A 227,436-nucleotide genomic window follows, 5' to 3' on the forward strand; every position below is an offset into this window, starting at 1 on the left:
GGCATCGCGCTGGGGAGCAACAGCCGGTACCCACCGGGCTCCGCAGCGCCCAGGGGTCTGGGGACTGAGCCGGGGCTCCCAGCCCGCCCCTCGACCGTACATTTTATCAGTAAATAGGGGTCAATGTCATTTCACCAGCCACAGCCACGCAAACGTATTTCCATCAATCACACTCAAAAGAAACAGGCTGCTTGAAAACGTATTCGAGTGGGATTTCAAGGGCACTTTGCAGATTTTGACATGTGATGTCAACAACTGGTGTTTTAACAGTTCTAAAACTTTCACTTTTGGAATCTCAACCTGGACTGTCATTAAATAATTACGGTCTTGGCCTCCCGTCATTTCCCACACTGGAGAACCTTTAAATTGGAAAAAAAAATGCTTACAAATGCTGATGTTATGAGTCAAAATTATAAAAAAAATTCTGCCCAGCCTCTATCACACACACACACACACAGCTGCACTCCAAGGCCCATGTCCTTTTAATTTTCCTTCCCATCACTTGGTCCCTCTCCAACTCCTTCATCGCTTCTATGAGGCAACCAGTTGCTTTTTTCCTGTAGGCTAGGCTCATTGTTGATGGTGCTGCTTCTTCATTACAGGATCTTACCAATGACAGGGGGTTTTGACAGGGAGGAGCCTTCCACTGCCTAGTCACAGCCCTCATTGTTCTCTGCTGCGCTTCCCCAATGCCTCATGCTCCCACGTTGCAGTCATGTGCCTGCTGCAGCCAAGAAAAACTTTCACATCCTTTCAACATAGGTACTTACATGGGTGAGGGGCTCACGGAACAATGAAATGGGGTCAGAGCCCATGGGCCAAGTACACTGCTTCTGCATCATCTCAGCTCCTGCCAGGTGAGTGTGCTAAGCAAGATCAGGAGTCAAATACAAATTTCCCAAACAACAGCCTAGAGCAGCCATCATGGGGCCACCAGAACTGTGTGACGTAACACGTTATTTCGCTTATTATCCCATCTATCTCAAAGTGTATTCAACAGCATCTTAGCTTCTCTGGGTCGTACATCTCCACTGAAAGGGAAAAAAGTGTGTTTTTAACTTGGGTTACCTTGCCTCAGTTAGGTAACAGATTAATACAACCATTAAGACACAGCAACTTGGCTTTTAACTCAGGTTAGCAACTTAAGCTCAACCTGTCTCCACTATCAATTTGAACTCAAGCTGCTAAATCAAATTAAAAGATGAGTTGACGTATTTTCACTGCTATTTTACTCTGAGTTAGCTAACCCAAATTAAATTCCCACCTATTTTTCCAGTGAAGACATACACTAATATATCACTCTGAAGATCAGGAAACTCTTAGCCCTCTTAGGCCACTGAACAATCTCCCAATGGAAGGAGTGGGAGCCCCAGCACTTAGGACATTTAAGACTGGACTGAAGAATACCTTTGAGGACAAGCAGGTGGAGTAGACCTGGTTGGACCAGACTTTAACAATGTCTGATTTTCTTTCATCTTATTGGAATGTTCAGAATAACTCTAGATCAGTGGTTTTCAAGCTTTTTTCATTTGTGGATCCCTAAAAAATTTCAAATGGAGGTGTGCACCCCTTTGGAAATCTTTGACAGTCTGTGGACCCCCAGGGGTCTGCAGATCACAGGTTGAAAAGCACTGCTCTAGACACATGCGCTACAGTATTACAAAGCACCCACCAGCCTCTTGCATACCTGCAGGCGAATATAGTAGAGGTCTCCCCAGGCAAAAGTAGGAATGGATCCAGTAACAGTGTCCAAAGAGGAGGCATTATATTTCTTTTGCATTTTTATGCAGATTATTTGCAGAGGCTCTTACCATAGAAAAACATAGGCACAGCTCAATTTCTTTGCCTTTCAGTGGATTCCTTTACTTCTCATTTCATGCAAGTAAAGAAATGCACTCACTTTTGCCTTATGGTCCTTTTGATCTCCCACAAGCTGTCCAGAGGATGTATATACTAGTGTACTTTCTAGCCTGCAATTTCTTTTCTGTTTCTTTGAATGACTCCCTTGCTGCCTTGGAAAAAATTTCCCCCCATGTGTTGAACATAAAGAAGCAATTCCTTTGGTATCAGACAATTCGGACCTTGTTGCTGCTAATTATTCCCCACACTCACTTCTTGTAAACAATTTGCATTCTGGTCAATGCAAGGAATAATCCTATTCCCTGGTGAGGATTCTTCCAATTCTGTCCCTCAAAGAATATCCCAGGGTGTTTGATAGGATCAGGTGTTGAAAGTGGGATCAGCACATTGTCAGCTGCAGGAGACAGAAGAACTTCCAAGTCTGAAGTTAAAACCCCAGAAGGACATGGGAACCAAATCAGGGAATTGGAACTGCAGTTCAGCTCCACAATCCAGTAACTCTCCTGCAGAGAAGGTTTATGGTAGGAAGAGAATAGGAAAGAAAAGACTGCACAAGAAACAGTTTGGCATTTCATAACAAGCTAGAAATGCTTCTTGCTTCTGAGAGTTAGTTTTCAAGTGACCATCTATGGGGAAAGTTGCAGTTTGTGGCCAAATTGCTTTAAGAAACATTTTTTATGATTTAGTTTTGGTTTGTTTCATGGGAGTTAGTCACTGTGGCATCAGGGCCATGTGAATGCAGAAAGCTGCCCTTTGGACTAGTCTGGAAAGGGTGGATGCATATGAGGATTGTTTTATTCAGAGATGTTTGCAGGTGCTGTGGCTTGCTCCTAAGGGCCTAAAAGGTGCCAGGGGACAAACAGGAGATGTTTTTCTTTAACCCCTCCCTTATAACTGCCTTGGAAAATCCCCCATGCCCCATGACTTTATATGGGAGCTACGTTCCCTGAGTCCCACTCAGGACCATGAGAGGGCAGCTCCTGCTGAGAAGTGGCAGTACAATGATATCTGCCTCTGGGTGACCATTCAGAGTTATGGAAACTGCAGCGTGGAAATGCGTGTTTCCAGGAGCAGCTTTGAAATTGTATTTTAGTTGAGCAACACATAAAGCCCGCATGGATAAAAACATCCCTGGAAGACAGGCATAAACAATCAGAGTTTATAAATCATGAACTGGACCAAATGGCTCAACTGCACAGTCTCCAGCACCAAACCACCGTGCACGAAGGGGGGATGGGAGGGGGGAATTAAATGGTCATGGATAAACTGAACCAAACAGAAAGTGCTTAGAAGTTCAGAAACAATTGCAGAGGCTTCTTTTGGGGCAGAAAGAGGGATTTCCAAAGATCCTAACATTGAGGGGTGACTGTCTCAAGATCCAGAATGAATCTAAGGAAAGAGAGCAAAGGCCACCTGTTTGCTCTCAGATTGCCTTGGTATAGGGTGACCAGATAGCAAGTGTGAAAAATCAGGATGGAGGGCAGGGGGAAGTAATAGGAGCTTATATAAGACAAAGCCCTGAATATCAGGACTGTCCCTATAAACACAGAACATCTGGTCACCCTACCTTGGCACGGCAATTTTTGATGCATATATTCTTATTTAGAAAGTAAGGATTTACCTCCTTAAGGCATTTGAACTAATCACTCCCGTTTCCAGCTGTTTGATCACAGCTTCCGCTGATGGAGTTCCATGCAAGGCATTGTAGTGGGACGGGAAAGGGGCCACTTAAAAAGCAGTGCCTTCCCCCCTAGTCACACAGCCAAAATGACTCAAAGATCTTCAGCTAGACAGTGCCCAAGACACTGACGGAGCAAACAGTCTTACCAGGAGGGTCTTGTTTCAAATCTGCCTGAGACACAACAGAGGGGTCTGGGAGTTTCTTTTTTAACAAAAGGTACCAGAGCTTCAGAATGACTCATCAGCTGAGCACAAGGCTGACCACACAGAGAGAGAGAGAGAAGAGGAAGGAGAATTGAGATTCCCGTTCATCACATGTCAAGTCAAACAGCAGCGTCAAAACCACTAATAATCACATTCAGCTCATTTTTTCCTACCTCTGCAATTGGAACCCGGACTGATGACTGTATTTTCCACTATGTAACAAGCACCTTTTTAAAAAAAATTGTTCAAAAGTCCAAATGGAAACTGGTCATCATTTCAAATGTTTCCCATCTCCATGTGTAATGAGTTTGTTGGCTCTTTCCAGTTGACTTTGCCTTTTGCAACCTTTCCGATCAGTTGTTGCCTTGGCTTTGTGGTCAAAGGCACTCAGAAAGCCAGAATGAGATTTAACCCTTTTTTGTGTGGAATTGCTTAACATCCCATTACAGCCACATGCAAACCTTGCTGCCACCATGATCTTTTACTGTGGCCCTTTCAGCATGTCTCGATACACAAATTCCATTCTTTTCACCAGCTAGACTAATACCCAATCACAACCTATGATGGCCCACTTCAACCATCACCCAGTTGCATCCAGTCTGTGTGTAGATTAATAGCAGTGGAGCACTAAGAGAAACTGCTCTCTTTTCCCAGTTACTTGAAAGCAGTGCCCAATCACAATCTATTTGGAGCTTCCTGTTCAACCAGTGACTCAGACCAAATCCCAACCATTCTCTTCAGACAACTCAACCCAGTAACACAATTAAACAAATGCACAATGCCACAGCCTGGGGAGTGAACGCAGACTTGGTCAGGGACAAAAATAGGTCCATATACCTGAGCCAGAAGGCTAGAACTTACAGAAGAAGACTCCAGAAAGCTCGTGTATAAATATAAAGTGAGCGTAACCCAGCTGTGATGATAGATAGCTAACAGTTTCATTTGGTTATTTTGGAACGCCAAACACTGCATACTGATCTATTCCCCAGGTGTGTTATCTCAGAGAGCTCTGCTGAGATAGCCCACTTTGGAGAATCACTGTTGCTTGATATCTTTTTTTTGTTTAAAAGACATGATTGTTAGACCTCACCTTGTCATCAGCCGCTCAGCAAGCTACATTGGGGCTGCTATTTATTGCTATTTGCAGAGGGCAGGTAGGAATTACCCGCCCTGTAGCGAATGCTCTCAAGCCTCGTTTCTTGGACAAACATTATATAGATGTATATGTATTTAGAGTGTGGCCTGTGTGTAGTTCTTTCCTTCTTGTTTTGCCCCGAACAATAGATGGAAAGTTTGGTTAATGTCATTAAGGAAGTGAAGGGGTAGAAGACCTATGAAAATGAAGCCTCAGTCCTTGAACAGAATCTGCCTGAAGGATAGGCTTGGTGCCAGGGAGTACTCATGTTTTGTGTGCGAGAAACAGGGCAAAGCTGCTGTGTAAGATGGGAACACAGCAAAAGGGAAGGGAGAGAAGGAGAACTGTACACTGGGAAAGTCGGGAGCCGATGGGATGGGGCAAAGAGGCAGTAGGCTTATTTAATAGCGTCTGGGGATGGGAGGGTCCATAGCAGAACAACTAAGGTTTCCCCTCTGTTTAGCTAATATCCTGGAATTTAGTGAATGGTTCTAGCTATTTCGGTCTCAGGATAAAATTATGCCAGTTGTCTAGGGGATGGGGAGCTCAGGGGATTAGCACTGATATCTGGAATGTTTCATCTCTCTGGATCCTATACAGGCAGGTTAGTAGCAATGGCTGTTAGGTGGCCTATGTGAAATTTAGTGGACATTTCAGTCCAGTTCTGAATGGACAAAAACCACCATCACAATAAGCATTGATTGCCATCAGGGGCAGGGACAGTTTTAGCAGAGTGGCCCCAGATTGAATGAGCCACAGACACTTGAACCCCTCCCCTCCTCAAAGAGATGGGAAAAAATACAGATTTTCATTACTGACAGAGGGCTTTGATCACATCATATCCAGCTATTCTGTGAAACAACAACAATGGGAATTCCACAGAACAGGAGGTCAGTTAGAGGGGTCGCTGCAGCATGACCAGCTGATCTCAGATCCTGCACGCTAATAGGTAGGATTTTAAAAGGAATTTGAGGACTGTTTTTGTTGTGGAACAGGAAATGGCCCAGAAAGTCAATCCAGATAGTTTCCCAGGGGACAATGGACAGGATTATGGAGAAGAGTGTATTGTGACCATGCTTTGCAGAGGATGGAAGGACTAGGACAGGCACTTTCCTACTCTGCTACAAGGCATAAAACACGGAACAACCTCCCCCCTCCAGCAAACAGCCTCTCACCTCTTGAAATCCTACTTCTTTCATGAGGTCTCTGACACTGTGCTCACCCACAAAGCCTTCATAACCTCTTGCTCTGAACTGCTGCCCTACCTACCATAAGCACCTACTAAGATTTACAGATGGGCCTGAGCTGCAAAGTTTGGATATAGATCCCATTTCTCCCAATGTTCAGGCAGGATCTCTAATTAGATTATAAGATCTTCAGAGGAGGGTACTTCTCTTGTAACTGTGGCTGCCACATTGACTGAACTACTATTGACAGGGTCTTCTTAAACCCATGGGGTTCAGGCCTGGGCTTCTCCACTCCGACTCTTCTCCCTGGAAATATCAGCGGTGGTACCTGTATCGTTCTGGTAAATATATAGGGCATAAAGCCACAAGCCTACATTTTAACAGGCCAGATTTCAAGGTTTCTTTCATTAACCTTGCCCCTTGGTATCTGATACCAGTCTACAGACAAAATGTGGAGTGAATGACACAGAAATAGCCAACCATGTCTTTGATCAGTCCATATAATTGCAAACACCACACATGCAAATTCTCTAATACAAAAATAAAGAGCCGCTTAGCTAAGAAAGAGATTTTATTAATCCTGTGTTCTGATCCAAAGACTTTGTGCAGCTCCTCATTAGTAAAAAGAACAGGAGTTCTTGTGGCACCTTAAAGACTAACAAATTTATTTTAGCATGAGCTTTCGTGAGCTGCAGCTCACTTCTTCGGATGCATAGAATGGAACACACAGACAGGAGATATTTATACATACAGAGAACATGAAAAGGTGGAAGTATGCATACCAACAGGAGAAGTCTAATCAATTGAGATGAGCTATCATCAGCAGGAGGAAAAAAAACTTTTTGAAGTGATAATTAAGATGGCCCATAGAAGGTGTGAGGAGAACTTAACATAGGGAAATAGATTCAATTAGTGTAATGACCCAACCATTCCCAGTCTCTGTTTAGGCCACAGTTAATTGTATCTAGTTTGCATATTAATTCGAGTTCAGCAGTTTCTCTTTGGAGTCTGTTTTTGAATTTTTTTTGTTGCAAAATTGCCACCTTCAAGTCTGTCACTGAGTGGTTAGAGAGGTTGAAGTGTTCTCCCACTGGTTTTTGAATGTTATGATTCCTGATGTCAGATTTGTGTCCATTTATTCTTGGCCAATGTACATGGCAGAAGGGCATTGCTGGCACATGATGGCATATATCACGTTGGTAGATGTGTGTGTGTGAGCCCCCCTGATGGCGTGATGTGATTAGGTCCTATGATGGTGTCACTTGAATGGATATGTGGACAGAGCTGGCATCGGGCTTTGTTGCAAGGATAGGTTCCTGGGTTAGTGTTTATGTTGTATGTGGTGTTGCTGGTGAGTATTTGCTTCAGGTTGGGAGGCTGTCTATAGCGAGGACTGGCCTGTCTCCCAAGATCTGTGAGAGTGAGGATCATCTTTAAGGATAGGTTGTAAATCTTTGATGATGCGCTGAGAGGTTTTAGTTGGGGGCTGTAGGTGATGGCTAGTGGCGTTCTGTTTATTTTCTTTTTAGGCCTGTCCTAGTAGGTGGGGGCTGGTACTACTCTCTCTGCTCTGTCTGTTTTTTTTTTTTTTCAGCAGGTGGGTATTGTAGTTTTAAGAATGCTTGATAGAGATCTTGTAGATGTTTATCTCTGTCTGAGGGATTGGAGCAAATACGGTTGTATCTTAGAGCTTGGCTGTAGACAATGGATCGTGTGGTGTGTCCAGGATGGAAGCTGGAGGCATGTAAGTAAGTATAGCGGTCAGTGGGTTTCCGGTATAGGGTGGTATTTATGTAACCATCGTTTATTAGCAGAGTAGTGTCTAGGAAATGGACCGCTTGTGTGGATTGGTCTAGGCTGAGGTTGATGGTGGGATGGAAATTGTTAAAATCACAGTGGAATTCCTCGAGGGCTTCTTTTCCATGAGTCCAGATGATGAAGATGTCATCAATGTAGCGCAAGTAGAGTAGGAGCATTAGGGAACGAGAGCTAAGGAAGCGTTGTTCTAAGTCAGCCATATTTCCCTATGTTAAGTTCTCCTCACACCTTCTATGGGCCATCTTAATTATCACTTCAAAAAGTTTTTTTTCCTCCTGCTGATGATAGCTCATCTCAATTGATTAGACTCTTCCTGTTGGTATGCATACTTCCACCTTTTCATGTTCTCTGTATGTATAAATATCTCCTGTCTGTGTGTTCCATTCTATGCATCCGAAGAAGTGAGCTGCAGCTCACGAAAGCTCATGCTAAAATAAATTTGTTAGTCTTTAAGGTGCCACAAGTACTCCTGTTCTTTTTGCAGATACAGACTAACACGGCTGCTACTCTGAAACCTCCTCATTAGTGTCCCTCTAGTGGCCAGTTCCAGGCTGCAGCCTGGAACTGACCAGGCCTGGCATACAGAGATGGCAGGGAAGCTGCAGAGCTGGAGGACTGTGAAATTAAAGATAGTGCTTTTCTAGTTTAACTACATATTTGCCAGGAAGCCCTAATTCTATAGACGTCTTTAACCGAGAAATACCAGTATCATCCTTCCCCTCCCCCAAAAGTCTTAATTGTGGATGTGATTTGTTTGCTGGGGCAAAATATCTCGCTGGCCCTTTCACTTGCACACATGGCTCTTTAACCCTCGTTAACAAGCTCTCAAGATTCATGTTGTTAATCTCTCCAGTGAAAGGGTGAAGAGAGACCACCCAGGATTACGCTCCAGTCCCATTCACAAAGCACCCCTTGTTACCAGAAGCTTTCCACCGGTTAGGGCTCAGAGCTAAATCTAATCTTTTAGTGGCTGAAAAACGAGCAAGGTCATTGCCCTCCAGTTATGAAAACTACCTTGGAGATCCCCACACACATGCCATGAGCTAGCAACAGTAATGTGTTTCCTGTTTCACTCTGGAACAGACTCCAGTCCTTCCTCCCCCTCCCCTTTTCTGTTGCTGCCCAGCGATAATTATTTAAAGGGATTTCTCTTGACCTTTTCTGTGTCAAGAAAAGAGGAGAGAATCTGGCTTCAGGATGCTTCAGGGCCTCTGTAACTATTTCCAGGCTGCTAAAACTGACCTTGTCTGAGGAAACCACAAGGCAAGGAGGGGGCGTGTGCCAGCCTTGTTCTCAGAATTCCCATGCGGCAGGGGGGCTTACAACACACCGTGCAGCCAGAGCCAACAGCTACATTTATTCCCAGAAAAATCCCTGAACTGTCATTTTCCCTCAGCACGGTTCCATAGGCGGGAGCAAAGGTGGAAGCTGCAGGTAAGGGGCAGGTGTTTTCACCCTAGCCGGTTTGGTGAACTTGATGGTAAAACTCTCGCGCTTTGTCTGCACTCAACCTTGCTCCCAGCTGCACCAGTGGAGAATTACAGATCCAACTATCCCCAGGGCAAATGCAGCCAAACAGCCTCATGTCACAAAAGAGAGATTTTTTAAATCGCAAACCGGGCAAGGTAAAAGAAGCAAGTATGATAACAAAATGTACATCTCAGCCATAGAGCTACCGACAGCTGGGCTGTTCCTCGGCATCAGTGGACTTTAAGATCAGTGCAGAGTGTGAGCACAGTGCATTTCCTCGCACCTGCTATCCATCAGCACAGTGTTACATGCCTTTAGCTTGAGCGGCTAACTCCTGGCACACTCAAAGAGCCCAGTGACTCCAGAAGGAATTTTGGGTGTGCAAGGAACGCAGAATTGGGCCTTGAATGATGGCTCTCAATATTTTTGGGCAGCAGTATTAGTTTACCAAGGTGAGGCCCTCAGCCTTTAAGGTGCTGAGGACTTCCCACGAGGTGCTGGGCATTACCAACTCCCATTTAAGTCAAAGGAGGTGAGGGTGCTCAGTATCGGGCAGGATCAAGCCCTAACTCCTCAAGGGTCTCGGCTGGCATGCTCTAGCCGCCTTGCAGCTCTGCAGGCTGCTTCTGCTCATGCACTGTCCAAGCCCCATGGCGGGTTAAGGCGCAGACAGCAGAATGGGGTGTGGACAGTGGCAATGCACTGGGGCCCCTCACTAAGCCTAGTCTATCAGTCACTGAACAAACATTCACTAGTATCTGCGCAGCACTTGGGCAAGGCAGAGCTCCTGTAAACAAACTCAATGTCATTTAAAGCCCGAACTATGAGAAGAGGCACGTGTCTCCCATTACCTGGGCAACAATGCATTATTCGTACCAGAGAGAGCCGTGATGCCCACTGGTGCAAATGGAAGCAAACACTGATTGTAAACTCACACCGCGAACAGCTGCTTCCTGGCCACTGCTTCGGCAAAGGCACCAGGAGCAGCAGTGAGGAGCTAAGTCCCCCAAAGCAGAGACAGCCTAGGATCTGTGACTCGCCCGCTTCCTCTCGGATAGCCCAATCTAGGCCTTATTATGAGAACTCCGGGTTCCACTAAGCCAAGGTTTTAAACTGGTCACTCCAAAGGTTCCCAGTGACACTGCTTCAATCACCCCTCCTTCACCCAGTCCAAACAGGAAAATCCCCAAATGAACACGCCCTTAGTCCTTTTAACCTTCCCTTATACAGGAGGTTGCTAACTCCAAGTCCTTAATCATCACTTGTTACCCATTTCAGAATCCCCTCTGGTCTGTCAGTGTCTCTCTCACATCAGGACCCCGTGAATGACAATACAATACACTAACACTGAATATTTGGCCCTTCTCTAGTGCCGTCCATCCAAGGGCCTCAAAACACATTATAGCAAGTCCATCCTTGCCAAACCTATTATTCAGACGGGGAAGTTTAAGCTCAAAGCAAAGTGACTTGTCCTAGGTCACACAGTGAGTCAGTGGCAGAGCCACAAACAGAATTTAGGGGTCCTGGCTTCAGGTTCGCAGCTCCTGACCCCTGGTCACCACCCCACACAGTTTGCCAAATGCACTCACTCCAGTGCCCAAGTGAGGAAGTTGTCACTGATGCTGCACACTGTAAGCTGAGGGAGTATGTTCACCCAGCATATCTCCAATAAAAACAGAACCAGAGTAGAACAGGGAGAAGGGAAAAAAAGAGGAGCACACATTTGCTGACCAAGGCAGAGTTAACACTTTAAAATAGTTCTGTGTGTTTCTGCAGATACAGCACTACAAATAAGAGAGGGGCCACTTCTCCATTCTTGCTTCTAAAATCAGGATTTCCCCTTGCACAAAATGGAAGGGATTACACCCATTTTGCTGACAATTAAAGCAAATTTATAGGCAAACCAATCTTTTATCTTAGGGAGGGCATGGGGTGCAGGGCCTAGGCGGGTGGGAGGGGACGGGCACAGTTTGGGATAACAAGAAGGGATGCTGATGCACACAGGTTCTCTAGCACCTCCACAGTGCTTTGTGCTTGAGATGTCCGTCACCTTTATAACAAAACCTTCAAATCTGGTCCACTATCCTAAGGCACAGAGGTGACTGGAGAAACAGACCAAGGGAGCGGAGGAAAGAGCTTGAAAGGGAAACAAGAGACTTGCAGGGAGACTAAAAACCCAGCAATAACACTAGCCTAATACCACAAGTCACTGCATTGGAAAGGGAAGGACACCCATGATTATACGCCTCTGCATATATCTTGGTAGCCCCGTCACCAAAACACAGATCTAGAGGCAACAATGAATATATTCTTGCTGATAAAAACAGAACATGCCATCTCCACTTACCTGTGTCCCTTTTATCCTCCAGTAATGTGAAACACTGTAAAAACAAAACAAAACAAAAAGAAAATAAATCATTTTACAATCTCTTATATTCCTGGTCATGACGCCTAAAATTTCTGTGTCTTCATCATGCAAACCCAACTAAAGCTCTCCCAGACAATGGCAGCTTGGATCCTGGATCAGATTATCAACTGAGGCTACATGATGGAATGAAGTGGTGTTGGGGGGAAGTAAGCTAAGGAAAGGATCCCCAAGGAGGTGCTGTAATAGAAGCAGGGTTTCATTAACTGGCTTTTGCTACAGCGGGTAACAAACGCCCACAAGATCTGAACGCAGACAGAAGATGCCAGCACATGAAGGAAAACAACAGCAGGCAACATTTCATATAGAGCAGAATCATTTCAGCAGGCAAACACAAAAGGAATTGAATTTCAGAAGGGCAGGAGGAGATATGGGGCCTCAGGGCCAATGACTACCTCCCCTCCAGGCGTCGTGGAGTCAAGTGCACGGGAGATGCTCAACACATTCACCATTAAAGGGGAGAAACACTGGGGATGGAAGCACCATTTTCCTTCTCAAGCCAATGAGAACAATATGAGGGACGGGACAGATATTTCACAATGATGGGTAAATTCCACTGATTCTAGTGCATTAGTCAAAAATAAACAGGGCACGATACATTGGGAGAACTATAGAGAATGGAACACACCTGATTTGGGACTTTAGAACCTTACGTTCAATTTCAGGTCTGAAAATTACGATGAGATTTGCCTGCAAAACTTCCACCAAGCGCGTTTCCATCACCTCATGGGATCCCCCTCCCCCGTACGCCCCTCCTGTGGAAAAGCAGCAGCAGAGGGCCTGGAGCTGGACTTAGAGATGAATGAGCCACACAGAGAAAGCAAGTGAAGAGATTTGCAAAACAGAGGGGAGCAGCAGGGGGGAGACGATTTGGGAAGTGGACCTTTGCATTAGAGGTTCTTTCCAACCCCACCACGATTCTACGGCCAGGCGTATGCTACCAAGTTTTTCCAGCATAGCTGTGCCAGTTCGAAGTGTCAGGCAACCCCCTGACATAGCTATGCCAGCTTAACTGTACCAGCAAAAGAACTCCTTTGGCCAGTACAAGCAGAGTCTCCACCAGGGGGCTACAGCTACTGGCAAAGCCTTTCTGACATAGGCTAGCCCTAAGATGGAAACACAAACAGAGACCATTAGATTTGGAGCCAGGGAGTGAAAAGAGAGAGGAAGGATGTGGTATATTGCTCTGAACTAAGACAAGCCCCATCTGCTCTGAGTCTCTCCGGCCTCTGGGTGCCGCTTGTGAGCCATACTGTATGCAGCTGTGCTCTTGCTGCAGCTTGCAGGGTTCTGCAAATCTCCCATCCTCCCCAGAGCTGCTGCAGCCAGCTTCTCTCCTGCATACTGCCTTTGCAACCACCACCTGCTCCCTGAAAAATATGACTATCCAACCAGAGACACTGCCTGGCTCCTCCTGCCAGGGCTTTTGGTGCCCCAGACCCAAGTGGACATTGCACTCACACAGGCTGTGTCAAAAAGCCCATTCTCTGTACTCCAAACCCAGAGCCGGATCCTCAGGTGACTCCCCCACCCTGGTCCCTCATTCCACAGCATTTTAGTCACCTCCTGGGCACACTCGCAGATTGGCTCTGTGATGTGCTGGTAGGCAGGGATCTGTTAGTAAAGAGACACACACCATGGCCACAGGCTGAGATACCAGTCACCAGCTGAACCACATGGACGCAGCACTTCAAATACAATACATATCTCTCCCCTCTGTCAACACAGGCCTCCAGTCTTTCCCAGGTAGCAGCCACATGGCAGCTGGAGTAGCTCGTACACTCTCTTCTGGCTTCCCACCAGTGAAGGGTAAGAGCATCATAAACTTATAAGAACCTGGCTTAGCCCAGCCACTAAAGGGCCATAGGAAACACATGCCCCCACAGTCCTACCCACCCGCTCCAGAGTGCATCACCCTAGTGGTTACTAAACTTTCTGCTCAAAGCTCTCAGTTTACCACACTAAGACCTCAGCTACTCCAGTCAGTGCCCATCGCATCCCACTCAGTTGTACCTGCTCTAACCCACAACAGAAGTTGGGCTGCTCCAAATCCCAGCTCTCTCTTGCAAGAAGCTCATGCTGCACTGTAGGCAAGAGCACATAGATGGGTAGAAGGCAAGCAGTGGTGATACAGATATGGAAAGTGGAAGCCAAGAGTATAAGATGCTACACGCCACAACATTTCTCAGGAGATCCTGTGTCCCACAGAGCAGGGCTTGCAGGACATTCATGAATCCCTAGGCCACTTTTACAGCCCATGAAAAATCATGTCCTGTTCCAATACACCACCCTGGCTTTGGGTCAGAATGTCACCACACTGCATGATGCACAAGTTAGTTCCATGAGACAAACTCGAAAAGAATGCTAGCCTGCTAGAGTAGTAGTCCCAAAGCCTGAAATACTGGTGCTGGGCGGAAAGCAGTGCCTGGGAGCCACTGTATTACATCTCTTCCCTGGGAGCAGAACCAGGGTCACCCCACATGGGAAAAGGGTGCAATGTCCATGCCAAACCCCTCTGTGCTAAATGAGTAAGAAACACCTGGAATGGAATGAAGAACCATCCTGGATATTTGGCTACTGAGCCACCAAGCCTTGCACGCTTGGACTGAACTATTTAAGGAGCCCTTTTCCCTTCCAGTTTTCATCGTAAGGAAATTTCGACACAGCTAGAGCCTTGGGACTCAATTAATTCCTGACTCCAAACACTCACCTCTGGACCAACTCCGCTGGAGTCAAACCTGGGGCCCTCAAACAGAACTAACCAAGTCCCCACTCTCACTCTCCGCCAGCCCACCTATCCTCTTATCAATCCCACAGTGAAGAACTAAATGTTGTAATATTTATTGCTATCTGATGGCAGTTTGAGGGACTGTCTGAAAAGAGTTTGTTGGGCCTCAGCCCAGATCATTGTGGACACTTCCAGCCCTCAGAGTCGGGCTGAGTGTCATCATGGCTAGAGGTGCTTGCCCAGCCACTGCTCATACTCTTCCTGTCCTGGGCTGTACACAGAACATCAGCCTCTGAGACCCTCACTTGGCAGCTTTTACGAGCACTTCAAAAGTTCACACACACCCAAACCAAAGCTGAAGCTGATGTCCTGATTGTTTCCAGGCCAAGGTCACCAGCACAGGATGAGGATTTGCTGCAGAGGCCAGTGGATGGGCAAGCCGAGCCGGGAGGGGGAGAAAGTCCTTAGCATACCACTCTCTTCCCATGTTCTGATTTATTTGGGATGCCAGCTCTTTGGCGAAGGGGCCTTGTCTTCATGAGTGTCTGTGGTACACTTGGCACAGTGTACATCTCCCCTGGGGATTCTGGGTCTCTTCCCCCCACATCTCCCGGCATACACACACCTGACTTTCACCAGATCTTGTAGGTGGTTTTGAAAAATGGTCAGGCCACTTTCAACCAGGTCTACACTAGGGCTCCAACTGGCTTTCACAGTGGTCATAAAATGTCCCCAGTGTAGACTGGCCCCTACAGCCACAGAGGAAAAGTTAGGCCTCTCACAGGGCATGTCTCGTGATGCCCAGGCAACTGTGCAAGCAGCAGTTGGTGGGCAGGGGATGTCCACATTGTAATCGCATTAGCAGGCTCTGGAAGTGGCGGGCAGAATGGAGCCTCCAAGCACAAAAAGCCAGGGATAAAAAAAATAATAGAAAAGAAAGGAAAACACAGCCCAGGCTCCTTTGCTGGGCTCAGTTCTTGGAGAGGCTTTGCCTGCATTCCGTTCTCTCAGCTTTGTTAGAAATGCAGCAGCCTCTTTGATGATGAAGGGGCCTGCAGTGAGTGAGTGCAGCATGCTGCTTTCTCACATCCCCCAGAGCTGCTGGGCAGATGCCCCTGGCACTGGCACAAAGAGCCCAGGACGTGCTTCCCTTTCATTGCTGGAGGCTTTCTGCAGGCATAAATAAATGTAACTAAATCTCATCAGAACAAAAGAGATGACCCAAAATGGCATGGCTCTGCCTGAGATATCCCAGGCACAGAGCAAGGTGTGTGGGAGGGAACCAATGGGGGGTGCTGCAGATACAGGGGGATGGGAGGGGAACCCCTGGCACTGCCCATGGTACTGCACATAGGGGGTGGGGGAACCCATGACACTGCCCTAAGGAATGAGAGAGAGAAATCCCAATGACCATTCCTTCCACTGGGTTGGAAGGCTTGAGCCAGGAGGCACCAAAGCCCACCCATGCCCAGTCCCTTTAGGATCCCCACATATTCTCACAAGGTGCCCCCCCACCCCCCAAACACACACACAGTTCATCACAGTAGGAGGCCCAGGCCAAATCACACCAGATGTGCTTGCAGGGCCTTGGGGATAATGTTAGGAATGTTACATTCTGGTGAGTCTGACTTTCCCACAAACCAGCAGGGACCCTTCTTCCTGTCTGGGGCACTGGGGCTTGGGGACAGCACACAGGAAGAGGTGCTTAACCCCTTCGCTTCTGCTGTGCTGCTCGCAGCAAGAGCTGGGCTCAGCAAATTCAAGGAGCATGGTGATGTGGAGGCCGTGAGCGTGGGGTTATCGCTGGGTTTCCAGAAAAGGGCTGTGCCCGTGTGTGCGTGGGCATGCCCAGCTGGGTTACAGGGGTCCTTGGATTTACTGGGGATTTCTGAATCTTTCCCTCCCTGGTGAGAAATTGGACAAGATTTGCTGTCACTAGCCTGTTTACCTCTGTCCTATCCTGCGCAGCCAGGGAAAGCCCACGCGGAAGCAGCACCATTGCCGTAGCAGTCCAGAGGAATTAATGATAGTCAAAGCTGAAAAGGTTTGGATGGTTAGTTAAGCACCGGGGCATCTACAGCTTCTTTCATCTCAAAGGATCCCACAAGCTTTACAAGCTTCAGCCAGCCAAACACACACACTAATCACTTAGCCCCCCCATTGAAATGCAGCCAGCTCTGGGCATGGCATGGTAGTTGGCTGAACAGTGTACAGCAATGAAAAGGGAAGAGCAGTCCCTTAGGATCTAATAAGCATGAAGCTATTCCAACCTTGGGAGGATCCCTCTTCCAAATGTTCCCTGGCTTCTCCTGCCCCTTTCTCCCGCAATCTTCCAACCAGCTCCTGCTCCATCTCTCAACACAAAGGGGTTACAATTCTATCCTTGGAACCCAGTGCATTTTTTCCATGTTAGTGAATTTCTAGGGATTCTTCTGTTGCTTGGTTACTTGTTAGGAAAAATACAGCATAAATGACTCCTGGGACCAGGGAGAACGAGATGAAACCAAGAGAGCCTTAGCCCTACTGCCTGTTCCAGACCCTCAGCGTTTCTCGTTGGAAATATTGAGAAAGAGGTGGTGTCCTCTGTCCCTTCTGCTTTCTGAAAGCACAGCTGTTCCCAGAACTGGCCTCCCCTTCTCCTGCCCTGTAAGGAGCCCGCAGCAATGGCACGGCCCAGGAGCAGCACTTACCCTGCTACCATCTCCTGAGAACCGCCAGGCTACTAAATTTTAAGGAGGTTGCTCAGTATTTTTAGATTGAAACTTGTAGCAAATCAAGTCCGACTTATTGTTGTGGGATGGGGGCAGGGGAGAGAAGAGGGCTTGGGCGGCTGTGAACCCAAGAAGGGCAAAGATGGAGGTGGGGGAAAGAAAAGAGAAAAACTGCCCCCTCCTCCCAGATCATCCCCTGCAAGGGGCGAAAGGAAGTTTAGATCGCACCCGAGAACAGAAAAACATGTCCAAAGGGGATGTACAGGCCCTGAGTTTGGGAGTAGGCACTTGCAGTGTCTAACAGTGATCCCTTCGCAAATCTTAGCCTCTTTGTTGACAGGCTTTGTGCCACTCCAGGTTCAAAGCAAACCTCAAGGGCTGAACTAGCAAGGAAGCATCCAAAAGCATCACCCTCAGTCAGAGGGGCTCATTTATCATCATGACAGCAAACGGAGGGCCGGAGCTCAGAAGTGGTGTGTTGGTCCCAGGGTCCTGGACAAATTCCCTAATTGGGAAATTCTGTTCCACCTCCCAATATACACCCTGCAGAGGCCATGGAAGGGGTTCTACTTACACCTATTAGGGCAGGGGTGGGCAACCTGTGGCTCCGGAGCCACATGCAGCTCTTCAGAAGTTAATATGCAGCTTCTTATGTAGGCACCGACTCCAGGGCTGGAGCTACTGGTGCCAACTTTCCAATGTGCCGGGGGATGCTCACTGCTCAAACCCTGGCCCTGCCACAGACCCTGCCTCCACTCCACCCCTTCCCACCCCCTCCGCTGAGCCTGCTGTGCCCTTGGTCCTCCCCCCTCCCCGCCTCCTGCATGCCACGAAACAGCTGATCGGAAGGTGCAGGGAGGGAGGAGAAGGCACTGATCAGCAGGGCTGCTGGTGGGTGGGAGGCGCTGGGAGTGGAGGTGGGGAGGAGCTGATGGGGGGCTGCTGACGTATTAGCGTGGCTCTTTGGCAATGTACGTTGGTAAATTCTGGCTCCTTCTCAGGCTCAGGTTAGCCACCTCTGACCTAATGGTTTTATCTAAAGAAATTCCTAGGTCACAAGTTCCCCAGAGTCCTGCTCTGCCTCCCGTGAAGCCAGGGCATGTGCCTACACTCAGGTTCCTGACAGGTAATGAAGTTTCTGAGGCCAGCAAGCGATCACCACAGTAATGAAACAGACCCATATACATTAGTGGTTAGACCACATCGGGTGGTCCCCAAGAGCCTGGGTTGGTTTATATTTAAAATATCAACCACTCCCTAGAGCTGTGAGAAGGCAGAAAGAGAGACTCTGAGAACACTCTTCAGATAAAGCGAATTCACTTGATGGTAATCGTGGCCCCTCTAACTTGACTGCTGCCAACACTCAGGCAAGTGAAGTGTGGTTTGCACAAATGTCTGCAGAAAGAGACCGTGATGCAAATACTTGTGTGAATATTTGCACAAACAAGCACACCAGAAGGGTTCAGCCCTCATGAAAGTGTGATGTGAGGTCAGGATTCCTCCAATCAAAGCAAAAACAATACCTGGGATTCTGGTGACCAAACAGTACATGTAGTTCAACATTGTACAGGATTGGGCCTTTGATGTGCTATTGCAGCTGAACTCTGCAATAAAAGGATGAAGTGATATGGCATCTTATTCCTCCAAGGAAGACAGCAGAACATTCCCATAGGTTGCTGGCATGGGAAGACTTCTAGTAAGGCTGTTTATATTATTTCTGGTTTGACATCTAGGAGAAACATGTTTCTATTGCACTGAGTGCAAGCCGAGAGCCCAAGAACAACCAGCTCTGGCACAAGCCCACTGTGTGGTCATAGGATAAATCACTTTGCTTCAGTGAGTCTCAGTTTCTCCATCTGTAAAATGGGATACAACTACCAAGCTCTACAGGATTAATGTGTGTCTGTAGAGCCCTTTAGAGGACTAAGAAATTGTAAAGTATCATTAATAAATTCTACAAAGATCATTGTTACCTTCAACTCTGCTAACTACCTCGGAGATAGTATGTGTAGTGTGTGCATTTTATCTTGACATAGGCACTAGCTGCTATAAAGGTACTGGCTGGAAAGAATTTTAGTGTATCCCACAAGCAATTGGAAACCTCTGTAACCTGCACTAACAGTATCCCCATCACCTCTCACACAGACCTGTCATCCTATTGCAGCAACACAGCGTATCTAACATCACAATGGCCACCCTTGGAGAGACAAAGCTGGGCTAAAGAGACAGATGAAGAGCTAAACCCAAACCAAAACTGCCACCCACCATAAGAAATGTTGCCACAGGAAATTAAAAATTAAGGGCCAGATTGTGGCATCAGCTACTCCAGCGTAATTCTAAATGTAGTCACTGAGTAATACCAGATTTATACCTTTGTGTTGCAAATGAGATTCTGTCCCTAACTGTTGTGGCACACATGGCATGGGGCCATGCCCCTAAACTTCCTTCTGTGTCATCCACCCAGCTGTTCACTGAAAACTTGAGGTGCTGCTCAGACAGGACTTAGAGGAAGAAAATGAAACTACAGAATATTGCACAGTATAAACAAGACATAGGGGAATTCAGAGTCACAGGTTCTCTGAAGAGGGAGCTGAGCGCACAAACATTTAGTGTGTCTTCACCTGTTCCAAGGGGGCAACTTAGGGTTTGCATCCATAAATGATTCACAGATGTCTGCACCATTAGAGAGTGTACGTGTGGCTCTGACTCTACCCATAAAGAGTGTGTTTGTCTGGGATCTCCCGGGGGGTAGAGGGAATGTGAGTGACTGCAACCAATGTGACACAGGAGAGAGAGAGAGACTGAGTAATTTTCTATAGTAATATCCAAAATCAGAGGATGGGCAAGAGATCTCCTCCAACTATCAGAAATTAGCCAAGGTTTTTCCATTAAAGAAAACGGAGGGAAAAGTTTGCCTAATCCGGGGAGAAAGAAGACCGCAGAAATGGGATCATGCTTCAGAGCATCTGATACCAAATCAGGAATGGACATGGGGGGATAAAGCCAAGTCGTAGGCAGATCGGACCTGTCTATGACAGAGATCTCTATATATGACTTGTCATGCAAATCGATTACTAAATGTGAGTGTCTCTGTACAAATGCCTGAATACCTGGATCTATCCATTCAGTGTGTGCATGCCTGCATAGAGTACCCACACATGCATGCAATCCATAAAGTGCATATGGCTGTGTGTAGAATATCTGCATCTATCCACACACAGTCAGCACCCAGCACCTCCCATTCTTCTCTGTGGAAGCTGTTGAGGGCTAAGAACTTTTGAAAATTTGGCTATAGTGCACGTGTCTCTCCCTACAGCACACACATATGAATCTGTGTGTACTGTATCTGCATTTAATCATATAGTGTATGTGTGGACACATGCATACAGATGCCCTGGAACACACCAATACCCAAACTCAGGCACTGCAAGACACCCCCCAACCATCCCTTCAGAGCTCTTTCCTGGCAGCTGACAGGGAGTCTGAAAGCCTGGACAAGATTTAAATGGACAGTTTCTTACCTTTGCTTTTTTGAAGCAAGCCCAGAAAAAATCCAATAATGGCATGATGGGCAGGGCAGGGGAAGTCTGTGGGCCAGCCCCCTTGCACACTCAGCTATAACATGGAGTGCCCCCAGCCCTGGGGAGAACCCTTCCCGTCAGATCCATAAGTGGCTCCTCGCAGCACAGAGCTGCTGGGCAGAGAGATTCAGCCAGGAGAGAAGCTGCTGTACAGGGAGAGAGGGAGGGACAGAAGGAGGAAGCAGTGCCCAGGGAGGCGGGCCGGAAGATTCAAACCCTGCACCGTTATTCTGTTGGCTAGAAATAGGCTTGGATGCCGATTGAAATTCCCTGGACATTATGAGTTTTAAAAAGACATGGGCTTTCCTTCCTGTCTCTTTAATGCACCATTCAGCATTCCACATTCCCGTCCCCAGGCAGCCAGAGAGAGCAAGGGCAGAGAAAGAAGGAACTACAAAGCATAAGAAATGAGACCTTCAGTGTCAAAGACACACACGGGGCATTGGAAATCCAAACCCCACAAGCTTTAGATTTTCAATCCACCCCCCACCCTCCTTTCTTAGCTCATCAGCCCCCCACAAAGGCTTTCAATATTTCCCCCAGAAAGGGGTAAACAGCACCCTAGGTTAACCTTTTCATCATTGATCTCCTTTACCATCACCCCACACCGTCTCTAAACTCAGGGTTGCCAATTGCAGCAAAGGCTCCATAGCACAAGGAGGAATTCAGTTGCTCAGCAGTACGTTTGGCAGCAGCAAAGCAAGCTTGTGATTGTTACCAGAGCTGGGTGAATATTGTAGGAAAAAACAAATGCAATCCAAGAACTTGCTTGGACAGTATTCACAGCTCCTTATTCACTTTCTGCAGATGTTTGTGAGAGCAGCCATTTGTTCATAAGGAAGTTCACTGAAAGACTGCCATAAACACTCTTGCACGTATTTGTCTCTCTCACATGTATGGCATCTGCAGAGGAACAGTCTATAGATGCAGTTTTAGGTCCATAAGCCATTTCAAGGCCTCGCCTGTGACACTGTGGATATCGTCCAATTCACCTTTGAATCCATATGTGGGGCAGCGCGTTATGACGTGTTTAATGGCTTGGATGTTCTCACCACAGTCACACAAAGGGGAGTCTTTGACTTTCTACATGTGCATCAAGTAGCCACATCTTCCACGGGTTGTTCAGATGCAGTTCAGTGTGGTCCAAAGTCTGCATGGCAGGTCAAAACTGGGAGGGGTAGCTTGTTGGGTCAGCGATAATACGATTGTTTGGAATGGTAGATGAGGCCCAGATGCTTTGCACTTCCTTTATCAGATCCAGAGACATGAAGTGGTCTCGTGTGGTCCATAGTGGTTTTTGCGATTTCAAGCACTGTTGAGGTTTGTCATCCATAACCTGATGGATGGAAAGGTCTGGGCAGCTTTCAGCACCTTTAGGTTCTCATGCTGTGGCTATATCTCAGCAGACAGCTGGAGGTTCGGTGTTTGAGAACATAGAAAGCCACAGCAGAGGTGTTTATTTTAAAGTTCCTGCAATGATTCACACGATCTGATTCAGCTGCCTAGCCACAGCTTCTTGTCCACAGTACTCTGCAGCTGAGTGAACCAGGGTCATAGCACCAGGCCAGTTGACTCCCAGCTTCTTCCTGCTAACTTTTGAATAACGTTGATGCAAGTCTTCGCTTTAGAGGCTACTTTCTTGAGGTGGTCACGAAAGGTCTGTGTGCGCTCAAGAATAACACTGAGATATGTTGGCTTTGGATCATAACGCCAACAAAACTTGGTTTCCACCACAAAACTTGGACAGTTAGAGTGTTTTGTGTGATTCTGTTGTCAAGGTGAGAAGTACAGACTACAGATTTGCTTGGATTTGGACTCTCAGCTGCCACTTTTGAAAGTACCTCTCCAGGATCTTCAGGTCAGATGTGAGGGTTACTGCAAGTTTTTAAAGCTATAGAGGCCTGAGTTGCAAGTGCCAAATCATCAGCATATGCAAACTTCTGCACTATCATTTCAGGCATATCTCTCGTGTATACATTGGAGGGTGCTGGAGCAAATACAGAGCCTTTGGTAGTAGCCCATTATTCAAAGTGCATGGCTTGCTGGTTAGACCTCCGAGATATACACGCATCCTTCGGCCACTAACCATGGTGTTCAGCAGCCTGAGAAGCCGCACACAGGGGATCACTTTAGCCAGTTTCAGTAGCAGACCGTCCTTCCAGACTGTGTCATATGCTGCTGCCAAATCGATAAAAGCAGTACCAGTGCCATGCGCTCCAGTATCGGGTCTGCACCATTCACAAATAAGGGGGTTGAGGCAGAACTGGGAAAAGCAGTGGGAAAAGATGGTATCTGTCCTGAATTCCCATATAACCTGGGTCCACAGGCATGGAAATGGATGATGCAGCTTTTCACCAACATTCTGGAGACTGGTGAAATCCCCCATGTGTGGAGAAAGGCCAAGGTCATTGCACTCCTAAAGCCTGGAAAACCTGCAGAGCACCCTTCTAGTTATAGGCCAATATCCCTCTTGAGCACCACTTACAAGGTGATGGAGCACGTGATTCCGAACCAAATCAGTCCCACTGTGGACTCCAGCCTACCTAAGGAGCAAACTAGGTTTTGACTGCTCAGAAGTTGCTGCGACCAGGTCCTGGCCCTCACTACAAACAGCGAGGCTGGATTCCGATGAAAACTCTAGTCTGCTTTCACCTAACTGTGCAAATAGGCATTTGCACTACAAGCCTTCTTATGAACATGGGAGAAGAAACACCATCTTGTGACGTACATGCCCAATCACAGCAGAAACTCTGAACAGCAAACCCGTGAAGCAATGGTCTTGGTGAATAGGTTGGGAGCCACCCATTGGCCGAGACATATTTCAACAAACAACAGACCAATCGTTAAAAAATAAAAAGTTTATTGACATATGATTCCCTAGCAGAAATGGGGACGAATTTGCCAACAGAGGCCCCAGTTCCGCAATGAGCACCACACGCACAGACCCCTGTGCCCACATGGAACTCACAGTGGGATCGGGACCCAGGCTGTTTGCTGGAAGCAGTTTACCCAGCTCTCTGTGTGAACAAGATTCCTTCTACATTTCAAAACCCCAGTGGAAGCTGCATGCAGCATCTGAAACCCCTGCCAAATGCCCAAGAGTGCTGTTGATCACTAGGGGACCAGATAGCAAAGGGGTGGACACATCTGAATTGCGTAAGTAATATAAGGTAGACTACCCCTGTCCTAGCTCTGGAGCTGGTAGGGATTTGATGGGAAATTGGCTGTAAAGTGCTTCAGCCAGCTGCTTTCCTCCTCGCTGACTCCCTTCGCTTTGTCTGGGTGAGTGGCACTGAGACTGCTGCTGCCCTGGGCACCATGACAACCCTGAAATCATGGCTCATGCTGGGGAACAAGAACGAGAGCAGCGCCAAGAAAAGTAGCAAAGAAACTAACAAAACCCACCCTCCCGCTCTGCACTAATTGGCCCTTGTCGGCAGAAGCGGCAGAGACCACAGTCTGACTGGGCCACAGAGACTGAAACACAGGGACACGCTGAGGTGCATGGGAGCTCATCTCTGCATCCGCGCACCAGTCGCAACACTACATGTGAGAGGCGGAAAAGCCCTGTCAAGTCCCACAGTCCATCCTGAGGTAGGGGGAATGTAGCACCATCTTGCTCCCTGCAGTCTATTTTCCAGGCTTCCTCATCCCTTACTCTTATGAATACAGTAGTGTTTGCGTTTATTTTTTATTGGGGGTGGAGAGGGGAGACTCTTCCAGGACCTCTTATTACAGCCCCTCAATGGCTCCACATGGTGTCAATCAGCTGAGGCGGCCTGGAGCCTGGCAGTCCCTGAGTATCAGTCACATGGTCGCTCAAATGCAGTGTGAGGTCCCAGTCCATCAGTGTCTCAGCATGCTGCCCCCACTACTCTCCCATCGCCATCAACCTGGAGGGGAGAGGAGCTGGCACCAACCCCAGAAGGGGAACTCAGATCCTTTGCAGGACAAGGCACTGTGGTGGACTAGACTGCTGGGCAAATCCATTTCCAAGGCCTGAATCCCATTGCCATGAGCACCTGTGGCTACGTCCCCGATGACCTTTGAACGGGAGTGGCACCCCGCCCAGGCGATACCTACAACTGCTGAGCAGTGAGAGGCCACCCCCGCAACTGAGAAGGGGGAGATGAGAAATATAAAAGAGAGGGAGGATCAGACAAATGCCCGTAAAACCACAGCCTGTGAAGTAAGATAGCATTTCAGGCCATCTCCCTCCCACCCAGAAGCTTGCATAGCCCTGCGTGCACTCAGATAGGGTCCAGGCCCTGCCAACATGCTCTCGTTTTTACAAGTACTGAGCAAAACAATCCAAGGGGCCAGGGCAGGGTCCAGGAAGAAGTGATGGAATATGACCCAGAACAGGACCCTTCATGAGAGCTGGGCCAGATGCGGGGCTGGGGTAGCCCAGTGCCAGTTGGACAGAGGGAGCTCCCTGCCAGAGTACGATGGCCCATTTCCCATGCCCTTCCCAGGATCCTAGGCTGCACCCCAGTGGGCCATCCTTACCAGGGCTAGCTGCACAGCTGTGGGAAGAGTTGTAGGATCAGGATCACAGTGGGAGAGGGTCTCATCTGGAAAGACAGCTGATTCTGGCCTGCAGGCCAGCAGCACTAAATGTTCCTCCCGTAGCAAACACGCAGAGCATGTCAGTGCCACTTCTCCCCACCATCTCCCCCTTGCTATTCCTGGGGCAAATCAGCTCACGTTCTGGAACTGGGCCCAGCCTTGGTATTGGCTCCATCTCCACTGTTTGCTCCATGGCTCAGTGTTCCCCGTCCAGCCAGGACTAGGAGTGATGATGATAAACCCTAAGTACTAGCCTGGCACATTCTGTCCCTTTCTTTTATTCCACATCTCCACAGATGAGAAGATGCTTTGTTTTCTCTTTGCCCAACACAGCAGCCCCAGGCTATTCTGCACAGGCACCATGCACCTGCATGGGTCACTAATGGGAGCTAAGCTCACAGGCCAACAGTGGGAATCTCTGGGTACGTCTACAGAGCCAGCAGCATCCCAGGCAGCAAGGCTTCCCGCCAGGTTGACAGACTGGGGCTGGCACTCCACACTAAAAATAGCTGCAGAGACAGTACTTTTAATTTGCCGCTCAGGCTCTGAAGCCCACTCCCCCACCTGGGGTCAGAGCCCAAGCCACAATCAGGCTTGGGGGCTCATTGCCGCAGACTGTGCAGACATACCCTGAAAAGTTCTAGGTCTTCATGATCCATCTAGCTCTGCCTCAAGGGCTGGAGTTTTTATACTGGGACTCTCAAGTATTTTTCTTTGGTGGGGGAGGGGGCAGGAAGCCTGCCTATTTCCAAATCACTCTCAGCCCGTTCAGGGCCATGGCATGAGGCTTTTAAAATTCACAGGTGAATCTCTTGCCGGTCCCGGCTCATTTGAACAATCATCATTATTCTAGCCAGACTGCTTTGTTGTCAGAGTAACCCCTCAAAATTGCTCCTAGTCACCCATTCACCGCAGAGCACTGCTCTAGAGCAGCAGTGAAGTTCATGGGCAGAGCGGGGTGGGGAGCCCAGGGCTGGACTAGCAGGGTCTGCTGCAGGTCAGGTGCATTAGAAGAGCTGGGGGAAAGATGGGCAAAGGAGTGTGTGCACGTGCGCTTGCGGAACACACACTCTGCAGTATGGTCGCTGCCACAAGCAGCATATTCACCATCGTTTTTTTTTTCTCAGATTGCCAGGGCTGAGTAGCTTTCCATGGGGACAACACTTCCCTGAGAGCAGGGACAATTCTGTGCTGGCTCCTACCCTGTTTCTCTCTTGGCCTTGTCCCTCTTTTAATTGCAGGTAATGGCTGCACTACACTTAGATGACAAAGTGCCACTAAGATGTTTATTAATGGTGGCTTTCTAGTTAACATATGCGAAATGTCAGCTGGAAAGCAAAACTGCAGATGCAAATTAACAGTGATCACGTGACACTGCCTCTCTGCCCATGGAGGGCAAAACACTCCTTCATGGAAGGGGGAGCTTTAAGAGGAAGGGTACAGGTCCCTCCCCCAGAATACACTTCAAAAGAAGAGGCGAGATCCAACCTTTTAGTTAGTTTCATAGATGGGTTTAAGTCATTTTCCTGCTCCTATCCCAAAGCCCTCTCATTCTCAGTGCACAGCAGCAGGAAGACAGAAGTCAGAGGCAATTATCCACTTGTATATCGAGGCAACTTTGTATCTAGAAAACTTACATCGCCCCCAAAGCATTCAGACAGCAGGAGACCCCTGCAAGTCCCAGGCTGAATTTGGGACAGTCAAATCCTGTCCAGTTGGGGGAATCCCCCAATCTTTCAAATTGGGGGATTCTCATCAAATGATAATGACACACTCAGATACTGTGGGGCCCAAACGCTAGGTCTGTCGAAAGCATGGCAACAAAAGCAGATGATTGGCTGAAGTCTGTAAGTACCACCTCCACTGGTGGGTACTTCCCAATAAATGATGCCAGCACATGAAAACCTCCTTACCTCACCCATCTAACTAACAATGGTATTTCTATTGCACTCCCTGTTACCATGGTATCTACTGGAGGTGGTGAAGAATACTATTATTTGTATTCCAGTAGCACCTTAAGGCTCAGATGGAATCAGAGTCCATCTTACATGGGAAGCCTTAAAGAAAACTACAAACTGTGGACTCAAAATCACATGTTCCCACACAGCTCTACTTCCAGCATTGTCCCCACATTTACCAGGGACCGCACCCTGTCTAGAACTCTATACAGCACAAAGAGACACCTAGTGGCTGTATCATATACTGCAAGTAAACATATCATCCCTTTCTGCCCTGCTCAGGCTGTTGAGTACTATTTTTTGTTGACAGGTACAGCATATTCTTGCAACTGCTCACCAGCCGTAAGATCTGATGTAGCCTCCAAGCAGGCCTGCCGCCAGCGAGCTATTCCTGTCCTATTGATGGGCTATTATTATCACTGCCATTGCTCCATAGTGTTCAGGCAGGGTATTAATAACAAATTGCAGGCTGGAAGCCTTCCAGCTGCAGTCCATGGCTGTCAAGGCTGACAGCTGCTACTGCTGAGGCTTCTCCTGAGGACCGGCCCCAGTGCTGTTGGTGAACATGGAGAGGCTGAAGGAGTGTGAACATTGGGCTCAGTGTTCCTCCGTAGCAGCTCCAGCAAGTGATTAACATGCAGTGATTTTCCACTTTCTGCTGCACACAGACATTTCCCAGAGGTCAGGCAGAGAGTGGCTACTTGTGGAGCAGGCACTCAGCCCATTAGCATAGAGGGAACAGTAACCCTTTTATTTTAATAGGGCTGAATTGATACGCTGCTGCTGCAGCACTGGAAGCAGAGCAACAGAGGGCACAAGGCAGTGGGGGGGAAAGAAAGAGCATGAAACCTGCTGCCCACAAGAAATGCCACCCGTTTCTAGAGAAAATGCCTCTTCAGTGACAGCATTTAACTCCTTCTGCACTGGATCGCTGTGTCTTCCCTCTGTGCCAGATCCTCTCTGGGAAACAGCAGGAGGTGTTCTTTGAACATGCCTGATAAACTGGAAAGAGTGGGTCAAAGAGACGACCTTGACACATGCTGCTGCTAGAACAGGCAGCAGCAAATGAAATGGGGTGCGGTTGGTTTTTAGCTGCGGTTGACAATCTCAGTGTGTATTTAAGTGTGGACTGGAAGGTGCTGGATTGCCAGCCCTGAAGGCCAATGACATCTGTTTAATCAGATCTGGCATAGGCAGCAACAATGCCAGTTTCCCCTACACCCTTGCCCTGTAGGAAACAACTTTGGGGCAAAAGGGCAGTTCAGCTTCGATGGTCTACTCCCTCTTCCCCTCCCCAAAGGAGCACCTATGCACTGGGACGGAGACTGAGCCACCAAACTCATTTTGCACAAGGTCAGCTGTATAATGACAAAAAGCCTATCAGAGCTGCAGGGCCACCCAGAGGGGGGGGCAAGTGGGGCAATTTGCCCCAGGCCTCGGGCCCTGCAGGAGCCCCCATGAGAGTTTTTTGGGGCCCCTGGAGTGGGGCCCTTCACTTGCTCCAGGGGCCCCGGAAAACTCTCGCAGGGCCCGGGCTCCAAGTCTTCGGCTTCGGCGGCGGCAGGGGGGTCCTTCCGCCCCGGGGTGGAAGCAGGGCTGGTGCAAGGATGTTTTGCGCCCTAGGCAAAACTTCCACCTTGCGCCCCCCTCCTCCGTGGCAGCTTCCCCCCCTCTGCCCTGAGGCACCCCCCTTGCGGCAGCTCTCCGCCCTGAGGCACCTCCCCCCGCCCCAGCTCACCCCTGCTCCATGCACAAGCACGAGCACTCCGAGCACGCTGTGGCTGCTTCACTTCTCCCGCCTCCCAGGCTTGCAGCGCCAATCAGCTTAGGCACTGCAAGCCTGGGAGGCGGGAGAAGTGAAGCTGCCACAGCGTGCTCGAGGAGGCGGCGTGGCAGGGGAGAGCTGGGGCGGGGAGTTCCCCTGTGTGCCGCTCCCCCCTCCTTACTTGCTGCAGGCGGCCCTCCCCATGCTCCTCTGCCCCAGCTCCCTCTGCCTAAGTGCTGGCAGCGACCAGGGCGGCCAAAGATCCGGCCACCGCAGTCGCTGCTGAAGAAAATGGCGCCCCCCAAATCCCAGTGCCCTAGGCGACCGCCTAGCTCGCCTAGATGGTTGCACCGGCCCTGGGCGGAAGGACCCCCCCGCCGCCGCCGAATTACCGCTGAAGCGGGACCCGCCGCCGAAGTGCCGGGTCTTCGGTGGTAATTCGGCAGTGGGGGGCTCCCGCCGCGGGTCTTCAGGGCACTTCGGCGGCGGGTCCCGGAGTGGAAGGACCCCCCGCCTCCGAATTACCGCCGAAGCAGGGGCCCCCCTCCGCCGAAGACCCCAGACCCCCTGAATCCTCTGGGCGGCCCTGCAGAGCTGAGGGGGCTGTATAGCAAAGAGAGCCAGAGTCCCTGCCAATTCGGAGTTTCCACCTTCTCTCCCTGCTGCCCTATCCATGCCCCCAGGATCTACCAGCGAGTCAGGGGCATGAGGTGACAGCGTGAATGGCATTCCCTAAAACTAGCATCTCCAGGAGGGATTTCAACATCCCAGAAATGCTGCTCTCAGCAATAGCAAGTCACAGAATAATGAGCAGATCAGGGGTTGTCAGTTTCCATGACCTTCCGGACTGGAGATCCACAGTGCTGTCCAAACCTATGTAGGCTCCTTTCCTCCTTGATGGGAACAAGCGGCGTGGGGGTGGATGATCCATGTAAAACCCACTGGGACATGACAAAACTTAAATTCTTCCTGTTTCAGCATCTGCTTCCAGCCATCTTGGGCACAACCACCCCGCACGGTGGATTACGGGTGACTCAGCATGCTCAGACTTTGCTTGCCACAAATGTTCTTGGATCATCTGGTCCACCACAATCTGATGAGCCAGCCAACAGCCTACTTCCTCACTGCCACTGCCTACACAGGAGCATGATGGGCGCATGTGCTGTGCTGCGCCATTCAGAGCACCGAGTCACAGCCACCAACAAAAGATTTTCTAATTGGCGTCTCAGAATCAACTTCCCTCACCCAGTAGCAGATCGTCCAAGAGCCTTGGATGGAGAGTGGAACAGAGTATATTCTCCATTCCCATAGGCTTGGATAGCCAGGGCATTCTGTGGGGTGCAATATAATTTGGGAGCATTTCTGCAGAAAGGATGGTGGCTGGCCAAAGAGTTAAGTACAGCAACATAGAAACCTCAGCTCCTTTGAGAGCCAGTGCGAGAGAGGAACTGAACCACAGAACGCATCCTTGGCATCTTTAAGCATTTATCTGAATTCCTCCCTCCCCTGCAGATCCACAACATGGGTGAGGTTTCATACCCACGCATCATTAGTGCCTCAGTGAGAAGTGCGGAGCTGCACTGCATACTAACAAGCCCTCCAGCAGGAACACAACTGGGTGTGCTGTGCCTTCAAGGGGTCACAACTCTGTGTGGTGTCTCCATTAAGCACTCACTCAAGCCAGATCCACTCAGGTCTTTCCTGCCTTGCTGAAGGAAAGAAACAGTGGAGAAAATTGTCTTGAATTTGGGCACAGAATTTTTCAATCTCCCCCCAATTTTCTCCTGGTATCATGGTCACTCTGGTTACTTTTTATTCTCATTTTCCCCATGTTTTTTTTCAATGCCAAGCAGATTTAGCCAGTGAGTCTAACACACCCAATTGTTCCTGGCAGAGATGTGTGAAACTGCCGACAGGATGGAGTCAAAACATGCCAGGTTTCCTCCCAGCCCAGCTCTGCTTGTTCAGACCTTTGGAAGAGATGCCTAGCCATCTTCTAAGGGTGAGGGGTCAAACAGCCAGAGAGGTGAGGTTTCTTCTCACCACAGGCACACAGAAAGAGCAGACCCTCCACACACACTCCATGGCTGACTTTCACCCAACTCCTCCTTCCATTTTCCTTTTCATCAGTAAATCTGCACAAACCCCTCTCGCTTTGGAAAGTCCCGTCATGCCCTAGCTTTGTATCAGGCTATTTTCATACAACATAGAGGTTTAAGAAGGTGAATTTTAGATTTCACAAGGAGATGCAATGTTTACCAAACCTGTATCCACCATGCTTTATAGTTCCCAGGTTCCTCCACTTTGCTTTTAAAAGCTTCTCTCCTATAGAGTCCTTCCTTAATATAAACCTCACAGACACACTACCACCATTTCCTGACAGCCTCCAGTATTGCATTGCAGCAGTGGTTTTCAGCCTGGGGTCTGCAAATCCCTGGGGAGCCGCAGACTATGTCTGTCTATGGGTCTGCAAAAGGTGACTACGAAAATTAAGTTTCAGACCCCAGAAAGGGCATTCCGGTTTTCTGATCAATCAAAACTATGTGAATATCCCCACCTACAGGTCAAAACCAGAAGTATTGTCGTTACCACAGAAGCCCACAGTGTAGCACCCTCTCTCACACTGCATCAAATAATGTGCCAAGCACCTGCCACATTTATAGCTGAATTCTGTTCAGTCAGTTTTCAGCCTTAGACATCTATGGAAGGGGTCCGCAGACCACAAGTTGAATTTACAAAGGGGTCCATGCCTCCATTCAAAATGTCCTAGGGGCCCGCAAATGAAAAAGGGTTGAAAACCACTGCATTACAGCAATGCAAGTAAACCATTGACACCAATACTTTACAAATGGCTACTGAGCTTAACTGGCAGCTTTCGCTTATAACAACAACAACTTCTCGCTAATAAACATGTAATTTCTTGGGATTTGTACCTCATACTCTAGAAAGGGGCTCTAGGCTTCTGCTGCAGAGCTAGCAGGAGCTGTTACCACCACCATTTGTCCCTCAGCCTAAATGACACTTCTAGTACTTTCCTTTCAGGAGGGTTGGTAGCCCATACCTCAGGAAGTGACTGGCTACACTAGGTCATCACTACCAGGTAATTCCTTGAGAAAAAGAGGAGACACTGAAACAGACACCATACGATGATAATCGATAAAGAAAAAGCCTGGCATGCTCAATACAACAACAATTGCTTATACGAGGGCCTAAGCCAAAACAGCTGAATTTGACACAGGAGGACAATGAGAAAGGCTATTAAGTGGCAAAGGGAGTTATTTCCAATAGGGTAGTTTCCATTCCTGCTTTGAAGGATGATGGGCACTCTATTAACATGCCAAATGAACTCGTATTATGACCAAAACAAGGGAAAATACTCTGGCTCTGACAATAGGTCAAATTTAATTCATCCAGCAAATAATCCAGTTCTTTATTCTGCCACTGTTCCACAAAACAGCCCTTTGTGCTGGACTGCTGGAAATGGCAGCAGGGTGAAAAGAAATACCATGTTCAAAAAGGGACTTGTTTCAATAACTACCACCATGTAAACTGACGTTCTGGAAGAGCAGAGGGCGCTGGATGTCAGGACTAAGGCAAGCCGCAAGGTGTGCTTGCAGGCTAAGGGGGCAGAGCCCATGACTGGAAGAGCAGTGGGTGCTGAAGATCAGACTGAGGTGCACTAGCAGAGGCGCTCTGGAATAGCAGAGAGATTAGCATGCATTAGAACAGCTCCCCAGCATCGCCTCTCCACACATTTGGTACTAAATCCAATCCCTCCTGAGCACTGGTCAGCCAGGGTTTGTTTTATATTTCAAATAAGAAAACAAAGTATCACTGCCATCAGGTTGCTCTGCAGCATCAGGAGCCAAGAGCATTATGTAATTGCTGTCAATAACCCAAAACTTTCTGTTTCTCCCATACAGATTCTGACTTGCTTGAGTCAGGTGCTGTTTACGAAGCCAGGCGGCTCTCTGCAGCACTCTTTCTCATGTGCTGTTCGGCACAAGGGGGTTGTTGGAGACACGTGTGTGCCTCAGGGCACCACTATTTCTGCAAGTGGAAACCAAATTCTACAAAGAAAAGCATCTCTTGCTGGGAAAGTTACAAATATATGGACAATTACTTAACCTCCACATGTCAGCTCCTGTGGTAAAGAGAATTACTTTTCTGTCTCAGGCTAGTTCACTTTAGATGCTAGCCTCTGGGATAGAGGATTTAATACTGAGAATCCTTCACAATCAGAAGAGCTGAATAGGAAAAGTCCAGGGGACTTTGCCCGCAATTACAACCAAGTAACCCCATTTTTTTTAAGGCTCACACAGATGGAACTAAACGAAGAGCACAGCACTATGCTCTCACTCACTATTTGTTTATAGCATTGGCAATTCCCATGATATCTCCAGTTTCAAATGCTGAAAACATTCTCCCTTTACACTGAAATTTTCCACTCTAGAGCTCAACCAAAAAGAGAACTCGTTTGGAAAGGTTGAGCAAAGTCTATTCCCCCTGTCTGAAGCATTCAAAGCTGTGAAAAAAAAATACCCAACCCCAAAACAAACTTTTTTAAACAGAAAAAAATAAAGTCTTTTCTCATGAAAAACACAGATTTTCTTTAATTAGCACAAATAACTAAAAGGAAAAAAAAGCCTGAACTTTCTCAAGCCAAAACTTGCCAAGTGACTAGCCTTCATTGAGGTCTAGGGTGCTGGTCAGCTGGCTAAAACCCATCAAGAAACTGACTATTGGAGTTATAAAGAAATCTGTCAAGTTTAGAGTAAAGACACTATTTATGAGGCTATGAAATAAATAATACTCATGCAACTATATAGGTTCATTCTTGCTCTATTTCACTGAGTTCTGTAAGACACAATCCCGTAGCCAATAGTCAGGAAACCCACAGAGTTCAACAACAGGAGTTTTGCATCAGTAAGGACTACAGATTCAGGCTTAAATGACCACAGTTTTCACTGTGCAGCATGTAGAAAGACAACGTGGTATCAATAGAGTTGTTATGCATTTAAATGAGTAATCAACATGTCCAGCAATTAAAAGTTTATTTTGCTCTCTTTTTAGGAGTATTTTGCAATTCTAAAAAAACAAAAGTAACCAAAAAAAATCCAGATTTTTGATTCTGAAAATACAGTCCCCTTAGTTTTAAACGCCTTTTCTTCCCCAACCCTTGCAGAAAAAAACAAGGCAAGTAAATACAGAACACTTCCGCTAAGGTCACGATTTTCATATGTATTGTGCTGTATTAATTCCACTGTCCTGGATTTTCGGAGGGGTGGCATAGACGCCACATGGCTCTCACTGCAGGCCTTCTGCAGAGAAGTGGCTCACCAATTTCTGCTTCCACTGGACAACATACAGGGAGAGTGACGTGAGGGGTGAAAACAGCTTCACTGAACCATCCGGGAGCTGTAGAAAACAGACTGAATACATTACATATCAATGGCCTGGCTTTTGGCCAGCAGCCACCCCCAAGGGTCAAAGGAAGGTCCAGTCTTTATTTATATCATATATGCTAACATCTTCCATGCAGCCACAAGACAGTCATATGAAGTGGGTGGAAAGTGTAACAGCTCTGGCCAGGTGGGAAATTAAACTAAGCTCCCGGCTGACCAGTGATCTGGACAGGCATTAGGAAAGCTGTAGATCTGAGGGCACTTACTGGAAGAGTTAGCAGTAACTTTTGCACCCTCCTCTCAGCGTCTGAGCTAGCATCAGGCACAGAACAATTGCTTTGTCCCCCCTCCAGCCCCGCATAGTCACCACCCCCAGAATCTCATTTGCTGATGCCCCAGACTTCCCCCTCCCCCCAAATAACCCCAATATTTCAACTGACTGCAATAATCACTTTATACCCACAGGGCAGGGAGGAGGGGCGATTACTTTTGATTTTAATTAATACTTTGTCCAACACAGCATGTCCAGCCAGCACTTGGTGCACGTCCAACCAGCAGACAACCCACAAGAATGGCATCTGAGCCAACGAGAACCTCGGATAGACCTTTCGCTTGCCCATCATGCCACAAATGCAGCTCCCTATCAGTGGAGCACAGCAGCAAAAATATTCATCTAATGTATGGGTAATCAGACCCCAGCCTCCCCCAGCATGGAGACAATGTCCCCAAACCTTCCTGCGCTAACCTTTACACAAGCCGCCTTTAAGTTACAGTGACTCAGTTCTTACAGGACTGCAGCAGGTGTAGCAGGGGCTCAGGGATCACTCTCGCTTGCACGCAATCTCTGCTTTCAACCAGATCAGCACAGGGCTGCAAGGCAGGAGAAAGGGATGGAGATGGAAGACAGATACCGTCAGCGAGCAGGGGTGGGCACATCAGTGTGTATTCAGTGGCATATTGCTCTCTGACAGAGGGGCAAGAACCATATCTTTTTTACAGGTCTCTATTTATTCTTCCTTTATTTTGGTAAGTCTCTAGCTCACATGGCTTAAACAACCCCAACAGTACATGCCATACATACCAAAGGATCCATACAAAATAGCCACCAGTATTAACAACTGGTTTTTCTATTGCAACGTGCCCCTTTCAGCTAGGATCTCATAGTGCTCTGCAAACATCAGTGAACTGAAGCTTCACAGTCCTCACCCCTATGTGGCAGGGGAATGTTTTATTCAGTTTAAAGATGGGGAAACTGAGGAAGGGAAATTAAAAATATCAGTCTTCATAAACATCCACTAATTACAATGCCCTATTTTTGAGTGCCCAATTTAAGACATCCAAGGCCTGATTTACAGAGAGATACAAAAATCAAGAGAAATTTTGAAGATTTAGCGGTGGCCAAAATTGCACATAAGTAAAGTGATCATATGTCCCACTTCTAGGAGAAGCCTGGATTTTCAAATGATGTCCTGGTGTCCCAGGAATGTTTTTCAGGATAGCTGAAAGTCACAGATTTTCATTTCATCAATCAAAACTTTTTGTTTAAAGTAACTACACCTCTACCCCGATATAACGCGACCCGATATAACACGAATTCGGATATAACGCTGTAAAGCAGTGCTCTAAGGGGGGTGGGGCTGCACACTCCAGCAGATCAAAGCAAGTTCAATATAACACGGTTTCACCTATAACGCAGTAAGATTTTTTGGCTCCCGAGGACAGCATTATATCAGGGGAGAGGTGTACCAAATGTTTGTTCCAGACACATTGCTATATCATGTAGAATTAGCTCTGTGTTTAGCAAGGACAAACAGTCTAGTGAAATAAGCATGAAGGGTGATGGACAGTGTCAAGTGAGCAACGACACTCCCACAGCTGTTCTTTTGCTCAGCGTGAATGTTAATGCCAACTTGTTCAGCATTTTATGATAAGATGCTGAACAATACTAAGTTACTAGGGAAAAAATCCTCCACTCTGAGAAATATGCATGTGTCACTGTCGAGCCAGAAGCTGGCAGCAATGACACCCACACACGTTATAGAAAAAAGTGTACTTTGTATTTTGAATGACTATTTTCTGACCCCAAAAATTTTTGCCACAAGAATTTCCCCGCTTTTGATCTTGGAAATATGGTAATTTAATACTAAGTCAATGGCAGAGTTGAGATTCGAGTCGAGGTCTCCTGACTCCCAGCCCCATCTCTAATACCTGGGCAATGCCCTGCTGAAAATGAATGCTTTTTTGGTATTTATAGCCCATAAGAATGTTCAGAATCCAATCAGCTCATTCCATAACCCTGACAGTCACACACCTTGTGATAACAGGCTTTCCTATGGGACAGAAGAGAATTTCATTTCTTTAAAAGTTTCTAACTAAAAATAAATACATAAAGGCTTTTGTGAGGGCTTAATAACTGTTAACTCAGCAACCTGTCCTGGTTTCTTTTCATGTCAGAGCAACTTTGTATTCTCAGCCCAATTGAGTTACAGCTTCTTATGTGCCTCTCACAGCTCTTTTAGTCTTCTCCAAATGACTTGTTGAAGACTCAAGTCTGGACAGAAAGACAGGCCAGGCAGTGACCAAAAAACCAAACTGAAACAATCATAAAAGAGTTTATGCTGGGCAACTGTACCTCCTTCCTCTCAGTCCAATTCCACTTGTCGAGTTTCATGCATTTGGGGAAATCACAGGGATCAGCAAACCCGCACTACAATGGATGAGCCTGACCCTGGGAAAACCACCTTCCTGATCATGGTATTTCCCCTGCCAGGTAATAGGCAGGCAGCATTACCAAGTAATTAAAGGAGGACACCTGAGTTCAGGACTCTTGAGTTCTACTCTCAGCTCTACCACTGATTCACTATGTGACCTTGATCAAGCCACTTGACCTCTGCATGTGCCTGTTTGTCCACACTTGAAAGTGACTTGACATTTACGCTCTTTCATGACGGATGACAGATCTCAAAGTAGCTTGGGTTTTGGTTTAGACTGTTGTGTTTTTTAAGCGTTATAAAATTCAGTTTTTGTTGACCAGTCTTTTTCTGAAGGACTCTATGGATGACTGGAAAACTAGGTAGGTTTGTAATGCCAGATAACAAGGATATGAATCCTAATGGATAGAGAAGGCAGGTGGATTTCACTTCTGTTGAGACTCCTTAACACACTTTGGTGTGAGTTTGTTTTCTTTAAACCTCTTTAACTGGAACACCTGACAAACAGTTGGAAGAAAAGCTCTCTTTGTTAAAGATTCAATGCCCACACCTATCAGTAGAGACCTGTGGCAACTCCCTGTCCGCATCCAAACGAGACCTTCTGCAAAATCAGGAAGACAAAACTGAACATGCTAAAAATTAATAAGCCGGCACTTTAAAAAAAAATTGAAAAACAAATATAGAACACACAGTTTATGCAGCAGAAAGCAGCAAAACAGGACAATAGGGCATAGACAGGTAATTTTTCTTCACCTGCTTGCCTTAAAAACAGGGATAATACAACTTGCACAGGAGTGTGTTGAGAGGCTTAGTTAATGTTTATCAGGTGCTAGGAAATCCTTAGCAGAGCAGTGCCATAGAAGGGCAAAGAATTATTAGAATCTTTTATTATTAGCAATAGCCGCATGTCTCACATGGCAAACATATAGAGAAAATCCTGTGCTATTTACAGCCCAATGACAGACCCAATCCTAGGGCACAGCTTAACTCTGTCCTGCAATCTGCACCTCTAGAATGACCATCCCAAACACCAAGGCTTTAAATAAAAGCTCAGCTCCAGAGAGTACACTTAATAAAGGTACAAACTCCCTTTGTGTCCATTCCAATTTGCTATTGGATCTTCTCCTGCTTAGCTCTGCAGCTCCAGCTGCTTCTCCAGAGCATTGACCTAGCAGAAAAAAACAGGAGATTGCTGGGAAACTCAAATCATGCCAGCAAAAAGTGGACATCTGGCAGGGCTGGCTGAGAATGATGCAGGTAGGGTTAAAGTGTCATAAAGGGCCATAAACACAGGAAACACCCGCACAGTACACAGAATCCTGTTAGCCGACTACAAGATGGCTCGTCCCTGCTAGCGCTTGGCCACATGCCTCTGATGGCCAAAGCATTCTCATCCGCTACAAAATACACAGGGAACAGAGAGACATTTGACTTTCCAGCTTTCATGAGCAAAAGACATGGAATAAACATTATCAATCTACTTGTACATTTTAACACCTAGTTCTAATGTCCTGGGAAGATCCCAGCCATGTCCCTTAGCAGGATTTTGAATTAACTAACAGAGAGCAGTCTGGATCCAGAGAATCCATGGCAGATCTTCTGAGCTCACTATAGGCTAGGCCAGGACTTTGGGAGTTTAATCTGTGCATCATGAATACCCAACACAAACAATAAACCACATAAGCACTATCCTATCTCAATGCTTGAAAATGTGAGGAGCTTTTGGTCATATGGGATGGAATAATAATTAATAAATAATTTAGAAAGAGCAACACAGGACTGGAGTAGTAGAGGACTGAAGGTCACGAGTGAGGTGCACCAGCAAAGTTGTGTAAAGTGCCAGGTCCAGGACTGAGGTGTAGCATCCTAGCAGTAGAGACATGAAGCTTTTATGGCACCTGCTCACCGCTCTGCTTTTCTTGCCATCATTGCTAGCAGCCTCTTGTTTTCAGGGGCATCCCAAAAGGCATCTGAAATGAGCCTACATAATTCATAGCTTCCCTCAGCAGCCTGGCCTATTCATGAGAAATCCAGTCATTGCCACAGATGTTTATAAGAATGATGCAAGCTTTTACGTGAGGGGAAGCCTGCAGGAACATGTCAGGCAGAATCCAGCTCTGGTGTAAGTGGACCCAACTCCACTGATGTCAATAGTTACACCAGAGCTGAATTTGAGCCATTTGCATTGCTGCTCACACCCTCTGGAAATAGAAGAAAAATCTGCAGGAGCTGAAAAGAATCTGATTTCTGTAGATTTACAGAAAATTCTTTAGCCATCTCCCCCGCCCCCCAAAATCAGGTCCTTTCCACATGACACAGGAGTATTTCATGTCATGGGGAAAGGCCACTGGGCACTATCTGATGGGAACATGCTGCCACTCAGTGGCTGTATTTAGAAATGCAATGATTCCCAGATACCCTGGAAAAAGGCTAGGCTGCCTTTGTCCATGCAACCTCCCTAGTCTAAAGTAAATCAAGAACTAAAGTTAGAGGAAGGGTAAATGAACCCCATAAAATTACATGTTATTTTTCAAGAGAGGAACCTGATTTTTTTGAGACTGAAATAGCAATGTTGCTCCAAACCCAGAACAATGCTGGGTTATATGGGGTCTTTATTTGCTTTGCCTTGTCTTCCTCCAAGCACTCAAAAGGATTCTAATGAAAATTAGATTTAAAAACACTTCGTTTCTGGGTTTCAAACTCACCAGCAAAGTTTCATCCAAAACCAAATTTTCAAAGTCAAGTTATAAAGCTCTTGACCAAAAAAAAAAATAATCATTTTCCACTTTTAAATAATAAAAGCACTCCCAGGCTGGTAAATGAAAGCCCAGCTGCCATGAATGAGATAATTTCTGCTCCCCGTAACACACTCGCCTGGTTCCTATTCCTCACAGGGTGCCTCTTCCCCAGGAATCTCCCACAGAGAGGGCAGGATGCCAGGCCACATTGGTTACTTTGCTGATTGCAAGCCTGCATTGTTTAGGGCTTCTGTCTCCATTACTGCAAAGAATTCAGAAGCCCTGAGAAAGAAAATATACAGCAACCACATCCCAGCTTTCTTGGCTGCCTTTGTTTGTTTCCTTAAAGAGGGTCTGAGCTGTGGGGAGAGAGAGGTTTTAAATAAGCGTGCTGTATAAATGACTGCACCATCTGTTTATGATCCCCAGACAGTAACACAATATGAAGGTTCCAGGCTTGAAAGGAACCAGTAACTACAATATAAGGGAAACTCAGCAGTTCCTGCTGAGATCTGAACTTGGGTTTCTGCATGCCTCTTGCAGAAGTTGATGGCATCAACACAATCCCCTGCTCAGCCTTAGGTGGGAGTGGTAGCACCAGTTACCACAGGAAAAACAGAATTTCAGACTCAGGACTGGGCAAATAAAGTGATTTCCAGTTCACATGAAGGAGGGAGACAAAAAGCAGTAAGACAGTGAGAGTCTGAATGCCCTCCACTGTTCTCATCCCTGGTGGCAACAGGCAGTAGAGTCATAAGCTCTCTAGGGCAGGGACAGACACTTCTTATATGTTTGTACAGCACCTAGCACAATGGGGCACAACTACAATATACATCATAAAAGGTAGCAACTTTGGGCTGTTTAAGGGAGCTGAAAATACCAGTTGAAGCCATTTGCTCTAGGTAAACGCAGAGAGGGAAAAGTTTAACTAGAGACCAGCTGGAAGCAATGCAGACGAAGGATGTGTAATACATTATTAACAGGCCTTTTTTTGCTTTCACTCCACCCATACTGCATGGTTAACTGCCTCTTTCACATTCTCTTCCCACTCACCCTTACCACACTCTCTGCTGTTTCCTCTCCCTGTTCTGCTCCTCCCCCCTATTTACACACTGTCAAACTGTAAGCCCTTTGAGGCAGAGCCCTTATCATCAGAGTGTCTGCAAAGGGCTCACATGCCATTAAGGCCATAAACAATGGTGATCTGCATGTGAAAAAATGGTGAATCCAACCATTACAAGTTGGAGGCTCACATGCAAGTCTAATGCTGTTCCTTGGAGATGGTGCTTAATCCACAGCCCACACATTTCTTCAGCCTAGGGACACCTTGGGCCATCAGCTGACACCAACCCTTTGCACCACATAGATGAAAGCTCAGCAGCTGTGCAGTGCACAGAGCAGCAGAGCATTCAGGAGTGCTGAGAAATCTCCACACGTAGAGAAGTTGGCTGCTGTTCCTGAGACTGTGAAACACATCCATTACAACAACAAGAAAATGCTTGTCCTGAGAGCCCCAGCCTTCTCATTCCAGACTCTCTGCTCAGAGGCATAACAGGGCTTCAAAGAGCCCACAAACACCTGCCACAGGACATGCTTCATGGGGCAGAGAATAGGGGCTGACTATCCTGCAGGTGAATCAGATCAGGGAGCTCCTGGCTTCTTATCAGCCTTTCCCAGCCATATCAGACACAGTAAATTACCCCCTCCAGTTAGCTCATCTAAACAAAATACCACAGTAATAAGCAACAAGAGCCAGGGAACTTTACACACTGGGACTAGAACCTAGATCTGCCAGCTTCCAGCCTCTTGCTCTATCCTGCAGACATAGGGTGACCAGATGTCCCGATTTTATAGGGACAGTCACGCTAGTTGGGGCTTTGTTTCATGTAGTCTCCTATTAACCCTCACCCTCTCCCCCATTTTTCACACATTCTATCTGGTCACCCTAAGTAGGCCTCAGTTTGCAGCCCCTTGGTAAACACTAGTTCTTCCTGAGTTCAATCCAAATTATTGTATGACATAAGTGGTGGCAGGTGTCCAACAGAACTCAGTTTGGTTTGGGGTATCCGTTTTCTTCAGGTTGCCTAGCCAGTCCAACTCTGGCTTACACAGAGTCTACCACATTTTTTGTAAATAGAAAAAAAAATAGGGCCACTCTGATCACTAGGTGCTCAGATTCCACAGAGATGGGCACGGGCAGGGGCGGCTCCAGGCCCCAGCACGCCAAGCATGTGCTTGGGGCAGCGTGCCGCGGGGGGGCACTCTGCCGGTCGCCGGGAGGGCGGCAGGCAGGGTGCCTTCGGCGGCATGCCTGCGGAGGATCCGCTGGTCCTGCGGCTTCGGTGGAGCCTGCGGGAGGTCCACCGGAGCCGCGGGACTGGTGAGCAGCAGAGGACCCCCCCCCGCGGCATGACGTCGTGCTTGGGGCAGCGAAATGTCTAGAGCCGCCCCTGGGCACGGGAAAGGCAGAAAGTAGTAGAGACAGATAGTTCTCTAGACCAGAGCACAGGAATACAGCTGATCATTCAACTCAATGTAATAAACAGGGAAAAGGTTAGGCAAAGGGAACAATGGTCAAGACCCTTACCATTGACTGACTCGGCACCAGTTTTATTATGCTATTACATACCCATGCTGGAGCAGAACATGCCTCTTCCTCACAAAGTGGAACAACTGTAAGCACAGGATTACAATAAAGGGGAGAACTGTAGTGGAGCAGCTGGCACAGCAGTGAAAGAACAGGCCTAAAGTCAGCATCAGGTTCTGTTCCACAGGGTTTTAGTTATGATAAAACAAAAAAAAAGGTTTTGCATTCTTAGAAAACACCAGGCCGGGGTATGGCCTAACCCTGTAACAGCTGGGCACGGGGCTCCCTTCCCATTATTTAGGAGTTGTTTTTTTAATAGTGTTTCCTGCAAACCCTCCAAGAGCCTGACAGGGCCTTCAGTCTCCAGATCTGCCTCATTATTCTGCCCTGTACACCTCTGTGAGGTCTAAGCAGGGAGTTAATTCCCTGCATGCTGTAGGGCCTCTGTATAGCAATACAAGAATAGTCAAGGGTATAAAGCAGGGATTGGCAACCTTTGGCATGCGGCACGCCAGGGTAAGCACCCTGGCAGGCCGGGCTGGTTTGTTTACCTGCCGCGTCTGCAGGTTCGGCCAATCGCAGTTCCCACTGGCTACAGTTTGCTGCTCCAAGCCAATGGGGGCTGCGGGAAGCAGCATGAGACAAGGGATGTGCTGGCCGCCGCTTCCCACAGCCCCCATTGGCCTGGAGTAGCGAACCACAGCCAGTGTAAGCCGCGATCGGCCAAACCTGCAGACACAGCAGGTAAACAAACCGGCCTGGCCGGCCAGGGTGCTTACCCTGGCAGGCCGTGTGCCAAAGTTTGCTGATTCCTGGTATAAAGTCTCAACTCCATACGCAGAGGTTGAGCTGTGCAGCTTCATAGGCCTGAAACTAAGAAACCCAGAATAGACAAAGATATTCAAAAGTGGCTAGTGATTTTGGATGCCCCTCCTGAGACATGTTGGAGGGGCCTGAGTTTCAAAAAGTGCTGAACACTTGCTCTCTGAAAACAAGGCGCCCTTTCAAGCATCTCAAGGTGGGCAACAATGACGGAGGCACCCTAAATCACCAGTCACTTTTGAATGTCTTAGCCCTGTTTGAGAATATGCCCCAAACATGGTAACAAGTCAAGATGAACTCACCACACAGCAGGGCCCTGTCTCCACTTCATCGGGGTCTGGGTGGTTACGAGAACATATGCACTTTCTGGCTCCATTGCTCTCACAGGGCAGAATGCATTGGTCTCTCTTCAGTTCTGATCTGTGGTGTTCAACCTGCCAGGATGGATCATCTCTTCTCTCCCATTCACCTCCAGGTCTGCATTTCAGTTGAGCAGGGCCATTAAAGATGAATATGTTAGCATTGCTGGGAAGTCCATTCCCAATAACAATGCTCCCTCTGCACCAGACGCAATCCTCAGTGAAGATGATAGCGCTCGGACGATGCTTCAAGACTCTGATGGGTTTGATTTTTATTGTCCGTTCAGGGAAAAATTCTTCTGAGGCGGGTGGACACTCATCTGCTATTAATGCATAGTCAAGCTCTACTTCAGGATTAGATGCATTGCACCTCGTGCAGAAAATGCCATAGAGACCTTCTTCATCTTGAACTACAGGATCAAAACTTGGGACCTTATCATTCTGGCTGGGGGTAAAAGGCAGCTTCATCCTGTGCTTAGCATTCTTTGGATCCATGGCCCATGAATGGAGATTACCACTTGATTAAAGGGGCACTAGCAAGATGAAAAACAGATATTTAGCCATCATTCTTCCCTGTGTTACTGAAAAACACCTGGCAATGCTTCTTTAGATTTGTGCTGCTTGCTCCTTATTTCCATTTCACTCAGCTTGGACAGGGACAGACACTACATTATCTAGGTACTGTGGAGTGCGGTCCACTCAACTGAGACTCAGAGTCTATTCCTGGCTCCACCACTAGTCTGCTGGGTGACCTTGAGCAAGTCACTTCACTGCTCTGTGCCTCAGCTTCCCCCGTCTGTAAAATAAGGACAACGGTACTGATGTCCTTTGCAAAGGGCCGTGAGCCCTACAGATGGAAAGTGCTACAGAGGTAGGTATTATATGCTCCCCTTATTGTACTAGTAGAGCACCTCACAACATATAATATATTTATTCAACACCTTGTGGGTAGGGCAGTCCCATTATCCTCATTTTACAACTGGGGAACTAAGGCACAAACAGGTTAAGGCCACTCAGGAACTCTGGAAAGGAACAGAAACTTGTACCCAAGTCCAAGACTAGCACCTAATCTTCCTTCCTGGCCCCTGGCTGTTCAGTTAGCTTTACCTTCTGGTTTTCTCAGTGCTCCTGGTGCTTGTACTATAAACACTGCAGGGGAACGTTTAAATCCAGAACAAGTCTCTTTTCACTTATATATTTTTTTAAAAGCATGAAAAATACATCATCAGTATCAAAACAGCCAAACCCACAAAACCTAAAATAGTTGTTAAGAATCACTTTTATGGAAGTTCTCACATCCTTATTACTTTCAAACCTTGCAGAGACCCTTGCTTGGGCAATTAGGCCCCAATCCTATAAGTAAGTGCAGATGGGCTATCCCTGGGGTCTGTGCAGAGCCCCACTGACTTCAGTAGAACTCCACACAGGCACAAGCGTTCACCTGCACATATCCAGCTGCAAGTCTGCAGACATAAGCCCCAATTCTGCCGACATAAGCCCCAGTTCCAGAAATACTTTTGCACACAAGTAACTTTACTCACAAGAGTAACCCCTTGCTGTCTTTCTAGAATGGAAAATGAGTTACAAAGTAAGGACATGTGCCTGCAAATACACTTTACCTCTTGAAAATCAAGCAGTAGGTGCTTCACAAAGTATTTAAATATGAAAACAAAAATACAGCTTATAAGAATTCTTAAATAAAGAAACAAAGCAGCAACAACCTATATCACCATTCCCTCCATTGCAAAGTACACACGTCACCAACCAATCAAATTCAAGTTTATTGCTTCTTTTTTAATTTAAGAATTCTGTGAATGGTGGTTTTTGGTTCTGTTTTGGTTTTAGATTTACCAGGTAAAGCACAGGTGGCCTGGCTTTCAGAGGTGGGGAGCTCTAGTGCTTTAAGAAAGGTGCTCTTGTATGTATTGAAACAAAAAATGAGTAGTAATGAATATGATTGTATAGCGTTCTCTGTACATTATTTCCTATCAATTTGAGATGGTCTCCTATAGATGTGCATTGTGACCATAAAGAAATGACCTTTATCTCATGTTGCCCTCTACTTGGGTTTAACATTGTACATGTCTTACTTACAATACAGAATTCCTCCCACCTTAGAGAAAGCCAGCAAGGTGAGGAAGCTCGGGGAGTAAAAGGGTGTTGGAGTGGTCCTGTTGAGGCATGTTCCACCTGGATGCTGTCAAATGTTTTCTTTCATTCCATCAGAAACAGACAAACACACACACACAACATGGTATCTCAGGTCTGTAACACACACATGCAAGAGGCAAGTTAACTTAAAATAGGTACTAATTGCCTCCCTAGCTTGCAGTGTTAGCAGAGATACCTAGGGGTGTGAATGAGTCACAGAGAACAAACTCCATCTCCAGCGGGGTCCTGTGTCAAGTACGAAGCACCACGCGGAGGAAACTTGCACAGCTATTGCCCATCTTGCATCTCTTGCAGACAGAGGATTTCAATCTCCAGGGCTTTTATCCACACAGAGCTCCCTTCCACCGCTCCAAAATACAATCCCACACAAACATCAGATTGAGCCAAAACAGAAGGCCTGGGAATTCCATGGGTGTGTAGCAGTGCCAGAAGTACCAACGATTTAACAACCTCCTACTATTTATTTTGCTGTATGACTCAAGAACTATCAAGTTATATTTATCTATCTATCTACTACTACACACACTGTCTCAAAGCTCAGGGAAATTGGCTGAGTTTGTAATAATGAAACTATACTTTCCATAAGGATATATGCATTTTTTTAAAGATTTTTATTTACTCCAGGATTTTGTCAGTTTTCCCTTTATTTCTAACCCTCAAATGCCCCATGTCATGTTCACACACACTCCAGCAAAGTAAGGTTGAACACAGCTCTCTCTAGACCCTGTCAGTGCTGCTGCTGCTGGACTAGCCAGAGGGAATTGCTAGAAGGCATTGTCTGTTTTACCTCTGTGGAGTGAAATCATGCACTTACTAACTCCCCACCACATCATTCCTCCTCCTGTGCTTCAACTCTCTGCTTCATGCTTTGCTCAGACACATGCTGCCTGATGACAGGACTGCATGTGGCCCGTATTCTGCTGAATCCAGCTTACCGGTTCCTACTCACCTTACTGGTCCAGTGGAACAACTCCACCCATAGCCATCCTCCAGCAGGATAATGCTTCCTAAAGTGAGCGCCCCAGCTGAGAGAGACCAGGGACACAGCATCACATCCGGCAGGAGGGGGAAGAGCCTTTGTCCCAAGGAGAATACAGACAGCATAAGGATTTAGCAGTCCCAGGCTTGACTTCAGCCTCCTGCTGTTGCTGTCATTTCCTCAGCCACCTCTGAAGAAAGGCAAAGGTCGATGAGATTCTGCAGTTTGAATTCAGCTTTATCTGCAGACTTATCATAACCTCCTTCCTCCCAGAATTCCCCCAGATGGGGATTTTGAGTCTTCTGGGCAGGTGTTTTTTCATTATTAATTTTTGGCTCCCCTGCCAGGGACATACCAGTCCCTTGGCGAGAGACCCAGCCTGAAGAGAAGGGCTTCTGAAAAAAAGGGGAATCTGAAATCAGGCGTTAACTGGAAAGAGGCTAGTGAGTAATGCCAGAGCTGCATCCAGGAATTTCATCCTTTGAAGAAGTTTCCTTTTAAACAACGCTCCCACTGCACTTCCCAAAAAGAGCCTAGGGGATAACCCCAGTATCCAGGCTGCAATATACCCTCTGACATTCATGGCTGCATGCAGCCTGCTGAGGGCAAAATGATTCTCACCTTTGCCTGCCCGGTAACTGGGCTGACACCCTCTAACTCTTGGCAGTGGAAACTGCTCTGGGACACCCGGAACACAGAAACGTAGGTAAGAGAGACGCTGCTGAACTAGAAACGCAAGTCTGCCCGCCAGGTTAGGAGAGTTCACAGTTTCAGGCTCAGGCCCCATCCCCTATAAGGGACTCAGACAAGAAGCCTGCATTCCTCTGGGTCAGAGCTGGCTCTGAATTGCCCTCACTGTGCTTGGCGAGGAGAACCCCACCGCCACATCCTCCAGGAAAACGTGAACCCTTCAACTCTTTTCCTCGGCAGCCAAGAGGGGTCATTATCTCAAGGGGTGAGCAAGAGACGTCCAGCCTTTTCTTTTTCCTCCACCCTCCCTCCCCCAACACCGATAAGTTCTCCAAGCAGATGCTAACAACCAAAGCTCTCTGGGTGCTCCCCGAAATACAACGTGCAGCGGGTGGAGCTTCCCAGCGACAGGCAGCTGGATTCTAGGGTGACCAGATGTCCCAATTTTATAGGGACAATCCTGATATTTGGGGCTTTGTCTTGTATAGGCGCCTATTACCCCCCACTCCCTGTCCCGATTTTTCACACCTGCTGTCTGGTCACCCTAGCTGGATTCAGAGAGGAGGGCAAGCCCCTGCCCCTGGGGCCGCTCCCCTCTGCTCAGAGTCCCCGGAGGAGCCAACCTTGCGCCCTCCGCAAGAGCAGCGGCTATCGGCTGCCGCCACCGGGTTTCTCCCGCCCCCTGGCCGGGACTCCCGGCAGAGCCCGCCCTGGACACTTACCACCAGCCCCCTGCGCTGCTGCCCGGAGCTGGCAGGGAGCCACTGGGGGATGCTCGGCCACGCGGCGCCTTCTCACCCCCCCTAGCCCGGCCCGGCCATTGGCCTCCGGCGCCTGGCTGCGTCCGCGCCCCGCGCCGCTCCCAGGCAGGGGCTTCCCCCGCTCAGCTGCCAGCCGCTGGAGCAGCCGCGGACGGGCTGGGTCGCCCCCGCCGCCCTGCCATGACATCAGCCTTCCCGGCTGCCGCACGCCTACCTGGGGGAAGCCGTACACCGCGGGGAGGAGGGGGGGCTTAACCCTTTCCTGCCCCGCCCGGGGAGGGGGCCAGCGGACTGGGCTCGCCATGGCCCCGCTTTGCCACTGCCTCGCTCAGGAACTTTGGGCAAGTGACGCACCCGCCCTTCAGCTTGCCCGTCTGTAAAAAGGGACAGCGGCTGGCGTGCGGCGCGCTGGAGGGACAGCCTCGGGGCAGGGCTGGGCCTTGCTGCCCCCTGGCTCTCATGGAGGCGAGCCACTTCCTAGCACAAAAAGCTTCAGCCGGGCAGCTCCCAGCGGTCTGGGTTAGCCCATGTTGCCAGGGGGATATGTTGGTCCTAAATCCCAGCCCCAGCTTCTGGACGGGGTGGAATGTGGCTGTGGGGATAATCCAGGTGTAGCTTTCCGCCTGGCCACTGGTACCTGCTGCCCAAACCATGCCTGGTGACTTCCCATCTTATCACAAGATGCCTCCAGGCACAAGGGGCAGAATTCTTACCAGGACAGCAAGGCTGCCAGGGGAAAAGCCCCATTAGGACGTGGTGGACCTGCAGAACACTCCCAAGTCCTGCACCTCACAGTGAAGGAACAGGATCCAGCACTGCACTTAGATCTGGCTTCAGGGATTGACATACCCAGCTTCTGCTGCTTTGGAGAGCAAGAGCCTACTTGGATCCCAAATGCAAACAGTGTTCTCTATAGCAGAGGCCTGTGCTACCTTTAGCTCCAGGGCCAGATTCTAAGCTTTAAGCCACCTTTGCACCTCTTATGTTCTGGGGTGGAGTCAGAGCCCAATGTAAATTAGAGCAGCCTCTGTACTGCTCTAATTTACACTGAAACTGTCCACAGCCCCAAAGAGAGTATCCCGGGGGAAAATCTGCTATTTTAGATCCCATGATGTTGTCAGAGCGGCATACATTACGCCTTAGGACAGCAGAACCTTAGGTCCCAAGGCTAAAGACCTGAGTTCTCCCACATGACAATGCAACGCACAACTGCTAGGTCACTTAGCTGACCCACAAGCTGCTAGTAGAAGAGTTTGTTTAAAAGGTGGAACACACATGCACACTCTACACCCTTCATGTTATCTCCCATTAGAACAGAGACAGAAAGATCCAATTAGATCATCCAGCTCTTGTCAATGCAAAGCTGCCCTATGCAGTACATTCCTAAGGGTTGTTTCTGGTCCAAGTATGAATAACTCCCTCAATGAGAGCTGTGTTCCTTGGTTCTGGTCCAGTTGACCTCATTGTGACCTACATTTTCCTTTGCTCACTCTCCTCACTTTCTTTGTACTAATTCAAAGGGACACAGTCAACTTAAGTAGAGTCAGACACTAAAAGGGGTTAATTTTTGACCAGTTCTACCTTTGTTGCCTGATTTAGGGTGTTAATAATATTAATTTGGATAGTCTGGATTGTAGGCTCGCTAATTTGTTGATCAGAAAAGTTCTTGTCCCGAATCAGACTCCACAGAATTTACAGAGGATCCTCAGGGGTATGACAGGAAGCTTACACTGAGACAGATATAGCCTTAAAGACTTATTAAAATAAATGAAGTAATAATTAAATGGTAAAATAATCAAAGATACAAAGTTACAATTGTATTACTGATATTCAGAAGATACATATAGTATTATGGTATTATATGCTATAAAGCTTTGGTTAATATACTTACACCCTTCCTTGATAACCTGGTGGTAAGAGACACAGGACCAGCTTTGCCTCTGGTGCTTCAGGTTCTTCAATTCTTGAGTGACAGGTGCAAAGTTTAGAAGCTAGAGCTATCAAAGCTAACTTAGAATTTACTTAACTAACTTAAAACCTAATAAACAAAACTAAGAACAGAAGCTTAGGGAAACCAAGCTTAGCCTAGTCCCCTTGGAACTTAATGTTTGAAAAAAAAACAAAACAAATACAGCCTACTAATAGTTAGTAGTTGTCGTAGATAAATAGAATACTCTAGCGAGGTGGGTCACCTCTTTTATAGGGCACAAGTGCCTGAAGTCCTTCCTCCTATGCCCAAATTTCATTCCTCACCCACAAAAATGTGAGGGTACGCTTACTCCATAGGCTAGTATGTTTGTGCGTATTGATGACATGTACATACGCACATATGTTATTTATGGTCTCTAGTCATTTCAGTTCTTTCCTTGTGGTGTACCTGTTAAGGCATGGGTACAAACTTGGAAACCCCCTATACCATTTTTCCATTATCTATTCCCCCCTCCCCCGTTCCTCACAACTTCTTGTCAACTGCTGCAAATGGACCATTTTGATTACCACTACAAAAAGTTTTTTCTCTCTCCTGCTGGTAATAGCTCATCTTAACTGATCACTCTCGTTAGAGTGTGTATGGTAACACCCATTTTGTTTCATGTTCTGTGTGTGTATATATACACATCTTCCTACTGTATTTTCCACTGCATGCATCCGATGAAGTGGGCTGTAGCCCATGGAAGCTTATGCTCAAATAAATTTGTTAGTCTCTAAGGTGCCACAAGTATCGGGGCGGCTCTAGGCACCAGCAAAACAAGCTGGTGCCTAGGGCGGCAAAATGTAGGGGGCGTCCCCTGCCGCCGGGGAGGGCGGGAGGCTGGGCCGGCGGACCTGCCGCAGTCATGGCTGCGGAGGGGGCGCTCGTCCCGCGGCTCGGCTGGACCTCCCGCAGGTATGCCTGCGGCAGGTCAACCGGAGCCGCGGGACCACGGCACCCGCCGCAGTCATGCCTGCGGCAGGTCCGCTCGTCCCGGGCTCCGGTCGACCTGCCGCAGGCATGACTGCGGGAGCTCAACCGGAGACGCGGGAAGAGGGGACCCGTCGCAGGACCGGGGAAGGGCGGCGCAGCGCACCGCGCTGCTTGGGGCAGCGTGATTTCTAGAGACGCCCCTGACAAGTATGCCTGTTCTTTATGTGGGGTGAGATTTTCAAAGCTTTCTGCGGGATTTTAACCACACAACTCCCTCTAAAATGAATGAGTGTAGAGTGATAGATCTTCCACGCTGCTCTGAAAATTCCAACCATGCTGAATAACCACCAACTTCCTTAAAACTATAAAGAGTTGAGCAAATATTGTAAATACATTTCCAAGTATTAGTCCAGACTTTAAAAGAATTTGCTTTGACTGGTCCCCCAAGGATCTGAACTGGGACCAGTGCTGTTCAACATACTCAAATGGTTTGGAAAAAGGGCTAAGCAGTGAGGTGGCAAAATTTGCAGACGATACAAAATTATGCAGAATAGTTAAGTCCAAAGTTGACTGCAAAGAGTTCCTAAGGGATCTCACAAAACTGGGTAACTGGGCAACAAAATGGCAGGTGAAATTCAATGTTGATAAAACCAAACTAATTCACATTGGAAAACATATTCCCAACTGTACATACAAAATGATGGAGTCTAAATTAGTTGTTACCACTCAAGAAAGATCTTGGAATCATTGTGGATACTTCTCTGAAAATATCTGCCCAGTGTGCAGCGGCAGTCAAAAAAGCTAACAATGTTAGGAACCATAAGTAAACAAATAGATAAAACAGAAAATGCTACTATATAAATTCATGGTAAACCCACACCTTGAATACTGTGTGCAGTTCTGGCCACCTCATATCAGAAAAGATATTAGAAAGGGATAAAGTACAGAAAAGGACAACAAAAATGATTAGAGGTATGGAACAGCTTCCATACAAGGAGATTAAAAAAACTGGGATTGTTCCATTTAGAAAAGAGACAACTAAGGGTGGATATGATAGTTATAAAACCATGAATGGCCTAGAGAAAAGTGTTATTTACTCCTTCATATATCACAAACACCAGAGGTCATCCAATGAAGTTAATAGGCAACAAATTTAAAACAACAAAAGGAAGTACTTCTTCACATAATGCACAATTAGCCTGTGGAACTCCTTGCCAGTGATGTTGTGAGGCCAAACGTATAAACCGGAGTTCAAAAAATAATTAAGTTCATGGAGGATAGGTCTCCCAATGGCTCTTAGCCAAGATGGTCAGGGACACAGCCCCAGGCTTTGGGTGTCCCTAAACCTCTGGCTGCCAGAAGCAGAGACTGGATGACAGGGGATGGGGTCACTCGATAAGTTGCCCTGTTCATTCCCTCTGAAGCATCTGGCACCAGACACTGTCAGAAGACAGGATACTGGACTAGATGGACCATTGGTATGATCCAGTATAGCCATTCTTATGTTCTTAGGAAAATAGGTTCTGTATTCTATTCCTAATTCCTGGGGGCATCAAATCCCCCCCAACATATTCTTTGTTAGATTTAGTGCCCTAATTTATCTATTCCTCTATGATCAAGATATCCTCAAAATAGTTTTCTCAGCTTAGAGAGAAGGATTTTTCTCTTTACCCCTTCCCGTTCCTGTCCTCTCCGAAAACCACAAAAACATGGATTTTCAAATACAGGCATTAGCAAAAAGCTTTTGACAGACTAATCTTGCTAACTTTCCTTTTACTAATATGTAAAAAAACATAGCACCTTGCTATTAAATAGCAAACACTCCATAATCATGGTCTTATCTTTAAATCTGTTTAAGCAAAAGCTGACAGGTGGGCAGAAGTTTACTACCAATTGCACAATTACTCTGTCATACTGATTAGAAGATGCTGTGAGCCTAAAAGTATCTTATAATTACTGCATTTAGATGATAATTTTAACTCAAGTATTTGCTCAATTTTTCACCAAACCAGAACTTGCCAAGAGTAAAATTACATTAGTAGTGAGCAATTACTGCAAAAATTGCAAAAGCAAGGCAAACTGTTGTGTTTAAGAACTTTAAAGGACTGAAGAGAAGACTGGAAGAAGTCTCTTCCATCTCTATGATTTTCTGCAAGCAATTTTATCTGATGTATCTCTCATGTTTTTTGTTACTTTAAAAAACAAACTCATGTTTAATCATCCTCCAGTGACTTAGCACTGTTTAAAAATACCGTTCCTTTAAAAATAAAATCTCTCCACTCCCCCCTCAAAATACAATAAATGAAGTTATAGAAGAGGCAAAATTGATGAAATCCATACAGTGAAACTCAAACTCATTCAAATGACAGAATCTACCAAGCTGGTGATTGCAGAACTCTGAATTCTATGTACTGCATTTCACAGCAGAGATTATGCTCACAAAATAGACTTGGAATGAAAGAACAGGCTGATGCATGTTTCTTAAATCCTCCTTGGGGGTGTGTGAAGGGGGACTTTGAAGCACATAGATGCAAATATTAATTTATTTTCTTTATTGATGCAATTAAATAGCAGTTTCTTTTCAAAGGTAATGCTGCCCTCCTGTGGCCACTTGGGCAAGAATATTTTTCAAGTAAATCAGATTTAACATTAACAGCTTGGTACACATCATTTAGGAGGGCAAGTAGCTAACCACTGCTTATTTAACACTGACAGTCCACATATGGGCATGGCAGCAGAGCAAGTAGGAAGCACATGAAGAAGTAATATGCGTAGAGAGTGAAAAATGTGATTGTGTTGTTTCCCTAGTCCTAGATGCTCCCCAAGAAGTGTGACTGGTACTTGGAATAGCATTTGCACTTTGTAACCTGAGGATAAACAACTACAAGTAGTATATAAGTACACCTTTAGGTAGCTGGCTCAAATCCAAGCCAGTCTGTAGTAGCTGAAAGTCCTCATCCAGTTGCTATTACCACCTGCCAGGTCTCTGCAGGCTAGTAAGTAAGCACATGCTATTGTTACTTCCTCTTACTTCAGTACCTGAATCAAACACAGTAGTGATTAGACATATATGCATGTTGCATGACCATTAGTAACAGCTAGCCCCTCGTGAAGTAAGTAGTTCCTTGGCTGCAGGAACACAGCTCTTAAAAGGGGAATTTAGTTCTATACACAATTTTATCTGCTTGGAAGGGACGTTACTACAGGGCTAATCAATGCAGTAAGCAGATTCAGCATGAAGAGTGGGTTACCTATGCTTTGTAACATAGCCTGGCTGTACAATCATGCAGTGAGAACTATCACTAATAGAAATGTGCATCTATGATTATTAATCTTTTGAAACCAGATATGGATGAATTCATTCCTAAGTCTTTCATTGGAAAGGTGGGTAACTCCAAATAGCAGCTCAGTTAGTAAGCTGTACTAAAAAGCAGGAGTTCTACAGTACCAACCAGGGTCATGTTATGACAAAAAGTTATATGTGGAAAAGCTCCCCCATTGACCAGGTCTTGAGAGACTACACATTAGTGTTGGCATGTTTTCAGTGAATCAGTGACAACAGCAAACTACTCCTGCTAGACAACTGAAATTAGGTTCTTTGCTTCCTGATGTTCATATTGGTGGGGACTATGACCAGCTGCATTCGGGGACATTGAAAGTTTAGTAACCCTTTCACCTGAAGAAGCCTATGTGAGTGGACAAGTGTGAGAGGGGCACAGATTAAGCAGAAGGAGAATCAATATGGATCAGGATCAGCCAGAGTACAATTATTAAACAAAGCCACAGAAGTGTTCCTCCCGTAAGACACAGGTTTTCAGTAGTGAATAGGATAAGTCCTACTAGGACTTTTTCTACCCTGCTTTGCACCTTGGTGAGTACACGTGAAAACTGGGTGCAAAATACTACCATGTCAGAATTCACCACTTACTTATACCCATGGGAGCATTTTACAAGCACAAAACCCAAGCTAAAAAGGAAAAAGAAGAACTGCTTCTTTCCCCATCCTTCCTTAATTCAGACCATCTTCACTGAAGACCACATAAAACTCATGGTTCTTTGGACAAAGGCTGGATAGGATTTCCTTTAGAGCCTTTCACAAGAATGCTCACGGCCCCATAGGTAGCTGCTGTGTTCCCAGGTCCTGGTAGCTCAGGTTGCATAATGCTTACAATAAAGATTGTCCAAATTGGCATTTTAAAAAAATATTAACATTATGGAGAACTGCCAGCTAGCATAGATCCTAGAGTGCAGTCAACAGTACAGTGCATACGCTACTTTCAAATCACACACGCTCTATGTCCCTTTCAGTATTTTATTACTTTAAAATTTAACAAATAATTTACATGTTCTCTTTTTCACAGGTCTGGTATATATAAGGGAAGAAGATCAAACTTAATTCAGATTCAAAGGGATTTTCAAAACTTACAAGTGACAGTATCAAAGTTTGAGTGGGAAAGAATAGCAGTTTATACATCAGAAGAGCATCTGCTTTCGCTACAGAAAAATTATACATTTTGTTAAGGCAAAAAGTCTACTCTACTCCCCATGCCCTGACCTTCCCCTCTCCCCACCACCAGCTTTAAAATGGAAAGAGACTTTTCCCCCTTATAAGTAAGACAGTAAGTGACCATATGCATCCTCAAATCATAAACTTAAATAAATATTGTGCTTATATGGATTAACTGTACACATTCTTTTGGAGGAATACAAAGATATAAGCCAGATGCAATGAGTATACGATTTACAATCAGATCAGCATGTTGAGAGTAGATTTAGAACCACTCATTATATGTTACGCCAGGACTTCATAAAATGCTGTTTTGAAGGAACATAGTCAACTGGAATTAGTCAGTTTCTAAAGATAAATTAGAAGTAGGTGCAGGTGTTACACCTGCCCATGTTTGTGATTTTACAGTTTCATTTTCCTATTTTTAAATCCTTTACCTCCACCCAAATGCTGTGGAAACAAATCAACTTAAACAGCAGTAAGCTAACTGTAAACAAAATGCTGTCAAATTTTATTCAGCTATAGTCATCTTTGTACCTGCTGTTAATAACAGAAAAGGCTTCAGACAGAAGTGTGATTTTTTCAGTTGCTGTTATCCCTTTAAGTTGTGTCCCCAAACCTCACAAAGGGAAGATTTACTGTACACACACAAAATTTCAATCATACTATGTTGTGAATAATAAACGAAGAGTGCAAATCTTCTCTCTCCATCTAACAGATAAAATCTGTAGACTGGTTTTTACCTGTCCACATATTAGTATGGAAACATTTTATCAATAGGTACTTCAGGTTACCCATAACTATTTTAGGTGTATTTTAACTACAGCAAACACGAGCAATGTGTGCGTCTTGGTTAAGTCACTCCAGAACACATACATTTCGGACATCACAATCAAACTCTTAAGATGGAGAGTCCTCAGGTTATAGTAATATCTTTGCTCTATAGTCAGTCAACTTCCACAAGCATCATAGAAAATTAGACAAATTTTAGCTTCTAGCTTTTATGAACTGAAATAAAATTAACAGAAAGGAGCAACTGTGAAGCCATACAACTTGATGCCCATATTCAGGGCTGCTTGCCTTCTTAGCATATTTTTTGGTAAGATAAGGCTTTGTTTACAAAAAGTGTTAGACTTTCAAAAATGCAAACATTTCCCTTCCTCCTTCAGCTAATAGACGAAGACAGATATGCAGACAACCTTCTTCAAAACAGATAATAATGCTGTATAGAGATTTATTTTTAAAGGGGTTTATTGCATACTTGAAATAAATTCCTGTTAATACCAGTGTAAGTGCAGTTGGGTGGATTTACTGTGACAATGAACTGTAGCAACTAGAAGCAGTGATGGTTTAAAAAAAAAAGTAGCTTTATTCAACTGGAAGCATGAAACTTCAGAATATATACAGTTCCTCACCTGCATCCTGTTGTCACTGCGAAAGACTAGGGAGTTATGCTTTCTAAACACATGTATCTGCATTTGTAGACTACTGCTTTGAAAGGGGGGCAGTTTCCATGCTCAAAGGCATTACTGCTACAAGCCAAAAGTTACACCTTTACTGTATAACCAGAACATTTTCCCCTACCCCTTTTCACATTAAAAACTCTGTAGACTAAAAACCCTATAATGGCTACTTTTAAATGATAAAAATAACCCTCCTCCGCCATTCACAACCTAAGAGCAATATATTAATTCTCATAGAACAAGCCACCTTGAAGCTCAGAAGTAAACAAAATAAAGCATGAATGGAGGGTTTTAAATCATGCTTCTCACAACATTTGTAGTTTAAATTAAAAACGCTTCTTTCCTGACAACTGTCTCCTCTCAAGGAGATATTGATAAATTCTAATGTTAGTTATTTTAAAGAAATTCACATACCTGACAGTTTAAATCATAAGTGACACTGGGGAAAAAGAAAAACCAAATCTTTCAGAAAAGATTGACTTTCTGGAAAGTGTGCACATCTAGGTTTTGATTATGTAATTCTTACTCTTATAAACAATTCCACTGACCTCAATGAGAGTACTCATTTGAGTAGGGAATGAAGAACTGGGCCCAAAGAGTCTAATTTTAATGGTCTAACAGATTTTCTATCTTTTTCACTTGCCTAAGATATTTGTTTTTGACATCTTATAAAGTGCACTTGATTTAACTGGACTGAAAAGGTGAACTGCACAGCTTTAAAAACAAATATACAAAGCCATTTCACATCCCAGATCAGTAACAATGAGTATGAACTTAAAAATGCACTATTGCATTTTACAATTAAGTATCTGAATACTTGCACCTCCCTCAGCAGCAAATGAATATAGCATAAGAAAGGCAGTAAATGAAGCTGTCTGTTCCACAAACTCACTGATGTCAACTGTTGCAGACAGGAAGAAGCAGGAGCCTAAATTCAGGTCTTCGCAGGGAGTAACTAAATCAGTTTTCTCCCCCTTCGCACCCGCCAAACGATCAATTTCTTACAATCTACAGTCAGTCAGTGATTTGGGATCCTAAATGTGTGTCTATGAGAGCGTTTAGAAAAAGATTTGCACTTCATATTTAAAAATAAAACTAAGTATATTTACATCTCAATAGGATCTGACTATTCAATTTCTGGACAATTTTGCATCTGCTACTACATGAGAAAGCATGAAATTATGTTCATCTTTACAATGAACTATATATTTGAACAGCAACTTTCTCCCCCCTACCTCCAACCCCAAGTTTTGATGTTCTGCAGCTCTCCTTGTGTGTTGCTTACTATACAACACAAATAACCTCTGTGTGACTCTCAAAGAGTATCTATGCAGGAGGTTATCTTTGTGTCAGAGATGGACTGGCACATTTGTGTATCTGTATCAGCTTCTGCAGAACAGGCATGTACACATAGCACATATTTGAAGGAAGATTTCATCCCCGTTTATAAATATTCAGTCTAAATCTACAGAAATTTCATATTTCCCCCTACCAAAAGCAGGAGCCATATGCACAAATGCTAACATTTACGTGGAAGTGCCACCCCTCTAAACACCAAATATAAGTCACTAAGCAATTAAGCACCAGATCCCCATACTAGTTCAGAACGGCCAACACCTTCACTTATGGACCATTTAATTCATTCCTCCGTCCTAAATATTATAACAGGTTTGAGTCCTTGTTTTGTATGCTAATGGGCAAACATCTCAAGTACCAAAAGTTCAGTTCACTCAGCAGGAATTCATTGCAGCGATGGTACACTGCTCTCCAACTGCCCAATTCTCTGTTCAAAAGTTGCAGAGTGATAGCTGGGCAATCAGTGCCATCACCTTCAAAGTATAGAGTCTGAAGCCTTTCTCTGCACTTTGACATTCTGATCTTGGGTTACCAAACGGGAATTTGTAAGCGTCCAGTGCAAACAACATCTCCTCATGAAACTGTATGGATCAGTTAGTGTCACACTAGTATTTGAGACATTTAGCTTGTGAACTGTTCCCAACACACATGAAAGGACTGAAGTGCGTAAGTGCACAAGAGCAGTTTGCATCAGTATGAACAGAAACAGCTCCCTTAGACGTGCTCTGATGAAGAAAAGCATGGAGCAAACATGCGTATTTTTACTGAGACCTGAAATTTGATCTGAAAAGGAAAAATTATTGCCCCTGTGATGCACCTTGTATAGATTTCACCTCTTTGCACATCTAGGAGAGAGACAGGATTTAGATACCCTTCTTCCCTACCCAGTATGGGTCAGAAAATGTGTTCTATTATTCATAGGGCAATATTCAATTTAAAGAGAACTCGAAGCATGAACTGGAATTCTGCTAAGTCAGATAGTTATTACCTAGTCTTCAGTTATCAATTTTCTTGAAGTTCCAAGATAGGATTTTATCCTCGCCATTCTCACAGAAACTTCCTTCCCTAGTCTGCATTCCTCAGATGAGACAGTCTCTTCTCAGACTGGGCATTTTTTTATTTATACTAAACAGCAGGATTAAATAAAATTCAGTAGCTGGATTTCTGCATCTTTCGAGCAACTGGCTCCTTGTATATCTCATTCTTAGAAATGATGAATGCTTCAGCTCTCTGGCTTTATTCCATAGCCTGTTTTTTTTACGGTATGCAATATCTATGAATTGGAGATAAAGTCCACAAATTAACAGCAGCGCTTATGAAAACTTCCAGTTCTTTGTTGTGCAGTCTCTGTTGAGCCCTCATCACTGAGGTGTAAAGGTGAGAATCATCCAGCTGATAACAAAGTAGAAGAGGAAGATGGGGTAAACAACAAGAGCTTTGCGATTTGGAGGCTGGCTGTCTGCCAGAAAGGCTGTGGATGCTGGTGACAAAGAGAGAACACACACTTGAAATGTGCACAAAGCTAAAAGATTTTCAAACTGAATCAGAAACCAGTAAATGCTTCTAAATTAGGGACTCCTGTAAATTTAAAGGTGAAGGGAAAAGCTATAATAAAGACTCCCACATTTTGTGCTAAAGACAGTTCTCCCCCTCACTACTTGTATGTCTTCCTTTATCAGCTGAAAAGAAAACATTTGGAGGATGTTACATGCCAAGCGACATATTTTCAAAATAAGACTAGCAGAAATAGTGCAATAATGTTTACATTACATAAGTGTTTTCCAGTGGTATTTAACATAAGCCAGGAAATAAAGCCCCCAATACTCCTATATTGGTGTAATATACTGTTTTTCTCTTCTTCAAAAGAGACATATAGCAACCCTTCCTCCAGGCAAGAAATGCTAACTGCAGAGCAAATGTGAATCTGTCAACATGGCTATGACCAGGAGCATCAGCTGGGGCACGGGGAAGGGCAGACTCTCTTTCACCCCAAGGGCTGAGAGTGCTGCTTCCACAAAACCTCACCAACTTGGAGAACCCAAACCATGATCTCTTCTTGACCCATGCTATCAGCAGACTGCCTGGCAGACCAACCTTTCTTAACAGCAAAATCACTGAACTCTTCACTCTTTTAGCAACAAAACTGTATCACGGATGCAAAACTTCCTTACCTAGGGTTGACCAGCCAAACATAGCCATCACTACAACAAGTCGCACAATGAAGCTGACAGTCCCCGAGCTTGCTAGTAGTACCAGCCTGCACACGAGCATAGCCACTGTCAGAGGCAGGACACAGTAACCCAGGACACACAGGCTCTGAAAAAAAGATCTAGAAGAGGGCAAAGGGAGATGGAGGAAGAAAGACAAGGAAGTTGTGTCTGAGTAACAAAAATGTTATTCCACGCACTGGAGCATTTTCATTACTATTGTTCACATGTATACTCACATGGTTCCTCCAAGTAGTTTTGAGTTTAGTGTAATGACAACTGCTCCAAACCAGATGATAACAAAGACCTCAGCAAACTGGGGACCTCCATCTTCTTTACTGTCTGCTGACCCTCCCTGAAGCATCCTGAGGCAGAGAATAGAGCAAAATACTGAATGAACACAGGGCAGTAACTATATTTCATTTTTTATTTCTAACATCTGTATTAAGCCTAAGAGATGATGATTCTCAGGTAGGTTGGAGTCAAATTTCTCTTTATTATTTGAGTAGATAGCATGATCAGTTCTGTACAAAAGTGAAGAAGACAACTCCTGCCCCGTGGAGTTTATAGTGCAAATTAGACAGAAAAAAGGTACTTCAATAATACAATGATGGAGGCCATACAACAGTGGATGGTCAAAGGAAGGTCATATCTTAAAGTGGCATGGAGGGTTTGTTTATTTTTAAACAGATTTGGATGCACTGATTACTTTGAGATATTATCAACACATACATTAAGAAAGGTTTTGAATGAGACAGGACTGATACACAAAGCTAAGGAAAGTCAGAAAGGCAGCACAGAAGAAGGTATGAAAGAGGTAGTAATGGACTTTGTCCCATAGATCAACAAACACTTTCCAAAGGCAAACTTTATTCCCATTTTACAAGTGATTTACTCAAGGAGAAACAATGAGTCAGTAGAGTTACAAGCAACAGAACTCAAGTCTCCTGATTTGGAGTCCTGAGTTCTATCCATTGAACCATAATATGAGGGACTAAAAGCGAGGCTTGGATAGATTAAACAAATGTGACCTAATTGAAAGGTATGCCATTTTAAAAGCATCATTTCTCTAAAAGATTTTATCTACAACTGTTACATGTAATATCCAAGATTACTACAACTGAAAGATGAGAAAAATTAGTTAATTTGCTCCACAGTTTCTTTACTTTGTGCAGTTGACAGTACTTTATGTGTAATCAATTCCTCCATTTTGTTGATGTAGATCATTCACGTGACCACTTAAAAAAAAAATAGGAGAGTGCAACTTAAAAAAAAAAAAATTGTCCAGGGAGACTCAGGAGCAGGTGTAACTAGTGTAATGGGAATGAGGCTCACAAAGGTCTTATTACACTGTTCTGGCAGTGTAAGGATGCCTTAGTGTAAATGAGAATCTAAAGTACATATATGGCCCCTATTACTTTAGTATCCAAGCACCGTACAATCTTTAATGTATTTATCCTCACAACATTCCTGCAAAGTAGTGAAATACTATTAACTATCTTAAGGTGGGGAAATAAGATACAGAAACTCAGTGATATGCCCAAGGTCACACAAGCAAAGCAAGGAATTGAACCTGGATCTAAAGATAAAAAGGAGAGCTCAGAGATGCAAGACAGGTAATCACCACCATTTTGGCTGTCACCAGGTATTGAACCAGGGACTTCTGAAAAATCTGCAGGGCCTCATTCTGGACAGTGCCTTTTACTATGTTTGTACAGTGCCTATTACAAGGGGGTCCTAATCTAGCTGAGGCTTCTAGGTGCCACTCCAATATAAATAGTATTGTCAAAACTACTTTCAATATTACTCGATGTCAAACTGATGATGCTCTTTCAACACAGTTATAATCTGGTGGGGAATATACTGACGATAGTATCTGGTACACACCTTTTAGTTCCATATGCCTTCAGATCATTTAAAGTAACTTAATTTGGGGGGTATTAATTCCTACCTCATTGGAATGAGGAAAGTAGTAATTAGTGTTCACAATACTTTGCAAATATGAAATGCTAAGTGATGTATTCTTAGCTCTGCTCTACACCTGGGGGGCAGGGAGGGAAGGGGAGAAATCAATCTGAGTTACGCAACTTCAGCTACATGAATAACGTAGCTGAAGTCAACGTCTTAGATCAACTTGCCGTGGTGTCTTCACCACGGTGAGTCAACTGCTGCCGCTCTCCCATCGACTCTGCCTGCGCCTCTCGCGGCGGCAGAGTACAGGAGTCAACAGGAGAGCGCTCGGGGGTTGATTTAGCGCGTCTAGACTAGACAAATTGACCCCCGCTGGATCGATCGCTGCCCAACGATCCAGCGGGTAGTGTAGACACACCCTAAGAGTATTGCTATATTAAACATGTATTCTGCAGTAGAACCCAGAGGGCCTAATCCAGATTGGGGCCACATTGTGTTGTATGCCTAACACATACACGGTCCATGCCCTGAAAAAATTACAGACAAGATGACAAGTTAAATGGATGGAGGAAGACAGTCAACACTATACAATTTTTAGGTACATGCACATTTATTTTACCATAGATAAAAAGTCAAATTATCCCCATGGTGGGTTTGTTTTTTCTAACACACAACACTGGCCAGGTGAAAAGGGGAACAGTCGATAGCTAAAGCTTCCAGACCATTAGTACAACTCATGGATGACTTAGTACTGCAGCTGTGTATGTAAAAGGAAAAGTGATATAGTAACTAGTTTTTTTTAGACTAGTATCTTAACAGTTAGGCCTTATGGACCATCAACTCATTGCTGCAAAAGTTAAGGATGGTGTTATTTTAACTAGTAGAATCAAAGCCTTGCTCTTGTTTGTCTTTTCATACCCCCATACAGATTCAAAACAGACTGCCTGTGGGATCTATAACTCAACCATGTTGTGCGAAGGGCAAATAGAAACTTATTCTAATATATAAACTTGCCCTATGGAATATTGCCTCCTGATCCAACCATGCTAACAGCATTTTAACAGTCAAAAGAAGCAATTAAGGCTTTCATGCTTTACAATTATGCAGCAAAACAACAACAATTTAGCAGACTATCAGTAGCGTAAGTTTGCTTTGGAAGCTGCCCTCAGTTTTATTTTGAAATGACAAATGGGTAACAAAAAACAATAAGCCCAGAGTTTTCATATCATGAGTGTCTCACTATGGATGAGCAACAAAGATTGCATTTTTCTTTCTGGATAATGCATATGAAATATAGAACATTCAGCCCAAAGAATACTTGCTGTACACACTAAAATCAAGAATTACCAGGACCTCTGTAGTTTTCGATAGAATTTATCCCCAAGATAGCAGGGCTGGACAGGAATAATTTATTACCTACATTTACCCTACAATCCCAAATAAAAAGAGATGCCCTTAATAAGTTTAGGGTTTTAGAGAGTCAATTGCTCATATAAGTTTCACCATTAATATCTGTAGCACACCAGCCTAAGCACTAGAGTAACCTGACCATGACATGTCAGAAATTCCCTCCTCCATTCGCACATAGAAAGATAACAGATACTTACAGTGCAAGTGACACACACAGCACCAAAGGACCCCAAAGATCCCCTGTAGAGAAAGAAACAGAATGACATCAGATACTGATGTTCAGAACAGTATCTCTCTAGCAAAAAAGAGTATTAAAACAGCCCAGTGTATCCCTTTTCCAGTTTCCAATCCCATAATTGTCATAGCTAACATCTGGTATCATATACTGTATATAAAGATGTTCTTAATTTGAATGCGTCTGGACTCATTCTGATAAACAGTTCACTTTAAAGAGATGTCAGTATTGTTCTGCCTCTTCACACAACTACCTCATTTGCTTTTGTTATTCTGTATCTTGCAGAGAAACAACATATGGATATTCTATTTTCCAGATATTTCATTAAAGCAAAGACTTTGTCCAATCCATGCAGTGGCTTTTAGGAATATTTGTCTTGTAATGTTGGTCTTCCCAAGATTTAGAAAATCTGATACGTACAGTCTCTGAGGAGTGCGCTGCTCTTTTTGGGATACATGACATGCACAAATTTCTTTCCAACTGCCTTTAGATCTCTCATCTGAAACACACAAGTGACATCTCTAGTACACCATTTCACAGGTATTAAAGTGTCAAAAAAAAATGAAGAAGGAAATACTTTTGCAAGCTACAAATCATAACATATCTCTGATATTAAATCATGAGATATTTGAGTCAGATGCTTTTTATAGCATGCCTTATAATAGTATAAAAATTAGATTCACAGCATGAGTCCCAGTGCATGAAATCAGCTAGATTGCTCTTTTCATAACATCCAGCTAATAATGTTATTTGTTTGCTGCTCCAAGAAGAGGAGATTTCATTGTCTGGCTAATTCCCCACCCCTGATTGATGCCCTGGCAACTAAAGACATTTTCAGTGGGTCACAGAGAACAAATTTGAGGATTTTTATGTTTGTAATTCAGATTCCTTGCCCAAAGAAGTTTTTGTTTTGTAAAATTTTGAATTTTAAAATTTACAACCAACTACAAAGCAAGAAAACCAACGTTCTTGTTGTATTTGGCCCAAGAGATCAGAAAATCTTCATATGTTATCGCAGATACAGTAAAGCAGTTTTCAGCCTTTTTTCATTTGCAGACCCCAAAAAATTTCAAATGGAAGTGCGGATCCCATTGGAAATTTTAGACATAGGCTGAGGACCCACAAGGGTCCATAGACCACAGGTTGAAAACCACTGCAGTGAGTAAGGGATATAAACTCACAATAGTATCCTTAACGGGTTCATCCAATGTGGAGTAGTCTTCATCAGGGGAGTGAGATCCAACAGGAACTGTGATCTCCCCTTCCACTGGAATATCTTCTGATATTGACACATCTGAGAGACCTGCAAACTAATTGGTTTTTTTAATTTTTTTTTAAAAATACAGAAAATAGCTGATGTTTGCCTAGGACTTTTTCCTGCAGAGTATAAAGAAAGTAATGAGCAATCTAACTTATTTAATTATTCTCTTTGTAAAGTAATCTGTATTCTAGTAGCAGCCTCCCTATTTCAAACAATTCACAGCTAAAAGGCAAGCCACAATGTGTGAGCAGGGGGGACCATAAATACAATCAAAGGTTATTTTCTTCTTCTTTTCAATAAACCCCAGGTACTCCCTCCCCTGCTACCTTATGACTTGTGTTTGTCCTTATTTACATTGTAAGCTCTCCAGGTCAGGCTACAAGACTTGTCTATGTCCTGTAAAGAGCTATGTACATTAATGATGCTACATAATTTTATAATGACAGCAATACATTTAAGCACAGCATGAAAACAAGGACCACTGTAAAGCGAACAATATACACCTATCCATATCCCCAGTATAAACTACACAGATGAAGCACCAAATGAAGTGAATGTGGTGAATAATACATTTATTTCTCCACCACCAGCAGCTGTAACAGGATTTTTGTTGTTGAGGGATGCAAGCAAATAAAGAGTAGCCTGGTCTGCACTGAAGGGAACCCTGTTCAGGAGGGCTACAAAGTGACAGAGGAAAGTTTCTGGAATAATACTATTGTTGTGCTTGACTCTAACATCTACGGGGGGGGGGGTTATTTAAGCCTTCCTCCTCATCCCCTTGAGTTAGTGCAACTGTCTCCAAGTTACAGGTGAAGAAACCGAAGCACAGAAAAGCGAAGTGGCTTTCCCAAGGTCTCACAGAAAGTCAGTGGCATCGATGGGAAACAAACCTGCCCCATTCGAACCACTAGACTCCACTTTTCCCCCAAGCCCAGGAAGCCATGAGCCACCCACAACCTCTAGACCCTCCCCTCAGCCGCTGGGCTGAACCCCACACCCCAGCCAGGAACGGAACCCAGGAGTCCGGGCGCGCCCCCTTTCCAGCTCCGGCCCCTCCACCCAGGCGCGACGGTGCTGGGTCTCCCCCATACATCCCGGGGCCAGGCCACCGCCCCCTGTCTCACCAGCGGTTTCGCAGCTCCCCCAGCCCGGCTCTCTTCTGCCTCCGCCATTTTGGCCCCGCTACCCCGCTTGCCGCTGATGCGACGTGGAGACGGATTCAGCACCTCATCGGCCCGCGCAGCGCGCGTGGAGATTGCGTCATTCGCCCGAGTATCCATGGCAACGCCGGACCCAGCCACCGGAGGGGCCGCAGGCGTAACAGCCGAGATTTAAAGGGACAGACGCCGCCGACTCAAGGTGGGGAAGAGACACAGCGCAGAGCCTCGCCTCTTAAAGGGCCACACGCACCTTCACAAAGGAGAGTTCTCAGTCTCTGGCATTAACCCTCCTTCCCCCCCCACACATTCAGAGGCACGATCCCCGCATGGAGGGTCTGCAGGGAAGTTGTCTATAGGCACATGCAATGCCCTTGGGTCCCACACGCTAATCCGGGATACTCAGGGCCCTGCCTGTATGGGGCCATTTGCAGCTCACAAGCCAGCTGGAAGCTCCTGCCTGCCCAAAGGGGAAGGCAGCTCACTCCTCCCCATGCACACTCTTCCCACTTGGGATACAGCAGTGGGGGGCCTGCAATCTACCTGGGGTCTGAGTGGCCCCCAGGAGAGAGCAGAGAAAGTGGGGGTGCCTTGGAATTGGGCAGGGCCGGCTCCATGCACCAGCCAAGGAAGCAGGTGCTTGGGGCGGCCAATGGAAAGGGGCAGCACGTCCAGGTCTGCATCAGCAATTCAGCGGCGGGTCCCTCTCAGAGCAAAGGGGTGGCAAAGAAGCTGGAGCCAGCCCTGGAATTGGGGCAGGCAGCCTGGCACCCTACAGTGATGCCCTGTGCTGGATGAGGTGTGTCAGGATGAAATGACCCCACACATCAGCAAGAGCTGGGGTTGAGAAGAACATGGTGGAAAGATTCATACCTTGTATTATCCACCTAGCTATCTCGAGTGCCCATCACTGCAGCATCCCACCCTCATAAGTGATTTTGTCCAACCTTCATAAGTGTCTCTGGCTTCCTAAATCTTTATATTGGTTATAGAGAATTCCCTGCTGGTGGCTTTTTCTCCAAAGCTGATCTGGAAGGCCTCTGTCTCTAGGGATAAGAGACATTCAGGTTCCATGATCCTTTGACCTTGACCTCTGTTCTGTGTCATCCCTCAATGGGATCAATTAGTGCCAGTTATGGTGGTGGTTGTTTGTGATGTGGACACCTGTTCCCTAGGATTTGGACTCAAACTAATCAAAATAATTACAGAGATTTTAAAGTTGTTTGGATGTTTGAAAATATGTAAATAAATGGACAAACTTTGTCAATAAAAATCAGTGTCCACGTTGCTTTAACCTCTTTAATCAAATCATCATGCTCAAAGAGTGGGTTTGGAGATTTGTGCTCAAATTTTGGCTAGTAGGCTACATGTGAAGATGTGTCATTTGTCTAGTCCCAATTCATGCATATTACTAAAACAGAATTTGTCTTGATTAATGGTCTCTGTGAAGTGGAAGATTGGCACAAGAACAACAGGAAATCTGCATGTCCGAACAGAGGTGCCTTGGAAGAGCTGCATGTGGGGGCCTATGACTGGAATAGCAAGGTGGCAGGCAGGGCTGGTGCAAGGATGTTTCGCACCCTAGGCGAAACTTCCACCTTGCCCCCCCCCCGCCCCTGCCCTGAGGCACCCCCCCACACACAACTCCCCCCCTGCGGCAGCTCCTTCCCTCCACCCTGAGGCTCCCCCCTTGCGGCAGCTCCCCACCCTCTGCCCTGAGGCACCCCCCACCCCAGCTCACCCCTGCTCCGTACACAAGCACGAGCACTCCGAGCACGCCGTGGCCGCTTCACTTCTCCCGCCTCCCAGGCTTGCGGCACCAATCAGCTTAGGTGCCGCAAGCCTGGGAGGCGGGAGAAGTGAAGCGGCCACGGCGTGCTTGGGGAGGAGGCGAGGCAGGAGTGAGCTGGGGCGGGGAGTTCCCCTGCATGCCGTCCCCCCCTTACTTGCTGCAGGAGGCCCTCTTTGTGCTCCCCTGCCCCAGCTCCCTCCGCCTAAAAGCCGGCGGCAACCGGGGCAGCCAAAGATCCGGCCGCCGCGGTCGCTGCTGAATAAAATGGCGCCCCCCAAATGCCAGTGCCCTAGGCAACCGCCTAGGTCGCCTAAATGGTTGCACCGGCCCTGGTGGCAGGTCAGGACTGTATTTGCATCAGCAGAGTGTAAAAGAAGTCCACGTGTGTTGCCCTTGGCTAAAATCCATGTTATCAGTCCCTCAGTGTCAGCAGCAATAAATTCAGTCAGTTTTTAAATGAGATGGTATTAACCAGTTTCCTTCCTATTTTAGTAATAGTACAACAGTTAGAAGAGGAACCTTATTGTTTAACATGTAAACAAACATTTTTCCACATTACTGTAAAGAGTGTTTGTTTTGAGTTCCTGGCTACATTGACAAAAAGAAGATGAAAACATCAACATTTTGACCTTGAGGTAAGTCTCTAGGGCCAATGTGCTCATAGATCATCTTTTCTTGTTAATATTACCTGCAAAATATTAAAGAACTGTGCAGATCAGCATGAAAGAATAAGTGAGATTTTATTAAGCAGCTTTAATAGTATTTAAGTATAATCAGACTCTAATATGATTTTATCATTCTGTTCTGTTCAGAGCATGTTGGTGGAAAAGAAGGAAGATTTAGTTTTACTAATTAATAAGTTTCCCTGACTTTTTAAGGGGATAAATGTGTTCTGCATTAACAGAAAACAAGAAAGAGGAATGAAGAAGATACATAATCATATACTTTAATAAATTGGAAACATATTGTATCCCTCTTGGTCCTCAAGAACAAGTGTGCACAGTAGATATAGTGTGGAGATTTTCATCAGTATAAAATAAAAGTTCTCATGTTTTATCTTGTTCTAAACAAGACATTTGAAAGAAACAATGAGGATTATATTGTTAATTTTTCTAAACGGAAAATCATGTATAAAATGACTTGCAGATTATATGAGCAAAAACATCACCCCTAACATCTGTACCTATCTACAGTTGCTAATAAAAGTGTACAGATTACAGGAATTTAGGACAAAGGTTTTAGCCCTGCTAGCTAGCTGATTTAAAGTGACATGATTTTTTTAAAACTTAAATGCTCAAGCCAATAATAAAAGAAAAAGCTGGGACTGAAAATAGAGTTTGTGGCTCCAGTCCTGCAAAGATTTAACTCACATGCTTAACTTTGTGCATTGTGCCTAACTTAATTGAGATCACTCACAGAACATAAAGTTTATGCTTAGCACATGCATAAATTTATGCTTAGCATATTCATACATTTTCAAAAGATGGTCTTTTTGTGAGGGTCCTCAGGGTGGCTTAGCAGTCACACAGCTCCCCTTTGGGGTACATTACTAGGGGCCAAGCAAAGTAAATCAGAGTAGACAACACTGATCACTCAGTCTGAGTTTTTGCTCAGTCCATGCTACTTTGTCCACTACTTTGTGCCTTTAGTGCCGGATTCTCTGGAAGAACAGTCCCTCGGAGCTAGAGGGTGGGCGCTTGAAACAAGGGCGGAGTCCTCTCACTCACTCACATACACAATACAGATCCTGCGGAAAGAAAAACTACACCTCCCAGGCAGCCGTGCATGCGCTATCTGGAGGAGGGAGTGGTGCTCCGGCGGGATTCATCCCGGTTCAGTTTCCGTAGGGACGTGTTTGCGGCAGCTGCCATGCCTCTATTGTGTCTCCTCCCTCCTGCCTCTCTGGATGCTGCCTGTAGAGTGTGAGGCTACATTAACAACAAGGTGTTAACCCTTGAGGGCTCAGCAGACAGCTAGAGCGAGGAAGAGTCCGCAGGAGATGCCAGCTCACCAAACAGAAGAGAGATCCTCCGGCAGCCCCAAGCCATTCCCTGGGAAATACCCATGTGAAATCAACACGGTTGCGTAGGAAAGCGTGTGCAGATCCCCAGACAATCCTCTCTGAACAGCGACTGCAGGGAGATTTGGGGAAAGGGGAGCAGCTGCTGACGTGTGAGCAAGAAACAAAAGGGGGCTCAGTAGGAGCCGAAACAGGACGTTGTCCCGGAGCGAGGAAGCCTGTTTTAAATGTAATGCTCAGGGTTATGTGTCGCTCTCCATGCGGATCGGGGCGGAAAGCACTATTGCCACAGACACAGAGCTCCAGTTTCCTTGAGGGAACAACCAGCTCTTCCTCCTGTTTCTTTAAGAGCGCAGGAGAAAAGGGGAGGTGCCAACCTTTGGAGGCTGCGAGTCACTCGGTGCTTGAGGAATACGAGGAAGGAAATCCTCGCACAAAGCGGAGCGGTAGGGGGTGGGGACGTTCTGTAGCGCGGAGCTGGATGGACGCCCCCGGGCCCCTGCGTTCATTCAGAGCAGCCAGATGTGTTTGTAGATGTGGAGAGGTTTGAGTCGCGCTAACGTTTGCAGATCAGAGCAGGGACCCCCTAGTGCTGCTGTCTGGGTGGATTTTCAGTAAGGAATGGAAAGGACACCGTATACTTGCTGAGGAGTAAGAAGAGGACAATAGTGAATAGGATCTAGGACCAAGTCATAGCTAGAATGCTACAGAGGTCGTATAAATTTGTCTTATGTTTTCAGTAGAGTGCAACCAGGCAGCCTGCCCCTTCCTTCTGTGATATACAAATCAAAGCTGGTATCCTCAGCAGACAACGACAAGGATCTCTGTCCTTTTAGGAGTGAGTTGGGCACTAAGAGATTATTTGCTTTCAGTAATTTTGATTTTTTTTTAAATTGGAGAATTCTTTTTTCATTTTGATTTTAATTTTTTCTCCAAGGAAGATGGGGCACCCTGCATTAGAGTTCAGCGACTGCTACCTGGACAGTCCAGATTTTCGAGACAGGCTGAAATGTTATGAGCAGGAGCTGGAGAGAACCAACAAATTCATAAAGGATGTGATTAAAGATGGGAACGCACTTATCAGTGCTATAAAAAGTAAGTAAAATGATATGGCTTTGTTAAAACATTCATTTATACCTGCGCAATACATACATTGCCCACAGCTTTCCAACAATGCTAATAATATCGGTGCATTATTACCATATTATACACTCATCGTGTGCTACTATGTAAGAATACTTAAATATATCTGTTCATACCCAAACTCTTGTCTTTTTAATAATAGATGCAACAAATATACAATAATCATAATTTCCTATTGTGCCTTTGGACAGTTTTCTGACTGCAGTATGTAAGGAAACTCCAAATATTGCCTCTCTTACAATAAAAGATATTACTTCACCCATCTTGTCTCTGCAGTATGTGAGATATTTTACATATCTGTCAGTACAGCTCTTTTCCCTTCATGCAGTTTATTCTGAATGTTACTCTGTTTTTATTGATGGCCCTTTGAACAGATGTTGTAGGGTGAGTGCACTGGGGTATGTTATGTGTATATTGTCAATATAAGTGCATATATTGACAGGTTAATGTTCTTCATTGAAACAGACAATAATTTTTGTTGATTAGCAACAGTTTTATCAGCTTGCTTATATATGGTATAATGCAGGTAAATGTGATACAGTGTACGTGCAGACACAACATGATGAAGTGTGTTTGTTTGTTTTTCCTAACAGGAAGTGGCACAATTTTCCAGTATAATTATATCCCCATGTAATGAAGAACAGTTCAAATACAGGAAGGTTAAATGCAACCTTCTATTCTGATTTCTGTAGTGTAGGACCTAAGACTAGAACAAAGATCAATGTGCATATTGTATTTTGCCTCCATTGATGGTTATACAGGCCAGAATCCCTTCAAAGGAGATTAGCACTTTGAATCAAAGGGAGAAGACCTTGAACAATAGTTAAAATAATACCACTGAAGGCAGCCTTTCCCACCATGTTGAAATGTTCCTTGATGGAATAAGTCTAGAGCAGAGGGACTCTATTTAAATCATCTTCCATGGCTTCAGTGGGAGGTAGGTGCCTAAATGCCTTTGTGAATCCCACCCTTAGTCTCTGTACCTCAGTTACCCATCTGTATAACACAGGAATAATAACTTCCCTACTTGATGGGGGTATTGTGAGGATATATACATCAAAGATTATTAGGAGTTCAGATGCTACAGTGTTGGGGCCTGATAAGTACCTAAGATAGAAGGGTTTCAATCCTTGTCTATAAAACAATTGAGGTATCCGTTGTTGTGATTGTACTCAGGGCCGGATCCAGGCCCCAGCACGCCAAGCACGTGCTTGGGGTAGCATGCCGCGGGGGGGGGCGCTCCGCCGGTCGGCGGGAGGGCGGCAGGCGGCTCCGGTGGACCTCCCGCAGGCGTGCCTGCGGAGGGTCCGCTGGTCCCGCGGCTCGGGTGGACCTCCCGCAGGCGTGCCTGCGGAGGGTCCGCTGGTCCCGCGGCTCCGGTGGACCTCCCGCAGGCGTGCCTGCGGATGCTCCACCGGAGCCATGGGACCAGCAGACCCTCCGCAGGCATGTCTGCAGGAAGTCCACCGGAGCCGCGGGACCGGCGACCGCCAGAGCGTCCCCCGTGGAGTGCCGCCGTGCTTGGGGCGGCGAAATTGCTAGAGCCGCCCCTGATTGTACTACAGGAAGCTTTTGTATCTATCACTTTTCCTTTTCTCTCTTTGGTTTTGCCTGCTACAGCTGAGGTCAACCAACTCAGTAGCTACTAGGCCATTGATTTTCTTATCTGGAAAGTGAAAAGCTTCAGTTAGTTGATAGTGTCAATAAATGGATATTTATTTAAGCAGCTCGATACCCTGTTGTAAGGATGAGAAGGAGAGAGGTGGAGGGGCTAGATACTCTTCTGCGACAGCTTGTGCTGCTCTGTTGGCACAAAGGGACTGGGAAACCATCAGATCCCCTCAGCTGAGAATTCCCTGGTGTGAGGAAGTCTTCATCTTCAGGACAATCCCAAGCTGGCATACAGTCTGCCTAGCTAGCATCTGTGACACTCCCTGTCGGGATTGGGATGTGTAATATCCAGAGTGCTAGTGTGCTCTGCTTATTCTCTGATGGTGTATTGACCTCTTAAGGCCTAAACAGCTAAAATAGTTTTGAGCTGGTCTACCTAGAGCCAGCATAGAATTGGGACCCCATTGTGCCCCCTCATTCAGGGCCGGCTCTAGGCACCAGCATTCCAAGCATGTGCTTGGTGTGGCACCTTTTCAAGGGGCCGCATTCCAGCCCTTTGGGGGCGGCACTTTTTAAGGAGCATTTTTGTTATTGTTTTGGTTTGGTTTTTTTGGGGGTGGCAAAAAACCTGGAGCTGGCCCTGCACTCATTCTAGTTGCATGCAGTGGATATTGGAATGATTTACTGCCACATTACTTTGCTACATGAATGGACTTTTGCAGGTATAAAACTGGAGTACAGTCAGCGAATCGAACCCACTGGGTGCAGTTGTGAATCTGACTCTGTTCTGCAATTTGCCCAATTTATTTAATTGGGAGAGGAAAGAAATGCAAGATTTCAACAGGAAAGCCCAGTGCAAGATGTAATTCATTCAAGGGACAAAGAGATGGAAAACTTTGATTTGCTGCAATTATTTGTTTACACCACTTTGTGCAGATATAAATGATGACAGAAGGTGCAAGGTGACTTAGAGCCTGCATCCTTATAATTTTACTAAAGTTGGGATTGATTCTCCCAAGTCTTTGGCATGCTGAACTCCCATTGAAATAAATGGGAGTTTGGAACCCAGGAAGAGCTTGGAGGAAAGACTCATTGGATACTAGGGTGACCAGATAGCAAGTGTGAAAAATCGGTAGGGGGTGGGGGGTAATAGGAGCCTATGTAAGAAAAAGCCCCAAATATCAGGACTGTCTCTATAAAATTGGGATATCTGGTCACCCTATTGGATACGGACAGGACAATAAGTACTACTAACCTAACCTAAAAATAGATTAAAATGTTAGAGCGGTGCCCTTCCATCCCTCTGCTTCTAATGCACCCATTGCAGTGATATTTAGATGCTTGCCTAGCTACTTGGGCTCTATGCTGAAAAGATAATTTGGCTCTAGAAGTGAGTGGGAATTGTGTGTTTAGATGTTGAAGCCTATTTACTACAGTAATGAGGATATTAGAAATGTATAGGTAGACATCCTGGTACTGTGTTGATCAACCTTGTGTCTAATACTTTGGTTTGGTAAAATGCTCCAGGTCATTAATTTCTTTAATTAAGTGCAGTACTCCATCAATTTTAAAGTTTGATTTATTTATGTATTGGCTTCATATTGTGGTGCTGTAAATAATTAGTGTAAAAACGGAAATTTAAGATTAAAGCAAATTAATTAAATTCATTGTCTGCCGACAGGCCTCTAAAATGCTAAACACCTGCTGTCTCAAAATAACAGGCTGTGCAGCCTGCTAGAGTGACTAGAGACTGCAGTCTAGAAGATTGGATGCAGCATTGTGTGTCTATATATAACTACACACAGCCTCTTAAATTGTGCAAACTCAAAGCTACCAAGGAAAATGTACAGTTCTCTTATTATTGGGAAATAGGATCTGCTAAGATTTATGACAAAGATGTAGACTAGGTCCCAGATTAAGACTCAAAATTTGAAATTACATTTAATATGCATAACTTCCAGCTTGTGTGTGTGTGCAGAACAATATCAAGCTGTTCTCAAGATCTACCATAAAATAAGACTGAAGCTTGATTCTCCTCTCACTTATATTCATGTAACTCTAAAGATGTCAGTGGAGCATTTCTTAAATTACACTAGTGTGAAAGAGGAGTCGGGTTTCACTTCTTCAAAATTTCTGTAAGTATTACAGGAATCAACACTCATGTGCATAGACAATTGACATGCATGGAGGATTTCCCTCTGAATTCTGTAGTGGGAAATATCTTCTGAATTCTATGAAAAATCTGCCAGATGCATTCAGGATTTTTTTTTTGTCTTTTGTTTTGTTTATCTGTTTGTCTTGGGGATGTTTTTAAAATGCCAGATGTTATTGCAAGATCTAAAGTAAGAAAATATTTAAAAACTTATTACGTTGTCTAGCGAGTAAAGGTTGTCAAAGAATGAGAATTAGCTAATACAATCTGCAGAAAATTCTAGCAGAATCTCTAGAGATTTTTCAAACAAACAAACAAACAACCTGTAATATTTGGTGATACATTAAATAAAAGCCAAAGTGGGGGAAAAAGAATAGGTTTTCAGAGGCACAGAGGGCAGATAGGTGCCTCATATCTATTGAAAGTTATTTGAATGAATCCCATTTGTACTACGGCTGTCAAGCGATTAAAAAAATTAATTGTGATTAATTGCACTGTTAAACAATAATGGAATACCATTTATTTAAATATTTTTGGATGTTTTCTACATTTTCAAATATATTAATTTCAGTTAGAACACAGAAGACAAAGAATAAAGTGCTCACTTAATATTTTTTATAACAAATATTTGCACTGTAAAAAACAAAAGAAATATTTTTCAATTAACCTATTATAAGTATTGTAGTGAAATCTCTTTATCATGAAAGTTCAACTTACAAATGTAGTATTATGTACAAAAATAACTGCATTCAAAAATAAAACAATGTAAAACTTTAGAACCAGCAGTCCATTCAGTCCTACTTCTTGTTCAGCCAATCGCTCAGACAAACAAGTTTGTTTACATTTACAGAAGATAATGCTGCCCATTTCTTGTTTACAATGTGACCTAAAAGTGAGAACAGGCATTCACATGGCACTGTTGTAGCCGGTGTCACAAGATATTTACGTGCCAGATGTGCTAAAGATTCATACGTCCCTTCATGCTTCAGCCACCATTCCAGAAGACAGGCATCCATGCTGATGACAGGTTCTGCTCAATAACGATCCAAAGCAGTGCAGACCAACATGTTCATTTTCATCATCTGAGTCAGATGCCACCAGCAGAAAATTGATTTTCTTTTTTTGGTGGTTTGGGTTCTGTATTTTCCACATCAGAGTGTTGCTCTTTTAAGACTTCTGAAAGCATGCCCACATCTCATCCCTTTCAGATTTTGGAAGGCACTTCAGATTCTTGAACCTTGGGTCGAGTGCAATAGCTATCTTTAGAAATCTCACATTGGTACCTTCTTTGCGTTTTGTCAGATTTGCAGTGAAAGTGTTCTTAAAACAAACGTGCTGGGTCATCATCCGAGACTGCTATAGCATAAAATATATGGCAGAATGCAGGTAAAACAGAGCAGGAGACATACAATTCTCCCCCCAAGGAGTTCAGTCACAAATGTAATTAACACATTATTTTTTTAACTAGTGTCATCAGCATGGAGGCATGTCCTCTAGAATGGTGGCCGAAGCATGAAAGGGCGTACTAATGTTTAGCATATCTGGCATGTAAATACCTTAGAATGCTGGCTACAACAGTGCCATGTGAACGCCTGTTCTCACTTTCAGGTGACATTATAAAAAAGAAGCAGGCAGCATTAGCTCCAGGAAATATAAACAAACTTGTTTGTCTTAGCGATTGGCTGAACAAGAAGTAGGACTGAGTGGATTTGTAGGCTCTAAAGTTTTACATTGTTTTGTTTTTGAGTGCAGTTATTTAACAGAAAAAAATCAACATTTGTAAGTTTTACTTTCACAATAGAGATTGCACTACAGTACTTGTATGAGGTGAACTGAAAAATACTATTTATTATTTTTACAGTTAGAATATTTGTAATTAAAATAGTAATATAAAGTGAGCGCTGTACACTTTGTATTCTGTGTTGTAATTGAAATCAATCTATTTGAAAATGTAGAAGAACATCCAAAAATATGTAGTAGTTTTCAATTGGCATTCTATTGTTTAACAGTGTGATTAAAACTGCGATTAATCGTGATACATTTTTTGAGTTAATCGCGTGAGTTATCTGTGATTAATTGACAGCACTAATTTGTACCTTGAAAGTCTGCCCTGATATGGTTAGGTGCCCTTTGTAAGTGGTTTGTAGACACTTTTATGAGGAATGCAAATGAAGAGGCTAAAATATTTAAGAATTATAGACCAATACATTCTGAGGGTACTAAGCTGCATGTCTGAGGCAATTTAGCAGATACCTTTTAGTGCACCTTTTTAAAAATTATTGAAATGCATCACATTGTAGGTTGCCAGTATTAAATGCTGTAATGTAGTTTCAGGAGGTGGATATTTCTCTGAGGTTGAGAGGGTTGCTGGCTTCTTTAGTGGGAAAAAATGCACTTTTTTCACCCTTTCTTTAAGCCTCGTCCCCAAGTCAGCTTAGAGACAAGCACTAAACTCTGAGGGGCCTGAAAGGAACTCTTATGTCATCAGATTGGCAGTGCTTCATTGTCAATAATATTAATTTGTTTTACCTTAGTGTAACTTGCTCTAATGAACATACTGTATTTTCAAAGCGGCCTTGTTAACCATTTTCCATATGTTCACGTGAATCTTTCCCCTGCACCTGTGATAGAGTAGTCTCAATTTCCAGACCACATTATACTTTTTCTGGTTAGAATCTCTAAAGTCTGTGTACATTTCAACTTAATCTATTTCTTTAAATTAACTCTTTGTGTGTGCATGCGAATGAACCCTGGATTTTCCCTGAGAAAAAAGGAGAGGGTCAGGAGGGAGGAAATCTAAGTAAGATTCCACTCACAGTGTCCCTCAGATGGCTTGCAAGGAGTGGGGAGGAGAGACCAGGTCCTCCCTCCCTACCTCAAAATGACCCGACTTGAGAGATCTGCCAGAGGTTGCATGTTTGGTATATTGATACTAGCTCTGTAGCATCACCCTTGCCCACTCCCATCAACTCAACTTGGACTGAGCTGAGCTAACAGTACTTCTTCTGACTGCTGTTCCTGAACTGCCTGCTGAAAGGGTGAGGGTGTGGGGGAATCCACAGAGTGGAGGGCTTTGGCAGGAAAGTTCAGACGACTTCAGATTGTTCATTGGATTGTGGGGTGGGGGGGACGCTGTGATGGTGATAGGATGGTGGAGGGGAAAAGAAGAAAGACGTTGTGCCCATCGCTTTGGGCTTGCTTTGTCCTGCAGGTTGCAGAACCCCATCCCCTTGGAGCCACAGTGAAGGAGCATCTGATCAGAACAGCATGTTAGGGAGCGGTGCCATGGAGGTGACACTTGGACAGAGGGAACTCCTCACTCCAAGATTTCCTTCCATGTGTGGATCCGTGGGGGGTCAGATAGGTAGGTCATAAAAAGCTATCTAGGGTGGGCTCTCTATGTCAGACCTGAGAGTAACAAAGCAGGGATATGAATGTAGGTTTCAACTTCCTTAATTTTTGTAATGAAAAGCAGAGCTCCCTTTCCCTTCTCTCTATGCATCTGTTTCTCCAGCCTACCTCTCAAGGGAGATTCTGCAAACTTAAGAGAGTCTGGAATGACAAATGCTTTTCCAGGCTTTCAAAGCTCCTCCCTTGCTTCACACCCCTTTCAGGGGGATGCAGAAGAGAATTTAAAATCCGGCACTGTTGAGTTTTGGCCAGCACTACAGACCTCTGCATAGGAAGGCATTGGCAGTCTCTTGCTAAATCTGAACATGGGAATGCTGATCCAGTGGAGTATTTCCCTAGTTAAAGAAAAGGAGGTAGAGTAAGGAGGTAGAAGAGACTCTCATGTAAATTGCACATTTGCTTTGATGACTTTGTAGCTAATGTTACTAGTTATGAAGTGAATGATAATAAAAGAGGCTGTTACTGATAGTGTGGCTGTGACTTCTCTGTAGAGCTGGATTGCTGGGGCATTAGAAAGAGAGTTATTTCTCAGTTGTTTCAAATATCTCAACTTGGAAAAAATAATAAAAACAGTTGTTATATAGTATTTTGTATTGAAAAATAAATGTTGGTCCCTTTTCCGTGCTACAGAAGGAAAAGCTGACAGGGACTTCCTCTGCGGTCTTGAGAAGATCACTCTATGACTCAGCTCCTTCATCTGTTAAACACAGATAATGCTTCACCACTTTATTTATTTATTTATTTATTTAAAGCACTATGAGATCTTTGGATGCAAAGCAATACATGGGACTGATCCACACAAATTGATATACAGGGTTCACTGTGAAACTGATTAGATCAAAGTGCTGTCATGTTAATTCTAAACTAACTGAAAACAGAGAAAAAGATGGTTTTTCTCTAATCTGGTTCAATTATAATAATCTCGGGTGTAAAGTGCAACTAGAGTAAAGAACACGTTTTTGTCTCAATTTTTGTTGTTGTTGGCTGTATCCCTCTTTTATCAGAGCTGAGAGCAATCAGCATCAGATTTTTATTTTTAGCCCGGTATGTGTTTTAGTGATGTCAGTATCATTCACGGTACAACATACACACAATACCATTGATTAGCGAGAGAAGAAGTAACTTAGGTTAAATTTCCTTTTCTTTTCTGAACCCCTGTCCTCTTCCCTCCAGGACCATGGCTTAGATGTTCTACCGGCGGTGCTACAGCACCATATGGCTAGCGTCATTTCCTGTGCAATTGTCCTTTTTCCCTTTAAAGCGGAAACGCTCCAGAGCTCGACTTTTTGTCTTTTTTTATACGTACCTGCCTTCCTTCTCTTCTGTGCAAGTACAGAGAGAACTACACAATCACTGGGGAACTTGCTGACATTCCTGCTCTTCTTCTTATTGTGGGCATCGTTCTTGCTTACACCTCACAAGATGGAGACTCTTTCTATGGCAGCATGGGGCTTTGCATGAACAAACGAAACTGTGGCAGCCAGTTCTGTTCACAGGAATCCTGCCCTAAAGCGAACAGCTAAGATATTTTTCATAATGACAAAAAAGCGACAAGGGGAGCTCAGAAAGCTGGAGAACTCTCTTAGCAAGAGGTTTTAGATTTAGGCTTTCAGGAAATAAATGGACCATTTCTGTGCTTCAAAGTCTCATTGTGGAGTAAATCATTCAGAGGAAAAGCCCAGACATATGATTAAAATAGTATGTATCCATTGATTGAACTCTCCTGTGGTAATTAACAGAGAGCTGATCACAGCCATGGCTAAATGCTCAGAGCAGGGAGGTGAAAAAAACAATTAGTGTAATGTAGTGTTGCTCCTTAATACAAATTCTCCCAACACTAGAACTTCCTGCTGTTACAGCACTACTCTAGTGGGGGAGTATTTGTAGATGTTTTCCACACAGGGTAAACTTCCCATCCTTCATCTTCAGGATGTGACAGGGACTCTGCCAAAGTCCACATCTTGAAATGGCTTCTTCGCAAGTCCACCTCCAGCCCTTCCATTTAAGCAGTGATGCAGGACTTGTTATTCCGTTCACTTCCTATTTGCAATTCCATCACTGTGCGTCTTACGACACTGCCCCCTGCACGTGAAATGCCCTGCCAATCCTAGTTTGCCAAGTCACCAAGCCACCCTTTCACTAACCCTCATATTATCTTCCTCATTCTCCTTCTCTCCCCACCCACTACTACATATGTACACTCTTCCCTCACCCCATTCTTGTTACTTACTCTCTTAAGTTTTAAAACTCCATTTAAATATCTTGCTGAATTGAAAGAATGAACACACTGGGCTAATTTAAAAAAAAACAAACAGCCTCATGTTATGCTTGCAATCAATTGCAGGAACAGTGGGGCCAACACAAATTAACTCAGGACACTAATTTCTGAATTTAGACATCTAACTGCCTAACTGTGCCTGTAGATCCAGCATATCATTCATGCCTTTAGAACAGGTAAAAACTGAGAAGTCGGGGAAAACCTGGCTCATAGGGTAGAGTGGTCATTTTTTGTTATGATTAGCACAAAAAAACCCTACTATTATTCAAATCCATCCATACACTAAATGTTAATTTTCTGCTTAAGGTTCAACACAGCTGTTGTCCTGCGCTCTTCTTCTCCTACATCCTATGTGCCTACATCTAGGTGTCTCTGGCCTCTCCCTTTGTCACTTTCAATACTTTTGTGTTGGAAAAGCCAGTTGGTTAACATGTGATAAATTTCCTCCTGCAGAAAAGTTTCCAAACCTGCCTATCCATGAAACATTCAAGCAATAATAAATATATGGACCTTATTCTGTATTGCTCCCACTTGTGACTTTACTGTAAGCTCTTCAGGACAGGGTTGTGATGGTCTCTTGTCTCAGCTCACCTGCTGTACAGCAGCACAACGTTCGCTTATCTGTCTTTGCTGTTACCAAAAGATCGCACCAATTCCTGTGATAGCTAAATGCTAGAAAATTTTATCTATTCCTTTCTGAATTCTTCAGCTTGCTCTGATGCCCCAGCATGAGATGTTTCTCAGTGCAGGCTGGGTGGTCGTACCAGCCCCTTCCTGACTTACGTCAGCTGAGGATCTGGCGCATTTGTCGTAAGTCATTGTAGTCCCATTGACTTTGATGGAGCTTCACCAGTTTGCAGCAGCAGAGAATCTGAACCAGTGTACATACACCACTAAGATTCATATGCTTCTGGGGTGACTTGGGTACAGCCATGAAAAATGATTCAGACCGTGAAATCTGGTCTCCCCCCGTGAAATCTGGTCTTTTGTGTGCTTTTACCCTGTACTATAAAGATTTCATGAGGAAGCCCAGCGTTTCTCAAATTGGGGGTCCTGACCCAAAAGGGAGTTGCAGGGGGGTGGCAAGGTTATTATAGAGGAGTTGCAGTATTGCCACCCTTACGTCTGCCCTGCCTTCAGAGCTGGGGACTGGAGAGCGGCAGCTGTTGGCCAGGTGCCCAGCTGTGAAGGCAGCGCCCCACCAGCAGCAGCACAAATGGTGGCAATACTATACCATGCCATCCTTATTTCTACGGTGGCACTGCCTTCAGAGCTGGGCTTCCAGCCAGCAGCCCCCACTCTCCAGCTGCTTAGCTCTGCAGGCAGCACCACTGCTAGCAGCAGCGCAGAAGTAGTGGTAGCAGTACCGCAACACCCTACAATAACCTTGTGACCCCTCCCCCCCACATACACAACTCCTTTTGGGTCTGGATCCCTACAATTAAAACACCATGAAATTTCAAATGTAAATAGCTGAAATCATGACATTTATGACTGTGAAATTGACCAAAATGGAGCGTGAATTTGGTAGGGCCCTAACTATATATGCAATGGTAGGAGACATCAGGATGACTCATGAAATTGGGTGATGTGGTACATCAAACATGTCTTAACACTTACGGTCGGAGGATACAGTAGCCATTTTGGCAGCATTATCTAAACGTAAGAGCCTTGCCAGGTTTGAAATAGGTAATATATTTTGATGCAGCACGTCAGGAAGTCAGATGTGCAGTAGTATATGGCTGGATCCTGAAATGGACTTAGGTCCTAATGGCCACTTTTAGGTGTCTAAATCCAACATTTGGATGCTACTGGGATCTTCAAAATCTTGGCTCAGATATCGCCTAGCCCTGGAGGTGCCTAAAATCCTTAGGCGTCTGAGTTCCTGCAAGTGGGCATATGCACAGCCATCTCTGTCTAGGTGCCTGGGCACCTATCTCGCACCTAAATCCCAGCAGGATCCTCAGACTAGGTGTTCCCCCATCTATCCGAACTGTGGGACCTGCTTTGGTAGGTGTTTTCAGAATATGCCTAAACCCACACAAAACGGCCAGGGCAGGGGAGCAGGAGGAGGCCTCTCTTATAACCCTTAGCCCAGGGACTAGGGCACTCACCTGGATACCTGGGTTTAATTCTCTGCCTCTGCCTGATATGGAGCAGGGATCTGAACGTGAGTTTCCCACTTCTAGGGTGAGTACCACTGGACATTCTCTCTCTCTCTCTCTCTCTGGCTCAAGGTATATTTAATTCTTTGTACACAGTCAAATAACTTCAACAGGAGATCTCGAGATTCCCACAACAGAATATCCCGTAATCCAGACTACCTCTGCCTCTGACACACACATACATGTTTCTTGCAAAATACAGTGGAGGCACTCAACTCCAGGGCCAGGTTCATGGCTGAGAATCCCAGGCAGAGATTGGGGCCACCTTCTGGCCCAAACTTTAGGTGCCTAACTCCCTTAGAGGGGCAGGATTTAGGCCACAGCCCTCTCCTTGGCATTTCCTATTGGCTAGCCTAGGTGGCTCCTTGCTCAGCATGCTGGCTTTTGTGGATCCCATTCTTAAGCAGCTACTCTCCCCTTGCATTTTATAGGGAGCCTACCAACCTAATTTGGGGCTGCAGATTCCACTGGGTGGCAAGGCGCCTAAAAGTTAGGCATAGCAACACCTAGGTCCCTTTGTGGATCTGGCGATATAAGAACAGGTGTATTTTTAGCACTGACTTTGTATTGTTTTTGCCCTCCATGTGGTTAATTGTATTGGTTTTGGAATCTGTCCCATTAGTTTGTTGGATGATGTTTGGTATAGAGGGTAATGTAACATTCTGGCCATAGACCTTATGTTCTCTTCTGGTCTCTGCTCTTCTCTCACAATCTGATATAAAAAGGGGTTTGTTTGCTAAGGGGGTGGGGGTGTGAGAGAGAGAGAGAGAGGGAGTTTGCGTGAGTGCTAAACCTTACTCTTGAATGGAGTTTTTTATGTAATTTTGTACATCACCTTTTTATTTCTGAATTAGCCTACACAACAACCTGTTTACTCTCAAATTCTCTCTGGAGCACAAGGTGTAAAATCCTTGGGCGGATGGGTGGGAGGGGACTAGTGATGAGAAAAATGCAATGAGCCAAACTGCTCATTTTGGGGAGAGCAGGTTTAGCATCTGTGATGGGGACCCTTGGAGGTACTATCCTCTCAAAGATCAGGAGGTCCTGTAGTGAAAGAGACCTGCTGATCCTGTGCTTGACTTGGCAGGTAGCAATGTATCATGCATCCCTGATTCCTTTTCTCAGCAGTTCCTCTTAGCAGAATATTCAGGCCTCTTCTCTGCCTATAATGCACATGTTTACAGGGAAGATCCTGTGTGTCCACCCTGACCTGGGTGCAGAACTCACAATAGAGAATGGAACTGGTGTAGGGCATGGACGTATGCGGGAGTGGATGCTGACGATCCTATTGATCTGCAGGGCCTGGGTATCATAGATCTACTCTCCATGAGCTATCCTATCTTACTGTCCCAGACGATGGTTTTGGGACTGGAGGATCTGATACTATGGGGATGCAGTGGCCTGCAGTGCTGAAGGCATAGCAGCCATGGGCTGTTACTTCACTGAAGCAGCAGTAGCCTGAGGGGAAGATTCTGTTCTCTCTAACTACTGCAGAAGCCCCATGTGCCAAGCCATTTTACAGAGGCTTGGCAAGTAGGGAAGCAGATTTGGCCTGTAGCATTAAGTTGTATCTCTCAAAGGGATTTGTGGCTGTTACTGAGTGTATAGGCCATATAGTATTTTTGCAGCAATGCATCCAGCATTTAAACAGAACATAACCTTATTATGAAGATGGGAAGGGGTGTCTTCTATCTCATGCACCCTCTTCCTGCCACTGCAGTAAAATCTACCCACAGATATAAGCTCTGCACACATAAGAAACTTGTCATTGAGTCATTTGCATTAAGTTATCCCATCCTACAAAGAGAACTACAGTTCAGAGCCAGCATATGATACATTAATGAAGAAGTTTATGGAAATCCTCCCTGCAGATACACAGAAGCTTTCTGTCTCCTGAAAAGCCACTCATTTAATTTCCCAGTACACTGAAAAGGAATCCTGAAAAATACACAGCTCCTCTGATACCCCCAGTCCAAACAAGTGCGAAAGGACTAACTTTGCATCCAGTGTCTGTAATACGGCTGCTATTATATCGATCTGGCTTTTTAAAAAAAAAATGTTCCTTTTCTTTCTGTTTCCTTTTCTGCCTCTGTATACGCCGTAATCTCGGCACTTTATCAGTCGTGTGTCTCAGCTGGTGTCAGTGAATGACTTGGAGCCCCACCCTGCCTTCAGTTAAGACAATAACAAAACTCTCATTGGCTTTAATGGGCACAGGATCAGGCCCCTGGCTAATAAAACAGCTGTTAAAGCAAATGATTAGTAAGTGGTTAGATATAATCTGGTTTATTTTCTAGGTCTGCATGGCCTAGCATTACCTGCATGGAAAGGTAATTCTGCCTTTCCTGTCCAGAGTGTGTCTGAAGAATCTGAATTTCCCATTGACAGTCCCACTGTGAAATTTGAATGCATCAGACTAAAATAAACTATTGTTTGTTATGTTATTTTTTTCAAAATAGCCTTAGGAGCCATAATTAGGATACAACTCCAGAAGGAAGAAACAGTTTGAACAATCCTGCCCATAAGAGGGGTTGTAAGAGGTCAGTTCATCATCTCTGTACATGGTGAATCTAGCATCTCTATCTCTTTGTTAAGCTTTTCACTTATAGGACTCCTGGACAGGTTTATAAGAAGAAGCAAAACATGACTCCTCCTTCGCTTTATTTTATCCTTTTTCTCCCTACTTCTTTTCCCTTCCCTCTCTTCTATTTATTTTCTTAGGCCTGGTCCACACTAAAAAGGGGGTTCGAATTAGGGTACGCAAATTCAGCTACGGGAATAGCGTAGCTGAATTCGAAGTACCCTAATTCGAACTACTCACCCGTCCAGACGCAGCGGGGTCGAACTCCGCGGCTCCCCCGTCGACTCCACCACCGCCGTTTGCAGTGGTGGAGTACTGGAGTCGACCGCGGCGCTTCCGGAGTTCGAACTATCGCGTCTAGATCAGACGCGATAGTTCGAACTCCGTGAAGTCGAACTCGCGTCGACCCGCGCGGTGAGTATGGACCTGCCCTTAAGCATTACTAAAAACCCTCCTGATTCTCCTGTCTGACTCTAAAACCTGCTGCATATAACATTGAAATGACTTCTCCAGCAGCAGCTCTCAAAAAAGTGCTGATTCACTGCTACATGGAAAAAGCCTTCCTACCTACCTCAGCTACCAGCATACTTTGCTTTGGGTATTAGACTGGCCACAAACAAAAGATTGTCTTGCCTTTGGGGGAGGGCAAACAGTTCACCAAGGGGTTTGGCACGATCGCCACCTTGCATCTGTCACTTACTTCCTGTTCTCCCACTGACCCCACCCTAACCAAATTAGGTTTTAATGCTGGTAAGAAGCACATATCAACTTACATACTCTTCTCTGATGTACATACACTGCTCTGGAACCCTCCCCCAAAGTTTATGGGGGACATTTTCAAAGGCACGAATGGCAGCCATTTCCCCTTAACTCTTTTGCTACAGTTAACATTAGCTATTTAGTAAGGCATTGTTGCTTAGACCACCTCTACGGCTACAGAACCACAATCCTAACATTCAGGATGCAATGCACCATATGCCGATTCAATTAGGAACCGGTCCTTTGCAAGAAGGAGGGAGAAGCCCTCAGTAGTAGGCTGCAGACTGCTTATTAAAGACTTGCAGAGGCCGGTGGGGCTCTGATACTGCTCTACAGGGATAAGGCTTGTGGTTTGTGGCACCTACTTATTATTGACTTTGTAACAAGAGTAGCTTCCGCTGCCTTGGGATGCTAACTCATGGCCTTGTGACAATGGACTAATCCTATAAAAATACTGCAGTATTCTGTAGCAATGGTGCTAAACCCTAAACATACAGTAGTGATTCTGCTTTGTGTGGAGCCATTGTTGTACTATATTTGTATAAGGTATTCCCATATTTCTTTTGTTTTAGTAAGGTGCTGTGGTTTCCCGTATGGTTTCTTGTGCTTTTCCAAGAGAAGTCTTGGGATTCAGATTCAACATCCCAAAGCTCTGAAGCAGTATTTGAGTGTCAGAAAACAAATACTGTGTTTGAATGTGTGGATTTCAGGTAAGGCGCCAGTTAGGTCTCTTCTCCTTGTGGGGCGTTTGAGTTCTAGTGGCTCATATTCAGGACACGTAAGAGGAAGCAACCAACCAGCTTTGAGCCAGTGAGTGCCTCAGGCAGTGGGCGGGCAAGTTTGTTTTCAAAAGCTGTTGGGCACAACAGCTCTTTGATGCAGATACAGAGACTCCGAGGCCCCAGGTTGTTGCAGATCTGAAACAGATGTGCCTCAAAAAAAGTGTGGTGTTCAGATCTAGACAAGAGAGACTGGGAACAGTCATAAAATGCAGACGCAATATTTTATATTCCGATTTTAAGGCTGTACTTCTCTCTAATACGTGCTTGTTAGACTGAGCTTCTCCCCAGATAAGATTCACTCCTTCAGCACCTAGTCACTGTACTGCTTGACCTGCCTTCTGGCTAGAGTTAAAGGCTCATTATTGTTCAGGCAAGTAGTAGGTCAGCTTCCAAGGCAAGTGTCTGAGGTCATGGATTCCTGCATAAATTACATCCTACTAGAGTCTCTTGACTTCAGAAATGCTGAAGCATTTGCTCCCCCCTCCCTCCGCTTGCTTACATTCACGGAAGCCTCAGGAATTGTCCACTATGGTGACCCCTAACCAGTTGGAATTGTGGGAATTGTAGCCTCCTTCTAGGGAGCTGTTGGTTTTACTGAATACATTGTGCTGTAGCTTACATCCTTGCTGTCTCCACAACCTGTACAAACACCTCTTGGCACCCTTTAATATGAAGAAAGCTCTGAAAACTTGTTTTCCCATCTCATCACAAAGATCCAGGTCAGGTGTTTTAAATTATGTGTTGTGTATTTCATGATACTCCTCTGTCATGGACATCAGAGATGCCTGCAGCAGAAGTCAATATAATAGTAATACTTTGCACTTATGTAGTGCCTTCCATCCAAGGAACTGAACACACTTTACAAACATTGCCATGAGGTAAGATAGTAATGTTATACCCATTTTATAGAAGAGGAAACTGAGGCAAAGAGTGACTAAGAGATGGCAAACTCATATCCTATGAAAGTCAATATGAGTTGTGGGAACTCCGCATCCTGCAGGACAGGGGCCCTACATCGTTTGCCCAAAGTCACGCAGAAAATTCTTGGCAGACTCAGGAGTAGAATTCACACCTTCTGACTCTCTGTCCTGTGCTTAACCACAGGACACTCCTTCCTTTCCCATCTTCTGTCACCTTTACTGGCATCCCATCCATGCAGAGTTATCTGTATCCCTGTGGGCTTGGTAGTTATTGTGTTGCTGGCTAATGGGTAACTAGGGAGTTAAATCCATCAGAGCTAGTTTAGGACTGCAGGAACCAAAAGTGCTATGGGCTATAGAGAGCTCCTGTAGTCTATACTCAGAACAGACTGGGTGGTCAGATTATCAGAGAGGCAGAAGCTTTAGGGTACAGCCTGTTTCACTCATCTCAGAATATAGAGAGGTGCTTGGGTCAAGTGGGACCCACTTAAACTGGCAAAGAAAGGCTAAGTTAGGTAAGACTCTGCCTGTAGGTTTGTTGTGTTAACCCTTTTTTTTCCTCTCTTCTGTTCCTTTGGACAAATAATACTATTTTGAAGAAGCTGTCCCGAGTCACTACAATTTCATACCGGTCACAGTTCCTGGAGGGAAGTCTGTAACAGGGTCTAAATACATTTGGGCCTGCTGAGGTAATGGGGTTGGGAAAAGGGGTGCTGTATCCTAGTCAATCAAGTCTAAAAGTGGGCATAACCCCAGGATTTTGTTCTGAGAGACATGCCAGTGTAGACCTGTCACTTGGAAAGGGTGCTCTCAGAGAGACAGAGGGAGAAGGCAAAGATACAGCTCATCCCTGACCCGTAATACTATCCGTTTCAGAATCCAATGGAAAACGTTACTGACATTTTTCATTTACCAAAAATCTGCAAACTTTCGTTTTGAGAAACTAAAAATTTCTATAACCATTTACACAACATTTTGACCATTACAAGAAAACAGTTGATAAATTTCTAGAAAAAAATTGAAAAGATCAGTTTCAAAACCTTTGAATTTCTTTATGAAATCAATTTTCAATTTTTTCAACCAGTTCCAGTTAAAATTATTTTTGCTCACTGGGCATTGATAAGATGTTCCAAACTTATCGAGTAGCAAGAGCTTTCTGAAAATTCAGATTTTAATTTTGGTGATGGTGGGTGTTTCTGACTTTGAGTATCTTGTACAATCCTCAATTCTTTATCAGATTGTACCCTTGTTAGGTAAACTATAATTCTCCATAGAGTGCTGATTTTGCTTTCTTGATATGCCCAAGATCTTCATTGTAATTATGGAGTGTCTTTTGAGTCACCAAATTCTCCTGGAGCTCAATGTGAGTTAAGGATCAGATGTTTTCATGTAAAAATAGAAGTCAGACCATTCATCAAACTAGGCTTTGTAGACAGTGTTATTTTTTCAAAGCAAGTTTCTGTTTCAGCGGGCAAGATTGATTATCAAATGTTGAGGCTCAATTTAAAAAAAAAAGTTGATAATTTTTAATGAATTTTGCAGCTGTGAAAACTAATAATCATGGAAGTATTGGCTGTTGCCAATGTGGGTACTAGTACTGAATCAATAAGCATAACCAGTATTCTGATCCAGAGTACTAGGTATAGTGTAGATGCCTGGAAATCTTCAAAAATGGAGACCACTGTTGACGCTTTCAAGAAATTCTCAAGTGCCATTGAAATACCCTCCTGAAAGGAAATTTGCTTTCTTTATAACTGGGTAATAAACTATAGCCAAAGGGTTATTAATATACATGTGGGTAGAGCTGTCTTAATTTGGCTATTAGAAATAAACTGAGGCTCTCGTTCCTCTCTAATCCTGTTCTAGAAAGACTTGGAGTCTGGATTTAAATCTTTTGGCAGCTGTCTGCCTCCGCTGTGCAGCCTTTGATGTTTTGTTAAACCACCACCACAATTATGAGTTTATTTGCAGGCTCTTCCTCCCCTTCCCTACCTAAAATAATTGGGGGGCTTAAACAGCGTTGACAAGCCATGATCCTATACAGAACAGAAATGAGACCTCCAGAGTGAGCAGCTTTCGCTCCTATGATCTCGGTTTTAACCTTTGTTTTCTAACTCCCTCATCCATGCTTACGAATGCAACTATCGCTGTGAAATCAGCACTTACAAATGAACTGCTGTTGTGGAACATCTGGCCACAACCTCTAATTCCTCTTTCGTGTAATGTCTCCACTGCAAGATCTGTTGACAAACTTAGACCTGGTCTATGCTAAAAACGTAAAGTGAAGTCGACTCAGCTACATCACTCTGAAAAATCCATGCCCCTGAGTGATGTAGTTAAGCCCCAGTGTAGACAAGGCTAGATGATGGAAGTATTCTTCTGTCGACCTAGCTATTGCTTCTTGGGGCGGTGGATTAACTACAGCAGCGGGAGAACTCCTCTTGTCACAGCTGTGCTGCTGTAGCAGTTTAAGCATAGATGTAGTTTTAGATGCTGTCACATTGAGCTGTGTTCGTTAGGGTGCTTAGCAACCATTTTCTGATGTCAGTGATGTGTAGTGGCTTCTGTTGCCTTCTGTCATGGGTTTGCTGTCTAAATGGAGAAAAAGGTAGTCTCTGTTGTTAGTCTCAGCCTTAATTCTGAATCCTTCTGGATAAAGAGAGGCTGACTTGTTTAATGGATTAAATATATAATGTCAGACATGGATTTGGGAGCTCCTGGGTTCTAATTATGGTTCCATCACTGACTCACTTGTTTAGCCTTGGACTAATCAGTTAGGGGATTAATTTTCAAACATGTCCCATTATTTTTGGGAAATGACTTGGTTTGCTGATTGGCCTGTTGCTTCACGATGCTCGTTTAGCAGCACCATGAGCGCAAAAATGAGAGGATGACATAGAGTTAATACTTGACCCCTGGGAAGGGGCACAGTTGGATGCTCCCTTATGATTAATTCCATTGAGACACGACCAGGGGCCAGCAGAGGTTCTGACTGTGCTGAGGCCAGCAGTTGTGTGAGTTCTAAAACCTGGCTCCTGCTCGGCAGATTTTTTTTTTTCCTTGCAGAAAAGATACAAGACTTGGCTGTGTTCCTTTCCAATGCTGAGCTGCTTTGGATCGCTCATAAATTGCTTGTAAGTTTTCCCCTAGTATCATGTGTGACTAATCTGGCTTCCTGCCTGGGCTTCTCTGTGGTGCTATCGAAAGGAAATTCTGAAATCACTGCATGTCAGGCAGCCACGAGGAGGAATCAGTGTTACTCTCTCTGCTTATGCTTGGGAGGCAAAGGTGCAGCTGCTCTGCAAAATGCCCTTGGACATCCCATGTGTTATCTTTGCCTTAGGTGATTTATTTGACTCATTAAATGCTAAAAAGAGATGTGCCTTTCTGCACATCCATCAGAGCCCTCTGCAGGGATTGCTGATGCTCTGCTCTGGATAGGAGTCTGTCTGTTTTCCATTTGTTTTCCACTGTCTTATTAATGTTGTTTGTGTAGCAGGGAGTTCCAGGCCTTGAAACGCACCCTCCCTGTAACCATTTACTTTAAATCAATCCTATCAAAAGCTTTCTTCCCTCCCCTAAAGACAGAAAATCTGCGGCTGGTCTGAAGTGGGATGTAAGACTTCGTGACTCTGTCGTTCTGGGCCTGAAGGTTCCTTCTCATCCCCACTTCTCATTTCATAGCAGACCCTTTCTGTGCCCAACAGGATAAGCTGATCAGCTCCTCACACACTTATCACCCTTACATCCTCCTGCTTGGGTTGGCAATAGTAATAGTCCCTGGATCAGCTGCCAAGGAACACTGAACAGCACACACCAGTGCGTGGGTACATAATATAGGTTTGTGAGAACCTTTGATTCTGATAATTTCCATGGTGGCATCAGTTCTCCAAGTAGGAGATGTTCCACTTCCAAAGCACACACAAATTCTGCCTTTGGGATGAGTGAAGACCACTTTCTTCGGACAACTAACTGAAGTTTCCAGATCACAGGCCCTGGTTCTAATGAGGGACTTCAATCACCCTGACATCTGCTGGGTGAGCAATACAGCAATGCACAGATAATCCGGGACGTTTTTGGAGAGTGTTGGGGACAACTTCCTGGTGCACATGCTGGAGGAACCGACTAGGGGCCATGATCCTCTTGACCTGCTGCTTACAAACAGGGAAGAATTGGTAGGGGAAGTAGAAGTGGGTGGCAAGAAGTCCAGGGGTCGAGATCTAATGCATCCAAGGGTGCTGAAGGAGTTGGCTGATGTGAATGCAGAGCCAATGGCCATTATCTTTGAAAATTCGTGGCAATCGGGGGAGGTGGCAATCAGGGGAGGTCGCGGATGATTGGAAAAGGCAAATATAGTGCCCATATTTTAAAAAGGGAAGAAAGACAACCCGGGGAACTACAGACCAGTCAGCCTCACTTCAGTCCCCAGCAAAATCATGGAGCAGGTCCTCAAGGAATCCATTTTGAAGCACGTGGAGGAGAGGAAGGTGATCAGGAACAGTCAACATGAATTCACCAAGGGCAAGTCGTGCCTGACCAACCTGATTGCCTTCTATGATGAGATAACTGGCTCTGTGGATATGGGGAAAGTGGTGGATGTGATATATCTTGACTTTAGCAAAGCTTTTGATATGGTCTCCCACAGTATTCTTGCCAGCAAATTACAGTAGTATGGATTGGATGAATGGACTATAAGATGGATAGAAAGCTAGCTAGATTGTTAGGCTCAACGGGTAGTGATCAATGGCTCGATGTCTAGTTGGCAGCGGTATCAAGTGGAGTGCCCCAGGAGTCGGCCCTGGGGCCAGTTTTGTTCTACACATTTATTAATGATCTGGATAATGGGATTAATTGCACCCTCAGCAAGTTTGCAGATGACACTAAGCTGGGGGGAGAGGTAGATACGCTGGAAGGTAGGGATAGGGTCAAGAGTGACCTAGACAAATTGGAGGATTGGGCCAAAAGAAATCTGATGAGGTTCAACAAGGACAAGTGCAGAGTCCTGCATTTAGGAAGGAAGAATCCCATGTTCCGCTACAGGCTGGGGACCGACTGGCTAAACAGCAGTTCTGCAGAAAAGGACCTGGGGATTACAGTGGACGAGAAGCTGGATATGAGTCAGCAGTGTGCCCTCGTTGCCAAGAAGGCCAACAGCATATTGGGCTGTATTAGTAGGAGCATTGGCAGCAGATCGAGGGGAGTGATTATTCCCTTCTAGTCGGCATTGGTGAGGCCACACCTGGAGTACTACGTCCAGTTCTCCCACCCCCCAAAAGAAGGGATGTGGACAAATTGGAGAGAGTCCAGCGGAGGGCAATGAAAATGATTAGGGTGCTGGGGCACATGACTTATGAGGAGAGGCTGAGGCAACTGGGCTTATTTAGTTTGCAGAAGAGAAGAGTGAGGGGGGATTTTATAGTAGCCCTCAACTACATGAAAGGGGGTTCCAAAGAGGATGGAGCTAGGCTGTTCTCGGTGGTGACAGAACAAGGAGTAATGGTCTCAAGTTGCAGTGCGGGAGGTCTAGGTTGGATATTAGGAAACACTATTTCACTAGGAGGGTGGTGAAGTACTGGAATGGGTTACCTAGGGAGGTGGTGGAATCTCCATCCTTAGAGGTTTTTAAGGCCCGGCTTGACAAAGCCCTGACTGGGATGATTTAGTTGGTGTTGGTCCTGCTTTGAGCGGGGGTTGGACTAGATGACCTCCTAAGGTCTCTTCCAATCCTAAAATTCTATGATTTTCTGCTTCCCGGTAGAGAATAGGAATGTCCTCAGCATAGGGGTCACCAAATGAAATTAATAGGCATCATGTTTAAAACAAATAAAAGGAAGTTCTTCTGCACACAGTCAACTTGTGGAACTCCTTACCTGAGGAGGTTGTGAAGGCTAGGACTATAACAGCGTTTAAAAGAGAAATGGATAAATTCATGGAGGTTAAGTCCATTAATGGCTATTAGCCAGGATGGGGTAAGGAATGGTGTCCCTAGACTCTGTTTGTCAGAGGGTGGAGATGGATGGCAGGAGAGAGATCACTTGATCATTACCTGTTAGGTTCACTCCCTCCGGGGCACCTGGCATTGGCCACTGTTGGTAGACAGGATACTGGGCTAGATGGACCTTTGGTCTGACTCAGTACGGCCGTTCTTATGTTCTTATGATACTCCAAGGCATGCCAGACTCATCCACATGCCAACCTACCCTAATCACCTCTGTTGGGTTGCTTGTTTTAATTAGAACATAGGTCACTAAAGCCAGTATTTTCCTGCAGTGGGAATTGCTGACCTGGCATACCGATTATTTTTTTGCAGTGTTATAAGCTGCCATAAAAATGGACCGAATGGAATCCTTTGATTGTAAGGCTGAACGAAACAAGGGAATCCAACTGCTGCTGTAGGTATGCAGCCATTCTAGGAACCCCCGCTAAATATGCCTGGAATTCAGAGACAGTCTTAGAGCAAGGGTGCTGGCCCCTATCTTCATTTCACATGCACACACTCGCAGATTAATAATACTGTGGAGTATTCCTTTCACTTGAATATCTTGAAATACTCTACAAACACTATTTAGGCTTTGCAGCACCCCTGTGAACTGAGTAATGTTATTTTATAATTTGAAAGAGGGTGAAACTTTGGTAGAGGGACATTTACCTGAGCCTTGCACAAGCTCATTCAGTGAGTCAGTGGCTGAGTCAGGAATCAAATCCTGAGTCTAGCCTTTGCTCTAACCCATGGTCTGTGCTCCCTCAGAATAGCATAATGTCCTTTTGAATCAATCATTTTTAATCTAAAATTCCAGGTGTGCTATGCGGATTATATATATACACCTCTACCCCAATATAATGTGACCCGATATAACACGAATTCGGATATAACGTGGTAAAGCAGTACTCCAGGGGGGAGGGGCTGCACACTCCGGCGGATAAAAGCAAGTTCGATATAGCACGGTTTCACCTATAACGCAGTAAGATTTTTTGGTTCCTGAGGACAGTGTTATATCGGGGTATAGGTGTATAATATATAAATAATATGGCTACATGTCATGAGGCCTATTGCACTATTTGATGCACTACATGGTCACTAGACTTGTGCCGAATAGTGTGCCAAGAAGTATATCACCTTTTTGGTTGCCTTTTAAGTGCTGAATTCAGCTGGAGCAAGGCAAATTCCAGGCGAGAAGACCTCAGTATTGGGACTTCTTAGAATGAGACTCGGAAATGGGGTGGGGGGAGAAATGGGGAGAGCCTTTAAAAGGTCATGCTCTCTCTATTCATTCTCAACAGAACAGTGCTGTGGTCTGCTAGTCCTCAATGCAAGTACTGATACCTCTTGTGTGGTAAACTTTTAACTCACACTAGCACTTAGCAGCACATTTCTAACTGTCTGATAGTTTTGCACATTAGGAGGGAGTGGCTGTAGGAGCCAGCCAACAGATGTGGCCTGAAAGTGGAAATATCATTGCTTGTTGGCTACATTAATAATGCAGAAATGTGCAATATGGGAGCTCTGCCCTTGGTAGTAGGGGCCATTGCATAAATACAGTAGGGAAATTATAATTTAAATGATAAAGAAGGGACAGTATCTTTTATTTTTTCTGTAAAGCGCCATGCACAGCAATATAAATAGATGATCACAATAACGTGTGTGATACAGAAATGTAACTAATCATTGCATTACTCTAAGGGAGATCAGATCTGTGAGGGATTTGATGAACTAAATGAAATTGGGCTGAAAGGTAGGGACACAAATTCTGTTCCTTTCTCATTTCAGGCCAAGTAATCTGATTAAATAGGGAAAATTGACACCTACTTTTTATCAGTTCAACGAAGTATAAGATGCAAACAGAAGCAAAACTAAAAGCTGCCTGTGATTCTGGGCTAAAATACCAGTATAGCCAAAGGGTTAACTCTCCTCTTGCACCTCCTTTGTATAATATTTGGGTCTCAGGGAAGATAGAGTCTGTCTGGAAAGTCTCAACGTCTCTGATCAAGAGTGAAAAAACTCTGCTGCTGTTGTAAGTCACGATACTTTCTCTTTTAAGGGAATGGAGTCTTCTGGAGTCCAACCCCCCAGTTTTCATTTCCTTCTCCACCAGAGGAACCATCCCATCTCTCCACTCAGTTCCCAGTGAATATGGCTCCCTTGAGAACTTGTTGAGGCCCCTAGTGGATTAGTTAGTCACTCGAGTCAGATGCAGCACAAGGTACAGCCTCCTCCCATCTCTTGTTCCCTACAGCCTTGCTCCTTTGGCAGAGAAAGTTGAGGAGAAAGAGGGGACAGGTTTGTCCTCAGGGGTTTGTGCAAGCCTTGTTTTGGTTCATACCACCCTAATTTAACTTATGATAAAGAGAAACACATCTCACAAGTTGCCAAGCTTTGCCTGATTTCCACCCAAAACTACAGCACAGGCCAGCGACAAGTTTTGGTTTTGAAATGAAACTTGAAAGCAGAGTCTTGTCATGGGAGTCCTTCCACAGATGGGCCCAGATTCAAGTGCTTGTGGGCCACATGCTGCTTTCTTAAATAAAATTTGTTTCAAGTAAAGATAGGCCTAAAATTCATGGAGAAAACCAAGCCCCTTCCTCTTTAGCTAATAGATAAATATGTCATGACAATACAACTGGAATAAATATTATTTCCATAATAACCACTTCTTAACATGTTTGTTTCAGCAGGGTTTTTTGGCTTTGGTGGTTTTCAATGTTGCGTATAGTTTCAGTTCAGAATTACTTCCTGTTTCTCATGAGCAATACAGCAATGCACAGATAATCCGGGACGTGATCATGAAATGAACAAAGCTGTGCGTTGGTGCCAACAATTCTGTTATCTTTGCGGGAAACGGACATGTACCTTGGTGTATCTCTAGGGTCTTAGGCATGGGAGGTGTTTGCAGGCCTTGTCTTCTCCTCTTCCAGTAGCAGGAAGGGAGCCCAATGGAGGCGCTGACAGTTCTGCAGCAGAAGTGGGAAGCTCAGGGTCAGTAACCTCCCTCTCTCCCCTTAGAGCAGATCAGGTGCTCCTTCCCAGATCCCTCCTATCTGTCTCTTCTATTCTTGGATAGTTGAATAGGGAGGGAGAGGACGTTTCTCCACCATTCCCCTACTCCTCCAGGTTCCCAGGCAGCAGGGTGGCACAGGTTCTCCTGTTCAGTCCCCACTAGCCCTGCCTCTCTTGGGGTGGGGCTGTTCTTCTCCAGAATCCCCCACCATTAGTTATAGGAGGTAAGGGCACAAGTGCACTCTTTTCCCTTCCCACGGCCTCTTGAAACTGCTGCGCTTTGTGTCAACTACAGCTTTTTCAGGCAGCTGCTGCTGGCCTCACACTCTGCGAGGAGTACAAGTCTAGCTGGGTGGGCCTTTGGCCTGAAAACAGGAAGAAAAAGGAAATGGTTATCTGGGTGTGTGCGGGGAAATCCAGTAATGTAATTTGTTTTCAGATGGTCTGACCTGGCCATACCTTCACTGTACATAAACACCATCTGTGCTGAGAACAGTACCCTAACACTTGACTGACATTCTCTTCCCCTTCCCTTTGGGTTATTTGATAGAGAATGTATTTAAATTTGTGAATGCACATTGTGTTCCTGGACGTGAGGGACTGAGAGTGCTGGAAGGAGTCAGGCAAAGCACGGCGGGCAAGTGCTGGTTGGAGGCAGCAATAATGTGGGCAGTTTCTGTCCAACGCCAAGAATAGTGCAGACAGATGCTGTCCAAGATCCCCATGCAGTTCCGTTAAGAGTTCTCCATCCTGAACTGTAGCACCCTTTGCCATTCCAGTGCTGGGTCCTCCCAATGTTCTGATAATACACCTAATCTTTGCAAAGAACAGGGGGGACTTAATAAGGCCATATCTGATTCCCAGGTGACTACTGGGGTGCATTTTCGCCAATGAACCAGCATATTAATCAGCACTGAAGCAGTTAAAACAAACCACTAGAAGAACCCCACCCATATTAAGATTTATAGCCTGCAAAATATCATTTAAAAACAAAAAGGCAATTTTGAGGTACTAAAAAGAAACTAAACTCTGCAATATGTAAGGATTTCAAGTGGGTATGTGGGTTTGTTTTTGTTTTGCTCTCTGCTAACTTAAAAGGAACCAAATGGATTTCCATTTGCAAAAGTTACAAAACGGAGATATGACACTGGCAAACCAAGTGCCAGCTCATGCCAGGGTCCCCATGCCTCACTTGAACACTGATAAATTCATAGCTGGAGTCAGTCTGGCGCACCTGTGTAGTAATATTGTTAAAATAGGTATTTGAGTTATCAAAATGAGCTTAGTGTTTAGACTTTTTAATTAATGCTTATAAGTAGCTGCGTGCATTAATCTCACTTATAACATCTGTATCCCATATTGTAAGGTAATATTTGATCATTTGAATTGTAAGCCTCTGTAAATGAATCACCAGACAGAAGAGACATTCATTAGTGTGAAAGGCTTCCAACAGAAGGTGTTGTGTCCTGCCCCACAAGGAAGGCCCATCAGCACCAGGTGAACTATTGTGCAACATCAAAGAGGAGAAAACACTTAGCTGATTGCTCTCCCTCCCCCAGTGAAGGAGACATTCCTCTCATCAGCTGAGTTTGCAAGTCGAAGCAGAAGGTCGGGGGAGGGATAAAAACCACGGACAAGGAGGAAATGTATCTTTATGTTGCTTGGACGTTGAGGGGCAAGGATTACTAAGCATAAGCAAAAGATCCCCAACACTTAGCCTCGGTTAGCCCTAAAGGATATTTAGAGCTTGCTGCTCATAAAAGCTTCTATTACACACGAGTTCCCATCTTAAATTTCAAAAAGTGTGTGTGTGTGTGTGTACACACACACACACCTCTACCTTGATATAACACTCTCCTTGGGAGCCAAAAAATCTTATCGAGTTATAGGTGAAACCGCATTATATCGAACTTGCTTTGATCCGCCGGAGCACAAAGCCCCGCTCCCCCAGAGCGCTGCTTATATCCGCGTTATATCCGAATTCGTGTTATATCAGGTCGCATTATATCGAGGTAGAGGTGTACCTGTTTCATCTTGTAAATAACTCTCTTGTTTCCTTTTCCTATATAATAAATCTTTAGATGAGTTTATTATAGGATTGGTGACAAGCATTGTCTCGGATGTGAGACTTAAGGTGTAATTGACTTTGGTAAGTGACTGGTCTTTTGGGATTGGGAATAACTTGAATATTGCTGTGGTCATTGGTATAAGGGACTATTTATCACAAAGGTAAGCTTACCTGGGTGGCAAGACAGATTGGAGTATCCCATGGGACTCTCTGTGACTCCATATTGAGGCTATTATAGTGCCTGAGGAGTTTATACTTGATACCTGGTTGGTGAAATCTAAGTATAGAACTCACAACCAGTTTGGGATTTGTGCATTATTTCCTAAGACTCTTCCCTGAGGTTGGCAACCATGCTCTTGAGCCACTGTAGGACAGCTTGTGGAAAAGCTACAAAACTGAGGCTTCTCTGCTGAGACTTATTCTCCATGCAGCACAGGTTTTAGCCAGAGGGAAAATTTTTATAGCTAAGAGCTGAGCTCCGGAAATCCTGGTTTCTAATAGAAATGTTATGAGACCCTGATCTACAGCAGTGTTGTGGGAGTAGCGGTCTTTCCTGCTACTTATGAAGCCTGGCTTATTTGCTTTCAAAGAATCCACTCTATTTTCTACTTGCTTGTAGATTGCTGTGCAATGGGATATACAGAACATGAGAAATAGTGTTTCTCTCCAACATGGAATGGGTGCAACCCTCAACTGTAGAAGAATGCATTTGTTGTTAGTGACTCCCACTCAAGAATTTTACAATGAGATGTATTGTGAAAGGGACTGATTTACAGATGGTTCCTATCCATGGGCGAATTTGGCCCTACATCCATCCAACACTAATGGTTTCGGTGGGATTCTATGATGGTTGCAGTGAAGCTTTATTGGTGTCAATTGAAGGAAGAATTACACCCTGTTGGCCCGAGATTCTGCCATGAATTGCATTGGTGTAAATACAGTGACTCCACTGAAGTCCCTAAACATTGTCCCACCAAAATGCCTCAACTCTGAAATCAGAGGAGTTACTCTGAATTTTACATGAGTCATCAAGAAAGTAAGCAATAGAGCCTGACTCATAGAACAAAGTACTAATTAGTTTACAGCTGCTAAAGACAAAAACATGTTGGTCCTTTAAGATGAGGAAAAGAAAATCTTCGGATTAACTTCATAGGTATTTCCAGGTCTATAACAGCATATGGTAATAAAAAAGGCACTTCTGTGGCTCTACAGATCAATGCTATATGTCACGTGGTAATTAAGCAACAGTAGACAACATGGTATGTTATTTTGCATTAACACCTGGTTACATGGTTGTGAATGGACAAATTAATGCCTTACAAAGTCATTTATACCTAATAATGCACATTCTGGAGATCCAAAAATATAATTTCAGGAATATTCCATTAAAAAGCTACTTCTGCTATGATAATGTGGGTTTTTTAACTATTTTTCAAAAATTGTTTCTATTTTTTTTTAAATATAGTAAAATTATATATGTATTCATGGAATTCTAGGACTGGAAGGGACTTGGATAGGTCATCTAGTCTAGTTCCTTGCACTGAGGCAGGACTAAGTATTTTCTAGACCCGGTCTGACAGGTGTTTGTCTAACCTGTTCTTAAAACCTCCAATGACGGAGATTCCACAACCTCCTTTGGTAATTTGTTCCAGTGCTTAATGGCTATTACAGTTAGAAATTTTTCTAATGTCTAACCTAAATCTCCCTTCTGAAATTTAAGTCCATTACTTTTTGTCCTGTCCTCAGTGGTTAAGGAGAACAATTTATCTCCTCCTCTTTATAACAACCTTTTACGTACTTGAAGGCTGTTATCATGTCCCCCCTCAGTCTTCTCTTCTCCAGACTAAACAAACCCAGTTTTTCAATCTTTTCTCATAGGTCATATTTTCTAGACCTTTAATCATTTTTGTTGCTCTCCTCCAGACTTTTCCCATGTTGTCCACATCTTTCCTGAAGTCTGATGCCCTCCATACCTCATCTCATTAGGTTAGTTTCACCCAGTGCTTCTGTCCACCACAAAATTGTAGTCTCCCCCAGGATCAAAGATTTGTCCATGCCATTTGGAGAACCACAGCTCTGCAGCTCTTCCAGTTACCCCAGTACAGTTTTAAATAGCTACAGAACCAGCATATGGTTCACAGGCTTAGGTGCGGGGGTTCTGTTTCACACACCTGACTCTTCCACACACCACTACATCAGGGGTCGGCAACCTTTCAGAAGTGGTGTGCCGAGTCTTCATTTATTCACTCTAATTTAAGGTTTCACATGCCACTAATACATTTTAACGTTTTTAGAAGGGCTCTTTCTATAAGTTTATAATATATAACTAAACTATTGTTGTATGTAAAGTAAAGAAGCTTCTTAAACATTTTAAAAACCTTAAATTAAAATGCAGAGCCCCCCAGACCGGTGGCCAGGACCTGGGCAGTGTGAGTGCCACTGAAAATCAGCTTGCATGCCGCCTTCGGTTGCCTATCCCTGTGCTACATTGTCTAGTTTCCACGCACTTTCCTGAAACTAAGTTTCCAGCCTCATATTTTTCTTTCCTCTCTCTTAGGCAGCCTTGTGACAAGTGCACCAACTTGTTAAGCAGGTTAACATTATAATGTTTGCTCACTGTTCAATAAGAACAGTAACTGGATGTATGCAGTAACACTCCAGTACATCACATGCTGCTTGTACTGATCATATCTTGTAACTAGCTTTGGAGGAATAACATGTATGACAGAACAGATTTTCTTCTGTAGATTTCAGAGTGTTTAGAAAGGTGGGCAAGCTTTACAGGTGCTGAAAGTGAGGCATGAAGTTAAGCAGGTTGTTTCAGATCACACAGAAAATTAGTGGAATTAGAATCCAGGTTTTCTTGAGAGCTCAACCTATGCCTAATTCACTAGACCAGAAGTTCCCAGTTGTCGACCAGCGACCACAGGTTGCCCAAAAGGCCGGATTTCCAAATAGGTACAGTAGGCACGAGTCTAGGGGTGCCGGCATTCTAGGGGCACCTAAAAGTGAGTTAAAAGTTTCATTTTTTACAAAAACCGCAAAGGTCAGCTGTAGGCAGTGGGGACACAGAAGATGCTGTGCCTAGGGCACATAAGATGTAAATCAGGCCCGGTTGCCCACAGACTAGCATTTGCTGATGGTCTTCAGAGAGCTGGCTAGTCATATAGCGCTGGCTCCTCCTCATTTCCAGCTGCTAAATTACATTATAAACTAACTCAGAAACATATAAATACTCTTCTAACGTTACTGTATCATATAAGCAATTGTTGTAGATACCACAGGGAATCAAGACTGGGAGAGAAGTTATCTGCTTCACAGGCCCTGAAATAAAATGCACTCTGGTCTAGAAAAAGTTTGAAAACTGCTACAGTATATCAGTGCCTTCCTCTTAAATGGAGACCAAGCCAGCCCTAGTCCTCATTGGATTGAAAGGGTACAGTATAGATGGCTCAATGATTGCAAGCCCCTTTAATGCCATTTGGGTTACTTACATGCAGTGTATACTCAGCCCTTACCACCTCTAACAACCTTTTTATTTTATCCTGCGGTGTTTAAAGAGAAATGTTTTCCCAAAGTCATGACACATTGTCCCCATCTGTTTAGTCTTCCTTTCTATTGGTGTCAAGGAAGAAATGCTCCAGGTCTCCCTCTTCCCCACCTCTCTTTTTGTTGAACATTTATAACTCTGTCTAAAAGGAAAACTGTTGAAGGAGAGATGTGGGTGAGCTGGATCTGGAAACTGCCCGTTTTGCTCCACAGACCATGTTTATTGCTCCTGTCGGAAGGCAGCAAAGTGGTATTTAAAACTCCCCCCCCACACACATTTTTTAAAAGTTGGTGTTAACTAAGAGAGGTATGTGCTTTTAGCTCATATGTGATGTCAGTTTGGGCAGAAATGGACTTTTCTTCAGATCATATTTGATTTGTGTCTACAACTGCTGACTTTCTTCAAGCTTGCTAAATTAGTGAGGCTGTTTTCTGAATAAGTTATATTTTTAGGGTATTATTCTTGTCTTTTCATACTGACTTTGCACTTGATTGAATTTAAGAGAAGTACTGTAGGCCTGGAAGCACAAAAGGAGGTAGGCTCCTAGAAAATCAATGCCGTTTGCAAAGTCTGAGTTAGGAGCCTACGCTCCTGTCTACTGAGAGAGAGGCACTTTTAGACTGATTCACAAAAGCTGCTTAAGCTAGCCAGTGGGAAATGCCAGCTAGAGGGATGTGTGCTAAGGCCTGCCCCTGTCTTTGAGATAGGCACCTGCCTGGACTCAGGGACCTATCTCTGCTTGTGATTCTCAGCTGCACCCCGTCTCTTGGCAAGGAGCTGGGGTGGGGAGAAAAGGAGGGGCCCCCTTGTAACTTTTAATCTGATGGTTAGGGTACTCACCTGCGATGGAGGAGACCCCCCCCCAGTTCAAGCCCCTCTCTACCTGAGTGGGAAGACAGGATCTGAACAAGGATCCAGGTGAGTACTCTAACCTATAGAGTCATTGTGGGAGCCAATCCAAAATGACTCTTTAAGTGCGAGAGCACAAGCTGTAGCATGTTGGTTAGAGCACTGACCTGGGAGTTGGGAGACCCAGCATCCAGTCCCCCTACATCCCAGGGGAGTACCCTAAATACTGGGCTAATGGTTATGAGCTGCTTTGTGTGAAATAGGTGCCCTCTGAGCATGCCTATGGGATTGGGACCCTCATGTGGGTAAGGTGAATGAACACCTATCTTCCCTTTGCTTGAGAATTGCTCTGGGGCATAGACGGGAGACAGGCACCTGAATGCATAGAACATGCCCATAGGCAGAAACATAGATGCCTGGGGAACTTTTAGTGCAAAAACTTAGGTGCCAAGTGAATTTGGGCATCTATGGGGTTCAGCAGGAGTTCTGTGCATTGCAGTGGTTCCAAAACTAGCCCCTAAACAAGGACCTAGGCACCTCACTCCTTGTGGGCATTCAGGCTTTACTGCTTTGCACATGCAAGTGGCATCTGCCATTGACTGTTACTCACCCTGTGTATGATTTTTCATGCAGTAGCTGAAATTCTAATGTATTGGAAAGAGTATAGATCAGTGGTTAGAACAGGGGACTGGCAATTAGGACTCCTGGATTTTATTGCCATGTCTGTTACTGAATTGCGGTTGGAATGTGAGCAGCTCTCTGTACTTCCATTTCCCAGTTTGTAAAATGGAGATAATAATGATAACCATGACCTTTCAGGGATATTGTGAGGCTAAATCATGTAAAGTGGTTTGATCTCTTTTGAATATATAGGCATTATTAAAGCTAGATGATTGTACAGACAATCAGGTCTCAACAGGTTTGAAGCATATGCCCTGCAATGATTATTTTGCACATTGGACTTCTTAAAATTATGTCTCAAATATAATGTTTCTTTCTATCTATATCTCTATACAGTATTAAATGAGGCAGATCAAACATGGGCCTTTGTTTCCCAGTTAATTGATAAAAAGCTACTAATGATTTCTAGCTTTAACTTGCAGGTTATCATTATTATTTCTATTTTTACATACATGGGAGTTGCTGGAATACTGTAGTAACTAAGGACCATATAAGTACTTAGAAAGAAACTTACCAAGTGTCCCCTTCATTTGAGGAATGGCAAATTAAATTAAAAGCAGCAGCTGTTGAATCTTAAGCATCACTTGCAATTGAGGAATCTCTCTGTGGTGCTCCACCCTTAGGATTACAAGAGGATTTCTGATTTGAGTCTGCCAGAAGAATGTTGATCTGACCCAAAGTGGATCTGAAAGCTTCTAGCTTGCACTCTTCCAGAAATAGGAAGACATTTTTGTTCTAAAAGTAGCTGAGGTTCCCCTGCAGCCTGCCCAGTGATTCTTCCCACAATGCAAGATGCAGTCTGGGGAACTGCTTGGGTCATGAGTTCTTTGCTCCAACTGCCAGAAGCTGAGACTGGATGACAGGGGATTTGCCTTGAAATTGCCCTGTTCTGTTCATTCTCTCTGAAGAATCTGGCCATGATCCTTCAAGAAATGAAGTCCGTTATGAATGAGAGTTTAGATGCCCAAAAAGTCAGGAAATCATACAATTACAGAAAATTGGTTACATTGCATACATTTTGCAGGATTGTTTAGTTGTTTTAATATTTATGCCCTGCCACATATTGTATATATTCCATACAATTATGATGCTAAGAGAACATTAAGGTTGCATAATAAAGCACTCAGTAGCCAGGAAATATGAAAATTAAACTCTGCCCCCTTGTTTTATGGATGACACTTTAGTCGTCTTTGATAGCAGCTTTTTTCTGTGGTTCTAATTTGCATTCATTTACTTCATCCTGTTCACCAGTGCAATGCAAAGTTAAAGCTTTCTTAAAGTAATTTGTATTAATAAGCATTTTATTTCACAAGACTCCACTACAATTGTCTGGACTCTAAAAGCTGCATTGGTATAATCAACATGTCCGCTAATCTGTTTTATTCTTATGTGGCATTTATCAGTAGAATTTGACCCTAATCACACTCCCAGATCTAAGCACCCTCAAATTTTAATAGGGGAGATGTTGAAATCTGCATTAGACTTTTGTGGTTTAATGCTATTTCTAATTATTGGTATGAAAAATCTATGACTGTGTTAGAGCTTCTTGGTTGTCACTAAGTTATACTCTGTGCCTTCTCAGAAACTCATGGTTCCAGCAGAGAGCTCCAGTTCTCCTTATTCAAGAGCCCAGGTCACTACCACTTGATTTTAAAAAGTATCTTCATTAATGGTTAGAGTGAAATATAGGGCTTATGATACACATTTGTGTAATTTCAATTGCATCCAGTAGAGGGTGGTGGACTATTTAAACACATGCAAGTTCATGATAGTGCCTTATGAAGATTTTTAGTGTGTTTGCAGCTTTTGCTCTGTTGCATTTCAAATCAATCACATTCTTTTTGTAACTGTCTGACATTCATTACCCAATCCCCATTTCTCGGTGATGGTATGTAACTGATATTATTGTATGCCAGTTTTTTAAAGCACAGTTAGACCTCCTACTGAAAAAAAGAAAAAAAAATATTATGACTGCAAATTGTGAAACAAATCTCAGGATTCACCACACTCTGTAAGGAAAAATAGGCCTAAAGAGTTTCTGACCAAACTGATCTTTGGTTCAGTATAACTCAGTTGAAACCAGTGGAGTTGTGCCAGGATTAATTGGAGCCTTTTAAGACTGAAACAAAGACAGAAAGTACTTATCCTGCATTAGAATAGTAATTACGTTTTCTATGCTTTTTGAGGCAATATCCTTTGCTTGAAACCAGAAAATTCTTCTGTCTTAGGCTTTCCACATATTGTATGGGATCATGTGAGAATAGAAGAGATGCTTGAATCTCCATTCCAGCCTCTAACATTTTTGTTTAGCCTCACTGTCTGGGCATGAAATGGAGGATGATAAAGAACAATAAACCTAGCAATGATAAATTTGCACCAAGGAAAAGAAGGTGACTTTCCATTTAAAAGTGACTTTCCATTTAAAAGAAGGAAAATGCACTGTCATTTTCTGTGCATTCCCACCCTCCTGCATCTCTAACTCTTAGCTGGCTCCAAACCCAATTGAGAATGGCCCTAACTTGCGTTTAAAGCTTTCCATTGACTTGCCCCTTCCTGCCTCTCTGATCTCTTAGCCACCTGTTCCTCAACTTGTTCACTTTATGCCCTTAGTTTCAGCCTCATCCCTTCCCTCCCTCCACCTACTTGCCATTCACTCCCCACAGCGGGGTCACTTTCTCACTTGTGTAATCTCACCTCTGTTTAAGAGCCACAAAATTTGCATCTCTCCTTATAACCTTTCATTCCCTCTTCATCTTACCATTGAACCCCTCTGAAAAGAAATTGGCGCTGCGCTGCATGAAGGTTGTTGTATAATCCACAGATATGGGCTTGGACTGAAAGGTTCCCTCAAGGTTCAGGCCTGTCTCAGATAAATGTCTTTTTATTCTCTTGTATCAGAGGGGTAGCCGTGTTAGTCTGGATCTGTAAAAGCAGCAAAGAGTCCTGTGGCACCTTATAGACTAACAGACGTTTTGGAGCATGAGCCTTCGTGGGTGAATACCCACTTCGCATGCATCCGACGAAGTGGTATTCACCCACGAAGGCTCATGCTCCAAAATGTCTGTTAGTCTATAAGGTCCAATGTACAGGATTCTTTGCTGCTTTTTATTCTCTTGTTTGTACTGACTTTAACGAGCTATCATTTCTATAGCAGAGTAAGCTGCCAAAATCATTCCTCGTTTATTTGTCATTAAACATTTACCTCACAGTAACATGCCCAATATTGTTCTTTCTGTGCACGTATAATATGTCAGAAATGTGTGCTCAGCCAAGGTTCTGTACATGTGGAGTCCAATAACATTGGTCTGCTAGGAATCTGGTTTCCATGAAATGATTTCTATCTTCAAGAGACATTACAGACCTTAACAACAGTTTTTTTTCCCCCAGCTTGGCTTATTTCTTTTCTAAATCTATTTCTTATATAATTGTTTGTTTGTTACCAGGGATCTAGTTTTAAAACATTAGAGTCTACATACTATTTCTTTTTAACTGTGTGGAGCTCATGGCAAAATCAGAGTCATAATCACAGAAACCATCCACTCTCCTTTTATACAGACAACTATTTCCCCCCGTTCAAGGAACTGTTCTCTCAGCTCTGCCTTTTGGTTCTCTTAACCTCTCCTTAGTAAGTCATATTTTTCCAAAACTTTAGTACTGTTTGTTGCCATATTTCAGGGGAGGGGGAAAGGGGATGGGTGGATTCTCTCCAGTTTTTCACTCTCCTTTGACCATGGAACTGCCGGTGGAACATAATTCAAATGCCCCATATTACTTCCTATTGTCTATTTAGATTATGAGTACTCTGGGGCAGCAGCCTGTCTTTATATGTGCATAAATCATCTACTAGGCTTTTGGGTGTTGTATAAATAGCTGTACCTAGCTCAGCACTTTTCACTGTTAGATCGCAAAGCATTTTACAGAGGATTATCATTATCCCCATTTTACAGATGGTAAAACTGAGGCACAGGGCAGTAAAGTGACTTGCCTAACATCACCCACCAGGCTAGCGGAAGAGCTGGGAGTAGAACCCAAGTCTACTGAGTCCCAGTCTAGTGCTCTGTCCTCTAGGCCACACTGCCTCATAAGAAATAGAGAAAATTTTCTTCTACCAAAAAACATAATCAGCCCTCTAAACCTGTCATTTTTGTCTCGGAATGGCGACTGCTAGTGATATTCTCATTTTAGTAAATAATTTCCCCTGAGTTGCTGTGTAAGATTCAAATACACAGTTTATTACTCTGAGATTTGGGCTTAATGAGGAAATAACCTGCAGACTCTGTTTCAGACATGAAGCCCCTTGATTTAAAATACTCATCACTCTTCTCCATCACTTTCTGTGTGTGTATCTGTAGCGCAGGCATGTGTGAGACCTTGCTGTATACTAGCAACATAATGTACATTTTTAAGGCAGTGTAAACTCTCCCCTAGCGGTGTTTGTTCCAAACGACGCAATTTTGTAATTGTCTTTTCCATCTGGTTTTAAGAGACACTGCCAAGTAGGTGAGGCTCCCAGGTGTCCCTAAATCCATCAGAATTTGCTGGAGCTCGTATTATGAAAAAAATCTGCAGTGTCACTAGAAGTTTCAGTTCAGGTGCCGTCAAAATTCCAGGAGTCACCTTCATCCCTAATATATATTCAGTGAAATGCATTCAGTTACAGAATGAAAATGCCTGTTGCGGGAACTTTGTGCATCAATTTAAATTTAATGTCAGCATTACTTCCTTGAAGCACATTCACTTGTGAGTCGGGTGTGAGGGAGACCTGGCAGGCTATGTGGCTATGACAAAAACATAGGGTCTAATCCAAAGCCTCCCATCTGACTTCAGTGAGCTTTGCGTCAGGCCAGTAGTGCATAAGATGCTATCCTACCTAGTGCATAAGATGCTATCCATACAACCCTCAATAATATGCCATCACAACTAACTCTAGGGGCAAATGTTAGCATTAGACATCTAGAATTCTGATTGCATTTACATTGTAGGTGGCTTTACACATACATGCTATTATATGTATTCACAAAATTGAAACTAGGTTGAGGCCCCTTTAAAAATCTGTCCTATTATGTTGTTGTATTTGTCTTCTGGTAGCACCCACACTGTTCCACAAGGAGGAGAACTAACTTCTTTTCCAGTCCAGTGTTCTAACACTCAGCAAACAAAAGATGGCTTCGGAACATTGGGAAATCCAGACTGCTATAAGGCTGAGGAGGAGGTGATCTGTATGAAGATTACTCAGGGTTGCCAGCTTTCAGCGTTTCAGAATGGATCACTGGAATGTAGCAATGCTACGTTGCCATAACTTTAATTGTTCAGTCGAAATGATTCAGGAGATGGAAGGCAAAGTTCCCGCTCCATTATGTTTCAGAGAGGTTCGAGAATGAGTCTGCCAAGATGGAAACCTGGCATAGTCTATTGTGACGTGCCTAGGATGGAGGACTGTCAGGGAACTCTTCTAGAGAGTTATTGTGGTTTGGAACTGACGGTTACTTTTACTACAGCTTTTTCTTAACCTTTGCCATCATTTTTCTTTTGTCCAGTTTTTCACTTCTGAAAAAGGAATTGCTGTTCTGTGAAATCTTCATTGCTTTCGCTGCCCTGGATATAGTCTGGGGTGGGGCACCGCAAACTAAGGAGGAAGGGGACTCTGTCTGTCTTTCTTGAGAGACTAGGCACAGAACTTGTTCAAATGACAAAAGCAGACTGGAGTTGCAAGGCAGGATGGTAGCAGTGCATACTCACTTAAGCCAATCACTGTTAAAGCCATCACAGGCACAGACTCTGTTAAAGTTAAAGATGGAAATGCATCTCTGTAGAGAGAAGGATATGTGTCTTTCCTCTTTTCCTGCACTAAGCAAAACAGCTTTCAGCCAATGGTGCTGTATCTAAAGGACTATTATCTTTTTATTATCTTTAAGCTCATTTCTGAGGCAGTTTATTACATGTCCACTTGTATTTACTTCAGCTTGAAACTTGGCAAATAAGGTTTCAGCACAGGCCAATTTTTACAAAAGGAAAATGTAATTTAAACCAGTTATACTGCGCTTTTCAATTAAATTATTGGTTTTGGATTTTCAAGTCCCCTCTGCCCCAACTGTCTACTTAAAAATGGCAAGTGCAGCAGCAATTTTTCAAATGATCTTTAGGGTTCAATCCTGCACTGGCACATGAGTTGGAAGAAGGGTGCAAGAGTCAGCTTTCAATCCTTGCCAAGCTGTCTCATGTGGCCAGCCAGATTCCTCCATGTGTCCCATGAATGTGCTGGAAGATGTACGCAGCTCATGTGCCAGGACACATGCCATGACTGGAAGGGTGTTGCTTTCTTATAGAAGAGGGTGGGCTGGCCCACAAACCACTGAGCTGGCCAGCTGTGTCAAATTCTGCTCTGCATCAACAGGATTCTTTGGAATGTGGGTAGCCAAGACAACATCCCCGCTTCTTTTAGTTCAGACGGTTGGAGACATAGAGTAGTTTTGGACCTTGGTATCCTGCACTGTAATTCATTCCATAATACATACAAATGAGAGCTAGCTGGTTGAGACTCAGTCTGGATAGGACTGGGGATATCTGATTTTTGGGAAGACATGGTGAGGATAAGTTGCTTCTTGTATTAAGGGTGTATGCTCACCTTTGGTTGTTTGAGTTTGCAATCTAGTCATCTGTTGAATTTCCCACATGCTAGTAGATGAGCAAGAAGCTGTGATGGTCTGGAGAGTTTTTCTACCTCCATCTGGCCAGGTGAATGCAACTGTTTCATTCAGGTGTGAGCTGAACTGCTGTCACCTTTGGCACTGTCACCTCAGGTTTTGGTGGCTGCAATACACTGTCCTTGAAGCTACATCTTCAAATGTGTCAAGAAACTGCAACAGAGTGTGGTGGCTTGCTTGGTGTGGTGGCTTGCTCTCCGGGAGCAGATGGTGTCAGCATTGCAGGATCTGCACTGGCTGCCTATTGGTTTCCAGATGGAGTTACTCAAGGATACACTTGTTGGTTAAGAAAAAAGTACTGGTCCTTGAGATATTTGGCTGGAACACAGCCCCAAGTTAACTTGATCCAAGGCAGGAAAAGAGGATTACAGGGAGAGTGGCTAAAGGTATTGAGAGAGATGAAAAATTGGATAGCAGCATCTAAGTGTCAGTTAAATTTAAAGGCAAAGAAGAGAAGTTGGTGTGGGGGAGAAAAAGGGGTTGGTTGCCTGAGTAAAAACTGAATAAGGGCCTCTCAGATTCGGCCTAAAGTATGCGAAAAAACTGATTTCCTAGGGGCTGAAATTGCGTTAGTTGCCCAGACTTTCCATTGAGTCGATGACATCACTTTGTGCTAGAGTTCAACAGTTCATCTCTCTCTCAAGGCATTCCTAGCAGCTGGTCATTAAATAGCTACATTCAGGCTTTGAATCTCTCCATTCAAGACCTAAGGGTTGGCCCCTTGGAGGAAACTGCTGAACAAGGCTTTTGATTGGAAAAAGGGGTTTTATCCTCCTTTAGTTTCCATCCCTCTCGTGTCTTAGGGCTCTCTCTTGTGCCTATGAAGAAGCCTTTCTTCTCATGGCCGGGGACGGGATTTTTGCTATTGTCCCCAAGGTCTGCTGATTGCCCACAGGTTTCTAGAGCAGCTCGGCCCGGTGCCATGGCTTGTGTAGCCTGGGGACTGGTGAAACATAGGCACGCTCAGAATCCTGTCAGGAAAGCCGGAGGATCTAGTCGGGTCATTTTCTCCTTTTGTAACTTCCAGCATGTAACAAACCCTGAGAGGCTGTTACAGCAGCAACGCCCTTTTGGAAATGGTTAATTCACTGGCCCTTTGCCCTCTTGTTTTGATTTGAAAGGGTGGGAGTTTTCCAGTGCAGTACAAGTTCTTGTGCTGTTATTATCCAAGAGCCTCTGGTAGCCCTAGGGGCTCTAGCTAGAAGTCAAGAAGGAGAACCATTAAGCAACCCATTTAAAGACCCTAAGCATCTAGAAGGCTCATGAGAACCATGTTAAAGTACCGAGAGCATCTGAGTTCTGCGCCACTGGCGACTGCAAATGCAGCTATATTAACTTTTTTCCCTATAGTGCTCAATTTTTTATCCCCTAATTTCATACAGTAAAATTGCTTTCACTGCAGCTTAATTTGAATTAACCAAGACCCACGTGTGATAAGGCTGCCCTTGCTGGAGCACCCTCTTGTCGCAGGCCACAGCATGGCAGGGACATCTTCCTCAGTTTCCCCTTTCAGAGACCCCAATAACTCCATGCAAGCTTATCCTTGAACATAGTTCAAAACAATCCCTAATAAAAGTCCCAAACATTTTATCTGTTTCTCACCCCAATGCAAACAATCATTAAGCTCACCCAATGTCTTGTCCCATAATACCCCACATATCACAGCTCAGTGCCTTTGACCATGCCCGGACTCTGTCAATCACCCCCGTCCCTGTACCAGGACATTTACCTTAGCCCTTCCAACTGGAGTGTAATCCTACTCTGCCCAGCGGGAACCCCCATTGCTCTCTGCTGGGGCGCCACCTTATCAGGTGAGTATCCCTCGTTTCCCCCTGGCCGTCTCATGGTTCCTCTGGGTCCTACTCTCCAGCCTTGGAGATATCAGTAGTTTGGCTTCTCCACTGCTCTCCTGCCTTCAGCCCTCTCCAGCCCTTGGTTCTGGCTTGGAGCCAGCAGGCACCTCTCTCTGGTGCATCTCCTGCCTTTAGCCCTCTCGTTTTGGCTCTCTGGCTTAGGGATGCCAGTCCAGCAAACACCTCTTGCTGTTCTCCTTGTCTTCAGCCTTCTTCCTGGTCCCAAACATACAGGCTCTGACAGCTCTTACCTGCACTCTGCCTCCATTCCAGGCAGCTCTCACCTGCCCTTTTCTGACTAGTTCGGATTCACCAGGACTCTCTTTCTCTCACTGGGTCTCCCTCTGGTCCTTTATAACCCTCATGTGCTGCCCTACCTACTTTAATTGGCCAAATAGGCACACTTATCCTGGCACAGGGAGTGGGACCTACTTCATTTCCTGGGCCAGCCGCCCTGTGACACCATGACTAACATGGTGTTTACCTATGTACCCTGTGTAGTGCTCGAGGTTCCCCAAGCCCAGAGTGCAGCTGTGATTTAAGCAACTCGAAACTGCAATATCTTTGTTTTGTCTGATGCACGCTTACATTTCTAAGAACTCTGCCTGTCTGCAAAGAGAGCATCCATTACTGCAGGCTATTAAAGAGAGAAACACACTGGGCTCTGTCGTGGAGACTTTACTTTTGTTCTTTCTTTTTATTGTTTTTTCGTCACTCTGAAATAAGTTGGTTCGGGTTTAAAGGACATGGTTTACTCTATGTACGGAAACATAACAACACAGTGAAGAGCTGCTGACCAGCTTCCTCAAAGCCAGCCTGCTTACGTGGAGCCAACGCTGTCCAATTTCTTTAAGGGCAACTGCACTGTGTGGGGGAGCTGTACTGCAAAGACCAGAGTGCAGTGAAGAGAGTGCTGGCTAGCTTCCCCAATTAGTCCTCTGAGTTTTTTTGCAAAGGCCGGTTTCAACAGTATTTTCATCCAAACTCCATGTAATTCAGGCTTTTTTTTTCTCTGACCTTTACAAGCAGCTGTGTTCTTTTGGATAATCCCATGTCTGTCATGTTCCATTTGCAGCCATGGTGATTAATTCTTATGCCACCAGCATAACAGTAGGGAGGAGAATTCAGAAATGTAACTGGGTAACTTACCAAGATATCCTTGCGTACGAAAATGGCTAGGGCCCTCTAAAAGTGACAGAGCTGTCAGTTCTTCATTAGTTGATAACCATGTACTGTCACCAGATGTGCTCCAGAACAACAGGATCAGACCACTGCAGAGGCCCTCTGCCTATCCTCTAGGTTGGAGAGGGGAAGCCTGAGTGACTGCCCAAGGAAGGGTGTTGAACTGATCCCAGAGGATACCATGCTGTTCTCTCCTCAGCTAGCAGCAGAATGTTTGGTCTTATTCCCAGGCTTTGAGAGGCTGAATGGGAAATGGGAAGCTATTAGGGAGGCTGCCCTTGGAATCTTTTCCCCTTCCCAGAACTCTCAATAATACCCTGCTCTTCTTTAGCACCAGTCACCTCAGCCCCCCGGAAGCATTTTTCCCCAGCATTGACAAACCAGGCCTTACATCTTTGCTCTGAAATAGGTCTGGGTTGTCCTCTCCATTTTACAGGTGGGGAAACTGAGGCATAGAGGGGTGATCTGACTTCCGCAAGTCTGTGACAGAGCTGGAACTAGCGCCCAGCTGTCCCACTGTAGTCACCAGCTCATCCCAGTAAGATCAGGATTTCAGCTAATAATATTGCAGTCCCGATTGTTGAAGTCGGTGAGTGTAGCCAGGAAGCACAGTGTCATTGTGTGCTTTCTGGCATTGCAAAGAACACAGGCCATGCTGGGTGCAGGAGAGCAACTTTCCTGTCATGATAGTGAAGGACCTTGACTACAAGGCTGCGCTGTAGGCAGTGGGGACCAACTTATTCCAGTGATGGCTGCACTAAAAACCTCTGAGGTAGTGTGTATTAAAGAGGAATTGCTTGCTTTTGGTCTAGAATTTTCCATTAGCAAAACAGGAGCAGCAGCAGGAAAAACAACCGAACCAAGAGCAAGTCACCAGATGGTTAGCTGCTTTGTAGGATGACACAGAGGGAAGGACTTGGCAAGTACTGTCCAACCCCCAGCTGAAATCCCTGCACAGCTGAGATGCAGCTTGCCCCATTTCCTAGTTGCTGTCAAGCGAGTAGAACACGAATCATCCCATCTCTTCCAGCGGCATACAGGGCCAGATGTCCATGGGGCCTTTGGAGATGGAAAGATGATTATTTATGTTGACTTGGATCCCTGACAAATAAGACTTAGGCTGTGCGTGACATCACTGTGTTAACAGCCCAGCTCAGCATGAGACAGAGGAGGAGCTGGGCTCTGCTTTAATTACTACACCGCTCCTCTTACACAGAGTTTTCAGAAAATGAGCAAGGGTGGAGCAGGCTGAAGTGGAACAGAGGGCATCTGACAGAACTCTGGCCCTCCTTTCCATTCTTCCCTTGTTTCCTCTTGATTAGGTCAACTATTGGCTAGTAAAGCCCAGAGGCTCAGGCCAATGGAAATGTATAGATAACATTCCCTCCTCTCCCCCCTGCCCTCCCCAGTGTTTTTGCCTTCTGCTTTCTGATGATGCACAGGTGGAAAGTAGCAATAAAGAGTGTGTACAAATCTCTGTCCAATTTTTGTCTCCAGTTTGGAGAGGGAAATGTGTCTGGAGAAGTGTTACTCTTTGGTGAAGCTGAGTGGGACAGCATGAGCTGCATTTTTTTTCACCCCCTGCTGTTGTAAAAGATTTTTTCAAAACTGTTTGTGGTCACCTGGATCAAGGTCAAGATTTAAAGTCACTTTCTGTATCATGAAGGTACAAGGCTGCTCGAAGTAAGGGGGAAAAAATGATTTTCATAGCGTGGAGCCAGGGAACCACAAACACTGCCACCATGTTGTTCCTGTTCTTCCTTTTAGAACACACATACAAACCTGGTTTTAAGAGTGTTCTTGACTGATCTATTAGTAGTTGAGCTCTAACCCATCTCAAGTGGAGGGAAAGATTTTGCCCATCAATCTTGACGTCTTGAGAGAATAAGGATTTGATCTTTGGACTGTACTTTCTAAATGCATTACAGATGTAAAGTGACACTGTCAGTGCTTAGATACTAAGATGACAGGCACCTGGCAAACACCTTGGATTTTTCTGTTAAGGTCAGGGGCGGCTCTAGGCACCAGCAAAACAAGCTGGTGCCTAGGGTGGCAACATCTAGGGGGCGTCCCCTGCGGCCGCGGGGGCAGCGGGCTGGGCCGGTGGTCCTGCCGCAGTCATGCCTGCGGGAGGTCCACCGGAGCCCCGGGACGACTGGACCTGCCGCAGGCATGACTGCGGAGGGGGCGCTCGTCCCGCGGCTCCGCTGGACCTCCCGCAGGCATGACTGCGGCAGCTCAAGCGGAGCCGCCGGACCCGCGAGCCGCCCGCAGCTGCGGGAGGTCCAGCCGAGCCACGCGGGACAAGCAGTCATGCCCGCGGGAGGTACGCTGCTCCCGCGGCTCCGGGGCGCCTCCCGCGCATGACTGCTTGGGGCGGCCAAAAAGCTAGAGCCGCCCCTGGTTAAGGTGTCCAAAACACCAACCAAAAGGAGTAATTTCGCCAAAGCCAACATTCCATCTAAACTAAAGAACGCATCTAGAACCGCTGCTGTTTATGCAAAGAAAATATATAGGAAAAAGGAACCCTAAAAGCAACAGTTACAAACAGTAACCTGTATTTTTGCAGGTAGGTAGGGGTGTTTGTTGTTTTAATGCAGTTTAGGCCACTTTAATATGAAAGTCCCTCATCTGTGGCCGCACTTTCTTATGGGGATGAGAGCCCAGATTTTAAAAAGTGGCCTCCAGTGTTGGGTTCCTCAGTTTTTGAAAGCCCAGCATAGAAAGCTAAGGTGTCAGCAGGAGATTTTGCTGCAGGGCCAAGGTGTCTAAAATTGGGCACCCACAAATGGAGAGACCCCAAATCAGAGGGTGTTTTTGAAATTGTGGCCCTAAGTGTCTGAGGGCTTGTCTACATGTGGACACTCAGGAAAATTAATCCAAGTTAACTAAAGGTGGGGCTTTAAAGTGGATTAGTTAAACTGCATTAAATCCCTGTGTGGATACTCTATTCAGAATTAAAGTGGCCTTTGTTCGGCCACTTCACTTTAATTCTGAATGTGAGTGTCTGTCTGCACAGGGGTTTTATACAGTTTAACCAATTTTAAATTCACACCTTTAGTTAATTTGGATTACTTTTCTGAAGTGTCTCTATATAGACAAGCCCTAAGGGTATGTCTACATGCATTGTAAGCCCAGGGTTAGTGCTACTCGAGTCAGCGGAGCTGTGTTAGGGAACCCTGGGCTTGAGCATCTACATTGTATTTTAACCCTACATTCAGACTTTTCCAGCCCATGCTTGAACCTCGGGCTCTGGTGTCCACATTGCAGTGTGCAGACCCGAGTCAAAGTAACTATATCCCAGAATCCCTAGCATCACCCCATAAATGTGGTGACTCTAGCCCTACCAGCCCTAGCCCTGGGCGGGAGAAATAGCTCAGTGGTTTGAGCATTGGCCTGCTAAACCTAGGGTTGTGAGTTCAATCCCTGTGGGGGCCATCTAGGGAACTGGGGTAAAAATCTGTCTGTGCATTGGTCCTGCTTTGAGCAGGGGGTTGGACTAGATGACCTCCTGAGGTCCTTTCCAACCCTGATATTCTATGAAGTGTGGTGGACTGTGGGGAAACTTTACTGCCTGCCCTGCCCATTATAGGAAGTTTGAAGCAGCTCACTTTGCAAAAGACTTGATCAGTTTCCACTGCATTGCAAACCCCAGAGGCTCTCTGATAGTGTGCTAGCAGATCAGTCATCAGAAGAAAATGCAAAAAGAACAAGGAGGACTTGTGGCACCTTAGAGACGAACACATTTATTTGCGCATAAGCTTTCGTGGGCTACAGCCCACTTCATCGGAGGCATAGACTGGAACTGACCTGATCTGCTGCCATTCACAAAAGGGGTCGGTGGCTTCTGTTCTCAGTAGAGAGGGTTGCAGATTGTTGGGATAGAAAGAACTCAGGAAGTTGTCCCACGGAATTGTGGGATACTTCCGGCTGACTCCTGGGACCCGAGTCAAGCAGAGCTGCATCTACACTGCAGAGCAATAGGGCTCAGACCTTGGGTCCTGGCTTAACTCTATCTCAGACCCGCCAGCCCTGCACGGTCCTGGGGCTCTGGTTCCAAGCCCTTGGTTAGTGAAATTGCAGTGTAGACACAAGGAGGGGTTAGGCTTGAGCCCAGACTCAAGCTTGCGTTTATGTTGCAGTGTAGACATACTCTCAGTGGCCTAAACTTGGAGACGAAAATTGCACCCACAAAAATGGAGGCCTAATTAAGGTTGGATTGAAAATCTGGCCCTACCTGTACCCAGACAGTTGGCCATCTTATAAGAAGAATCCCTTCTCGTATTATACAGTAGGGCATGAACCGGAACCTTATGTCCTGCCCTTGTGCTCATACAATCTTTAGCCTTTGGATAAGGTTCTAATACAGATTTGAACTCTGCCTCAGATCTCAGAACCTATAATGGTTCCAGCCTGGAACTCTGACTATAGCCCCTCCCTGGATTTCAGGAAAATTCTGATGTAAATCAAGAAGCAAACTTTGGCGTTTGGGCTCAGTTGTGCTTTGCTGTCTACGTCACATCCCTTGTGGCACACGCTATCTTGGACCCTTTCATTCTGTTATCCCATGTGCTTGTTCTTACAGGGGGACCACAAAACATAAACAACACATGCTGCTCCACACAGGAAGATTGGCTTGATTTGGTTCATCACATTGGTTTCAAACTCTTTGAAACACTTTTAAGATCCTCTTATGGACCAAATCCCTTCCCCTCCTTCCAATCCTGATCCCATGCCTTCTCTGTGTCTTCACTACATGGACTCATTGTAGGACAATATTAAGGAGACTAGGTAAAAATAAAGTCACTTGACTATGCAACTGCTTGGCTACTCCCGCCACCTCCATATCTGTGTTGCTAATTCTTCCAGGGTGCAGGACTTGCTATTTCTTTAGACTGAATGGTACCTGTGGCCTCCACTGCTCTAATCTTGCCAGGTAACTTTGCAGTTTGGATTTGTTCCTCTGAGTGTTTGTTCCCGCCCCCCGAGTTCCTCTGCAGATGTGATCAGTTGAGTTTAAAGCAACGGTGTAGCTGACAAAGACACAAAGCAGCCACACAAGATACAGAGAAACCTCTCTGGAAAGCCTAAAAATAGTTCTGGACCAGGCTACCAACTGCCATCAGGAAGCATCTTTGCTTAAAGACTAGCAGTTTCTTCATCATTGGGACAGAAACAGATCCATGGGCTACCTGGAGCACAAGAAAACCCCTGGCTTATCAAGCCCAGCTGTTTCACTACCTTGCTTGTCTATATAACTGTTTGTTTATGTGTTTGTGATGCCCTGAGAAAACAGCTATCATTTTGAAAGGTGATTTTCTATTTTATTTTCCAAGTGGGCAAACTTGTGGAAATACTGCCCCAAATGGCAATATGTCCTGACAATAATGCATCCATCTGCCCCAAAGCATTTGTTCTATTCATTTTCTTCTCCTCATCAAATACAAACCATGCAAATACTATCTTAAGTATATGGCAACAATTTTCACATTTAGGAGCCTAAACTTAGGGCTTGTCTAAACAAACAGTTAATTTATAGCAAACTGGGGTATGAATCTATTCTGCACTAGCCTGTCATGGACTAACTGTGTGTGTGCACCTGCTGATCTTCATTAACAAGTAAAAGCAACAAAGAATCCTGTGGCACCTTATAGACTAACAGTCGTTCTGCAGCATGAGCTTTCGTGGGTGAATACCCACTTCTTCAGATGCAAGAGACTTGCATCTGAAGAAGTGGGTATTCACCCACGAAAGCTCATGCTGCAGAACGACTGTTAGTCTATAAGGTGCCACAGGATTCTTTGTTGCTTTTACAGATCCAGACTAACACGGCTACCCCTCTGATAATTAACAAGTAGTTAGGATCAAAGTACATTAATGAACTGTAAATACACGTCAGCAGGATTCATGGGGCTAGTGCGGGGTAGATTCACTCTCCAGCTTGCTGCAAACTAAATGTTTGCCTTAGTCAAGCTTAAGGGTTTGTCTACATGATGTCTGCACTAGATACCTTACAGCCACAGAGCTGTACCAATGCAGCTGCGCCGCTGTAAGATCTCTCATGTAGCCGCTCCCTGCTGATGGGAGCAAGCTCTCCTGTTAACATAATTAAACCATCCCCAGTGAGTGGTCGTCGCAGCTCTCCTGCCGATATAGCACTGTGTACATGACGACTTACACCGGTGAAACTTATGTCGCTCGAGGGTGGGGTTTTTTCGCCCCTGAGCAACATAAGTTTTGCCAACATAAGTGGTAGAGTAGACATGGCCTAAGTTACCTGATTTTGAAAAGTGCTGAGTATCTATTCACTCCAGTGGGAGCTGTTGGATGCTCAGTACTTTGGAAAAAAACTTATATTTTTGAAAGTCTTGGTTTAAAACGTCAGGATGGGTAGTGCTTCGGTGTTTGATAGCATCTCTTGAGCAAACTTGAGACTTATTTTGAGGTACACCCTGGATGACAAATTTGGCTCCTAGTATGGGCAAATCCTCAGCTGATGTAAATCAGAATAACTCCACTGATTTGAATAGAGCTACACTGATCTACACTAGCTGAAGATCTGACCTGTAATGTTCAACTTACATTTTATTTATTTACAGGGGATGGAGAGAAAAGGTCCAACATGCTATCCACAAATGGCTAACCTCTCTTGGTCCCCATAAACAGTTATTCATAGTGTCAGATTCTCTAACTGTATCCCAAAATGGTGAATAGTATATTTAAGATTGCATGTTTCTGCAGATGAAAACTGTTCCTGCACTCATCACCAGGATATATGGACACACATGATCAATTGCTTGTGGAATTTGTTGCATCTGCCAATATTGCAGGTGTACTTTCAGAGACTCTTTGAAAATGTATTCCCTAATAGCAGCACATAAAATACACATTTACCTTTTTTATTTTTCAAGAGAGCTTGAAATCCATGGAGTGCACGGAGATCTGTTCTGGGTTTTTTTAACCCCTCCACTGTAAATCTCTTCTTCCAATATTTATTTCCTAAAACTTTACTTACCACCTCTATGTATCAATTACATAAACATTCAACCTTCAATTCTTCCTTTTCCAGGTTACTCTTTTGCCGTGCAGAAATTCTCTCAGACTCTACAGTCCTTTCAGTTTGACTTTATTGGGGACACACTAACCGATGACGAGATTAATATTGGTAAGTGCTTTTCCTTTCAATGTAGATTTGCAGCTACTTAGACAAGTTTATCTCCTTTTTACTGTGAGACTGCATAGTAGAGTCCAGCGCTGATAACTGTGTTCTGGTCCTTACACAGAACCAGGAGCCATGTTTCTAAGATGCCATTTGGTTCACAGTGCGTGGTTCTCTTATAGTTGCAGTCACAAATGTAGTTTATAGGACATCTAATAAGTCTTCAGGCATTAATGTTTAGAATCTGACTCACAGTGCGTAGGTTAATTTTGACCTGATAGCTTTTACAGCTCTAATCCTCCTCCTTATTGCCAAAGATTGGAAATGAATTGCAGTAATCCAGAGTGAGGCTCTCCATTGCAGTAAGTACCCTGTAGGTGACCTCTTTGGAGTGTTATTGCATGTTGTCTTACCCTCTCACCCCGCTCTTTACCTGGGCCAGATAGTGTGACTCAGAGCACTTGGCTGTGTGTTCTGAACCAGGCTAACAGTATTCCTCGATCTAAACTTGCTGTGGTTTGAAATGCTATATGCAATCCCCATGGTGACCCAGAACCAGCACCAGCCTGTGACCCCTCGGGAAGAAAATTAACATGCTCTGTTACATTGAAAAAGACGCCCAACGTGCCCCTGAAGCTGCAGCTTCGTTGTGGACAGCCAGCAGCATGCAAAGCTTCCCTGAGCTCAACGCCTCCGTTTCTGGTTTGGTTTCCATGTATTTTACTACTTTCCTGCCAACCCAGTGAATTCTTTGTTGGTTAAACATTTGTCCGCTGCATCCAGGGAGCTAAAAGTAATGGACTAAACTTCCTAAAAAAGGCATTTTTAGAATTCATCTGCCCTGGGATTAACCATCACTGTTGAACTAGCAGTTTTGAAGTCTGGGAACTGTTGTTGTGGTGACATCGATACGTGAGGGCTCCGTAAAATGTGCAGGAATTCCTTAGCTGTGCTGGAAAACTCAGCAAACTACAGGAAATAGATTAGCAGTGCCTAATGTGCATGAGTCATACAGGAGAACTGTTTCTAATCCCATGGAAATGTCATAGAGGAGAGGTGGGCAAACTACGGCCCGCGGGCCACATCTGGCCTGCGGGACCGTCCTGCCCAGCCCCCAAGTTCCTGGCCCAGGAGGTTAGCCCCGGTCCCTCCGCCGCTGTCCCCCTCCCCCACAGCCTCAGCTTGCTTGCTTCGCCGCCAGCGCAGTGCTCTGGGTGGTGGGGCTGTGAGCTCCTGGGGCAGCACAGCTGCAGAGCCCGGCCTGACCCGGTGCTCTGTCCTGCACGGTGGCGGCGAGAGCGGTGTGGCCCGGCTCCAGCAGCCGGGCGGCGTGGCTGTAGCACCACCAGCCACCAGTGCTCCAGGCAGCGTGGTAAGGGGGCAGGGAGCGGAGAGGGAGTTGGATAGAGGAAAGGGGAGTTCAGGATGGTGGTCAGGGGGCAGGGGTGTGGATAGGGGCGGGGTGGTCAGGGGGAGGGAACAGGGGGTTGAATGGGGGCAGGGGTCCCGGGGGGAGGCAGTCAGGAAGGAGGGGGAGTTAGATGGGGCAGCAGCAGGCAGTCAGGGGCAGGGATTCCAGGGGCACTCGGGGGACAGGGAGAAGGGGTAGTTGGATGGGGCAGGGATCCGGGGGTGGGGGTGGTGGTTCAGGAATGAGAGGAGGGGTTGGATGGGGCGGTGAGGGTCCGGGGGCGGTCAGGGGACAGGGAGCGGGATGTGTGGATGGGGCAGGGGTTGGGGGGAGGCTGTCAAGGAATAGGGGGAGTTGGATGGGGCAGGAGTCCCATGGGGGCAGATAGGAGGTGGGGGCCGGGCCACGCCCCCCCTCCCCTAACCGGCCCTACATACAATTTACAAAACCTGATTTGGTCCTCAGGTCATAGAGCCTGATCCTGCAAAATACTGAGAGCCTCCACTCCCAGTGGTGTCAAGGGCAGTTGAGGGTGTTCAGCACTTGCAGGGTTGGGTGCATAGAGAGGAAAATAGATACCCTACTAATGCAGATTCACGCCAGAGTCACATTATTGTTTAACTGTGCCCAGAAGTGTGACATTGTCCATGTTGAGAGAGACTCTATGAGCCTGCATCAGAGGGGGAAGGAAGGAAGGAAAGCAAAGGCTGGCTTTTTGTAAGCACTTTGGAGCAGATTGTGATTTGCCCTTCAGAATCTGATTTCCTTCAGCATAAAGCTCATAGATGAAATCTGCTGAAAAAGAGTCAGAGTCCAACTATAATGGAAAAAGAGGTATTGAATTTCCAAACTCATGTGATGCTGGATAATGGAGAGGAAAACAGTGCATATAAATCAGCCCTACTGGGAACGGAAGGATCTGAGGCAAAGAGCAATCCAAGAAGCAAGTGTCTCTTTCCTGTTAATCCAAAAAGAAATTTCCAGCTCATCAGCCCAGTCTGAATGTGTAGCCTGTCTGCCCACCACTGTGGAGTGGTTAAGGGGGGAAGAAAATAGAGCCTCTTCATCAGTTAGCTTGGGGATGTTTGCACTGCCGCTGCATCTGCTCAGCGGAGCACCTGTTCTGTGGATAAAGAGAGCTTCAGTCTCCAGAGTTGTCAGGCTGGCACCTCTCACCAGCATTAGGTGCCCTGTAACAGTAAAGCATTTGTTCTGGGTGGTTTGGGAGGGTGAGGAGGACTATCAAGCATTACAGACTCTGTATAAGGTGTTTGCAAACAGATCTAAGAAGGAAGATAACAGGGTCAGATCTTGGGCCACGCAAACTTAAACGACACCAAATAGTTCTTCAGTTGTGAACCAAGGAAGTTACCTTTTAAGGCGATCCTCTCTGATCACTCAATATGAAGAAATGTGGTTTGTATTTCTTCTTCCACACCAGTTCCTGCAGTCTCTCCCTGATGGGTGAGACTAAAAAGCCTTCTTGAAAATCTCCCCTTTGTCTGAAAATGGGAACGTGTCATTGACATCCCACAAGAAGCTTTAATTATTCTACTTTTAAAATTCTTATGACATGGTGGTTTGTAATCAGTGTCAAGATTCTCCCCGGGCATAGGATCTGATAGCTCAGAGGTGTGCTGTGCAGAACGAGGGGTGGAGCATACAAATCCATAGAACATTTTTTAATCAAACTCTAGGGGAGTGTGTTTGATCTGTAAACGTGAACAGTGTTGCACTTGTTATGGAGGCAGACGGCAAGGCCTGTGCTCTTTACAAACTCAAGCAGATTTGGACAAAGCTAAAATGCATTGTTATAAAATAATGAAGTTGAATGCTTCAAATGTGACTCAGGAGGAAGACGCCTCACTGGTGTTGTCTCTTGTAGATGGAGCTTTCTCCTGAGGTGACTTAATTGCTTTTGACATGTCTTTATTACATGGCTTTGTATGACTTACATTATTGTGTCACTGAACAGCTTCAGCAATATAGAGCCAGGTTTTCACATACATCTGTAGTCGAGGGTTTCCAGTAGTTCACTAGAAGCCCCCCAGCAGCGTGAGCAGCTCTGTTGCTGAAAACACCACCATAGGTGTGGAATTTTCTCAAGACACAACCCTTAATTGTCAGCCTCCCATCTCAAGACAGTGCCCCAAATGTATAGAGCACAAATTGACTCCACCCTTATTGGAAGGCCCACGTCTGTTTAAATAGCAGATTGTGGTTGGTCCTTTGGTCATATGTGCAGGTTTTGCTGTGTCTAAACGAGCATGGGAAACTTTCAAAAGTTATTGTCACTTAAAGGTTAACTGCAAAGAAAACCAAATTAGGCTTGTACCTTTTGTTTCCCCACTTTTTATTTTATTATTTATATTCCAGAAGCATGTAAAGATCCCAGTCATGAATTGGGGGTCCCATTGAACCAGGCACTGGGGGACGGAGGTATTGGAAGGGTTGTTTTTTCTCGTCCCTGCTTCTTTTTATTCCTCATTAGCCATTTAGGTCTTGTCAACTCTGGGAAACTCCAAGGTGATTGGGGAAGTAATGAAATTACAGCTTTACAAGACACTGAAATATGATTAATTTTTAGTGAGGCTGTTTTGAGTCTGGAGCTTAGCCAACCACATGTGTTCAAAAATCATGAGTCAGGCCCCCCAAAATCATGAGTGGATTAAATATCATGAGATTTTTGAAGTAATACATGTTGGGGGTTTTATTTGCCTTCTGATTTGTTTTGACCTTTTTAGGGTTCATGTTTTCCAGTTTTTCTCCCAAATCTAAGAGCTGAAAATGTACTATTTTTTTAAATGAAAGCTGAGATTCTCATGCATTCATGTGCCTCTAGGAACTGGGGCTTCAAAATATATGAGACTGAAGATGATAAAATCAGGAGAACTGGCATCACTTAGAAGGAGTTAACAAAAAACCCTATTAACTGCACTACCTAATGAACATTTGGGAGAAAGGATCTCTTTGCTGAAAATTCAGAAACCCTTCACTCTGCCCTTTTAGCTAGGGAATGAGCTCATACAGAGATGTCACTGGAACCCTCAAGAAGTTCTCCAGCAAAACTGGGGAGGACCTGACTTGAAATTCTTAAATAACTTAATGGGGAGGGAAAATGGCAAACAAATCAATAAAAAAACCAACGAAACGTGTCAAGCCTTCTTTACGTGCCATAAAACAGCAAAAAGGGAACAAATCTGTTTTAAAAAATCATTCACAAGTTGCTTTTAAACAGTTTAAGTGGGCCTAGTCTTCCGCGGACACATGAGTAAATTATAGGGGTAACTCCAGTTATTTCCTCAGGAGATGCATAAATCCTCCCTGTGGAGCAAGGGAAGAACAACTCCTTGAGGTTTTTAGACCCTCTTGTTGTGCCCACCACTTTAGGGATTTATGGCATTTTTCTGCAGTGATGACAGCTCCGGCCCTGGCCCTGATGCTTATTTTCCCTGAACCTAACCTCTTGGAACCTGTGGATACTTCAGATTTCATATAGCCATTGGCGACCATGCTGAACGTTAGCATGCCTCAGCTCCTGGGCCAGTAGTAGAATATGATGACCATCACGGCCAGCTCGAAGCTAGGTGTTTGGGTATTTAAAGTTCTCTCTTTTGTGGGGGAAACTCGGAATCACTGACTAATAACGAGAAGGTTCTATTTTGATGACGACAGTGGAATTATCATATCACAAGTTGGTGTTTTTTCTTTTTCTGCCTGTCTCAGCAATTATACAGTAAATCCCCCTACAATACCTAACAACCGTTCATTTGTTGTGCAGTAGTTGCTACAGCTAGGGTTTTTGTAACAAAAGACTGGACAGACTTCCTGAGCTCCCACTAAGATATCTATGTCCCTCTGAATGCTGGGTAGAGCATTCTTGCCCAGCTAGGGCAAGGACTGGATTCTGCACACATTACCTGCAAAACAAGATACTGGTGTACAAGTCGCCCTGTACACCTGGATGCTTCCATTCTTCATTATTTGGCACATTGCTGAGGATGTTCTAAGCCACCGTTAACATAGATCAGTTTTTAGAGCTGTTGCCCTTGATGCGCTCCCTTCTAGGAGCTCTTCCTTTTTGTTTTGTTAAAAGCCAAAAGTTTTTCTAAAAATGTCTTTAGTGACTTAATTTTCCAGTCTCTTCTGCTAGGGCTAATTGGCTACATATATACTCTTCTGGAATTAAGGGCTTGGACTGTAAACAAACCAGGGGTGAGTGTAAATAGAGGGTGGTAGGAATTCCTGCAGAGTTTATGGAGAAGTCCAGTCCACAGGGCTCTGTGAAGTACTCCACGCCTATCGTGGTGCACTTGATCATTTCCTGTGGGCACTAAGGCAGTGTCTGCATGTAAGATTTTTCTCAAATCCTTCCACTGTGTTGCTCTAGCACCCTAGACAAAGGAATCCAGCTGCAGGGCAGGTAAGACCAAACCACCAGGATTTCAAGGCATTGGCACACAGTGCCAATTCCTTTACTTTAATCACCGTCATAATCTTCCCCATTAGCATGGCTTGCTCCTTAGCTTTGCTGCCAAAGCGCTTCATGTGGTCCCCTGCAATGCGTCCCCTCTCCAGAAGTGCCAGGTTTTTGACAAAGACTTGAGGAGAAGGCATGGAGCAGACGTTCCAAAGTCATTTCTACAAGCAATTGCAGAAGTTGAAGGAGGAAGCTTGGTGTCTCTCGAGCTGATCTCCAACCTCTCCACCTGGCTGTATCCCCCTCCCCAAAATGTCATGGGTCCTGACTGTGCAGTGTTCATACTGCAGAAGGGTGGGGAGGCAGGGATGTTATGCTGCGTAGGCTTAAGAACTGGTGGAATGTAGTACGGCTGCCTTCTATCTGCCACTCCCCTCAAGAGTAGAAATGGACATTTGAACTTTTCTCTCACTTTTCCCACCCCTTTCCCTCCCTTGCATTATTTGTCTTGCTGGCCTTGCTTGGTAACTTATTCCATATGTTCAGCTGCAACTGGGCATGAAATATTTCTGCTTGATTTCCCTGTTCACTCTTTAGTTTCCTCGTTATTCTATAATAAACCAAATCTAACCTGCAGCAGCAGTTTTTCCAGTTCCTCTGAGACACAGCTAATATGCTCCAGTTACTTCTGTTATGTCACCTTCGTGACTTCTCACGTAGCGGGAATAAAGATGTGTCTTTGCCCCAGAATGCAGATGTTAAAATGATCAGATCTGTCTGCAATATGAGGATGTGGCCTCATTAGTGTTAGCCACAAGAAATGATGGGAGATTTCACCTCCTCTTTCTCAAGGCTCACGAGTGGGGAGGGGGAGGGGAAGAGAGCTTTCTTGGACTGAATTTTCTTTCCTTTTGGTTAAATAAACAAAGCTCCATGAAGGACGAACCTCCATGTTGTTCCAGCCATAATGGACCAGAGTGTGACAACAGGCAGCAGTGTCCTGTTGCGTCCTCTGTGGCTGATGGAGTCCGTGCTTTCTACCTCAGGCAGCGTGTCAGCCAGAGGACATCACTTGTTCCGCTCTTCCAGCCAACTCATGGAGCAGCATTTATGTCAGTTGTGATCACACTCTCCTACCATGAGTAATTAAACAATTGGGCAATGCTGAGAGAATGGGTGGAGAGCCTTCAAAGTGACAAAGATGCAGTAAGATTTTTGAGCTTGTTCAAAGGCCTTCATTAAAGTTGAAGTGTAAAGCTTTCAACCTGCTACTTAAGCCTAAGAGGCAGATTTTGAGCATGGCTTTGGTGTGGACATTGTGAGAGAAAAGGAAAGCCTGTGTTATATGAGATCCGTAAACAGCCTGCCTAGATGGAGTGTCAACCAATAAACCCCAACTGTTTCTCTCGCCCTGCTTGGAGTGTTGTACTTAATGTGGCAGTCAGGAGGCTAAAATTAAACACTGATCTGACCAGGATCTGCACTAATCAATTGTTTCATTTTTCTCTCTCTTTATAGCTGAATCCTTTAAGGAATTTGCAGAGTTGCTCCAGGAGGTAGAACTTGAGAGATCGATGATGGTAAGGTGACCTCCCCCGAACACCTGTTGTGGACTAGAAGTCACAAAGCCGCTCACAGCAAACACTTGGCTTCTTTGGTGGTCTCTGTTTAACTGCAAAACTTGATTTTTGTTGACAAATTCCTCCTCAGGCCCTGGAGTATGACACTGATTATGCCTATTTGTACCCTAGGCATAAGTGTATTACACAAAAAGATGGAAATTACTGTAGCAAATCAGTGGCCAGGTAGGACCACATTATTGTCATAATGCTGCACATTGGGGCCACGCAGAAATTCATGGTGGTAGTGAGGAATAGAACTTGTATTGTCCTGTTCCAAAAAAGCACCTCCTTTCACCCTTGAGCTCAAGGGGGATCTCAGCTGTTTGAAGTATAGGGCCTATGACACAACTGCTCTATTATTCCATTCAGTAAAGAGTAGTGGTGTGTACATCTTATATATCCGTGCAGACAAGCTGGTTCATTACATTATATAGGGTATAGTTACGACAAAGCTGTCATCACACAATTCCAGACATGAAGGGTCTATGACCTGCTCTTGCTTTTACATGGCTGTGTATCAGACCTAGCCTGACAGTCTACCTATCTCAAATGCCCCTCACTGGTGTTTGATATTAAAGCAGGGCTGGAAAGTTTTTGATTGTCAATTGTTGCACATACTAAGGACTCCAGAGGGCTGGTGGAATAATAAGCTTATCTCATGGATGCTTCTCTTTTGCAATCTACGGACAGAAATCTATCACTCTTGGGCTCTGACTCTGCACAGCATGACACCACTTTTCTGGCAGTGTAACTCCACGAGAGAGAGGAACAGCACCCCAATACTGCATAGTGCAGAATAATGCTAAATGCATCTCCAATTTATCCTGCCTGTCCTGCAGTATAGTTTCTGGTGAAGGTTCCCTGTTTTAGGTTTTATGATCATGTGTCTCAGTCTTCTTCAGATTTCACAGCCTAGTCTCAGCTAGCTCAGTTGTGGGTCTAGTGGCAATGTGTAACTGCCAAACTATACAAGAAAAATAGCAAGTGACCATGTATACTAAGATTCCTATTGTCTCGAGGCTATGGGCTGGGAGTGCTGAAAGGATGGTACCTGACATCTTCTGATCTGTAAAAGAGAAGTGATGGCCTCTGAATGGGATGCCATAGTCTCCACCATTGCTATTGTGCTGGGCCTTGAAAGACAAAGGAAACTGGAGGCCCTGTAGGGCTTACAAGGGGTGTGGAATATCCCCCTCAGGGACTATCTTTTGACCAGTTGTACTTGAGTATTGACCTTCCCTTCTGAATGCTCCAAAGCCAACCCAGGGGTGAGAGAGAAGGAGAGACCTTTCTATTTCTACAATATAAAGGAGTTTGGGGAGAGGGAGACGGTTCCCCTTCTGTTTGCCAGCACCTATCACAGGTGCCAGGCAGGCCTTCCACCAGCAAGATTTGGACATTGAGCAGCATACTGAAGGAACCCTAAGGGTCTGTGAAGGGTTCCTCCTTCACTCAGAAGGCGTTAAGTTCTGATGGGGCCAGCTGGGCCATGTCCGGGAACAAACTGTGTCACGCGCCACTTAGTCAAATAGGTTATAAAATATGAAGTAAGATGCATTTCTATTTTTTTTGTAAGGGAGCAGTTGTCCCCCTGCACTCTTGCCTCGCCTGGCATGCAGCTCCAGAAGTGTGATTAACTCCTTTCTGTCCCTCATTACATTGTGCCCCTTTGTCTCCAGAACTCCTCGATCATTTATTGAAAGTTGGCAACCTATTTCACACTTATTCCAGGAAAAACATGAATTTTAGAATCAGTGGAAGCCTTTCACAGCATGCCAGGAATTCACTGTTTGGCTCTGCTCCCCCATGCCCTAATACAATGATGGAAAAAACTCCTCCTATGCCATCTGGCTGAACTAGAGGGTTAGGGACAGCTATACCTCGAGGGATGCCAGGACTCTGTTTTCTGTAGCTCTAGAGGTTGGCAAGGGTCTGGGTAACAGATGAGAAAGCACCAGCAATAGACTGAAAGAAGGCAAGAAGAATGTTTTGCGTTGCATCCCAGGTATGGCAGCCACCTTTAGCTTATGTGGGAGGATGAAGGGGTGGGCTCCTGAGAACTGCCAAGACCCCATTAACTTGAGGGTTTTCAGAGGCTTAGGGACGCCATCTGAGAAGTTTTCTTGATCTTTTTCTACCCTTGGTGCATTATTTATTAGGGCCAGCCTTTTTACAATATCCCATTTACTTAAAAAAAAATCTATAAACTATATAGGTCACTGCCCTCTCATACTGTATTCTGTGCTCTCGGTTACCAACTAACTAGTGTCCTGGCAAAGCTTTAACAGTTCTGAGTGTGTCTCCCTGCCTCTCCCACCTTTGACAGCAGGGGACGGAGGTACCCCTCAATGGTTAGGGTCGAGCTGGGGACTGTGACACATGGTAGAATATAATTTCCCCTCCAGAACTGCTAGGGAATGGTCACAGAGCATGCCTGAAGAAGACATCCTTCCATAAACATCATGGATCGGAAAGTTTGAGAATCATTGTGCCTTTTGTCACAGGTTCCTTCAGGATAGACACTGGTAGTAGCCTTGCTGCACAGTCACCTGCTTTCATGCTTCTTTGGATTATGCCTCATCAAAAGGAATGTGCCTAGTTTATTTCTTTGAGAGCCACATTTTAAATCTGCTCTTCTCCCCACATGTGCTTATTGCGATCAGAAACTGGATCTGGAAACTGTGTGTTTTGGAAAGTGTTATGCCAAGGTTAGGACACTAGCCTTCTGCTCTTTCTACACATTATTTTGAGCTCCTGGCTAAAGCTGTGTCTGTGGGGAGCAATTCTCACGTATGTGGGCCTTCCTGGGGGTGAGATCTTGGGCATAAGTTTCTGTAGGTGGCTAGGTTTGACAAACGGCTCATTTCAGATCTGATGCAGTTACTCCCTAGGAATGCATTCACCAACTTTCCTGTTCACTTAGAAATGTTGGCAACAGGCCATGCTCTTGGCTCAGGGATTGTATTCACCTTGTGTGTCCATCAGATTCAGGGATCATCATTCAGTGCTTCCACTGCAAAAAGGATAGATGCTGTAATGGAAAAGCAGGGCTGGAGCCACAGCTTTGCTGAGTGGTGTTGCAGTGAGGATGACAGAGGTTTCACTTGGTACCAAACAGATTGGTCAAAAGCAGAGGCCGGGAGAAACTGCTGCGGAGAGAGGTGCTTCTTCTACCCTGTTTCTCCGTTAGATTGGGCAGGAAACAATATAATTGTATAATTCCAAAGATGAAGCCAACCTGTCCTGACTCTGCAGACAGTGAGCAATCTGAGTTAAAAGGAGGTTGCAGACACCAGCATGGATGATTCATGCACCATGTTTAAAATACATATAATCTGCTTCCTGCTTTCGTTTCCCTGAGAAAAGAAAACAAACACCCTTGCCTTCTTCAGGATGCTTCTAGTTTGTGTTTGCAGAGCAGCGGGCATTTCTGTCAGCCCATCATGTGTGAGTTGTGGTCAGCAGCTAGTGCCATATGCAAGAAGGCATGTCATAATTTTTTGAGGTGCCCCATACTTTTTCAAAGACCCTGAATTAGGGTGACCAGATAGCAAGTGTGAAAAATCAGGATACTTTTTTGGGGAGTGGCGTGGGGATAGTTGCGTATGTAAGACAAAGCCCCTAATATTGGGATGGTCCCAATAATATCAGGACATCTGGACACCCCCCTACCCTGAATTGAGGGGATTCTCCTTCCAGCCAAGGAGCCTGGGTGTCTAGCAGAGCAATGATCAGAGAGGGGTTGTTTATGGGAGACAAAGAATCATTGAAATGTAGGGCTGGGAGGGACCATGAGAAGTCAAGTCCAGCCCCCTGCACTGAGGTAGGACCAAGTATACCTAGACCATCCCTGACCTGCGTTTGTCCAACCTGTTCTTACAAACCTCCAGTGATGGGGATTCCACAACCTCCTTTGGAAGCCTATTCCAGAGCTAAACTATCCTTATAATTAGAATTTTTTTCTAATATCTAACCTAAACATACTCTGAGAACAGTCTTTCAACCAGTTGTGGACCCACCTTAGAGTCATTTCCCTAGTTCACTTATAAGACTGTCGTGGGACTGTGTCAAAACCCTTACTAAAGTCAAGATAACATGTCTATTGCTTTCTCCCTATCCACTAGGCCAATAGCCCAGTCAACAAAGGAAAGTAGGTTGGTTTGGTGTGATTTTGTTCTTGATAAATCCATGTTGGCTACTCCTAATTATCCTATTATCCTCCAGGTTATTTCAAATTCATTGTTTAATAATTTGTTCCAGTATCTTTCCAGGTATCGGAGTTAGGCTGACCGGTCTGTAATTCCTCGGGTCTTCTTTGTTCCCCTTTTTAAAGGTGGAGTTCTCCCTTCTATAGACTGAGTGCCAACTCTTGAGTGTGAATTATAGTAGTTGGACATCAGATCCTATTCTTGGCAAAGTCCTGTTTTTGTTATAGGTTGTTGTGGGGGTTTATCTGATACTTGGGTCAGAAAGATCCAGATGTGCTGGGGCAAAACCTTCCCCTCATATTAAGCATACACCTCTACCCCGCTATAACGCGGTCGTGGGGAGCCAAAAATCCCTACCGCGTTATAGCTGAAACCCTGGTATATCAGGATAGGGGCAGCAGGGCTCTGGCAGTGATTTAAAGAGCTCCAGGCTCCAGCCGCTGCGGGGAGCCCCAGGCCCTTTAAATCGCCAGTAGAGCCCCGCTGCCGCAGCCCTTGGGTAGCAGCGGCAGGGCTCCAGTGGTGATTTAAAGGACCCGGGGCTCCCCACAGCAGCCAGAGCCCCGGACCCTTTAAAGCACCGCCGGAGCCCCGCTGCTATACGCAAACCCGTGTTATATCAGGTCGCGTTACAGCGGGGTAGAGGTGTATTATGTATTCCTGATTGCAACAGTAGGACAACTATAACAAGGCTCTTTGCACCAAAGATCCAATAGAATAATCTCCCAATCCTCTTACTTTCAAAAGTCTGCCCCTTTGATTCCTGTAATCCAACAGAAAGTGCCACACTAGAAATGGTTAATCATTTACTCTGGAGGGTAGTAACAGATAGTTTAAGGCAGAGTGCTAACTCGCCCTCCTGTGGTATTAGTAGATTTGGGGCCTGTGGAAGTCTAATAATAATACTGAACACTCTACTGTTGTCATAGTGCTTCTTCACAGCTCCATGAAATGGGGATACTATTGACCTACATTGTGTAGAGGGGCAAGAAGACACATGGGTTAAATGATGTGGCCTAAGCACCTTCAGTGAGTCAGTATTAGGACTGGGATTACAATTTGGGCATTTCAGTCTGCCCCCCCTATCCCTGTCTCTCTTTAGTGTAACACAAATACGTGCCCTGTAACTAAGCTGTTGTTTCCTTCTGTGTTCTGCAGGTCCAAAATGCTAGTGATTTGTTGATCAAACCACTGGAAAATTTTCGTAAGGAACAAATAGGCTTCACCAAGGTAGGTTTTGTACATGTGTTTATGTATTAGTTGGTATTTTTAAAGAAGTAGGATGGTACTGGAGAGATTAAAGACAGATTTAATGTGTACTATTCAAGTGCAGCAGGAGCATTAAAGACATTTCTCCTCCCTAGTGCAGGCATGCTGGAATGAGGAAGTCCACCCGGGCTTTAGTCTGGCTTCCTATCATGAGCAGTACCAAGGGTACTTCCTGAACGCATGGGGCTCAGCTCTGGCATAATCCAAACACAGACATTCCTGAGAAAGTTGCACCCTCTTTCACCAGAGATCATGAAAGTCCTCTTTTGCCTTACTGCTTGCCCTCCCCCTTGTTTGCAAGGTCCATGTTGGACCTTACTTGATTCTAAATTCAGTTTAGAATAAAATAACCCTCCCTCCTTCCCCCCTCAAAATAGATCAGAGAGAAAAAAACTAGAGAGACCAGGAATCGGGACTTGAATATGGCCAAAGGGCTCAGTTTAAGAAATATTTAAATAAGGCTTCTAATGGCTCTTTCATCTGGACCAAGTTTTTAAAGCAATACATCACGAAAAGTGAGTCCTGCACATGTGGAGCAGAAGTTGTCGGCCACCAGGGACTCAGGTTCCACGTTATTCATCAGCAGTTTGAAATGAGGCTGGGTCTGAACCAGCTCCAAAATGGAGACATGCTTAGAGCTTGGATTCAGCCCGACTCATCTGAGCCTTTGACATTTAAGAAATAATACATTGGAGAAAATGATACTTAATCCCCCCCCCACCCTGCCCCCCCCCCCCCCGCAAAAAACAAACACTAAGAATAACCAAACACATAAAATGGTGATTTACATGTGCTGTACACTGACAATGTGCTTGGCTCCATATCAGACAAAATGAAAGCGTCCCTGCCTGTGAGCAAACACCTGTTGTACAAACACAGTCCACACATGCTGTGTAGAGACAAAACTCATCCCTTTCAGGGGTTTATTTTGATTAACAAGGAAGTCAGTTCCTATTTAGATTGGTACCTGCCCCAAAGAGGTTCCATCTTTTTATTCTATGTTTGTACAGTACCTAGCACGATGGGGGCCTAAGCTCTACCACCATACAAAATAATAATAATAATAATAAGGTAACAAAGTTGACTCCAGTCCTGCTTCCTAGGGTTTGTCCCCTCAGGACTGCTCAGCCCCCACACTAGATCCTTTCTTCCCAGAGAACCACCCCCGGCTCCTTTATTTGGGTGGAATAACGAGCGATCTGTCTCATGGAGTTCACAAAACCCACCTAACCCTTTCCCCCCAGCAAGATCAATGCCTGCAGTCCGGGTAAGGTGTTTGAGTCAGGCACTGCCAATCTGTTACACTGTTTGTTGTGTGGTGCAGTGTAATAGACTGAAGGGAAGCCCAGAGAAAGAATTGGCTCAGGGTTATATAGCTCTCTGTCTACTCTTTGTAAGTCTTTAGGAGGTACTAGAAGAAGAAAAACATTGTGGCCTGGTGAACTGGGATGAGGAGGGTATTTCATGCACCTCACACCATCAACATAAGCTAGGAAATTACATGTTCAATGTGACTTGCTTTACCCTGAATGTTGTTGCGATGCCCTGAAGTGGGGAAGGGCACAACGGATCTGAGTTTCTGAAGGGGATAGATGTCCATGTGGGGTGCCATTGGGTGCCACAGTGCATGCGGGTGGAGGAAGAAGTGGAGACCTCAAATGAAGGTAATGGATGAGTCCCATCCTCCATCCTTGCCCCAGTTTCCAAACCCTCTCCCCAGGCCTGTGAAGATGAACCTATGAAAGCCTGAAATCACACCACCTCCAAAGCACCACCAAACAAGGGAGAGTTCTCTGAGCATTAACTCTGGTTACATCTACACTTGGAGTGACTGATTCCCAGCTGGCATGCATATACGCATGCCAGTTCTGATCTCAGCTAGTATGCTAACAATAGCGCTAGCCACCCCAAATATATACCCAAGGGCAGCAGGCGGGTTTGTACTTGGGGCAGCTAGCCCACGCTGCCGTGGCTACACTGCTGTGTTTAGCATGCTAGCTCGATGAGTATGCATATGTCACCTTGGAATCACATCCTGGCTCAGAGTGCTTTGAGGCTCCATCTACACGAACACAGCACAAATGTCTGTCCTTTGTGCTACTTATAGAATTGCCTCACAACGTCTGCGCTCCTGGTATTAGACAGTGTGAAGTACAGCTGAGGGTCAACACGGTTATTAGTGTTTTCCATTGGAAATCACAGCACTGGGCTACCATAAAAGATGAAGGGGTATAAAGGCCTGATTCCTGCCCTCGCTCCTGTAACTCCATTGACTTCAGTAGAGTTCCTCTTGACTTGCGCCAGCGTGAGTGAGAGCAGGATGAGGTCTTTAGTCATGCTGAGCAGAGGCACAGCAGAGATAATTTGTACCCTTTGATTACTGTTTTCTGTGTTTGTCAGTCGCCTTCTGTAAGATGTTTTCCGTTCTCTTTCAAGGACACTGATGCCAGATAGGAAGGGCATTTGAATTGAGTCTTTGTGATGTCTGTGGTTGGAAAAAGACCAAATAGTCTAAGACATCTGAGTCTGCACTAATCAGCTTTTCCTGGGAGATGAATGGAGTCTCTCTGTTAAATGGTGTATTCCAACACAGATGCCTCTGCAGGGTTTCACTGGGATACAGCACAGGGGGTCTTTCTTCAGTTATCCTCCTTCACCAGCAGCAAGGCCTGGGATTATTGCTATTTTCATGAATTGTAGATAAATGTTTGTTTGCGTGAATGCTGGGAGAGTGGCAATACAAGGAACACCTGCATTGCGTTTCTCTACAAGCTCATCTCATGGCAGAGGATCCCAATGGGACTCTTGAGCTGACTTTGGTCTCTCAACCTTGGCCTGGAAGCATCATCCACTCTAAAATGAGAGAGTTAGTGAAAGATCAGCTGTCGATGTTGGATTATTGATTTGTTGGAGTTTCAAGTGAGAAAGCAAAAAGAACTAGCTGAGGATCATTGGATGGGTTCAGGTGAGATCTAGGAGGAGAAAACTCAGAGCTCTAATCCTGTATCAACTCCATTTATGAGCAAAACAAGCATGATCGTTTATTTATTTTGAAGTCTATAGCTGACCAAACTCACTGTGGTCAGGTCATGGGCTTGATCCAAAGACCAGTGGAGTTAAGCATATTACCACAGACTTCACTGGATTTTGGAGCAATTGCCATGTCATTTATGTTTAGAATATGCCTTGGTGAAGCATAGTGTCTGGATATGATGACCATGGCATTTGAAAATTAGTGAGATTGTGCCATAAATCCTGGTATTTCTGGAGTGTAGTAGCCTTCAAAAAGGAAAAGGAAGACTGAGGAAGTCACTAGTGTTTTGGGGAGAGAGAGAGCGAGGTGTTAAATACCAAATGGGATTTGAAAGAAGGAAAGTGAACATTTGGGTATGGCATCCAGCAACCAGGCCAAGTGAGAAGATGCTGTTTAGAAGTCTTAAGTTACTCCTGATCTACAAGTCTTTTCTTCAGAAGAACACGTGCACAGTGTAGCAGGAACCACTTTCTACCAGGGTCAAGAAAAGCTTCTGATCTTCCTGGAGCAGCAGCAATCACTTCTGAACATTTCTAAAGACTGATGCTGCACTAGTGACACATAGGAAAGCTGAAAGCTTTTTCACACTAAAAGAATTTGTCTGTTCCCTTCCCCTCCCCCTGCTCTCATGTCCATCCAGCTAACCTCTTTGTCATTTCTAAATATAAGCAGTGGACAAGCTGTATGTTGGGTGCAGGACACCTTTGTTAACAGCCTCGCTGAATTCATTCAGCTTATGAGAGTTTGAAATCCACTCAGAATTGCTGGTTTACTGGATAGACACAACTCTGGGGATTGTTTGTTTTCTTTGTCAGACTTTTCTCAAATCTTTTTTGGATAATTCCGGTTAGCCTGAGGAATATTTGCGTAGGATTCTGTGCATGCTATACATCGACGTTTAAAAAATGGTTGATAGTGTGTATTCAAAGGGCACTTAATGGTCTGTAGTCCTGTAGACCCAGTAGGAAGTGTATGTGTGTTATGAAGTCATAGGACCCAATCTTGCAAACACCTACTAGTGGGTATATTGCCTATTACTGTGAGCTGTTCCACGGAAGCCATAGGAAGTGTTAGCAGGATTGGCCTACAGTTTGTCATCTTCAGACACGCTTTTTCAGTGTTCAAATGTGCACCAGACCAGCAGTCATACTTGCTGGTATCAGTACTTAGCATGTAGTTCTGAAGTGATTATTAACCAAAAAAAAAAAAAAAAAAAAAAGAGGAAGAAGAGAAGTTTTCTTGTTCTTAGATCTCAGTTTGAGGCAAATCAGGAGAATTTTGGGGAACTGAGTGGGGTAAAAAAACCTGAACTATGCTAGAATATTTTTACAGAAATGCTCACACTGCATCTTTCAACTGCATGGACATTTTTGTATTTCACACAACTTTTATTTTAAGTAACTCATGATATACGGTACCATAACAATCACTTGAAAACTCAGCCATTAAACATGTTTTTCTGCATCAGAGTTTTCTTGTTATTTTCCTTTGATTCTTCCTCCCTCAACCTTTTTGTTAACATGAAAATGAGACAGAGGATTATTAGCTAGAGCACAGTATATAATTTGCAAATAATTCATCTTGTGAATTTAGTGCCTGTCCTGCTATCAGATTATCTGCCAGTGGATTGTGATTTCCTCACGCTGATTCATTGTCTGAATTTATTCAACACATCTTTATTCTTCATTGAGCCTAAAAAATTCAGTGGATGTATTTGATACAATATCTTGAGTTGTGTTGTCAAGCTAAGTTTAATGAGCTAAGTCACATAACACTGTTTTTGATCCCCGACTGGAAAAACGTGCATGTACCGGTAGTTTGAGTTTGAAATTCACTCTCTGCAAACCAGCCAGCCAGTAAACATGACTTGCATGTTCACCAAAAGAGACCAGCCACATTAGGTACAAGACAAGGGCAGGCAGGAGGCTTCAGGAAATGCACGACAGGGAATGTGCGGAGCAGCTTCCCATATGCCTGCTAGTGAATCTTGCTGTGTGTCTCCCCCCTGCCTCCAGAGCCTGCTGACAGATGCTCGCAGGGAGGAGGGCCTCTGGCCTCACCCTAACCTGGCTGGCCACACAGACTGTGTCCCGCAGTGCTGTTGAGTGTGCTAGCCTCCCATACATAGCACACACTGCTGGCATTCTGCTTGGTCCCATGCACGTGTTTTAAGGGGTGAAAGTGATCCTTGCAGACAGGGCTGCCCAGAGGATTCAGGGGGCCTGGGGAAAAGCAACTTCAGGGGCCCCTTCCATTAAAAAAAAAGGTTTGTAATACTAGAGAATACTATATTCTCGTGGGGGCCCCTGCAGGGCTTGGGGCAAATTGCCCCACTTCCCCCCCCCCCCCCCCCGGGTGGCCCTGCTTGCAGACAAGCTAGATTTTGTCCTTTCCGTGAGTTGAAATAATCAGAAGGGCTAGATTCTACACACAATAATTCCCCCTGCCTCCTGCTGGATGGCAGTTTCAGAGGATCCTAATTAGCACTGAAATGGTTAAGGGAAAGTTTTGCAAGTCAAGCTTTTTATTTTCCCTCTTGACTGCTCTATTCCTCAACTCAAGCTTGGAACTAAGCCAGTTTCCAGGAGGCATAGGCCTTTGTGCCACAGTTTATCAGCAGCAGATAATATGAGAGAGAGTGCCAAAGGAATTGTAACCCTTCCGTTGTACCGTTATCCCTAGCTGCTGTTGGGCAGGCTGCTTACCCCAGCTTCTCATGCGATTTCTAGGACTCTCATTAGTTTCTGATTAAACACGCATCCTCTGAAACTTAGAGAGCTGGGCTTTCAAAGCGCTTTCGAAGAGCAGTTTCTTTTGTTAACTTGTATGCTGACTGTGCTACTCTGTCTTGCATTCAATTACAATAAGTATTTTCTGTTGGTAAGCGAGTACATGGAAGTTGTGTGGTTCTTGGCTCTGAATATTGGCACATACTAATGGGAAGGTAATGCTGCCTCTCACTGAATATTCATGAGCAACTAATTTGAGCTTGTGTTTGCAGATTGGGCTTCAATCATTTTTCTTGGCTGCTGAATGGAGCAAGCAGGCTAGCTTCTGGAAGCCTTGGCTCCAAATTAGGGAGGGGTTTTTAGTGTGTCCTCCTGGTTTTTAATTCCATGTTAAGTAGCCTGAGTGCAAAATTATTGGCATCCTCTGTCTTTATTTGCCAAAAATTCAGTTTTGTGCTATTCATGTTTTCACATGGCAGCAATTGCTTTCTGCGAGAGATCTTAACTCAGTGTGTGCGTCAGCTCGATCTCCTCAAATCATGGGGAAAACCTCCGCTTGTTTTGTTTCCCTATGCATGTCGTGGTGTGGAGTGTCCACTAACCTAGATGGCAGGTAAACTATGGAAGAAAAGAGCAGTTTCTGAAAGAATTGACTGACTATAGCTGGCAATGGCATTTCTGTTCCTGATATACAAAAGAGCCTTCTCTCACTCCTGCAGGCTTTTATATGGAAGTAATCTTCCACCACCATGAAGGCAGATTGCATTTGCCTGGAGAGAACTGCCCAATCAGAGCTAATGCCACAAGTCATGAGAATTCGTAACTCAATTGTGTGTATACATAGTAATGGTTTTTCACTGACTGGTGAGTTCACTCATCTGCTACAGTATCACTTGACTCTGCGCACACTACAATAATCCACAGACATGTACTGCTTCTGTTTTCTTGCTGGGAGTCATGGAAAAGGAGGACATGGTATTCCAGAACATTCTGTCCTGTCATGCAGAACTGTACCTGCTTTGGTTGTCATGTCTTCCATTTACATATCAACCCATGTTCTTCCTCTCAAAGATTCCATTGACTGAAGTCTGTCGGCAGCATTTAAGTTGTATTTTCTGGTAGTGTTACCACAGTAGTGTGCCTTCATTTGTTTTAGATTGACTGTGATTTTTTTTTCTTTTGCTTATTTCAAGCATAAAACAGAGTTAAATCTTATTCTGACCATTACTAATATTTCTGAGCTCCCTAGTGACCCATTTCACATGGATGAAAAATACTGAGTAAACTGGCAGTTTCATTGCAAGTGGGTGGAGCAGAGAGTATTTGTTATTCTTACATATGACTCTCGCCAGAATGGACAGGCGTGAATGTTCCAGGAACTGCCTCTTGAGCATAGAACTCAAGCTGGAATTGACAGGTTGAATTGATTTTTTTCCAGCCATTTATTTTTATTACTTCTTAGAAATAGGGCAGGAGTTCTCTAGCCTGGATAGAACAAACAATATCCCACAGATATTTCATTCCATTCTTTACACATGTTCAGTATTGCACAGTGTTTTTGGAGAAAGGTGTTTGCCAAACTGCTTTAAAGCTTGTATGTGGACTGTAAGTTTGTACATGACCTCATATTTGTACTGTACTGTACATGTACCAAAATATCTTTGCCAAGCCCTAATGCCTGATATAGTAAATAGAAGGGAAGCATGGAAGCTGTAATCCAACACCAGTGGTTCAGCAGTAATCAGACTTCCATGTAGCTTTATTTTAAAACGCTTCTATGAAAAATGGTGCAAAAAGCATAGCACATTTTTGTGGATCATTGTTTTAAAAATAAAATACACCTCTACCCCGATATAACGCTGTCCTCGGGAGCCAAAAAATCTTACCGCGTTATAAGTGAAACAGTGTTATATCGAACTTGAGTTGATCCTCCGGAGTGCACAGCTCCCCCCCCACCCCGGATCACTGCTTTACTGCGTTACATCTGAATTCGTGTTATATCGGTTGGTGGTGTAATGGGGTAGAGGTGTACCACTTAGGCTCCTAGCTTTGTTGGTGTGGTGCCTTAGGGTATGAATGGATGGTTTGGCAGCATGTTTGTTTAAATAATAATTGAGATTAATATCCCTTTAGTCTGTGTGGTTTTGGATGGGGTTTTAGCAGCAGGGTTTTGCTTTTGTTTTGCCAGTATCTCGTGCCAGTTCTTCAGCAGAAGTGCTTTTCTATTCAGATCTCACTGTTACTAGTTCTTCCTCTTCCTCTCATCCACTAGACTTGACGACTGAGCTTTTCTTTATTTTGAGGCATGAATTTGCTGACTCCAAATTATTATGTCCTGACCTTGCAACTGCTGACATTTGGAAGTACAGTATGGCGGTCTTTTGGCTTCAGTGGGTCCCTGTGCTGCAGTAACTATATGTCTATTCAAATACCTTTGCAAGTGAGAACCTATCATGGTCGCCAAGCTCAAAGATTGCAACAGTTGGTGCCTCCACAAGGATGGCGTCATTTTCTCATAGTTATTGGGTTGACAACAGTGGTGGAAGAAGATGTGGGAAAGGGAACCTTTTTCTCAGAATGGTAGCCAGTACTGTCTCTGCTCCCTGTGACATAGACTTGAATATTCACTGCCTTTTACAGTGGGAGGCAGAGTAGCTGATGTGGGAGTTTAATTTATATTTTTAACTTTTGCTTGATTGAGATGGGCACTGAGGTTGGTAACAGACTGTAGTGGTGTGGGCTGTCTGTCCTCAGGAATGTGAACGGTCTGCATCTGAGCAAATAAACAGACTCCAGGTCTTTCTGTCTAACACAACAGGGCCTTTCTTTTTCCAGGATTCAGTAGCAGTCCAATAATAGTCCCCATAAACGTGCTTCTCTTTCCAGGGTTATTAAAAAGAAAATCTGTTCCCTTCTTGGACTCAAGTAGGAGCACACCATTTGCTCTTCTCTTGGGCCTGGTCTCTCCCATAACAGAGTCTCATCACTTACTTCCTTCTGCTTTTGTACTCAGCAGCTGGGCCTGATTAGGGTTGCTAGGTGTCCGGTTTTTGACTGGAACACCCGGTCGAAAAGGGACCCTGGCTGCTCCGGTCAGCGGTGCAGAGGGGGCCCGGGGCTAAGGCAGGCTCCCTGCCTGCTCTAGCTCCACATGGATCCCAGAAGTGGCAACTAGGTCCTTGCAGCCCCTAGGCACATGGGCAGCTAGGGAGGCACTGCACTCTGCCCCTGCCCCTAGTGCTGGCTCCACAGCTCCCAGTGGCCAGGAACAGCAACCAGTAGGAGCTGCAGAAGCGGCGCTTGCGGGCACAAGGGCAGTGCACAGAGCCTTCCTGGCCACCCATGTATCTAGGAGCTGCAGGCACCTGGTGGCCGCTTCCTGGGAGCCATGGTAAGCGCTGCCAGGACCCCGAACCCTCTCCCACACCCCAATCCCCTGCCTCAGCCCGGAGCCCTCTCCCACACCCCAAACCCTTCATCCTCGTCCCCACCACAGAACCCGCACCTCCAGCTGGAGACCTCAGCCCCCTTCCGCACCCCAGTGAAAGTGAGTGAGGGTGAGAGAAAGTGAGCGACGGAGGGAGGGGGGATAGAACAAGCGGGGCAGGGGGGTTCAGTTTTGTGCGATTAGAAAGTTGGCAAGTCTAGGCCTGATCAGTTATTGGGACTGGCTGCCTATGGTCCACACCCCTTATTCCTTCCCTGTCTGTTTCTGCTTCTCAGAGCGGATAGGAAATCAGAAGATTGGGCTGGGGCCGCCTATGGCAATCCAAGCCCAAGGACCCGGATGAGTAGTATTATTCCTTGCTATACAGACTTACAGCCTGTGAAAGTAGAATGGGGAGGGGAACCTCATAGAACAAGGACTCACTAAAGGAGGAAAAGAGGACCAGATTTTCAAAAGAGGCCTCTAATTTTGTGTTCGTGTTTTTGATCCTGCAATCAACTGCAGATGGCATTAAATTTCAGGAGAAAAGCAATGAATGTTGATGTCTGGCTGATTGCACCTTGATGCTGCCTGCTCATTTGTGCCCACAGGTGAAAGAGGGCACAAAATTAGAGGCCGGGTTGAGGCCTCTTTGAAGTTCCTGTGGATTGTGAGGTTTTGGAAACATTGGTAGCTTATCAGGTCCCTGCTACTTTTATTTATTCAGATTTAATCATATAAAAAGATGTTCAATCAAGTGTCTGGGTGCCCTTACATCATAGAAGTCTCAGCAACATGTGATGTGATGTCAGAGGAACATAGCCAGATACCAACCGAATCTCCTTTCCATTTCTTCCTTGTTATGGGACGCATAGCCGCAGCCTTCTTACTTTTAAGGATCATTCACAATATTTTTGTGAGAAAGACGGATTTCTCCTCTGCAGTTTTCCATTGCCACCACCATCCCGAGCCCCAGAATCATGTGATCCCATAGCGAAGTCAGAATGTTGAATTAGTGCCCTCCCAGTAGTTCCCAGAACAGCACATTATTCTGCCTCCAATGCAGGATTATGCCCCCATTGCCCGGTCAAGCAGTAGAAGCTGGGTTGTAAGAGATAATGCCCTCATCCAGATACTGATATCTGAAATGGCAGCTAAGGGAGCACAGCAATGTGTTGTGTTGTTTATATAAATGGTCCCTTTTGTCAAGCTTGGCCTAATGTAAAATGTTCTTTTAAAACAAGTAGAGGGACAGGCATTTGGACTGAGCATACCAGGAGCAGGAGATTGAGAATGGCGAGGATTTATGTGGATGTATGTAGGGGGATCAGTAAGTCTCCTTGGGTTTTGGATTTTCCAGCCCTGCTTTCCACTTGCCTAGGTTTTCAAACACCTGAATTGATAAATAGACCAAGCAGCTTGACAGGGAGAGAGAGAAGGTTTTTTGGCATTCAAGGACCTTTCCTTTGATATGTGTAAGCCTCCTCTTGTCTGCTTGGAGCTATAATTGAGGCTACTGTCTTGCTTGATTTTTTTACTAATGAGGTCTACCAACAGTCACCAGCCACAGAATGGTTCATTTTCCAGTTTGGAGTGAATGTTTTTGCCTGTTTGACAATCAAAAAAGACTAGCATCTTGGGGAAACCGCCCTCTTCAATGATTTCACAACCATTGTGTGGTGGAGGCACAGCTTCTCAGATGAACTTCTCTCTGAGTGTTACTGCAGTCACCCTCCTGATACTAGTATCTCTTTTATGGCCTCATCTGGATCTTTTTTCTATGGTGGCACCCGTCAAATTATTAGTAACTTTGTTAAGTTTGGATGCATGCAGTGGAAAATACAGTAGTAAGATATATATAGATATAGATATAGATATATAAACAGAAAACATGAAAAAATGGGTGTTGCCATACCAACTGTAACGAGACTAATCAATTACGGTGGGCTATTATCCCGCCTTAATTGATTAGTCTAGTTACAGTTGGTGTGGCAACATCCATTTTTTCATGTTCTCTGTGTATATAAATCTTACTACTGTATTTTCCACCGCATGCATCCGATGAAGTGGATTTATTTTAGCCCACAAAATTTGTTAGTCTCTAAGGTGCCACAAGTACTCCTCGGTTTTTTTGTTTTTGTTTTTTGTTTTTGCTGATACAGACTAACACAACTACCACTCAGAAATTTGTTAAGTTCATGCACAGTCAAGGTTTCTTTCTTTCTTGACCAATATGTGTGTGTGTGTTTAATATATAATAGCAATCAATAAGATATGGGCAACGTATATGAAACTCTCAGTAGGATTTTGAGGATCTCACAATAACCATGACAACATGGATGTCTTTTGCTGTAACGCTCCTTTGAACTGGTCTACTCAGACAGTGTAACTAACATATGCTATGAAAGGCAAGGCTGGCAATCTCTGATTCCAACAAAGACAGTAAATATACAGTGAAATCAAAGGCCCGTGTTAGCCCTTTCCAAACTTTATTTAATCTTTTGCTTCAGCTTTGATACAGCTTGGAATGCAAATACGTACAAAAAGCTTCAAAACCTGGAAACCACTGAAATCCTAATAAATCTTTAATTGTTCTGGGTGTGTCCTTGGTATTAAAGCATTTAGCCAGTTTTTGTTTGATCTGTAGATGGGTAAAATATCAGCAAACAGTGTATATTTGTTTTCTCTCATTAATAAGTTTCAAGTTAAAAGCAAAGAAGTCGACAAATTGGAAGCTCATTGAAAGAAACCTCTCCAGCAGGGCTGCCTTATGCTGTGCTGATGATAATGGAAAATATTGAATGTGTCTGTACTGTGAAGTATTGCCAGAGCTGTCACTGTGTGTATGGAATTGGCTGGAGAAAGAAGAAATAGATACAGAAAATACAAGGTGGCCCCCGACTTTGATGGGCCCATCATTTTTTTTCATGGTAGTGTAACCCTTCTGCTGGGCCGAAACAATAGCAGCAAGGGCCGGGTTCAATACATAGGGGTCCCTTCCCCCACAACATAATGCAAAACCAGCTCGAGCCCCCACCCAGTGACCTGGGAAAATCTTACACACACCCCTGGGAGCCTCGAGGAGGCAATACTTCCCCTCTCGCAAGCACAGAGTCTTGGTGTAGCAGAAAAGGTTTAATTACATGAGATAAACAACAAGCATTAAATTGGGAAAATACCTCAGCTAGAGTTCATAGGTCAAACCGTGAGCAAAGACCCACCCCAGCAAATTGGGCCGTGTCCTTCTCTCTGGGCCCTTGAGTCCAGCAACCCCCAAATCACCCACAGTCCCAAAAGTCCCACAATCCAAAAGTCTCTGTCCTGGGTCAGTGCAGCCCCAGAGTTCAAGAGTCTCTCTGCAGAGGTCCCCCTCCCCAGCCTGGGTAGAAAGGGGCACCTTACGTGGTTCGGGGCCATCTTCCCTGCCTCTTCCTGGGGTTCTGCTTCCACTAGTTGTCCCCGCAAACAGCTCAGCTCCGCTCCGCTTGCTCTGTGGCTGCTCTGCTCTGGTCCACCAGCTGTCCTGTGATCCACTCCAGCCATTCTCACAAGCTGCTTGGCTCCACTCACCCAGGGCTGCACAAACTGCTCCACTCCACCAGCTGCTCTGCTCCATGGTATTGCCTCAGGCTCCCCCACTCATTAGCACAGCACTCAGTGCTCTCAGCTCAGCAAGTCCAGCTCTTCAGTGATTTCAGCTCTTAGTGATTCCAGCTCATAGTAGGGGAGCCCCAGTGCCAGTGAGTTCAGCTCAGTAACCCGTATCTAGATTCTTAAGAGAATCAAAAATTAACTCTGACATTCCACAGTGGAGAGAGGCATAGGTGGGACTGGTGCTTCTGGCTCACAAAAGGAGCCTGCACCACCAAGTATAGATATCTGTCCCCAGCCTCTCTCTCTCTCTCTCTCTCAACTGGGTTTTGGAACCCATGTCCCTTGTCTAGCAAGTGCTATTTAGTTGATAATGAAACCCTCTATCATAAGACAGTTTTGTAGTTCCTCATTTACTTAATCGGGGTGACAACATTTTATTGCTCCTGCCCCAATAACAACAAAATTGGGGCTCCCACAGCTGTGAAAATAACCATCCCAGGCTGCTGTGCGGTATGCTAAGTGGGGTGGGAGTGCCAGTGCAAATAACTGAAATGCTAATGCGAATACTCAAAACTTCTTTCCGCACTCCCCATAATTTACCACCAGATGTCAGGGTAGAGCTCATCCTGACTCTGCTTACATCAGTATTATATTGTACAATGAATTTTGACACTGTGGCATTGTTCCTACCTAAAGAGGCCAAACTAATTCTCACCATCCAATTCTGTGTCAACTCTTCAATCTCTAGGAAAGAAAGAAAAAGTTTGAGAAGGACGGTGAGAAGTTTTATTCCATGCTGGATCGCCATTTGCATTTATCGTCTAAGAAGAAAGAGTCCCAGTTACAGGAGGCAAGTGTGAAATTTTCCTTCAAAGTTTCTGTTTCTTGGAGTCTAGAAGAAGTAATAGCAGGTACATTGGACTCCTGTCCAATACACATCTCTTTCAATAATGAAAGATTAAATCTAAGTAACGTTCCTTTTGATGGGAATGGTCCATCAAGACTCAATTTCTCTCTCACTCCAGGGGTAGTCATTTCAGATCAAGTTTGAAGCACATTGACAAGGCAGTCTAGGGAAGCTGGTGTAATCCATGCGTACACAGATGTCTCTCTGGCCCTCTAGTGCAGAGGTGGGCAAACTATGGCCTGCAGGCCACATCTGGCCGTGCAGGACCCTCCTGCCCTGGGAGACTCGCCCATGGCCCCTCCCCTGCTATTCCCCCTCCCCTGCAGCCTCAGCTCTGGGCGGCGGGGCTGCGAGCTCCTGGGGCAGCACAGCTACAGAGCCTGGGTTGGATGGGGTGATGGGGGGCAGTCAGGGGCAGGAGTTCCAGGGGTGGTCAGGGGAAAGGGGGCAGAGGTCCCGTGGGGGGGGCTGTCAGGGAATGGGGGGATTGGATGGGGCAGGAGTTCGGGGTGTGTGTTAGGGGGCGAAAATCAGGGTGGATGGGCGGGCCACGCCTGGCTGGGGGAGGCACAGCCTCCCCTAACCGGCCCTCTATACAATTTCCAAAACCTGATGGGGCCCTCAGGCCAAAAAGTTTGCCCGCCCCTGCTCTAGTGGTTAGATGTCTCTCTGGCCCTCTAGTGGCTAGATTTGAGTCTGCTGCTGCCTCAGCTAACTCATTTGGTCCTTTAGCTCAAGCCAAAGAGACCTGCTGCTTTTAGACCTGGTGTCAGTGCTCCACGGGTGTGTGAGCAGGGACACTCTTACACTTGCATTCTCTGTGCCTGTGCTGTACTGGTTCTGTGGTTAGATAGGGAACTGCAGTTTGCAGGTCTCTCAGTCTGGCACCTTTCACAAAAACTAATGCCCTTAAAAAAAAAAAGCCTTATTCCTTGCAGAGTGGCACTAAGCTCTGAATTCATATGAGCAGATGGGATGCAGCTAGGAGAAATTCTAATGGGAAATGTGACCAATGTTCCAGTCAGATATGGTCCCCATAAAGCATTCAAAACCTGGGTTGGATTCTTTCGTGGCTTGAGAAGTAATAGTTATCACTTGCAGGCAAATATACAGACACCACTAAAGAATTATTATTCTTTTATGTGATTTTTTTTTCTATCCCCCTCTCACGCAGGCTGACTTACAGGTTAATAAAGAGAGACACAATTTCTTTGAGTCATCCCTGGAGTATGTGTACCAGATTCAGGAAGTGCAGGAGAGCAAGAAGTTCAGTATCGTGGAGCCAGTAAGTGCCTCCTTTTTATCATCACACTCTGACATTTATTGACTTGCCCATGTGAGCAAGGAGGGGTGGGAAATGGTCAAATTGGACCCTGTCCTACTAACGATTCCATGTAGGTCCCTATGATGAGGCAAAGCCAAACGTACAGAGTTAGCAATCTGTTGTTTCGCTACCTCTGCTGCTGCTTCATGAAGATAAAGAACAGCGAGATCTTCTTTTAGCTCTAAAAGTGAAATGTGCCTGACAAGCCAGACTCTGGAGATTGCTACAGATTTTGCTAAGGATTGCCCCATTCACCTTGCACATGGTGAGAAGTAGTAGCCCTTGAAGAGTGACACTAAAGGGAGAGATGCCTTCTGACCCAGCTGCCTGCTGTGGTACAGGCCTGTCTGGTGCAGGCTCAACACTTTAACAGGGAGCCTGTAGATCACAGCTCACTATGCTGGTTGAATGAATAGCTGTACCCTGGAGCAGGACCTCCTCTAGGTAAGTGTACATAAGGAGGGACTCTCCATAGAACCGATGGTGTATTCATTGTTGTTCCAATGCAATCTTTCATTACTGGTAGTGTTTTACTGAGACAGGCAATACACATCCATAGGATCATAACTGTCATTTGTGGTGGCACAAACGTCTCATGGCTCTGGGGGGCTGTTGTGGCCAGTGAACTACGTCCCCATCTGCCCCCAGGATTGTGGGAGAATGAAAATGGGTAACACCACCAATGCCCCTCTTTCTGCGATCCTGCTTACAGCATAACTGAGTAGGACGTGTGGATATGGCCTGTGTCTGAGCTAATATGAGCATTGTATGATCAGGTGATACTCTGAGGCATATGTATAGATTACACTTTTTTTTAAAAATCGCTACCTGAGCAACTCCTAATATTTTCACTGTCAGAGCACTGGGTACAAATTCAATCTGCATTGGGTTCCTCTCACCTGAATGTATATTTTATTTTATGGCTGCTAATAATTCTGTTTGACTGTTTGATTTAATTAAAACTGTTCTCTTGCCACCTTTTGCCTGATTTAATACTATTGTCTTTAACGCAAAGGCTAATCCATCATCTTTCCTTCCTGCGCAGGTGTTGGCCTTTCTTCACAGCCTCTTTACATACAACAACCTGACAGTCGAACTCACACAGGACTTCCTCCCTTATAAACAGCAGCTTCAGCTCAGCCTACAGAATGTAAGTTCCTGTCCAGCTGCACACACACTCATATGCATGCTCTGTGTCTTGCTGTGCATCTAAATGCCTCTGGCATAAAAACCTTTCCCATGCAGGGTGGACAACACTTGTCTGCTTTCTGGGAGGGGCACAAAAATGCTCTTTCCTTCATAAAAATGTCTTCTGTCCATAAATTCCTTTCTTCCTAACAAGAACAGCATACAGGTGCTACTACAGCATATTTCATAAATTTAAGGCCAGAAGGGACTACTGTGATCATGTACTCTGACCATCCGCATAACACAGCCCATAGAATTTCACTCAGTAATTTCTCTATCAAACCCATTGACTTGTGGTTGCGGTAGGGTATATCTTTTAGAAAGGCATCCAATCCCGATTTTAAAGATTTCATGTGACGGAGAATCTACCACAGCCCTTGTAAGCTGTGGCAATGGTTAATGACACTGTAAAAAGATTTGTACCCTTACATGGCCAACATTCATAGCCTCAGGAACAAGAGCTGTAAGGATGTGCCAAACCCAGTGTGCTGTTGAATCCCTTTGAATTGCTTTACATGAGTTAAAAATAATTGATTTTTATTTTATTTGGAGAGGTGACATGATTCTGTGTTAACAAAATGGTAGAAATGCAAATGAAAACTTTGCAAACATTCTTAATGTGCATGATTATTTTTATCATAGGGCTTGAGCCAGTGCCCCAAGTTAATGTGTTTGTTGCAGACTATGTGTACTCTGTAATGATAACTCAAAGCAGGAGTTCAGGTGCCTCATCCTTCGGGCATTAAAATGTTCTGTTGTGATCTCTTCATATTAAAGAACAAAAAACTACCCTTGATCATGACACATCATGTTCCTCAGCCACCGTGTCGCCAGCTCCATGCATATGATGTTCAACCCTGGCCACTGACCACCTGGCCAACTTTTCTGCTAGCTTCAGGGCTTGGGATTTTTTGATGCCATCTTTTCAATGTGCCACTGATCATTCCCACAAAAGTGGGTGTGTGGCATTTTGTGCATGCTGACAATGCGTTTTTGAGTGCCCATTGGAAACTTGGGGGCCAGCTACCAGATTTGTTTGCCCATGTCCAAGCATCATTCTTTTGTTCTCTCACCAGACGAGGAATCACTTTTCCAGCACACGAGAGGAGTTGGAAGACCTGAAGAAAAGGATGAAAGAAGCTCCTCTGACCTGCAAGCTACCCGGGAAGCCAACCATAGAGGGTTATCTGTACACTCAGGAGAAATGTAATGGCCTGTGTGCGCATGTGTATACATTAAACAAGTGTAGGGTCCAGCTGTAGGTTGTAATGCTTGCCTAGTTTGGCATCTGACTCTAAGCTTCATTCAGCTTGAAGCCAGGAGTCTATTTGTATAGCTATTATAGCCAGGGGGATGTTTGTATGGGTGTGCCTTAGCTGTTGGGTATGCTAGTCACTGAGCCAGAAGCAAGTGGGTTCATATCTCCCATCCACCTTGTACCTACTGCCTTACATACCCGATCATGATCCAGAACTAGCTGGAAATGCAGTGCAGTCTTGGTGTGGGTCTGGCAGGCACTGTTACAGATGCCATCTTTTGGCTGAGACATGTTTTCAAGATGCTAATTGCCTTTTCTCTGGTGACTGTCTGGGTGAGATTTAGTAATCCATTTTATGAGACTGAGGCTCGGAGAATTGAAATTTAGCCATTCGTTACCAGAATAAACTTGGTATCCTGATCAATATTCTCTTGCTTAATAAGAAAGGTTTCAGTGCCCATCTATCTCAGTCTAAGCTACAGAATGGCTGCAATACCACTCCCTGTCTCTAACTTGCTGCTTCATCCAGTGGCTGGAGTCTAAAGCTTGAGTCTTAAGTGCTGGAGTCCAAATCTATTCTATTCTTTCCTTTTCTATCAAGATTATACTACATCCACTAATAGTTCAGTTGAGGCTGTAAATTATATTTTGCAGAGAAAGCCCATATCAAGCTCCTGATGTTAATTTGATAGAGACACTGGGTGTTGAACCCCTTCCATTCCCTCCAGATATTCTTTCACCCCACTTTTGGCAGTGTTGAGGGTTTGAGTGAGTGTTAGTAACCCTAACCCTAACCCAAATAAACAATCTGATATATTAAAAGGGTTGCAAGAGCAGATGTCCGGGGCAGGCATACAGATGAAAAGGCCTAGGTGTATCTTCTGCCTTTGGGATTGTGAGAAAGAGAATAAAATTCAGTTCCAGACATAATTGAGATAGATAAGCTGTTATTTTGTTTAGCCACTGCTCCTGTGGAAACATGGCACTTCATGTGTCTGAAACATAGTAGTTCGTGTACTCTGAAAGACAGAAGAGCTGTTACATATAGCATGTTGGCCAAAGCACATTCCATTCCTTTGTTCTTACAGATGTTCATATTCACAACCTGCAAGTATGTAATGCATCAATATTTATAATGCAAGTGTCACTTCCATCTCACATGCCTTTCTTCCGGACAGTTCATACAGTGACTCCAATTGTTGCATGAGTTGTAATAGTCCCACCTATTGTATATGATCTGGTCTCTAGTTGCTAGGATAAAAGCCTGTTACTTACTGACCGCTAGTAGTTGACCGGGGCCAGTATTGAAGGCTGGGGTTCAATCCCCTGCTGACAGTCACTGTTTGTATGTGCATGTGGCAGTGGGTTAGTTATACACCTCTACCCTGATATAACACGATTTGATATAACACGAATTCAGATATAACGCGGTAAAGCAGCGCTCCGGGGGGACGGGGCTGCGCGCTCTGGCGGATCAAAGCAAGTTTGATATAACGCGGTTTCACCTATAACGCGGTAAGATTTTTTGGCTCCCGAGGACAGCGTTATATCGGGGTAGAAGTGTATAAGCACAAACAATGACAACTCTGCAATCTCAGGTCAGATTCCTACAAGGTAGCCACTATGCAGGAGATTGGGTTGGGGCTGCCAGTTCGATAAATGGCTCATTTGATACATATATGTAAACAGGGCAAATATTGGCTGCTCATAGAAGACTATCAACGAGTCTTGTGTTTAAAAAAACCACACATACGCATACACAGTCATTTTAGACCACAAGGAAATTTTGTACATTCCTGCATGATAATGAACTATATTTATTGCCTTTAAATTCGTTTCTTATAAATTGGTTAAAGAAAAAAACAAGATATTTGAAATAGTTCAATTGGTTCTTTTGGGGGGAAAAAAGTTGAGGCATGTCAGGAACAGCGTGCTTCAATTAAGACAATGGAAGAAGAGTGGAAAATTAAATTGTGGTGTAACATAAATGTAGATGTAAAATGATATTTTAATGTGCTATTGTGTTTATTCTGTCAACAAAAAGTTGTCAGTAAGGAAAAAAACAGTAGTGTCCATTTAAAAACAAACGAATTGCCTACCTCTCATCCCCCGGCATGTTGCCTGTGTACTTCTTGGCCTAGATTTGCCAGTCCTGTTTGGTTTGCCACGTCAGAGTCACACAAATGCCCTTTCATCAGCTTTCCTTCTGAGGAGGCTGGTGCTAACATTTACCTACTGCTTACTTTCCTCCCTCGTTACTGCTGCTTCTGTCACTGGCGATGCTGCAAATAGAGCTCCATGTTCTCCTGTGTGTCTATACAGCACCCGGCACAACAGGGCTCTGATCCTGATTGGGGCTCACAGGCATTACCTCAATATAAATAATAAACAGTAATAATAATGGTCAAGTGCATCACTGTTTCAGCCTGCAGGATATAATGATGCACTTGACGATTATTATTACTGTTTATTATTTATATTGTGGTAATGCCTGTGAGCCCCAATCAGGATCAGAGCCCTGTTGTGCGGGGTGCTGTATAGACACACAGGAAAACATAGTTCCTGCCCCGAAGAGTTGGCAATCAAACTAATGCATGCTCTCTATTGACTCTTGACTATCTTTGTGTTTTTGTAGGGGCACTGGGCATATCTTGGGTGAAATATTATTGCCAGTATGAGAAGGAGTCAAAGATGCTAAGGATGACTCCAGTGGAGCAGAAGTCTGGAGCTAAGCAAGTGAGTGGATTCCCTATAAGAGATATCGCTGCAACCACTGACAGTCAGCAGGTTCTGCCTCATTTCCTTCTATTCTGACTTGTTTCTTCTATGAGGAAGTACAAGTATAAATATCTATATAACAGGTACATTCCATCCCCGTTGTATGAAGCAGCGATGTACACAATTCCAGTCCTTAAAAAGTATTGCTCGTTAATTTAAGTGCTGGATTGACACCTCTGGAGATGGAAAGCCTCTTTGTAGCCACAGAACAGATATACCACGGACATACAAGGAGAGCTTCCCCCAGCCACACACACACAATTCCTTGAGTACTGCTGATCTGCAGGAAGCACCCCTGCCAGGGAAAAGTAGTTCACTTTCCATGGCCTGGATCGGACATGGCTCCTCTGCTGAGATCACCAGCATCAGTGCCAATGAATTCCAGTGGTGGTTCACTTAAAGCCACTGCATCTGCCCATCAAAAAGGGATTTGATGCTCCAGTCTCAAGCCTTTCTCGGTCATTGCTCGCCTTTCTACATACCCTATTAGCTATTCCCTTCTGCGTGTAATTTACATGTTGATCAGTCATAGAACTTAAGCCACTTTGTTCCTCACCTATGAATTTGGGCAGTGTGTGCATCATACCTGGAGTTCCTTGGGCTTTGCAGCACAGATAGGCTTGCCTGTTTTCTCTGGCAAACCAGTTGTGAACACATGGCATTTTCTTTTGAAGAGACAACCTGACTTGAACTGATGCCTCTGATGATTGTTGACAGTACTTGAATTAGCAAGGTTATTTGAATGGCTCCATAATGCCCCCTCTCTGTCTGCTTCTGTTAAAGGACTCTTTGGTTCAGAGTTATGGATTCCTCTCTTCAGGAATTAGTTGCTAAGTACATTGAAGATGTACAGTGGGTGGGAGCGGTTAGGGGTTGGGATTTAGCATCTTTTCACCATGCTATAAAACAACAATTTTGGGATCCTTTTTCATTCTTCTCACAGATTTTGCAGTAGGTGCTTCAGCTGCTGTCTGTCAGCCTTCTACTGTTGCTCACTGGGAAATAGAGGGTGTAGGCTGCAAGGCTTGATAGAAAATCGCTGGCCAAAATGCAGCCAATGAGTCCAAGAAAATCTATGGAACTCTTCGGCAATACAGCTCCCATCCATCCTCATCGTTGCATGGGGTTGCAGCCCATGGAGACTTCAAATCATAGCATGAAAATTTCCAGTTTGAGACTTCATAATTCCTGCTCTTTGGCTAATAGTCTGTTGCAGCAGTAAAATATTTTTTTTCTGGAAACCCCTAGGAGAGTGAAGTCATCCAAACACATTGACTAGATGGAACTCTTGACATACACTATGTAAATATATGTGGCAAAATAATGTTAAAGCATGTAGGGGCTTGCAATAATACAGATTAATATCCCTTTCAAACTTGTACAGCCCATTGTGTCAGTAACATGTGTTCTCAGGGATCCCTTGGTAACCCCTGGCATAACACACCAATACAGCTTCAAAGGGAACCATATAGTGAGCGCTCTTAAAAACCCACCAAAAGGCTTACAGTAGACACATAGTGATAGATAACCAGGGAGAAGGAAAAGGCTGTGGAAGGTTATCAATAGTGCTGATCCGTTTGGTTCTTTTCACTGTTTATCCAGAGTGCATAAATACAGATGCCAACTGTTGATGGGGAATTCATTCCAGATTTGTGCATCAGTGGCTAGCTTCTCATGGGTTTCAAAAGTTACTGACGCTTGACTTCATAGTTTCTGTAAAGTCATAAAGACCCCGGGTTGGGGCTATAAATGGGCTGCAATTTACTTTTGCCAGCTGGTAATTAAAACCTAGGGCCAAGGCCTGCCCCCTACAACACAATTGCTGTAAATGAGTGTGAAATTTGCCCATGAAGTTTTATCCACTTAAATTGTTTTCAAAGGTGTTTCAAAAAGCTGTCTGGGCCATTATTGCTGCTGTTGGTAATTTGATACTTTATATGATGGTAGCACCCATGAACCCCAATCAGGTGATGAAGAAGAGCCCTGTGTTTGTCTCTCTCACCAACAGAAGTTGGTCCAATAAAAGATATTACGTCATCCACCTTGTCTCTCTACTATCCTGGGATCAACATGGCTACAGCAGTCTTCCTCTAAGAGTGTCTATTTTAAGCAACCTTTCTTCCACAAGGCATATTGAAAGAATAGTTGCTGGGATTTTTAGCACCAATTCACACTGTAATCCCATGAACCCCATTATTAATTGATATTGTATGAAGGAAGCCTGTTCTAGGAAGCTGGTAATATCTGTCTTGGTTGCTGCTCTGTGGAATGTTGAGAGGGACCATCTGCTATCATGTTACAAGTGCCATCTGATTAGCAAGGCTGACACTGGGATTACACAGTCACTCCTGATGTTTCAACAGACCGTGTGGCATTGCCTTCCATCCAAGAAACCCGAGAAGTCTCATCCCTATTATATGCATTTTTAAATTTTGGCTTTAAATGTCTCTCTCTTTCTAGGGCACTTCAGACTTGACACTGAAGTCCTGCGTAAGGAGAAAGACAGATTCTATAGACAAGAGGTTTTGTTTTGATATTGAGACAAATGAAAGGTGAGCCAGAGTGATTGCTACTTTCTCTGTTATTGCAGTGTTGAAAATAATATGCCACTTTCTTGGCGTTTGGTGAGGGTGTGTTTGTTCTGAATATTCTTAAATCTGTTTTGTATGGGCAGGAAGATTATGCACCAAGGGGCAGTGCTATACTTCCTTGCTACAATCTTCATGCCTGATCTGAAGCCCATTGAAATCAATGGACATCTTTCTGTTAAATTCAGTGGGCTTTTTATGGGGCCTTCTAATACTGTGAAAGGATGAGCACCTTCTGTGAGAACTTGAGGGCCCTGAATGCCCATTGTCTTCAACCAGCATGAGACCCTCATATTTTCCCATGTATCTTTCCCCCCAATATATATATTGCCAGTTGTACAGCTGGAAATTCTCTCCATGGGTTATTTTTCACTTTACTCACTGGGAGTCTGATCCTGTTCCCACTGAACTCTCTGTGGGTGCTAACTAATTACCATCGGAGCAGAATCAGCCCATAGACGAATGAATGCTGGGATGTCACACATGTGCTGTGGAAGTCTTGGTATCTGCTTAAGCCACAACAAAGGAGAAAGCGCTAAACTGCAGATTACTTTATCAGATCCTATTTTACCAGAGAAGGACGCCCTGCTCAAACATATAAAACAAAAGGCAAACATATGTCACTCTTTCAGTCTTTGACATTCCCACTTAATTCCAAAATGCAGACTGATTTCTCCCGTTCCTGAATCAATTCTCTTGTGTCTGCACTAATGCTGAGTGTTATTAATTTAGGCATTTGGAGCAGTAGGTTGCAAATTATCTTGAACTTTGAAAAGCAGTGACACCAGTAGGGTGAGACTGACTCAAGTAAATTTCAGGGATTGTGAGTTTCTGAGGTTGTGGCAAGCCTGGTGTTTCCGTGGTTTGTGCATATTGGAAGACTCTGAGGTGTAATACTATGCAGTGTTTTGAAAGGTATAGCAATGAGCCAAGCCTTTCAGTCCTTACTCGGTATGATAGGGCATCTAACCTGCATAAAGGTGGAGGAAGACTGAAGTTTAGCCCACTAATAATAATACATAGTTTGATTTAATGACAGCACCAGGGGTTAACGTAGAGACATGCTTAGTGACTGTGTCATAGCCTCAGAAGTTTGTAGCGGCCACACTTCTTGAACCTCTGGCCAGTTCCTTACCACAGTGATGAGAGATGTGTTGGGGAGCTCTCCCCCAGCACAGGACACTGAGCCAGCCCTGTATGTTAATGGATAGGCCATACAGTGCAGTGCTGCGTTTGACAGTATAGCATGACGTGAAATAAAGTTGCACACTCTGATTTTTTCTTACGAATCTGATCTATTAGGAAACAGGTAACATCTCATCATGTTAGAATCATTTGTCTGCTGCCTAAGAAATCTACAAATAAGATGGCAATTAGATAGGGACACATGGACCAAAATCTACCCTCTGTTACATTGACTCCAGTTGGCTATTTGGGTGTAGCTGAGCAGAATTTGACCCACTCTGTCATGCACCAGAGTCTTTTATCATTTGGCTTACTGGATTTTTCACTTGTGTGAATGCTGCACAGGGATCTCTATATCTATAGCATGTTCAGTCATACTAGAGACCCCTGGTACCTATCTCTTCCCTGACCATTTTCCTTGTGTCTTTTTCTGCATTATGGTGCTAATGAGTGGTGAATAAGGACATCAGAGTTTCTCACCTGAAGCCGAGAGGGATCTCTCTGAAGTGCTTGGAGAAGGGGAGAGGAACAGTTAGCCTGACTCAGACTGAAATGATTTTTCAGAAACCACATGACTTTACAGTGGTAACAACTGAAAAGACATCAGAAAATGTGCTAGGCTGGTAGCTATGAAAACCAGATGGGAGAGAGAGTGTCTGGACACGTTAGGCTGCATGATTAAGTCACTGCAGATAAATGTACAAAGACACAGTGTGAATTAGATGATTTAGGGACTTGCTTTGCCAGTGTGTTCAGCACATGTGTAACTTCCATTTTTTATGATAGACATATGCTTTAGAAGGAAAGCATATGTGCTTCCTGAGGAAACTACAATGCATTGGTGACCTTCCAGAAAACACCATCCTGGCCACCATGGATGTAGAGGCTCTCTACACCAACATCCCACACGCTGATGGAATACAAGCTGTCAGGAACAGTATCCCTGATGATGCCACAGCACAACTGGTTGCTGAGCTCTGTGCCTTTATCCTCAGACACAACTATTTCAAATTTGATGACAATATATATCTCCAGATCAGTGGCACCGCTATGGGCACCCGCATGGCCCCACAATATGCCAATATTTTTATGGCTGACCTGGAACAACGCTTCCTCAGCTCCCGTCCACTCACGCCCCTTCTCTACCTACGCTACATTGATGACATCTTCATCATCTGGACCCATGGGAAAGAGTCTCTGGAAAAATTCCACCACGATTTCAACAGCTTCCACCCCACCATCAACCTCAGCCTGGACCAATCTACACGGGAGGTCCACTTCCTAGACACTACGGTGCAAATAATTGATGGACACATTAACACCACCCTATACCGAAAACCTACCGACCACTATGCCTACCTTCATGCCTCCAGCTTCCATCCCGGGCACACCACAAGATCCATTGTCTACAGCCAAGCACTGAGGTACAACCGCATCTGCTCTAACCCCACAGACAGAGACCAACACCTACAAAATCTCCACCAAGCATTCTCAAAACTACAGTACCCATGCGAGGAAATAAGGAGACAGATCAACAGAGCCAGACGTGTACCCAGAAGCCTCCTACTGCAAGACAAACCCAAGAAAGAAACCAACAGGACTCCACTGGCCATCACATACAGTCCCCAGCTAAAACCCCTCCAGCACATCATCAGGGATCTACAACCCATCCTGGAGAATGATCCCACACTTTCACAGGCCTTGGGTGGCAGGCCAGTCCTCGCCCACAGACAACCTGCCAACCTGGAGCATATTCTCACCAGTAACTGCACACCGCACCATAGTAACTCTAGCTCAGGAACCAACCCATGCAACAAACCTCGATGCCAACTCTGCCCACATATCTACACCAGTAACACCATCACAGGACCTAACCAGATCAGCCACACCATCACCGGTTCATTCACCTGCACGTCCACCAATGTAATATATGCCATCATATGCCAGCAATGCCCCTCTGCTATGTACATCGGCCAAACTGGACAGTCTCTAAGGAAAAGGATAAATGGACACAAATCAGATATTAGGAATGGCAATATACAAAAACCTGTAGGAGAACACTTCAGCCTCCCTGGCCACACAATAGCAGATCTTAAGGTGGCCATCCTGCAGCAAAAAAACTTCAGGACCAGACTTCAAAGAGAAACTGCTGAGCTCCAGTTCATCTGCAAATTTGACACCATCAGCTCAGGATTAAACAAAGACTGTGAATGGCTTGCCAATTACAGAACCAGTTTCTCCTCCCTTGGTTTTCACACCTCAACTGCTAGAACAGGGCCTCATCCTCCCTGATTGAACTAACCTCGTTATCTCTAGCTTGCTTCTTGCTTGCATATATAAACCTGCCCCTGGAAATTTTCACCACTTGCATCTGAAGAAGTGGGTATTCACCCACGAAAGCTCATGCTGCAGAACGTCTGTTAGTCTATAAGGTGCCACAGGATTCTTTGTTACATATGCTTTAGAAATACTATACATAGATAGGTAATTGGAATAATATGTGTGTACTGACTTCCTTAAAGTGCCCCCTGCACTCACTCTTGCTGAGAATTTAAGTGGTCTCCAGAAACATAAAACTCTGTAAATCTTGGATGAAATTCCTTTGCGTCTTTAAGAAAATATATCTTTTGCTTTAATTCTCTGGACAGGGCTGGGACTATCACATTGCAAGCACTTTCAGAAGCTAATAGACGGCTATGGATGGAGGCCATGGATGGAAAGGAGCCAGTGAGTATTCAAAGAATTATGTCTGATTTATAGATGTGCTGTTTAGTGGTGTAATTTCACACAGATGAAGAGTGTATTGATAGGTCAGTTTGGAGAGCTCACCTTTTAGGGTGTTCTCATGAGATTGGGTATATAATGATCACTATTATTGTGTGGTACATAACAGAGATATCAATTTAGCAAGTAGGTATGTACAAATAGATTTCACAGTGTCATTCCAGGGACTGTTACCACATTGCCCTGTCCACTTGTATCCTTTGATATTTGAGTTCTGCTGTTTAGATTGGCATCAGTTGGACCCCATAAAAATGTGACTTGCAGGCATAGAGAAGTAGAGCTGAATCTTTCAGTGTTTCTGTTGCTCAGACAAATAGCTCTCAGATCTGTCTGAAGTAATTTTGGTTTTGCCTGCATAATATTCCTGCTTGTAAGTCTCTTGTCTGAAGTTGTGGCAACCCATGTGCATGTGTGGGAAAGAGTGAGAGACACACACCAGAAATTTTCCGATATTTTCTGTGTTCCTTCATTGGTTTCCTTACTTTAATCCAAGCCCAGTATAAACGTTACTATTAGACAGAATTTCCTGTAGACAGAGAATGCTATGTGCAATATAGCAAAATCCATTTCTTGCTGTTTCCCCATGCCCCATTGACTGCTCCTTTTCCCTAAGTGGCCTGTTGGAGTTATCCAATATCTCTGTAAAAAGACTGGCACCTAACTCTGTGCTCAGAGACCTTGTGTTGGACAGAGTAACTCAGAGCTGTCTTGATGGGGCTGAGTGTGTGGGGATTGGAGCATATCAGATAGGCTGCTAGGTGCCCCTCACAGAACCTGCTCACTGCTGTAAAGAAGTGATGCATGTGGGCGTTTAATGTGAAATGCCTGTATTGACATTTTTCTGGATCCCACACATTGAATTGCATAGGCTGGAAATACATAACCAAAAGGAATGACAAGCTAGCAGTAATAATTAGAACTTTTTGTCCTGGCAAATTCAGGAGCATCTCTGGTTATATCAAGGGCTTTGTTAAAACATAATCCAGAGTCCCAGACCTGCACTGTTCTAAATGTCTAGTGCCTCTTTCCATTCTTCGGAACAAATGACTAGTCTTATTGTTAAAGCAACTGACTGGAAGTTGAAAGAAAGTGGTTCTTCCTGACTCTGCCATTAACTATTTGGGCAAGTCACTTTAATTCTCTGTGCTTCTGTTTTTCATCTCTAAACTATGGGATGATACCACCCCACCTGCCTCCCAGCAAGGTTCTGAGGCCTAATTCTAGAGGTGGTTGAATAATTAATTGTTCGTTAATTATCCTCTGAATTTATACATTTTTCTGGATTATAGATCACTCATGAACCAATCCCAATTTTTGTGAATTTAGTTATTCCCAAAATAATTCATATGAACAAGTTTTAATCTACACAATTGTTTATTTGCAAACTATTCTCATCAACTGTTTGTGCTGTGTGGTCAGGGGCGGCTCTAGGCATTTTGCTGCCCCAAGCACAGCAGGCAGGCTGCCTTCAGTGGCTTGCCTGCGGAGGGTCCGCTGGTCCCGCGAGTTCGGCGGACCTCCTGCAGGCACGCCTGCGGGAGGTCCTCCAAAGCCGCGGGACCAGCGGACCCTCCGCAGGCAAGCCGTGGAAGGCAGCCTGCCTGCCACCCTCGTGGTGCCGGCAGAGCGCCCCCCACGCCTTGCCGCCCCAAGCACGCGCTTGGCGTGCTGGGGCCTGGAGCCGCCCCTGTATGTGGTTGATCGCCTATGTCACGTGATATTGGTTCTATTACAGCAGTGGTTCTCATCCTTTTCAGCCTACTGTACCCTTTTCAGGAGTCTGATTTGTCTTGCGCACCTCAAATTTCACCTCACTTAAAAACTACTTGCTCACAAAATCAGACATAAAAATACGAAAGTGCTACAGCACACTGTTACTGAAAAATTGCTCATTTTCTCATTTTTACTATATAATTATAAAATCAATTGAAATATAACTATTCTACTTACATTTCAGTGTATAGTATATAGAGCAGTATGAACAAGTTATTGTCTGTATGAAATTTTAGTACTGACTTCACTAGTGTTTTTTAAGTAGCCTGTTGTAAAACTAGGTAAATATCTAGATGAGTTGATGGACCCCATGCAAGATCTCTGCATACCCCAGGGTATGCGTAACCCTGGTTGAGAACCACTGTACTACATGACTGGCTGACTAAAATGTTCTGAAACAGGAGAATAACAAATAATAAGTAATGTGAAACAAGTAGTGAGCAGCAAAAGCTTGTATTTCTTGTGTGAATATGGGTGCGTGACTGTGTGCACTCACCTCTCGTGAGCGCCCCCTGTCAGATGGGTGTGAATCTGCACTCTCTCTCTTTTCGCGGTGCCCTGTCGGCTGTTGCCCTTGTCAGGCGGGTCTTCAGTGGCTCATCCACTGGCACATGCTATCAACCTGTGAACAAACTCCTTCCAGAGAAAAAGGTCCAAGAGGACCTGTCCCTGTGCCTTTGACAGTCTCTTTAGCCCTGTCTCTGGGCTCAGTCCTCAGCCCTTCTGGACTAGCTTTAAGTTCCTATCTGCTTTGGTATAGAGCAGTGCCCCCAGGGCTTTCTCCCTGGAGACTTCACTTGGTCCTCTAAACAAATCTTATCGCCTCCTTGAGGCTTAGGCCACCCTGCCAGTGGCCAGTGGGGGGACCCGGGCCAACCCACTACTTCAAATCCCGACCCAGGGACCCTATAAATAGCAGCCACATGCTGCTTCCTATAATAGTTGCTGCTGCTTTTTCCTGGGCCGCTTCCCATGTAGCCTTACCGCAAGGCTGAAGTTCTTCCTCAGGGAATATCAGTGTCATCAGAACCCATCTTCTGGGTCTTCCTTGAACTCCAGCAAAGAGCACCTTCCTTGCTTCTCTGGTCCCTGTCAGGAACTGATCTGCTTAGGCCCTGCAGCTCCTTTTATCTGAGCCTGTTGAGCTCTAATTGGCTGCTTCCCTGCAGCCTTTTTAGGGAGCCTGGAGGACCCACCTTTACTGCTCCTTTTCTGGGGTATGGTGTGGTAGGACTGTGAGGCCTCAAAGGGCCCAGTACACCTTGTCACAGGGTGTCCATGTGAAGAACAGTAATTCCTTTACCTTTCCTGTGGACAAAGAGAAAGCAGTTTGTGTGAATATATGCAAATATTGAATAATACGAAGTATGACCATGGTCATATTGGACAGCTGTTCAGAATTCAAGCAACGTCCAGTACTCAACGACTGCAGTGTAATTTGTTATTGTACGTAAGGGGTTTTGATCTTCTGTGAGGGAAGGTGCTACAGAAGTGCATGATATTGTTATTAAAGTATATAAATCATGTTATTAGTATAATGGTGAAGAAAGCAATTTATTGATATTCTATGTAAATATAATTGTGCCGAGCTGTACAGCTTCCAGACTTAATTTTTACTAAGAGACAAAGGATCTTTGTGTTTAGCGTGGGAGGGTGTGTCCAAGAGAAACAGGTGCCCCAGTGAAACTAACGGACGCCTACAACACCTTTCTTGAATATAGGGTTGTATACTGTTTAGTACTTTGTTTTTTAGCACAAAGTATTAAACAATACTGTATGTCTGTGACTTGCTTTCCCTGGCTGTATTCTTGACAGTAATTCTCAACTCGTGCCTGGTTTTGCTTTTGTTTTCCTCTCCTCTTCTTTAGATCTACCACAGTCCCATCACAAAACAGGAAGAAAGTGAGTAATTCATGGTTCTATTCTGCTGAAATATTAACGATCTGATTTGTACTGATGTTGTATAATATATTAGTTTGCAACTGTGCACATCATTGCTGTATGCTGGATGGACCTTATCTCACACCCACTCGCGTGCTCCTTGGTTCCCTCGACTCAGTGCACAAGTGGACCAAAGATCTCTTGGGTCTCTGCTCCAGGGAGAGAGGTGATGAGTACTCTCAGGTCTCAGTGAGAGTTGAGGGTGATCAGCATCTTGCAAGATAAGGCCCTTAGCTCCCTAAGTGGAGAAGGAATTTGCACAACATTTCAACCTACCTAGAAAAATGCAGGTTCCAAATTTAGAATGGAGCTCTGAATCTTTGAGGTTCAAGTTCTAGTTGGCTGTCACCGAAACTTGAGTTCTGGGCTGCCGTGCAACTTCTTTAATTTTATCCCCTTAGTTGCGATTGAAGTCAGACAAGAATAGCTTTCAAAGAAGAATATTTGTTTGCAAAGCACAGGCATCCATTTAGTAAAAACTACATGGCATTAACATTAAATTTCCACTTAAAATATGGTTTCAGTTAACTGGAGAAAAGAGTTTCATGAAACATGAAAAAGTGTTATAAATGTTAAACAAAAGAATAAAAAGTTTTAGAGGTTTCTTGAAACGCCACACCCCATTAGGTTCTCCCATCTCTCCTTATCAGAGCTAGGTTGTGAGTGCTGTCTCTGACCCTGCACATGTTTAATAAGTTGAATCTGCACATGCCCATAGCTCATGACAGCTGTCTCTGTCTTGCTAAAATGTTATCCTCTTACCTTTCCCCTCTTCATTTCATATTCATTTAGTAATGTCAAGTCCTTACAACCATACTGCCTCCAATATCTCAGTACATTGGACTGGAAAGCTATGTGGATTTATTACTCAGGTACCCTCATTGAGTACTGAAAAATCTGCATTCTGCCTGTGGTGGCTGACTTGACCAGTCAGTTACTCAGAGCTGGGGAGCACTTTCTTAAACTACTTTATCTTAATTAGTGTGCAGCTAGGATTGAAGTCTCTCCTTCAGACTGATCAGTTATCATTGGGCAATGCTGCGGCACGTTCCTTCTAGCTCTGTAATACAAACGCAGTCAGATAAACCCTATGTTTTAATAATTTGGAATCAGAGATATTATCAATTGATACTACATAGCTCACTGCAATCTAGGCACTGAATCTCTGCTAACATTTGTTTGGCCCTACCTGGAAGCTGGTATATCTGAAGTTTCCAGTAAGAATGCTCTGAGCAGGGAGGCTCCTTATAACTGACCTGGTGGCAGGCGTGGGGTGTCTGCAGGTAACTGATTCACCCAAGTTCTCCCTAGAGAGTTTGTACCAGGATTAGAGCTGGTTCAGATTTTGGGTGTGGAAATTTTCCCCAGAGAACAATACAAATTTGTCAAAAAACAAATTTTCTTCACATCAAAATGTCACTTCTCATGAAACAGTTTGGTTTACCTGCATGAACATTTGAAACAAGAGTATTCATTTTGATTTCAAATGTTTGCTTTTGAAAACAAAAAACATTTTAAGTTGAAACAAAATTTTTTATTTAATTTCTAAGTGTTGAGTCAAAACCAAAATTTATAGTTGGAATTTGGTTCAAAAACTCCTGCAGCTTTAAAAATAATTGAATGCAGATTTTATTTTTATTAGTATTTCTTGCCAGAAAAATTTTGGTTTCCTGACTAGCTGTATCCATGATTTGAATTCCTCAGGACAAATTTTGCTTCTGATCTGAAGGATGATATGCAGAGCCCCATCCCTCTGCCTAATAAAAACACATTAAACACTAACATTTGAGAGAAGTTCAAAATATCTGTTTGCAACAGACAGAAAGCTATTTCAGTCTAAGAAGCCATTGATCAATTACATAAACATGTACGCGGCCTTATTCTGTGACCCTTATTACATAAGGAACTAAGGGGCCTGATTCAGTGCCCACTGAAGTAAATTGAAAGAGTCTGGTTCACTTCAATGGGTTTGGATTAGCCCAAAGCAAACTACTTTTCCACCTGTCCGCTGTTTGAAGCCTCCAAGGAAGACCCTGTGATAACCTATTGATTAATCAGTGGGGAGAAAAACCTGCCTTCTCCTTAACCTGTATGGTATCTAAGTAGAATCCTGTTGTTTTCTGCAATCTAACAAAGTAGATAAAGAATATATGGAAGTTTGTGTTCTTTTGATTTGGCAGAGGTTGGACTGCAGATTTTGCTATACTCCAGAAGCCACAGATCAGCTCTTGCCAGGCAGAAATTCATGTGTGGTTGAACTCTCCAAATTATAGTTTTATTAAAAAAATCCAAAAGCCTGCTGTTAAAGCAATTTCAAGGGGGGGGCGGGGAGGAGAATAAGTGGAAAAGAACGATTCCTGGCCAGATTCTTAAAAATCTGGGTGTGCTTTTGCACAAGTTCCCTCACAACATATGCATGCAAACCCTTAATGTAGGTGCACCAGATGGGCATGCATGCACAGACCCTGACTTGCACCCACACAGGAAGGTGTTTGCATACTAAATTGTGCCTGTGCACTTGTGTGTGTGTGGATTTGAAATGTTTCTAAAAATGTTGCAAACTTGTTGCAAGGTGTAATGCCTGCAGTAACTTGACACCTCTTTGGGTTTTCCACCAGTAATTGCATGTTGACATTCAGGCACCTAACTTTGCTTCCCTTTTTTTGAAATAGTGGAGCTGAATGAGGTTGGCTTCAAGTTTGTAAGGAAATGCATCAATGCAGTAGAGACCAAAGGTAAGATCTCAGTACTGCATCTGGAAACTATTTGCTTTTTTGATATTTAATTTCTTGAATGGCATTTGATTGCACTGTGATTTCGCTAATATATAGCAATGGGATCTAAAAATCACAGAATCATAGAAATGTGGAGCTGGAAGAGACCTTGAAAAGTCATCAAGTCCAGCCCCCTGTGCTGAGGCAGGACCATCCCTGACAGGTGTTTGTCCAATCTGTTCTTACAAACCTCCAGTGAATGGGATTCCACAGCCTACTTTGGAAGCCTATTCCACAGCTTAACTACATTTATAGTTAGAAAGTTTTTTCCTAATATCCAATCTATATCTCCCTTGCTGCATATAAAGCCCATTTTTTCTTGTCCTACCTTCGGTAGATATGGAGAACAATTGATCACAGTCCTTTTGGTAACAGCCCCTAACATATTTGAAGACTGTTATCAAGTTCCTCCTCAGTCTTCTTTTCTCAAGACTAAACATGCCTAGTTTTTTTAACCTTTCCTCATAGGTCATATTTTCTAAACCTTTTATCAAAGACTCATGTCACAGGATAAAGACGGTGCCTACAAAACAGTAGAAACCTTACCCCCCAGTACATTTGCAGGAGCAAACTCTAGTCAACGTTGAGTCCTCACTTTCATTTTGTTTTCACTCACTTGTGAATTTCTCAGAAATTTTCCTTTGGGCTGAAACATCCCATGCTTGGTAGTAGGCCAAAGGTGAACAGGTTACAAAATATTTCAGGCAATTTTGTGTTTGGGGAATATTTTAAAATAATATTCAGATTTGTTTTGTGAAAAACATACTATGTGGGGTGAGATTTTCAAAAGTTTCTGCAGGATTTTAACCACACAACTCCCTCTAAAATGAATGAGAGTAGTGTGATAGATCTTCCACGCTGCTCTGAAAATTCCATGCTGAATAACCACCAACTTCCTTAAAAGCATAAGTAGAGCTGTGCAAATAGTATAAACACACTTCCAAATATTAGTCCAGACTTTAAAATAACTTGCTTTGACTGTAGTCACTTTCTGTGACTTTTCTAGCAAACTAGTTTACTGATAAAAAAATGTCGAGGGGTAAATAGCAGGGTCCCCCAAAGATCTGAACTGGGACTGGTGCTGTTCAACATACTCATAAATGATCTGGAAAACGGGCTAAGCAGTGAGGTGGCAAAGTTTGCAGAGGATACAAAACTACTCAAGATAGTTAAGTCCAAAGCTGACTGAGATATGTTCCAAAAGGATCTCACAAAACTGGGTGACTGGGCAACAAAATGGCAGATGAAATTCAGTGTTGATAAATGCAAAGTAATGCACATTGGAAAACATAATCCCAACTGTACATACAAAATGATGGAGTCTAATTTATCTGTTACCACTCATGAAAGAGATCTTGGAGTCATCATGGGTAGTTCTCTGAAAACATCCGCTCAATGTGCAGCAACAGTCAAAAAAGCTAACAATGTTAAGAACTATTAGGAAAGGGGTAGATAATATGGCAGATAACATCATAATGCCGCTATATCTGTGATATTCCCACATCTTGAATACTGTGTGCAGTTCTGGTCACCTCATCTCAAAAAAGATATATTAGAATTGGCAAAAGCACAGAGAAGGGCCACAAAAATTATTAGGAACAGCTTCCATATGAGGAGAGATTAAAAGGACTGGGATTGTTCAATTTAGGAAAGAGAGGGGAGGAATATGATAGAACTCTATGAAATCATGAGTGGTGTGGAGAAAGTAAATAAGGAGGTGTTATTTACACCTTCACATACACAAGAACCAAAGGACACCCAATGAAATTAATAGGCAGCAGGTTAAAAACAAACAACACATAGTCAGCTTGTGGAGCTCCTTGCCAGGGGATGTGAACACCAAAAGCATAACTGAGTTAAAGAAAGAGTTAGATAAATTCATGGAGGATAGGTCCATCAGTGGCTGTTAGCCAAGATGGTCAGGGATGCGAGCCTATACTTTGGTTATCCCTAAACCTCCAACTGCCAGAAGCTTGGACCAGACAACAGGAGATGGATCATTCAATAATTTGCCCTGTTCTGTTCCTTCCCTCTGAAGCATCTGGCACCAGCCACTGTTGGAAGACAGGATATTGGGCTAGATGGACCATTGGTCTGACCGAGTATGGCCGTTCTTATGTCCTTAATGTTTCCAGAAATAGCAGATTTTAAGCAAATATTGCAGAACTTTCCAAAAGAGAATTTCAGATTTGTGATTGAGAGTAATCATCCCTGAAATCTAATTCTCACAGTGGCACTGATATAGTCAAGGAACAGAAATATACTGTATGATTTTTTTGTGTCCAGTCAGAACAGCTCCGATTTCGAATACTGAATATTTGCAACCAATTATTCAGTTATTAACTACTGAACAAGAACTGTGTGCCGAAGTGATTTGGTGAATCATTTTGCCTAACAAAGTCCAGGTTAACATGAGATATTGATGGGCAATTTTTTAAAAATGATTTCTTCTGCATTATTCACTCAGCTCTTCACCTAAGTGCTGTCAATCTATTGCAGGCCCGGGGACAGCCTGTGATGTGTTTACTACAGTAGGTGGCGCTGTTTAACATCTACATGAAAGGACACTAGATTAATTCTTCTCTTCATTCTGCGCAGGGATCACTACCGAGGGAGTGTACCGAACGGTTGGCAGCAATATCCAGGTGCAGAAGTTGCTGAATGCCTTCTTTGGTAAGAATAACCAGTTCTTGGATGACGGGACTGTAATTTTTTAGTACTGTAAGGCAAGACAAGAAGGACTGGATTCCACAGTGAAATTAACCCCTACATACTGTCAGGTATAGCTAGGGTGACCAGATGTCCCGATTTTTATAGGGACAGTCCCAATTTTTGAGTCTTTTTCTTATATAGGCTCCTGTTACCCCCACCCCCTGTCCCGATTTTTCACACTTGCTGTCTGGTCACCCGAGGTATAGCCTCCCTCCGCTCTCGCCCTGGTCTTCTCCACCAGTCTTTCTGATGTGTACTTTCCCTTCTTTTCTGACTTCTTCTCCAACTTAGACTCTTGTCTCTCCCTTTAAGCTAAAATGTTGCCAATTTTACCTGCATTTTCAAACGAAGAAGCAAAAATAACAGATAACAGTAACGTGGAAGTGGAGTAGCTTATGCAGCATGTGATGACCCTGTAGAGTGCAAATAGATCCCAAAACAGAGAGACCATTGCTAATTGCCAAACAGACTCTCTTCCCCCATAGATGTTAGGTCCTGATTCTCATTTACATGAAGGTCCTTTTATTCCTCTCTGGCAGTGTAAATGGGCTTTAGAGGAAATGAGAATTAGATCAAAGGGCTGAGTCTCCCCCTGTTTACATCAGTTTTATACTGGTGTAATCCACTGGAGTGTCTCCCAATCTATAGCAGTATGAGAGCAGAATTTGGCCCTAAGTGTGATAAGAATTTTTACTGCTTTTCTAGGTCTTGCTGTTTACAAAGCACTGCACAGTATTATTTTCATTTATAAGATGCACATATTGTCAACTTCTAGGTGCATTTACAATAAAAGAGCCACCAAATACATCCACTAGCCTTTGTTAGCACAAACAAAATAACTGCCCTTCCCACAGAACTCCACCCCAAAACATCCTCCACATCCTCAGACAAATCTGAGTAAACAGAATCCTCGCAGCATGCCGTGAAAGTCAACAACATGGGGCTGTGTTCGGCCGGAAATGGGGAATGCCTCCAGAGTCAAGGGCTCTGGTCTGGGAATGTCCTGGTCCCAGACCCTGATGTACAAACTGGTGGACAGTCAGTTCAAGCTTGTAGGACAGAGGTGGAGCTAAGACAGCCAAGATCCAAACCATTCTGGATGGCTTGTCTGGCGGGAAAGACTGCATAAAGCTGGAACACAGGACAAGAGGAGAGTTCCTGGTGAATATCCACCTGACCAGCATGTAAGCCTCTGACCACTGCCCCCTGAGTAGATACTTAGTATAAATGCACTATTCAAAGGCTGCTGTTATTTTGGTTGTTGTTGTTTGTTTATTTTTATTAAAACAATGGACTGTTTGCTATGTCCTCACATGGTTGAACTGGATTTCCATACAGCTGGAACATCAGATACATCTAGTCACACTTTCCTGATAATTTATTAGGTAGGATGAAGCTTTTAAATATCTCATGTTTTCCAGCATCCCAATAAATAGTTCCTTGTTTTTCCATTCCACACCCTGGGGGTGGTTTCTCATTTGTAAATTTACACTGGATTGGTTGAACACTTTGTCCTCACTCCTTGTACAGAAATCCTCATTTTGGTCAGAGTGGAAAATCCAGCAGCAAAAAATAATATCTAAGAGTGGTGAGCCATTTGGATTTCTCACCCAACCTTGTTTCTTGTTTAACATAAATCATGTAACTTGTATCTCCTAACCTGCCTTTCCCAAAACCAAATCCTTAATCTTATGGTGCCACAGAAATTTTGCGGGCATTCAGGTAACCTGGACATGAGCAAAGTATACTTTAGTCCTTTCTGCTCTTCATTATCCTCCATGTTTCTGCCTACATGTAGATTCCATGCAGCGGAATTTTTCAGGGAAGCCTAAGGGGGAAGTAACTAGGAGGAATGGGGTGAAACTGAGCAAATGAAATTTTAAGTGGAACATGAGGAAATTTATCCTAACACTGAGGTTTGATAGAATGTTTCGTTTTAGAGGACTTAAGCAGTGGGGCTTCCACCACTTCCCTTTAGAGCAGTAGTGGGCAACCTGTGGCCTGCGTCAGGCCCTCGCCGTGCAAATGTAAACCAGCGCTCTGGTGGCCTGCCAGCAGATTACCCTGACAGGCCGCAGGTGGCCCAGTGGTTCTCCAACTTTTGTACTGGTGATCCCTTTCACATAGCAAGCCTCTGAGTGCGACACCCCCCCCCTTATAAATTAAAAACACTTTTTATATATATATATTTAACACCATTATAAATGCTGGAGGCAAAGCGGGGTTTGGGGTGGGCTGACAGCTCGTGACCCCCCCTTGTAATAACCTGTAGACCCCCTGAGGAGTTCTGACCCCCAGTTTGAGAACTCCTGCTGTAGAGGATAGGCCACAAAGCTGTGGAGAACTCACAGTAGAGAATAATCCTTCATTGGCTAGGGCAGGGGTCAGCAACCTCTGGCATGCGGCTCGCCAGGGTAAGTACCCTGGCAGGCCGGGCCAGTTTGTTTACCTACCGCGTCGGCAGGTTTGGCTGATCGCGGCTCCCACTGACCGCGGTTCGCCATCCCAGGCCAATGGGGGCAGCAGGAAGCCATGGCCAGCACAGCCCGCGCCTCTTTCTGCTGCCCCCATTGGCCTGGGATAAAATGCTTTTGAGGGAAAAAACCTATCTAAGGATAGTTTTATTAAGATACATTATAGTTCAAAGATATCTCATAATATAATAGGGATTATAAATTCTAATTCTATAGTATGAGACACTATATTCATGTAATGTTTAAGAAAAGTTTTGTAAATGAGTTCCAATAGTTCGTGGATTAGGGACCCAATCTTATGGGGTTCCAGGGGCTTCTGTATAGATTATTTAGGTTAATCTTTCTATCTACCCAATGGGACTCAGTGCTCAGTCTAGAAGATACCATCAGAGATTCTTAGTTTTGCAGTTCTCAAGCTGGATTTGTGTCTCCAGAGATAAACATGCTTGTTAACAGCAAAAATGGTTTTAAGTAAATAAATAAATAATACGTAGAGGTGAGAAATAACAGACCTCAACCCTATTGTCCCTCTGCAAATTTCTGTACACAGAGTCAATCCCTTATGTCTCTCTAAAAGTGCAAAGTTTCAAAAAGTTCAATGAACAGAAGATTGTTGGTGGCGGAATAGATGTGGATAAGGAGAAGAAGTCTGGAGATAAATGTGAGAAGAGAGGGACAGGAAGTAGAAACAAAAGTGAAACTGTTTGAGCAGCATATTCCAAAAGTCTTGAGGTCTTTCTGAGTGTAGCCTTCATTGATTTAAGATCTACCATACCATTCTCTCACTAGAAGGGAAAACCTATAATGGCAGCAGGCCATAAAAGAGACCCAGTTTGGGAATATTTTAATGAAGTTCCTCTACCTTGTGGGTAAGACAGGCATGTGTGCAACATGCAAACAGTGCAACAAAGAAATGCAAGGCCTTGTTGCCCGAATGAAACAACATCATGAGAACTGTTCCTTCTCAAGAGGAAGCTGCATTGAAGATGACAAAAGGAACATGTCTGAACATGTAGGATCTTCAGGTTGGTAAACTTTTTTATTTCATACTTCTTTCTTAAGGGCTGCCTGTCTTCCTTCTGGACTATTCTTAAATTCTCATATTTAAACAAAAAAATATACTTGTTACTCTATGGTACTATCATTTTAGATGCAGTTGTGATAAAAAATAAATAGCTGAAATAGGCAGATATTCCTTTTACAATTTGAACTTTAAAGTAATAATGAGTGTCAGTGAGTGCAATGAGTAATACTAGATGAGCAGCATGGTGGTAATAATTAAATAACTTCATTGACTCATTTTGTTTAGGAGAATCCATCCTCAACATACAGGATTCTGAAGACTATCCACCTTCAAGATCACCATCATTTTCTATATCATTTTATCTGCCAATGATAATGTTTCAGTCAAATCACGTATGTCACATAGCCACAGTATATCTATCATCTGTAGCAAAAAGAAAAAAAATCTCCATAATCCAGAAACAAGCAGAGATAAGTTTTTGATAAGAACCAGCAGATTACAAAAAGAGGTAATTGATGAAAAAATTGCCCAGTTTGTTTATGCAACAAACTCTCCTTTCCGAATGATTGAGAACCCACTCTTCATTAACATGGTTCAGTCATTAAGACCAGGATTGTCCACCCAACAGAGCAGATTTCGCAGGCAAATTGATGGATAAAATGTATGAAAGAGAAATTGAGCAGTGTGTGAAAGGTCTAAAGGGTGAAATTGTTAACCTGAGTATTGATGGGTGGAGCAATGTCCACAATGATCTTGTTGTATGTGCTTGTGTGACAACAGAAGAAGGGAATGTCTTCCTTACATCAGGAAGATACATCAGGAAATGCCCACACAGCAGAATACTTACAAGAAGTAGCAGTAAAAGCTATAACAAACTGTGGGAAAAAAATTCAAATGTCTAGTATGCAGCTTGGTCACAGACAATGCTGCAAATGTATCCAAGACGAGAAGAAATTATTTAGAAGAGAGTGAAGAGTCCCAAGCTAATAAAATACGGTTGCAGTGCTCATTTGATGCACCTCCTAGCCAAAGACTTCGGTGTTCCAGAAATAAAGGCTAATGTTGTTGAAATTACAAAATACTTCCGTAACAACCACTTTGCAGCAGCTGCTCTGAAAAAAGTGAGAAGAACCAAACTAACTCTCCCACAAGACGTGTGATGGAATTCAGTAGTGGACTGCTTTGAGCACTGTATCAAGAACTGGCCTAATCTGATGACAGTTTGTGAACAAAATCATGAAAAAATAGATGGCACTGTCACTGCCAAAGTTCTCAACATTGGACTTAAGAGAAATGTTGAACACTCTGCAGCATGGGGCACGGGTCAGTTGCTGGAGGATTCTCTGCAGCTTGAGGTCTTCAAACCACAATTTGAGGACTTCAATAACTCAGACATAGGTTAGGAGTTTGTTACAGGATTGGATGGGTGAGATTCTGTGGCCTGCATTGTGCAGGAGGTCAGACTAGATGATCATAATGGTTCCTTCTGACCTTAAAGTCTATGAGTCTATGAGTATCCTGAAGCCTATTTCTGTAGCCTTGAACAAAATGCAGGGAAATAGCTGTTTTATTGCTGATGCTGTTGAAATTTGGAAGGAACTGAGTGAGACCTTAAAAAGAGAAATATGCAATGACAGAGTTAAATTAGAAACTTAAAAAAAACGAATGGGTCAAGCACTATCTCCAGCTTATTTTCTTGCAAATATTCTCAATACTTGGTACCAGGGTCAAACCTTAACTGCTGAAGAAGAGGAGTTGGCTATGACATGGACATCCGGCAATCATCCCGCCATAATGCCAACTATAATAAACTTCAGAGCTAAGGGTGAACCATTCAAGAAATATATGTTTGCTGATGATGTTTTAAAGAAAGTCACACCAGTGAACTTGTGGAAGTCACTTAAGCACTTGTATTCAGAGACTGTTGATGTGATAATCTCATTTTTAACACCAGTAGCTTCTTCTGCCAGTCTAGAAAGAATATTTTCTTCCTTTGGACTAATTCATTCCAAATTGAGAAATAGTTTCGGAACTGAAAAAGCAGGAAAGCTTGTTTTTCTTTTCCAGATTATGAATAAACAGGAAAATGAAGGTGAAGATGACTGAGTTAGCTGCAGAAGCCAATATTTTAAATTTCTGATGACCTGGCTGACATAGTCAATTTAATTTTTGTTGTGGTTTTTTTTAAAAAAAAATATTTCATTTAACTGTTTTGGTTAAAATTGTTTTTAACTAAAATAAACCCGATTTTAAAAAATTTGAATGTTTAACTAAATTCAAAAATCCATATGCTTGTTTTGTTAAAATATTATATGTTTGCCATTGAAGAAAAAATCCAGAATACATAACGTTGCTGTTTTAGTTAATTAAAACAATTTAAATGTCTGTCTGGCGATGTTCTCCTCCTAATACAGCATAGCAAGAAAATCCTCCAAATATTAATGATTAATCTGTTGAATTGGAGATAGTTCACCTCCGAATGACTTCATAAATATCTGCTTCAATTACCTTTGGTAAATGAAATAACCAAACAATCATTCCTTTTCTGATATAGCTGTAAAACTAATCTGAAAAGTTTTCAAACTAAATCACTTTAAAAATGTATAGTGTGTACCTTTTAAAAATGAAACCGGTATCTATCTCTGAGTTGTGAAGAATATGTATGAAGGTTATAACAATCAACAAGAATGCACTTTTATATAGAAATCCATGATTAAATCAAGTCTACCTGACTAATGATTTAAATCATGATTTAAATCATTTTGATTTAAATCAAATCCACCCAGAGCTTTACTACAAAGTAAACTAGGCGAGTTCACCATGGGTGGGAGGTATAGGGCTGGGCCATACCTTGCTACATCTCGGGAAACGCTGTCAGTGCACCACTTAGGACTCTATGGTGCAATAAACATTGCAAGTTAGCTGTCTCAGTGTAAAAAACCAAACAAGCACAGCTCTGTGTCAGTGAAGATAAAGCCTCCGTGTCGGCACTGTCACTGTGCTTTACCTGTCCAAGAGGAGTCACCAGTGTCCCTTACATGCTACTGTATCTTCCTCTGCCAGTAGGGCATATCCTGCCAGCATAAATTTTGTTATTCATTTAAAAAATCAGGCTTTGTTTGAAAGCTACTTTATTTTGTATTATTTGCCTCTTTCTTTTTCCTCTTCCAGATCCAAAATGTCCAGGGGATGTAGATCTCCAAAACAGTGACTGGGACATCAAGACAATTACCAGCTCATTGAAATTCTACCTCAGGTAACTTCACCGCTCGTTGTCTTATTTTTGACTCCCCCAGGCGGGGCTGGAACTCTTTGGGCCAAGATGGTGTCTTTTGTTTGAAAAAATGTCTGTTGTAATAACCCCATGTGCACTTGGAGCACTATGTAAATAAAAGAAATTAGGATTGAGTGCCAGTTGGGCAGCCTCAAGAATCCATGGGAATTGGAGTGGAAAGTATGACTTTCCTTTCCGTTCATCTTCCAACGTGATTGATAACAGAGTTGTAGCTGCTCTTCTGCTCTTTGAAGAATTCAGTGTTGTTTGTTTGTTTGTTTGTTTCAGGAACCTAGCTGAACCTGTCATGACCTACAGACTCCATAAAGAGCTGGTCTCGGCTGCGAGTAAGTCCCAACAGCTTTGCTACTGATAGGCCCCAGGCCCCTCTCCTGCATAAGAATGGCATTGCTCCACTAGCTCAACACAACGCTGAGTATGTGTCACATGTGGCATTCCAGCTCAAGTGAGACATGTTGTAGCCAGGTGACGAGCATCTTGGCCTTGCAGTGTATGGGATCCAACAGGGGCTGCTGTCATTGCAGCCAGCCACACCCATGTGGGACCTGATAGGGAAGGAAAATCAGATGATTCACTTGCTGGGATGCTAAATCGTAAGAGAATCTCTGTGCATCACTGAATGGCATCTTAGAGCTCAGTACTGCTGTGGGATTCAAGGGTACTCAGCATTTGCAGGATCATGTCCCTTACCCATTTGGGCCATATCCCCAGTGGGAATAAATTGGCAAAGCTTCGATAGAGCTATGCCGATGTAGACCAGCTGAAGAGCGGGCCCATTGTACTTACAATAGAGCCTCACTCCTACTTCCAGTTCCTTAGTTTGTTTGAAGGGATCGTTCTAAAGGGATGACTCCATTTCATCCCCATCGTCCTTTACGTTACCGTGTACTTCTATGTGCCTGGGTTGGGATCCCTTCAGATACACTCACGGTGGGGCGTGGAGGAAGGGATCTTTTAAAATATGTGTGTGTGTGTCTATATCAAATGTATAAAAAGCGAATTGGCCCAGTTGTGCTAGCAGGAGCATTTCCTGACAGATTTATGGTTTTTTAAAATTGTAAATAGAGACATAAAGTGACAGGCCCCAATGGCCATGGAGTGTCTCAGATGTCCCTCTTTGGCACTGAGATTTGTCCTGGAATGCTGACCCCATAGTACCTTCAAGTATGCAAAATGCATTTTTCTGATGGAGCATTTAGTGCTAAGTAACAGACCAAACTGACAAAGGTCAGGCAAGTAGCATGAGTATGTTAACAGGCCATATCTAAGACTCATTTAAAACCAGGGTCTTCATCAATCCTGCTAAAATGTCTCTTTGCAAATTATCTTTCATAATTTTAAAGTAGCTGCACCCTAATAATTACATCTAGAGCAGAAGTGCAGATATAGAGAGCCTGGGCATGCAGTTACTTAAGCAACTTTCTTAATAAAAGAGATAATGGTGTTTTAAAATGTCCTGTATCTGGGGAAAACACACTGGGCTCAAACCTGAGGTGGTGAGCACCTGCAGCTCCGTGGAACTGCAGCTTGGCACCTCTGTGGCCCTTAGAAAATTAGCAGAATGAGAAGCAACATTATTAAAGAGAAATTCTCCTCCTTCAGATGACTGTGCTCAAAGCCAAGAGTTACTAGATTTCTATCTTATACCAATTCTAGCTGGGTAGATGGAAACATTAACCCCCTCCCTTGCCCTCCTTCAGGAACCTCACCTTCTCCATGAAGTTTTCCAGCTATAAAGATCACACTCTGTTCTGCGTGCATTGTGTATTTAATTGTTCCAGGTTGGTTTGTGCCTCTTGACTGGATGCTTATTAACCCTGTGCATTTTACCCCCTGTAGAGTACTAAGTACCAGTGCTGATAACAGTCTCAGCAGAGGGGCCCGAATTGCTCGCTTGGCCCTAGAACTGCTTTTGCTAGATCTGGGTTGAGGTACCTAGGGCCAGAGTGCGAGGGAAGCGGCTGCTCATGCTGTATTGGTTCTGTTCATGCAGCACATTTCACCAGCACTAAATTCAGTTGAAAAATACTACTCTGAACCCCTTTTAAGTTTGATTTCACCTCTTTCCACATCACTTCATTTCTCATGATGATAACCTTGCTGCTGTGTAGTCTGACTCCTTCCAGGTTGCTCTCATTTGCTCTTGGCAGGCTGGCCCCACACCTCAGAGAATAACACAGATTTTTTATTTTTTTTAAAGCAGTAGGCAAAAACTTCTCTCTTGTTTCTTTCCAGAGTCTGAGAACCTGGATTACAGGCTGGGAGCCATTCACTCTTTGGTTTATAAACTACCTGAGAAGAATAGAGAGATGCTGGAACTCCTCATACGACACCTGGTCAAGTAAGCAGAATCCAGTAAATACTCCTATTAAACCAGAGAGATTAAAAAAAGGGAGTCAGAGAAGCCAGCCTGTTTCTCTGGCAAATTAATTAAGCCTTGACAACTATTGTACAGCTGGGAATATACTGCCCAAATTGTGTGCCTATCTCTGTATTTGATATTCCCCTGTCCACCTGCCACTTCCGTTCAGTAGCTGCTTTATGAGAAGCATCAGGTAGAGAATAATTTGTATATGATAATATGGTCTAACAGACCAGAGTTGTAAACGTAGTGTCTGGCCAGCCCAATTAGCAACAACATTATGTCTGGAATTTTGGAGCAGTTTTAAGACCCTTGTTCCCTGGGACTGGAGATTAAGTGCATACTGGATGCACTTATTGTACTGTGGATTCAATGTGCATTGTCCTTTGAGGAGCATTGGTGCTAGGCACATTAGCCTTCAAGCCCTCCTTAATGTCCAGTTAGGAGCTGATTTTTCTGAGGTGCTGAGCAGCTGTGGCTCTGTTTGACTTCAGCTGGTGTCATGAGCACTCAGTACCAATGAGGATCAGTTCATTGATGGTGAAGGCACTGGAGCTGCTGTTTTCCTGCCCTCCTTTCACAGTGAATGTGAGGATGCAAGGGGCAGAACCTGGTATCCTCATCTAAACATAGGAGTCCAAGAGAGAGTCAGCTCTTGGCGGTGCTCATTGTGCCAGCCATGCTGAAGCTCTAGAGGAGGGAAAGATGCTGGAGTTCTGCTCAGTAACAGACATGGTTTGGGGTGGGACTGGCCTCCAGATTGAAAGGATGTGCTTTGGCCAAACTGGAAGAGCCACTTCCAAAACATGACATTTACAGGGCTGGTTTGGGTTGGTAAAACCACACTGGGTGGGCATTTATTTTGCAGCTCCAAAGGGGGATATAGATCTTGGTGCTAGTTGGTCTTAACCCATCTATTTCAGGGGTAAGAAGGCTGGATATATGGTCCTGGTACATGGAGTTGTCGCTAGCCTTTGGCAGACATGATCTTTTAAAAAAAACTTCTCTGAAGAAGGGGCAAGGTTTCCCTCTTTTTAGGTACCATTTACAGTCAGGCTGACTCATTATTAATAGTAGCTCTGTTGTTGCCTACACAGAGTTTTGCATTAAGGGCCCTACTCCCTACCTTGTTGATGCTGGCAGAACTCTCATAAATGCCAATAGGAGGTAGGTGGCAGAAGTAAAACTCAGAGCTCAGCATCAGAATATCTCTGCACCCAGCCCTTGAAGTTCAGACTCTAAATCTATACCTGAATTCTGTGTGGTCTCTTCCTAGATTAGTCTATAAATCATTCCACAGTTGGTGCTATTCAATGGGGCTGCGTATGGCACTGAAATCTAAATACAGTTACATAAATAGCACTCTGTTTCTTGAAAGCCATGACACTTTCAGAAAAACAGTACCATAGAGATCTCTCTGAAATCTTCTAGAGATTCCATCCTTATATGCAGTTCTTCTTCTTTGGGAAAAAAATCCCAATGCATGTCTTGGCTAAATAAATCATTCCAAAAGAAATGGTTCATTTAACATGCATGTAGCACGGACAGCTAATAATTCCTGGGGTAATGATCCTTCTAAAAGAGGAGCCAGACATTCAAAGGGATCAAATAACAATGCCAGTACATCACAATCTCAGTCTTTCTGCACCAACTAAGAATGTGCTTGTTGTAGCCAGATACATGTTTTATGACCAGCTTCGTGGGCACTGGAAAACTAGTTCTGCTTTAGCAATATGGAGGAAATTGAATTAATTCATCTTGCAATTTTTAAATGGCCTTTCACATTGTCTTCTAATCTCACCTTTTTATTTTCTTTTCCTCTGCCCACGTCAACAGCGTGTGTGAGCACAGCAGGGAGAATCTGATGTCCCCATCCAACATGGGGGTTATATTCGGCCCCACTCTTATGCGGGCACAGGAGGACACGGTCGCTGCCATGATGAATATTAAGTTCCAAAACATTGTGGTTGAGATCCTCATCGAGCATTTTGACAAGGTATGGGACCAGACCTCAAGAATTTGCCTTGGAAGCTCACTAGTGCTCTGTCAAGTCCTTGTGGATCATCGCGCTGCGTGGTCTGGAGCACTGGCTTGTTTTGCTGGATTCCCCTTATGGTTTTCATTGTACTATTCAGAGATGCACAAAGTGGAACCAAAAGCTGTAACCATCACATGTTCTTCACAATTTCCTTGGTTACTTCATAAAGTCTTGGTTTTCTTAAGTGGCTGCACTCACTGCCTTAACGGAAGAAACTCCCCGCTGGGAAACTTGCTATCCTCTGAAGCAACTGGTGTAGACTGGAGACAGAAAACCAAACTGTATGGACAATAGGTCTCACCTGACATGGTCCAAAATAGGTCACTGTAGAACTACTCTTAAGTGAATTCTCTCTTAAGTGACTTCCTAAAGGATCAATAAAAACAAATTGCCTGTTAGCTAGGGATCTTTTTAACTAAAAATTGAAGAAAGCCACATGTGGTGGCACTTCAAAGTGATCTCTTGAGAGAGGAGCTGCCAATTGGGGGGAGTGGGGTCTTTAGTGCAAGTTTCAGCATACACCTGGCATTTTTGAGTTCTGGATAGAGTAATACTTTGCCCATAAAGCTCTAGACAGTGGAACTGGCGGAAAGGACCAGCTGCTGATACAGAGTTTCGAAAGAGGTCACGCTATTATTATTTAATAATGGAGGTGTTGATAGCAGCTCCATATTTAAAGTTGCACCAAGGTTTTCATTTTCATGGGACCTTTATTTAATATTTGTATTACAGTAGTGGCCTGGAGCCTCAATCAGGACTGGAGCCTCATTATGCCTGGTGCTGTATAAAAGCATGTGTTTATATACACACACACACAACAGCAAGCTGATGTTGATCATGGCTTTCTCCCTTGTGATGGAATGTAGAATACTCTGCTACCTTATGTGTTAGTGATTTGTCACTAATAATATCTGGGTATAAATTTAATCATTTGGTATTTTGGGGGCGTGGTTTGAAAGAGTATAATTGAGTTTTATAATAAAACGTGAAAACTGATCAACTGCAGCATGCAGTACAAGGTATTAGGTATTCAGGTATTCATAGACTCATAGAATCAGATTCATTCCTGAATAACAGCACAACTTACTAGGGATGAATTTGGCCCTTTATCTTTACTTAGCACCCTTGATCACAGAATACTTCACAGAGGAAGTCTGCCACACGAGAAGAGGAAAGCTGTGAAGCATGCTTTAAGAGAGGTAGTTACTTGCCTTTGAGGAGGATGGAGAGAGAGTTCCTGTGAGACAGATCAGCACAAGTGAAAAGTGACCCCCCCACACATACACTTCTGGGGAGGGGAGAGTAGGTCACCTGTGAAGGAGCACAGTAGTTGAGCAGGTGGGCGTATGGTCAGAGGTAAAGCAGAGATCAGAAGAGAAAAGTGAGTAGCAGATGGTGGTGCTGGGGATTGGGGTAGGATGGATAAATCCATGGAGGTTTGAGTACCCGCAGGACAGTTGGATTTAGAAATTGACAAGAAGCCAATGAAAATAACACACCTTGGTCTCGCTACAGTTGATTGAAACCGTTCCCTAGGAAGCTCTTTTAGCTGAACAGCTAGTCGATTATAAGTTAAATGCTCAGATTCTGCACTACAGTATGGCCTTTCTCTCTTTTCTGTGTTATAGAGCCTGCAGCCCAGATAATGGCCTGCCGAGGGGAGCCAGGGAAAATGTATGATTACTCTGCCATCTCCAAGCTCTAGGATGAAATGTTAATTAAGACAGACCTCCACTTCTTTGCCTTTAATTTCTGCAATGATAAGGTTAAGCTAGTAATGTTTTATTAGACTGAGCTTATAAATGCAGCTTCAGTGTCTAAAATATCTTCAGCTGACATATAAGCAAATACTTCAGATGAGTTTGAAGTAGAATAGATATATTATTTATACAGTGCATTATGAAGACTGTAAGGACAAGGAAATTCACTAAGTCAGTTTGGGTAATTATTGCTTCAATAGCTTAAATTTCCATGCCACAGCTAAATTAAAAATGTGGTTCCTCTGGAAATAACTCCTGTTGCTGTATGAACTTTAGTGTCTCATGCTGAGATTGGGTCAATATCATATTTCTGAATTATTTAAATTTGATTTTCATTTCAAAATACACAAAGCAAGCAGGGCTTGTGTCAGCATCTTAGAAAGCTTTGGACAGGTGCATATTTCAGCAGCACGGCATATTTCAGCAGATAATAGTGCCAAAGAAACCTCCTTGGCATCAAGGCAAAGGGAACACTCTGGACCTTCGTTTCGTATTCTAGGATGGAGAAAAAGTATCGCCATCTTCAAAGAACAGAACCACTGGAATCAGAGTCTGTTAAACATCAACAGCTGCTTTATGTCACAGGATCTTGAAGGCAAAAGATCCAGAACCAAGAGAATGGAGTTTGAAAGAGATTCCTGAATTCAGAGAGGCAGCTGTGTGTGCATACAGCTGCAGGGTGTGGAATATCACTCATGCTGAATACAAAGAGAGATGGAAAAAAGCAGGGGCACACGCCCAATCCTAACAAACAGCATTTATACCAAACTGACTGAGAGTTTGAGAAGCGATTAATGCCACTGAAAATATTACATCCCTTTACTTGCTTGGTCAGTAGAGAGAGATCATGCTCCCTACTGCTCATGTGCTGGTATTGTATGTTAGACCTTTGGGAGTCTGATTGCTGAGACGCCTGGGACCTATCATCGCTTTTATACATTCTGCCAGGTCTTCATGACCCAAGAAGATTCAGGAAAAAGAAGCTGGAGAGTGTTACACTGTCTCATCCCACTTGCTTGACCTCACAGAATTTCTCTTGGTTTGAAAGAGGAAACAAATCAGTTTTCTAACAAATCCCCAGCTGCCTGCTTGTACCAGCTTTTGGGTCTGTTTGCACCATCAGAGCAGCACAAAGGTGGTGGAGCAGGGGAAAAAGTGATTATTCCGTCTCAAACATGCATGAATGACCCCCCCCCCCCCCAAATCCCTGAACAAAGAACAGGTGCAGAACGGGCAGTCCCCACGCAGTGAGAGTCTCCTCTCCAGTGACAACATGGTTCAGTCTCCAGCCTTCATTCATTTTCTGTTCTTTCTGCCAATGCTGCTATCAAAAGAGTCAGTTATGACATTTTTTACGATTGGGATTCTTGTCCGTGACCAGCAGTGCATTCCATACAGGCCACCTAACTGTCAGATTGTAATGATTTTTGGTCTCTATCAACTCAGGCCAAGTTTAGATCAGTGATCTAAAAGGGAACATCTGTGTATCCCCTTACAGTGTCCCTGGGCCATCCATTCCCGGCCTATACAATAACAGAGCATTTAGGGCCCAATCTAATCCCCTGTAATGTCAGTGGAAAGAATTCAATGGCAGTTGGATTGCAGCCTTCATATAGTATTTTATGTCTTCAGAAGCCTGTCCAAAGGTTAATCAATGCTTCTTCAACTGTAAAGAAAGCACCTGAATAAATGAGAGCAACTAAATTAAAACCAGCCCAGGTCAGAAGTAAGGGCTGGATGACCGGTATGACAGGGAACCAGATTTATTAATCAATGATTGTTTAAGACAAATTAGTAACTGAGTGGCCATGGATCTGATGGTTTCTTTTGATGCTAATGCGGGGGTTGTTTGAATGATTTCTGCAGAAGATTAAATTAGCTCTTCTCAGCAAAACTAGTAATTTCTCATCAACTGTCTGCTTTGAGGCCTGGTTAATATGCCCTGCCATCATGTGCAAAGGCATGTTTTTATTAGCATTGTTTTATAGCACTGTCTAGTTTAGCATTTCGGTTTTTGAAGTGGGTGCGTGCAAAGCTGCATAACAGGAAATCTGTCTAGAAAAAAGCCCACACCAAGAGACATAGCAGCCTAGTGAACACAGTTAGTAATGCACAGCTTTCCCCAAAGCTCAGTGGTTGTATTGACCGTAAGTACAGCATCTGGCAGATCCTCAGCCCTGCTCCACCACCTTTGTGCTGCTCTGATGGTGCAAACAGACCAAAAAGCTGGTACGAGCAGGCAGCTGGGGATTTGTCCAGCACAGGAGAATTCCTAGGTGCTGTAGGACTGTCCATAGCCAGCTCATATGCTATCTAGGGTGGCCAGGTGCCTGGTTTTTGACCGAAAAGTCCAGCCGAAAAGAGGACCTGACAGTGTCCAGTCAGATCTACTGACCAGACACCCAAAGTCTGGTTATTGCAGGCAAGGGAGGAGGGGAGGCAGCAGGTCATCACCTGTACCAGCCCCTACTCAGCCGGGGCTGCCTCCTATCTGTGTGGGGCGGCTGCAGCTCCCAGCCCCGGCTCTGTAGGCCAGTCCCTCCTGACCCGGGCCGGGTGGTGGGTGGGAGGGGAAAAGTGGCAAGCAACAAGAAAGAGGAGTGGATGGGGGCAGGGCCTCCAGGGGAAAGGGCGGGCAGGGCCTCGGGGAAAGAGGCAGGGCACAGGTGGGGCCTTGGGGGAAGTGAGGGGGCAGGGGAAGTTCCAGCACTCCTGCTGCAGTGTCCGGTTGGCAGTCCTAATGCTATCCCCTCACCTGGCCTTGGTGAAGAGAGGATGGTGTGACGAGAGCATAGCTGCACTGTAGTGATCCCTGGCTCTCCTACCAGCTCCATGGGGACAGGGGAGAGAAGTATTCAGCCAGCATTGTTTAGAGCAACCCTAACCCAGCTCTAAGCTAAGCTGGGGGAAGGGTAAACTTAGCTCCAGGATTGCTGAGCTGCACCTGGCTCCTTTGCAGCTCCCCCGGTCAGCTGCACCCGGCGCTTATTGGACTGTTTAGGACTGATCTCTAGGTGTGTACTTTATCCCAGTGAGCTGCATTTCCCTTATTACCGGACTCTTGAGTCACATGGCTTTGGGGTGGCAGTCTGTCCTTTGGGAAGGGAATGCATGAATCGTGATCAGCAGAGCTTAAAACATAGCAGGAGCTTTGCAAAAAATCCAAAGTCGACTCTTTTTGGATTTAAATGATTAACATTGCCTAGCCAATGATAACAGTAATAGGTTGTCCTTCTATAACACCTTCCAGTCCTTTACAAATAGTAATAAATACATCCTCACAGTACCCCCGTGAGGGAGGGAAATAACATAATCCCAATTTTAGAGAGGGAAACTGAGACACAGAGAAGCCACCTGAATTTCCCAGCATCACAGATGCATGTCGGGGTCAGAGTCAAGAATGAAACCTTAGTCTCTTGGCTCCTAGATCTGTGCTTTTAATCCAAGACCATTCTTCCTTCCTGTTCAGAGCTTTGAATCTTGATGTCAAATGTAGCCCATTTGATGATGTCTTCTAGTTAAAAATCTGTTTGACTCAGGGGAAACCCCAGGAGTCTGGCCTGATTGGCCCAGTATAGTGAGTGTCAAATAACAATAGAGCAGAAGATCAACGGAAATCATGTCCTTCTAAATCCCTCTTCCCTACAGATCTACTCCAGCCCACCTGAGGACAGTGCTGCCCCCCCAGTGCCTCCTCCCAGGGTAGCTGCCCGAAGGCACAAACCCATCACAATTTCCAAGCGCCCGCTGAGGGAAAGACCTGTCTTCTATGGTGGTTCCCTGGAAGAAAATCAAGGTCAGTTCAGCTGTTCACTGACACCACCTCAGTCTCCAGCTCTTGCATTTCTCTTGTCAGCACTGTACGTTGGATCCCAGCTTCCCACTCACTGGGGGAGGGATGGATTTGAAACTGCAGCAGCAGCAGCAGCACTTTTCCAAGGGCATTAACGTATGGGGTGGGAAGGGAGGTTGTTTGGGGTTTTTGTTTCCCCCAGTGGAAGGAAAGTGGAAGGAGAGTAAATATCTGCATTTAGGCTGCTTCTGATCCAACAGCTCCTAAACTACTTTGGAGCAGGGTTTTCTCATAGCTTGATATTTCAGAGATCTAAGTTAAACACAGTGCTCTTCCATTGGAAAGGGCCTCACAGTTCCACAGATAAAAGTGCAGAGTAATTAACAGATCTGAAAAATAAAAGTATCTTCTCTAGCACAGCATATGAGATGCAGAGCTAGTGTAGATTCCAGCAGTGCTGAGCCACTGAGTGCAGTCAAGCCAAGAAGATCAGTGCTTCCTTCAAGCCCTAGGATTGACTTACCTTGTACTGACCAAAGCTCGATACCAAGGGAGCTCTTGATGAGCCTGAGCCACTGGCAATTTAAGGTGAATCAAGTGAGGCACCACAAAAAAAATAAGAGCAAAGAACTGAGTTGTTGCTTAACAAACCCCGATTAAAGCATTTATTTATTTATTCCCTTTTCCTTCGGTTCACAGGTGACAGCCAGGACCAGACTCCTAATGGCACCGTCATCCCTAATAGCACAGAAGCCCCCAAGCCACTACATCGCAGCAGACTGCCTACACAGAGAGCAGGGGAGGCTGACCCTCCAAGGCCTGGCTCAGAGAGCAAGCATGAACAGTACTCTGAAGTGGTTGTAGGAAAGCTGGTGTCCAAGCTGCAGGATGGGGGAGCTAAGCTCGCCAACAAGGCCGCAAACGGAGTGGTGACTGGAACCACTGCTCTAAAGACCACCGTTCTCCATGCTAAGAGGCCTACTCTGAGGCCCATGATATACAGCAAGGAGGGTAAGTTTTCTGCTTTGGGAGGTCTCAGCTGACCTCGGATGGAACTCTCGCCCATCTTGTTGCACTGCAGAAATCACAACAAACTTTGTGACAAGCACTCCAAATGTTTTGCGTTTTGTCAGACTGGAGGGGTAGGGGGTTTGCAGAGGGAAGTGCTATTTCTGCAACCTGTGTCTCTTTACATGCAGTTCAACAATAGGGGACTTGAGATCAAAACCCTCACATGGACCACTGGAGCTGGACTCTCCTCCTTCTGAGGATGTTCTGATCCAGATCCAATCATCATGCGTTCAGCCCATTTTTAGTACAGATGGGTTTGTAAGCTCAGCCTGTTGGAGGAAAGGACATACATTGGCCTGTGCTATTTCAGAGCTTTATGTACCAATGCTGATATGGTAGACTAGTCCTCTGAAGCATTAGACATGGTGGGAACTAATGCAAGGGTTCGGCCTTTAGATTCAGAGATCACATAGTGGCTCAATGGACTCTGTAAAATCAGAATTCAAATGTGAATAGAAATTATTCAGAACCATCTAAGATGAGTGCTTTAAATATTGAAAACTTGAGTAATTTGAAATATACAAAATGCTTTTAGCTATTTAGGCAGTGCGCTTGCATTTTGTATTTCTCTCAGTGCAGACAAAGAAAATCAATGAAGTCACTTTTACTTTTGCTTATAGTCAGTTTCCCTTTTAGGTTCTTGATGCTGCAATGTTTGGATTCCACATACTGGCAGGGAAAGGTTTATTTCATGTTTCCACTGGAATTTTAAAAAATCAAAGAAGCATTTCTATTTAGCACAAATGTGATTAAAAAAACAACTTGTTTTGGTAATTTAAAAGAATCAATTTGGGACCAAATTTAAGTTGGCATTTTCCATTTAAAATAGGTAAAGGAAGGTGTGGTACTTTGCCAAGATGTACAGATCAGTCCAATGACACAGATGTGGGTTGTTTATAAAAAAGAAAGATGATTGATTTGTGCATTGACAGCTCTTCCTGTGTTCATGTCACTGCTTGTTAGATGCTTTCATAACCTAATAGCCTTCACAGTCTCGCATTTAGAAAGGAAACAGTAGGCTGCACACTTAACGTTGACTCCTGGGTATAATAAAAAAAAGAATAACAAGGTTTGGCTTGGTAGCACAACCATAAAGTTAATTTAAATAATACTACTGATCTCATATAAATCTTACCTATGAGTATTAGAAATCTGCTTTTGGTATAATAGGATGGTTTTTACAGATGGAAGTGGGTGAACATAAACTGCTATTTAGCATTTGAAGTTATGATGTTATTATAATGTAACACATTGCATCTCTATAGTGTGTCCGAAGTACACACATTGACAAAATAGGCTAATGCGATTTTGGGATGTATAAACAGTGAATCTCGAGTAGGAGTAGGGAGTTTATATGACATCTGTATTTGGCACTGATGCAACCACTACTGGAATACTGTGTCCAGTTTTGGTGTCCATAATTCAAGAAAGGTGTTGAAAAATTAGAGAGGGTCCAAAGACATTCACGAGAATGATTAAAGGATTGGAAAACATGCCTTATGGTGAGAGACTCAAGAAGCTCAATTTACTTAGCTTATCAAAGAGAAGGTTGTGGGATAACATGATCACAAGCTATAAGTACAGAACATGGAGAACAGAAATTGGATAGAAGAGGGCTCCTCAGTCTACCATACAAAGGTATAACAAGTGGCTGGAAATTGAAGCTAGACAAATTCAGATTAGAAATAAGTCACCGATTTTTAACAATAAGGGTAATTAACCATTGTAATATCTTACCAAGGTTTGTGGTGCATTCTCCATCACTGGAAACTTTTAGAAAACAATCCAATTTTGATTTAAAAGAGATATAGATATAAATAGATATAGTCATGTTCTAGCAGAAATTAATCTATGGCCTGTGTTATGCAGGAGGTCAGACTAGATGACCACAATGTTTGTTCTGGTTTCATAACCTATGAATCAGTCAAAATGCTTCCTAAAGAAGTTAGGTAGTGTCTTGGAAGGTGAGATGGGAAGAGAAAGAATGATTTAGTGTCTCAGAGGAAGGAGGGAGAAAGGATTTGGAGAGACTGAGTGACACAAATGAAAGAGCATCTTTCCCCACAACCTTCTGCCAGTGGTGGCAAGACAAGGTAAAGGATGCAGGATGCCAAAGTAGGTGGAGTGCAGTGACTGAGCAGGGACTAGGTTAATAACAGGTCAGAGAGCTTGGATGGAGCGGGGGCCATGGAGAGTTTTGAAAAGTATGATTGCAATGCTCGGTTGGATTCTGAGATGGATAGGAAGCCAGGCCAAGGAACTCAGGGTCAGAGGGATAGGAAGCTGGTGAAGGGAACGGATAGGAAGCCAGGGAAGGGGAAGGAAGATGCATGGGGCAGGGTAAATATAGTCCAGCTTCCTGGAATAAAGACCTAGTGTGAAGTTTGGTGAAGCAGAAGCTCAGGAAGGTCCTAAGAGGGAACTGCAATAATCTCAACTATGACTCAGCATTAGAATTTAATCAGTCTCTCCCTGATTCTGTAGAGAAGCACTGAGCATGTTTTCCATTGGAAAAGCCTGTGGTTAGTTTTTATCTCAAATAATAGCCTCAGAGACATTGAACAGGGTCCGTTTGCCGTGAAACAGTAATGTCTGCCTCTGTGCGGTTAGATTCCCATTCTGCCCCTCTCTCCAACCAGCCTGAAACCTCTGCCTCTTCACAATCTTTTGCTCTCACTCCAAAGCATTGCTGACAGTGTTTATCTTCAACCTTTCAGGTGAATACGACACCTTCACTAAAGCCCGATCCCCTGGAGATAAGCCAGTGATAACACGGCCCCCAGTGAGACCTCCAGACCCTCCGTGCAGAGCTCCTCCATCCCAAAAGCTGGAGCAGAAGCCTGAGCCGATAGCAGGAGGAGCGGAGGAAATGTCTTCATCTGTGTAAGTAGGAGGCATTTCCTAGCAGGCAAGGGATGTGCAAAATGTGCAGAAGGAAAAGTCGAGGTGATAAAAGCCATACAATGGCACTAGTCTAATGAAACCATGAGCCTTTTGTAGGATAGTCATGGGGACTCCATTTACTCCTCAGGACCCTGTGTTGCGTCCAGTAACAATGGTGTGAGAAACTTCTAATCACTTCCTGATGAACAAGCCACACAAAAGAACAAACTTTCCAAGAAAGAGTTGAGGCTGCTTGGATTTGTTCTAAGCAAAATGAGGGGGAAGCTGACCGCTAATTAAACTGAGCTCTGCTCTCCAATTTCACTTACGTAATAGCTGGACACCAATCCCATTGGAGTCAATGGGAGTGTTCTTATGTAAAGAATGACTAAAGATTTCACCACTGACTTCAGTGGGCATTTGGCTTGCAGAAGGGCTTCTAAGTGTTATCAGCAAATAATTCACTCTGTGCTGCTAGCGCTGTAATACCATAACCGAGCTTACATTTTTCATTTCTCTGTCATCTTGTCAGGGTCTGACACTGACACTGGCTGCCTGATACTTTATCATGGACCTCGATTCTGGCATTTCTTCCCACTCTCCTATAGATCACAGAGTCACAGGGTTAAGATTTCTACCCGCTCCCCCCCCCCAAGCCCTCACATACCCCATTGCTGGTGACTTGCTGTGATGGAACATCCTTTGTGACCACATTAATCCATTTAAGTACCCAAAAGCCAACGAAGTGTCATGCCGTCAGTGAAACAAGAGGTGCGATACCCAATTGTCACGGCACAGCATGAGGAATGCAGTGTCCTTTGGAGAGGAGCAGAGTCTGAGTTCCCGGTGTGTTGTGCTCCCGATATATAGTGTCTCTGGTATAGCCCTGCTTGATTTGGTGAATAACTTTCAGTTAAGCAGTGTTATTGATTCAAATCCTGCAATTTGCACTCCTTACTCAGGTCAAACTCCTATTGGTTTCAGTGGGCCTCATGCCTGAGGAAGGATGGGCAAAGGTTGGCCTGTTACTGTTAATCATTTGTTGTGATGCCTTTTTCTTACAATTACAATTTGAAATCAGGTCTGTGGTAAGTCCAATGGAGATCATAGGTCATAAAATTAAGGATACAGGGGTTAAAGGTTCTCAAGCCAGTGCGGAGGGGGTTAGGCCGCCAGGCTGCAGGCAGTAAGACATCATCTCTAGCAGCAAGCGGTCAGAACTGTGTCCGGCAAGAGCAAAATGAGAGGTGTGAGAGCAGGAGTAGCATCTCTGATCAGACCAGAGAAGGATATTGGTAGGAAGCTATAGTTGACCATCCTCAGTGCTTTCAAATGGCAGCCTGCCTCCTTCCCCTCACCAAATAATTGCTCTTGACACAAATAGTGTCTCATCAAATCACTGCCTTGTCATGGGAGAACTTAAAGAACCTTGCTGGTTTTGTTTGCAGAGTGGCCTCCAGAACAAAGTTCTTCGAGACAGCTTCCCGGAGGACAAGCAGGTAAGAGATGCCAGGAACTAGGGTGCTTTCACACAAAAACACACACAAACAAAAAAGCCTGCACCTCAGCACAGAAGTGATCCTCTAATCACAAGTGGGCAGCGCAGGCAGGAGGCCCCCATCTGGGTCTTTCCTAGACTTCAGTATTCCTGGGTAACAGAGATGGTTTCCAACCAGAACACTGCATCTAAGCAAACCAGACTTTGGGGCCTTCACAGTCTAGATTTGAATAACAATCAAGATCTGGATCTGAATTTTGTCGTTTGAGCTCACATCTGCTAGGTAATAAATATTTCTTTGGATCACTGTGTTGATGTGAGTTCAGCTCTAGGCCAATGTATTGGATGTTGTGTTGTATTTCACAATACCCAGTACCTGAACAGCTTAGGTTCATCAAGAAGATGAGACTGATTGCTTCCTTGAATCTGTTCCCTTGGAAGTGCAGCGTATAACCTCCTTATACAGGATTAGACATTAAACTGACACTACACAAAATCGGTTTCCAGTTAGAACTCCACTATTAATGAATATGATGGCTTTGAAGTCAGCGTCAGATCCTCCGGTCAGGGTGGGGTGGCACTGTTTTGAAATAGATGCAGTTCACTCTTTCTTTCTGCTGTAAATTTAGTTCTGAGCAGTACCTGTACATGCAGGTTTCATCTCCCCATTCTCATAGATCACCAGCACCGCTGTTTGGTTTTTTGGCATGTACCAAAAGCACAATCATGGCTGTGTGTGGATCTTTGAGAGAGTGACAGATGGGGGATGGAGGGCAGGTCTCTCGTAGCGATGCTTACAATTTCCTTGCCTAGTGTACTAAGCAATATACATTAACCTTGCCCACCATCCCATTCCTCCTCATAGATTCATGGCCGTGATTTTAGACTTGTTTATTACATTGATTTTCTTTCTCTCCCTTTCCCTATCCCCTCATTCATAGCTCCTCATCACCACAAGGCAGACTCCCGAGTGATGAGAGCTGAGGCTAAAGGTACGTGTCTGTCACAGAAAGCAACCAGCTGCATAATTGTAACCTGGCTTCAGCTGACTGGGTGGAAGGGAGGCCACTGGAGGTAGCTGGGAATTTGTAAGGAGAGACTGACATCGGCCTCCTCTCCCCTTCTCCGGCAGAAGACTGGGGAGGAGAGGTCGTCAGAAGTGGCCCATTTCTCTCTCCTGTTGCAGTGTAGCAGGGCAAGGTAGACCAGAGTTCCGTGATTGCCATGTAATCCATGTTATTCCATGGGATGGATTCCACTGGCAGCGGCTGCAGAAGCCGCTGCCTGTTCTCTGTGAACCCTGACTATGGTCACAACTCCTTTGTCCTACTGGGCTTTAAGGTAGATAAATGTGTGTTTGAGTCCTTGTTGTGAGGGGCCACCCACAAAGTTCATGGCCAGGTGCAAACAACCCCGGAAATAGGGCGTGCTTGGTTCAGGCCTGTTTCTAAGGGTTAAATGATTGATGTGTCTTTGCCACCACTGACTGCCTCACACTGTTCACCTGATTGTTTTCTTCTTTCAGGCTTTTATCCGCCTAACCCTGGCTGGCTCCAGGAGATTTTCCCTGCTTCTGAAATGGACTCCCCTGCTCCCCAGACTGTTTCAATCTGTGTGATGTGATCCTGGAGTGCAGCTATCCTGTTGGACACTGCCTGTGGAGCATACCGTTGTGAATAGCTCGTGCGGTTACAAGAGAAGGGGATGACATAGGAGGAAGACCCAGGCTTTGTCCCTGTTAAATTAAATGTTTGTTTTGGGCCATTTTGCCGCAGCTCCCCTAGCTCCTGCCTTGGGCAGCATGTAAAGGACGCTTGTCATGTCTAAGGAGGGTGATAAACCGTGAGTCTGACAGAGTGGTGAGAGCAGACCTAATCTACAGAACTGAGCGGAGGGCAGGCCATGGAAGGAATAGGAACGAGCACTTAAAGCAATCTGCCCTCCAACCCTTTGGAAATTCCACTCTGGAAAGACATTGAACGTGGATGGAGGTGCAGTCAAAATGCAAGCGACCAATACCCAGAGCTTGGGTACCTGGGTGTGACGAGCTGACATCCGAATCAGACCTTTTTGCTGTTGGAAACTTCTTGCCATTGACAAGTTGTTTTAAAAAAAAACTGTTCTGAGTGCTAAGTAAACCATGTTGTGTTGTTTCAGTGGTTAAGGCATCAGTGTGCATTACGAGAAAACTCTGTTAACCATATGGGTCCATGTCCTGGTTCCACTGCAGGCCAGTGTTCAGCCCAGCATGCATATAGCTGTGCAATGTTCAGTCTTCCTGCCTTCCCCCCCAGACCTAAGGCAGCACCTTGCCCATTTCTGATCTTCCTTCCATGCTGCAAGTGTCCCCAAGCCATTCCCAGGAGCCAGTGTTCTGTTAGTCAGGTGCCTTTCTGGAGCTGCTCCCTGATTTCCCATTGCTTGGAAGAAAAGGTTACAGGTTGTTACAAACACCTTTCCATAAAGTTAGTGGGTGTGAAACCAAAGCAACCCTCCGCGCCGTGTATTCCAGCTGGGTCTAGTGCACAAATACTGACTTGCCAAAGGACCACTGCAGCGCGTGCAATTCGCTGATGCTTTCAGAGCTGTCTTTGTCGCCTGTCTCTATGCAGCTAATGTGAAATCCTGCTTCATTAATGAATGTACTTCTGTTTTTTGCGGGAAATGACAGTGGTGTGTGAATGATGTGCCTGTTCCCTTAGACTGCAGTCCTGTGCTCACAGCTGGCAATCCCGGAGGTGTGCTTGTAGCAGTGGCAGATAAAGGTGGCTTTTACATCATGCACATCAGTGTCTCTGGGCTTTCAGAGTGTGTGATCAGCCAGTCCAGATCCTCCATGACACACTTTTGTGATTAGAAGAAAATAACTATCAACATTAAAAAAAGTAACCGTCTCTTTAGGTGCGGTTGTTAAAAATGCACAAAGATAAGGTGGCCCAACTGCAAGTGTGGATAATGGAAACTGAGAGCTAGTGGTACAGTGCTTTCACCTGTATCAGAATTACACTAATCTTGTGAGGAATCTTCTCCAGAGTCTATGGACCAATTTCATCTGGTATCAGTGGAGCTGAACCTTTTTAATGCAGGTCTTTTTAATCCAAGGACGGAGGACACAAAACCGCCATTCTGCCACCGAGAATTTAGCCACCATTTTGGCCACGACTCTCAAAAGAGAGAGAGAGAGTGTGTGTGTGTGTGTGTGTGTGTGAGAGAGAGAGAGAGAGATCAGACAATATTTCCAAACATGCCCTCTAATTTTGGGTGCCCAGTTTTGAGACACCAGCGGCCAAAATTCCTGAAGTCAAACAGAGCTGCAAATGCTCAGCAGCATTAAAACCCAGCCCCCAAGTATCTAAATATTAGTCACTCAGAACGAGAGCCGCCCAGAATCTGAGGCCCTTTTGAAATGTACTCTTAATCATTCTTCCTAGCGCTGCAACTGTACAGATCAATCTTCTGTATGCAGAAGGAAATAAAGAAACAGAGCCAGATTAATTTGTCTTGCAGAAGATATCTGTGGTATGGTTTTGGGGGGATGAATTGCTATTTGTTAATGGGAAAAATAATGTGACCCAGCGGAAGAGGTTTGTTTTTCAAATTTCTATTTAATTCTAAACAATGGTGGGTAGCAGTGAATTAACTGCACTTCTCTCTGTCCTGTGCTCTTTTCCTCCATAAGCACAGTTGTATGCTGGGATGAGTGTGACATGGCTTTAATATGTAAGGTCCTGCAGATGAGGGTTTGAGGGACATTCCCTCATGTCTGTGACCATGAGCAAAGCAACTGGAAGAAAGCTGGGGATTCAGCACTGCTGTTCTGAATTTTAAGGTGCCATGTGACATCAACCATCTGATCTATTTTGTCTTGTAAAAAGGTTAGATTAGCTGTGATGTTCAAGTTTCCATGACGTAAAAACCCAGGACACATGTCCTTCAAAGTGTCGGTGCTCTCCCTTGTTTTAATTACATGAAATGTATTTAAACATTGTTAGCCCTCCAGATGGTATGTGAGCCAGGCCCCGTCAGATACCTAATGTCTTTGTACATTCTGACATGGATCACAGAAAGGGGAAATGGAGCAGACCTAACAAGCCCCATCTAGTCCATCTTCCTACACTGTTGGTCCCTATTTGTCCCTTTCTTAATGCAGTGTCCAGTCTAGCAGAGAAGTCCCAAATGCTGATTTTCCCAAGTCCAATAGGAAAATGTTCTACAATTCAGAAGGGTTTGGTTTGGTTTGGTTTTTCCCTGTTATTTCCTATGAATTCCTTCCTAGAGCTGCAGGTAGAAACCCTGATAGAGAATAGAAGGGGGTTCGAGCAGCTGATGGAGCAATGGCAAGCAGTAACTGAAGGGGAACGCCCAGGGGCACAGGGGGGAGCAGGGGCTAAGGCCAACGAGGGGGGACCACCAGACGAGGAAGATGGGCGGTGGAAGCATGTGACTGTGAGAAGCAGGCCAAGGAAAAGGAGAGTCAGTGAGGGGGAGATAGAGCTAAGGAACAGGTTCGAAGGTTTGGAGAATGAGGAAGGGGTAAAGCAGATGGTAGCTGACGGTGGGAGGCCAAGAAAAAAGAGACGAGCGGCCAGTCCCATAGAAAGAGGGGAGGAGTCTATGGAGGCAGCACCAAGTTTGGGCCCAGGGAGGATACAAGATGGCTTAAGGGGAACCACAAGGGATGATAGGAATGGAAGGAGCTTGCAACCAGGGGGAACGGGGGATAGGTTAGAGGACCGCACTATCCCCAGGCAAAGGCAGGTCTACGTGATTGGGGATTCCATACTGAGAAGGTTGGACAGGCCTGTGACCAGGGCCAATCCAGAGAACAGAAGGGTGTGCTGTCTACCGGGCGCTAAAATACGGGATGTAGACCTGAGGTTGAAAAGGATCCTAAGAGGAGCAGGTAAGAACCCTTTGGTCATCCTTCATGTGGGAACGAATGACACGGCTAGATTCTCGCTAGAAAGGATCAAGGGAGACTATGCCAGGTTGGGTAAGACGCTCAAGGAAATTGAGGCTCAGGTGATCTTCAGTGGGATCCTACCTGTCCCTAGGGAAGGGCGCCAAAGGGGTGAGAGGATCGTGACGATTAATAGTTGGCTGAGGGAGTGGTGTTACAAGGAGGGCTTTGGGATGTATGGGCACTGGGAGGCTTTTGGGGACAGACAACTGTTCTCACGGGATGGGCTCCACCTGAGTAGGGAAGGAAGTAGACTTCTAGGAGGGAGGCTGGCTCATCTGATTAAAAGAGCTTTAAACTAGACACTGGGGGGAGACGGTTGGGAGAGGTCCTGGTGCTCTCCACGCCAAATTTATACATTGGGAGTGAGAACAACAAGATAACAGATATAGCCAGAGAGGGACGGTTAGGTGTAAGGAAGAGGGGGGGGACAGATACTAGATCTACAGGTCATACTGGTAGTACTGTGTCCCTACCGAGTTGGGTGAAAAGAGTGAGAGGAGCCCATCAGCAAAAATTAGGATGTTTGTTCACCAATGCGAGAAGCTTAGGTAACAAAATGGAGGAACTGGAGCTCCTGGTCCGAGAATTGAAACCAGATATCGTAGGAATAACTGAAACATGGTGGAACGGTAGCCATGACTGGAGTACAGGTATGGAAGGGTATGTGCTGTTTAGGAAAGACCGATGCAAAGGTAAAGGTGGGGGAGTAGCATTGTATATCAATAATGAGGTGAAATGTAATGAAATAACTAGCAATGCAATGGATAATACGGAGTCTGTCTGGGCAATGGTCACATTGGGGAAGAAAACTACCAGAGCCTCACCCGGGATAGTGATTGGGGTGTGCTATAGACTGCCGGGATCTAGCTTGGAGACAGATAGAGAGCTCTTTAATGTTTTTAAGGAGGTAAATACTAATAGGAACTGCTTGATCATGGGGGACTTTAACTTCCCGGATATAGATTGGGAAACAAATGCTAGTAATAATAATAGGGCTCAGCTTTTCCTAGACGTGATAGCTGATGAATTCCTTCATCAAGTGGTTGCTGAACCGACGAGGGGGGATGCCATTTTAGATCTGATTTTGGTGAGTAACGAGGACCTTGTTGAGGAAATAGTTGTAGGGGACAACCTTGGCTCGAGTGATCATGAGCTAATTCGTTTCAAAATAAATGAGAGGATAATCAATATTGCATCTGAGACTAGGGTTTACTATTTCAAAAGGGCTAACTTTACTAAATTAAGGCGACTAGTTCGGGAAGTGGACTGGACTAACATATTTAGGGATCTAACGGCAGATGATGCCTGGGGTTACTTCAGGTTGAAGTTGCAGGAGTTGTCAGAGGCATGCATCCCGAGAAAGGGAAAATGGCTCGTAGGTAGCAGTTTTAGACCGAGCTGGATGAGCAAGCATCTTAGAGGGGACATTAAGAAAAAACAGAAAGCGTACCAGGAGTGGAAAATGGGAGGGATCAGCAAAGAAACCTACCTAATTGAGGTCAGAGGGTGTAGGGAAGCAGTGAGAAAGGCAAAGCGACGGGTGGAGATGGACCTAGCGAAGGGGATTAAAACCAATAGCAAAAGGTTCTTTAGCCATATAAATAGGAAGAAAACCAAGAAAGAAGAAGTGGGACCGCTTAAAACTTTAAATGGAGTGGAGATTAGGGATAATCTTGGAATGGTACAATATCTGAACGAATATTTTGCCTCAGTCTTTAATGAGGCTAATGAAGGGCTAGAGAATAGTGATAGAGGGACCGATGGGAATGAAGATATGGGGGTAGACATTATGGTATCTGAGGTAGAAGCCAAACTTGAACAGCTTAACAGAAGTAAATCGGGGGGCCCGGATAATCTTCATCCTAGAATATTAAGGGAATTGGCGAGTGATATTGCTAGCCCGTTAGCGATGATTTTTAATAAATCTCTAAATTCGGGGATTGTACCGTTTGACTGGAGATTAGCTAATGTAGTTCCTATATTCAAGAAGGGGAAAAAAAGTGACCCGGGTAACTACAGGCCTGTTAGTTTATCATCTGTAGTATGCAAAATCATGGAAAAAATCTTAAAAGAGAGAGTGGTTACGGAGCATGAGGCCAATGGCAACTGGGATAGATTACAGCATGGATTTACAAAAGGTAGATCGTGCCAAACCAACCTGATCTCCTTCTTTGAGAAAGTAACAGATTTTTTAGACAAGGGAAATGCGGTGGATCTAATATATCTGGATTTCAGTAAGGCGTTTGATACGGTACCGCATGAGGAATTACTGGTTAAATTGGAAAAGATGGGGATCGAAATGAAAATCCAGAGGTGGATAAGGAGCTGGTTAAAGGGGAGACTGCAGAGGGTAGTATTGAAGGGGGAACTGTCGGGTTGGAGGGGGGTTACCAGTGGAGTTCCTCAAGGTTCGGTTTTGGGTCCGATTTTATTCAATCTATTTATTGCTGACCTGGGAACCAAGAGTAGGAGTGGGCTGATAAAGTTTGCGGATGACACCAAATTGGGAGGTATTGCCAATTCGGAAAAGGATCGGGATATCCTCCAGGGAGATTTGGATGACCTTGTAAACTGGAGTATTAGTAACAGGATGAAATTCAATAGTGAGAAGTGTAAGGTTATGCATTTAGGGATGACTAACAAGAATTTTAGTTATAAGCTAGGGACGCACCAGTTGGAAGTAACGGAGGAGGAGAAGGACCTAGGAGTCCTGGTTGATCGTAGGATGACTATGAGTAGGCAATGTGATGTGGCCGTTAAAAAAGCTAATGCGGTCTTGGGATGCATTAGGCGAGGTATTTCTAGTAGGGATAAGGAGGTGCTAGTCCCATTATATAAGGCGTTGGTGAGACCTCATTTGGAGTATTGTGTGCAGTTTTGGTCTCCCATGTTTAAGAAGGATGAATTCAAACTGGAACGGGTACAAAGAAGGGCCACTAAAATGATCCGAGGAATGGAAGGCCTGTCGTATGAAAGGAGACTTGAGGAGCTCGGTTTGTTTTCCTTAACCAAAAGAAGGATAAGAGGAGATATGATTGCACTCTTTAAATATATCAGAGGGATAAATGCCAGGGAAGGAGAGGAATTATTTCAGCTCAGTGCTAATGTGGACACGAGGACAAACGGATATAAATTGTCAGTCAGGAAATTTAGGCTTGAAATTAGACGAAGGTTTCTAACCATCAGGGGAGTGCAATACTGGAACAGCCTACCGAGGGAAACTGTGGGGGCGAAGGACCTCCATGACTTTAAGATTAAGCTAGATAAGTTTATGGAGGAGATGGTATGATAGGATAACGGGCTTAGTCAATAGGTCAATTAAGTGCCACACTGGTAAATAGTACAATGGGTCAATGATATGATATTCTTAACCTTTTTCCAGAGGGTATGGCTGGAGAGTCTTGCCCACATGCTCGGGGTTCAGCTGACCGCCATATTTGGGGTCGGGAAGGAATTTTCCTCCAGGGTAGATTGGCAATGGCCCTGGAGGTTTTTCGCCTTCCTCTGAAGCATGGGGCAGGGGTCGCTTGCTAAAGGAGTGGGTGGATCGGCTTATGTGGCCTGCATCTTGTAGGAGGTCAGACTAGATGATCATAATGGTCCCTTCTGATCTTGAATTCTATGATTCTATGATTCTAATTTCATCCCATTACCGCCTTGGACATAATTCCTAAATCAAGCTATAAATAATTCCTCTTCCTCCTAAGGTGGGTATAATACAACTGGATGAAAACAACTGAGTGCCTTGAACTTTAACTGAATGTGGCAGAAGCCACTAGTGAATTCTGTGCTCCCATTTCACATGCAGACCAGGCCGGGGGGGAGGTGTACAGGTCACCACAGTGTGTGCGAGGGGAGAGGAGCGGAGTTAGCCCTCACCTAGAACCCAGCCAAGATCAACAGCATTGACTGTTAATTTTGTAAGATGATCAAATTCCAGTGCCACTCTCCATGCAGCGAAAGCTAAAGCAGAGAAAAATGAATCTCTGCTCTACCATAGGCCCTTTAATAGCTGTGAACCGGTAAGGGGGCATTAGATCCAAACAGCTCCCAGAAACAGTGGAGCAAAGACACAAGGGTGATTTTTGTGCGTGTATGAAACTGCTCCCCTCCCACAGCTAACACCCAGTGGAACATCCACTGCCAGGGACAGGTTTTCCTTAGCAAAGGACTTTTTATTTCATCTGGGAAAGTTTAGTTCATCTGGGAGATGGGCCTGAACCAAAACCCGCAGATTTGCTTGTGTATAAACTTTGGATTCTGCTTTTAACTGGGAGCCACACTCTGCTCGCTGCTTGCAGCCTTTTTCTTCTGCTGTGCTCGTTTTTCCTTTCTCTTTGGTTACAGCGGGCAGCCGCATCAGCCTTGGTGTCCTTCAGACATAATTTGCCCCATTGAGCCCTGCAAGGGGATACACCAAGTGATGCTTCATCTTGCTAAGGAAAACTACTAGAGCATTAGAATTAGCCAATTGCAATGAGGAGCTAGTTTCCACCCACTGCTCCACTGACTTATAGCGTGTTTCTCCTTTATTTATTCACTCAGAGTTGCCAGAAACCATTGCTTCACATGCCCTAGGCTGGGAAGTTGTGGGCAGACTCCAAGAAGCTAACTTGTATGAAAGAAGATGGAAGACTGAGAAAATGGGCCATAGCCAAATACCCATCTCCAAACATCTCTCCTTTTTGGTACAAAGGCTAAGAGCGCGGGTGACCACCCAAGGGTGCATCATTTGCAGGAAGTGCCACAGGATTCATGGGATGCATTTAAAAGTTATGTGATAATGGGCCAACAGCTGAAAATATATAGAGCTATAAAACCTCTATCATCGTCATCATTTGACCCACAGCCAGTACTTGCCAACATAATGATTAAATAAAACTAAATAAGATCTGACACTGTTACACTAAGAAGAAAGAAGACTTCTGGAGACTGGGTTTTTAATAGTATTTTAATTTTTAGTTGTGGCTCTAGTAATAAGGGAAAACAGAACTATTTCCTTTGTTGGATGACAATTGAATACATATCTGGAGCCTAATTTTGCTCTTGGTCACAACTCCTTGTGATTTCACTGGATTTCACCTTTTAGTACTTAAATCTTCCATAGTTGTTAATTTTTACAATGAGCTCATTTGTCTAGCTGGGTCTGTGCAGTTGTTAGCAAGTACATGCCTGCACTGGGGTTCTTAATGCCAGGCTCCAGCACACTCAAGGCAAGTACCTTTGGGCTGGTGAAGCCGCAGCCTCTTGTGGAGGATTATTACTGAGTGACAGCCTTCATGTCTAATATTTAAACTAAGTTTGCCTTGTTAACCTCAGACCACTGATTCTTGTTCTAGCTCCTTTTTCCCTCTGGCCGGCAACTATTGTTCAATTCTTTTCTCTTATGTCTGTTGTCCTGTTTGGACTGATGCTAATTTTGCACTATTACAAGCATTTTTTTTTCAATTCTGGGAATTTTGGTTTATTTTGCTAGAATGGCCCCTCCTGAAGACAAAGCGTCCCTCCAGGTTCAAAGAGAGGCCCGACACTCGGTATAGAGCCATGACTGAGGAACAGAAAAAGCAGATGGCAGCCTGAAAGGCCAGGAGACCATCCTAATGGTTGTGAGAATAAGGGATGGGGAGCAACAGCTACTAAAATGAGGAAGCTCAGGTGACAGTGGGCGAAGCGTGTCTCTGGAAGAGGGACTTTTATGAAAGAATGGACAGAGCAGCAAGAGCTGTTTGATCCTACAGCTAGCATGAATACTAACGCCTATAACTGCTTCTGCCTCCTGACTGCTGTTAATGTCATTTGGCTTTAAGGTTCTGTAAAGTCTCCCAAACCCACAGACCATTGATTGTGAAGGTTTTTACCCAACAGTATATGGAGCCTGCACTATCGATGGCTTGGGAAGGCTCAGTGCTGGGAAGGTAAGAAAGGAGGTAGAAATAGCTAATAAAACAAGTCCCCCGTGTGATTGGCCAGGAGTCGAATGGCGCAATCGTTCCTTTGAAAGGTTCAGCCCATGCTCCAAGGGGTTGCTGCTGGAGAGGTGTCCTTTGCTGCTCGCCTTGGTGTGCGCTCTCATTTCACAGGAGGGTTACTTCTCTGAATATGAATCCTTCCCATGCTGGCAGACCTCCTTTAGGGCACAAACAAGGCTAGGCCAGCCCTGTTTATCCTATTGGCAAGTTTTACTCATGCCCTCTGTTTAGACAGCAGGGCCAGATTCTGGCCAAACTTGTCTCAGGCTTGCGAATTCATGTTCTTTCTTAATCATCCTTATTAGGAAGCATACATATGAGGCCAGTGTGAAAGGATGGGGCTCAGGTCTCCGACAGCCCCCGGGTGTTCAATCAGTTCTCTGATTTTTATCTAGGGAAACTTATAAATAATTTCATCTGCCTCTTTCATCTGTGTGTACAGAAAGGGCACTATGAGACGGCGGCAGGGAAACTTCAAACGGCATCCTGGGGAAGGCTTCGCCAAAACATGTTTCATGAGACTTAGCGCCCCATGCAGCTGCAGAGAATTAGCTTGGTCAGAGCCCCTGCAGTCTTTCTAAATCACTGCCTCTAGTTCCTGTAATAGTATCTGGCATTTCCACTGTGCCGGACAGCTTGACAGAGCCCCAAATGGTTCATATGTTTTGTGTAGCTATATATGCAGCCACCACCGAAGTGCAGCCATTTCTAGGGCAGAACACAATGTCTTTTTTAACAGCGTGCAGGAACAGTACACAACAGTTGAGTGCAGCAAGTGAAGATGTGGTTTGGGTGATAGTAGCTATTCTCCATCCTGCATTAGCTCACATGCAGCCTGGGACATTATAAACTGCTTATTGTGGTAGGGATTGTTGGCTGGGATATCAAAGTTATCCCCAACACTTTCTGAAATGTTCCCTTGGATCTTCCAGCTAACCAGTGACTGGAGGCAGATGTGACCTCAGTTCAAAGTCTTAGCTGAAAGTGGCATCCTTGACTCAGAAGCAATCAAATGCCACCAGGCACTGGATAACTACCAGGCTTGGTGCACAACTTGAACCCATGATTTTCTAGCCTAAAGGCATGCACTGTCAAATGGGCTGGTCTTATACTGACTAAAGGATAGTTCAAGACATATGCCTTGTTTGAGCATTTTCCACCCCAGACTATGTGTGCTTCTTTTTCATGCCTCAGGTGCCATCTCTGCATCTGGATATTTGATATTTCCTGCACCCTATTATAACAAAGCACCAACTATTTTCCTATGGCCACAGAATTCTCTGTCATTTTAAAGAGCCTGCAACATCCAAGACTGCAAATATGATTCAAAGATATCTGCCTGGTCCTTTTCCGCCAGTAGTAGGATTTACTGTGACACTCCTCGTGACAGCCTATCAGAGAGTTATTACAAGAGGAAAATGATTTTGCAACTACCGAGTCTGCATTGAAGCGTCAGTCTTTTCCCAACTGAACTCCTTCATGTGGCAATGGCCTTTAGGCATGTACAAAGAGTATATTGTCTCCCTGAATTCTTGTATTCAGCTCTCAGCACATTATGTTCAATGTTTTCCTTTGCTTTTCTCGTGATATATTTCAAATGAAATGGTTTTCTGCTTTCCAGCCGAGACAGCCTGGCTTGGTAACGTGATGCAGTAGTGCACTGTACCCTGCCACTTTGATCAAACAAATATTGCAAATGGCACCCTATGGGGAATATTGTAGAAAACTACTCCTAGCCCTTCCCAGCCCTGCTGAGTCATTGATTATAACTGAAGGTGTATATGGAGCAGACAGTTCGTCAATGCACTAAACCTTCCCTTTGAAGACAGGGTTCAAATCCTTGGTTAGGTCATAAACAGTCTCAGTTAAATAAATAATGGGCATGCTACCAGTCTGTTTGAGATTATCATTATTTGCTATGGATTAGCCTAGGGCTAAATAAGCAGTGGGTGCTGCAGGGCATCATTGAAATGCATCGGTGGAACTATTTTGAACCGTAATAACAGGGAGTATTGAAGCTAAAGATGAAGGTTTATAGGCGATAGTTTGTTTGTTTGGGGATGGACTAAACTGGTCACCAAGGCTGCACTAGCAGGGGTACTGCAGTCAGGATTAGAGGGAATTGCAGCTGGCAACCTAGGGACTGAAATTTAAAGGGGATGTTGCAGGTCAGGAGAAAGGTGTTTTGGCAAAAACCTATAGGCAGCAGGAGAATGCTGGTGGTCAGGCCCGAGACAGAGCGCAGGAGTGAGAGAAAAGATTTTGCCACTTACCCAGATGAAATTTCCCTGGTGAGATGAGAAGCTAAAATGGCTCTTGATATATTTCTCTGGGTTTCCCATCACATTCTATTTTACCATCTCTGTTTTACAAAACGAGCCATTTGTAACCACAGCTGCCATGGATGCACATTTGAGCTTGGCAGTGAATTTCATCTTGTGATTCAGCTGGAAGTCTGTAAAGCAGAAATAGTTTGAATTCTGAACTAATGAAAGTTCTTGAACAAAAAAAAAAAATGCCCCAGGAAAAACAAACAAAGCCACACCCTGTTAGGTTTACATGGGGATGTAATGCAGCTAGGCTCTGCGGCATTATCACCAACATGCAGACACACTCACGTACACACAGAGACAGACATAACTTCCCAGCAAGCAGAGTGAGCATTTAGAATGACACAAATCAGCTGCTTTACTTTCACTAGCCTGAGACGTGCCTCACGGTCATTAGCGTTCTTACATTTTCACTTTTTATGAGCCCCTTGTATCTGTGGAAAATGTTGAAAAATAATCTTTTTATGAGCTACATGCATTATTAGTTCCAAAGTAGAAAAGCCTTTCACTAAGATGCAGGAAGGCTTTCATTCTAACCACCTATTTCCCCTTGTTCATAACGTTCTGAAAAAATCTCTCTTTTGGGGCTGAGATTTTTCCATTTATGCCCTGAGACCATAAGTGTTTCAGGGAAGGAAACCTGCTTTTTTCTTTCCTCTAGCCTCCCTACAGAGCCATACCATGTAGCACCTACAGCACTGTACGTAATTAGAAAGAGTGCTGGGACCTCAAACAATGGGGAATGTATTTATTTTGTAAAAGTTTGAGGTAAATGTGTTCAGCTGGTTTTTGGGTGGCCGAGTAGGCAAAGTGCTTTGCAGACTACAAAGGAGATTTTATTTATGTATTTACACACAGATAACGCATTAAAAAGTTAATGTTTAAAGTTTATGCTTCACATGTGACTAGGCCTCAGAGAGGCATATCCAGTGAGTGAGCCAGGAGTGGGCAAAAGGAGATTTAAAAAGATAACTGTATAAATAATTAAAAATGGGATTTACATATGTGCTGCACCAGTGTTTAAGACTGGCACAAGAATCCACCAACATAAGAACATAACATCAGAATGGCCATGCTGGGTCAGACCAATGGTCCATCTAGTCTTCTAGCCTTGGCTAATGCCAGATGCTTCAGAGGGAATGAACAGAACAGGGCAATTTATCAAGTGAGCCATCCCTGGCATCCACTCCCAGCTTCTAGCAGTCAGAGGTATAGGGACACCCAGAGCATGGGGTTGCAGCTCTGACCATCTTGGCTAGTAGCCATTGATAGAGCTATCCTCCATGAACTTATCTAATTCTTTTTTGAACCCTGTTATACTTTTGGCCTTCATGGCATCCCCTGGCAATGAGTTCCACAGGTTGACAGTGCATTGTGTGAAGAAATACTTCCTTATGTTTGTTTTTAACCTGCCATCTATCAATTTCATTGGGTGATACCTAGTTCTTGTGTTATGGGAAGCTGTAAATAACACGTCCTTATTCACTTTCTCCACACTATTCATGATTTTATAGAGCTCCATCATATCCTCCTTTAGTCATCTCTTTTCTAAGTGGAACAATCCAAATCTTTAAAAATATCTCCTCATATGGAAGCTGTTCAGTACTCCTGATCATTTTTGTTGCCCTTCTCTGTACCTTTTCCATTTCTAATGTATCTTTTTTGAGATAGGGTGACCAGAACTGCACACAGTATTCAAGATTTAGGCATATCATGGATTATGTAGTGGCATTATGATGTTTTCTGTCTTATTATCCCTTTCCCAATGGTTCCTAACATTTTGTTGGCTTTTTTAATTGCTGTGGCACATTGAGTAGATGTTTTCAGAGAACTATCCACAATGACTTCAAAATCTCTTTCTTGAGCAGTAATAGCTAATTTAGACCCCCTGATTTTGTATGTATAGTTGGGATTATGTTTTCTAGTGCGCATTACTTTGCATTTATCAACACTGAATTTCATCTCCCATTTTGTCATCCAGTCACCCAGTTTAATGAGATGCCTTTGTAACTCTTCACAGTCAGCTTGGGACTTCACTATCTTGAGTAATTTTGTATTATCTGAAAACTTTGCTGCCTCACTGTTTACCCCTTTTTTTCCAGATAACGTATGAATATGTTGAACAGTACTGGTTCCAGTACATACCCTTGGGAGACACCACTATTAACCTATCTGGATTTGGAAAACTGACCATTTATTCCTACCCTTTGTTTCCTATCTTTTAACCAGTTAGGCTTTGCTTAAAAGCCTTTGGTGAGGGACCTACTCACAAGTTCTCTGAAAGTCCAAGCACACTCTATCACTGGATCCACATGTTTGTTGACCCCCTCAAAGAATTCTATTATATTGGTGAGACATGATTTCCCTTTACAAAAAAACACGTTGATTCTTCCCCAACAAACTATGTTCATCTATATGTCTGATAATTCTGTTCTTTACTATAGTTTCAACTAGGGCTGTCGATTAATCAGTTAACTCACGTGATTAACTCAAAAACATTAACTGCAATAAAAAAAAATTAATTGCAATTAATCATAGTTTTAATCATACTGTTAAACAATAGAATACCAATTGAAATTTATTAAATATTTTGGATGTTTTTCTACATTTTCATATATATTGTATTCTGTGTTGTAATTGAAATCAAAGTGTATATTAGTTTTTATTATAAATATTTGCACTGTAAAAATGATAAACAAAAGAAATAGTATTTTTCAATTCACCTCATACAAGTATTGTAGTGCAATCTCTTTATTGTAAAAGTGCAACTTACAAATGTAAAATTTTTTTGTTATATAACTGCACTCAAAAACAAAACAATGTAAAACTTCAGTGCCTACAAGTCCACTCAGTCCTACTTCTTGTTCAGCGAATCTCTCAGACAAACAAGTTTGTTTACATTTACAGGAGAAAATGCTGCCCGCTTCTTATTTACAATGTCAATTGAAAGTGAGAACAGGCATTTGCATGGCACTTTTGTAGCTGGCATTGCAAGGTATTTATGTGCCAGATATGCTAAACAGTCATATGCCCCTTTATACTTTGGCCACCATTCCAGAGGATATGCTTCCATGCTGATTACACTCATTGAAAAGATAATGCGTTAATTAAATTTGTGACTGAACTCCTTGGGGGAGAATTATATGTCCCCTGCTCTGTTTTACTCCCATTCTGCCATATATGTCGTGTTATAGCAGTCTCGGATGATGACCCAGCACATGTTGTTCCTTTTAAGAATACTTTCACTGCAGATTTGACAAAACACAAGAAGGTACCAATGTGAGATTTCTAAAGATAGCTACAGCACTGGACCCAAGGTTTAAGAATCTGAAATTCCTTCCAAAATCTGAGCGGGACAAGGAATGGAGCATGCTTTCAGAAGTCTTAAAAAAACAGCACTCTGATGCAGAAACTACAGAACCCAGACCACCAAAAAAAAATTCAACCTTCTGCTGGTGGCATCTGACTCAGATTATGCAAATGAACATGCATCAGTCCACACTGCTTTGGATTGTTATTGCTCAGAAGCTATGATCATCATGGACGCATGTCCCCTGGAATGATGGTTGAAGCATGAAGGGACATATGAATCTTTAGTGCATCTGGCACATGCATATCTTGCAACACTGGCTACAACAGTGCCATATGAACACTTGTTCTCACTTTCAGGTTACATTGTAAACAAGAAGCAGGCAGCATTATCTCCTGCAAATGTAAACAAACTTGAAGTAGGACTGAGTGGACTTGCAGGCTCTAAAATTTTACATTGTTTTATTTTGAATGTAGGTTTTTTTGGTACATAATTCAACATTTGTAAAATCAACTTTCATGAGAAAGAGATTGCATTACAGTACTTGTATAGGTGAATTGAAAAATGCAATTTCTTTTGTTTTTTTACAGTGCAAATACTTGTAATCAAAATTAATATAAAGTGAGCACTGTACACGTTGTATTCTGTATTGTAATTGAAATCAATATATTTGAAAATGTAGAAAACATCCAAAATATTTAAATGAATGTTATTCTATTATTGTTTTAATAGTGTGATTAATCGCACAATTAATTGCAATTAATTTTTTAAATCTCTTGACAGCCCTAGTTTCAACCAATTTGCCTGGTATCATTTTAGACTTACTGGCCTGTAATTGCCAGGGTCGCCTCTGAAGCCTTTTTTAAAAATTGGTGTCACATTAGCTATCCTCCAGTCATCTGATACAGAGGCTGATTTAAGCAAAAGGTTACATCCCACAGTTAGTAGTTCAGCAATTTCATATTTGAATTCCTTAAGAGCACTTGGTTGAATATCATCAGGTTCTGGCAACTTATTACTGTTAAATTTATCAATTTATTCCAAAACCTCCTCTTACTGACACCTCAGCCTCGGACAGTTCCTCAGATTTGTCACCTGAAAAGAATGGCTCAGGTGTGGGAATCTCCTTCACATCATTTGCAGTGAAGACAGATGCAAAGAATGAATTTAGCTTCTCGGCAACGGCCCTGTCTTCCTTGAGTGCTCTTTAGCATTTTGATCGTCCAGTGGCTTCTGATATACTTAAAAAAAATTGATGTTACTTTTTATGTCTTTTGCTAGATGTTCTTCAAAGTCTTTTTTGGCCTGTCTTCTTATACTTTTACACTTGCCTTGCCAGAGTGTATGCGCCTTTCTATTTTCCTCATCAGGATTTGACATCCAATTTTTAAAAGATGTCTTTTTGTATCTAACTGCTTCCTTTACTCTGCTGTTTAGCCAGGGTGGCATTTATTTGGTCCTCTTACTTCTTTTTTTCATTTGGGGTACACATTTACTTTGATCTCTATTATGGTGTTTTTAAAAAGTTTACATGCAACTTGCAGGGATTTCACTCTTTAGACTGTTCCTTTGAATTTCCATTTAACTAGCCTCCTCATTTTTGTGTAGTTCCCCTTTTTGAAGTTAAATGCTACTGTAGAGGGTTTCTTTGGTATTTCCCCCCTACAAGGATGTTAAATTTAATTACATGGTAGTTGCTATTACCAAGCGGTTCAGCTATATTCACCTCTTGGATCGGATCCTGTGCGCTGCTTAGGACTAAATCAAGAATTCCTTCTCTTCTTGTGGGTTCCAGGGCTAGCTTCTCCAAGAAAAAGTAATTAATAATGTATAAAAATGTTATCTCTGCATCACGCCCTGAGGTGACATGTTCCCAGTCAGTATGGGGATAGTTGAAATCCCCCATTATTATTGTGTTTTCTGTTTTTATAGCCTTTGTAATCTCCCTAAGCATTTCACAATCACCATCACCATCCTGGGCAGGTGGTTGGTAGTATATTCTCATCCCTATACTCTTATTATTCGAACATGGAACTTCTATCCATAGAGCTTCTATGGAACTGTTTGATTCATTTAAGATTTTTACTATATTTAATTCCATGCTTTCTTTCCTCTGTAGTGCCACTTCCCCACCAATGCAACCAACTCAGTCATTCCTGTGTATTTTGTACCCTGGTGTTACTGTATCCCATTGATTATTGTCGCTCCACCAAGTTTCTGTGATGCCTATTATAGCAATAGCCTCATTTAATAGCAGGCATTAAAATTCACCTACCTTAGTATTTAGTCTTCTTTCATTTGTATACAAGCACATAAAAATTTTCAATATTTAGCTGCCTAATTGACTGTAACTCTTTTTTGTTTGACGGTTTCTCTTGAATTCCTAGTTGTATTTTATCAACTTCTATCCTCTCCTTTCTACTAGGATATAGAGTATCTCCTTTAATAAATCATCCCCTAAGGGATTTGTCTGTCCAGACAGTGTGCTGTTTGATACCTGCTGGCTTTCCTCCAGATCTTAGTTTAAAAACTCCTCAATAACCTTTTAAACTTTACATGCTAGCAATCTGGCTCTGTTTTGGTTTAGATGGAGCCCATCCTTCCTGTATAGGCTCCTGCTTTCCCTAAAGGCTCCCCTATTCCTAATAAACCTAACACCCTCCTTCCAACACCACTGTCTCATCCACACATTAAGACCCTGTAGTTGTGCCTGTCTAACTGGCCCTGCATGTGGAACTGGAAGCATTTCAGAGAATGTTACCATGGAGGTCCTGGACTTTAATATTTTACCTAGCAGCCTAAATTTGGCCTCCAGGACCTCTATCCTACGTTTGCCTAAGTCATTAGTACCCGCATGTACCATGACCACTGGCTCCTTCCCAATTCTGCACATAAGCCTGTCTAGATGTCTCAAGAGGTCCGCAATCTTTGCACCCAGCAGGCAATTCACCATGTGGTTCTTTTGATCATCACAAACCCAGCTATCTATATTTCTAATAATCAAATCCCCATGAAAGTCAATAAGGACAAATGCAAAGTACTCCAGTTAGGAAGGAACAATCAGTTGCACACATACAAAATGGGAAATAACTGCCTAGAAAGGAGTACTGCAGAAAGGGATCTGGGGGTCATAGTGGAGCACAAGCTAAATATGATTCAACAGTGCAGCATTGTTGCTAAAAAAGCAAACATCATTCTGGGATGTATTAGCAGGAGTGTTGTAAGCAAGACGTGAGAAGTAATTCTTCCGCTCCATTCAGAGCTGATTAGGCCTCATCTGGTGTATTGTGTCCAGTTCTGGGTGCCACATTTCAGGAAAGATGTGGACAAATTGGAGAAAGTCCAGAGAAGAGCAACAAAAATTATTAAAGGTTTAGAAAAGATGACCTATGAGGGAAGATTGAAAAAAATTGGATTGTTTAGTATGAAGAAGAGAAGACCGATAGGGGACATAATAACCTTTTTCAAGCACATAAAAGGTTGTTAAAATGAGAAGGGGCAAAATTGTTTTTGTTAACCTCCGAGGATAGGACAAGAAGCAATGGGCTTAAATTGCAGCAAGGAAGGTTTAAGTTGGACATTAGGAAAATTGTCAGGGTGGTTAAGCACTGGAATAAATTGCCTAGGGAGGTTGTGGAATCCCCATCATTGGAAATGTTTAAGAACAGGTTAGTCAAACACCTCTCAGGGATGGTCTAGATCAGTGGTTCCCAAACTTGTTCCACCACTTGTGTAGGGAAAGCCCCTGGCAGGCTGGGCCGGTTTGTTTACCTGCCGCTTCTGCAGGTTCGGCCGATCGTGGCTCCCAGTGGCCGCGATTCGCTGCTCCAGACCAATGGGAGCTGTTGGAAGCGGCGGCCAGAACGTCCCTCGGCCCGCGCTGCTTCCAGCAGCTCCCATTGGCCTGGAGCAGTGAACTGTGGCCACTGGAAGCCGTGATCAGCCGAACCTGCGGACGCGGCAGGTAAACAAACCGGCCTGGCCCACCAGGGGCTTTCCCTGCACAAGTGGTGGAACAAGTTTGGGAACCGCTGGTCTAGATAATACTTAGTTTTGCCATGAGCGCAGGGGACTGGACTAGATGACCTCTCGAGGTTCCTTCCAGTCATACACTTCTCTAATTCTATAATTACTATTACTTGTCTCTTCCTAATAACAGGGTTCCCCATCCCTGGGGAGGTAGCTTCAGTGCAGAGGATACCATGACATCATCTGGAAGGATGGTCCCAAGTATGGGAATGTTTCCCTCCATTCCAGCTTGATGTTCTCCTTCCCCAAGACTTTCATCCTCCTCAACAGTACAGAGGCTGTCAGACTGGGGGTGGGACTGCTCTGCTGTGTCCTGGAAAGTCTCATCTGTGTACTCCTCTGTCTCCCTTAGTTGCTCCAGTTCAGCCACTCTGGTGTCAAGAGCCTGTTCTCGGTCTGAGAGCCAGGAGGTACTTGCACTGAATGCACATATGCCACCTACCTACAAACCAGATAATCAGATATGTTGCATTCAGTGAAATAAACTGGATAGCCCCCACTCTGCTGCTGGATTTCTCTCTGAAGTAAGAGAGAGAGAGTGTGTGTGTGGGAGGGGGGTAGTTATTGGCCTAAGTTTAGAGACTGTTTAGTAGATGTATCCACACGTTCATTGCAGGACGTAGTGCATAAGGCCAGCTTGCTAGCTTGCTATATTGCACAATATGTTTTCTTTTGGTTTGATTTATGTTGTTTTGTTATCATATCTTATTATTAGTGAATCATAGTATTTTCTTAGGTTTTGTTTATGTTGCATGCCAGTTTATGGTACGCATAAGAATTATCCATAATAGTTGGCTGTAAATGCAAGTAATCTACAGGCCTGTATCTAGTATGATTAGCTAGAGCTAGTTAGTATGAGTGTTTGCAACCTTTGGCTTAGGTAAATGGCTTGCCGGTCACCCCCCTTTACTTTGGGGAACTGAATGAGGAACCGAACAAAGAACCAAATCTGTTTACCTTAGGTCTGGAGCAGACCGGTAACCACAGGGCACACCGCAGGACATGGAAGTCATGAGTTAGGCCAAGGGTAACGGTTTCAGGAATGAGATAATCGATACTAATACATATGAGTATATGTCATAATATGTTAACCTATAGAGTAAGTGTACCCAAAGATTTATGTGGGTGAGGAAATAAGACTTGTGCGTGGTAGGTTGGGCCTAGATTCTGGAAGTGGGCAGTACTGGGACCCTATAAAAAGGCAAACAACCATACAGGAGAGTCACTTTCTATCAAGCTATCAGCTCAGCTTTTCAAGACAGCTTGGCACTCAACTCTCAAACCTAATACCTACCAACTTGGGAAGCCTGGACCATCAAATTCATCGGGCATGCGAGAGATGAGGCTGGTCCTCTGTCTTCTACTACCAGGTCTTCAGGGAAGGGTGTGAATATGCTACCTTAAGTTGTCTTTTAGAATAGAAATGTTACCACCAGGGGTCATAGATGTTGCCTGGGAAGAAGTTAAAGAAAAAAGAGCAATTGCCTGTACAGCCAACAGACATCGAGGCTGGTGAATATGTATCCATAATGCCTATGGTAGAGAGATATCAGGAGGTAAATCATTATGATATCCTCCCTACACCCTGAGAGATGGAAAGTAATATGGAACCTGTTTCCACACATCCACTCTGTGTTTTGTAATATTTATTCTTCTTTCATTCGTTTTAATAAAGATCTTAACAAGTTGGTATTGTTCTCAGTACAATGTCCTTGCCATACACCCCGAGAGTCCTGTCATGATATTGAACTCTCTGTGTTCTCTATCTCTCTAGCCTGAATTGGGACAAGAACCTAAAATATCTTCTGATCAGATCAGTGGCAAGCCATAATAAACTAGTCCATAAATTCAGGTCAACAGTTGGCGAGCCAGCCAGGAGTCTAGAGGTGTGTGTGGCAAGAACTTTAAAAGGATCAAAGTTTTAAGTTTAACTTGTTTAATTTCCTCTGGCTAATACAGCTGCTGAAAACTTAACTTGTTGAAAATCTATGATGTAGAAGCAGGATTCTAAGTAGAACATTATCCTGGCATTCATCAGCACATTTTGAGCATTGTGCCATAAGAGGCCTAATCTTGGAAAATGCTGAACACACACCATGCACTGTAAAAGAAGTCAACTGGACTTGCAGGTACACAACACCTTCCCAGGGTTGGGCCCAGATTTCCAGAGGATGTATTGGAATGACTTCAGTTTGTCTTAAAAGGAACTCTGACCACTTCCTTCAGCAAACTGGAGGAACTTCTGAACTGAACCTGGGTGAACAGTTTGCAACAGGCAATTTATTTGGGGGAATTTAACCCATTTTCCTGGTCACAAGTTCTTATCAATCTGTTCACCACTGGAAATTGTTTGACATACATATTTGTGCAATCACCTTCCAGTCCCTGGGAGGTTCCAGACTGTTCACTGTGACTCTTCCCTTTAAGTATTCAATAGTCACATGTTGAACTGTGTGATAGATTTGACATTCAAGCTGCGTGATAGGTTGGTCACCTCAGTCACATGGGCTTTCTATTCCTTGACTGGATGACCTAACCTTTATAAATTATTTCTGCTGCCACTCAGAACAAATTTAGTTTTGTGAGTAAATGAATGTTAACTACAGGCCAATATCCATGCTCCTGGAGCATCCAAAGCAACAAAACTTCATTTGCACAAAGATTTGGTGACACTCAAATTTTATTTGTGCATGTCCAAGTGTGCATATGTGAAATACTATCTGGAAACCACTGCTATGCTTGTAACTACTTTTCCTGTCTATCACGAACACAGCAAGATACATTGGCTACTTAGCCAAAGTGACCTGCACCTATCAAACAAGGGGGCACCTCAAATCCACTTACTCCTCAAAACAGAAACGTCAGTTGCAGATGTGCCTGTAACTGTTCCATTTTATAAACATTTGCTGTCCAGAGAAGCTAATGCCTATTCGGGGGAGAGGGGGTGATGGGCTTGTCTTATGTGGGGTAGGAATTTCCCAGGACTGCAGACTCACTGACTGAATTCATGCTGGTATTGGCTGGGGAGAGGGATCTCTCAGTTTGCCTCATTTATCTGGGGACACTTCAGAAGTGGATGATTTTTCCCTGGGATGATCCCTGATCACTCTCACATTGGAGTTCTTTGAGCAGCCTGAATGGACTGTAGTTATACTGCTGGACTGGAGCCATGCGCATGGGATGAATCTACAGAGGGTGCAGGGACTGTCGGCTATTTCTCAGCTGGGATATTTTTGATGCCATCTGATTGTGCATGATACACTTTGCGGTGATTATTGGAATCCAAAATCTGGATAAAGCTGGAATTTGTACTAAGCAGTTGTCTCTGTGAATGTGTGCAGCACCTGGAAGCGTTGCAGGAAAAGTACTCATGGACTATACGTTAGTTAATTATTATCATTTTATGAGCTGCAAAGATTGTCTGGTTTATGAGCCCCGGGCAGGCTGCTTTGATGACAGATATTGGCAAGTGACTTTGAAGCTCTGAGCCAAACTGGGGCTGACTGAGGTGGTGTGTGGAGTTCCCAGAGAAGGCACAAGTCTCACTCTTCTCTTTATAGTCCACATTATCTTGGAGATAACTACTTCTGGCCTTGCATTTTCAGGGGGCTAGAACCATCCCCCACCCCCCAGACACACACACAGTCTGTGGTGTCTGATGGCTCAAGGAGGAGAGTTCAGGGCCCAATTCCCAGAGTGGCCTCAGCCAGTCTTAATGATTTTTTTTAAAAGGCTGCTCCGCTGCTCTAATGGGGGTAAACCTTTATAAAGTGCTATCAACCTTCAGACTTCAGGCCCTAAGCTGCTCCCTTAGAGGTTAGGACGTACCCTCCACCATGGCCAGCCTATGGCATGATCCGAAGCCACTGAACTCAAGGGGCGTCAGTCCCCTGATGGCTTTCAATAAGGCTGACTAGATCCACAAAGGGACCTAGGTGCCTAACTGCCACATTAGGTGTGTTAGTGCAATGTTTAGGTGCCAGTGAGATCCTCAAATCCCCCCACTCAGCTGCTGCATAACTCTATGTTTCCACCCTGGACATATGCAAAACTACTGAATCCTGATGTTGCCAAGCTGCTCCGTTGCCCTAGGTCGTGGCTAAGCCCCTGCAGAATTCTTAGGCTAGGAGTTTCCCATCGATCCTGCTTGCAGGGCCCTATCCTGGTGTAGGTGTGCTCAGAGCATGCCTATCAGACTGGGCCCTAAAAGACAGCCAGGAGGGAGCTAGGTGGGGCTGGCTGGTGTGTGTTGTTATACCAAAGAGCCCAGAGCGCTCCCTTGGAATTGCGGAGGACCATGTTTGAATCCCTGCTCTGTCTAGTTTGGAGCTGGTACTTGAACCCAGCTCTGACACAGTCCAGGAAAGTGCCCTAGCACTGGGCTATTGCCTGCTCGGGGTGGGAGGATCTCTCACTCTCTGGTTTGTCATGAAGGCTGGCCTGTCTTAGGCTGCAAACTCCAGGAGAGAGCCACTGTTGAGAATGCCACGCAGAGGGAGGTGCCTCCCTGTGCAGTCAGGTGCCTAGTTGCCTAAGGGGTGGGGCCCACCCTATTGGGGCTGCCTCAGCATTTCCTACTGGCTAGGTCAGGCAACACCTCACTTAGCTTGCTGACTCCTGTAAAGCACTTTGTGCATAATTGTCCATCATGGATATATTTTTTTGTGTAAATTCTACTGAGGTAGCTAGTAATATTGGTCTCAGTTGGACACTGAATACAAGAACAGATCAGCCATGGGTCTGATCTGCCAAGGTGGTTCTTGCCATGTCTCCACTGCCTTCCACAGAGTTACAGAGCTGAATTTGCTCCATAATACACAGTGGAATGGAATAGGAAAATATACCGATTGGCGATGCGAAATTGCTATTGCTCAAACAATTTTGCCTATTTCTATATCATCTGGGTCCTGTTTGGCACAAAGTGGGATTTCCCTCCAGGGCAAACGTGAAGACAATAACATTTGCAAAAAACAAAGCACTTGGCTTTAATGGGGTCTCACTTCCCTCTGCAGAGGGCAGACCTTACTTGAGAGCTTCATTCCTACCCAGTGTAGCCTATCCTTCAGCAGGATACTGCTCTGAGGGTATGTCTACACTACCTGCCGGATCGGCGGGTAGCGATCGGTTTATCGGGGATCGATATATTGTGTCTCATCTAGACGCGATATATCGATCCCCGAACGCGCTCCTGTCGACTCCAGAACTCCACCAGAGTGAGCGGCGGCAGTGGAGTCAACAGGGGGAGCAGCGGCCGTTGATCCCGCGCCATGAGGACGGGAGGTAAGTCGAAATAAGATACTTCGACTTCAGCTACGCTATTCACGTAGCTGAAGTTGCATATCTTACATTGACCCCGCCCCCTAGTGTAGACGAGGCCTGAGGCTCTGATCCCGTTTATGACACTGCAGTCTGTTGCCATGGAACTGCTTGCAGAAACCACAAATTCACGGCAGGATCAAAGATCAGAAGGCAGGCAGAGGGGGATGAAAGCTCAGGACTAACATAGGTTGCTGTGCTAATAATTAGGAGACTTGTTTTTCTCTAATAATTAGCAGATATGAGGAGCAAAGTCTGGAAATTATTTACAGAATGCTCAGATTTGGGCCCAATCGACTTTCTCCCTCTGAAAACTGCTTTTTGGTTCTGCAGTGATCTCTATCCCTGTGTTGCTCACAGTGGCCTCTGAAGATATTTCTCAGCATTTGTTTTGGCTCTCCTGAACCCCGGAGAATCTGACATCTGATTGTTTCCAACTTGCATGGACAGCAGGACCACAGCAGTCATGACAGAGACTTCAAAGAAAAGTAACCCATAGGCCCCAGAGGACCAATAATAACAGAGATGATGCACAGATTTGTTCTTCGGTTCTCTTGTTGTGCTGACATGGAACATCTTGGAGTTGGCTAAAAACAACACCTTGAAGTCTGGGGAGAGCTAGAAGAAAGGCAGAGATTTCACACAGCCTTTGTCAAGATAGGACAGAACTGCAAGCTCCAGGAGGTTGCTGTCCTTTTCCAAACAAGGTCCAGGCCGCATATTGTGGTTTGAGGGAGTATAACCTCCTGCTCCTTAGTACTTGGTTGATTGTTTTCAATGTTGATTTTGGCTCCTTCCATTAGGTTTAAAACACAGACTGTGTGGCTTGTAAATTGTAGTGAGAATTGGGAAATGTATCTTGTAGCGTACTTTAGAGAGCAAAAAGCAGGCAAGCTGTCTTTCTGAAACTACTTTACTACCCTTCCAAGTTTTTATATTTTAAAAAGAGTCTGTGTCATAATATTTCTTTTTCTATATTTATTTTTTACAGTAACTTCTGCGAAAGATAAAATTTAGCATTGTTTCAGAGGCACCATACACATACATATTGGTTTGTTATTCAAGGGATGCCTGCAAGCACTTGGATTCTATTCCTATTACTCTAGTATCTGAGCACTTTCAGAGATGCATTAAATGATGTGGATGGCATATATCACATATTAAACTGTCTCCATTCCTCCCTGGACAGGGAAAATGCTTGTGTAAATTTAACAAACAAAGCCACTTGTTATTGTAGGGTTGCTTGAGAGTATCAAGCTACACATTGGTTGGTCATTGTAGGTTTGATCAGAACAGAGTCTCCTGGCTTTGATTTAAAAATACAAAACCAAAAAAGAGCAGCCTATAAACAATTGCATGGCTTTTTCAAACCCATACAGGAAAAATAAAAGGTAGGCCAAATTTGGGACCTGCAGCCTCGATCCAGAGTCCCTGCATTCCATATTCAATGTAAGAGCGGGGAGCTGGACAATCTTGTAATGATTAATATGGGAGATTGTGCCTGCCAAATATGCAGTAATTGCATCCCATCAGTTCTGCTGCTGTTTTTTTTTGGGGGGGGGGAATTATTTCTGAAATTGATTATTTGGTGTAATCATTTTCTCTTTAAAGCTTCTGAACAGGAAATGGGACAGTGTTTGGAGACATCTGCGCCCTACTCAAATAAAAAAGGATAGGATTTTATAAGTCAGTAGTTCTAGAATCACACAGGAACCTTTTTACAAAGAACAAATCCTGGCTTTGCAATGTAACCATGCATGGAAGGATACAAATGTAAGGGGACTGTTGTCCCCTTACTAAAACTCAGTGAGAGTGTTTTGGTTGGCTAGCTCCCAGTACCAAAAGAAAGGGGAAGGGTCAATGGGAAATCAGAACCCTGAGACTGACAGTCCCCAGGAACAATGGGGAGAGGCCAATGCTCCAGGTCAGCCTGATTGACAGGGCAGGCAGGTTAATCAGGGAGTCAGGAAGCCAGAGAGGGTCCCATCCTCCGTGTGAGCTGGAATTGCCTGGGTCAGACAGAGTGGGGCAGAGCTAAGGAGAAAGCAGAGGCCCAAGCTGAGCTGGGGAGCAGAGCTGTGCCAGCAGAGGGGCCAGAAAAGCAGCCCAGGAAGCAGGTCAGTGCTGGGAGCAGAGTCACAGAAGCAGCTCAGAGAGCAGACCTGTGCTGGGAGCAGAGCTGCAGCAACCAGAGCCAGAGGGGCCAGAGAAGCAGCCCAGGGAGCTGGAGGCAGAGCAGCTGCCATGCTAAGACAGAGTGGTGGAGCTGGGGCTGAGACAGAGTGGTGGGGCTGGAGCTGGAACTGGGGCTAGAGCAGTCCGGAGCCAGGTGCGGTGAGCAGCTGAGGAGAGGGAGGGGGACTCTGGGAAGCAGTACCAGCAAAGGGAGGTGCCCCCAGCCAAGACACCTTGCAGCCCAGACTTGGAGGAGGATTGTAATCCCGATGGGGTGGGGGCAACGCTGGGAAGCAGGGTCCTGCCACCTAAAGCCTGAGAGCAAGTGGCCACCACCAGAGCAAGTGTCTGACCCGCAGCACTGCCAGGGCCTGAGAAGAGGCGTGGGACTTGTGAGAAACAGACTGAACTTCCCTCACATTCCAGAGACACTGGTCGTGATGTCCCCATGCCACAGAGCGGGGTGATGTGCTTTCCTTTAACCTTTTTCATTTTTCCTTATTTTTGTACGATTGATGGCTGTTTAATAAATTGTATTTACTTTGAACTGTATGTACAGTAACTCCTCACACAACGTTGTAGTTACGTTCCTGAAAAATGCAACTTTAAGCAAAACGATGTTAAGCGAATCCAATTTCCCCATAAGAATTAATGTAAATGAGGGGTTAGGTTCCAGGGAATTTTTTTTCACCAGACAAAAGACTATATTATATATACACACACACAGTATAAGTTTTAAACAAACAATTTAATACTGGTACACAGTGATGATGATTGTGAAGCTTGGTTGAGGTGGAGGAGTCAGAGGGGGGGATATTTCCCTTACTGCTAAATAATGAACTAGCAATTGGCTGAGCCCTCAAGGGTTAACTCTCTCACTCTACAAGGCAGCAGGAATGGAGGGAGATATGCACATTTCCCCTTTGAGGGCACTTCCTCGTTAATTAGATCAGCTCGCTGAGACTGCAGCTGCTGCAAGCTCCCTCCGTCCTGAGCCCTGCTCTATGGAAGATGGGGTAAGTGGGGTGCAGGAGCAGGGGGGAGCGGGACACCCTGACATTAGCCCCCCTTTTTCTTCCCCTCCCCCCCCTCCCAGCAAGCAGGAGTCTCAGGGAGCAGCTCCAAGGCGGAGGGCAGGGGCAGCACATGGCAGTGGGGGGAGGGACAGCTGCAATTGATAGCCTGCTGGGCAGCTGCTGCACAGGGAACTTAGGGGAGCAGGGAGCTGATAGGGGGGCTGCTGCTCTACCCTAGTTCCAAGCCCCCACCAGCTAGTTGCAACAGGCTGCTCTTCCTGCAAGCCGTGGACAAAGCAGGCGGCTGCCAAACAACGTTAGAAGGGAGCATTGCACAACTTTAAACGAGCATGTTCCCTAATTGATAGGCAACATAACAATGAAACAATGCTAACTGGGACAACTTTAAGTGAGGAGTTACTGTAATGATCAGTGCAGAGCCGTAACAAGGAATTTTTGCACCCGAGGCAAGGGCCGGCTCCAGGCTCTTCAGCGGCAATTCGGCGGCAGGTCCCTCAGTCCTCTTGGAGGGAAGGACCCGCCGCTGAATTGCTGCCGCCGCTGAATTGCCGCCGAAGAATGAATGAAGCGGCGGCGGCAATTCGGCGGCAGGTCCTTCCCTCCAAGAGGGACTGAGGGACCCGCGGCAGAATTGCCGCTGAAGAAGCGGTGGTGGTAGAGCTGCTGCTGAAGCGCCGCTGATCGTGTTTTTGGGGTTTTTTCTCTGCCCCGCTTGGGTGGTAGAGCTGCGCCCCTCCGCTTTGCATGCCTGAGGCAAGTGCCTCACTCGCCACGCCCTTGTTATGGCACTGGATCAGTGGGTCAGGGAAGCATCCCGGAGTGGGGACACCCTCTATTCCCTGGCCTAAGTGACCACAACAAGGTTGGGGGGTCAAGCTCCCCAGGAATCCTGGGCTCAGTCTTGTTGGGGTTACACAGACTCTGCCACACAGGAGAGTGGAAGGGGCGTCTTCGAGGGCCGGGAGGCCTCTGAGTAAAGGGAGTGGGAGTGAGGACTCAGATCCTTCCACGAGCCCATTTCACCGGGGTAGGGTATAAGCCAGAAAGTTCCCCACAGTAGTGGGACCATTCCCCCGCTTACACAAAGGTAAGAACATGTGGTTGTCCCATGATGCCCCAAGAGAGAGGGTTCCTTGTTCTTGGCAAGTAGGTGGTCAGAAATATTGCATTGGTGTATCAGCAATTCAGGTATGATTTGTGTGTAATTTTTCTCTAGTTAAGGGAAAAGGAAAGAGCCATTTATGCTGATGGGGAGGAAACAGCAATGTTGTACCGTACTTATGGTGAGATGAGACTAAAGACGAACCAGTCCAGCTAAAATAAGGAGCGGCTTGCACATTTGATCAAACCCAAACTTTTGCAAATGTTCAAGAAAGCTTATCTGCATTTGATAACATTCGTTGTACTTTCGCATCAGCAGCCTTTGTGAGCCCTGATTCTGCAGCCAGGATTGGAAAGGCCAAAAACATCATGAGAGAGACAGTTCTTGTGGTATTTCCTGCTGGACTGGAGTCAGGAATTAATGGAAATTGCTCTTACTCTCTCAATAACTATTGATTGTGAGTGTTCCAGCCCACATTTGTAAATCCAAGTGGTTCAGATAGTTTGGACTTGGAGGTGATAATCCAGTGGAAGCTCAAAAGCTTTGTGAGGCTGGCACACTACCAGGTGAGAGATGTGCGGTGGATGTTAACTGCAGCAGCAAAAGGAGGGGTTCCCCCCAAGCATAATATCCTGGGATGCATTGTTTGCAGATGTGGTATTTTTTCCTCTTTTAAAAAAATAAAAGAGTTTTAGTGTTTCTGTGGTTTAACCATCATGAAATAAAATTTGAAAGCTGCTGCGGTGTGGATAGACGCTACACTAAGGCTAATACATTAACCATTCCAAGGAAATTCCTGAGTGACAGTCTATGTTGTACCTAGAAATGTGTAACTTTTGATTAATATAGTTGCTTTTTCCATATGGGTCGTAGAAAGCACATTTGTGCTGCTAAGTGTTGGGTGGGGAGTGGCCACAGAAAGAGAGGGAAAACAATGTGAAGGTGGGAAATGCAGTCTTAGGAGACTCCCCTGGGCAGTCTCGTCTCAGGCTTCACAGGCTCAGCAAGGCCTCAGTGCCCCATGGAGCCTTAGGCCCTGTCAGGGCATGTGCTGAGTGGGCTACTGCCCTGCATGGCTCCATTTTTTCCTGGCCAAGTGGTTGAGCTCCTACCAAGACTGGGCCAGCTGGGGCTGGCTGTAGGGAGTGGGAGGGGAATGCCCCATTATGCACCTGAGGAGGAGCTGTGGACTGGTGAGAGGCAGCATGTCCATCATGGTCATTTGACACAAGTTCAAAATTTAGGAACAAATTGCTGCTTTTTGGTAAAGGTTGACTTGGCAGTGGTTGGGGGCATGAATTTCGCTATGGGAATGGAAGCCTGGGAACAGTGGCCTACAGTCTGGTGTTATATGGGCAAGCCTGATGCAAGCTTCATCTCTATAGCTCCTCCAGTGCATTGCACACCCAGCTCCCCCAGTCAAGCACTCCCCTCCCACTCAGGGCCGGCCCTAGGCACCAGCGTTCCAAGCATGTGCTTGGGGCGGCACTTTTCAAGGGGCGGCATTCCGGCTTTTTTGTTTGTTTGTTTGCTTTGGCAGCAGCACTCCGGCCACCCTTTTTAATTTATTTTTTATTTTTATTTTTTTGCTTGAGGCGGCAAAAAACCTGGAGCCGGCCCTGCTCCCAGCTCTGCCAATGCCCCTCATCTGACTTGCAGCACCCCTTAGCCGCCCAATTTCTGGGCTCCCTGAAAGCTGGGTCAATTGACTTCAGGCCTGCCCTGCTGCCTTGCCATGCCCTGCCCTGCTGCTGTTCTAGTCCTAGGTCCCCCCAATGCACCACAACTCTAACTGCAGCCCGTATTGCTCTTGCATTCCCCGCCCCGCTCTGCCAGCACTCCTGCTGCTACTCGGGTCTTGGGCTTTACTCAAGTATGGCAATTGCAGCCAAAAGTTGAAACTAACCAACTCATTTTCAGCTGTGACTCAAGCGAAGGTTTGGAACTAGACGCTCCAGAGAGGACTAAACCAATGCGGCTCCGTGTTCGCAGCCTTTTATTTTTTTGTATTGTTAAAAGCCATGTGTACATTTTGATTTCAGTTTTCAGGGCATGAGTACATATGTAATTACCACACCATTCCACATTAAACATTTTGTTACTTGTGGTTTTGTTTTTCAGCACTTCAGTCTGGCCAACAGAAGATTGACTAAATTGTAGCAAAATGCCCGTCCGTGCTTTGAACGAAGAAACACGGCATTTTGTCTTACTTGGAGATCACAGGTCAAGTTGTCAATTTTATAATGAAGTCAGAGCAGACTGGCTTTACAGTTGCTGGTAAATATTAACAACAGAAACAGAGAGAAAAGGAGGACACTGACTCCAATAAATATAATAAAATAAAAGCCAATTTTTAAACAATCCAGAGGCTGAGATGAAAAGATTAATTATTTTATGTATAAATGAATTAACAATCAAGATAAGGGACTATTAGACAATTTTCCACAGTCAGCTTTTGTTACAAATAACCCAAGCATACAACTTTGACACTAGGAAACGGGCCAATTATTCATTTATTTATTTACTTACTTTGGCAGGCCCACTAGCAAATATTTTTCTTACCGGATGACATTTTCCAAACTCATGTCTGAAATAAACAAAGGACAAACACACACATACACTGATTTTCCAACAAACAAGGTTCTGCCTTTTATTAAACTCAGAGCAACGATAGATTCCAAGGTTACAAAAAGAGAGCTGAATGCTACTGCATGAAGTTTGTCCTGCTGTCTAGCATCGGCTGGGTGCACACACTGAACTCGAGCATGGACTAAAGAAGTCAAAAACAAAATGAATGTTTCTGTTTTTATTTCCCCCTGTACTAGGGTCAGTTGGTTATTTTTTCCTTAGTAGCAGGAATGCTTCTTTTTGATTCATTACAAGCAAAAATAAATGAAGTTCACACTAGCATGGTAATTTCTTACTCACTGATCCCTGTTGGGGAAGCATTATCAGCCACATCTTTGTGGACTGAAGCAGCCGGATGTCAGTTAATGTTAAGCCTCAATGACAGTTAACATTGTGGGTCTCGGTTTTTCTTATTAATACATTTAGGGCCAAATCTTGGCTCCGTTAATATTAATGGCAGAATTCCCACTTGGCTTCCACAGGAACAGAATTTAGCTCTTAGTAGCTGTCCTTTTGGGGCACCAGGATACCATTTTTTAAAGTGGATTGTCTGAAAGAAAGCCACAATTCTGCATATGTAATTAAAGACGAGTATACATTTTACATGATTGCAAACCTTGCAAGGACAAGAAAGCGTTAACAAAAACAGTAGAAGGGCCATACTGCGACTGGGCAGAGGGCTGCTTGAATGATATGCCTCAGATGCCCAAAGCCTAGCTATCACTTTTGAATCTCATAATGTAGAACCAGATCTAGTGAACTAGCTGCATTATTCTACCTGAAAAACCCGTCTGATCAATCTGTGGGCTGCCACGCTTTTCCTTTTGGGAGCCCCACAGAACTATAGCTGTTTGCCTCATGATCTGGTTCAGATGTAGTAAGATGAGTGACCATAATGACATTCTTTCTAGCTTTCACACAAATAGCTGTGGGGTGAGAGACCGCCCCAGCAGTGAGCTTTTAGCCTTATTACAAAAGGAAAATATCATCTATATACAGCACTTTTAATTACAGACAATGTTAAAAAAAAAAATTAATTTGCCATCAACTTTCCAGACCATCTCCCAAACCCAGTGTTTTAACACAAAACAGCCAGCAAGGAGAGCCACTCAGCATACGGCTCCTGTCGTTCTGTGCATGATACAGCTACGGGTCCTAGGCATCTAAATCCAGGCTCCCCGCAGTCCATTTAAAAGGGAGGTTCCGCCTCACTTCCCCAAGGCAGTGACTAGTGCACAGATGGAGCTAGCCTGATTCGGGGGGCGGGGGGGGGGGTTGGATTTTAAGGTCCCTTTTCCAGATGTCAATTAGTCCGCCACAGAAAATGCAACTAAAATGAGACACCCTGCAACTGGGAAGCTAGTGTCCAAAGAGTTTGCAGCCATAATCTGCATGTGCCTCAGCTCTGGGCTAGTAAAATGTAGGACATGACATGGCGCGCTGTCTCCAAAGGCCACCCACATCCCCACACTTTGGAAGGTTCCACAACCTCTCGCCCTGTGGCCTGCAAGGTAGCGTGCCAAGGTCACAGCTTCCTAGGTGAGAGCACGAGGCCAATGGAGCCAGCCCAGTTCTCACATAAGCTCAAGGTGCAATTACTAATTTGCTTCCCACAGGCAATAACAGTTCTTAAATGGAACCAAAATGTGAAGGTGCAGAGACCGGTCTATATGAACAGTTCTAGGCACATATTTCACTCACTCTATAGATCTACTTTGATATTTGATTACGAAGCAAATGCCAGTTTACAACACGTTTCAACTCTCTGCCTTAGCTTGAAGAGAAGTTTTGTGCTGTCAAAGGGGGGAGCAACATGGGTTTCTCTCTGCTGTCCTTCCAGTGCAAATATTGTCCCTGAAATATACAGCACCTCTGCAAACTAATACTGGTGCCAGAATACAGCATGCCAGTATATACTCCATTTACACAATACAACTATGGACCTTTCAAAACCTGGTCAATAGTACCAGAAAAAAAAGAGAGTACATAAAAGCTTCTACTAACACAGGCACACACTTAAGGACCCATTTTCTGAACGATATTTAATCTCTCTTAGTGTCTACTTTGTGAAAAA

General features: G+C 44.5%; 3 protein-coding genes and 1 non-coding gene across 14 annotated transcripts; 1 reads left to right on the forward strand and 3 right to left on the reverse strand.

Annotated features, from left to right (window-relative positions):
• Window positions 1-35,011: 35,011 nt before the first annotated feature.
• On the reverse strand, window positions 35,012-48,367 carry LOC120371953. Its single transcript, XM_039488465.1, has 5 exons — window positions 48,277-48,367; window positions 46,835-47,054; window positions 43,657-44,246; window positions 42,575-42,618; window positions 35,012-35,366 (listed from the first exon to the last, which is right to left on the reverse strand). The coding sequence occupies exons 3-5, from the start codon at window positions 44,206-44,208 to the stop codon at window positions 35,318-35,320; spliced, it is 645 nt and encodes a 214-aa protein (XP_039344399.1). The 5' UTR covers window positions 44,209-44,246; window positions 46,835-47,054; window positions 48,277-48,367; the 3' UTR covers window positions 35,012-35,317.
• On the reverse strand, window positions 37,102-37,273 carry LOC120372717. Its single transcript, XR_005585142.1, has one exon. It is a non-coding gene; the product is annotated as a U1 spliceosomal RNA (small nuclear RNA).
• A 7,135-nt stretch (window positions 48,368-55,502) lies between the features above and the next one.
• On the reverse strand, window positions 55,503-66,884 carry YIPF6 (Yip1 domain family member 6). The gene is made up of 7 exons (XM_039487782.1): window positions 66,692-66,884; window positions 65,488-65,616; window positions 64,727-64,805; window positions 64,269-64,311; window positions 60,990-61,115; window positions 60,715-60,872; window positions 55,503-60,023 (listed from the first exon to the last, which is right to left on the reverse strand). The coding sequence occupies exons 1-7, from the start codon at window positions 66,845-66,847 to the stop codon at window positions 59,905-59,907; spliced, it is 810 nt and encodes a 269-aa protein (XP_039343716.1). The 5' UTR covers window positions 66,848-66,884; the 3' UTR covers window positions 55,503-59,904.
• On the forward strand, window positions 66,874-195,629 carry OPHN1 (oligophrenin 1). Of its 11 annotated transcripts, none has more exons than XM_039487774.1 (27): window positions 66,874-66,926; window positions 69,009-69,151; window positions 71,277-71,374; window positions 71,474-71,631; window positions 121,290-121,385; window positions 128,729-128,790; window positions 134,199-134,270; window positions 147,842-147,943; window positions 149,175-149,285; window positions 150,370-150,474; window positions 151,589-151,718; window positions 154,406-154,506; window positions 157,009-157,100; window positions 160,970-161,048; window positions 164,747-164,780; window positions 167,492-167,554; window positions 170,192-170,266; window positions 176,975-177,059; window positions 177,366-177,424; window positions 179,334-179,439; window positions 181,297-181,456; window positions 186,907-187,054; window positions 187,751-188,062; window positions 190,840-191,005; window positions 192,454-192,504; window positions 193,445-193,495; window positions 194,029-195,629. In XM_039487774.1, the coding sequence occupies exons 4-26, from the start codon at window positions 71,478-71,480 to the stop codon at window positions 193,485-193,487; spliced, it is 2,406 nt and encodes an 801-aa protein (XP_039343708.1). In that variant the 5' UTR covers window positions 66,874-66,926; window positions 69,009-69,151; window positions 71,277-71,374; window positions 71,474-71,477; the 3' UTR covers window positions 193,488-193,495; window positions 194,029-195,629. The 11 variants fall into 11 exon arrangements, with proteins under 11 accessions (XP_039343708.1, XP_039343712.1, XP_039343711.1 ...); XM_039487778.1 differs by having other exon boundaries at window positions 71,280-71,374; window positions 71,478-71,631; XM_039487777.1 differs by lacking the exons at window positions 66,874-66,926; window positions 69,009-69,151 and adding an exon at window positions 70,296-70,765 and having other exon boundaries at window positions 71,478-71,631.
• The last annotated feature ends 31,807 nt before the right edge of the window (window positions 195,630-227,436 follow it).

The sequence above is a fragment of the Mauremys reevesii genome, linkage group 9 (assembly GCF_016161935.1).
Source record: "Mauremys reevesii isolate NIE-2019 linkage group 9, ASM1616193v1, whole genome shotgun sequence".
Lineage (NCBI taxonomy): Eukaryota > Metazoa > Chordata > Testudines > Geoemydidae > Mauremys > Mauremys reevesii.

Excerpts from the sequence above, each read along its gene's own strand:
- LOC120371953 (XM_039488465.1), bottom strand. The coding sequence starts at position 44,208 with ATGGATCCAAAGAATGCTAAGCACAGGATGAAGCTGCCTTTTACCCCC. Across the intron at positions 42,619-43,656 it reads AGACAGGGCCCTGCTGTGTG|TTGTTCCACTTTGTGAGGAA; the intron begins GTGAGTTCATCT and ends CTGTGCTTACAG. Across the intron at positions 35,367-42,574 it reads CATGTTCTGCTCCAGCATGG|CCCTGTGCTGATCTGGTTGA; the intron begins GTATGTAATAGC and ends CCTGCCTTGCAG.
- YIPF6 (XM_039487782.1), bottom strand. The coding sequence starts at position 66,847 with ATGGATACTCGGGCGAATGACGCAATCTCCACGCGCGCTGCGCGGGCC. Across the intron at positions 64,312-64,726 it reads CAGCGCACTCCTCAGAGACT|GGGATCTTTGGGGTCCTTTG; the intron begins GTACGTATCAGA and ends CTTTCTCTACAG. Across the intron at positions 60,024-60,714 it reads GTTTGGCTGGTCAACCCTAG|CATCCACAGCCTTTCTGGCA; the intron begins GTAAGGAAGTTT and ends CTTTGTCACCAG.
- OPHN1 (XM_039487774.1), top strand. The coding sequence starts at position 71,478 with ATGGGGCACCCTGCATTAGAGTTCAGCGACTGCTACCTGGACAGTCCA. Across the intron at positions 150,475-151,588 it reads TTCAGCTCAGCCTACAGAAT|ACGAGGAATCACTTTTCCAG; the intron begins GTAAGTTCCTGT and ends TTCTCTCACCAG. Across the intron at positions 151,719-154,405 it reads TCTGTACACTCAGGAGAAAT|GGGCACTGGGCATATCTTGG; the intron begins GTAATGGCCTGT and ends GTGTTTTTGTAG.